At 38.7% G+C, this 256095-nt stretch overlaps 8 protein-coding genes and 2 long non-coding RNA genes across 21 annotated transcripts; 5 read left to right on the plus strand and 5 right to left on the minus strand.

Moving 5' to 3' along the window:
* The first annotated feature begins 23414 nt into the window (after positions 1-23414).
* Positions 23415-42540, plus strand: PNPT1 (polyribonucleotide nucleotidyltransferase 1). Its single transcript, XM_075147794.1, has 29 exons — positions 23415-23616; positions 24301-24361; positions 24671-24745; positions 25566-25671; positions 26641-26690; positions 27176-27239; positions 27324-27371; positions 28075-28188; positions 28455-28641; positions 29165-29216; positions 29543-29600; positions 29752-29848; positions 29945-30047; positions 30642-30712; positions 32150-32186; positions 32952-33018; positions 33116-33205; positions 34084-34137; positions 34243-34349; positions 35025-35096; positions 35198-35261; positions 36869-36952; positions 37435-37518; positions 39552-39658; positions 39742-39797; positions 40359-40437; positions 40873-40920; positions 41285-41443; positions 42234-42540. The coding sequence occupies exons 1-28, from the start codon at positions 23432-23434 to the stop codon at positions 41438-41440; spliced, it is 2376 nt and encodes a 791-aa protein (XP_075003895.1). The 5' UTR covers positions 23415-23431; the 3' UTR covers positions 41441-41443; positions 42234-42540.
* A 4726-nt stretch (positions 42541-47266) lies between these two features.
* Positions 47267-72568, plus strand: PPP4R3B (protein phosphatase 4 regulatory subunit 3B). Of its 5 annotated transcripts, none has more exons than XM_075147790.1 (16): positions 47267-47960; positions 49053-49108; positions 55312-55410; positions 57043-57663; positions 61101-61178; positions 61979-62095; positions 63260-63376; positions 63777-63908; positions 64409-64511; positions 65591-65632; positions 66351-66509; positions 67220-67389; positions 68529-68668; positions 69139-69323; positions 69791-70073; positions 70829-72568. In XM_075147790.1, the coding sequence occupies exons 1-16, from the start codon at positions 47819-47821 to the stop codon at positions 70836-70838; spliced, it is 2454 nt and encodes an 817-aa protein (XP_075003891.1). In that variant the 5' UTR covers positions 47267-47818; the 3' UTR covers positions 70839-72568. The 5 variants fall into 5 exon arrangements, with proteins under 5 accessions (XP_075003891.1, XP_075003890.1, XP_075003893.1 ...); XM_075147789.1 differs by having other exon boundaries at positions 69791-69993; XM_075147792.1 differs by having other exon boundaries at positions 69869-69993.
* LOC142081166 (uncharacterized) lies at positions 65750-67251 on the minus strand. Its single transcript, XR_012673264.1, has 2 exons — positions 67051-67251; positions 65750-66159 (listed from the first exon to the last, which is right to left on the minus strand). It is a non-coding gene; the product is annotated as an uncharacterized LOC142081166 (long non-coding RNA).
* Positions 70790-93196, minus strand: CFAP36 (cilia and flagella associated protein 36). Of its 2 annotated transcripts, XM_075147797.1 has the most exons (11): positions 92999-93196; positions 87819-87883; positions 86794-86895; positions 85765-85879; positions 84704-84791; positions 83736-83787; positions 81717-81843; positions 76589-76758; positions 76003-76158; positions 74368-74489; positions 70790-73894 (listed from the first exon to the last, which is right to left on the minus strand). In XM_075147797.1, exons 1-10 carry the CDS (start codon positions 93111-93113, stop codon positions 74403-74405), a joined length of 1077 nt encoding a protein of 358 aa, XP_075003898.1. In that variant the 5' UTR covers positions 93114-93196; the 3' UTR covers positions 70790-73894; positions 74368-74402. The 2 variants fall into 2 exon arrangements, with proteins under 2 accessions (XP_075003898.1, XP_075003897.1); XM_075147796.1 differs by lacking the exon at positions 70790-73894 and having other exon boundaries at positions 74330-74489.
* Positions 93197-119778: 26582 nt separating this feature from the next.
* On the plus strand, positions 119779-197938 carry CCDC88A (coiled-coil domain containing 88A). The gene is made up of 34 exons (XM_075147798.1): positions 119779-120511; positions 120630-120730; positions 139254-139362; positions 143630-143699; positions 148275-148333; positions 149114-149197; positions 149766-149906; positions 151071-151240; positions 155079-155160; positions 156032-156190; positions 159839-159985; positions 160705-160849; positions 161602-161786; positions 163619-163756; positions 166291-167361; positions 167928-168055; positions 171585-171726; positions 172389-172565; positions 173074-173235; positions 176102-176379; positions 176580-176723; positions 177738-177924; positions 178298-178443; positions 179077-179169; positions 179367-179581; positions 185310-185393; positions 186446-186649; positions 186960-187031; positions 187584-187670; positions 188022-188102; positions 189533-189798; positions 191471-191960; positions 196255-196354; positions 196912-197938. Exons 1-33 carry the CDS (start codon positions 120449-120451, stop codon positions 196317-196319), a joined length of 5745 nt encoding a protein of 1914 aa, XP_075003899.1. The 5' UTR covers positions 119779-120448; the 3' UTR covers positions 196320-196354; positions 196912-197938.
* A 3445-nt stretch (positions 197939-201383) lies between these two features.
* Positions 201384-204610, minus strand: LOC142081170 (prolyl-tRNA synthetase associated domain-containing protein 1-like). The gene is made up of 2 exons (XM_075147808.1): positions 204458-204610; positions 201384-203956 (listed from the first exon to the last, which is right to left on the minus strand). The coding sequence occupies exons 1-2, from the start codon at positions 204536-204538 to the stop codon at positions 203519-203521; spliced, it is 519 nt and encodes a 172-aa protein (XP_075003909.1). The 5' UTR covers positions 204539-204610; the 3' UTR covers positions 201384-203518.
* Positions 204611-206736: 2126 nt separating this feature from the next.
* On the plus strand, positions 206737-218747 carry MTIF2 (mitochondrial translational initiation factor 2). 6 transcript variants are annotated; one of them, XM_075147801.1, is made up of 14 exons: positions 206737-206759; positions 208187-208418; positions 208928-209033; positions 210313-210484; positions 210949-211109; positions 211534-211710; positions 212220-212359; positions 213651-213775; positions 214561-214765; positions 215624-215876; positions 216587-216727; positions 217560-217724; positions 217938-218078; positions 218489-218747. In XM_075147801.1, the coding sequence occupies exons 2-14, from the start codon at positions 208194-208196 to the stop codon at positions 218656-218658; spliced, it is 2181 nt and encodes a 726-aa protein (XP_075003902.1). In that variant the 5' UTR covers positions 206737-206759; positions 208187-208193; the 3' UTR covers positions 218659-218747. The 6 variants fall into 6 exon arrangements, with proteins under 6 accessions (XP_075003902.1, XP_075003901.1, XP_075003903.1 ...); XM_075147800.1 differs by lacking the exon at positions 206737-206759 and adding an exon at positions 206774-206796; XM_075147802.1 differs by lacking the exon at positions 206737-206759 and adding an exon at positions 206956-206978.
* LOC142081172 (uncharacterized) lies at positions 214759-218387 on the minus strand. The gene is made up of 3 exons (XR_012673265.1): positions 218308-218387; positions 215767-215825; positions 214759-215655 (listed from the first exon to the last, which is right to left on the minus strand). It is a non-coding gene; the product is annotated as an uncharacterized LOC142081172 (long non-coding RNA).
* A 585-nt stretch (positions 218748-219332) lies between the features above and the next one.
* RPS27A (ribosomal protein S27a) lies at positions 219333-221336 on the minus strand. Of its 2 annotated transcripts, none has more exons than XM_075147807.1 (6): positions 221312-221336; positions 221175-221236; positions 220731-220785; positions 220512-220597; positions 219834-219965; positions 219333-219530 (listed from the first exon to the last, which is right to left on the minus strand). In XM_075147807.1, the coding sequence occupies exons 2-6, from the start codon at positions 221220-221222 to the stop codon at positions 219381-219383; spliced, it is 471 nt and encodes a 156-aa protein (XP_075003908.1). In that variant the 5' UTR covers positions 221223-221236; positions 221312-221336; the 3' UTR covers positions 219333-219380. The 2 variants fall into 2 exon arrangements, with proteins under 2 accessions (XP_075003908.1, XP_075003907.1); XM_075147806.1 differs by having other exon boundaries at positions 221305-221335.
* Positions 221337-221670: 334 nt separating this feature from the next.
* On the plus strand, positions 221671-236180 carry CLHC1 (clathrin heavy chain linker domain containing 1). Its single transcript, XM_075147952.1, has 13 exons — positions 221671-222345; positions 223346-223545; positions 224245-224375; positions 224482-224566; positions 224782-224907; positions 225104-225216; positions 225625-225676; positions 226590-226696; positions 227841-228015; positions 230181-230383; positions 232190-232515; positions 234689-234807; positions 235497-236180. Exons 1-12 carry the CDS (start codon positions 222178-222180, stop codon positions 234797-234799), a joined length of 1797 nt encoding a protein of 598 aa, XP_075004053.1. The 5' UTR covers positions 221671-222177; the 3' UTR covers positions 234800-234807; positions 235497-236180.
* The last annotated feature ends 19915 nt before the right edge of the window (positions 236181-256095 follow it).

Below are 256095 nucleotides of genomic sequence, written 5' to 3' on the forward strand. Positions count from 1 at the left end.
TGTTGTCTCTAGCTTTAAAATGGGCAGTTTTCTCTTGATAGGTGCCCAGAGGAGGCTGAAGTGGCTTTGCCTCCTTCAGTCCTGGGACTTGCAGGGCACCAGGCTGGTCCCTGCAGTGCATTAAGCAGCCACAAATCATTCCCGACATCCCCAAGCTACCAGGCTCTGCCCCAAGGATTTACTCTACCTTCATGCTCTGCCAATGTTTACACCAGTTTTGTCACCCGCACTTTTAAAACTTCCTTTTAAATCTCTGCTTATCTGACAATAACCCAAAACTGATTATATAGAGGTAAAGACAAACATTTATATACTTATCAAATGGCATGAACAGCAGAGGCAGTTGTAGCTCATACACATGCCCAAGCCATATTCAACCTGCTCATTCCTTCACATCTCATCGTGCTCATAGACTGGCTTAACCCATTTTATTTTCGCGTAAACTGTCCTGCCTGCCAACCACCCCGCTCCCCGTCTGTTTGCAATATTCAGGTCTATATAAGACCACTTACAGCCCAAACTCGCCAAGTCAGAGGTTATCACACAGCTCAGGAGCGCAGATCCAGCCGCTTGCCATTATATTGCTATGGGTTGGTTGAGACCTAAACGCAGTCGCTGGGTGTGGGCACTGCTCTCCCCGCACGACATTAATCACAGCGCTTTTATGGAAGCGGGGAGCTGAAATAACAGCAGCCCCTCCAAACCAAAATACAAGCAGGCAAGCAGCGCGAGCCAGGGACTACAGCAGGGCTGTGCAGAAATTGGAAGGGGGTGGTTGGTATTGTTTTGGATAGGGGTGCGGTACGTGATCAAGCGTGAGAGTGTCCGAAAGAAGCCCATAATCAAAATGAGAAGATTTTTTGTTCTCCTGAACAAGGAGACCTTTTGTACGCCATGCTGTACCAGAAAACCTGCGTGTTGTTAGGAGGGAAACCTGCAGGTTCATCCGATTCTCCAGGAAAGCAGGACTTCATATGCTCCTTGCAAAGGTTACAGAGCTGCAGCAAACATGCAACAAGAGTTTGAATAGCTACTTGGGTTAAAAGGGATGCTGAAATCCCAAGAAATTATATGAGAGCAAAGTGTTTGCTCACCCTTCGCTATAACCTACCAGCATGACCACTATCCATAACACACTCTAGGAAAGATTCTCATATAAATCAGTGTCACTGTTGGAGAAGAATTTAAATCAGGATCACATGCAAAATTTAATATCTTCTCAGAAATAGAAAAGAGGGAGAAAAAAGTAAAATTAAAAAAAGGACTTTGAGTAAACAGAACTTAAGGAAATAGAAATGCAAGTTCATTCACTTCCCCGAGACCACCTGAACACAGTGCAGTGGGATTATTTTGTTTGGAAGGCTCACAAATGCGAGTTTATTGTTGAATCCCGTTTCCATGACTGCAAAGAGTTGCTTATGTTTTGAATGATCATCCATGTTTCTAACTTTATAACTCTCCTATTAAAATATAGAACAGCTGCTGCCCCAGTCAGCTGTTCGGCATATGGAGCCCACCAGGGACAAAGCCCACTGTTAACACGGAGAATTATTTTTAACGCCCTCACATTTCTAAACCTCACCATCATCTCAGCAAAATGGCACGTTTCCACACTTCCCAGCTGGGGGAACACCTGCGTAATGCAAAACTGAACTGTGCTGCATCTGGTACAAAAACCAATTTTATTTCATCTGGCCAGCAGAAAAAGTTATCAGCCCCAGTGAACAGAAACAGGGCAAAAAGTTAACTGTGTTTTGTATCAGGGGAAAAGCAGATGTCTAGTTAAGATGTTTATACTGCAAACATTTCTGTATATATTAGGAGGAAAGAGAGCTGTTTAATAAAATGGAGTTGGTTTATAGTTGCCAAAGCAAATTTGAAGGACAGTACAACAGCTTTTGTCATTTTTGCATGGGAAAAAATACAGTCCGATTTTATATTGACATAGATTATGTACATTGAACAAGTATTTTTTTTTTAAAGTGATCTCAGAGTTAACTCTTTTTAAAGCCTCCCGTTTCTTGTGTATATTTGCTCAGCAGAAAAAGCTGCCAACATCGTGTTACAACAATATGACAAAGTAGTATTAAAGGCTTCCCCCGATTTATTCTCTGGTATCTCAGAAAACACCTTGATACTGGATTAGGGACTGTGTGGCCAAGACACACAGCAATGCTTCCTGCAGATCAAAATACTGGACTTCGGTGAGCTCCAGGTTTTGTTTGTAAACACAGTCACACTGTGTCAGTCACATGCTGTTTCTGCTCTCGCTTGAGAGAGAAATTATTTCACTTTCTGATCCAGAATCCCAACAGTCCCAGAAGGGACATCAGCGTTCTGCATCTCTACTCCCTCCCAGAAATATGCCTGGATAATTAACATTCTTTAATTTTAATATAATATTTTTCTAATTTCTACATAACCACACAGTACATATATATTCAAACAGGGGAAACATTCCCACTAACATGCTTCAGATCAGACCTTTGAAAGTGAAAGGTGCAGCGCTCAGCTAAGCACTTCAGCAGCTCCTGCCCCGCAAACACACACTCTGGTGCACTTTATCGCACAGCTTTAATGAAAAATTCATTCCCCCCCACCTCGAAGATACCCCCTAAAGCCTCTACAATTCTGGTCTACAAAAACTCCCCATGCAAAAGGATGCACCATCCTCATCCGTACACCCGAACAAGCATACAGAAAGGCTTTCAAATTTAGCAGCCTGCCAGCTGGGTTGACAAAAGTAGCACATTTATACTGTTAAACTCTGAAACCACGATCATGAAAGTTACACAGACACCTCAAGATCTAAATCCTGCCGATGCCACTCCAGAAACATCTGAACCTGTGACCACCTCCTCTTGAGGGTCGCATTTTCTTCTTGCACTTTGAATGTTTCTAGAGTATCTATGTGGAATATATAGGAATGTTTCCTATACAGAACATATACAACAAACACCCAAGTGGGAAGTCAAAAGAGCTAAATTCTTGCAGGCGGCATGGAAACTAGGAAAACAAACAGATTTTGGAAGCTCAGAGTAAGGGCTGCAGAGGGGAAGCCAACATACCAAAACAGCAGGGTAAAAGGCATTATTAAAATCAATAAGTCATCCTCTGAGAAGCTGAGGTTGTATACGAATGAGGAAAATAGAAATGTTCCTGAGATCTGGAAGGTCACACGTAAAAACAAACAAGGCAGGCCAAAGGAGCAACTTGCAAACGCCTGGACTAGCAAATCAAGCCTCTTCCAATCGCAGCGGAAGCAACCTCCCAGGAGGCTGATGGGGCCAAGGCATGACCCACACATTAGGGGAACAAGCGAAAAAAGATAATGCCATGGCAGAAAAATTAACTGAAACTTTCTGTCGTGTTCCTGGAGGAGGAATTTGGCAATACCACCGTGCCAGAGCTGTTCTTACAGGCAATGTATCAAAGGACCTGCCTCGAAGTAAGCAGTGGATAGAAGAGCAGGAACAGCAAATTTTGCTAACGATATCCAGTTGTTCAGGTAAAGATGAGCATCCTCTGGAAAACGGGGCCTTTACAGTGCTCCAAATATTGAGCAAAAAATGCCAAATAAAACCAAAGGGGATAATATAAAGTGATGCACATGAGGGAAAAGTTATCCCAGCTTTATTTGAACACCGAGGCCTCCGAACTGACCACCACCTCTCAGGAGGGCAGTGTCAAGGTTATAACAGACCAAAGGAAACCACAGCTCCAGAAAGCAAATCCAGCATCAGGAATAATTGGGAATGGAGTGGGGGAACAAAGCTGAACGTTTACACAGTTGTGTAAATCCACTACATCTTGAACACAGCATGCAGTTTGGGTCCCGTCCCCCTGACCCCTTCTTACGGCAGGATGTTGGGAATGTTAAAGCTCAGATCAGTCTGAAAAATAACTGCACAAATTCACAGAAAAGCCTCCCAAAACCCATTAAGTACATGGCTGTCCTGGACAGGAGCTCTTCCCCTGGCACCTGCGGGCACAGAGGAAGCATTTGCAGTTTGCTATTGTAACAGCTCCGAAGCTGTTACACACCCTTGCCAGAAGCCCTACCACCAGCACAGTCTGTTACGATGACAAATGTCTAAAAACTGAAAAAAATCACACCAAAAAAAATAGGGAGGTAGCCTGCACAAAGCATTTTGATGCTACATCCATCATTTGCATTAGTAACATTTTTGTGTGGTTGGTGTGGTCAGTCCATGGTGAACTGCCAGCACCGGGTTTGGTGACCAGCCGTCGCACCCAGCTCAGCAGTGGCCACAAAAGCATTAAAGCAAACTCCGTGAGCAACAAATGCTTGCAAAAAAAAAAATCAGCTTCAAGGGAGGAAAATTTAACTTCTGCCCAGTTTAAAGGCACTGCCTGGGGGAAGGTAGCAGGAACCAGATCATTGCAAATAATGGTGTTTCTAGGAAAGTTGTTTCTGGACACGCTTACTAGACATGAATTGACCAAAGTGATTCAAAGCCTGAGGCTGAAGTTTGCATTTGCTGCTTTCTCTTCCCATAATGAACCAGGTTCCAGACAATTTTGCAACGCAGGGACAGTCTAAAGATTACCCCCAATATTTAGTAGGGCTGTTTTGTTTCATGAGAGCTTTAAAAACTGGCAAAGGTAGGTAGGCAGTGGAAAACATGAAGCAACACGCCAAGCGCTCACTGCGAGGCCAGTGATTTTGTACTAAAAACCAAATCACAAGGATCAAAATAGTAACATGAAACTTTAATGGGGTCGGAAGGTTTCTGCCTTTGCTCTGGTATGCTGAAGAGGGAAGACCTAAATTATACAGTGAACATCTCCAATAAAGCGCTAAAATTTCATGGATGATCAAGCAGTAGTTTCTTCTAATATATCACAAAAGGCCACAGTTTCTTCTGTTTTCTGCAAATGCAGAGCAGATCAAGCTGACATATGCTTATATCTTACTGCAAGCCAGACTCGTGCATCATTTTCCCCACTAGTGCTGGGAAACATCAGACTGAAACCACAGTGAAACCTTTGCAAGAGCATCACATTTTGAGAGCCCACTCCATCTCTAAGCAAACTGGCTAGTGTTCAGCTTCCCACTTTTATCAGGAAGCTGCCCCCTCTCCAACAACCCTTTTTTCCCCCCTGCTGTACAGTAGAAGCATTGCTGGCTGTTACAATTTCCATCATACCAGGTTGAAAACTGCCCAGTTCCATCACAAGTAAACATTTTTCAGGAATATGTTTCCTTGCTCAGTTTCAGAATTTTTCCCCCCATTTCTGGAGTTGGCAGAAATTAAGAGACCGCAGTGACATTCTTGTGAAACTTCAACTTGAGCTTTGCACAAAGGCTGTTTGCATACAAGTGTAAAGAAAAGCTAGGGGGCATCACATTCACATCATGGCAATCAAAGATGAAAATAAAGCTCTCCTGAAAGCTTATGCACACATACGTGTTACAGATATATGATACATACATGCAGTGCTGATATGTAAAGAAACAAGGATCCAGCCAGTACCAACATCCCACTCAAATCCACCTGCCCACAAAGTACCAAGATAATTAAAACACATCTCTAAGCTGGCAGCTTGTTGGCACAGCCTTCTCCTATCATAAAGTTAACAGTTAAGTCACTATTCATCTTGACATAATTTGATGTGAAAATCCCTAAACCAGGCTATTTTCAGATGTTAAGTCCAGTAGCTTGGTATGTCTTTCTCTTCTCCATACCGTGGGAGATGGCATAAGCTCTAACCAGCTTGGGAAAAAACAAAACACATTTGTAAAATTTCCAGATTCTGGCTTTAAGCATCCATTACTGAGTTTCCAAGACATTCGGTCTGAGCACTGAGTGCTCAAGGCACATTTCGGAGGGGGGTGGAGCACCCCCAGCCCGCTCTCACCCATCTTTAACCTGTCTCTTCAATAGGCTTTGGGCAGCATCCCAACACATCCTCCACCACAGCCTTTTCTTATCTGAATTCAACCCTTCCACTGCTGTGACATCGCTGCAGGGATATTTTCCATCTCGGAACAGTAGAATATTTCTTCGCCTTTGGGCTTACCCGAATTTGCACACACTCAGGCACTTGGGATCAAGGCTTTTCCTCCAATTGCTCTTGACCACCATCACCCAAGCTGAAAACACTGTGCTTCAGGTGGGGAAATACTATCTAGATGTTTAGAAAGATCAGCCTGTCTCTGAAAATTAGACAGTGCTTTCAAGCAGTGTAGGATATTTGGTGACGGGGGGTGCCTCCTCACACCACATGCCCAAAAATCCCTCTGATCAGCTATGCAACCTGGAGTATTTCAACAGCTGTCCTCGGCAGATGCTTCCCGCGGTTGCCTGGAGTCTCAAAAAGGATGTAAAATATTTGTAGTAATTCCCTGAACAAACCCAAGAGGCTTCCTCGAAGCAGAGTCCTCAGCTCTGTTGACTTGTGTTTTTAAAAGGTAATATAAATTCCACTTACACTGGTTTGTTTTGATGTTGAAAATTGGTCTCCATAGACATGGTTGAAATCATGCCCTAAAGCGTCGAGGCTGGAGCCAACAACCACACAGCCCTTCGCCAGTACAGAGCTGAGGAGGTTTTAAAGGTGTAAATGCCATCCCGCCCGCCGCAGCGGGACCAGGAGAGTGCAGGGGAGACCAGGCAGGGGACAGGGTGCCCCATCACAGAGGGAAAAGCCAGAGCTGTGGCCACCCAGGCACTGGGAGAAGTCTGTGGGATTCCCCCCATGTCACCCTCAACCCAAAGCCCTGTCCCGCTGCTCACACTTTTTCTTCACCAGGCACACACAAGGGGGCAAAAAGCCCTAGAAAGCCCATAGGAAGCCTAAAAAATTATTGTTTTTTTTAATTTTTAAAACCTCAGTGCCCTGCAGAAGCTCCCTCGAAGTCTGACACGCAGCTAGGACCGTGGTGGTGTTTGCCAAGCAGAAACAGCAATAAAAAGAAATAAGGGTGAGACAAACAGGGGGAATATATGGAGAAAAGACAAGTAGAGGTTTTTATATAGAAATTTATATCGAGGGTAACATTCCTGTCTAACACAAGCGTTTTAATACTTCCGGATGCAAGCCTCAAGCCAAAATCCAGTGAGGTCTGAATGTTACGATGGTGTTTAAGTTCAGGGATGCTGAACGTTTTGCAAGAGCTACAGGTTTTCTCAGCGCCAAAAACCATCCAGAAGAACAACAAAAAAGCTTTTAATTCTCCCGCAAATAACCCCACTGCAATGTCCCAGCATGAAGCAATCACAAAGCAGAAATGAGTCCTGAGGCACCAAACCGCCCAAGTTGATTTGAACACTGGGATGCACAGACCACTGCGAAACCTGCCCGCACAATCAGCTGGGGGGGGGGGGGGAAGAGACAAAAAGCAGAGAATGACCTATATTTGAGAAAGCATTATCTTCGTAAAACTGTTTTCTTCCCCCTTCCAGCTCCAAGACTGCTTCTGCCGCCTGCCTCCACCACCCCATGGGTGGTGCCGCAGCCCTCCCTACCACTGCAAAGCCCGAGCAGAAAGCAGCCATCGAGGATTTCCCTGAAAGGCTGGCTCAGTTTTGAATAAAGCGCAGGATTGCTCCGCCAAGGGCGATATCAGGCTGAGATCAAACCGGGAGATGTGTTCCCCAGGTCAGCAACACAGCAAGCGTGAGCTCACACAAGCGATAAACTGTTCAGAACAACTTGTCCCGGAGACACTGCTGCTCCTCCGCTGCTGCCAAGGCCCATTTCTGCTTGGTTTATGCACTATGCCAATTCCTCCCGTATAAGATTAAGCTGCCTTAAGGCAATTTCAACTTACACATCTGATATTTTGAGCATTTTCTGCGCTCTGCAGTTCAGGAGCCGGCACAGCCCGTGTACTGCCACTTCCCCTTTTCACCTCATGTCACCCTTGCAAAGGCATTCATTCCCATTTAATGAGTGCTTACGCACCTTTTCTGGGACTTTGAAACATCAAAGGGATAATTCAAGGAAATCATATTTCAATGAAGAGCAGAACTGAGCCATCAGTGCCATATAGCTCAACTCTGCAGGGGCATCAACCTGATAGCAAAGTGTATAGGACCTGTTTGCTTAGATATGTCCATCATACTGAAGAATAGTTTCCCCCTTTTGAGACTGTTCCGAGTTTATTAAATCCCATTAATTTGTTACGAGTACCAATAACATCCTAGAAACAAATAAATGAGCTTTTAAGCCTAAAAGCTTAGTTTCAAGACCATCCTGGGCAGCTCCAAGTGAAAAAGGCAGATACCAAATGAAAAAAAAAAATTCAATAGCCTAAAAAGTCTCCAAATTCCTCATTTGTTTACTTATCCAACTACAGATGAATAATTTCAGTCTAGCACAGGCCTGTTTGGGTGCCAGATCTTGTTTGCAAGTCTGCTCTGTGAAAGGCAAACGTACAGCTGAACTTGGATGCTATGCAAGTATCAGCCAGCTATTAGCGTTAATTGCTAAACAATTTTTCCAAAAACTAGATTAAATATAAAGCTCAATGCCTGCAGTTGTTGCTGGTTGCTGCTGTGAGGAAAACAGTTACTAATACACAACTGGTTGGGCTCAAATTATAAATACAATTAAAATGCTGCATTTATCTAGCCAGAACAGTAACTCTACTTTATGGAGATGCGTTTTTCTGCATTAGATCTAATTTCTGTACATGTCTGTATGCACCAACAAGATGGACAGATCTAATGGGACACTTGTGTACACAGTAACCACGATCATTGTGATTCAGCTCACAAAACACCAAAAAATTTTGCAGGTGCATCTCCAAAGCCATTGGTTAAACCATTCAGATGAAACACAATTGTGTAACAAAGTTAGTTATAAACAAGACTATGGAAAAGCAGGGGAGGAAAGAAACCTCCTGAAGGTTTGGCATTATTCTTATTAGTGAAGGCTGAATTCATATTGCCTCATTTCCAATGTAGTCAGATATTCAAATAAAATTTGAACACCATCTGTTTGCTGTGATCCGGAGACAACAAAGATGGGAGACCAGGAATCATGAAAGTGGCAACAGTTATACACAGATTTTGCCTATACAATCAGTTTGTATCGGACCAGGTCTGGGATCCGCAAGAAAGGCTGTTGTCTACCCGTAACACAGAAAAAGTTTCCTCTAAATGCAAAAACATTTATAACTGAATCAGCACTGGATTGGAAGAAAGAATAGATTTACAAGGAAAAAATTTTACAAGAAAATTTTGCAACTGTAATCAATTCCTCCATGAAAAGAGTCTCTGCTCAGGTCTCTGCACCAGCAAGGCAGAAAGCACTGGCTTTACAGCAACTGGTGAGGAATAGTTTGCAAAATGTGTGGGTGTCAACCTGTACTATGATTATACAGATCATTAGTTTACTCACTCACATCTCCAGTGAGTATATCACGAAATAAGAGTTCTGCTCCTTGCATTTGTGAAGCTCTCAGAAATCAAGACACCTGCTGAAGTTTTTTTAGAAGGCTGGCAAAAACAGGCGAACTCCACTTAAGTAAATCAATCGAATAAAATATCCAATAAAAGCACAAAAATCTAAAGCAAACTTAATTGTGATAACTGAGTTTAATGATGTTATATGGCAAAGCTCATCACAACAAATCACAACTAAAACTTTCCTCCACAGTATTATTTAGGGCAGATTTCACTCCACCTAACTCAGACAATAGAAACAAGATGCACATTTTCATTTAGTACAGGAAAATCTGTGGGGAACAGGAGGGCCGAGGAAGTATATCCATAATTAACTCAATTTGGAGGCACAGTTATGGTGCAAGTATGTGCAGTAATATTTCATTTTTCTTTTCAAACATTTGTGCTCCTAATTTTGTAACCAAGATTTGTACGTTTCCCTGAACAAGAATAAATCTGTGCAAGCCTTTGCTCTGATATTTGCTCAGCATTGAAACCAAACTCTATCCCAGGCAAAACCAGCACAACTGGGCACACAGGGTGCCCCATCCCATCCTTCTACCATGAGCAACACAAGTCAGGGGACGCACAGGTGGGCTCCCACCAGCCCCCTCAGGCATTTCAGGATGGCAGGCATGTGTCCTGCCAAGCTACAAGGGTCAGGGTAGGAGATGCCATCACCAGCTGCCTGGTCACAGAAGAGAAATCCCCTCCAGGAAGCATTAACTGACACCCACCCAGTAAAAGGCAGGTGCTGAACAGAGACCCCAAATTGTCACAAATGCACTCTTAGGAGTATTTTATTGCAATCCTCAAAAGCATATTCCCTCCTGCATGTGAGAAAGGCACAGGAGCCACTGGTGTTTGGGGCCAGCCCTGGCCAGGGATCCCGCTGCAGAGGCCAACAATCCCTAAACCTTGCAGAGTCAGCCAAGAAATTCGGTTTTATTCCAGCTCAGCCGCTCAGGGCAAGAGGTTCACAACCTCATGGAGGCTTTAAATCCTTCCCAGAGTCAAAAAATCAGCCCTAGCCTCAAAATTTTGTGGCATGGCAAGTCGAACTCCTTTTCAGAGTACAAAGCAGAGGGAGAGGAAGATTTTCTTTGCATCATTTTATCTGCTGGTGCCCATCAGCATCTTGCACTGTACCACTGTTATAGGTAGAAATTGCTGTGCAAGTACAGCTGACCACACGCTACTGCCAGGCATGCGTCATAGCCTCAGCACAGTCTGCAGAAAGTAAAACAGCTCAAAAAAAAGAGATAAAACTCGTGCAGCTAAGGTTTTAGAAAATGCTGATTATAGTGCATTTGAGAAACATTTTGCAGCCGTGCAATTAAAGCCTATAACACAACACATACCCACAAGGGCAAGATTACAGAGGTAACCTGGATTTTTCACATTTCCTTTTGCACACATGGCCACAAAACCCAAAGCTCCCAGTGTCACTCCTGCAGGGAAGCTCACATGCGTGCATGAGTGATGCAAGTGGGTTATGGTAACAGCCAGGCTATAAACTACACAAGTGGGAGATGGGTCTACATGGCATGAGCTTTTGATAAAGTAGGATAAAGTTTTTAGTAGCATACTTTTACAACTACTCCTCTCAAAAGTAAAAGTATCAGACCAAAGCAGGTTCGGGAAGAAAATAAAAGAGATTTCCAGATGACGGCTTGTTTGTCAATCATGGCAGGGGCAAAATTACATCTGTTTGAGGATTTTGCAAGTAGAAACTACCCGACAACTGTTTGGAATTGGAAAAAATAGGCATAATGCTAAAGGAAAAAATCACTGAGAGAAGGTTAAGTAAACAAGAGTACATAGCTAACACGATACACTGGATATTGCTACCCTGAGTTTGTGTGTTTATACATGCCTGTACACCCACAATCATTTTAGTACCTTGAAAACAGCAGTAACAATTAAAAACCATTTAATAATAGGTGTTTTTTTCAGAACTGGGGTGTAACCTCTGAAGCCAGAGGCAGAGGGATAGAGCATGACCCATCCTGGGAATAATGTGCTAAGAGTTGTGGATAAAAATCAGTCCAGTGACGCAGAGTTAAAAATCAGAGTGTACCACAGAGAAACTCCCGGTTCTCCTTTAGATGCTCTTTACACCTACTATACAAAGCGTTACAAATAACTTAGAGGTTAAATCTGGGGGTTTGGGATGTTCTTAGGACAGGGCAACACCTGAAAAAAGCTCAAGGCCAAACACACAGTACCCAGTTAAATGAGATAAATCAGAGGTTGAAGTTGAATCACCAAACTTATCAGCTACGGAGCAAATGCCTGCCACCGTGAGCTGAAGTATTCCCCCTTCCTCTACTACTTTGACTTCTGCAGCTGCTGTTAGCCTATTAAAAATTTTATATGTTCTTCTACACATTTCATGTCCCAAAACACTGTTAACTATACTTAGTTTTAGATGGCAGATACCCTTATGACTATTAACATATATCACTATTCTCTTACTACTTTTACTAACAATGCTGGCATTTTTCAAGCTAGTTGCAACTTGTGTAAGTAACCATATGAATTAAATGCCACATACTTAATTCCTTTGCTAACCTTTCTTTCAACAATGCAGCAACGTGCTAGTATAACTATAGTAAGTGTTGATGGGATTTATAACTGGGTCCTGACTATAAATCATATTTTTATCAACCTTAGAAACTTTTTCCTGCCTTTTTTCAACCTTCATTTTATAGGAATATGTGCTATCTCCTCTGATCAGGAGGACCTATGTCAAGGTGTAGCTCTTATTACATCCCCCAAAAGAAAATGGGTTTTGTTCTTTTCTCCTAAGCAAAAAAAAAAATTAATGTAAACATTTAGGGATTCCAAGGAGTCATTCTGAAGAAATAAGTTTATTTTTAGTCTATCATATTTGCGTTCATGCTAAAATTTGAAAGGTCCATACAAAGGGCTTGACCCAGCCCTGCCGAAATGAATGACATCTGTCACAGCAAGAGGCTGGAGCCAACACACTGGAAAGAGATGAGGGACATGACACAGGCAGACAAACTGCTCGATCATTAGTTCTTTATTTAAGCTTAGACCTCCTTTATAAGGCGAGTGGGTGAGAACAGCAAACAAATCCGTATCAATCACCACATCCACACAGTTCCCAACTCCTATTTATAGTTTTACTTTGAAATTAAAGAGAAAAATGCAAATCATCGTGCCAAGGGGGAAAGAGAGGGAATAGATAAAATCCATAGGACTGTGAGCTTTAAGGCTGCTGCTTTATTTCAAGTGTGCCATCCACCACACTCACAGCACTGCTGCAAGTTCAGATTTTGCCAACACCCAATTTTTGACAAAGTTTTGAAGACTTTTTCTTTGAGTTTCACAGACAGCAGAAGTTAAAAGGATTCAATGGCTAAGATGTTTTAATTGTTGGCAAGTTGTAGGCAAGCAATCATCTCTTGTTATATTTCCCCCCCCCCAATTTTCACATTGCATCCTCTTGTCCTTCTCAGAGACTACCAGGGCCTTTCTGCATGGCAACTTTGAGGCTTCCAGAGCTTTGCTCTTGGTTAGAGAGGCCCTATTAATCAGTGTCTTGTCTTTTTATTCTCTTACTTGAAAATGCTTTTTCAAATTAAAACACCAAGTTAAAAGAAAGCATATCCAACATGAAAGCCTAAGTAATCATTAAATAGCTATTTCAAAATGTCACATCCACAGCAAAATAATTATGACTAGCTTTTCAACAAAGAATTTTAAAAGTTCCAAATGTACCTTTTTGATTGTTTTTGTGCCATCACCTGGTGCAACACAGATCAATCACACTTGGCCTTCGAATCGCTCATCTTCACCCCATGCTCCATTGCCAACTTGAGCCATGTCATCAATCCTTATTTTGCTGCCTTCCTCCATCTCGTCACTTTGTTTAATTACCACTTCTCTTACTCATCCATTTGGTGAGCTAATCCCCAACACAAAGCCTTTCACCATTGTCTTGGCTCAAAACAGGCAACAGTCCTGCAAGGTACTGCAGGACAGGGGCAGACCCCAAACATGCAGCCACACTCCCAAGCAGAGCAGTGGCCAAAGGGATTTTAATCAGGCAAACGCATCCTCACATGACAGCAAGAGACAGCTCATGTTCCTCCCTAACAAAAATAGGAAAGCAGTAACGAAAATACATCGGGCTTTAAAGTTATAATCCCTTCAAAATTTGTCAAAGGTTTAAGGCAATAGTGAGTGCAGTCCCACTAGCTTATGGGTTACCACACAGGAAAATCCCAGACAATAACTGGTTTTGTTTTTTAAGATGCATAAAAAAAGATATTTATCTTATTTTACATCCACTTTCTTTGCATTACATGCTGGATCAAACAGCTACTTGCCCATCAAACAAAGGTCTTTGCCTTGTTCTAGAAACCACCTTCCTGAAAGGATGCCCACCCTCGGTCTACCACTGCCATTTGCTCAGTTTTCAGCCCTGGGCAAGTCATTCAGGGCCTCAGGTCATTTCACCTATTTGTATTCCTTGGTATTTAAATGATTATGACAGGAATTATGATAAAATTGGCTCTTCATACCCAAAGGTCTGCATAGCTTCATAGGTTGGTACAGAGAGGAGCCCCGAGCAGTGCTCAGCCCTCAGATGGGATTTTTGGGGAGAGGGTGCCAGAGCACAAATGATTTTAACTTGGGCACCCAAAACCTGAATTGACAGTAAACGAGCACACGCATCTGGAAGCTTTGTGCATTACACATGATGTTCACTTACATTTCTTTTTAAACTAACTGAAGATACACAAAAATCATTTGTAGTGTTAGAAGTAGTGCCAATTCAGTTTTGAAAACAGGTATCTACAGATTATCCCATACAGGCAGAGTGCTTTTGTGTTTATTTTTGTTAAAAACTGGCTGTTTTGTTAAGAATACAGCATTGGATGCTCACAGTCCACGTAAAAGCATGAAAAGGCTTGAAATCACACCCCTAGGTCCTCCTTTTTAAACCATGGACATAGTGGCTCTTCAGCCACTCTTCACTCCTATTGCACACAAATGGGAGAGCACTGTCTCTTGTAAAATTTACCATTTGTGTAGATTTTCCCCTTCACTTCAAATATAAAAAATATTCTGTGCCATTCATTCATCCCTGCAAGTTAAATATTGCCCATATTTTGTTTGATCACACTGAAGAGGCAAGTTGGGGATTTATCTCAAGGATTAGAGAGCTATGAAGTAATACGTAATGAAAAACAAACCGTTGTGTTCTATTATTCCACAAATATTCAGTCTATCTTCTGAAGTTTCCAAGCAAGCTGTGGAGGAGTTGTGTGGGCAGAAGCTACACTCTGCGGGCATCGCCATAAAACAGCCGGAACCCAGCTTGGACTGCAACAGGAGAAGCATCTCCCTTGGTCAGCTAACCAGTGCCATCGTATGGCCGAAGATTAAATAGAGAAAGATGCACGAAATAACTCATTTTAGGGTCTTCCTCTGTCCGGGTAGCTTGCTGCAAATGTGGGCAGGGTAGTCTCAATTTCTTCACTATGGAAAGGTGAGGGCATGATGAGACACCCCTCCCCCTTCACCCCAGGGGTCTTCCAAAAAGTCTTCAGCAAAGACACATAGCACAAAGGATCGTCTCCGAGATGAAATGTGATGTTTCACACTGCTCTGGAGGAAACACATTGTTATCCAGTGAACTGTTTAAAAACAGTAACTCTCACCGAGTTGCATATCCCTTTGGTTTTCTAGAGACACCAAAGATGATTAAGTGACACATCTTAAGGAAAAAGAAACTTTGTTGTCAGAAGAGGTAACTTTTAAGGCCTTTTCCTGAGCTCTGCAAGGCATCCTCTCAGCCAGAATTTGGGATAACAAGAGAAGGAGCCTTCCAAACATGAACAACAGCACTGCCCGAGACCTACACAGCCACGGTTGCACTGCTTGGTAGATGCTCTCTATTCCTACTTGCAGGTGTTTGTTTAATAAGAGACTCTTTCCCTCAATATTGTTCCTACAACCTCACTAGCTGCTGCTTCAGCTAAAGGGGACCACTCTCCCACACTCACACATAGTGGTACTCTCCCAGCTTTTACAGATTACTACATTTACAAATTTACCCCCACTTCATGACATTCCTCCTTTTTCTAACCCAAGTGCCCTCATTTATGACAACACAACAAACAAGGAACATGCATTTCAGGTCCATCTACTCATTCCTTTCCTCTATCCAACCCCAGGAGCAACCCCCAGGTCCCCAGCCCCAGCTCAACACCCACCTCCAAAGCATATTTACTATTTCAAAAAGGGTGTTTACTTCAAAGACATCATATGAAGACTTAAAAGAAATATTTGCAGAATCTCAAAAGCTACACCAAACGGGTCCATGTATGTACTTAGTAAGTAAATACACATGTAGTGATTACATTTCACCCATCACTTTAAAGTTAAGCACAATTGTTTCTACATCTCTTCTGTACGTCTAGGTTTTGCTATTCAACTACAGCAAACTCCATTCAATTCTTATTAATCCCTCCTCAACTGTACTCAGAATAGCCATCTCCAGACTTACCCTGCTCATGCAGAGGCGACCCACCTTCCTCCACACTAAGCCACAGGCTGCAGGCCACCAGCAGAGCACAGGAGTGGTACCCCGAGCAGTACTAAGCATTAGAGGACTGTAACATGAAAGAAAACAGGACCCCTATGCGTACCACCATCCGTCCCCAACACTGACCAGAAATATTTCTGTTTCCAGAGGAGCTAATGAAAGAGAAAGCAGCTCAACAGAAAGTAGCATAAAACATGATGGTAACTCCTTTGAGAGGACAGAGTCTGTTACAGGGAATAATTTTCCTTTAAGCAGGGGATGGAAATATGCATTAACATAATCTTGCAGCAGGTTAAAAATGGTCTGAGCAGGTGCACAGAGTGGGAGAAGTCTTTAAAACAGAGGGTTTCTAGTGAAAACCTGCCAGAAGACTGCAAAAGCATAAAGCATATCTTAAAGCTGTCTTGTTGGAGACATATTGCATCCCATACACTAGCAGGATGCCTTCGTTGAAAACAGGTTGCTGAACATAAGACCATTTTATTCTCTTAATACAATAGATAGGACAAAGGAGAACCCAGGTAAACGTGAAGGAGTTGCACTCCACTTGTTCAAGTGAGGAGCCTGTCTTTTCTTTGTTGTTTTGTCTGTTTTGTTTTCTACCACAACAGGAAAAAAAAAGCAACTGTTTTCCTGAAGTCTTTCACTAATTTTAGATTTCACAACAATAAAAATCGTAACTCAAATGTCTTGGAAGCTTATTACTCCAAAGAAAAAAAGTATGATAGACTGTATGCGTCTATTACACTATGGGTATGATAGACTGTATGCAAACATATAGGCTATATATATACACACACAGTTTGATTGCTGCCATACCCAAATAGCTTTCATGGAGAAAAAAGAGAAAAAAAATTTCTCTGACAATTATTCACTCCTCTGCCTTGCTTACACTTTATAGGGTCCTCAAAACTCAGTAAAAAAAAAAAAAAAAAAAAAAAGCTCAACTTCTTCAGAAATCACAGCACTGGTTTAAGAAAAGAGGATTTAGCAACTGCAACTGTTTCTTACAGGTTCAAACACTCACCTAAGAGAGATACTTGGTTGTAGACATCTCCAACTTACTCAGCAGGCCAGCAACACTTGTGAGGATCACAGGCTTGAATTTAGTTACCTACATCCTCTGTTCGAGCCTATCCTCCTCTCCCATAAACAAGCGCTGCTGCATCACACCTCCTTCACGCTCAAAGAGCAGAGCAGCACACAGCCCACAGGTACCCAGGAGAGAAAGGAAGTAGGACTGGTGCTGCCCTAAAATAGGATGAGCCACAAGTGCCCCATCAGGGTAATGGAAGCCAGGAGTCAGCTGGGTGTGGCTGGGTAGTTTGTTTAATGCAATCAGCCCACCTTCTTACTTTTGCTCTGAAATCCCTCATTCAAATAAAAGATTACATCCGCCTGCCACAGGAGGTTTGATCACTGATTTCATTCAAATGAGTTTTCTGGGGAAAACAGGGAAATTTACTCAAGTAATCATTACAGCTAATGCAGGCTAAGGAAACCTAGCGGCATATGAAAGCTATCATAAGAGATACAGCAGGGAATTAAAGTAGAGCTAAACATGACAAGAATAGGGGGAGAGGGAGAGAAGATCAAGTAAAAGAGAAAAGAACTTGCTTTAAAATCTCTATTTCAATGTATACTCCTAAGGCTTCTTTAGAAAGTTAGGATGAGAGGTATCTATCTTGCTAAAACAAGTTTGCCAGTTCAAAAAAAGTTACTTGCTCAGGTGTGGCATATGAACAGGCTCCTAGGGCTATTTAACGCTGGTCCCAGCCACATTTTATAATAGCTCTTCAGAGCTTGTAATGAAATCAGCAGATTGAGGTGTCCTACCTGGGCATGCTGGTATGGCTGGAGCACTGCTGAGAAACCGTAATGGAACAGTAACAGGCACAATTTCTTACCAGTATTGTCCTTATCTGCAATAATGGAAAAAAGGGGGGAAATAAATCACTGTCAGGGTATTTTTTTTTATTTTAAGGTAAGTGGTATTTTTGTCATGCCCCATGAGTTATTTTCATACAGCCAGGTTTGTGCAATAGGTTCTATTTAAAAAAAAAAAATTAAAGCAATAAAATAATAAGTGCATATAACTTCATATCAAAGCTATTTAAGGAGCTCAGTTTAATCTTATAGTATAAAGTAGCATATAAACTTAAGCCCAGGAGAAAACAGAACTACAAGAAGCCATCCAGTGGAAGAGTGTATGCAAAATGGTAGCTGCCCCTTGCTACAGAAGTTGCTTGTACAGTTACCATTCACTTAAAATATGGACGCATTGCTTTTTTACAAGTTTCTGTGGCTTTTTCTTTTTTTTTTTTTTTTTTTTTGGGAGGGGGGTGGAAGGTTGGTTGGTTGTTTTGAAAATGCTTTTCTCTCTACCAGGGAGGCAGCACTTTAAATGAGATATTTATTTAGCTGCAGGATGGGCAGCAGGCTATGGATAGAATTGGGTGATCAACTGCAGATGTATCCTGGCCAAAATAAATAAGTAGCTTAAGACTAAGTGGATCATAACTAATTCCCACACGCAACTTGGGAAACTTTAATGTAGATGAGTTTTCTGCTGCTATCCCTCCCACAAGTTGCACCAGCACACCCAGTGAGCTGGAGAGGATGGGTCATAGATGTGCAGGCCAAAAGGGAGCTGCTTAAACGGCCGCTGAAAGAAATGCCTACTTTTAATAACTGCCATGGGATAAATATTGGTGAGACTCATACAGCATGAGAAGATGGAATAATGTTATTACAGATATTAGTCTTTATTTCAATGTGGCAGAGAATGCTAGGAAAGGCTCAAAAACTACTGCTGGTCTCCTGTAAGCTTGCCTAATGATCCAAAGCACATTAAAACTATTGAGGTCAAGTTGATATATGCTTTCCACAAACACTTATACATACACATCCAAGCTGTTTGGGTGTTTCAAAGAGCAGAAAGCACCTGGTGAATTCAGCGTTTTTCTTAATGCAGCTTCTCTGAGTAAACATCTTGCAGGTTTTTTATGACTTGGGAGATTTTGAAATGGTTAAAGCAGAGCTTTCTGAAAAAGCAATGTAATATTCTTCAAGAAATTTGCATTTGTACATTATTATGGAGGTTAAATTTTCAAATACAGCACAGAAATCTTTACTCTGAAATCCCATTTTACAAAAAAGAGGTACTAAGTATGGGCTCTAAAAATTCTTGGCAGGCTCAAGCTTTTTATGCTAAATACCTGCAGGTATCCACACTGGTCTTGATTTTTTTGTTGTTATTGTTTGTTTTGGGGTTGTTTTGGTTTTGTTTTAATTTCCAACTGATTCCTCTGGCTTTCATATGGAATAACTTTGCCAGGTAAGCACAAAGCCATAGCCCGTGGAAACAGAACACGTACCGTGGCTGTCCTTCTGAACGGGGCAAGAAATGGCGAAAATGGTGGCAGTCGCAGTGACTGAAGTGTAGGAAAAGAGTCTGTGGCGGTCGGGGGAGCTGTTCTGGTGGGGACATGCCTCATATTGCAGCACGATGGGAACAACCTCGCCCACAGAAAGAGATTTTGACCTCCAGGCTCCCTCTCTGTGGGGTTTGCTATGAGGGTAGGCTGGCTAACCCAACCTCAATGCTACTGGGAGAGAAAAGCCTGCTTGGGTGATCTCCGATTTCTGGGTGGAGAAAGATTTCGGGAGGGGTTTTAGTCCTAGACATTGTTCCAAAGAGAATGTGTACAAATTTTAATTAGTATTTTCAGCATGCCCTCAGGATTTTGGATGGATACATTTTCAATAAAAGAGCAAAGAGAAATCTATCTCCACATGTGCTGTCACCAGAGCTGAGATTAGCCTTTATTTATGATTGCTGAACATCTGTGGGTAGGGCGTTCACAGCAGAGGTCCCTTGGCTCCGGTGCTTGTTATTTCGCTTGATGAGAAAGAGTCCAAATGTGCTGGTCTTCAGAGCATGGTGCATGGACCATCCACTTGCCACACTCAGTCTTGTTTTGGGAAGACAAGGATGGGAAATATAGTCAGTAAAGTGCGATCTCCCCAGGTGAGACCTGAATGAGAGTATTTGCGGAGGTTAAATTTAGAAAGTGATCTCGTCAGCATGGTGTCCTACGTGCAGAGTGCAGTGTTGTATAGTACGAAAAGATCAAGCGTCTGTGTTAAAAAGGACTGGAAAAACACCTTTTCAGTATTTTTTGCCTACTGAAATGCTGGTGGGTGGTTCATGAGCCGTAGTTTTGAAGTTTCAGTGCAAAACAGGTTTATTCTCAGTTTACTGGCATCTGTTGCGCATAAGCAGAAGTTTCGAAGAAAAGCGTGTCTCTTATCCTAATTCCTAACTAGATGGGGGAAACGTGAATGGGGAAATTAAGTGACGTGTTCTTTGGTGGTGGTTATTATTATGATATATCATTAAACTGAATACGGATCTGGGTGCAAAAAAAACCCCAGAGGAAATATTTAATGAAGAGAGAGATAAAGTGCAAATCTTGCTAAATAAATGAATAATACTTTTGCTTTTTCATGAGGTTAAACATTAATTTTGTTTGCTGCCTAGTATTTTGAACTAAATCTGAATTCTTGTATCCTTTTTCTGTTACAGTGGTACGGCCATAACATGTTAGCCCATGACAGTTATGAAGCGCATATGCTTAAGGCTTCTAATTTTGGTGAGTGTGGAAAAAGCTATCTAATAATTTTGGTTTAAGTCAAAAGATCTATTTTTAATGCTTACTGCTGTTTGTGAACTGTTTAACTCTTCTAATGCGTGTTCAAATGGAAAAAATAACAAGGTTAATCATTGTTTTTAAAAGCATCATCTGAAAAAATTTTTTTTATGTTTATTCTGGACTTTTTTTACAACCATACATAATCTCAGCTATAGAATTCATTCTTTGGTACAAGTAATGTGGATGAATGGCTTTTTTTAAAGTTCAAGCGTATATTTTGCATGGCTGCTTCTCAAGAATTTAAAAGTTATGGCATTTCTCTAAGATCTCAGAACAATGTCAGAATACAAGTTATGACTGTGTAATATTGCTGATGACAGAAGTTAGGAGGACAGAATGTCACGGTTTCTTATACATAGAAATTATTGAGACAAAGTGTCAGATGTTTGGAGCTAATGCAAAAGTGTTTGTTGTATGCTGGTAACTGTTGGCAGCAAAAGTATTCAAGAAAAACACTTTTTATACTAATTCTTTGTGGTTTTGTCCTTTGTGGTGAATGGACAGGGCCTGTTAGAAAGATCTTCACTTCTAGATTGCTTCTAAGTCATCCTTACATATTCCTCTACACCTTTGTTATGCTTTTTTCTAAATTCTGCAACATCAGTCTGTTCAACCTCAACATACGTGTATCGCTTTGTGTTCATTCTCTATGAAATGCTACCCCGCTTGTCTCTTCTTTGCTTGTCACTTGTATCATGTAATTCTCTGCTTTAAGTATGTTGGCTTCCTCAATGGAATTTAAGCTTTAAAAGCCCTACGTAACCACCTTCTGTGCTTAACAGAAGACAAGATTTGTGTTGCTCATGTCTCTTGTGTTATATGAATGCTTCCAACCACTCCTTTATCACTCTTATGAAATCAAATACAGTTTTATAACAATACAGAGCTTTGAACAGTTATTTGCCATGAGCTAGAGAATAGCAATTTTAATGAGTAATAATGACATAAAAATCTTTCCAAACAATCTTCTGTTTGTCAGCAGCAAAGCAAATGTGAATTCAGGCAAACACGGTGAACATTCTTCCTTTGCCACCTAATATATTTTTGTATCAAATAAAACTGCACCAATGAATTCTGAATCTGGATAAAGTTAACAGTCCTTTTGCCCAGGCCAAATCCTAAGTTTCTGGATCACTCGTCTTATTTCTCTCTTCTGTGTCTTGCCAAAAAGATAAGAAACATGTTGGCACAGAAGAAAAATTATTACTTGGACTGTTCTCCCAGCCAATGAATCTGTTTTCTATAAATGCAGCTTTAACAGAAAAATCCAGTTAAATAAACAGAAAAGATTAGTAAACAACAAGCAATATCAAAAAAGCATTAGAATCTAACTAGTAATAAATGGCATTAATTTTTTAATTAAATATCCCCCAAATTTAAATTGTTAACTCCAGATGACAGATGAGTTTAAGATGAAGTGTGACAGTTTTGTATTAATTTAATCCTGCATGGATCTCACTGTTGGGTTGATCAGATCTCCATGATCACATTACTATTCATTCATGCTCACAGACATAAATAATAATAAAGTAATTACTAATCACTTTTGCATTATACAACTAAGCAATAATCTGTCTAAGGAATAATTAATGTATGAACAAAAACACTGTCCTGTAAGCATAACATTCTGTTGCACTCTGAGCATGTAACAGCACAACAAATATTTTAACTGGCAAGCCTTTGTGATAAGCAATAACAACTGTTGTAACCCTCCTCTTGCATTTTGAAAAATATTTTGACATTCCTAGCTTAAAAGAGTGCTAAGGTTCACTATTCTTGCCTCACTGAGGAGAAAAGCGAGGAATGGCGTGGTGGAGAGACCTCTTCAGTTACTTGAGATGAGCGTGACCTTGAAGTTTGGTGCAAGTCCCTCGATGCTGTCGCCATGCTCCAATTGGCAGACCATGCTGCAGGATCTAAGGTTAATACAGCTATAAGACTAATTACTAAAAAGATTCAGGGGGCTTAATTAGAATTCTTTATTTTGAAATGGGGGTGGGGGGTGGGTGTATTACCGTTTTGAAAACGAGGCACAGAATAAGGTCTTTTGGGCAAAAGGATTCCAAATATATGTATTTTTCCTTTCAAGTGTGAGTTTAAGCCAGCACTGACTCGTTCAGCCGTGCTTCTAAAGGAAAGGCCCTGAATTTTTGACTGGCTGTGTAACGTGTAACAACTTTTCCACACCAGGCCTCGCAGCTGCTGTCGCCCAGCAGCCCTACCGGGCCGAAGGCGGTGGCTGCCGAGCCTGGGGCAGCCAGACAAGGCTTCACGGGCACCAAGGTGCCACAAAGTCTCCTGAGGCGCCAACGGCAGGAGGGAGGCAGCAGCCATGGTGCGGAAGTCCTCTCCCTCAGTCTGGGCCCCTGTTTGGGCTGGTGGCCCCCAAATTTTAGTCTGAGCTGGCTCTAAAGCCGCCACGGAGCTTTTTCTGCCACTTTTTACCTCAGACTTCTCAGCAGGGCCCCGCTGAGGGCCCCGCAGCCACCGCCTTCGCGCGCTCTCCGCCGCCTGACCCTTCTCGGCTGCCGTGGCCGGCGGGGCTCCGCCAGGGGGCGCAGGGACGCGCTCGCGCTGCGGAATCGAAACTAACCCGCCCGTACGAAAGCCAATCCGCTTCGAGTTTACTGCGCGGCAGCCCGCCCCCTGCCGCCTCCGGGAGCCAATCGGATGGCGGCTGCCGTTGGGGTTGCCACTTCCTACCCAGCGGCGCGATGGCCGCCGCCACGAGTTGTCGCCGCGCCGCGCTGGGCGGTTTGGCCGTTGGCGGCCGGGCTGCGGCGCCATGGCGGCGGCTGCTGTTGCCGCAGGAGGGCTGCGTGCTGCGGCTGGCGCCCTTCCGCGGCGCCGCAGCGGAGGCCGGGCCCTGCCGGACGGTGACGGTGGAGGTGGGGGGCAGGTGAGGGGCTGTCCGCGCCCTGAGGGGGGGGGGGCGGCGGGGAGGTGTTCCGGGCGTTCCCCGAGCCTGGGCTGCGGCGCTGGCTGAGGAGTGGCTTTCCTTACCGGCTCTGGGCAGGGAGTCGGCGGAGAGAGCTGTGCGGGGTGGTGGGTTAAACGTGAGGAGAAATTGCCGCTGACACCCTGCGCGCCGTTCCTCTCGCACGGGGGGTGAAGAGCCGGTGTATTTCCTTCTCTTCCCCTGTACAGAGGAGAACGTTCTGCGGCTGTGGTGGGAGAAGGTGTTTTGTGGGTGTGCGGGGGGCTCCCCTTCTCTCGGGAGGGTGCAGCAGGTCTGTCCGTGCGTTTTCTAGCGGCAAGGCTCTAAAACGCGGCTTGAGCAGGCGGGTGATTATCTTCCAGTTTTGTCTCGAAGCCGTAGATGTGCCTGTGGGTGACAGCTGATGTGGCTGCAGGTCTTTGCTTCTAGGTGAAAGAAGCAGGACACTGGAGGCAAAAGCACATTAAAGTGGGGGGATTTGGTCATTTTTGGTAAAGAGTTTCAATTTCTGTATCTAATAAGGATTTTTATATCTAATATGAAGTGTAGCCAGCATTCTATACAGTAGGTGCTGTAGATGAATGCAGACAATACTGGAAAATTTATTTGAATTCACCGTGATAACATATTATTTCTTTCTAATAGAAAGATGGAACTGTCTTCTGGAAAACTTGCTAGGTTTGCTGATGGATCTGCTGTTGTTCAGGTAAAAAAAAAAAGTTAAAATTTGTAGGACTTCAAAATTTCTGCATCTGAAGAGTCATTGTTAGGACATCAGAGCTTATTAAAAGGATATAGAGCCTTAATTGGCAATTTAATCCCTAATGAATGTACAGCTGTGTTTTGTAGGAAGAAACTTTGTTTGAAAAGCAAAAGTAATGCTGTGAAGCATGGATTTATGTGGTTGTTTTCTGCAAAGAATATTCTGGAGTTTTAGTTTGTGAATAAGTTCAGGACTTCAGACAATATTTTGGTTGCAGATAATTTCAATATTTTATTTTTTTTGTCAATCCAGCTCGGTGACACAGCAGTAATGGTCACAGCAGTCAGTAAAACTAAGCCTTCTGCATCTCAGTTTATGCCATTAGTGGTAAGTACTTATGACAAAATTAGTTTTGTGATAATCAGCGGTAGCTTTGGCAGTAGTAATCATTAAATAGTGGCGTTCAAGGTGCTGGGGAGATGAGGCATTCTACAGGTAGCAGACTACAGACCTTGGACTTCAGAATAGCAGTCTATGATAAAATGACTGGATCTATAGGTGAGGGATCAGCAGTGGATGTTGTCTGCTAAAAGCCTTGTGAACTTTGTCTGCCACAACATCCACATTCAGACATTATATTTTAAATGTGTGGAAAACTGGTTGGATTATGAGGCTCGAAGTGTTGTGGTTATTAAGGGTTTATGATTCATGTTCTACCTTGAGACTGGATAAAAGTGAGTTCCTTTGGGGGTCTATCCTGGGTGACAGCCTCTTTCATACTTGTATCGTCCTGCTCATCGAGTCTGCAGATGATGCCAGACTGTGGGGGTGCAGATGATGGGCTCAGAAGCAGGGCTCCCATCTGGAGGGGAGGCACCAGGGACTGGAGGAATGGGCCGGCAGGAACCTTAGGAAATTCTATAAGGACAAACACAAAGTCCTGAACGTGGGGTGCGCTAGTGCCCTGTAACAGTTCAGGCTGGGGACTGACTGGCTGGGCAGTCCATATATGATATAGAATGCGAGAGTCCATTTGGGCGTCAGGACGGAGCTTTGAGTAATGTCATCTGAATTCAGAGTTGACCTTGCTCCGAGGAGGAAATTGGACTATAGAGCTTCTGAGGTGTCCCTTCCAACCTGAATGATTCTGTGGCTCTGAAACCCAGTAATCTGTTGTCTTTAGGAATTCCCATTTTGTTTTTAAAAGGTCGACTATCGTCAGAAAGCTGCTGCAGCAGGAAGAATTCCTACAAACTACCTAAGAAGAGAACTTGGTTCCACTGATAAAGAAATTCTTACAAGCAGAGTAATAGGTAGGCTGAAACATTTTATTCACAATGTATTTTAAATATTTTGTGATATCCTTATGAATGTTTGAGAAGATAGTAATTTATAACTGCTGTTTGCAGAGTTGATTTTCTGCAGTAATGTCAGAAGAAAACAAACTTGTAGTTTCTTGTTTATCAGTACTGATTTTTAAAACAGTATATCAGCTGGGGCTGTGTGCATATTGCTTTATATATAAGCCTGGATCTTGAGAAATCTTCTTGTCACCTCTGTTGATATTGTATCTAAGCTCTCATCCTCTCTGGAGAGGTGGAAGAGACAACCAAGCTAAACTCTGAAATACAAAGAGGCAGACTTACTGATTGGTATATACTCATTCTCTCCCTCTTGATCCTGCTTGAAAAGCTATCTCCATTCACGTATAAGATAATACCTTGACATTCAACATTTATATAAAACTGATGTCAAATATGTCAGCATCTTAAGACAGCAATGAAAAGAATTAGGAGAGGGAACAGCCTATAAGGCCTGGGCTGTTACACAGAGTCCTATGCACTTCAGACTGAAATAAAATTAATAGAAAGTCTATGCGTCATGGAAATAATGCAATATTTTGAACATACATGCTTTTGTTGCTTTTCTTTGTTTGAGGACTGTGTCCCTTCATTGAAGATATTTCTGGTGAAATACTATTTAATAAATTACTTGTATCCTAAAACATAGAAGACTTTTTCAATGTTTTTAGCTTGTGTTACCTGACAGTGGGTATGCTTGCCCAAATACCTCTTATTTTACTCTGAGTGCTATTGAAATTTTAGAGTTGATCATATTTCATGCTAAATTTCATTCTGGGTTCTCTGCCTTTTCTTTTTTGTTTGTTTTTGGTCTTTCGTTTGAATCATTTTGTCAGTTTCTTGTGAGGTTATTGCAAGACAAACTGAATACTGACTACTGAAAACCAAATACTTCTTAGACTTTGAATATTTCTTTTGCAGATCGATCAATCAGACCACTCTTTCCAGTGGGCTACTTTTATGATACACAGGTAGGTCATGCTCACTGTCCTTAACTATAGCTACCTTCAGAATGGAAAACTTGGGTACCTCCAATGGAAATTTCACACTATTTTAAGAAAAGCAGTTTTCATTAGCATCCAGGAGGGGTCTACATTTTGAAAAACAGTCTAATAATGTAATGCTGCTTTTAGGTTTGTCATCTCCTTGTCTTAAATCATTTTTATTACATGCTAGTTTCCAAATGTTGTTGTAGAGGTACAGGAACAAAATTCAAATATCCGCTGTACAACAGAGGAAAGAAAGGCCAACAGTATATGTTATATGCTATGATACAATATTATACATTAGTGGTTTTTTGTGAGCTTTCTAGTTTAAATACTTGAACAAATTTTCATTTACAGTATAAGCTTGGGTAAATATGTGGAATGTTTTGTTTTATTGTCCTTAGCTTTGTATTGACAGCTGATAAAAATGTATAGGTCAAAATTATTCATTGTCTTTTATCTTATGCCAGATCCTTTGTAATCTTTTAGCAGTAGATGGTGTCAATGATCCTGATGTTCTGGCAATTAATGGAGGTAAGAGGACTGTTGAAAATTACTGCTTCTGTGTGATGTAATATGATCCATTTTCTCTAATACAGATTTTTGTCTTCATTCTAGCTTCTGCGGCACTTGCATTATCTGATATCCCATGGAATGGTCCTATTGGTAAGTAAATATTTTTAAATGATGGGTGATTTGAACATCATGGAACACTTAGACCACAGTTCATGCTTTCTTTTTTAACAAGAATCTGAATCTAAAATCCACTATCTTTTGTATCGAGTATTGAAAATAATTTTACAATGGGTAGGATTACTGCATTTCAAAGCATTGTTTTTCCTGGGCTAAATATACTTCTGTAAGGATTTATAATCCAGAAATAATATAGTATAGAGACCAATAACTTAATTTTTTCTTTAGAGAAACTTTGTCTTGAAAAGCATTGTTTAGAAAATAGCTGGATAAGAATACTTTTTCTCCAGGAACTCAAGAGCTTTATTTCTTTGTGAATATTTTATGGGAAGAGAAATGATCTAGCCAAGAACAAATATTTAGCTGTATTTTCCTTTCATCCGCCTTTTTTCTAGAAAACACGTGCTCGAATGACTTAAAAAAACCAATGAACTTACAGCCTTGTGTATAATACTACTTGGCATCATATGCCGTACCCAGTAATACTACCCAAAAGAAATTCAAGAATAGATAATTTTGCCTTAAAGATTTGTTTTTAACGTATAGCTAACATGCTAATATTTTAAAACAAATCCATAGCTTTAATTATTGTTCTTAGTTGTATAATTTTCAAAGTAAAATGATGCCTTAAAGAACTTCCTTATTATAATAATAATTTTCTGGAGTTTCTTTGTAGGTGCAGTAAGGGTAGGACTGGTTGATGGAGAAACAATTATCAATCCAACTCGAAAACAGATGTCTTCTAGTGCTTTAAATTTAGTTGTTGCTGGAGCTCCACAAAATCAAGTTGGTAAGTAGGTTAATTATTAATATCTGTTGCGTGTTTGAAAACCAAGTAGGTGCCTCTTTGGAGGTGTTTTCCTAATCTTTGAAAGTTGTATTTTCACACAATAGTAGGAATAAACAACAGTGATAGGTTAGGTAACTTTTGGTTAGGTAAAGTAAATTCCATTACATTTATGCAGTTTAATGTTAATCTGTATTTCCTCAGTTGAGTTAGATTGCTATTGAACAATAAAATAGTAATTTACTTAATTTTTCACTTTCCATCGATAGTTATGTTGGAAGCAACTGCTGAGAATATATTGCAACAAGACTTCTGTCATGCCATCAAAGTAGGGGTGAAGCATACCCAGCAAATAATTCAGGGAATTCAACAACTAGTGAAAGAACGAGGTGTTGTCAAGAGAACTGTTCAGAAGTTATTTGTTGCTCCTGAAGAGATTGTGGAATGTACAAAGAAGTAAGTTCAGAACAAATAATTTTGATCTAAGTTCTGTTAAGTGACTCAAAATACTTAGTTAACAATTATTTCATTTGATGAGCTCTGATCAGATAGTTTGGGGATTTTGTTTAACAAAATAGCATTTTTTGAACGTTCAGAATTACTTGCTGCGTTTCCCATAGAAACTTAGGAACATGGCCTTGAGGTTGCTTGTTTTATACTTAGAAAGAAGGACAGGGCAAAACAAATATCCTGAAAACCCAGTGAAAGTATTGTACGTTAATACGCCACTTTTGTGGAATGGTGACGAGAGGAGTCGGGATGTTGGCTTGTATGAGCTTTGCTGTGGAAGTGGTAACTAATTTCAGGGAGGTGGCAGGAGAGCAGGCAGGAAGGACAGCTGGAGCTAGTAATGTTTATAAATGTCAGTCTGGTGCTTTCATACTGCTAATGAAAACAAACACTTAGTCCTCAAAAGAAACTAATTATGTAAGTGTTTTTTAAGCTGTGTTTTCAAAAATTCTTTCTTTTCTTCCGGAAGACTTGCTTTTAACAAGATCTATGCGGTTTTCACAGATTCTAACCATGATAAAGTAAGTAATGGATTCAAACATGATATAATTATTTTTTTAATTAATATCATAATGAAACCGTAGAAAGATTTAGTTTCTTTAATGTTAATAAAAACTCCTCTCTTCCTCTGCATATATTTGCAATGGTAATAATAAATTGTTCTGTAAATTCTCATCTATGAAAATATTTGTTTGCAGTACATTATTGATCTTTGAATTTGTGTGACAATCCTATTCCTTATTCCTTCAGTTTTACAGAATTTTAGAACAAACAAAAACCCAGCAACCCAAACCTCTTTTGTTATTCTGCCCTGTAGAGTTAACTGGTTGCAAATCCTGTGTTCTAGATTTCTAGAGATGAAGCAATTAACAAAATAAGGCTTGAAACAGAAGAACAGCTGAAAGGTATTATTTTCTGCTTTTTTAGTATTTAGAGAATGCTTAAATGGAGCTACACTACGTAGAGTTACAGTGTGCTCTTTGTTGGCCAAGCTTCAGTGAAAGTTCTATGAAATTCATTTCCCAGCTTCAGATGCAATTTCTTTTTTATACCCAGAAAAATTTCCAGGGGCTGAGCCTTATGAAATCATGGAATCTTTCAATGTGGTTTCAAAGGATATTTTTAGAAATCTTGTTCTGAATGAATATAGAAGGTAAGTATATCAAAATCCTAGTGAACAATGTTTCTGTCAACTTTTTATCCAAGACTATAGTTTCATTGATCTCATAATTTCTGCTTGTAACTTTAGGTGTGACGGGAGAGATTTGACTTCCCTCAGAGATATTAAATGTGAAGTGAACATGTTTAAAATGCTTCATGGATCAGCCTTATTTCAGAGAGGTCAAACACAGGTGGTATTTTTAAACATCAGAAATTATAAATTAATTTATCAAAAGCTGAAAGATTTGTATCTTTCATTTAAATGCAAAGTTTCCTTTTTCTTCATTCAAATAGCAATAACTAGAAAACAATTTAGATTTAATTCAAATATATGAGTCCATTAAGACAGTAGACAAAGCTTGACTCCTTGCTACATGAACAGTACAGATGTTATCCTAACATCAGTGTTGTCCCCTCTTATCCCGCTAAAAATAACACATGCTGCAAGTCCATGTGATAAACAGGCTTGCTCTTTTGCACAACATTGTGGCTGCATCTGGCCCTGGCTTTTAAATGAAGTAGTTGGGTTTCTTAGTGGACCTACCAGGTTAGGAAGCATTAAATTAGTATTTTTAAATGTGATCGCTTGTAAGATTGTATAATCTTTACAGATTATGAATAAATCTGTGCGATGAAGGGGGAAAAAAGAAGTTTACAGAAGTAGTAGGTGATGGCATCATATTTGTTGCTGAAATCATTCTTTTTGATTCTTCATAACCAGTAAAAGTTGTGAAACATGGAAGTGTTTAAGAGCTTTTTACTTACCCTCTGTCTTTTTATTCTAGGTTCTCTGTACAGTTACATTTGACTCTATAGAATCAAGTGTGAAATCAGATCTTATCTCAACAGCAGTGAGGTATGTATATCTTTTGGTGTTTTGTCAGTGGTAATAAGAGGATGAGCATTTAAGCACACTTGATAAAAGTTCCTTGAACTTCGACACATATATATATATTCATTAGGACTGAAAAATGTGTAAAATTAGACTTTGAAGTGGCCCATTTTCAAGAGATCTTGGAAGTTGTTTTTTGCAAAGATGACATTAATTCCATAGACACACATTTGAAATTGGAGAGTATTACAAGTAACATCCAGTCTGGTTTTGAGAGAAAGAAAAGAGTGAATTACTCTTGAATCTGTAAAACTGTGTCCATGAAAGTTGATTCTCTTTGTTCGAAGTATTTATCGTCACACTCAGAACTTGATACATATTCTGCTCATTTAATCTATTTCTCAAAAGTTTTGAAGTTTTGCTTGATAGGTTGGATGCACATAGCCCATGAAGTGTTGTTCTGTTTGTCAAGCTTGGTTCAAAGGGAAAAAAAATTAAAAAGCAGATAATTGTGTGGATTTTTTTTTTCCCCCAACTGAATCAGCCTATCTAAATATTCTCACTTTGTCTCAAAATAAAAATGTTCTAGAGGGAGAAAATATTTGTGTTCTTTTTTTTAATGGAGTAAGGAAAATTTAACTTGCGATGTAGCAAGCAAGTCCTTGTGCTGTTACGTTTTATCGCCGAGGGCTAACTTGGGGGGGAAAATTCCTTCCATTTAGAGCTGCAGTTCAGTGATCTCATCCCACCAGTGTGTGAGCCTTTACATTTTAGTGTGTCAGCTTTGCTTTAGGTAAATTTTTTGGCCTAGAGGTGTTTGTCCATATTCTGTAATTCTGATATTCTCGGAAATTAGTTTCTGTGTTAAATAATGGGTTTTAATTAGCAGTCAGTAGGTTGTTTCATGAATGAGAGATTGCCTCTATAAGAAACTACGTGCAAGTGTTGACTCGATTTCTTTATAGATTAGCTTTTTTGTGTTTATTGTTAAGAGTCGAGTCTTGTGGTACTTCAGTAACTTTTTGAGCACACTTTTTTATTTAATCGAGAGCTGTTTTGTGGTTACAGAGATTTTCAATCTTCCTTCTGAGTGCTTACGTTTGAGCCCTTACTGCAATGTGTACAGTAAGACGCTGATGTTCTTGAAGTTTTGTGGTTTTTTTTCTTTTTTCAGACACACCAAAAACAGCATAAAGAACTGATAGGGCCTATTCTATTCTAAACAGCTAGGGAAACTGTTTTAATGATTAACACATGAGGCTTCTTTGTAGACTATGCTTTCAATTTGTTTACTGCATAGAAAACCTCAGGAAAAATGTGGGTGATCAGCAGATCTATTGATTTATTGGTTTTGCTGGGGCTATTTGTAAGCATAACTGAATATAATCGTATGTATTACCTATTGTATGTAAGACATGTTTGGTTGCTCTCTTTTGACATGGTCTTATTTTTAATTGATAGTGGAATAAAAGATAAAAACTTCATGCTGCATTATGAGGTGAGAGTTTTACTGTGTCACAGCTTTCTGCATGATTCACAGAAGGGCTTCATGTCTTGCTTTTAAAGATGAAATTGATCACTTCCAAGGATATAAATTATCTCTATATTTGCTAAAATTTATTCATTCTAATTCATATGTGAATTTATACCGCAGTTCATGAACAAAAGTGCTGGCTTCCTAAAAAGCAGTAGATAATATGTAAATTGCCATTTTATACAGCCTTTTTAATATCTTAAGGTTAGCTCCTTACAAATGGGATATTACTGAAAGCAGGATTGACCTGCTCTATTATTTTTAGTAAATTCTATTAATATGTTGATCTGACATACTACACCGATAGTAAATAAGTGCTTTTACATCTTGGATCTCTTTCAGCCTTTGGAACCTGCCCAAAGTATTTTGTACAAGCAACAGGCATATCTTGTTCCATTATCTGTAGGACAGAAGCAAGATTTCTGATATGTTGTTTGACAAGTTTAATTGGAGTAAGCTTGTTGTGTTGTTTTTCAACTACCTTGCAACTGCTTTATTCTCTTTTGTTCCTTGGAAGTAAAACATATACTAAACACTACCTGAACTGGTCCTGGTTTGCAAACTAAGTGACTGGTAGAAGTAATTGGGTGTTTTATTTTATTATTTTTTTTTAAATTTGTTTTTACCTTGAGATGGACCAAAACTTCAAAGAATTTTTTCTAAGTGTATGTTTTAAAATGGAAAAAAAAAGCTAATTAATTTTCTGTATACACATTTTTTGCTTCATAGTTCCCACCCTATGCAACTAATGAGATTGGCAAAGTTGCTGGTATGAACAGAAGAGAACTTGGACATGGTAAGGTCAGACTAGAGAAGTCCCATGCTGTAAGTTTTGATATTTTATCTGACTGTTTTTATTTATGGATCACTTGGTGTTTTTTTTTTTTTAACAGGTGCACTGGCAGAAAAAGCTTTGAAACCAATTATTCCCCGGGATTTCCCATTCACAATACGAGTTACTTCTGAAGTCTTAGAGTCAAATGGTATTACGATTTTCTTATTTTTAACCTAGTGCTAGAGACTAAATTTCGTTCTTAAAAAAAGCTCGAGTTTGACAAACTTGAGTTGTAGGCATTTTAGGTAATAGATTTCATTTTTAATGTTCTTAATCTTGATAGCTCTATTACCTGAAGTACTTAAAATGAAAAGGATGTGTATGGTCATGAACAATGGGCCTTTCTTTCAATTTGTATAACAGCACAATATTAATGAGAGATGTAAACATAAATTCTAGATTTAATAAAATGGTATTTGGGGGCATTTTTATGCTACAGAGTGAGGAAAATAAATTGACATGTATTGAGACCCATTCTTCAGTGTTTAATCACAGCCAGTACCCTCACTGACTTAGAGATCACTTCTTCTGTCTGTCTGTATTTGTTCTTTCCCATCTCCCCAGTTTGGGAGAGAGCTGTCCATTTCACCTTTCTGCAGATTCCCCTGTGTGGCAAGAAGCTCCCTGAAGTCCACCTCCTATTTCCTAGCACTGTAGCGAGAGTAGGTGGGCGGGAGAAGGGGTTAGTGGAGAAAGGGAAGAAGTCTCTTTTGCAGCTTCCTGCAAAACCCACAGATTCCTTGTCTAGAATATTTAATATTAATAGTGATGCTTGTTGAGCTTTTTGGTATCGGTATCATGAAAGATTCAAACTATGTTACCCGTTTCTTATTAAAAATACTTCTGCTACAGAAAATTTCTAATTGCAATTATTTATTGTAGTATGTGTGTTGCTGCACTGTATTTTGTAGCTAGCAGCAAATTAATTGTCAAACTGTCACTGAAGAATATCACTAGCAAGTTTTGTTTCAGATACTTCTGACCAATGTTTAATACTTTCTTTTTCCCTGTATTCTAACTCTGTAGGGTCCTCTTCAATGGCTTCTGCATGCGGTGGAAGTTTGGCGTTAATGGATGCAGGTATAAAATATGGCACTTCTAAGGATAAACTACCTATAATAATGTGTTATAGGATTTGGAAATGACCAAAGGTTGTAAAAATGTATTTTTATTTACCATTATTAGGAGTTCCAGTATCAAGTGCAGTGGCAGGTGTAGCAATAGGTCTCATTACCAAATGCAGTCTGGAAAAAGGAGATATTGAGGACTATCGTTTGCTGACAGACATCCTGGTGAGTGTTTCTAGCATTGTTGTTTTTATTGCTGCTTAAGTCTGTAAAATACCCTCTAAGGCCTTCTTTTACCCAGTTAATTCTGGAACATACACTACTGGAAATATTGAATAGTTTTATCTTCTCTCTTTTGTCGCCCAAACTCCTCCCTTACTTCAAAAAATCTCTCTGAAATGTCCAGTCATGTTTCTCTTTTTTTTGTAATTGCTCAGTTATTTCTTTTAAGCTCTTAAAAGCTCTCTCTTTCCAATGAATTTTGTCTTTTCTCTTGGGGAGAAAGAGATTAATAGTTCTTGAATACTTTAATTTACTGAAAAACACAATATATTGGGTGGAGAATGAGCGCTTGGCAAAGTTGCTGGTGGAGGGGAATGCACATTATCATGCTGCTGCTGTTTCTTCCTGTGGCAGCCACTGATAGTGTAAAATCAGCTGTGGATCTGTTGTTCAGAAACTAGTCCACGAAAGCTCTTAATTTATAAGGAGAGAAAGGAACAGTGTTAATCCTGAACAGCAAAATAAGACTGAAGAAAAACATGCAAGTCTCAGGAGTAATTCCAAGTCTGCAGAACTACTTTGTGGCTTATTGAAACACAGAATGTACTTTTCGTGTAATGAGACTTGACACTGGGATAAAGTTACTCCAGTTTGCTTTCTTTCTGTCTATGCTGGTAGGGAATTGAAGATTACTACGGTGATATGGATTTCAAGATGGCAGGTACTAATAAAGGAGTAACTGCCTTGCAGGTATTGTAACATTAACTCTTCCTAAAATGAAACTCTGAAAATGTATCTAGAAAAAAAAGCTTTCCTTACATCTTGATGTCACTTAACTCTTTTCATATTAGGTTGATCTCAAACTGCCAGGAATACCGATAAAAATTGTAATGGAAGCTATTCAGCAAGCTACAGGTAGGTCCATATTTGTATTTGCACCCATTTTATCATATTAAATGATGAATTGTATTAAATGCTAAGTTTTATGAAACTAAATAATAAATTATTAATGGTTTTGTTCTTATTGTGGAAAAAAGCGGCTATCTTCAAAAAAACTGGTCTGGTTTAGGTGTGGTCTGTTACACTTCAATATAGGCACTTCAAACAAAAAAAAAATAGCTTTTTGTGTCAGAGGAGAGCATTCGATCCCCAAAAAGCCAGGACCTTCCCACCACACTTAAGTTTCATATTGTTGTACGTAGTGTCAGTGAAAGCATTTGCTGCTCCTGGAGGTTACTTTTTATTAAAACAGAACAAAAATGGTGTGCAACTAATGGTCACCAGTTGAATACAAGGGGTAACTTGTTTTGAAAAATTGCAATAAAATTAGTGGCATAGCAAAGTGGGGAGGGAGGGAACTTATTCAAAAGAGCAACATCAAGGTAGAGGAATATATTATGAAATATTTGCATGTGGTATTTTGCATTTGACTGATGCAAGTACAATATTGCTAAGCCATGTCACTTTATAAAATTTTTGTCATACTGTATTAAAAACCATATGTGCTGAGTTGGGGGGAAAAAAGGTTTGCTCTTTGCTGTGGAATAAATCAGTAAAAAGGGTTGTTAAAAATAGCTCCAAGCTAACTTTAAAGTAACTTCAGACCAATTTTTAAACGTCTCTTGAGCGGTGACTTCTTAGAACTTAAGTAAAAGTCCGTGTCATCTCAGGAGTTCATGCTTAAGATCTGGCAGCTCGACACTCTATGAATAACACAAGTAGCAAAGGCTGAAGTGCAGCTTTGTGCACTGGAACTCTGGATTGCTTTTGGTTGGTGAGAGTTGGGAGAGGGAGGAGGCATCTGTTGCTATTTTAATATGCAAAGTGTTACCATAACACCGAAATGGATTTGGACTAACACACAAACATCCTATTACATGACTTTTTTTTAAATCCAACAGAATAATGTTATAAAAAGAACAGCAAACTATTTCTCATTTACCATAAGTTCAGCTATATTTACTATTGAAATCTACTGCTGCCTGTATTCTGACGTGTACAGTTAAAATATTCTTGAGCCATATGAAAAACTGAAGCTACAACCTTTAATAAGGATTTAACTAGCTGTAAGAGAAAACTTTCAACTTAATTGTAATAGCAAGATTTTAGTAAGAAGACCCTTATTAAAATGTAAGAACTAGTAATTCCTATTCAGGCAGCTTGGCTAAAGTTCCAGGCCAGTGTATCATAACTTAACTAATCAAAGCTACACCCTGTTGCTTTTATCAGCACTCTGATTTATTTAAATAGTACACCAAAATAGAACTGTATATAATGTTCTAGGCTGCATAAAATCAATAAATGTATTGAAGGCATAGGTTTTGTATACACAGACCAGAATGCTGTACTGCCAGAAACATGTACTACCTGAAATGTGTTAAGTTACCATGATAAATTCTCAAGTTAGGCAGGAGGCAGATTTTATGAACAGGTATTTGTCTACTTTATAACAAAAACTGCATACGTTTATTTTATTCTTATGCATTTTTCCTTCCTCCTCCTTTCCCCCTCAACCCCTACAGCCGCAAAGAGGGACATCTTACAAATTATGAACCAAACGCTGGCAAAACCTAGACCTAACAGAAAAGAAAGTGGACCAGTAGTAGGTAATGTTAGTTGTATGTTGATAAGAATGCGTATCATTTATAATTATCTTTTTAACAATAAGCTGCTGCTTAAAACAGCATTTTTTTAATGAAACTTTGTTATGAGTTTCTGCCCCTGCATCTTGGTCTTATTTTTTCTTTGGGTTTTTTGAGGTGAATTTTTCTTTTTATTGCCATGTGGGGCAGCACTGTACTCACTGTAACCAGAAAACAGAATTAAAGTGAAGTTATGTGAAACTCACAAAATCAGAATGGATGTAGATGTCAGTATTGGTATGGCTTAAGGTAATTTACACTCGTCAAAGTATTTGTATTCTATGTTTTCATTTATTTCAGTTCTTAAATGTAATTACATCAATGTTCAGCAAATAATACAAGTAGTTATAGAAGATTAAAACCTAAAAGAATGTGACTTATTTTTTATGATAGCTTTCAAGATTATTATATTTAGCATTCCAAAGTGTTTTTAAACGTTCTTTCAGAAACTATCCACGTTCCATTGTCAAAAAGGTTAAGATTTGTTGGTCCTGGGGCCTATAATTTGAAAAAACTTCAAGCACAGACTGGTAAGACATTCTTGCTTCCTGTGATAATTTATCCTAATGTGTTACTAGCTTCTCTTCTCTATATGAAGATTACTAGTGTGGAGTTTTAATTAGTGGATCTTGGTAGCACAGGTATTACTAGCACAGCTATTGCTGAACCTTAATGCTATCTTTATGCCCTTTCAGAAACTATAAGTAGCTAAACTTAAACTTCCCAAATTGTTCTGTAGACCACCTCCATAAAACTGGCGTTTGTGCTTCAGCAGCAACAACCTAATAAGTAGATAGGAAGAGTGTTAAGAGAAAAGAGTACTTTTTAATTTGTGCTTTATGCTGCAGACTGCAAAACAGTATTTGCCTTTGCTTTCAGACTTGTATGTTTAGCTGTTCCAATGCTCAGTACAAACTGAGTCTGTACTGCATCTTGGTAAGAGACGCGTGTGTTTTGAAGAGCTAAGTGAAGCTCTCTTCAGCTACACTTAGTTGTGTAGATTCTCTCTGTAAAAGTGCTTGGAGTTTGTCTTGCAGCAGGTTTGGTGCACATGTGATGGTGTTTTTCAGGGCTTATGGAAGAGGCAATTAAAGGTTCATCTAGGGACAGTGTTGCAGATAGTGTTGAATGGAAGATGTGAAGTCAAGCAAGTCTGATCATGAATATGCTAAAGTGTAGATCAAATCTGTGCAGCTTCTCTTCCTATAAACTAAAGCTTTTTTGCTGTGGTTAAGAGGGGACATTGAGCTTTTTCCTACGGTGCTCATCAGCTGTTTTCCTAGGATTCTGTGAAGAGCTTGTATACACTGTTAACATGCTGGCATATGTTAGAAATCCAACTCACTATCACATCGTAGGAGTGACCTGTACTGGGGCTTAAACTGGTCACGAGCAGTGTGACAAAAGTTTCCTGACCTTGTTATATTTCTTGGAATAAATTATTTTTATTTGTTTACACAGTGGTTTGTCCTGCCTGGCCTTAAGTGCCAAATTCAAAGTTGATGCCTTTTTCACTACCATTTCCTAAATAGGGCAATTGATGCATTGGTTGAGATAAATGCAGACTAACAGGTCGCTTAGAATTAGGCCTATAACTTGATGTTGTGGTTGCCTTCAGAAGTGAATGAATGGAATTTCCAAAGTGTTAAGTATTTCTGAGAGGCTACACTATTAAAAACCTTTGTTCACATTACTCAAAGCAGTGAAACTAGACATAGCCCACCCTTACCATCTCTCCAACATGATGAAGGTAATATTCAACCAATAGTCAGCCATGGTAGCAGAGGTGAGTTTCTGCTGTGCTATTATAAAATACATCAGATTTCTTTTATGAGCACTTCTTTGCAAACGCAAATTCTTTCCTTTATTGCTTGATATAGTAAAACTTGTTCGCTACCTTTAGAAAGCTAACACTTAAAAGAGACTGATGTCTATAGTGTATCCTGTAGATGTTCTGCTTCAGCTGCTTTTAACTTGAAACTCCTTTAATGCGCTAGCTAGCTTGATTAGTGCTTCTCGGGAGTGAGGTGAAGAAAAGGAGGAAAAATCATACTTCCCTTTGATTGCAAGCATATGCAGTCTGTTAGCCAGAAAACTAGTCTAGAGGTGCAAAGAATTTTACCGTGCAATCTTACCATGGCTCTGAAACGTTTGCATTTCCATCAGCTATTAATGAAAGATACAGTTTTATTAAAAATCTCTTACAAAATTCATTTGTAGAAGCTGAGATTTATTGATAAAAACAAAACCATTTCAAAATTTATTTCCTGTCATAAAAGGATTATAATAATAATTTTGCAAATGTCAGTGATCCCCTACAGAGCACAAGTTTTTCCAGGTATTTGGCAAGCATACCTGTAACATGGCTTCCATTCTGTTGCATGTAGAGCTCTCCAATGCCTGATCTGAAGAAGAATATTTGAAATTATTAGGACTCTGAGGTCTTAATGAGTCTGTGCAAAATAATTTTGCTCTATGCAGGTCTTTACTGAATGCAAATTTTCTGCTTGCTGAAACAGTAGCAGTGTTCACCTAAATCCTCTCATTAATTTCTATTTCCAAGGCGTAACTGTAAGTCAGCTGGATGAAGAGACGTATTCTGTGTTTGCCCCCACACCTAGTGCTATGAATGAAGCAAGAGAATTTATCCGTGAAATCTGCAAAGATGATGTAAGGACAGACTTCTGTCGTTAGCTTTTTCAATTTGCATTTTGTGAATTTGTGTCTTACTGTTTTCTTTTTTCCCCCTACAGCAGGAAGTTAATTTGGAATTTGGTGCAGTTTATACAGCCACGATAACCGAAATAAGGTATGAAATGTGCTCTGGAGTTGAAGTAGAAATTAGTTTTACATAGCTATATTCCTGATACCTAAATATGATGTAAAATAATTGATTTTTAAAGGATGCCAAACTTATGCTGATGACATTGGCACCTGCATCATTCCTGATATTTTTCTGTTGAAAATATTATTCTCGTTCTTAATAAGGCTGTTTATTTTTGCTGCATGTTAGTTATTAGAATCTCTATAAATCGTAAAACTTAAGGCCTTTTTTCATATTTATATCTGAGAGAGATGGTAGGAATTTGCTTTCTACTTTTTTGCAAGATAAATATTGGATTGAATTACATGCACTTTTTGGATGTACTTATTACTGAAATATACTGCCCTGAAATAAGTAGTTTCCATCCACTTTCAATTAAGGAAAAATGACTGGACATGTTATGGTTGATAGAAGATTTTGAAAAAGGGAGTAGTAAAATCTTGCTTTTAAAAAGTTTATGCTTGTTTTGAGGTCAATATGCAGAGGAAAATACATACAGACTTCTATCGATGTATTTTGAAATAACCATGCTGTTTTCTGTTGCAGAGATTCTGGAGTGATGGTAAAATTGTATCCAAACATGACACCAGTGTTACTTCATAATTCACAACTTGATCAAAGAAAGGTAATACATCCTTCAACAAGTATAAACTGAACACTTATATTTGTTTTTAATCGATTCTCACTAAACATAGTCTGCATTAGCTGTAACACACATACTGCTGTTCTAGAGTCCATTTTCATGTTAAAAGCTGTGTTAGATAAGCAGCACCTTTTTGTTTAACCTCTGCTTGCCCTGTACTTAAAGCTCCAAACAGTCTATCTGTATGCCTGCTACAATCCTACTGTTTATGCTTTTATGCACATTACCAAGTTCTTTAGATCTGCAATAGCCTTTTCAATGTAACATTTAGAAACCTGTTGTTTGTAAGATAGTGTTGAGCTGCTATGATTGTCTGAAGTGTAGCATGAAGAATCCCTAAAAGCAGGAACTTTTATAACTAACCTTACAAAATTAATCACACTGAAATAAATTTTTCTGAAAAACACTGTGTTCTAGATTAAACATCCTAGTGCCCTGGGATTAGAAGTTGGACAAGAAATTCAGGTAAATTTTTTTTAACTTTAAAATGCTAACAAACTGCTGTTCATATTTTAGAATTTGAGTGAATTTTTTATTTTGTGTTTATGAAGAAAGTATTTTACCATATCAGGTTCCCTTTCTGTGCTGGTTAAAGGCCTGATCATTTCAAATCAGATTTGTTTAGTGTCATACTCTTGCTATCTAGGCACCACATTAATTTGACAGAGCAATATAGGCTAAGTGGTGCCTATTGTTTATGACTTTTCTAGCATCAAATTGGGGGAGGGGCCCGACAGGGAACCAAAACCAAACACACCACCTTTTAAGGAAAATGCTCTTTCCAGCTCTTTAAGTTGGTCAGTCTTAAAGTGGTTTGTCTTCTTAACAGGTTAAATACTTTGGACGTGATCCGACTGATGGTAGAATGAGGCTTTCACGTAAAATTCTACAGTCACCAGCCACAACTGTGTTTAAAACCCTAACGGACAAAAACAGTATTGTTCTGGGAGGTACCATTCCGGAGTCATCTACTTCATCCCAGTGACAGGTAAGGCCATAGGAACGACTTAAGATGACTCAGTGCTGCATTTTTGTTACAACTGTTGTAAAGAATTGTATCAATCTATTCTTATATCATACAGTTACCCTTCAGTGGTGTACAAATATTGCTTGCCAGTTATGTTGCAGCATGTTTTAAGTCAGCAACTGCCCTTTCATGTGCTGCAGTTGTAAAGAGCTTGATATTGTAAAATTGGTTCAAATGCCTTGACAGTTTCAGGCATCCTAGACAGCCTACTTTCTCCAAAACAAACTTATTTGTTAATCTACAACATCTATGTAAGCATTCCCTCTTCTCTACCTTGCCACCATTTTTTTAAAGAAAAAAAAAAAGAAACAGCAGGGTAGGGGAAGAAAAGAAAAAATAAGCTGCTTTCTTGAAAGTTTTGAGTCAGTCAGTGGAGACTTCTCAGTGAATCTCAGTCAGTTAATGGAATGCCCAAAGCTCTTCCCTAGAACTAGTTTCCCAGCATGTATTTGACTCTCAATAGACTTACGCCTAAACTTTTCCCAAAACCATTGTGTATGTTTATTTTCCTTAGGAAGCTACTAAAATAGGAAGATTGTAAAATCAAGAGCAGTTATGCAATGAGATTGGCAAATGGAAATGTAATGCACCAATGATAACTTAAGGCAATCTGTGGCAATCTTCTAGGAATGATTCACAACACTAGAAGAAATTAAAATTCACTGAAGAAATTTTATTTTTTAAGAAATGTTTTTGCATTTCATGCCTTGATATAATTAGTTGGTTACAGAGTATTTTCTGTCTCTTTCAGGAAAAAAGGTGTGATAGTTCGTGGAAACACAAGCGACCTTTGCTAGAATCTGTAGATGTCTTCGCAAGAATCTGCAGGTGGATGGTAGTGAATCGTATTTTTAAAATAGACACTATTTATGCTTAAAGGTGATGTAGAACTTCGAAGTCTTCAAATTGATTAAAAACTCTTTTAAAATAAAAACAGAAACAACTAGCGCTCGTATCTTGTATAGCAAGCGTGAGATGAGAATCTAAGAACAAGGAATTGTATAGACTGAAGAGCAGATTACATTTCAGTGCTTAAGATTCTTCTCACTATCATCTCATGTAAAGCTGAGAAGCAAGCATTTAACGTTTCCTGGGAGAAGGAATTATCCTGTGTACTTGGTTGAGAGGCACGCTTGGCCAAAGTTTTACTGGCTTTTCAGTGTACAAGATTGAAATGTTGAGCGAAACATAAAGACTTAGAAGTATCACCTTTAACATAGGATCATAGAACAATTTGGGTTGGAAAGGACCTTTAAAGGTCACCTAGTCCAACCCCCTGCAGTGAACAGGAACATCTTCAACTAGATCAGGTTGCATGACTGACACTGCTTCAGATAAATACATCAATAACTGTCATAGGGTTCAGACTTGCTAAAATATCTGAGCAGAAGGGGGACAAAACAAAGAACCTGGCTGAAACATCATTGTTTATTATCTGGGTTCGTTAACACTGAATTTTAAAATACATAATAAAAACATTAAGATTAAAGTAATTGTTTTGGAATAAACAATGATGTGATAAATCTTGCCCCTAAAACACCCTCATTAAGAGTGTCAGAATTCCTCTATTGATTATGTTCCATCAGTGGGTTCACTGGTCTCTTTTAGACTTCAAAATATTTCCCAGGGGCTCGAGAGAACTACTTGGTTTTGTACTGTGAGGTACAGACTTTGAAAGTCAAAGAGGTGTCCCTTCTGATGTTCACCAATTTGTATGTAGACCTAATAAGAAAATCAACTTCCCACCTGATGGCAAGTGGGCTCTGAACCTCCTGAAAAAAAAAAACAAAGCACTGGGGAGAGGAGAAATGTGAATGTACAGTAAAAATTGCTCATTCTTTTTTTTTTATTCTAAGTTAAAATATTAAAGAAGAAAGAAATGACTGGCCCGCTTCTTTGTAGTTGTCTGTTTTTCATTATGTAAGATTGAAAAAGTTTTCCTTAGCAATCCTTTCCTCTTCTTTGAGGACTGTATTCTGTTATTTCTTAGTAGGAATTCAAATGTCCTTGCTTACTATGACTTAACTTAATTGACTGATATCTGGTTTGTTACATATCCTGGATAGTGTTAATGAACTAACGTAGGCAAATGTTAAAGTCCCTGAACAGAAGCTCAAATGTTTCCATTTCTCATAACTGTTCTCAGAAATTGGCCTCCCCAATCTAAGTGGTTTTCCAAGGTTTAGCTTCTTTTATTGTAGAATAATTTCTGTAGTAGAACAGATGGATGCTCTAGTTACTAAAATTCTATGTAGAATACTAACATTAGAAGCTTTTTTTTTTTAGCTAGCATATTACCAGTAGGATGCTTGTATTTGAATCTGTGAAAACTGATGATTTAGGAGCCAAAAGAAGCCCATTCCTTCCTGTAGAGATACGTTCTTGCCTGCAGTAACAAGAGTATTAATGATTTGTGTGATAGGTGGTGGTCTCAGTAAATCAACTGTTGGAGTGCTGGGGGATTTTCTGTTTGTTAGATGATAAAGTGGGAAAGAGACTTTTACATTCCTGTGGCAGAACCTGTACGGTCAGCCTGACTTTCTGCACTTGTAACAAGTTTTAAGCCCTATGGGAGGGGGCGGAAAAAAATACGCTTGGGAATTGTCTGGGAGGAGCACAAACCAGCTGCTCTTACCTGAGGAAAGAAGCTCGATGGGAGCCAAGAATTGAGTAAGGGTGTGCTAGTCTAAACCTTCCTGGAGGGAAGGCAGGCTGGCTTCAGACGTCCTGGGTTCACCCGAGAGCCGTCAGTAGCAGCAGGTTGGACCGTGGCAGGAGATACTTGACTCTCGGGTGATACCAGCTATGATCAGAGAGCAGGTAGGTTAATAGTGCTTGAGAGAGAGAGCTCAGCCCTATTGCAGTAGCTGGTTTTTTCATGTTTGAAATAGTGATTTTTGTCTCTACTGCCCTGGATAATTAGCTTCTGTAATGACCCATCTTAAATGGAACCATTGAAGGGAATTGCTTTGGAAAGTGAAGCTGGGCAGTTGCAGCATTACACCAAGTCAGGAGGGCCAGAAATGCGTTTATTTGACAAAGCTGAAATTTTCACAGAGGCGCAAAGCGTCAGGAGCTGGGGTATCTTTAAACGCCAGCAATAAATATTACAAGTACTATAATAAAAGCATAAGAGCTGGCCTAATTGTACTTTTGGGATTACATGCCAGAGGGAATGATACAGTCTCTTAATTTCACTCCAAGAAATTTTAAGTGATTTAGGAATGAGTTTTCTGTCTTGCTTCTGAAAACAACAAAAAAAAAATCAGAGCTCCCTGTTGTGACACTTGATGACTTGTGGTGTCTGCAGCCTACCCTAACAAAATTCTTTGTTTTGATGAAGAACAGAGAACTCTTATCTAACAGCTATAGCTTGTCGCTTTGTGGTAATGGGGAGAGATGAGCTGCTGGCAAGTGCAAGGCCACAATGAAGAAGTGCTACTTTGCTTTCCCTGAATCTTGCAATGCAGGGATTCAGATGTATTGCTTTCCTGGTCTTGTATTTACCCTGGTTTTAAATCAGATATGTAAGAGCTGTTGGGGTAAGTCTTGCATATCTTCTTCAGGCAAAGCCCCCCAGAATTGACTTGCTTTTTATCGGTATAATGACAACATCACGCTGTGGTTTCTAACACCCCAGGCTGTGGAGTCCTGGATGCCGTTCTGTGCAAAAAGGAGCCCCGTGTCCGAGGGGGTGCAATCTGTGTGTGTTCTGGAGTGGCGTTTTTCCACAGAAGTCATTGGTTTCGTGCCTGGAGAGGTCATGGATTTATTTCCCAGCTTAAGCAGAGAAATACGTTTTGATGCCAATTCTGGCTCATGTATCTCCTACTCCTTCTGTAGGTGTTCACCATGATAGATGAGAATTTGCTCCAGAACAACATCTGCTGTGGTTTCTTGCTATTCTGCATATCTGGAGAAGTACTGTATTTAATCTTGAGTAGGAGAGGCCATAGTTTTACACACTTGTTTTAAGAGCTAAAGAGCACACGTCGAAGTCTTGCAGAGGGGAGAGGGAGTTTGCGAGTGGCAGACGTTCGGAAGCAGCAATATGCTGTGGCCATTGGGTTTTGCGTTTCTTTTCATGTGTGTTCTTTTTACTGAGCTTTCACTGAGGCAGAAATATGCCCGATGTGTAAAACCTTGAAGGGATCAGGCCGTGTAATGTGGAAAAGGCCACTGAGATGTAGCGGGGAAGGCTTGCACGGAACCCAGCCGTAAACAGCTTAATGTGACTCTCAAACCACGGTTGGTGAAACCACGAACGTAACGTGGCCTTTTGTACAGTTACTGACTGACTTATCCATAATGATCTGATGCATGTATCCTAAAGTATATTCCTATACTGTGTACAGCTAAAAATAAGTGTATATAGTAGTTCTCAGAGGTGTATCTTACAGTTGCCATTGTCTGCAAAGAAAACTCATGATTATGTGTCTTCAATGGCCCCTGTTAAAAATTAAAGTAAGGGCTTGATTGGCGTTGAACCCTAGTTCCACAGAACCTCATTAAGAGTGCTTCTCTTAACCTTTCTTAGAGGGGGGCTGTTCTGCAGATGTTAAATAAGCAGGCTGACCGGTCCTCAGACACGTGAGGCTGCCTCTTAAGGAATGTAAAAGGCTTTTCAGCTTTCAGCTACACCAATGCAGCTGATCGAAAACCGCACCAAGCCATGATCAGTGGCTGTCACCTACTCAGTGTGCTGAATGGCGGATACATCTTAAGGAGGCCTGTTACAATGAATGTCAGAGCAAAAGCTGAGACTTAAATGTTACATAGATGTAAATTTTCTAAATCTGCCTGGAGAATGGTTTTCTAACGTATGGAAAAGTTGCACATAGTTACTTACAGTGGCGTATTCTGCAGTAAACTTTTGCTTCCCTTCATGTGGAACAAGATTGAATTTACACCAGAGAAATGCCAGTCTTGTAAGTCAGAGCTATACCGGTGTAACTGCTTTCACCATTAGGCAAGAGCGAGAAAAGTCTTGCTTTGTCTGGGGATGAGACACACCCTGGCCTGGGGAGCACTTGCCCTCCCCTCTCCCTTCCCTTCCCAGCCCGCAAGATTTTGTTCTGAGACACTTTCAAGCTTCCCCTCCTCCCCAAAGTCCCTGCTGTTTCACACAGCTTGACTTCTTGCATGCTTTTGTGTCCTTTTCCCCTATTCCCATGCAAACACTGAAATGTAATTATTTTTTATTATTATTCTTAGTACAGAGGAAATGTGTATCTGTTTTTCAGTATGGAAAACGAGGATTTACAGACTCCACAATGCCTGGCAAGTCGTCTGTCTTAAATTGTACAGTGTTTGTAAGGACTAATTAAGCATGTTTCTCTCATTGAGAAGCTTCCCAGGACAGCTTCAGCTTGAGTTTAGCTTTCCAACCTTCTGTTCAGCTGCACAAAGCACAGGAACGTGCAACAAAATGCATATTATGCTATAGATGTTACTGTTTGCCCTGCCGTGGTAAAGGATTAGAGTGGCTAAAGGAGATGCTACAGAATAACCTTGCTGCTATTTTGTGATGCGAGGGAACCTCTACACTGTAGGCCTGTGTGTGCTGCAGGCTGTGTTACTGCAGCACGGGCTGGCCCTAAAGCTCGCCCTGCTGTGGATGTGATCTTGCCTGTCACTTCGTGTCATGGCGGTGGCCCTAGGCGGGTACCTAGTCCTTTCTGCTTGTGTGACGGGGGATGCTTTGTCCGTGCTGGTACCAGCTTTTAGGATAGACTTAAAAAAAAGTATATATGTTTTCAAGCTTTTTTTTCTTTTTAATGGGTGAAATTGTTCACATGCTGTAGGCGTTACACGGCTGCGAAATGCAAATACATACATGTGACTAAGGGCGCACGCTGTGCTGCTCCCACCTTCCCCTTTCCGCCGGAGAACTACCCGGCAGCGTGCGGGGTGCGGGCGGGCCCTGCCCTCCCCTCCCGCGGCCCGCCCCGCCTCGGCCCGCCCCGCTATCGGCCGCCGTCCCGTCGGCGGCGCGGCGGCAGCTGCCGGCCGCCGTAGCCCCTGCGAGGGGAGCCCGTGGCCGGGCTGGGAGGAAGAGAAAGGCGGCGAGAGTCGGGTTACAAGATGGCGGCGGCGCTGCGGTAGCTGCTGAGGCGGCGGAGCGGCGCCAGCGAGGGCTCGAGCCGGGGCGCGGCGTCGCTCTCTCGCCGTCGGGGAGCCATGAAAAGCGGCGCGTTAAAGGCCCCGCGGTGCCCCTGAGCGGCCCGGCGGCCCCGCTTCCTCCACCCGCCCTCGCTCCATCGCCCCCCGGAGGCGGAGCGGGCCCGGGCCTGGGCCAGGGGCCGGCGCGGAGGCCCGAGGCCGGGGCTGTGCACCATGTCGGACACCCGTCGGCGGGTGAAGGTCTACACCCTCAACGAGGATCGGCAATGGGACGACAGGGGCACCGGGCACGTCTCCTCCACCTACGTGGAGCGGCTCAAGGGGATGTCGCTGCTGGTGCGCGCCGAGTCGGACGGTGAGAGCGTGGCCGGGGCTGCGCGGAGGCCTAGGCCGCCCGCCGCCGCCCGGGCCCGGGCCTCCTCTCCTCGCTCCCCGCGGCACCGGCCCTTGCCGCGCAGCCCGCCCGGCTCCGGCGCCGCTCGCTGCCCCGCTCGCCAGCGCTGACACCCGCCGCCGCCGGGCTTGGCTGCTGGTGCCTTCCCTCCCCGCGTTTATCAGGGAAGACCCCAGAGGATTTTTTTTTTTTCCCCTTTTCTTTCCTTTAGCTTGCGGTTCCGTTCAAAGTTTCCTTCCCCCGATAAGCCGCGGCAGTGTTTACCACCGTGGCCCGAGGCTTTCCCTCTTCCAGCTACCCGAGCCGGCTGCATCTCTTTTGACTGAATAGAGATGAAGTTGTTACGCGTGACGACATCTTGTTCGCTTTGAGAATGATTTTGTTCGCTTTTGAAGTGCTCCTTTTCTCCCCTTCGTGCTACTATAAAAAGTTGTTTGTTTGTTCCCCCTAGAAATTCACTGATTGTATTCGAGTTGTGTGGCGTTCCTCATGTTTTATTGCACTTTAAAGTCACCTAAAGGGGCTCTTTTGGAGGGGGGAGGGTATGCGCTTGCCACTTTGTCAGCCGACAGGTGCTAATGTGCTAAATAAACCACCTAAGACTGGTATAAATTACTCCGGAGCCGTTGCCAGGATACATACACTACTTGCATACACAAGATAAAGTCCCTGGGTTTATAGTATCTAGATGATTCACTTCTGAAGGACAGTTGAAGGAAATAAAAGCAAATGGCCCACGTGGCTTCTGTGGGCAAAAACATTTTTATGCTGGGCAGCACGTTACCCGGTGCAAATCTGTATAGGTTTGCTAAACGGCCTTTAAACAGGCTAGTTGTCGCACCACGTTTCAAGAGAAAAAAGTGGTATTTGTGTTTAATTTTTTCTTACCTGGCTAATTTTAGGGAATTATGTTTAAAGAAGATGGTTCTCCTGGACTTTCTGGAAGATACAGATTAAGTTGAGCATATGTTGGCCGACACATGGGCGGTTGTAACATATATGGAAATGTTTATTTTGTTGAATTCAGTAAACGCCTCTTCATACCTTTTTCAGGTTCACTACTGTTAGAATCGAAGATAAATCCAAATACTGCATATCAAAAACAGCAGGCAAGTATTTCTGCTAGGCTTTATTTTTTTCTGATTGCTGATGCTAAGGAATTGTTTTATGCTGAAACTAATTGCGTTTTTCAGAAAAAAAGCAAAGCGGCCTGACGTGCACTTGTCGATGGTGTTTTTCATAGAGGTGGAAAACTCACTTGGAAGCCTGTAGGTGCTATAATGCTTCGCATTCTAGAAATGTTGGCCTCCTAAAAAACCCTTTTGGACTTAGTTTTTGAAGAGAATATGTGCAATTTGGATAAATATTGAACTCATTACAGGAAAAATAGTTAGAAACATATATGTGTAACTTTTGTCTCCCATCCTAGGCCGTATGAAATAATTGCCGAATTAGGAAGGCAAAACGTTGGCCAGCTCTGTTACAGTGTATTTACTTCTTGGGTTCTTTTTCTGGAAATAACATGAAGGAATTTGTCTTTGTGGGACTTCTTTTCATTGTTGCTGTTTAGTTTTTGTTTTAAGCCTTGAAAACTTCTGCTATCTTAAGTAAAGTGACTAGCCATGGTGAGACTTACTTGCACGGTTGTCTTTCCTGGGGGTAAGCCTTCTGCGAAACAAAGAAGTGAAACAGTTGGGAGCTATGTTAATAGGTCATTTTTGTTTAATCCACTAAAAAAAATCAGCTTACTAAATCTCTTTTGCTTTTATCGCTTTTATTGCATTTTCCTTTTTCTGCATTAATTTTTGGTGTTTCTGCCTACATTGTTCTCATGGTTATTACTGGGTTTTTTTCTGTCTAATCCTTTGTTCTGCAGTAGATTCTCTGTTCCTTTTGTTCAGTGGTTTATACTGCTCTTCACCATTATGGTATCTAGAAGTGTTTCAGCACTAGAAAACAGTAATTTTGTTCTTCCTAAATCATGAAGAGACAAATCTTTAAGCATTTTGTTTGTTTTGATTGTGTTTTTTTTTTTTGCAGTGGAAAGGTGACAAGTTATGTTATGAGAATTTGAGGAAAGAGACTTCTGTAGCTCTTGAGCACAGGTTGGCTGACTTTAGCTTAGGAGCGAGTCAGAGTCCCGGGCCTAGCTTTTCAGAAAGCTCTGTTTTCTGTGGTTTCCACATTTTACTCATTAGATATTGGTGGTTTTAGTCAGGTGGATGACGGTCGTAGGCTTTTCTTGGGTGGGCCATGCTGAGGAAGGAGGACGGTCTTTATGGAGCTCTGCAGGGTTCTGAAAGTCAAGAGCCTTGAACTGCTTCCTGTTTAGCAGAGGAAACTAATACATAATGAAATAAGAATGCAGATTATGTTGCTGCAAAGTTTTAAATTGCTTCCTTTTGCAGCCTGTTTTCTGAAACTTCATACAACTAATTATTTGAAAGCCTTCTTTACTTAAATGGTAGCAAAATTTCCAGTGACTTAAGTAGCTGTTGTTGTCATTTTTCTTGTGGAAGTCTTTGTAGGTTGTAGTTTTGAAAAACTCAGGCTGAGGCTTATTTTGGTTGGCTTTTATTACTTATTCTAATGCTTTTTGTGTTCTCACGGCTGAAAGTGTTTGCTTCACTGTTCACTCTTTTGACAAACTTTGGGTTTGGGCTGGTTTTTTTTTTTTTTTTTGAAGAGGAATAAGGATGGATGGTTTCCAGAGACAGGTTGTAGGTTTGTCTAACCTGTGAAATCATACAGCTTTTGGTTGACAGAGCTTTGTCCTCAAGTTTTATGTGCTTCCTTCTGAGTAGAGTAGCAAAAAGCAGACTTTAATGTAGCATTCCCATGCTTCTCAGTTTGTGAGATTTCGATCTCGCCTCTAAAAGATTGTAGTATTCAAACCTGGATGTCTCAGGAACAGATCCTTTTTAGAAGTGGTGGAAAGATTTAGGCAAAGTGTTTTGGTTAACTGGAGATGAAGAGAGGTGATCTTTTCTCAGCGTCCCTACTTGAATGTTGAAGTCTCTTACATAGGCAGCCTGAAGGCTCGGAGGCTGTACTGATCTGCACGGGGCAGATGCTTGTAGGCGAATGGCAGCGTGGAGGAGAGCTCTCTCTTCCACTTGCCAGAGTTCAATTGCAGATTTCCGTTAAGGTGCTGATCATCTTGGGTTTGGGGAGAGCAGCAAGATGGTGCAGCTTGATGGAAAGGACACATGCCCTGCCTACACATCTGTCTTCATAGAAGTTACTTGAATGGACTTACAGGATAGCACTCACCTAAATTGTGACTTGTGTACCATCATTCTGCAGAGAAAAAACCACCCTGTTTTTTAGTTGCTTTGCATCAGCTTGTGTTTCCCAGTATTACACTGTTGGTGCTAAGCAGTGCTGTAACTATTGACTGACCGTAAACAGGGCAGGCCTGTTATCTGCCTCCTCAAATCGTGTTTGTGGTCGCTAGCTTTCGTGCAGAATTCAATTCTGTCAAGGTGTTAGGCATACTATAATCATGACCTCTTTCTCAAGAGAAATAGGACTTGGATTGGACATAGGTGCCAGGCTGCTCGGCATACAACATAAAAGAATCTCCAATTCCATGTATGCAAAGAACATGAGAGCCTGAAGAGCTTTAGAACCCCCTGGATTTTGGGACATAGCCTTTGAGAGTGAGTTACCTCCACTGGACGCCCCATATTGGCCAAAGGGCAGGGTCAGATGTGTTCTGGAGGCTCTAGCAGGAGCAGTTTAAGAAGTTGTTACCACACCCATTTGCTGTTCCACCCTCTGCTTGAGGTTACTGTTCCCTGGCAAAGCTGGCAGAAGAGCGTCTCTTCAGTGAGAAATCAGATGGATCCCTTCGAGTGCTTTGTTCCTCCAGCTCAGTTACGAGGGCAATAATTTTCGGTTGCATGGCTGTAAGACTTTAAACTGCTACGGAAATCCTTACTGTGAACACTGCCTTCTGATGTTAGTTCTCCTTTAGATGCGCTCTATCCGTTTTCAGATCTGAGATGAAGAATGTGTGCAAATACTGTCTTTTGCGCAGAGTTGCCATCGCTCATGTGACAACAGAGCAATGTGCTTGAGGCCAAATCAGAGTTACTTGAGGCCGGGATTTAACATATTTGCAGGGGTGCTGTTAAAGCCAGCCTGAGCAGTTGCCAGGGGGCTTCTTCACTCCTCTCTAATGCCAGCATGAGTATTCATGTTACTGTGTGACAGGTTAGATGTAGGAATGGATTCAGTTGAAATACCTCTTTTTGCTGGATTAATTTTTATCGGCATATGTTCCCCCGTATGGTTCACTGTACAGCTCGCTTGTGCTGGCATAGAGGGGCTTGAGGGGCCAGTGCAGGAACGAGGAGAGGTGGAGTAGCAGACATCGTGCAAACCAGTACCGACACTGAAGAGGGTTCAAATTGTTGTTCTGAATTAATCTCTTCTTTTGTTTGTCTTTATATTATGTTTGAGTGAATTAAGGAACATTGCTTGTCAACGGAGCAGGATTGCGGGTGCTAATCTAAGCAGGTGGGAGTGGTAGTCTCTCGCAGCAGCTAGGCCTGGAAGATACCTCTCTCTGGTCTTCGTGGGTTGTCTTAGGTCACGCAGGAAGTGTACACCAGATGAGTAGATTTTATATTGGTATTGGACAATTTTCTGATGAAACTATCTTTTAATCTTTCAGAAATATTTTTGGAGAAACTTGCATAACTTCTGCTTTGCGTGGGCAGTACAGATTGAAACGAGTACCATTCACTAACTCGAGAATTCTCTCAAAATTTTTGAGTGCAGTCTCTACGGATGCATGCAGTCATTTAAGTTACTGCACTATATCTCTTATTTGAATAATTCTGGGCTATGAATGGGACCTCGTCATACGTATGTGTCCTTCTTTGTTCATTGAGGCACCTCTGAGTCTCCGCTCACCTGGAAGTGTATTGATTTTGAGTGTCAGGGCATCAGTAAGTTCACAGAACATTTCAAGATAAACGTTTCAGATTTTGAGTTCTGTAATAGCCATAAAATTGGAGTTAAGAATTCTTACTGTTTTATTAATCTCTAAAAGAGAACCAGATCAGGGAGCTGATCAGACTTTTCAGTGCCTGCAGTTGACAATTTTTTTTTTTTTCCTTGAAGCCCAGTTCAACTGCTCACTTTAAAATGGCACACTGTAAACATAGAGATTCAGCTGTCCGTGAGCCGGAGATGAGGGTGGACAGCTGTAAGCAAAAACCGTGTCAGCTATATGAAGCTGTACCATTTGCGCACGTGAATCACAGCCCAACAGCGGGGAGACTTCCTATTAATATTTGCGACTGTAGGACAAAAGTGCAAGTGTAATACAGGGCACTGTAGCATAAACAACTCTCATGAACAGCATTAAAACCATAGTGCAATGAGCTCAGTTCTTTCAAGAATGGGAAAACTTTGTTTCTTTAAATGTATATGTAAAAATGAGAAAGGAAAAAAAAAAAAAAACACCTGAGCTTGTGCAAATGCTGTTGTTTTTAGTGTAGCCTGTGATTATGTTTTGGGAGAAGGAAGCTGATCTATTGGTAGGTATTTGTCACCAGTGTTGCTGTAAGAAAAAGATGTTACGCTAAACTTTTTTTTTTTTAAAAAAAAGAAAAAAAAAGCAAAGACAAAACCCTCAAAACACGCAACTACATACGTATATTGAGAGATTAAGATTACTATAGAAATGAACTGAAGAATTAATGCCGTATCAGCGATGCTGATTTTCATTCATGTTCCAGAGTGATAATTGCAGCAGCTGTTGTGTTTGTTGAGACAGATGTGTGGTTTTCGGATAGCTCTGCTGATGGAAGAGTTTACCTACTGTCCCGTGCCAGCTGCTTGTCAGCAGTCCTGTCCCAAACCTTAGTCCCCTCACATCTGCCAGTGGAAATTCTTACGAGTGCTCCCTGACCTGTGCAAGCCCAGATAACTGCGTTAACAAAGGTCTGTTTAAACCATCTAAACTAACCTGAGCGAAAACAATTAAGGAAATGCTGACTGACGGTAGGTTCGAGAGTAGCGATGATCACTTGATATTAATTATGTTTTTGTCCCTCTGTCTTTGGCCGATACATGAAGGATGGTGACCAGGTAGTTGTATGATGCCATGTCATGGATTGGCCTTTTAGCCAAGTGAACACCTTACAGGTAGTAATCTATCAGCTTTGTGACTGTAGGACAAAAGTGCAAGTGTAATACAGGGCACTGTAGTTTGGGTTTGGTTGCTAAGCTTAAAGATCCACTTCGAGTATTTTGTTTACAATAAAAGTGATGCATAAGGTAAAGTCTCACAAGCCTTGATAAGTTGTGTGGTGAATATTGACCTTTGTAATTGTGGGAAGTAAATGACCTTATTGACTGTTAAGCAAGGGCTTGCTGGTGTTTTAAAAAAAAAGGTGCGGTAACAGTTCAGGAAGTCAACAAACTTGGCGGAATGTTGAACCGTTTTGCTGGAGCTCATCAAATGTACTGCAAAGTGAGCAGAGAGCCGTTCAGTTTGAACATTTTAACATGAAGATGAGTTTACTGTAGGATGCTGAACTATATATTTGAATGTCGAAGCACGGGTTTACATTCCTTACAGTACAGCAGCAAGTGTCCTAATAAAACCTCATAAAAAAACCTTTTTAGTCTACTCAGAAATTCCAGCGAATCTTCCAGATATACTGTGCAAGTGTGCAAACTGAATTGATAGAGGCAATAGTAACAGAAAAAAAAAACTTGCGCAAATGAAAATACCTGTTCGTAAGATGTTTGTAACTTCAGTAAGAACTTAGGAGTTTGATATTATTCTGGCTGTATGTCTTTTAATTCAGAAAAGAATGTTTTAATATTAGTTAGGCATTATTTCTTACATTGCCAGGGCTGTATTAAACGCTTTCTAAGGAGGAAACACTGGAATCTTGGTTTTTTGTTTCTACTTTATTAAATATGAAATGACTTAAATTGTTATATTGCAGGTTTTCTTACTCTCCTACAATGTGTGCATTCCCTTTTCAAGACTATTGGCTCAGAAGTGTGTTGCAGAAAAATGCCATTATAAATGGTTTGGATATGGAAAAAATTATATTTAAATATAATATGTAAGGTGTGGTCATAAAATAGCAAAAAAGAAAGGTGATGTCCTTTATGGCAGAACAGGTGATTTAATATTTTAGCATCTTATGTTCTTTTTTTACAAGTGTAACTTTAATTGAAATGATTTCTTCTTTAGACATATGACTTAACGGAATATGGATTAATATGCAGTGTAGACCTGTTTCAGAAACAACTATTTTTTTGTTTTTGTCTTGAACAGGACACCCTGATTGTTTGGTCAGAAGCAGAAAACTATGATTTAGCACTGAGTTTTCAAGAAAAAGCTGGCTGTGATGAAATTTGGGAAAAAATCTGCCAGGTACAGTTAACTTTAAATATTCTGTTTCTTCCAGATATTTTAGTGTCTTCTGTGACTTCATGTATTTATGCTGTAACTTTTAAACCTCCTTGAAGAATAAGCACATACTTGTCGTTGTTTTTTGTGGCTTTTCTGTGTAAGATCTTAAGTTGCCACTATTTAGAGCACTAGTTGTTGTTTTCTTAATTGAATTTCACGCTTTTGAAAGATCAACGTGATGGTGAAACTCAGGTGCTGGGCATTTTAGGGATTTTTTGTTTGTTTTTATTAAAAAGGGGAATGCCAGAATACCACATTTTAATTGTCCTTCTCCCAGGCGGCCTTAGGAAGCTGCCTTGTTGGAGTGCAGTGGAACTGAAATGTGTTGTAATGCATAAGGAGCTAGATATTTGAGAGACAAAGAGGTGGCATTGCTGTATGAGCTCAAAAATGTCAGCGATATTTTTTTCATCAAGACCTAAGTCTTATTGAATATCTGTGTCTTACGGATATTTCGATCTTAATTGTTTTATTACGAAACAGTTTAGATTTTATACTTTCAACTCTGGAAATAACAAGTCAGTGGAGTTGCACCTGTGTGTACTTAAAAGAAGAAGCCTGGGCTTTCATGTTGGAATTTATCATAACCTTCTCAGATTTTGAAATGACGCAATGTAAGCTGTTAACTAAAGAAAGATAGAACTCGTATTTCCTAGCAGTTTCCTTTGAACAAACTAGGCAATTTAGATGCATTCTTAATCTTAGCGTGTTTTGAGGTATAATATCTTCTCAGGCAGTTCTGAAGTACTGTTGTTGAAAGGAGCCAATCCTAGTAACTGCAAGTACACATGTTTAATAAATAGTGCAGGTTTTAAATTGATTTTAAATTGGAGCTGAGCCGATGACCAGTCTGAGAGGTAGGTCTTCATGTGATCAGGTGAATGTGACCAGTATAAACCGTTAGCCTCAGGCTCTTTCATCAGACTCCAAAACTCTTCCCGCTTTGTCTTTTGAGACTCCTGCGTAACGTGTGATCCTTTGTGAGCGAGTTAGCAAGAGGAGGTTACGAATTCTAGAACTGGATCAGTGAGGGGAATGAAAAGTATACGATGTATGAGAAGACGGGGGAAAGGATTTAGAGGGGCAGGCAAAGTGGAAGGAAAGCGCGGAGCGGGACACAATTGCTTCCCTCTTTTCCTGTTCAGTTTTGGTATTTGTGACGTTTTCCTGCCTTTGTTCTTGGTCTTTTTGTTATGTTTCACTCAATGTTGGTATAGCTGTGGGCTCTTACTATGAGTTTAAGGCTTCGTACCCTTCTGTCTGAGAAACTGAAAGAAGGTTTTGTTCCGCCCTTCTTTTCTTTTTAGATTTTGTGCTTGTCTCCAAGGTGCTTCAGACTTCTTGATTGTACAGATGCAATCTGTTAGGGTTTGGTTTTGTCTGATTTGATTTTTTGACGGATGTACTGTTGAGGATAATGGTGGTGACTTTGTAGAATTTAGAGGCAGCAAACTTACTCCTCTGCACAGCTAGACGTTTTCCAGGCAAATGAAGGTATAAAAGTGCTTACGCGCATGTTATTTCGGTTATTGACTTGATTGTTCTTATGTATGTTTTGGGATGAGGCAGTAATTGCGCGTGCTCTCTTCTTAGGTTCAAGGTAAGGATCCTTCGGTGGAAGTCACACAGGACCTTATTGAGTCAGAAGAGGAACACATAGAAGAAATGCCTGAAACGAGTCCTTTGATCGACCTTCCTACTTGTGAACTCAACAAACTTGAAGAGATTGCTGACCTAGTTACCTCTGTTCTCTCCTCACCCATCCGTAGAGAAAAGCTAGCGCTGGCCTTGGAGAATGAAGGCTATATTAAAAAACTATTACAGCTTTTCCAAGTCTGCGAGAATTTAGAGAACACCGAAGGCTTACATCATTTGTATGAAATTATTAGAGGAATTTTGTTCCTCAACAAAGCGACTCTGTTTGAGGTGATGTTTTCTGATGAGTGTATTATGGATGTTGTTGGATGCCTTGAGTATGATCCTTCTTTGGCTCAGCCAAAACGGCACAGGGAGTTCTTGACCAAAACAGCAAAATTTAAGGAGGTTATTCCTATAACAGACTCTGAACTCAGGCAAAAAATCCACCAGACTTACAGGGTACAGTATATTCAGGACATCATCTTGCCGACACCATCTGTTTTTGAAGAGAATTTTCTTTCTACCCTCACTTCCTTTATTTTCTTCAACAAAGTTGAGATTGTCAGTATGTTGCAGGTAAGTGGTTTTTAATATGGTATAGATGGATTATGTATAGATACCTCTAGCTGTAGTTTTGGAATTGATTACAGCTGTTTAACACTGTGTAAGTTAATAATACACGCTTTCATTTGCATAATGTTTTGAATGCCTCCCCTTATTTCTGATACCTTTTATTTTTTATTTTAAAAATGGTAGATTTCAGGTGAGTATATTAATATTTTTTAATGGGTTGTAAACACTTAAAGGTTCTTCTCCTTGATTCGCAAGCAACATACACATTTTGAGCTGTTTCTGTATAGGTATTTAGGGAACAAGCAACTTTTTGTATTATACATCAGGGACATTTGTGACGCCTTTATAACAAATTCTGAATCTGTGATTCAAAAGAGCATGTTCAGAACCATTCCTGCTACTTTATGGTACTAATTTCAAATGTTCATGTTGTAGTATAAAGTAATTCATTGGGTTTTTTTCTTCATACTGATATCCAAAAGTAATAATTAATAAACAACCAACATGTTACTATATCAAAAAACTTACTGCATACTTTGTAGTAAGAAGCAGGCTTAAAAGTAGTTGGGTGTGACAACCAAGCTGGACCGTGGAAGGACCCCTGGTAAAGAGCAGTGTGTGAACTTCATGGTATTTTGGGTATTTTCCATTCATATTTTGTTGTGCAAACTAATGGGTACCAAAGTGGTTTTATTCTGTTCCTGATCCGTATCCTTAGAAAAATGGTACATTTGTGTAGAACAGAACGTGACAAACCTGTTGGTTTTGAGTGTGGATAGTCTCTGTGAAATAGGAAGATGTATCGAGGAGAAAAGGAGAGTAGTTAAAATTGCGGAAAGAGAGGGGCACTGGAGAAATAACATTGCCATAAGGAATGTTTCTAAAGAATGCAATAGAAGACTGGAAAAAAATCAAAACTAAAGAATTGCAGAGAATTGCATGAATAAGCTTCTGAGCTTCTTTCTTCTTTCTGTTTGAATAGCAGAAAGAAACTAAAAAGTAAATCCCACTTGCAAAATTAATGACTGTGTTAAATAAAGATTTCCCTTTTTATTCTTTTGCATATATTACTTTTGTAAAACTAAAAATAAATTTAGTATCATTCTTCTGAGGCCACAGTCCTGTTTCCATTTAGAGACTTTTAACTCTGTAAAGTTTGTTATTTTTCATTTAAGTTTTACTGTACCGGATATTTAATTGTGCCTTAACAGACAACTATTATTTTCTGTTACCTCTAGTACTCTCTGAAGAAAGTTCTGAAATCCTCTGACAGTTCTTTGCCACTCTCAGTCACTGCTGACTTTGCGGTAGTAGAGAGAGTACCTGGCACATAGGTTTGCCTCTCTGTTTTAAAGACTGTAATTGAGACGTGCATGTTGATTTACAAGTAATCTTGATGCCTACACCATTTGACCTGCCTTGAGAATTACAAACTAAGAAGAAAGCACACGTGGAAGAGATGTTATTGATAGCACGCTTGAGGAAAATTACATGGTAGTATGGACCTCAGGTTCAGGACTGTTCTCGCAGTCCCCTGGTGTAAATCAGCACAAGAACTCTAAAGCTCCTTTGGGTTTGGTGAACAAATTAGATGTCTTGTTACCCTAAATAAACTGACAAAGCTCCCTAGGAGAATGTAGTTTATAGGAGTAACAGATTGTGTTTGCTACGGCGGTAAAGCTCCTTTCTACGTGCCGCAAACCAGTAGATCCCAGTGCTGCTGTAGGCGAAGGGCAGCCACATGGGAAGCTGAGTGAGCATGGAAAACAAACCTAGATCCATCCTGTGCTTTCGGACATCAGGACTGCGATGTGCGGCAGCCTTACACCAGCAAGAGATCTTTCTGTTGCCAAGTGCTCCCTAGTGGGGATTTTCTAGCCTATCTGTTGTTGATTGTGGTACGGTGGTTTTTTTTTTAACAGGCTTAATTAAGCTGTTAAAGCCAGCAAAGCTTAGAATAAACTACTAAGTCTGTGTATGTTGCACTCTCTCTGATGTTGATTCCAGGTATCGTTTGTAAAGCGTTTCTTTCCCCACATCTTAAAATATTCAGGAAAAAGATTATGTGAGCCTTTGGCTGGCATTCCTGTAACTGTAAAAATTCTGTATTATGTTAGCCTAATAAAGCACATAGATTTTTAGCGGCAGCACACAGAAAAATAGAGAAGTAAGCGCTCTCTGCATTATACAATGTAACGTTTATTTATTGGAATGCTGCTATTCTGTTCATCTTTGTTCAATGCATAAGGTTATAGAGTTGAATCAGTACAGTGATGCATAATTTTGTAATGCTGTAGCGTAATGTTACTATTTGCTTTCAGATTTATATTGTATTTAAAAGGTAACAGAGACATTTGATTTGGGAGAATGCCAACATTATGTTCCATGTGAAGGAGTGCAATGAAATCGTTGTACAGAGAGGGCAGAAAGTGCCCAAACAGTTGAGAGATGATGGTGTTCACCCTGGTTTTCTTGTGCCTCTTGAGTATTAAGCAATGGTGTAACTGAAATGCTTAACAAGAAGTGAGATGTTGTCCTATATATACTTAAAAAGAAATATCTCTTGGTGGTAGAGGATCTGAATATGAAAAGCAAATAATGCTCAAAAAAGTTTCCCAGACTGGAAAGGCTGAACTTGTACAAGTGGGGGAGCTTGTTTTATTGAGAGTAAGGTTAACGGGGAGGTGGCTGCAGTGAGCTCGTAATGTCTTAATCTAGTCACCCTTGCATAGGTGGACTGAAAAAACGTTTGCAATGCTGCAGATCCGAAATAGGGAAACCGGTAACACGTGTGACGTTAACAGGGTAGTGTGAATGGCATAGATGCAGCATGGTAAAAATTGTATCTTGATTGGCAGTTTCTAGTGTAGAAGTGTATAGGCTGCCTCCCTGGAAGGTTACACGCACAGTGCAGGGAGGGAGCCTGGAACAAAGACTGTCATTTTCTGTAATTTTGATGCATGGGGGTGTGTGGCAAATCATACAGTGAGTATGTGGGGTAGGGCAGAGCTGTAAACCACAGGGGGTGGCATGGCGGAGAAGGAAAGGACACGACGCGTTCTTGAGAGGCTAGTCGTTCAGAAGGCAGTGTTGGTAATCATCACCTACGCTCAGCTTAATGTATGGTTCTGGTCTCCTGGACCTGCTTCCGCTGCACAGGATGAGTACTGAAACAGTACACTGGAAATGATCCTCCTGAATGTGTACTCTTGCATTTCCCTTTTTTGTGATAAAATAATGTAGGTGTGGAGGAAAAAGAAAAAACCCACACTGACCCTTACCTACCAAATCTACTAACGCATGTTTTTTTGTTTGTAATTAAGCATCGTAGTTAAGCTTAAATCAAGTTTGACTTTCTACAGTGTGGGATCCAATAAAGATCGATGTTTTAGCTTTTAAGATGCATTGTGTAAGTCATGTTCTTCTTATGTCTTACGCAGGAAGACGAGAAATTTTTGTCTGAAGTTTTTGCACAATTAACAGATGAAGCTACAGATGATGACAAACGATGTGAATTGGTAAGTCAGTGGGTCTTGGTAGTTCTTTGAATGCTTTAAACTACAGAGATTAAGTAGAAATACTGAAACTGTTCTGCTAGTTCTGCAGTCATTGAGGTATTTCTGTAACCCTAGAATAATTTCCAATGTAGCTCAGTCTTCATCTATGTACTCACTAGAAAAATATTTCTTGCAAGGTAAGCTCTGATTTATTTGTTCTAAATAATTATTTTATTGTTGAGAAAGTACTAGCACTAAGCTGACATCCTAGACTTCAAGGTATACTTTCTTCCAAGTACTCATCCACATACCATATCACTTATATTTGTCATATAAACAGTGCTTTTTTCACTGTACTTCACTCATTCAAAAGGATCTTTTAAGTCCTATGACTGAGGATTACCAGTAGTCCCTTAATAGATATATATTACAAACATTATTTATCCTTGAATTTGTTTATCAGCTTAAATTGCCTTGTTAAAATCTTGCTTTCAGCAAGGGAAGCATCTTTGTTCTTTCAAACAAAAGGCACGCCAGGCAGGAGTATAAATCCTTCACATGCTAGGTGTGCTAAAGTAACTACAAGGTGACTGTATCTCTTTCTGAGGTAAATTTCAACCTCTTAAATTTGTTTGGTTTTACTTTCTTTTGCTTTTCTTTGTTGTTGAAGGTTGGAGGAGAAAGGACTAGAATAATACCATTTTCTAGGAAGGCACATACCAGCCAGTACACAAACTCTGATACAATTTGTAAGAGTTTCCTACTTTCAGAGAGTTCTCTGAATCAAATACACCTTAAATGATTTTTTTCCTATACGATAGGTTAACTTTTTCAAGGAATTCTGCGCGTTTTCTCAGACGTTACAACCTCAGAACAGAGATGCATTTTTCAAAACTTTAGCAAAGTTGGGAATTCTTCCAGCTCTTGAAATTGTAATGGTAAGTGAAAACTTAAAGCTGATCTTAATAAAAGGAAAAAAAAAAACCCACAGCCATTTAACCAGTTTTTCAGACCTGCTAAGCACCTTTGTGTAAGTTTGGACAGCCTTGCTCTGCTAAAAGTTGAAGTTTATTGTGATGTTCAGAATCCAAAAGATATCCACAGTTTAGCCTAACTTTATTGCTGCTGTTATTTTTACTTTGCATGATGGGGAAGTCTGTGGTAAATGCAGTGCTTTTGACAACGTAGTGTAAAAATTGAAAGATATTCTTTTTCATGTGGCAGCTTGATTTTTTTTTTCCCTGTTGTTGTTGGTGTTGGAACAGTGCCAAAGAAGTATTTTTAGATAATCTTGAACTGTTAGCTTGTTGCTATCCGAAAGATCACATAATCCTGTCTTTTCAGAGCTATAAAGCAGATCAATCTATCTTAATCAGCAATGTGAAAACATAATTTTTTCACTCCTTTGCTTGAAGCAGCTGTTGCTGCCTGACCATTGCAGTTCATATGTCAGTGCTGTTCTTACTCAGAAACTATAAATTCAAGAGTTTTTATATTCTAGAGTAACAACCTGTGAACTTACCAAAGGACATTGACTGTTATGAAAACATAGAAGTCATATAGATGTTCAACGATTAGATGAACCCTAATCTTGTTATTCTTTTCTAGGGCTAGACAAGTCCAGATATTTCCTGTTACGTTAATATTTTAGGCTTAAAAATTGTACAGTTATCAGAGAAAATCGCATACCTTAAGGAAAATTATTGATTCTTGTTGCCTATAAATGAGTACAGAAACTTTTGTATAAATTGATTTGTACAGTTGGTCCTTTTGTACAAAATCAATAAACTGTGGATAACAGGTACAGAATATTAGTGGCTTAGATATTCTAGCAAGTAGCATGATATAAATGTTTCCTGCCTAAATTAGGGCTATCAAATTCACAGAAATCCTTGCATTCTTTCTAAAGAAGGGAAATAGCGGGAAAAAGATTTTGCTCGTTTGTTTTTTTTTTTTTTCTGTAACTGTATTACTGTGTCTCTCGTAGAAACTTTTATAATAAAATGTTCTCAAAACTTTTAACTCCCTATTCTTTGCAGCTTTACTTGATAATAAATACCAAACTTGATTTACTGTAATAAATTGATCTCTTTTTTTATTAGGGAATGGATGATCTGCAAGTTAGATCTGCTGCTACAGATATATTTTCTTATCTAGTAGAATTTAGTCCATCCATGGTCCGAGAATTTGTAATGCAAGAGGCCCAGCAGAGTGATGATGTAAGTAAAAGTGTTTTGGAGTTTGTTGAATATACTAGTTTTAGAGCAAACAGAAAAAAAAAAACAGCAAAACAAACCTCCAGAATTTGGGATACAGTTAGCCCAAAAATGTAGATAATGGGAACATAAGGAAAAGTAGATTTAAGGTACAAAAATTTCTGAGCATGTTGATGTTTCATGTGTTTACAGTAATAAGATTGTAGGTCTGCCTAACGATGATTTTAGGTTGTGCTTGACAGAACTCCAGTGTCTAAATGCAGCTCTCTTTTCTGTTTCACTTGAATTTAAAAAAAAAAAAAAAAAGGGGGAAAAAAAAAAAAGGAAACCTAGTACGGAAACTAGGAAAATCATTCCACTATCGAAACTGTCTATTTTTTTTGTTTGGTTGTTTTTTTTGTAGGATATCCTCCTCATCAACGTGGTCATTGAGCAGATGATCTGCGATACTGATCCTGAACTTGGGGGAGCTGTTCAGTTAATGGGGCTCTTGCGTACTCTGATAGATCCAGAGAATATGTTGGCCACAGCTAATGTAAGAAAATGCAAAGGGGTAAAGACACTTTACTGTCTCAGCAAAATTAAAAGCCTGGTATTTAATGCTGTTATTGTGGTTGGAGGATTAAAAAAAAGAGATTTTTATTCTTTTTTGACGGTGTTGTGTATGGTTGATACTGAATTTAAACAAGCTAAAAAATAAGCTAAGATTTTTGTTAACTTTTGATAATAAAAGGTATGCGTATGTGGTATTGTGCAAGTGTTTATTAAACTAAGCAGTCCCGTGCATATTTGCATCCATCGTGGGGGTTTTTTGGTGATAGCTAGGTTGGTTTGATGTGTCTCAGATCTTTTCCCAAAGTAAAGAAATGTATCTTATTTGAGGGAAGATAACGTTGCAGGACCAACCAAAAAGATACAGGCAGACCTGAGGGAGTTGATAGAATTATTTGTAGGCTATCTTTTATGTTGCTACTCTTTCTTATTTAAAAGGAAGTATCCAAATGCGAGTGTTTAATAAAGTTGTATTTGTTTTAGAAAACAGAAAAAAGTGAATTTCTCAATTTCTTCTACAACCATTGTATGCATGTTCTTACTGCACCGCTTCTGGCTAACACATCAGAAGATAAATGTGAAAAAGGTAATGTTACGGGTTTTTTTTCCCTTGCTTTAAATCTTGTCGTGTTTTCAAGTGACTTGCAGTCCTGGTAACAGCAATAAGCCTGTGATGCAAGCTGGGAATACGCTTGCTGAAAACAAGTTGTTCCCTCAGTGATAGGGGTTCTGTGGGCAGAAGTTTTAATCGCCCTTCATTGCAGCTTTGAATGATGCTTTGTAAATGTATCTGCTTGATATTTGTTGTATTGTTAATCGTGTACTAGTTCTACCAGTATAATTTTAAAGAATATTTGCTGTAAAGCAGAGAGTGTCTTTAGTTCATAGTTACTTTTAGAAAAAGGTTTACAAAAGTGCTGTGCCATTGATCAGTGGTTACATGATTCCAGGCATCGGGTGTGCTCAGGTGATTAACTCTGAAGACTAGTTTTCACTTGGCTGTAGTATAGAAATGCTGGAAGAAATCTATTCAAAGAAACACAACTTGGAGCTCCTTTATCTTGTTTCTTTTTTATTTTTCCTGGGAACAGTAAATGACTTGGAAATCTCAGTTTGGCGCCTGCAAATAGCACTCACTACTTTGTCTCTAGTGCTTTACAAACAGAAATTTAACATCATTACAGCCTCTTGAGTCAGACTTTTTTCTGAGTACTCTTTCAAGAGATTAAATCAAACCAATACGTATTTGGTAAAAACATTTCTTTCATCTTACCCATCTTCTCTTATTAAGTCAAAAAATAAATGTTTTATGCATTTTATATGAAAATAAAACTCGTAGAGTATCGGTAGTACTCATTTTAGAATATTATTTGAAAATGTAGACTAGGCACTTTCTTTTAGTTTAGGTAGGAATAATGTTCCTAAGTATTAGATTACATGTTTTCACCTAGTTGAATTTGAAACTTTGTAATGTGAATGAAATACAGAAATCTCATCTGGCATGCATTCTTGCTGCATGTTTATCTCCCTGTAGCTTACAGAAACTTTTGATTTGGTGAAAAGTTTGAACAGCTGGTAGAATTGATTATTTATCCCCATCTTTTAAATATTTACAGTGCTTTGAAAACCTTTTTCTGATTTTTGTTTTTATTTTCTATTTATCAGATGCAGTAGTTGGGTCTACTAAGGCTAATACCATTTGTCCTGGTAAGTTTTAATTGACCTTGAGTTTTGAAACTTGTCTTGTATGCTGTCTGTGGTGTTTTTATTTAAAAAAAAAAAAAGTTGTTAGTCCTGTATGCTGTCTGTGGTGTTTTTATTTAAAAAAAAAAAAAGTTGTTAGTCCGTATTTTATTGTTTTAAATACTTTTTATTGAAATAGATGTAGGTGCTTTGCTTCATTTGAGACGACAGGAAGCTGAAGGAATATTTTCATCTGCTTTTGAGTTACTGGATTTTACCTTTTTCCCCCAGTCAACCTTGCTACTGAAACTTTAAATCATTTTTAGCAGAATATGTATTAAAGAGGCATAGCTGCTTTTACAGTTTGGATTTTTATCTGTGCAGGCTTCTTTTTTGAGCATTAGGAAAAGACATGGCTAATTAGGTTCACATGAATACAGGTCTGACTGGCTGTCGTCTTTTAACTACATACCGTTAATCTGGATTGCCATAACCAGTGACTCGCCGACCCCGGAAGAAGTCCCACTGCCAATTCAGGGCGATTTTTGTGACTGGAAAAAAAAATAAAAAGCCAAATTTGTGTGTGTTGTTTTGCTGTGACCCAATGTCCTGCTTCCTAAAGCAATCCAGTGTGCCACTAAAAACATGTCAGGAACTGTAACAGCAACTGAGCTTGGTGATGATTTGGTGCATGGCAGTACTTTTTTTTTGGTGTAACTTAAGGCATTAATTTTTCTTGTAGATAATTATCAAACGGCACAACTACTTGCCTTAATTTTGGAGCTGCTTACTTTCTGTGTGGAACACCACACGTACCACATCAAGAATTACATTATGAACAAAGATTTGCTAAGAAGAGTACTGGTCTTGATGAATTCAAAACATACATTTCTGGCCTTGTGTGAGTATGGAGCTGTTGTGATTTCCTTCTGCGAGGCTTTGTATGTACTGTGTGGAATGTGTATGAGTAAAAGTGTACAGTTAAATTCAACATTCGTGTTAATTTCCTATTTATTACTGACTAGCTGTTAAGTAATTTCAGAAAAAAGATAGCAGATGTCTGTTAATGTAGACCAATGCAGTTTATGGTGGGAGGAGGATTGTTGTGTCTTTTGAAGTCCACAGTGATCCTATCAAGTTTTTATGACAGTAAGGATCATTTGTGATCAGCTGTCTTATCTCATTTAAGTGGAAATACTGTCATTTCTTAATAACGTCATAAATCTAGTGCTCCTTGTGGAGAGTGAAGGGAATTTTGTGAACTGTGGTATGTAAAGAATAGGGGCTGGTTCTGGGAGGTGAACACAGAGAAGCACAGGAATGAGTTAATAATTTAACTTCACATGTGCTGAAGTTTATTGCTGCCGTATTTAAAAAAAAAATTAATGGACCCTGGTTACATTCAAATACCCAGGAAAGTCGAAGAATGAAAGAAAGGTTACCTGTCAGCAAATGTTTCTTCTGAGCTCTCAGAAAGTGCTTGTTAATGCTTTTGGTTTGGGAGCACATCTTCCTCTGAGTAACGTCAGTTTTTTTCAGTTCTTTCTAAGGGACGCAGATTGGAGCCCTGGCATGTAGTTACTAAATTCTTGAATTTCTTTCTTGATATAGGTGCTCTTCGCTTTATGAGGAGGATAATTGGCCTAAAAGATGAATTTTATAACCGTTATATCACCAAGGGAAATCTGTTTGAACCAGTTATAAATGCTCTGTTGGATAATGGAACTAGGTACAATCTGCTCAACTCTGCTGTGATTGAGCTGTTCGAGTTCATCAGGGTGGTAAGTTAGGCAGCTGCTTCAGCTCTTACACGTGTGCGGCACCTCGGGTAGAAATACAGAGTGCAAATCTTCCCTGTGAAAGAGTGTATTACTACTTAAAATCACAAACTAAAAATCCCATAGCTAAATATCCAAATAGAAAGGAGCCAGTAAGCTGCTTCCTGCGGTTTTACTTGATCGTCCCTTCAGAGTACGTGTAGGCCCTATTTCCATATCAGCCTGTGTTAAAAGGTAGTGTCCTGTAGATGAAATTCTTTTTAAGTGGTTGACAGTGTTGCTGGACTAAACTTCGAAGTGAGGAATTAAGTGAAATATGTTTTATGTGAGTAAATCTAGGTATTATCGGGTATAATTGAGACTGATTTGACTATAAATTCGATTGTCCTTTAAAATCCTACACGCATGCTTTCTTAGACAGTGTCAGCTTTGAATCGGTAGCTTTTCCACCAGCAGCGTTTGTGGGAGCGACGTGTATGTGGACAGGACAGACAGGACGAGCAGGAGCGCCCGGTTTGTTGTATTGCTGGGGTTGAAAACAAGGACTTGCCACAGCTCCTGAGCTACTCGCTGCGAAGGCCTTGGTGTGTGGGAGTCTTCTCGGGGAATCTCCGTCGTGTGCGAAAATGAAGGGCAGTTTTTAGTCACAGGATATCGTAGCTGCTGTCTTTTCCAGCAAGAAAAGGGGACTTTTGCCAGCGTGGTGTGAAAGTTAAGATTTGCCTGATACGGTGAGGCTTGTTAGAGGGTGGCTGACCAAAAGGTGCCTCATCCCGCGTGTGCTGCTGTGGTTCCTGAGGACTGGGAAGAGAGCTAAAACTTGTGGGGAGAGCAGGGCACGGCTAAACTCCTGGTTTTTTCAGAAGGCTTAACCCTAGATAGCAAGCATCATGGTTTAATCAAATTACACAAATAGAATTGGGACAGTACTGAGTATCTTGTCCATTTATACGGGAAATTTAATAGTTATTTCTAGATTTCAGCTTTTTTATTAAGGAAAAATCTGATTACTTCGCATTTGTTCTTTACAATGATGTTTTGACTGAACAATGAATCAGTTACTTTGAAAACTAAACTCTAAAGCTTTCTGAACTTCTGCATGTTAATATTTGAGACTGAAACCCTGTTTTGTTCTTATGCAGGAAGATATTAAGTCCCTTATTGCACATATAGTTGAAAACTTTTATAATGCACTTGAATCTATCGAATATGTTCAGACATTCAAGGGACTGAAGACAAAATACGAGCAAGAAAGAGACCGACAAAACCAGAAACTGAACAGGTGCGACCCAGTTTATGTATTCTGAGACTTACTGAATGCCATTGTGTCCCGTCTTCTTACTGCTGCCTGGTTTTTTCCTTTCCTAGAGGGCAGAAGCAGTAGAAGGCTGGGGCTGGGGTTGTTTTTCATTCTTGATGAAAACTTCTTCAGTTAGAGTAAACCCCCATCTGACTTTCCTTGTGGCCAACTGTAGTACAGTTCATATTTCTCAGTACATTAAATGTTACGTTCGGAAAACTCTCAGCTTATGAAGAGCAGAATCTTCTGTCATTCAGAGTTAGGATTCGGTCTGCCTTACTGTCAGCCAGGGTTTTGGTGAAGCTTACGTTGACGGTAGAACCGGGGACGGAGCTGGAGCGCCTTCTCAAACGCACTGAGTTCACTTTAAAGCCTCAGAAGCCATTTCTGATCCCTGGCTGAGTCTGAAACAGCAGGCGAAGCTTGAATCACTTCTCATGTGTCTCTTACAGTGTTCCATCTATATTGCGTAGCAATAGATTTCGCAGAGATGCAAGAGCCTTAGAGGAGGATGAAGAAATGTGGTTCAATGAAGATGAAGAGGAAGAAGGTGAAGCCGTTGTACCTCCGGTTGAGAAGTCAAAGCAGGAGGATGATTTTCCAGATAGCTATGAAAAATTTATGGAAACTAAAAAAGGTATTTACTCAGTTTCAGCTTGTCAGCACTGGACGTGCCCTATGGCAGACACGTGGAGTGCCATGTAAACAAGCCAGTTGCTCGTGCTCTGTATCGTAAGCAGGAGTAAGGGTATTCCATGTAATTAAGTAACGAATTCCTAACGTGTCTTTGCAAGCTAGTTTAGGATCAAAATAATGAGTTAAACTGCTCCAAGCGTGCATCTAATTTAAATGACACTGAAAAGCAAAACTTTACGTGTACTTGTGTGCGCTGAGTGAGCGATGTCCCCATGTGCACAGCATCTGTGCAGATCTCCATTTGAATGCTGGTGTGCTTAGCGTGAGGTCAGTAGGTGAGCTGTTGATTTAAACTGAATTTAAAAAAAAAAAAAAAAAGGCGGCTTTTGCCCTGTGATTCTGCTGTGATGTGGATTGTACTCCATGGTGTGCAGCTGATACTTAAGTATGAAAATGTTTGTCCCTCAGCTAAGGAGAGTGAAGACAAAGAGAATCTTCCAAAAAGGACTTCAGCTGGGGGATTCAAATTCACTTTTTCCCACTCAGCCAGCGCAGCCAATGGTGCAAACGGTGCAAACAGTAAATCCGTGGCAGCTCAGACGTCACCAGCAAGCTCCAACGGCTCCTCTTCAAAGAACGCAACCCTGACCACAGCGGTGACAGCCACGAAGGTGGGAGGACTTGTACGAAAGCTGCTGTCCTCGCTTGGGACAGCGGAGCAGTGTAATGAGATTTTACCGGTTGTAATGCGGTAAGGTTAACATTAGCCGCTAGGCAGGGTGTCTTATTTACATATAAATTCACCCAAAGCCCTGTCTAGTTAAACCCCTACTAGTTTCGGGGAAGGTTTAAGGAAGTATTAGGTGGGACTGGAGTCTGTTGGTAATCTGGTGGGCACAGTTAAATCGTGCATCTTCTGCCTAATTTAACTGTTCCCACTCCTCAGCTTTAACTGTCCGGTTGCTGCTGTATGTGTTATACATATGAGATTGTTTTTTTCTAAATTATGTTAGTGCCCCCCCCCATCAAGGAATTAATAAGTGTTTTTAAGCAGACGAAATACAGCAAGTGATACCTCCGTTACGTCTTACACAGTCGTGTATATTATTTTAACCTTTAGCCCGCAAGCTCCTGAGAGGCTACAGAAAAGTGTGGCAAAATTTTATTGCACACACCTAAGAGTTACCAGCAAAATGGATGTATAGTGTACACGTTGGATTTTGTGACTGTCCGCTTGGGAGCTTAAAAAGTGATTTTTAAGTAACTCTGAGGCCAGACCCAGAGGAGCAAGGAACTTCGGTACTTTTTTAACCTTGAGGTTCAAAAACAATCGCAAGACAAATGGATCTTTGAGTGACAAGGGCATCACCAAGAAACCTCCTGCAGGCTTGTGTGTCCTGGACAGGTTGGCTGGGGTTATGTACTAAAATTTGCACATTCCTGGGTGGTTTTTTTCAATGTGAGATTTTTTTTTCTTTTTTTTTTTTCTTTTTTTTAATTTGGCAGGGAAGTCTAGTTGGCCTAGTGGATTATCCCGATGATGAAGATGATGATGAAGAGGAGGAGACATCTCCAAGGAAAAGACCTCGTCTGGGTTCATAAACGAAACCAAAACTTCGGAATAAAAACTTTTATTATGGGGTTTCAAATGCTGCAACTGTTTTAAGAGCTAAAAAGAATCTGATGCAGAAAGCTTTCTCCCATGAGTATATAAGATAATACAAGGAGTAGCAAAAGAAACTCAGTGTATCGGCTAGAAAGGGTTAGTTCTCTAAACACAAAGCTTCCAAGGAACTTAATATCTTTCTAGTTAAGTAAGGAGTCTGCCATTCAGGCTGTCAAAAAAATTAAAAATTAAAAAAAAAAAGTGGGTTGGTATTCACAGAACCTGGATGATGGCTTCTCAGCAAGGAAAGTCTCAGGTGTCGGGAGGGCAGGGGGAGGGAAAGGTATGGTAAACACTTTTTTAAAAATATTGCAGGGTTTCCCCAGTGTTTAACAGAACTAGGAAAAAGAAGAAATTCAAGCTTAAATTTTGAACCCAGTAATCTTAATTTTGTAATGGTGCTGTCAGTTGTGTTCTTTTAGCAATGCCTCTTTTAAAAAAAATTCAAGGGAAAACTAACTCTGTTTGCATAAGAACAATCCAGATTTTGGGACCATTTATTACCTATTAAATCGCATTTCTCATGGTTGGAGGGAGGGACACTGCAGTTATAGTGCATGTTGAGTTGTTTAAAACAGTTAAAAGTAAGTTTTAATTTGTATTTTTCGAGAGGAGAAAATGGAAGCTGGATTCAAAATGGATGGTTTTGGTTTTTCGATTAGACATCCAGTAGTACCTATGCCAAGGAACGATCGCTTCCAAAATACCTCCAGGAGCTGCTTGTGTCAAAGTGGTGCCGTACACGGCGCACCCAAGTAGCTGTCGGCTTCACCTTGTGGAAGACACCGATTTTTTAATCGCTTCCTGTGTTGTTAAATGAGCTGTCTCGGAGCAGCAAGCCATTTTCCTGTTTGCGAGTTTAAATCGCCTAATTGAGGTGGTAATAAGAAACACTAACAGGTTTTTCGTAAGCGATGAATTTAGCGGCGTTTTAACACCAAAGTCCCTTTGGACCAAGACGGAATTGTTACTAACAGAGCACCGGTCTTTGAGGCAGAATCAACAAGCAGCACCTGAATCTGGGTGTAATACGAAAGCTGCTTTTTTAAAAAATAAAAGCACATTCCACGTAGTAGGTAAGCAAACTGCGACAAAAATAGGCGAGTTGATGGCGAGTTGATAGTGGCAAACAGTCCAGGTTTTATTTTGAAGAGCAGCAAGTGAACTGTAAATATTTTAATGTTCGTTTGCCCATATGTGATCTGAGATCATGATGAAGTGAGAGGAAATTTCCCAACGACAATTAACGTGTCAGAAATGTTAAAATACGAAACCAGCTGCAATCCACCACATAGATCACTCTTGTAATATGTGTTATGGGTCCATTTCTCCTGGAATAGTTTAAACTGAAGCAGTTTCTCTGTTTTGGAGATTTTTGTAGTTAATTTTAATTTTAGCTATTGTTTGGAAAAAGATGGGCTGTCTGTGTAGATATGAAGTATAGTTTTTTCCATAAAACAGAAGTTTATTTTGTATTAAAAATACCACTGTACTTGTTTTACACCATTTGTATACATGTGGTGATATTAATGCTGAACTGTAAAATTCAGGAATTAAAATGTGACCCTGTAATTCCATAATTATTGCTTTTGTTTGGTTTGTTGTACACGGTAAGTTAACTCAGAATTTTAAATGTGGCCATTTTAGGGTATTTTTTAAGATTAGTTATCCATGCAGTTTTAAAAGTAACTCTATACCACTAGATGAAATCCCAAAGGGAACGTGCGAGTTCTTCCCGGCACGTAAGCTAGACACGAGCATTCTGACGGATGACGGTTGACGTGCGTGGACCTGGGGACAGTGGGGTTGCCCCTTGCGGGCTCCAGGCAACAAGAACGGGACTCCGTGCTTTTCACCTGTGCGATGAAACGCCCGGTCGGCTCCGAACGCAGAGGATCCGAGGAAGCGTCCGCCGGTAAAGCGTAGCTGCAGTCTCATTGCCGTGTGCTCGCTCTCCCGCTGACGATCGTCTGGTTTTCTTCTTGATGAGTCTTTTCTCTCCGTCGGTAACGATGATTAACTTCCTCCAGCGCGACACACGCCACTCCAGCAGCAGCAGCGTTACGCAGTGTGTGCCTTTACTAACCTGAGGCTGAAGAATTGCGTCAGCTGGTCTGCAGACCCACTCTGCCCTGGTTCTCTTTAACAGCCACCCAAAACAAGTCCGCTGAGGGTCTCCGACTGAAGCGTGTTAGTTCTTACTCTGTTCCCCACCACCCCAACTCTTCCCTGAAGTACTGGCAGGAGCTTTAAAAAAATCATTCAGACCAACATGAGGGTTTTTTACAGCAAAAACAAGAATGTCATGAATTTTTATAGTTACTAGAAAAAGACTGTGTAAAGTGGCATTAGATGTCCCGTTTAAAAAAGAAAACTCAAAATCCCTGTAGGAGGTGACACGCAGCACTCTGTTTAACCGGCTTTTGTCTGGGGCTGTCGGTGCTGCCTGGGTTCTGCCTGCGGGCAGCCGAGTTCCCCTGCCTGGGGTCCTCCACTACCAATCTTTTTGGAAAAGAACAGAACATCTGCCAACATGTATCAGTTATAAATGCTATTTTAATAAAAAGTTACATGAAACTTGCATTGGTTGGGTGGTTTCTTTTAATGCGAGTTACTGTTGCCGTCAGCTATGTAATGATGGTGCAAAGGGGAGCGTCTCTTCCCTGCTTCACTTCGAGTCTGTCAAAGCCAAACTGGTAAATAGGATTTTAAAAGATTCCTACTGTGAAACTACTGTCAATTGCTCGTGACATCCCCAGCTCTGCAACTAAAGCAATTATTTTTACTTGAAGTTGCATTTATAGCAAAATTGGACCTAAGGACTGGTAAACTGCCCCAGAAGTGTGTAAAACGATGTAATCCAGAGTTAGTATGTGAATGTCTCGACTCCAAGCTGCATTATTTTGCTGGAAAATAAGATCATGTTGCACTTCCTTGTGAAATTAGACTTTATTACATTGCACAGCTGAAAAATAGTAATTTGTTTATAATATTCTAATAAAAGGAACAAAGTTCTATAATTTTAAAAATAAAAAAGTTAAAATTTCTAACTCATTCAGAACTGTTCACATAGGAATTATTTTAACAGATCTCAATATCTGCGCTTGTTCTATATAATATCAAATGGCTGAGGCTGGTAGTTCAAAACATCGGTACGCTGCCGTGATGTTAAATGGCCTCACTGTGAACACGTTCCAGTGAAAGTCAGTCAGTTTCCAGCATTCTGGAAAACAAGTGTTCTTAGTGTGTATCAGTGTAATTTTAAGTATTTATATCTAAAGTACTGAGTTGCTTGTCTGAAAGTGCTATAAAACTAAGTGTAATATTGGAAAACAAATCCGTTCCATTATTATTTATATAATTTATTCTAAAAACATACTTATGCTCTTGGGTTCTGCAATGAGCTGCTTAAAATTACCGCTTATTAATAACTTCTTCTTTTAGTTTTTCTGCAAGCATTTTCCTCTTCTGTAGTAGTTTTTGCTTCTCTTCTGACATTTCCTGAAAACAAAGTGAAAAAACAGTGTGATAAACTGCATGGCTTCCAACGCTAACCATAAGCAAACGCGTGGGCCAGGTCAGGTAGCCCATACACAGGAGCAGCGAGTAACATCACTTGCAAACGTGAGGCTGCAGCAGCAGGCCTTCAAACTCACTTGCTAGCCAGAACGATTTAAAAAAAATACTATTCCATTTCTTGAGAAGTGGATCCCAGGATGTGGACGACTGGCTCTTCACATCAATCCGCCTTTTTTTCCGCTGCGCTCTACCAATCTCTGAGAGGACTAACCTCAGATTCAGCTGGTGCTGCTTAGTTGTCCTGGAAGTTCCCCAGTCAACAGTATTTTGGGCATGTTCTGAGCGTAATAAAATGCTCAGCAACCCTGAAAAATACCTGAGGCACTAAAAGGGCTCTGGTCTTAAGTAGATACTCTGTAGAGAAGAGGAGTGATTTTTTTTTTTTAAATATAACTGTTACCACATTGTTTTCTGTGGGTTTTAAGGTCTTCTAAATTTGTGCTGAGAGTTTTCAAGCATTTATTTTCATATAAATGTAGATTAGACCTATTTGTGGCAAATGCTTTAAGTCACATTAATGATAACAATGATTAACAAAAAAAAGTTTGGGTTTTTTTTTCTGATAAAGAACCATATACTGGTAGAGCTTTATCCTATCATAGGATTCGGGGTTTTTTTAGTCCATACTTTCTTTCCCTCATAGGATTTACTTCTTTTTTTTCCCCAAACTAGATTTTCTGTCATCCCCATGGTGCACGGATTTTTGTGATTTTTAGCACTTGTTTTAAGTCAAGGGATGTATCGGTTAATTCACTAAGTAACTTCACGCACGTCTCTGAACAGAGAACAACCTTTGGACAAAAAAAAGACCTTTTTTGTCCGGCTGTACCTCTTCTAGTAATGCACCCTTCCTGTTCTGTCCTATGCTTCCAACCCTCCCACAGGCTTGTTTTTTTCTCTCTAGACGACAGCAGCATCCATCCTTCGGAGTGCCTTGTCTTTCTGAACTGTATCATCATCATGTCGCTTCTATTCTAGCGGCGGATGGACAGAAATCAAGGATTTCTTCATTTGAAATAGGCATAAAACTCTCAAAAGAGATCAAAAGAACACAGCAAATTTGTCACCTCTGTAAAATAAGGCTTTGCAGAAGAAAAATGTTTGTCCCATTTCAGCTGGGAAAAAAAATTCCCAGGGATTTAAGGCAGCCCAAACAGTAGGTCACAGATTAGGAGAAAACGAGCATTTTAGCCGTTCATAAACTTAAATTAATCATGAGGATTTGATGATACTGAAGCAAAACAATGCTAACTTAATCACTAAAACTTCTAGCCTGTAAGCTTCTGCAAAAACAGTAACTTGAAAATGCCCCTCTACTTCCCCCACTTGTTGCTTTGATCCTGCTACGATACTCAGCAGCGACATTTACATCTTCACCGAAATCATCTGTTTTTTATAAAGTGGTCAGGATGATTAAAATGTTTGAATCCTTCACCTCTGGAGGAGATGATTCCTCTTCTTTCTTGTCAGTGTTTGTTGGTAACAGCACGTTATTTCTTGACTCCTTCTTTGTAGCCATCAGCATATCCCGTTTTTTCTTTAGGTAGTCCTCTCGTTGCTTCAGCTGCTGTTCTTCAAGTTCTGATAAATTCTGGAAATTTTTTTAATACATTTTGAAATTAATTTTTGGTACGCATGTTATGTATTTGTGAGATAAAAGCATTTACATCATAGTTGCCTCCAAAATTACTAGCTGAAAAAAAATCCAAGTTGAAGTTTCAAGCCAGAGCTGTCTACTAAGAAATTACCACAGGACAAAGGCTGAATACTGAATTCTATTCTAAAACTAGAATGATGACCTGAACTTTATGCAAATTAAACTGGTGAATACCATAAAACAGTGTTTGCATGCTGGTTTAAAAAAAAAAAAAAGCCCAAACCAAAACCACCTGATTACAATAATAGAAACAATATATTTAAATGTAATACTGTCTTAAATATATATTCTAAATGTAATCCTGTCTTCTTGCGTTCTAGTTCTATGTTTGGGGTTTTTTCTTGTTTGTTTGTTTTAAACTTACAGGTCCTTTCGTCCCAGCTTTTTGCGCTGCGTTTTCTGAACGTTTTCCAGCTGACCTTTTCTTAATGTCTTCTTTCCCTTCGGTACAAGAGGGCTGAGGTAAGCTTTCTGTTCCTTTTTGTAATGGGCGCACTGGTTTTAAGTCTTCCCTCGCAGATTTCCGAGATTCCTCTAAGCAGTAATTTTACATAGAAAACAATTAGAAAGAATAGAAATATATCAAATAAAAAATAAATTGCTGTTTCTTTCAATATCCAGATGTCTTTTGTGATGAAGCGGAAAACTTTAAAAAAAAAAAAAAAATCGTATTTCCCCCCTTCTTGTTAATAAAACTTTTTCAAAAAACACAGATACTGTATTTGCACTATGAAAGCAATTAAATAATGCTTTACATCTACTGCAATGAATTCTAAATCGTCAAATGCTTGGAATGTAATTTCATATTCAGTGTTGCCATAGTCGGTTCATATTGAGATTGTACTTTCAATTTCTGCCTCGGCGAGCCAAAGTGCACTTTGGCCAACTCTAAGTACAAGCGTACTGGTTCAGCTTCAGAGAAAAGAATCAGACAACCCTGTATTTAAGTGCACTTGTACGGGAGGGGGGGAAGCGAGGCTCAAGAGGTGCAAAGCATTACACTGACACAGCTCAGCTACCCCCCGTCAGCACAAACCTTGCCCCAGCATGAGGATACAGTGGGAACCCACCAGGGCTCTGACCCTGGCAGGGCTCGGGGCCCCGGACGGGCTGGCTGGTGGGTGCCCGGGAGCTCTGAGCAGCCACGGGGAAAACAAGGCTCGGGCAGCTTCTGGTGTCTTCCACTCCCTATCAAGTCCCTCACCTTGCGCAAGACAACAGTCCTGCACAATACCCTGTTCACCCCTTGCTTTTTTTCTTGGACAAATGCCGCCTGTGCTGACAAAGAAAAATAACCCTCTACGGATGCCAGCTGCGCCTTTCCTATCTCTGCAGACACCAAGGTTAGTTTTGCCTGGCATCCCGCTGAACTCCATGGTGTCTGAGCTGGCATCACGGTTACTGATGTCGGAGTCAAAGCCTCTCCAGTCACCGCACTGTAGAGCGGGGTGTATTTTCAGAACTTTACTAAGACTCCTCTTGGCTTGACCTACAACTACTCCCGAGTAAGGCAAGTTGCTGCTCCTACTATACTTTTATTAAAAATGAAGAGGCTTTTGACTGTTTTAAAAGATGCCTGAAAATATCCATATGGATGCAAGAATACAGATAGCAAAACACAAATTTTATTGTGTTCAGTCAGTTTGAGTCTATCCATAATATCTGAGTTGATACACGTAACTGAATGTAGCTGATCATAATTCTGCAGTGCTGGACTGTGGATTTTTGCTGTGATGCTGAGCAATGAGTATTTGCATGAGTATTGAGGTACAAGTACTCTCCTTGGTCTCTACCGGACAGATGGCAAAGCTAGCTCCAGTGAAGCTAGTGAAGCCGGTAACACCATTCAATTGTTTCTTTAAGTTACAGCAAGTAATATGCATTTAGCTCCGCAACATTGCCGCTTTCTTTAGTAGAGAAAATTACAAGACGTATAATTGTGAAAAGGTAGGGAGAAAAGCAAAGGAGAGAAAATGTTATTCAAAGTATGGAAAACAAACGAGGACAGAAATGTAAAACAAAGGTCAAGTTGAAGAATTTGCATTTCATTGAAATACGACTGCTGGAAGTCTTGAGGCTCCAAAGAGTATCTTTTTGTGATGGACAAAAGTTCTTAGAGGCGCTGTGAGAAGTCAGAGTTAAAGTTGCTAGAAAAAATCCTCATGCTATAGCTGTCCTACTAAAAGGCGGGGGGGGAAGCAAAAACCACACACTGCATGCCAGATACCTACCATCACTAACATGATGATTAAGGAAAGCTACTTACCAGAAAGCAGTTCTTTGAAATGTGTTGTGTGTATGTAAATTTACACTGTTGCTGTCCATATCGCAAACACTCAAGCTGGAGATGTTTGTGTCTTAGCAGTACCTGCAGATGTGATCATAGGACCCTCAGTGTCACTTAACCCACGAACCTGAAAAGATACTGAGAAGAGAAGGGAAGGAGGGTGGATAGTGAACGTACAAATAGACAATGCAGCTCAAAGAATTACAGTTACTGGTAAGTAACATTTTTTCTCCTTTGAGAACTTGTCTACATGTACATTCACACTGTGGGTGACTAAGCAACATTCTTTTTCATGTGGACAATTACTTCAGAATCTTCTCAAAATACAAGCACCCGGGACCACTCCAGCAGACGCTGCGTCCTTCTTATCCGTGCGATACATGCAGCTCGGTGCGAACACGAGTGCCACTTTTGAAATAGCTGCCCGGCAGGTATCCGGAAAGGGAAGTGTTCTCCAAGAATGCTGGGAAGATCATCTGCACTCCAAGGTGTTAAGCATGACCTTTACTATGAAATTCCCCCTTCTGATCTCTCCCTAATGCAACAAGTTGGGTGGTCAAAGTACAGGAGGAATGATTTTGCAAGCTCTATTCTGTAAACTGCGAGGGGCTCACCAAGGTGAAATTAAGAAAATTAAGGCAACTACCATTAAACTTGAGTTCATTATACACTGGGAAACTTTAAGGGGTCCCCCAACTGAAATCCTGGGTCTCAAGGTGAAGGGGAAATAGCAAAAGATAATAGAACGGCTATGTATCTGAAGGAAGAGAAATGTATGCCAGACTGGAGGGAATGAAAAGCAAAGGAAAAAAAGTTCTTCCTTTTCCTGACTCCGAGAACTGGTTCATGCAAGGGCCATGCTGCTGAGGCAGCTGATACTCCCTAGGTACGGGATTCCTCCCCACGCTCGGGTCAAGAAAGGCGAGCTGTCCTGTTCTTCAGTAACACAACCCTACGAGAGAGAACACGGAGCCAGGATCTGAGCACAGGTCTGGTGGGCTGTGAGGCTCAGAGACCGACCGAGGTGGAGAAGAGCAGCTCTTCTGCCACCCTAGAGGGGCACAAACTGTGAGTGAAAAGTTCTTGCTGTTTCTGTTCCCAGAGTTGTATCTGGCACCAAGAGGAAGCAAGTCAAGCAGAGGATATGATCCCATTATCCGAGATGAACCTTTTGTTGGGAACCCATGTTTTGGAAGCAGGCAATAACAGACTGGTCTGGAGGCTGGTCCTCAGTTCTGTGTGAGAAAGCGGTCTGGAAGAAGATGATTCCCAGTACAGATTCTTCTTGATTTTTGCCACCAGTACCCAAACCCACTTTTCTAAAAGGTGATACCAGAGGATAAACTGTGACAAACTTTCTCAGTAGCCTCTTCGGACAGCTATGCTGCCACAAGATGCCAGTTCTACAAGGATGAAGAAGATTTCCAAGGAGCTCAACTTCTTGTAGACCTGTCTCTTCTCTGGCATTTAAAGAGCATGGGAATGCTCAGCACCAGCTGAGCAGGCACTGGGACAGCACAGAAGAAGGGCCGCACTCAGTGCCGAGAAGTCTTGGCTCCTGAGCTCCAAGATCTCCTGTCTCTCAAGCACAGGACCAAGTCCTGCAGCCAGAGTGTTTGCTAGGAATGTGCCTTCCTCCTGAAAGAGGAAAGCAGCCACTGCAGGATAGACGTAGTTTAGTGTTGCCGTTGCAAGGTGGCACAACTATGCAAAAATTAGGAGGAGTAAAAGCAGGCTGGGAGAAGAGTGTGAGTATACCTGCAGGCCTTCGGCATACTTCCAAGGGTGAAGGGAGAGAAGAAGAGTTCAAATGAACGTAATAAAACCTCAGCAGAAGAACAGAAGGGATAAAAGGGGGAATAAAAAAAAAAGATATTTAAAAGGTCAGTGACACAATTTATTCTTTAAGTTTCCTAATGTGAAAGACACTAGCTCAGTTTAAAAGAACAGAGGGTCCTACAACCACTTCATCTGTTAATGGCCATCAAGTGAAAAAGCAAGGAGCAAGTATGCCCCAAAGGTACTACCAAGGCTAAAAGTATCCAGCTCAAGTGTCTGTGATGTGAAAGCTTCCAGCGTGAATGCATACAAAAAAAAGTACGAGACACAGGAAAAATGTAACTAAAGACAGCGCAGACTATTATTTCCCAAAGTTGGAATTATGTTCTTGGAAGTGACGTTAGAATATTAAGTTACAAATTTTTCACAAATTCGTAAAAGAGCAAATCCCACAGAGGTGCAACCTGTTTTTGAAGATCACCTATGTATACCAATATCCATAGATACGTGTGTGTATATACATACATACCTATGTGTGTGCGCGCGCATGTATACACACATATACATACACACATAAATATGCTTCTAATCACCTAAGAATTTTCCTGCTTTCCTGAACAGGTCAGCACCCTTGTGCTTTAGCTGCAACACAAACATACCAACAGCACCTCCACCACAACCTGTGATTCCTTTTTTTCTCCTCCCTGTAAAAGCACTGGCTTGGTCATGCTCTCCAGTAAATAATCATCTACAAAACAATTCAGACAATTTTCACTACATAACTTGGCTAAGTTCAAGACTACTTAAAAGAGTTCTCCTTGGTATTGTAAGTTGGTAAGTGTCATACCCACTCAAAACCAAAAATGTAAAGTTGAAAAGGTTAAAATGAGTAACAAAAATCTGAACCAAAGGCAAAAAGATTCAGTTTGGTGATCTGACAATTCGGCTTGAATGAATCTTAACAGTTTAAAAGTTGGTTCCTTCATAAATATTTGATTGCTATCAAGAAAGTGTTGTACAATTATAAATTAAATCTATAATGGCCACACACAGGGAGAGAAAGCATAACTTTTTAAGTAAATGATTCATAGTTGCTTACAGGGAACATACAGTCCTTAACAGTAATGGCAGCAGAAGCACAGTAAATGGAAAGATGAAAACTGCTGTTAGACTCCTGTATTTCTCCTCCAATTGGTGATGACTTACAACATCGATGAACAATAAAACAACTCAGGTTGGAAGGCATTTCTGCAGGCCACCTAGTGCAAATACCCTGCTCAAAGGCAGGGCTAACTCCAAAGCTAGGATGATTTACTCGCAGCCTTATCCAGCCAAGTTCTTAAAATCTTGATATGAGTGGACTCTTCAACAATTTGAAAATAGTATCATATTGCACACTCAGCATTGCACTTTTCCATAAAATTACCTAATGGAAATTTTGGAGTTTCTTCAGAACCATCAGCTCCCTCAGTGGATTCCTTAACTTTTACAGCTTCTCTCGAATCTCCTGGAAAACTGCAGGTAACATCTGGTGATTTACGTTTACCACACGCCTTAAATTAAAAAACAAACAAACAAAGGTTGTTAGTATCCAAATTTCGTGGCACTGTACTTCAGGCTTTAAACTGTCAGCACAAAGAAAGCTCCCAAAACAACTTTCAGTTAAAAGTGTTGTTTACACTACGTACTGCATTGTCAAAGCGAACAAAAGCAAACTACTCACTTTATTTTACTAATAGGAAGATTCTTACTGGCTTATAGTCATAACTCAGCATTTTTTATTTTAGTTCAAAACCTGTTCCCTAATCAACAATCAGAATTTAGAAGATGAGGTAAATTGGTATTTTGTTTCCCAGCTACAAATAGCTAACATAGGGGGGTTTTTTGCCACACTTTGCCTGTGACTTTCAAGCAGACCTCTGTCCACCAGAAAAATACAATACAATACGAGAACCAGGAACATATACCGAAGTTACCACAGAAACGAAGAAATAATCAGCTAAATGGAAACAACAGGTCGGGATAATCTCTGACACTATTGTTTCACTTCTACACTTGTCTGGGAAATCTTGACAACGCAACCCACCTCTCAAAATAGTAAAGCCAGCTGGGATTTGCCCAGAAAATGTCTACGCTGTTCATCAACCATCTAATTCATGTCAGACCCCCGCCAGCATTCATCAAAATATTATTTTGTATTAAAACATTCTCTAACAAAAACATATTATTGAACAATAACTATCACCTTCTCTGTCCAGGTGAACTTGACTGGGGCCTCTATAATCTGGCTTGTTTATATTGCAATTCTTGGCTGGTCTATAAAGATTTGGGTAAGCCTGCATCTTACTACAACTTGAATTCTTAAAATGAGCCAAAGCTTGAGTTTCCAGGTATTTTGTAAGAAATTCAGTCGAACGGGTGACTCATTTCCTGGAATCTATCATTGTAATACGGGAAAGAAGAATTTTGTCACCACTTTTCTACAGTGTCAGACACTGGGAGAACATCCCAACTGTTTAGGACTTGCATTCAATAGCACAGCTATCATCTGCACCTATCATGGGTTTGAACTGGGGACTAGGACTGGAAATCAAGTGTGGACCTCTGTAGTAGCTACATTTGGTCTCCAGGCGGTCTCCTTTGTCAGTTCAGGCTGAAGAAACAGTGCTTTCTCTTTTCAAATTTAGTATGCTCAATTTCCTAACGACAGAAAAGAATAGAAGAGCGATTCCGCTCCCTTTTGAAACAGCCTACAATTCCAGCTATTTTTATATGTTTTCCCAGTGAAGGGGAGGTTTATTGCCACAATTCCACTGTAGTTGATTTCAATTTCAATTTGTTTCTCAGTTGCTGAACGATTGGCAATTTAGCCAGTCCCCGTTTACATTCAGTTACCTTTCTACATGGTTCACTTTGATGGACACCAAGCGATGGTCTAACTTGGAGAGGATTTCTGGTTCCTGGTGGTTAGCTTCTGCCAGTATTGTGCAGACTTAATGAATAACTATACTGTCTATGAAGTGATCCTTAAAATTCCTGAAGGATTATGAGTGCTGTAATCTCTAAGAAGCTTATACTTTGAAGTCTCTTTGATCTTGACAATATTAGTAATTCAGATGTTCTCTGGATCTGAAAGGTTGACATCCGTTACCAGGATTTTAGAATTCAGACACTGAAGAGGGGATATGCTTATCGTATAAGCTCTACCAAATGGCTGATGGTTAACGGTATCAAGTATAGCACTAGTGTCAACAATACCATCAAGAAAAACGTAAACAGAACAGACCTTGCAAAAAGAAGTGTAAGAAAGACCTTCCTGACAGACCTTTTGTTTGCTTAGGATGGTACACATTGCCTTAAAGTGATACAGTCGACACCCAGGACAGGAATATCAGAGTATTTCTTAATCATCAACATAACTCATCTGGAAAGGTAAGATACTCACTTCTTCAGTCCTCTTTCTTTCTTGCTCTATTTCATATTCTTCCTTAGATTTTCTGTAACACAAAACACAAGTAAATACTCAAAACTTCTTTAGTATTAGTGACTTCTAGGTAAATTTAGCACTGCTTAAATATTTGAGAACTATCAAAACAATTACAAGATAATATGGATTTGTTAGTGTCCAAAATAATTCCACGACTTAAATGAAAATGCACTCTTAATAAAAATAAATAATTACGATAAACACACAGAACCTACCTTCCTCAGTCTACCTTTCCTTGTGCAAAAGTAATTGCATAAGAACTTCCAGGGCTTATCTATCCCTTGTTTCATTTGCTCGTTTAAAGACAGGAAGGGAAGTATTTCCAGAATACAGAGGGAAAACAGCATAATTTAACATAACGTGAATGGATTAATCTGCTATGATTTAAGGTTATGTTTATATATACGTGAACTGGGAGTGGAGGAGAATCTATAGAAGTTGTATCAGTCCTCACACATCTTCTTAGATCATAGCAACAGTCATTGAACACAACTAAGAAGGAAGCTATAGAAAGGAATAAAGCCTACTACAAAAGCAGAATTTGCCTTTCCAAGGCTTTAATGTTTAGAGTGTTCCCTGAATGGATTACAGCTAGTATGCTCCTTTGTCCAGAGACATCTAACCCAGGTCTAACTTTAGTCTGCCTGGAGATTCAGGGGAGAATGGAAATGATGGGGCTTTTAAAGTTGTGCATCACCAAGACAGTTCATCATGGTGGAGCAGTTACCTCTCAGTCTTTAAATATTCCTGATCACACCCACCGTCTAGCACCATTCATTTTTTCTTAGGTAGGATTTTGACAAGAACATTCATGTCATCTGTAAGATGAAGGTAGTTTTCTGGAAAAGGCTGGAAGAGTTAGGTCCTACATACCTTTATTTTTTATTTTAAAATAATGTACGAAGTAGGACTGATTCATTTTTTACCTTAGAACCTCCCTTAGTATTTTCATTTCTTCTTGTTCAATTTCACTGAATACATCAGAACCCTCTGTCAAACAGTCAGGCAACACACCTATAAAAAAACATGGCAAAATTTATGCATTACTCTAAAGAAAATTATTTTGTACTCCATTTGGCATCATTCTTAGGCAGAAAGGAGAAAAAAAAAAAATCTTATTCTTCCTCTCTGTAACTGTTTCCAAAAAGATTCTAGATCCTGGGCATCAAGTTGCTAGTAGCAAAAAGGCAAAGATTTCTGAACTACAAAAGTTTTGACATCTAAGGGTAAAGCATAAGCCATACTATGCATTGACCATTATATGGCATTTCCTATAGACTGAAATCCAGCCATGGCTAACTGAACCATTTTCAAATTTAGCTGTTACATGAAAGTTGAAATTCAAAAGTTGTTCTCTGAAAAAACATGCACGCAGTAAGGAGACAAAACAAAATGGTAAAACTAAAGACGTGGAAGGAAGGAGTGGGTAGATGAAAATCCTTTCAGAAACATCAACTCTATTTGAGCAGCAAAGTTGGGTGTCCATTATTTTCTCTTCTTTAAAGCATCCATGTATTAGCATGGTGAAGGCCGTTACGTCTACTTTCTATATGGATTTTTCATATGGAACTGTAGAGTGTGAATTGCAAAGCAAGCAGAGCAGATCATACATCATCGCTATGCAAGTAGCGTAATTCAAACTATCAATATTGTCATTGTTGATGAACTGATATAATTCCTTTAACACTCAAAATTATCACCAAAATTCTTTTACAAAAAACTAAGTCAAGTTTCACAGAAAAATCTAGACAAACAGAACTGAAAAATCTGTTAATTTAAAAAGGAATATAGACAGTTGTCACTGAGAATACAAGCCAAGGACTAAGTATTGAAATCCTAGTCCCAGTAAAATCAACTGAATGTTTTCCATTAACTTGACCTGGAACTGAATCAGTATTCTACACTCATTTATGAATGGATTACATAGTCATCAAAAGAACACTAAAAAGATGAAGAGAAGTGAAACCCCACATTTACCACTTCTTACCATTTCTTTCTTTAATGATTCTAATAGCTTGCAATTGCATTTCAATATTTTTCTGTACCATCATTTTTTTAAATAGTCTAAAATCTTCTGCTGCCAACACTGTTTGCAAAATGGCCTGTGGGAGGGAAGATATGCACACAATTAAAAACCCTAGAGAAATCATAACCATCTCGGTCTGCTTGAAATTATATTAAGATTTAAAGTCTGTGGAGCATGTTTTTAATAATTATATTTAATTCTCCTATCTGTCTATTTTTCCAGCCATACAAGTTGAGCTAGTAGTCAAGAAAAGAATGTGATGGTTTATGTCTTTAGATCAACATGTCTACAATAATATTATCACAAAACCTGGAGGGTTTCCCAGTGTAAGTTTACAACTGCAATTCATTTGACTTCCTGAGCCAACGCGTAAGCTTGAGTGAGGAACGTGCGCTCTGAAGAAGCTTGTTACACGTCTAGGAGGAGGTATGTCAACAAAGCCCAATTTAAACGGGCAGCAGAAGCTCCCACTCCTCTGCCCAATATACCCGAGACAATTCTGAAAGATATCTTTGAGCAGGTGAAGGGCTGCCTAACCATGCCTTGTCTTCTCAAGGCCAATGTTTGTCCTACAGATTTTACTGTTTTATTATAAAATCAGAGGAGAACATTTTTTATTTTACAGAATATGTCTATTGTTTTAATCTTTTAAGTTTGTCTGCTACTGTAACCGGACTAAAGACTAACATAAAGCTGACAAATATGCAAATAAAGGTGGCAGAAACACCCTAAGCTTAGAGGTTTGTTTTAGAAAATACAAAGCATAGAAGGTGAATCTCAAAAGGTGCCTGACACCACACAAATATCTGTCATTATTTTCAAGATGCGCATTTTTCTGATCGAAGTTCATAATATAAACAAACATATTATGTTTTAGAAAATTAGTTTTAACAAGAAAACTTTTCAAAGTTTCATCTCCACCCTGCTACACTAGTGAAAATATAAAGCTAAAAATTAAATCTATACATTCCTAAACAAAGGAAAATTTACCTGTGAAGTGTGTGTCTTTGCAAGAGGAGATGAAAAAGCTTCTTGAAATTTCTCTTCGTTAATTCCAACTTCTTTAAGATAGTCTTCTAATAATTTTTCAACCTGTAAGAAAGTATAAGCCTTCTAAGAGGTTTTTCCCTAAGAATCATACGAATTTTTTTCAGAATTGTATATTCTTTTCTGCTGACATTGTATTTTTTAAACTCAAAGGAAAATCATTGCAATAGTATAACTGATTTTTCTGATATGTCAGGCTTTATTTACTTTCACAAACTGTTCAAAATAAGCATTTTTATTGCTAAATTTGATTACTACTTAATTTAGCTTCTCCAATTTCCAAGAAACTCACTTCTCTACCTTTTCCCCAGACTCCTGGCTAGTATTCCTCATCATTTTTTGCCCTGTAGGTAAAAGGCTTTTTGCCAGTCTGTGTGCCTGAAACCCTTCAGGGTCAGAGCAAAAATGGATGTTGGTCTGTATTTATTCAATTGATGCTTTTTAACATCAAGTATTACCAAGCCTTGTTACGAAAAAAAAAAATTTAGAAATCTGCGTGCATTGGTTTATAGGTATTTTAAGCATGCTCCAAAAATCTCCTGTAGTTTTTTCTGATAACTGAAAGTTAATTCAAAAGATTTGACTCATTAGTGAACAAAATACAAGTCATACATGTTCTCAGACATCGTGCTGTTTGTCATTTCAACTTGACAGAAAATATGAACATTATCAAGCTTATAAGTACAGTATTTTAGCTAGCGGATAGATTAATTTTAATTAAAACTATGTAACACAGCATAAGAGATATGAATATGTGTTAAAGTTTCTTTTCTACATATCCGGTGTTTAAGCATAAAAATGCATATGACAACTATGACTGAAACGATTTCTAAATAACACTTATAACAGGTAATTTTAGAAAATTCTAAATAACCAAGATAACACAATTAGAAGTTCATCTAAATACTACTTTAACATTTTAAATTATAGAGCTTAGAACTTTACCACAAATAGTGAATAATGCTCACCAGAGCTTGGTACTCCTGATAAATTTCTGTATAAGATAACTTGCTTTCTTCTTCATCATCAAAAACTGGGGGGGGAGAACACAAAACATACACGCATTTTGGAACATACACACATTTTGGAGTTAGTGTACACACCACAAATTAACTTGTGCCTTAAAGAGAAAGATCAACCTTTATAAGGTAATATATTTAATCATATGAAAATATAGGCCATGATTGATAATAATAATGTATTTTTCCACACATTCAGGTACCTTTGGTAATTTAATGTAATTAAAGTTCATAATTTAATACTGGCAAAATGTATCTTCATAATAGAAGCAGATTCCTAAGCAAGTTGAGGATTCAGCAGATACGTACACTAAAAAGTAAGATTTAATATAAGTACTACCATATGAACTTGCGTAAGGTTGTTCGAAGATGGCAGATGACATACATAAAGCACGAAATTCTCTCCCTCCGTGTATTTACGTGGAGGATGTATTAATGACTTAAACCAAATTTTTTAAAGTGCCATTCAGTTAGCGAGAAGCTAAGGTGATGCCGGAAAATGAGACTCTGCCTGCATAAAAATAGATAACCCCAAAGAGGAAATCTGCTGCAGGTAAGTTATTTTTTAATTATATCTATCCTGATTTAGACAAAATGGTCATCTGTATAATATAGGCCATATTAGTCATATTCATGTAAGTTCATATTAAGAACTCTTAACTGGAAATATCACGTTATTGATCTCTACACTGCAGAACAGATGGAAGAAGCAGAAAATAAGAGAAACTGAAAACTAGGGTTTGGGTTTTCTTAATTTACATTTTCATCTTGTCAACAATGAACAGAGGTAACGTAAAACCTAGCAATTAAAGCAGAGGCTTAGAACTAAGACTTCCTCAATCCCCTTCAAGATTAGCCACTATCAAGTGGACAAGTCACTTCCCATGTGCATGCTTTGAAGTCACACGAAGAATGGGAGTTCTGCTTAAATTGGTGAATGAGTGTGATTTATTCTTCATATATATCTGACATCTCTGATGGAAGATGGTACTGATGCGCATAGAATTAGTGTAACTTTCACATAAATTTAGAGTGGCTTTTAGAAAGCATCACTTCCCAGCTGTGACAGCCTTGAGGCAATGTTGCTCTGAACCTTGATAAGGTGTGGTGCAAGGTGGCTGTTCCTAAAACAGAAAGTACTTGCATCACTTTCTAACAACTAACGGCAATGATAGTGCTGTAGATGCAATGATAGAAATCTAATCAAACAGTTCAGGCCCTCTAAATAAGCAGGGGAAACTTTTAAAAAAGACATAATCTGGAAAACCAACATTTGCTTTTGTTTCATTTTTGCACAAGGGAAAATTTTTTAGTGAAGGGATTTTAAAAAAAAAAAAGAAAAGAAAAGCTTTAAAAATATCTAGGAATAAATTCAAATGGTAGAAAAAGTAATATAAATCTTACTCCAAAAAAATTCAGCTCCTATGGCGACCACCATATTACCAAACCCAAGAGGGCGAAGACACTTAACTGCTTCTATTGTCTTCTGCATCTCCTCCCCTCTGGGGCATCTCCCTTACAGCTCTTGCCGACCCCAACCTTTGTCTTAGTTTCTCTGTTCCCTTCTACCTCCTACTGTTCCTTCCCACCCTGGGCACCCGCAGGAGGGGTGACACAGGGATGTCACTCCTCAGCCAGTGTCCATGCCAACAGCTAGCTTCACACTGCCAAGGGGATGCTTCCAAGTCCTCCTCCTCCTTCCAAAGCTGCAGGAGAACACGGAAAGCAGAGTGGAAAGCCTGCGCAAACTGCTCTCTGTTTTCAGGCTCCGAACAAAAAGACGATGAAGTTAAGTGCCAAGTAAAGCAAGCGGCAGTCAGCATCTCCTCTAAGTTAAGTGGCATTAAGGAGTACTTTGAATGGAGACCTTGGATTTTCTTGAGACAGGGCTCCTAAATCACGTAGTCATTATTTTCCTTAAGATTTTGCCACAGAGTCTTTGGTCGCCCGACAGGAACAAAGATCTGAAGAACGACTGTATCAAGATAAGCAAAGGGACCCAGATATCCTGGGAAACAAACTCATCCTTTTCCTGTTAAAATTGAAAATCTTTGCTAGGACCCCTCAAACGGGATGAGCCTTGAGTCAAGTTTGAGTTCTCCCTGCCATACTGAGCCAGTGACTCATCTGACCTCGCAGACAAGAGCCGGTAAGCAAACCTGAGGGAATTCTTCTCTTTCTCCCCCAGTCCCCACTGACTGGTGAAGCGGCTCTGTGCTGGGAAGAAAGGGAGTCACAGGCAACAATATCTGTTTATTCCTTTTGTACCTTATCTTTATCTTCTGGTGCTCAGAACTATTATCAAGCTTATCTATGTCCAAATGATGTTTCAATTAATACCTTGGAACATCTGAATAAAACTGAAAAGCTCTCTCACCTTAAATACATACCCATGGATTTAACTTCAGTTTCACAGCCACATAAAAGGAAATTAATCAAACCATGAGAAATTAATGAAGTCCCCAGAAAGAGGGGGAGAGAGAGAAAGCAAACAGTTCTCAACAGATAGAAAAACATTAGGATCATTTATAAGTTGAAGTACAAGGACTTGGCCTAAGTAACTACAGTTCCAAAATAAATTCCTTACATACCAATTACCAAAACTCAAATTCTATTTTTGAGAAATCACAAATTATTGTCAGTTAATCAAAATGTTGCTAATTTGCTTGCTCAGCCCATGACTAAATGTTTCGAGAACAAAAAGAATTCTGTCCTGACAGAATAGCTCAGTAAAAAAAACAGCAATGGAATCAGCACAGTACATTTATAGAAAGAAAAAGCAAATAGCACAGATATCTGCAACTAAAACTTCAAATTTCTTTAACTGTGCTTCTTAGCAACCCTAGCATTGCAGTAACACTTCTTTAGCCTTTTCTTTTTTCTCAGTAGCTTCTGAGAGTCGTCCAACAGCACTCTGTAGCACAAATGATACCCTGGAAGATCATTTACTGCACGTGCTTTCTCTACTTTGTTCCTCCAGTTTCTTATGTAGAAACAAACTGGCAGGAAGCGACCATTATATAAGCCTGCCTCACACTACATGGAAATTTACAGAGGTTCCATAAATCTTCTTACTGCCAGTAAATTCCCCTCAACCTTCTAAAGAGAGATCATTGCTCCAGAGAGGGATAATCAATTCCCCCGATTCCTAAACCTAGGCCCTGTGCATGATAATCAAAATGCTTGACCGACCTCAAGTTTAGGCAGACTTCCAAGAGAAAACTTCTAGCCTAGATTTCTCTATTGCTTTCTAGCTGTAAAGAGCCTAGCAGCTTTACCTTTCCCATTTCCCAGTGTACTAGGGAAAGGTGTATGTACTCACGATGATCTTGCCTCATGCAAAGCTCGGGAGGGGTAGAAACAATTCAGGGTAACTGAGAAGCAACTTGTTCAGAAGCTGTGATCTGAATCAGAGGTGCATCTGTTTCACTGAGCATGCAATAAAAATTCTTAATGGACCTTAAGAAGAACAACTGCACAACAAAAGACACGGCCAGCCCTGCTGAGGCCAACCAGTACAGAAGCTGTTCTGGAGCCCACAGCAGGATGGAGAGGAGGAAGGAGTAAGCACAAGCAGGTAGAATACATTAAGTAAGAACCATTCTACTTTGAGCTTGATGTTAGTAAGTCTCTAGAAATAAAATGTATTTGGAAGCCTTAGTTTCACGACTTCAGTATTTTAAAGTTAAAATTATTAATGAATCCTACGTCCTGCCAGGTGATACTAAAGGAACAGATTTTATTCATAGTAGCCACAGAAAGTCATCCTAAATTAGTCTACGGCAACATGCTTTAATACTTCTCACGTGTGATGTCTGCAGGCTGCAGAGCATCACGGGCCACCATGTTCTCAAACACGCTTTTTTTCCCAATAATCACAAAAGAAAGCTTCCTTTTTTCTAAAGGACTTAGGCAATGCTTTCAGACTTGCCCAAATTGTAATTATTTTGCTACCATAAGGATCCAGGTGTTTTTTGGCAGCATAAAATTTGTTCTGTAAGTAATGGAACTAATTTAGCCGAATCTCTACTGCAGAAAGTCTATTTCCTCCTTTCCTCACTACATATGCACACCTATATGGGTCTCCTCTGGCACCTTTACATAGAGCTACAGGTCTATCCCGGTCCCCCCTCTCACTGCCTATACTTCCAGTTTACCCAAACTATTCCATGATTCCCTCGGCTCTTTCTTGAGGAAGAAAAGAAAGTTTAACTAGAGTTGCTTCCAAGCTAAACTCATGCAGAGGACCGCCTACAAAACATAACTGATAACCGTTGACTTTTTAGCGCTGACTATCATTTTTGAGAGGTACTAACTTACCGTTTCTTATCTCCTAACTGCCAATGTTCACAAAATTGCAGGAATTTGGGCCTTCTACTCGTCTGTCCCGCTGGCCAGCTAGCTATTTTAATTGTACTGTCCAATTTCCTACGGAAAAACACCTGGCTATGGAAAAGTATTAAAGGCTCCAACTGTTTTCTAGGGTATTACGTGCAGCAGAGCGAAGAACTCGTTTAGGTGTCATACTGTAAGCTCATGCCATAATCCCCTGTGCGAGCCAACGAATGCAACCTGCCGTATCTTGAAAAATGGCTTGCTCAGGGGAGACCCACTTCCCGAGGGCGAGGCACCCCCTCCCTAAAAACGGTGCCAAAGCGCAGACTACGGCTACGCGAAGCCTGACGAGCCTTCAGCGGGGATCGCTCTCGAGCGGCGCCTGCGGGGACCGTCACGAACACCGCCCTGATGTGCCAAACGCTCGCTGCCCGCACAAAACCACGGCGCGCAGGGAGAGCCCTGACCGGTGCCTGCAGCGGCGGTGAGGGGCCGGCGCCTGGCGTGTCCCCCCGCCCCGGGGCCTCCCGGCGCCTTGCAGCCTCTCGGCCCCGCGCGTGTGCCCGTGCTGAGGCGGCCCGCCCCGTCCCGTCGCCCCGACCGGGCGGCGGTGGGCTGAGGGGGAACGGCCCCCAGCGCGGCCTGAGGGCAGCGGCGGGCGCGCATGCGCAGCAGCCCCGGGAAGGGGGGGACAGGCCCCCCGGCAGTGGCGGAGGAGGGTTTGGGGAACCTGCGCCTCCCCACCGCGGGGCCGAGAGGAGGCGGCCCCGGCCCTGCCCAGCCCCGCCGCTCACCCTCGCACTTCTGCTCCATGAATTCCAGGATGGGGATGGACCAGGCGGGCCCCCGCAGGAACCCGGCGATGGTGTCCACCACCCACTCCACATCGCCCTCCTCCTCTGCCGCCATCGCCGGGGCCGCCGCGGGAGGGACGGCCAACGGCGCAGCGGCGGGCGATTGGTGCGCCCGCCCGTCGCTATAGCAACCGGCGTCAGGGGGTGGGGGCGCGCGCGCATCACGTGTGCCCAGCACCGCCCGCGGGTGCCCCGTCCCGGCGGCCGTTCGCGGCGGAGGGCGGGCCGGCGGTTGCGAGCGGCGGCAGCGAGCGAGGGGACAAGGGCTGCCCTGGCGGTACGGCGTGTAACCAGATCATGGCCTTAAGGGAGCCGTGGCGCGGGTTACCCACCAGAAACGCGTAGGCATTAAAAGATACACTGGAAGTGAGGCCTGCTGGGCGGTAATCGTGTAGTGCGGCACCTCGCGCTGCCCAGCGAACCAACGGTACCTTTGCTGGCGCGAGGGCGTCCCGCGGTGGAGGACGGGCTCGCGAGGGCGGTGCCTGTGAGTGCCCTCGGAGTGCAGCGGGGGTGATGGAGCCCTACGGAGGTAACGGGCCTGAGCGGGGGTAGGCCCCGTGCGCAGGAGGGCGATGGTCAGCTGGCCAGCATCCCCCGCGGCCTGATAGCCTGCGCTCGATAGTTCCGAAAACCCAAGAAACCCGTAACTAATTACAATGCTCGTTACGTACCGATTTCAAGGTGAGAGTAACCGGGCTCGGGAACAGGTTGCCCAGCCAGGCTGCGGCTGCCCTGTCTTTGGGGATAATGGGCATGTGATGGGACGAGGCCCTGAAAAACCTCGTCTAAGACGGCCCTATGCCCTCCAGAGATCCCCAATTATTTAATAATTATTCTGTCAATCACAATTTTACAGTACAATAAAGGTTTGGCTTATATATTTGGTTTATATAACAACAAAGGTGTGGAGGATGATCCTGGATGATGGAAAAATCTCGTTAACCCATATTTTATCATGCACAGAGCGCTGTGGCATTGTGTAGCAAACAATAACTCATATGTTCCCCGTTAGCTGTTGCACCTGGATACCTCACCTTAAAATGTTACACCACTCATCAGGCCTTCATGGGAACATGATACCTCAGCATAATTTGTAACTTTGTAATTTTGTAAACACCCTAAAGTGTAAGAATTAGGAAATAATTTACAAGGCACTATGTAAGAAGATTTACATTAAAACTTAATTTCCTAGGGCTGGTATTTGTGGACACATTCCTTTTCTCCACTAAAATTAATGTAATTTCTGTCATTGTCCTCACCTGTTACACTGCTGAAAGACTGAAAAGTTTTTCCTAATGTTTAAATTTATTTCCCTCCTAATGTTGGATGACTGCTTGCTTTACTTGTGCGTGTTACTGGTAAGTAAAAAAACCCCACCCAACCAAAACTCTCTTAAATCTATTTATCCTCTTTTAATTCTATCCTTGTTAGAGGGTTTTTTTAATGCAAGGGTACAGTGGCCATTCCAGTTAGTTACATCAGGCTCTATTCTTCTTGCTAAAGAAAAACTTGTAGACATTAATGAGATTTTACCTGCTTAAAGATTCAATGCTGATCGTAGGCTAATTTATTTTCATCTCAAAGGTAACAATTCTATGCTCTCTTCACTGCAGAGAAATACCTGATCAGCTGTGATTAATTTAATCATTTTAGTAAGATACTGCACTGGAAAGCCTTCAATTTTTCCTTTTGCATATCACTTTAACTCCCTTCACACCTTCAGTGCTTCCGTTTCTCCAGCCAGTTTTGTGGTCTGAGACTATTAGTATGAAGGTATTACTTGTCTACTGTAGAACAGCTACCTCAGATTTGATTGTTCACATAATTTAATTACTAATTCAGGCTTATGTGATTGTAGAGTATGGCCACCTCTTGCATACGCAACTGGCTATAAATTATTATACAGGAGTAGCAGCATTCTAAGCTTGCTCGGTAGCTGCCAGCAGTCACTCTGTGTTATGTCAGGTTATGCTAGCTCTACTTGCACTGGCAAAAAACAAAAGCCTGCTTCTTGTAATGTTGCACAATTCATGGCTTTAGGAAATAAGTTGCTTTGTGAGTAGTGTTTTGCACCTTAAGTCTCTGCACCACAGTAATCTCTTCTTCCCTTTGCATCCCCACCAAGCGTCACGCCCATGATTAAGGGACCCTTCCCGCTGGTCGCACGGATGTCAAAAGTGTCAGGTAAGGGGAGGACGTGCGGCCGCACCCCCTCACTGCCATGGCACCCCCGCAGTCCTTGTCGGCCGTTCCTGCCACCCACCGCTATGCTGGCAAATCCCTACTGATGAGAGCAATGAACACCCAACATGAAATGAAACTGGAAAACCTGAGAAATGAATTGGGCAGGGCTCAGACCAGAAAATCCTGGAGTTTTATGTTTCTCCTCCTTTGAATGAAGTAGGTAAAAACCCGTAACAGAAACGTATGTTTGGAAACTAAAGAGCATCTAACATTCAGCTGTGACTTCTCAAAAAGAGTAGCATCTATTTCAAGACACAGGGTGTTTCGTACGTATCAAAGAGCTCACAATGTGTACCTCACTTAGAAGAGTTAATCTGAAATCTTAAGAGTCTCATAATTTCTCTAATCGCTATTGATACTGAGATTAATTGTGATAAAGAGGTCATAATGCAAAACCAATTCTGTTCTTTGAATCACACACTTATGTATCAGTGCACATAACTCTATTATTGGACATGCCAAAAACATCTGACTCTTCTTGCTTCTACTAGCAATATGCTTGTCTCTGTTGAGGTCAGCTGAGATGTCTCTAATACACAGCTCTGACGCTGAGAAAAATCTGCTTATTCTTTCAGCGTGGGTAATCTTATTTTCACTTTTTATTTGTTGCATAAAATTTAAAGCATTCCATCATAGTTACAAGAAAAATTGCTAGAGTAATGAATATGAGAGAATTCTGTCCACTATAACCAAAACCATTTTGTCACCTCATATGAAACTGCCCAATATTATTATGTTCTGTTTTCAGATATCAGGGGAACACTCGAGTTAGTGTTTTTGTTGTTAATAACACAAAAGATGGAGCAGGAAATGCTCTCCTGTCTGACTCACAAAAGAGCTATTATTGCTTAATTTTCCATCTTTTCTGTACAAGTTACTATATCAGACATTTTGACATATTCTTGGTTCATTGCTTTATATATATACTGACAAGCAAGTTTTGTCAAGCCTTTCCAGTCTCTGCATACTGCTGAATTCTGTATGTCAGTACCCAGTTCTTTTCACCTCCAATAGGTTCCACTCATATGCATAATGCAGCAAATCACAAAGCCCAAAGTATCTTTTCTTCAGTGTCTCTTTTATGAAATAATTCTTGCACTAATAGCGAGATTATTTTTTCATTTCCCACAAGTATCTGGAGAAATATGCTAGTATATAATTTCTACTACTTTATTAATGCCTCCTAAAAGTTATTTCTTATCCTAATGCATTAAGTATAAAATTAAGCTTATAAATGATTCATTTTGTGTGTGTCTTTAGAACAGAAATATTCAACAGTTGCAGTCCAAGTATAGGTCTACATCTGAACATAGTTTGTCAATCCATGAGCATTTTACTGGGTTGCATCTCATCAGTATAACCGAAGCCTGCATTAAGGGGCTAGCCTAACTCCTCTCTGGCATCAAAACACAAAATTATAGTAACAGTACAACTTGTAAATATTGTCCTCTGGAGAAAATGGTCTTGAAAAAGCACATAAGATCAAGTGGAAAGCGGTTCTGTTAACTGTTCTGATTAAATCTTGACGTAATGCTGTCTGTCTTTCCGTCTGCACTTAGACCTATAGCACAATAATAAGGAAGTCTGAAATTCCAAAATCTTGACAATATCTGACTTCTTATTGGTCAATGCCATTGTTGATCTGTTACTGCATTTTTTAATTTATTTATCTTTGGGTAAAAAAAAAAAATAATTCAATCTCCTCTCTTTTATTAGGCACTGATTCACAGAATTTGTTTCCTTGTTGTATATATTCAGGCCCTAAGATTATTTATAGGATAGGCAGTCTGGGTGGTATCTGTGCTAGTTTTGGTGTCTGAAAAAATACACCCATGCACCTAATTTTTAGTTTATTGCCGATGGTCAAAACTAATCAATTTGGAAAAAAAAAAAAAAGAGGCAAAAAGTGAGGCAGATGAGCTTTTAGCTATTGGCAAAGCAAAACTAATTTTTACATTTCCTTTAATTTCTTCCTTTTAGTCTTTTCAATATGGGTAATTTTTTTGATGCTTGAGCAATTTTGAGGATATTGGCAAAGGTGCAATATCTAGATTTACAGTTATAGTAAACAGTCTTATTATTACTCTTTTGTTCAGGCTTTAATTCTTCCATCCACCTAATTTGTAATACCTAATAAATAGTCTTACAACTGTAACAACTATAAATATTTTCACCTTAGTAGTCCTAATACAACTTCTCAAATTTGTTTTTCTAAATTTTTGTTTGTGAGGGATTGTATCTCTGAAAGGAAATTCCAGTCTTATTTTATAAATCTGACCTCAAAGAGAACCCTGATCTCCAGCTATCTTCTGGAAAACTGTGGTACAAAGGTCTTTTTCTTCATGGAAACTATGGGCCCGTAGAGCGGGAGCAGACCCCGAGAAGCTGTAGTGCACTCCACTTTTTCTGTGTAGCAGAAGTATACTTAGACTGTCCTTGACATATTTTTATCTGACTTGTTCTTCAAAACTTCTAATAAAAGAGATTCTATAACCTTCCCTGTATCCAATTTTTCCTACTAGACCCACAAATACAGGGTTATTAAATGTAATGGAAAGGGTATGGGAACACAGTGTAATTGTATATTTGTGTGTAATTATATCATGTAATAATGTGGGGGAAAAAGGTACATCATACACTGTATTTAAAATGTACAAAGTACTGTGACGTTCTCCTGTGTTACTTTAAAAGATTTTAAATAGGTTTCAAGCTCAATGTATGACTTGTTAAGGCCTCTAAATTCGTGTGGTTCATAAATTTTTAAGCTGTCGGTTTTACTCCAACAAAACATGAATGGTTCTGCAAATGGCAGGCCAGAACGTTTATTCATATGAGTATGTCACGGGAAAATGGGCAGAGCTGCTCACGTCAGTGGGGTAGCTCCCTTGAGTATTAGTTTGTAAGCTTAAGCCTTGTGACTACGAGCTTGCTTGCTCAGATGGACGTGCTTATGTGCGTGCACTTTCTCCATCTTCTCTCTGACCCCTCCAGAGAAAAGCAGCCTGAAGTCAGTAGCCGGACGATTAAAGAGTAGCACATTCCTTTTGTCTGGGAACTCAGTCAAGATTTCTTTCTTGACTACCCAGCTGCAAAATATTTACTATGAGAAAAAAGAAACCATGAGAATCTGCTTTATGGCAGCAAGACTGCTCTTCCAAAAGAATCTATATTTATAGAAAACAGCATAAAAAACATTACCAAACACTATCTTCTCACATATATTTTGATTCACCGGGCAAACATTATGGTCAGAGCTAAAGCTCTGTATCCTGTTTATCATACATAGGTCTCACATGAATGTCAACATACATATTCTCTGGCAATTCCTTGCACGTATTTTTCATTTTCTCTTTTTTTTTTCCCCCCGTACACAAGAGCAGATGCAAAAATATACTAAAAATATAAGTTCATATTTTTATTCTTCTTTATTTTTCACCAGGAAGAAAATGAGTATATTTTAGCAAGTGTTTGGGGTTTTATGTGCACAATTTAACATGCACTTAGGAAAGCGTTTTGTATTCAGCAGTCCTTACATAAAATATTTAATTAAGCTGTTTACCAATATCAATAAGTTTGTACAACACAGTGTGCCTCTGGCACCTAACTTAACACATGAACATTCTCATTTTTTCCCCAGTAATATTCTTCAGTCTAACAAGCAAAATTAAGTGTGACTTTTGCATAAAAGGTCAAAAGTTAAAATACTAATCAGTCTGGCTTTATTTGCAATTACTTACTGATGAGGTTTTTTTGACAAATACGGTATACTTCAGTGACTTCATTGTACTTTAGTCAAAGCTAAAATAGAAGCAAAATTGGTTCTAAGGAATGCAAACACATTGAAGAAGTGCTTAAAGTCAAATAAGGAATCATGAGTTACCTTAATTTTCCTCCCCTTAGGGATATTGAACTCCTGCAGGAACTTGTAAAGATCTTCCTATTTAGGTCATTTTCTTTCGTTTTATAAAGCTTGTCTTTTCTCTGGTGACTTGAATGTTTTACACAAGGCTGTTTCACTAGAATTCATCCTGCATCAGATGCTATTCCTAGCTCTGCTCTTCTGAGAGCAGGGTGGGTACCAAACCGGTTCAGGAACGTCACTGTCCTGCCCCGGGGCAGAGCAAGCCAACATGAGAGCCCTGTTACAGGTACAGGTTCTCCCTTGGTGCCCACTTATCTACACCTTCGCATTGTTGGGATGCTGAAGGGGGAACCAAAACTGTTTTCCATCATTAGCATGGGGTCTGGAGTAGCAACCTGGCTCCTTACTTACTTACTCCCTCCCTACTAAATCTGTGCATAAGTCCAAAAGAAGGATTTAATAGAGACACAAAAATATTCTTAACACAGTCCCTGTTCTCTTTTTCCTGTCATATTTTTCAACTGTCTTCTCCAATAAAAATGTCAGAAATGACAACTGAATATTTTTATTAAAAATGAGCATACTGATTTATTACTAAGAAACTACCTGACCCTGCTGAATATATGAAATTATTTAATAGGAGACTATACAAATAAAAAGCAAGTCAGAGAATGATAGCTCAAAATAAGCCATTTCTCTGGCTGCCTCTCCCCTCTCCATTCCCCCTTCCTCCCTATAGACAATATTGTGGAGGCAAAATGGCCAAACTGCTGTTTTGGGAAATTGTACAAGTGACAAAAGCTGACATACACATAAATATACAAATTTCTGACATGCACCAGTGCTGGAAGATTTAAGAATTATAACAATTAAAAAAATTGCTCTAGACTGCCATTGTAAAACTATTTATGTCACATGCCCAGAAGAAGTGAAGAACCTTTAAAGCTTTAGACCACAGGTTACCAGGGTTCAGTCCTCACTTTCAGCTGATACTTGTTTATACAATGCAAGGTAGGTGTGATAGATAGATATATACTATAGATGTGGCTGTTTGAAGTCCCTGGAATAAATCAGGAAAACCATTTTCCTACAGCTTTGTAATAGGCTGTTACCACTAAGATAGGATTTCCCATAAGAAGAGATGAACCTGGTAAGAAACTCCAACCTAAAGCAGAGAAAACTTTGCAGAAGTTTAATCTGAATTGAAGATACATATTTTAAACAAGTTGGTATCTTCTACTTGTTTCAATGGAAAATTAAAAAATTATTCTCTGAATTGTCAAAGGATTCTTCTGACTGATACTGGCAGCCACGACAGTGGAGGGAGAAAGGGGTGGAAGCTGGCACATGTGAAATTACAGCCAGGGGCAAAAAATGGAATAAAAGAGTAGTTCACCCTGCAGTTGTGACACTTCGCTGTTTTATAAATCAGGAAAAATTTCTAAAGTTAATGCTTTCACTGCTTTATACTATTGCCATATTCCAGTCTAAAACTTTAAAAATGTGTGTAATCATGGCCAAGTATAAATCTAAATTCCAGAAATACATCGAGTTGAAGCTGACTGCTATTGTAATAGTTTTAAGTATTTTGAAGTGTTTTCTTCTCATGAGCAGCACCTCTTTCTTGCAAGGGTTACACTTGGTCTCATTGTTCAGCCAGTAACTGATCTCAGGCATTCGCATTGGGAAATGTTCCCTCGTGACTCTTTGACTCGTCATTCTTAATTACAAATTAAGACATGACCCTTAATTAGACTACACGTGGAAGAGTTTCTCTGCCATTCTGGAGTTCAGAAGTGTCTTCCGCTGTCCTGCCATAACCAGGAAGGCTGTCAGCACAGCATTGCTGACACCACAAAGTGTTGTAGCTGTTGCCAATAAAAAAAGCCTCATGGCCTGGTCTGAGCATCGGTATTACACAAGCAGAAGCAGCATCTTCTGGGTCCACACTACCATAGTCGGTAAAAGTTTGTAGCGTGCAGCAAGGTATCTAGTGGTCTTAAAGGAATTTCTGACATTTATTAGTAGGATTTCACTCCACGCTTACAGCTGCTGTAAAATAGCAGCGTAAATAGTGTAGAACTTCTCCATGAGATAATACTGTATTTCAGTACACCAGCAATTGCATGTTATCAGTATAATTAGAATAGGATTGATTATTGTGTAATGGGTTACAATCAAGGGCTCTGACTGGAGTTTTGCCATTTTCCTTTTAAATTTGAACATAAATCCTGAGTACACATACTATCTGTGATTTTTTAAAAACATTTTAAGTTTAAAATAGGATGGTTTTTCTCACAAGGTGCTGTTTCTTTCAGCAAGAATTTGACTGAGACAGAGAATCTGCTTTTCTCTGCCAAAGAAAAAGCTGTCAGTGTGTGCCAGGAGAAAGAGACAGTACAAGTTCCTGCCTCTGGAATTCAGGCCCTGAAAAATCACAGGTCCACCCTGAATATAGTGGAAGCAGGATGATACTGTCTCAGGAAATTAAAACTATTTTGCTGTTTTTAATAAAAAATTAAAATAAGAATCCTGAGCTCACCTAGCAACTGTATATTTTCTTGATCAGATTTACTCATAGCATCATTTCTCCACCAGAATTGAGTATTTGACTCAGTTTTGGGAGGAAATCTTATCTGAAGATCAGCACACAGATAAAAGGTCTGTGGATATAGCACAGTATGATGATTCAATATAACTCAGCAATTTACTTTGTCAAATTCTGATGATTAACTAATTTTGACATTAGCAAACTATCTAGTTGAGCGTATAGGAAACATATATATAACCTTAAGTGAAGTAATCTGAAGATAACATATTAAAATATTTTAACATATTTTTCAGACTAAAATTTTTGTTTCAAGTCAGAAACCAAATTCTTCATTTGACTCATGCAGTATTATGATGACAAAATCTAAGGTGTTCCTACATATATTACTTTCTCAGGATGTGTTGGTATCTTTTCTTTACGCAGCATCATGGAAATACGTGGCATACGTTCTGATTTTGTATTTAGAAGTTATCAAAAAACTTTGAGAATTAAATATATTTCACAGTAGATAAAATTGATTTCAACTGATTTGTCCCTATTGCCAGGGCCCTGGGTGCACCTTAATCACCCTTGCCAGCCCCACCTGAGCCCCCACCCACACCCCTCTGTCCACTCCCCCAGCTCATTAGCCTGGGAGCCCCATTTGAGCTTGCTCAGGTCCTGGTCCCTGTTGCTCGAGCTCTGCTGTAGGCAGGTTTGTGTTTGGTCCAGTCTTTTACAGCTGCTGAGATGCTCTCTGGACTTTCTGGTTCTGCTCATTATCCTGCCTTGTCTGAGGCTTTTTTTTTTTTGGGTGACAGCACTTGTTACTATCACCAGCTTTGCCCTGCCTGGCTGCTGCAGGAGTGTACCCTGGTTGGTAAGGTCTGTGTCCCTCCTTCTGTTGTTATTGCCCTTGGCTCCTGGCTCCTCTGGAGTAGCCCCACTTCTGCTGCTCTCTGTATTTTAGGTGTATCTAAAGTAAAAATCTAAACAAGCCTACTGCAACCTTTGCCCATAGGTATCATGAAAGCCTTTCACAGACACGGTACCTCACTGACACAGCATTATTCCTATGAAATATTCAGAATGGCTTTACACTTACAAGCTAAATATACTGTACAAGGGTTTTTCAGGCTTTATTCAGTGTTGAAAATGGCCATCATTCATGTATTTAATGAAGTGAGCTGTTCATTGCTGCTCTGCAACTAGAAATAGATTGGAGCAAGAAGTGAGTATGTAATAGAGACTACAAGCTCAGTGACAGACTATGCCAGAATTGTTTAGATGGTGCAAGTGTCATTTTTTCCTCAGATGGGCAAAATACACACTTCTTATAGTTTTACTCTCATGCCTGTCAGTTTTGTATGATGTACGTTAAGATGTTTTTTACACAGTCTAATCTGCGTAAGTATTTGGGTTTGGAGCATTATTGTAGTTTTGAAGTGAATCTCCAGGCTGCCCACTTACTGCATGTTGATTTGGTTTAGTCTGCCAGAAGGTTTGTCACAGCTGAGCACCAAATGCCCATCACTTTCCAAAAAGTTCCAAAACAATGTATGGTCCTTGGGTCAGCTTTGAACGAGGTGTAAGCTGGTTCAGGGGTACCAGCCAAAAATTACTTTTAGCTAAAACTCTTGAACTGCATACATGGTATTCTCAGCACCATCTACTGATTTTATTTTATTGTACTAAATTAGTAACTAATACAGCCTTAGCTTTGGTCATAGTCTGCACTGTTAACCTTACTGACAACATAGTAATATTTAAACTCCTTCAAAGTTGACAGAAGCACGACACTGGTTTTGATTTTTGCCTAACTAGAAAACTTATGCTCATAATTGCCTTAAGAAAAGATAAATTGATATGAGTTGATTTAACTTGCGCTCTGTCCCATGTTCTAATCTAAAGAATGCAGGAATAAATTGCCAGATGCTAGGGCATTTTTCTTATTGCAGAATAAGAGTAGGAAAAGGCCAAGGAACATGACTGCTGCAAGTCCTTGATAATAATAATTACAAAAAAAAATTCCTAGGCTTAGAAGTTGTATATGGATTTTTGGGAAAGATCTTGTCTGTTTTTGAAGTTGTGAAACTTTCTATACAAGTCCCAGATTCCTCTTTTGAATCTCTAACATCTTCAGCCAAGTGTCATGCAAGCTAAGCAGAAAGACTTCTATTACATACCAGCTAGTTTCATTTTCTCTTCAGTTTCTAACACTTTAGGAAATATGCACTTTAATTTATTTTTAGAATTTCCATTAAAAAAGGGTACTCAGTATTAGGATTACCGAAGTGTTACCAGAGGATATAGAGAGAGTGAAACCAGAATAGATCTGAAGGCTGCCCAGCCTTGGAGTTTCATAGTCTGCATAGTGCAAGGAAGAATCTTAGAGGCAACAGTTAGGGACGTGAGTTTGAGTCATTTAGTCTTACCGCAGGGCTTGGCTTTCAAGAATGCAGTTAGTACTGCACAGACAAAAGTGCTGGTTCTAGGGGCTGTTTGGAAGAACCTAAGCAGAGTTTGCATTTGTGATTTTTATTATTCACATGTTTCAGTTGCCCCCAAGAACTTTGGCTAATCGCATTGTATTGTTGATTGTAAAAGCCAGGAAAAACAAAAAGACAATGCATTAGAGTGCTTCACAGAAACTGTGCTTTATACTTCTGAAACAGAAAAATCAATTGGGTATACAAGAAAGAAATATTTCAGTAGAGATACAGATGGAAGTGTTTTGTATCGAACATAGTCTGTCCTGTTTCATAGTTTTCAGATGTATAGAACTTGTAGCAAGTCAGACATTGGAAGAATTATGCAATTAGATTAGCAAATTATATATGCTAGAGAGCATAACTTTATCCCATTTGCCAGTGTGTGTTATCTGTCTTCCAGGTGTAGAAGAGATTCCATGCTAACAATTAATGCTCTAGCTGTGGCAGCTCACAGTTGTGATTAAGCCACATGGAAGTTCAGGGTGACACAATAGTGTCAGGGTGTTGTGGTTTAATCCCAGCCAGCAACTAAGCACCACCCAGCTGCTTGCTTGCTCCCCCCTGGTGGGATGGGGGACAGAATCAGAAGAGTAAAAGTGAGAAAACTCGTGGGTTGAGATAAAGACAGTTTAATAGATAAAGCAAAAGCCACACACACAAGCAAAGCCAAACAAGGAATTCATTCACTGCTTCCCATTGGCAGGCAGGTGTTCAGCCATCTCCAGGAAAGCAGAGCTCCATCACGCACAACAGTGACTTGGGAAGACAAACGCCATCACTCCAACCTTACCCCCCTTTCCTTCTTCTTCCCCCAGCTTTATGTGCTGAGCATGATGCCATATGGTATAGAATATCCCTTTGGTCAGCTGGGGTTAGCTGTCCCAGCTGTGTCCCCTCTCAACTTCTTGTGCACCCCCAGCCTGCTTGCTGGTGGGGTGGGGTGAGGAGCAGAAAAGGCCTTGACTCTGTGTAAGCACTGCTCAGCAGTAACTAAAACATCCCAGTGTTATCAATGCTGTTTCCAGCACAAACCCAAAACATAGCCCCATACTAGCTACTGTGAAGAAAACTAACTCTATCCCAGCCAAAACCAGCACAGGGTGACTTTTCTGGAGATGAACAAAGCTTATAAATTACGAATTCATCACACCAACACATTAGCGCTCATCACTGTTGCAACTGGCCTCCCAAAAGCTTGCAGGTTTGATGGGCACTGGTCAATAAGGTTTTTAAGGGGCTCTCCAGTTGCTTGAGACAGTAGACGGAACCAGTGTTCCTATTTCTACTTTTCTTCCCACTTTTAATGTTAGGCCTCTCAATTTGTAAGTAGGAAAAAGCTACACTGCTCTTCTGCTCTGGCAAGGTTTACTTGTGAGCCAACATTACCCAGTACAAATAAAGGCAGGTGAGGGGAACTATTTGGTTCTAGCATCACTGGAAAAGATTTGCCACCATAGACAGCATGGTGAAGAATAATGGTGTTGTCACTTCACTCTTACTCAGATATTTCCTTTTTATTGTCTGCTAAGGTGCCACCTAATCAGGCTTATCCTAGAAGCTCCATTTGGAATAGAGGGAGAGATGAGGCTGTGTTGTACAGGAGCTGCTGAGCAGTATTTCCCTGAATATCTGGATGCAACTGCCATACCAGTACATGTGAGAACAGGAAGGCACAATAAAGCAGAGTCAGGAGATGAAGAGTGGAGCCTTTCACGATTTATAAACAGACTAAATGATAGTAGCATAAGCAGGGCTGCTTGTATTCCTACTTGGAGGATAGACTGAGTGTAGAATTCCAGTGCATGCATGGTTTTCATTAAGTTTTGTTTAACTTTTCATAGTTGATTTTTGTGAAAGCACCATGAGTTATTTATTAAGTAGTTTAAATTTGTGGACTATATATTCAGGATATGGGATTTTTACTTGTGCTTTAATGTTATGATTTAAAGAAAACAATTTGGAAACTATGCTTTTATGGAATGTTCATTATCGAGTGATGCTGTGTGTAACTTTGTGGGTTATTTTGTGACTGTATCATGGATTACCTCACAGTAGAACCCAAAGCTGGGAGCTATGCTGTCATTGCATAGGACTTATTTCACCCGCTGTATGTCTTACTCATGCTTTTTTAACTTCTATTGTGCAATAATAAACTAAACACTCTTTACAAAGGTGTGAACAAGCAGGCTATTTAGATTTTGTAGAAAACAAAGAGAGGAAATGAAGTTAAATGAGTGGTACAAAAATCAGTGATTTCAAATTAGTGTTAACAATGGAAGGCAGACAGTGTGAAGTTCATGGTGCATAAAGCTTTTTGCTGTGGCCTTTTCTTTCTAGTCATATTCTACCTTCTCAAGCGGTAGAAGACTGAAAGCCACCCTACTTTTCAGCTGAAGGGATCAGAGGTCAGCTGCTAGCTTTTGTTTTCAATAGCCTGTAGGTAGAAAGGCTGATTGGACAGTCTTTGAGATGAACTGCCATTTCCAATACGAAGAGGATTCGAGAATCTTGTAAAACCAGGCTTATAATTCCTTCCCTCTTTGGTTTTGTTTGGGGGGGGAGGGGGGACAGGATGGTGGGGAATGACATGTGCTTATGATGTTTTCTTAGTTGGTTCCTAATACTGGGATACTGCCACAGCCAAGGTTCCTCAGAGCTCCGTATCTGTTCTTAAGATGCTTGCCATGATTGGCTGTAGTAGCTGGCTCTCTGCAAGGTTTTATGGAGTTCTGCTGTTTTGCCTATTACCATAGTGGGCTGGCAAGCAGGGCTTTGAGGCTTATAGGATGAAGGAAGCTCATCCATGCTTTTGCACTGTTGCAGAAATTCTGGCAGGACTTTAAGCCATGAGGAGAGCTGGATGGAGGACAAGGGTTGGGGGAGGTTAGAAACTGCGTTTGAGACTCTGCTGGGAATCTTAATACTGGTAAGGTGTTCAGTGTGATAAAGCAGAAGAAGTGCTTGCTTGGGAAAGCTGGCAAGAGACCAGCAAGATACATTTTGGTGCTACAGATCAGAAGACCCCTTCCTGACACTTTACTTGGCTGGACAGGCTTAGCTTACTATTTTAGAGCAAACAACAAAGCAACTCTGCATTGTAGTGCCAGAGCAGTAATAGAGCACTTCCTGTACTTAAAATTCAATTTTACATTCCCTGCAGAAATACACATGGTTTTCAGTGAAATAAATACAGTTTAGCATGTTTGGTATTAGTATTATTGGCTCCTTGCTGTTTGTATGCATTTTTGTGCCAGAATAATTTTATATGAGAAAAATATGTCTTGAAAGCTTTTGTACAGATGAAATGCAATACTTTTTACTTGGAAAATGCCTCCAAAGGCCTCATGTGGTGTTCTGTGCTATATACCAAGCTATAATATGATGGAGTCATTCAAACTGACCTTCACAAAATGTTTAGCTCCTTGCTGTATACCCAGTGAACACTTTCTGTGGTAGAATTTTCATTTGTAAATCCAGGATGCCAAAGGAGATAATGAATGGGAAAGAAGTACTTCCAGAGCGGCAGACTGAAGCTGAACCAACATGAAAGGATGGGATGGTGGCACAGTAAATCCTTGAGCAAAAGGTACTATTTAATCCTGAAGACTATAGTGATGTTTTTTGTGCAAGGCCTTCAGTGCATTCACCACTGAATACATGAGTGAGTAGGTTTGACACTAAAAAGTCGGGACAGGGAGATCTAAAAGATAAGGTGATAGTTTGTGACAGGCTGAATGATGGTTTGGTTGGTTAGGAGCAGATGACTTGAGATATACTGGGCAAGACCGATTCTAAAGAGAATCCTTTGTAGTCACCACTTTTGTGTGCCTGATTAGGGGAGGAAAAACTCACATATACCCAAGATGCTAATATCTCATATGATACTTTTTTTTTCTTTTTTTTCCCTTACAATGCATATTGAGTCTGTATCATGAAGTGTAATGCTAATGGCATACAGCAGTGCCAGGTCTAATGAGTCACAAGATAAATGCCAACAAGCCAAGGTCTCAGTTGCAGGACTGGATCTTTGGGCGTGCATAGGGAATTGATAGCTGGCAGATAAAAGGGCTGAAAGATTTGTTATCAGGGTCTACACTTCAGCATGTTGCTTCTCCTTCAGGGCTCAGCCAGTCTCTTGCATGAGACTCTCTGATATCTAAATCTAATGTGAGTCCTATAAGTACAAAGGATGGTGGAGCTCCAGTCATGACACTAAGTGCTGTTTGCATAAGCAAACTGCATGGTTTTGTGAGAAGGCAGGTTGTGTGGGAAAGCACCTGGAGAACTGCAAAATAATGTATAGCTCTGAGGCATTGATATGAAAGTTAGTACCAACTTACTATGCCATCAAATAACTACTTTCTAACAGAAGCATATGTGTAATATCTTGCCAGTTGCTGCAAACTTAGATTTGCATCATATGGATGCAGATCATTTCAATAAGTAGTAACTGAGCTCACTACAATTAATTTGTTCCATTCCCCTATGTGGGCACACCCACAGCAGCAACTCTTAATTTTAAAATCAGCAGTTCTCTTACTAAATTTTATACACATGACACTTTCAGAATTTCTCATATGCTTTTACAAAAAGCTATTCCTCTTGTATTTTTTCAATGTCAGGAAACTTTTGTTTTAGCATGCTTTCTCCTTTTCTCCTAATAATCTGGTGTATCATAATACATATTGCCTGTTTATTTCTGAAATCCTTCTTACCTGCCCAAATTTCTGATTTTTTTCCCATTCTCATCTTTTGAAGCAAAGCATTTTTATGTTGGCCTTTACTACAAACCAGCATCGTTATTTTTGTCAAGATTTGCCAGGCTTTTTTTCTTCCTGTTTTAGAGAGAGCATTGCTTCTGGAAGGCCAGCATTTTAGGGTGCTTTTTAGTTTTGAAAAATGTTTTAAAAGTATTTTCTATCATCTTTAGGTCTCATATTTCATAGCCTGGCAAACGTTCAAAGTGGGGGAAAAAATGATTGTTCTCGATGATCACTTCCTGTATGCCTCTAACGGTATCTATAGTTAGTTATTTGGCAATGTGGTAATAGCTTGTGTAGATGTGCTGAGATAGGTTTAAATGAGTCTGCTCAGATACTAGTAGAAATTTAGCTATAATAGTAGAGGCTGCACAAACCCACTAGGGGCTTTCAATAAACACGCAGCAGATGAATCCAGAGTTACTATAGCTATGCTGCTAATATTTTAACTGGTTTATTGGTTTCCAGTTTGGCAGAACTTCGAGTTGCAGGCACACTTAAGCTCTGAAGACAGATGTATCCTGAGTCAAATGAGTGCCTCATCAGCATTAGCAGGCCAAAGTAGAAGGCATACAGGATCTGTGATGTCATTTTCTCAAAATGTTGGGATCGCAGAAGGTTGAGTCTGAGAACTTTGTCTACTTTAATGGTCCTACAAGTATCATCCTCAATACAAAATTGCAGAATTTGTCCTATAGCTGGATACAACAATTTAGTTATGCATTTTTAGGTAGAGCCAAAATTACAGAGAGGTTTGGAAGCAACAAGGCTTGTTTGCATCTACATTACCCTAATAGAAAATCTGTAGAAATATCATAAATGTATGCAACTTTCTGGGGCCTTATTTATAGATAAAAATATTATGTTTAGTTTACCTTGTAGTTGAACAGTCATCCTCAAGCCATCTACTCCTATGCATATAAAAAAAAAAATCTCCTCGAGGGGGCACTATTGGTTTAAGCACAATATAGAGTAGGTGCAGTTTCATCTTGATTTTCCTTTGTAGCACATTGGCAAAAAAGACTTTCAGTCACAGTTAAAATAAGCTAAAATAAGTGTTGCATAAGGTAAAGGATCTTCAATTCTATAATTCTGGTATAAAGTAAATCTAGTTATATAATGGCTACAGCAAGAACTTTGACTTTAACTTAAAATAGGATCATACTAGGAATGAAGGCTTATTATTTAGAAATTTGGTATTTACTTGACTTACCTGTTTCATTGGGGTTTTTTATTCCTTCTGCAGCAACTAATTTTTTGGTGTAAAAGCAGGGGGAAAATGAACTGTCACTGCATGTGACATTGTGGATTTCCTGCTGTTACAGACTAGGATACATAAATTTAGCAGACCCATAGTGACAGTGAAAAATGTGATACTTACGGGAAGAATTTATTTGGTAATTTAGAGGAAGTTTTCTGCTTGGTGTCCATTTCCCAAACCCATGATAATTGAAGTGCAATTTATTTCTAAACCTGTATGCTATTAAGCTTCTTTTACTACCTCTTGAACAGTTGGATTTCTCTTTGTTATCATTGTTATTAAGCACTAGGATAAGTATTAGCTCTTCAAAGAGCAGACATATAAATATAATATTATCTATCAGAACAATGCCATCATAAAACAGCTCAAGAAAAATTGGCAGTAAGGAAAGAAAGTTACATTAAAACCCTATTTTTACTTTTCTTTAATCACTGTCTTGCTGCAAGAGCATTTAGTAGGTAAAACTGAACTACGTCTTGGGCCCTTGAGTGAGAAATTCCTTCGAATAAACAAGCCTTGTATCCTTCACAAGAGGGATTAGCAGTTCCTAAATGCCTGACTAATTTCTTAAACACAGTCCATGTTGATATAAAGGAAACTACAGTACTTCTAATACTTCACTGTTACATGCTTCCACTTAACTGCATCAACACAGAAGCAGTAAAAGAAAGAACTAGACAGAGCGAAAGATCTGAGCTCAGAGCAGAACAGTTATGAAGTCAATCTGAATCATTTGCAAGAGTGTATATCCACTCAGCATAGAAGGATCAGCTCAGAAACGTTAAAAAAAGCCTCACAAGCTGGAGGCATGTCAGTCATCTTTTTAATGGAACTATGGATGAATTGGGTAGAGTATCAAGGTTGAGAGGCTGATAATTTGAGTCAGAGGTTACTTGCGTGCTATTTGCACTATTGGTACCCGTCCCCTCTGCAACAGCTTCTGCTTTTCTGCCAGCTGCTGTCTGTTCTGCTGTGCTTTGCATGCATCACCCCAGGATGAAAGCTTCAGCTCCAGCAGAGATCTCATCAGTCAGAAGACCTCTTGATACTTTGAGATAATGATGATTATTAGTGCCAACACCCCTTTTGGGTGACTGTCAGCCTAAACTATGGCACAAAATTGGCTATCTTCGTTTGTTAATTAATTTTGTTTGTAAAATACTCCTCTGAGGGAGAGGGAATAAATGTTACCATTAAGGATTTTTAAATAGGCTTTCAGATGAAATGCCATAACCAGCTGCAGGTCAGCAACAAACCATTCTTTGTTAAGGTGTTTTCCTTTCACAGAGATACAGACTTAACAAGATGAATAATCTCATCTTTTTAAGGTAGACTGTTAAGGTGGACTACTTCTATGATCAAAAATATCCTATAGGTCACACTAGCAGACAGGAATTGTAAGGAATAAATTTTGAACTGTTCATTATTCTAGTATAGCATTTTCTGTAAAACCCTGTGAAAAGGACTACAATATTCTCCTACTTACAGTTAATATTTTATACATTTTTGACCTGTTACTAATATTTAAAAGTAATAATCTTAAGCAAAAATAAACTCTTTCTGGCCCACACAAGAATCATCAAGCTGGAATCAAGACTGATATACACAGAAATCAGAATTCTCATCTTACCCAGGTTATTTAAAAAAAAAACCAACCAAACAAATCATTTTAGCAGATTCTTTATTAATATAAGCATTAAAAAATCAGTAGTGTGTGAAAATGCTTCATAATAGATGGAAAAAAAAAAATATCTGACATCTCCATATAAGCCTGAAATTACAGAGAAAAATTACTCTTTTGCCAAACCTTCCTTTGACCTTTAAGCCACAACCACACTATGCTATACCCCTAACTTAGACGATCTCAGAAATTTTGTTATGGAGCAGTATGTAAAAATCCTAAAGAACTTCAGTATTATATGACCACTGCAGGAAAAAAGATGGCATTTTATAGATCTATAAAGCTGGCAAGAAGAATCCACCCAAGGAAGATATTTAAACACTGGAAAGGAATATACAGGAAACAGCTGTTGATATGACAGTGGTTCAGAAAAGCCTAAACAAAATGACCAAATGTATCTCTGCAGGTTTTAGCAGAAGAAAAATTAGCTGTCATAGAAAAATACTTGAATAAAATTTTTTAAAATGGGGTAGATTTGGGTAAAAAATGGCAGGGTAAAAATATCAGAAAATAAGAGAAAGCGAAATAGTTAAGAAGTTCAGATTTGTTAACACGTGATAGTGGTCACTATTTTAATTGATTCTACTTAACATCATTTTTCCATTTAGTATAATGGTAGCTATCACACTGTGATTGTATACGTAATAGGAACCTTGGAGTTCCTTCTCAAGATTACTTTTAATAGACTGTAGGAAATAACCTAGGTATTGTTACTATACACCATTAGCTCACTCAGTAGATGTAATAGAAGTGAAGATGATATGAATGTGCCAGTAATTGTGTGCTACTGAAAACAGCCCTAGCATTTACTGTGATTCACTAAACCTGCTCTGAATCAATGCTTTGGAATTTTGAGGTGCCTTTACAAACCTTTATGGCATATTTTCCAGAGACGAACAGGAATAGGTAAGAATTCCAATTTTGTGTTCATCTCCAATTAAATTGAATTCACAATTAAACTGGTATCACAGTGAATTGAACCATCTGGACGTAATGCAAACAAAGGGGTCTTACAGTTAACAGTGGCCTCTGAAAGAGGTGTGAATGAGTAGGCTGTTCCCAGTTTTAGGTGCTCGTGATCCACACTCTTGCAAGAAGCTTAATCAGGAATGCTATCTAGTAAGTCATTACCATTTTTTATTCATCATTAGTTATTTTTTCTTGACCTTTATTTTTTTCTATTAATTAGTTCAAATGTTTTAATATCAGTCTTTTTAATGTATTGATTTAAAAGAATAACTTGTGTTTTCTTGCTGTACAAACTTGTTGAAGAATTTTCCCAAAGGCAAAATAGGGATTTCTTAAAAGCTTCTAATTGTTTCACTAGTATTTCATAGAGAAAAGCTGTTTTCAGACGTCAATAATTTGACAAATAACCAGGGCTAAAATCAGATGTGAAAATGAATAGATAATCCTGAGGGAGGGAGCTCAGAAGAACAGAGATTTGAACAGAAGTGATTCTACTACAGTTATATTCTTAGTGCTGTGTATTTTTCATTCTTCTTGTGGGCATAAGTAAGTCCATGTACACAAACTGAATCTCAAACACAGAAATGTACTCATCCAGTTCATTATTTACTGACCTTGGGAAGATCCTAATCACCATCTCCAGCTGGTGAGGAATGCCTCTTTAATGAGACATGCTAACGTCAAAGGTGATGCAGGGCTCTATGTGAAATGGAAGCTAATAACCTCTGCTGAGCTGATAAATATGGGTTTCATGCCAGCATTGCCCAAGCTACTGGGGTCAAGTGACATCAAGACTGCAAAAATGTGGATGAAAGTAGGGAGGCACCAGCAAGAGTCTGTGGCAAAGGATAGGGAGGCAGTTACCAGTAACGCGGTGCTGTGTGAAGCAAAGCGAACTTAATGTCATAATAAAATGAAACTGAGGCAACCGGACTTTGAAGGGGTAAGCAAGTCTTTCACAGGCGATACAAAACCTCCTCTGTTTTATTAAGCTGAATGGCAAGAGTGCTCTCTACTAAAGGAAAACGCTAGAGAAGAAAATCAGCTCAACATTTCTGTACATTAGGGAACCAAGACGGCATAGTGCTGTTGATACAATTACAGTGTCTTGCTTTTCTAGCCACCTATGTGCGTATACACAGCTAGCTGTAATTGCTAACAATTAGCAGACGGGGCTGCGCTTTGCTCCATGTCAGAGGAAATGCATAGCGTGCCCTATAATTCATCTTTCTGACCCAGTTCATAAGAAACACTACTCATACTGGCAAGAACTTGTTTGACAGAAGGCATGTCAGCAAGAGCTTTTGCTCAGTCTCACTCCACTGGCCGCAACAGAAGTTAGTACCAAAACTATTGTCCTAGATAACTGCTGTTCTTGTTGTAATGTTTAAGGCTTGCATTTAGAAGAAAACAATCTATTTTCTTTGTATGCAGCAAATAACAAAGGGAAGTTCACAGACAGCATTAGTAGACAGTCTTGTAGTTAGCAGATGAAAGTCAGAAACACAGATAAATGTTTTATTGGCTAAGCAGGAAACGATCTGAATTAATTTAATACTAAATTCAAAATAATTTTTTGTAAGGCAGTATTTGTCTGATGTTCTCTTAGGAGTCTAAGCTTCTGAAAATGTTTAGGAATGGCTATTAAATTTAAAAATCAAGATAGATACTTTGCTGTTTATTTTTGATCACATCAGCTGACTTGCCACAGTAACATCCTTCCTGCCAGTCCAACTGATTGAAAAGGAACAAAAAGCTGTAAGTGCCTCTCTTTTCAGATGAATAGCAGTATTAAATATAATACCTTCACCAACTGTTTCACAGTTTAAGTACCAATGTAGTTCTTCAAGTAAATTAAGACTTGTCTACTGTGCAATTCAGTGATACAGTAGGAGTTAGAACCTGGCTCTGCTGTTGCAGTTCTACCCCTGTCAATATACTGCATTGACTTCTCTTGAGTTTAACATGTGTTTAAAAAAACATAGTTAAGTACTTAAGTTAGAACTTATAATCAAGTCCTTGTTTATTCTTAATAACAAAAATTATTATTGGAAGTCACTGCTAGATTTGTGTGAATCTGCTAGATTGTACTTGTAATTGTAACTCAATTGAAAATGATGGATTCGATATCCACATGGCTAAAAAGGAATCAGACTGATGTGGACATGTTAGCTAGGCATGGCTGGAAATGGTTCTGCCTGACAGGAAACTCTGATGCATTTGCATTGATGCTGATGCAGAGAACTGTTCTGGATCGCAGATATCCATACAGAATATTCCTTGTTTGCTGCCACTTATTTCCTCCTACTTGGTATAATTGGACATAAACTGTAACATCTCTGGGGTCTGTCAAAAAACTTAAATGGACAACAGCCATTCTCCCCAAGCCTCTACTGTTTTGTTCTAAATTTTTCACTCAAAATACTCTCATTCTGAGGTTACTTACAGTTCTTGCTCAGAAAGTTCCCTTAAAGATGATGGGGAATTTTAGTCACATTAGAGCAGACGCAGTAGCAGGGAAGAGATCTTCAAGAATTGTTGTGGAATTTCCACTTCATTATTCATGTTACAGGGATTTCCCCTGCTTTCAACTCCTGTGGAACAAGAAGTAACTTTTAGTCTACTGTACTCGTGGGACCGTTGGGAATTCCTACCCATACTTAAAAAGATTCAACCCCTCAGTGCCCTTACTCTGCCCTTTATTGCCCCATCTATTCCTATAGCCTTGGTTTGATAGGGAGACAGGTTTCTCTGGGAGCAAACATAGGACAAGGAAGGTGACTGTCCTTGTCATTAGCTTGCAGTTTTCACTAGCCGCTATCCTGTCAAATCAGCCCATATTCAGAAAAGTCTGATTTTGACTGCACTTCTATAGCCCTGCTGTGCATCCCAAGTATCCACACTTGGTTCCTGTTTTGTCCTCTTCCAAAGTTTTATCAGGCCAGGCAAAGGCCTAGCAACCCGGCAGTGCAGATCAGTAGGCAAAAACAGCAGCAAGAGCTTTCTCTGCCACCTCTTTCTTTTGCTTATGTAGGAGAGGAAGAGAAAACCACTGTCTCTTGCATCAGCTAAAGATGGGTAGATTGTTTATACTCTGCCCCCAAAACAGTCCCCTCCCTTGGCTCACTGTGGGCAGGGCTGACCAGAAATCTTTTGACAAACTCTGACGAGGTAGATGGTGCTTGTACACAGTTACACTTTCCTGCTGTCTGCAGACTTAAGGCATCATTTTGTGTCCTAGTCATTCTTTTTCAATTGTTATTTTGCAACAACAGGCATAGGAAATTGTGCTATGAGAAAAACAAGTTAAAGTGAGATCATGAAGTAATTCTGTAATTTGTAGATTCAGGGTCTAGGCACAGATTGTTTATAATTTCCATGTCTTCTGTGTATAGTCTTTGTGGTACCAAAGGAGATGCAATAGAAATGAGATGGGGATGGTTTACCCGTAGAACAAACATGACACTTCAAACAACAAGGTTAATCTCTAAATCTGTACTTTCAGAGGTAGTAGGCCATACACTGTATTAAATGAAATACTGACAGGTCTGTTCTAGAGAATGGGGAAGGGAAAGAACAAGACTGTTCTCTGTGCATTTATTCAAATTATAAAAAGGGTAATTTTTTAGTTCCAAAATATTCCTGCATATGCAGTCCTAGAACAGTTAAAACTATTAAAACTTAAGTTTAATAATAATGTTTCTGCATTTTATTTTTTCAAAGTACAAGAATTGTTCAAACTATCTTACCAGTTCCCCTATAGCCAAAAGAGAGTATTTTTCTTTCCAAGGAGAAGATAGAGATACAATTTCAAATTGAATCATACCGTTTAGGAGAGCTGCATATATACTAATGCAATTTGAAAGCTAGGAGTGTGATCTTTAGGCGGTGTACAGTGCTGGGATTATGAGACGAGGAGCGAAGATGGGTTCTTACCATGTTAGGTGCCCCACTGGTTTGCTAATTGAGGAAGTGGTACTGGTCTAAGCGTACACCTCATTAGACACCTGAGAATCCAGATGCTCCACCTTGGGGGCAAAGGAGTGGAGGGAGGAGGATTTCAGTCAGCTCACGCTTTTGAGACAAGCAATCACCTGCTACCAGCCTTCTCTCTTTCTGGGTCAGTTACCTCAAGTTGCCAACTTCCTCAGCTGGTACTGAATTGTAATAACAAAGTTCCTGGATTTACCACTGTAAGTGTAGTCATAAACTTGCTTTTAGGAGTCTTCCCAGGTAAAAAGTGCTAAAAAAAATGCAGCAAAATATATCACAAGCTACAGGTTATAGTGATGTTGCCTTGCCACTTGAAGTAGAGCTGTGACTTCTAAGTATTTCCTAGATCAATGCTCCTGAAGACTCCTGACAGCTACGCTAAAAATGGTAGCCTTCCATATTCAGTTTGGGATCAGTAGAACAACTCAAAAGACAAACATTTCTTTCTACCTTTTAATTCATTTCAAGGGATGTCTGTCAAACAAGGGCTCAGCAATCAAAGGTAGACAGCTTCCTGTCCTATGGCATGTTGCCTCACCTCTTAGATGGCTGCATTTTAACTAATGAGTTTGCATTGCTCTGCAGCTGAGCACAAGTGAGTGGGTGAGCTGGTCCAGGAGAGCCACAATGGGTCAAGCCTGGCTATACCAGGAGGCACCAACAATGTCCCTACCATGTATAGGTATTCTGCTTCTGGAAATTTTAGTTTTTCTCTTGTACTAATCTCCAGTTCTAATATGGAATTGTAAATCATCTGAGAGAAACCAGCTTGCAATGTATTTCATAAAGACATTATGCAGTATTTATCTAAAATATAATAGTCTTTCTGCAGGAACAGTGACCAATGGCTGAAAATGCATGCAAACTGGATGGTGTTGATGGAAGTAAAAACATCTAAAACTGTTTAATCAAATCTTTGTTTCAATGTTATGAAATCTCAGCATAAAATATTTTTCAGGAACTCATGAGCCAGCTGGTGTTATTAACATGTGACTACTACATGGGCTATCAACTTCTACTAACCAGTCTCTAATTCCTAGAAATTGCTTTATGCCAAAGTCATTACTGCCTAATTAGAGCCCAGAAGAAACAAACTGATGAGCCAGGGAAGTTCCATAGTATTGCATGCACAATTGCGTAGTATATACTGTTGCCAGATACAGGGAGCTTAGCAGTTGGTTAGTCAGGCTTTTACAAAAATGCTTTTGTAGTTGCCTTTATGGGCTAGTAGTTTATTGGCAGTTATTTCATCCATGGATCACCAGATTCTTATTCAGATCCAAGACTGCAGATTTTTCCCTTGCTCTTTCTTATTTCTTTTGTTTCACAGGAAGACTATGAGTTCACCCTAAAGATCTGGTTTGGGAGGGAAAGACCTGATTTTTGCTGAAAACATAATTGTGAGAATCAAAACAAAGTCATTTAACTATGCAACTTTGTTTAAAAAAAAAAATCCCTGCAATACAAATTACATAGTAATATTTTAAGGTCCATAATTTATTTTTCTAATCTTTTACTTAGACGTTCTCTTCAGTTTCACATATGGGGAAAAGGTCATGATTGGAATTTTTTTCTAATCTTGGACCATTAGGACAAATACTATATCCAGTATTTGGGTTAAAAAAACTGATCTGTTTAGCTGTTACTGTGATGTTTTTCAAAAGGACTTAACTTCAGTCACTTTTACCACAAAACAGTGCAGTGTTTGTCTTACTATGTGTGTAAAACTAAAGGTATTTGGAAAAATGCTGCTGCAATTTAATTTATACTACATGGAAGAGAAGTTGGATTTAGTTCGAGATTTTGTAAAATGCTTTGTCTATAAACTACATAATCTATTAAGCAGATACAGTCCCGTATGTTAATGCAGCGTTTGAGATTTGAAACGCAAGTGGCAAGAGATAGCTTAAGGACAATAGCTTAGGCAAGCAAATTGCTTGTCATCATCTGCTTTTCTGTAACCAGGTCGCCCCCCTCCCTGCGCTCCTCCTTCCCCGCTAAAGCTCTGCAGAAAGCTGGATTTTGTGTTAACGTGGGTGTGTCTGAATTCCACCTCCGTAGGAGAAAACCTCTCCTCCTCCCCCGAAAAGCAGGAGTGTGTGGTTGGGGTGCGGATCGTGCGATTAATCCCCCATTTTTCTCTTCGAGGGCATCAGCGACTCCCCTTTCCCCCCCCCCCAACCCTCCTTCCCCCACGACGAGTTTTTCCTCACGGGCACCTTTTTCTCAAAGGGGAATCGAAGAGCATCTCCCTCCCGCACCCCGGGGGCCGGGGGGCAGACCTGCGTGTGCCAGGCCTCCGCCGCTTCTCCTCCTCCTGCCGCTGCTGCTGCGGGGCAGAGGCCGCCCGCCCTCCCGCCTCAGTCGCCCCCCTCACGCGGCGCAGCCGTTGGGCTCGCGCGCCGCCAGCGCCGCAGCGCCCGTGCGCGCGCCGCGGCACGAGTCCTGCAGCGGTTTCCTCGGCCCCGCCCCTTTCTAATTGCGCCGCCATCCCCGAGCGGCGGTTGAGGGCGGCGGGGGCGGGGGGGAGGAAGGGACCGGGGCTGGCGGAGGGATAACCGGCTTCCGCACACAGACCGGGGCGGAGGGATCCATACGCTGGAACCGCCCGTCGAGGAGGGAGGGAGGAGGAGGAGGGAGCGAGTGATGCGGCGCGGCCGGGCTGGCTGAGGCGAGGTGGCCGTTATTTGGGAGAAGGGGGTGGGAAGCGGAGCTGGTGCCGCGGCAGCCTGCGGCGAGGGGGTGGTGGCAGGGCGGCAGGCGAACAGCTGGACCCGGGTGTGAGGGCTGGGGAGGGGGTCGGGGGGCGGCAAGGCGCCGGAGGGGCCGAGAGCTGAGGGGAGGGGACGGGGGGGAGCGGCCAGCGCGGGGGAAGGGCGAGGTTGTGGGGCGAGGCGGCGTGTGCCGGTCCTGTCCCTATGTTGCGTCGTAGTTTAGTGGAAAAGGGAAGGGGTTAGAAAAGGGAACTGATTTAAAATAGCCCCTCATCCCTGCCGGGGGCTGGTTCCCCCTCTGTGGGCTGCCTGTGCCATTGCGGGGGGCGGGGGGCAGAGGGATTCTCTTGTGTGCAGAAGCAGCCTGGGGGGCTTAGCTGTGAGTGGGGGTGGGGGTCTGTGCCCCTCTTTGCCTACCCTCGTCCGGATTTTTTTTTTTTTTTCCTTCTGTGGGGAAGGGGTAGGATGAGCTTGCAGAGTTTTACTGGAATTCTCCTTCCTTTCTGAGGAGCTGCCGCTGCTGAAGCAGATTTTTCCTTCCTTTCTTTTTTTGTCTGATGCAGAATCCCAGTAGCTAGGCAGCCTCCCTCTTTTCTTTCCTTCCTTCCTTCTACCCCTTCGGTATGTAGGAAGGGAGAGACATCAATGGAAAGGCTGAAATACGCATAGATGGACTTTCAAATGCATTTTTTCTTGAAAGAGGAAGATAAATCCCAGTTGCCAGTGCACTGACTTTTTTGTTGCTGTTGCATTGCTTGGTAAAAATGGGGTTCACTTACTCCAGCTAAATCCTTGGAGCATTTCAGAGTTGCTACAGTGAAGGACTTCTCATATTTTTTGCATCAGAAGAGCTACATTGATGTTAACCATTTTTTTGTAAAATGGAGAACGAAATATTCACACCCCTTTTGGAGCAGTTCATGTCTAGCCCTCTTGTCACCTGGGTAAGTGTTCATTTTTCCTCAGTCATTATTCATTTATTTGCTCATTGTTTGAAGATAAATGCCTTGCGGCAGAGAATGAGGTGGAGTTAGTGTCACGGTGGTGATGATTATGTTTTAGGTTAAGACATTTGGACCGTTAGCTGGAGGAAATGGGACCAACCTGGAAGAATATGTGGCGCTAGTGGACGGCGTGTTTCTGAACGAAGTCATGCTGCAAATGTAAGTGTGTGCAAGTTGTACCTTGGGCTTATTTTTTGCTGTTGTCTTGTTTCTCTTGTGTGTTTTGCTTTCTTAGGAAAGCTCTTTTTTCCCTCAGTATTGACCCAGGTAAGTTTGTTTCTTTTATACTTGAAGTAGTCATGTGGTCAGTTAAGAGGAGACTTGGAGTGAAGCAGATACTCTTTACAGTTTAATGTCAGTGTGATGTATTTGCAGGATGTGTAGTGTAATACAGACTGAATCATGATATATAGAACTTACTGGAAAATTGGATGGCTGTAAATAGCTTCCCAGATTTCCACTGAGAAGCATAAAGGTTCATTCGACTGTAAGTCATGCTCATAAACAAAATTTTGAATAAATTTGCTTGGCTAATAAGATTCTAATACATATCTTAGTTCACGTGACGCACGACTTAAGGATCGTATGCGAGTCACATAATGTTGTTTACTGAGCAAATGGACCATCCTTTAACTCCTTCCACTTTATTTTTTACAGTTCCAAATTAGAGTAGATAGCAGCTGTGCAGTAAAGCTGAAATTTTAATTGAGAGTATAGAATGTTTTTTGGCTATGAACCACTGAAGAAACATTTTTACATGGTTTTATAAATTGCTTATTGAAAACTCTGACTGTTAGAAAAAAATCTCTATAACCATAGTGACTTTTTGTTAATCATAGTTTTGACTGGAATGTTGCCCACTACTGTAATGCTAGAGAGTAAGACTTTTGTCAAGTGTCTAGTGATATAATCGTAAAAATGTTACTAGTGGAAAAAATTTCTCCATATCTTTTTCTTTCCCCAATATTTTAAGTCTTTACAGAGAAATATGTCTTTTGTTTGTATAGGTATGAAAAAATGTAGGCTTATGGATGGCTGGATAGATACATCAGCGCGAGCAGTTAGTTAGTAATGACGGCTGTTCCTCAGGAACACTGCTCAGTGATGGGCATCCTTTTACTCTGTTTATAGTTTTTCCTCATATTTAGTACTTTAGAAGTTTTTGCTGTTGGTATTCAGCTTGTATAACTAATCTACGTAAAAAGATCTACACATTACCACATTTAAGTTTGAATTCACATCCTTTTGAAACCAGTATTTTCTTTGTCACCTACTTCTGTGAATTCCAAGTATTTACTTCTGTAATATTGAGAAACATGGAAAACTTGATGGAATTGAACTTTTCGAAAAAAAACTTGAGTGTATTTCTGGCATATTTTAATAAGAATTTTAAGTGATGCATTCACTGAAGCATACTATTTTTATTTTACAGTTTATTTATTTTTTTCTTGGGCTACATATAAGTTAAGTAGCTTGTCAGTTATGACCATGCATTTAACATGTAGAGCTTCTATTTGGTAAAAATGTTTGACAGCTGGAAGGCAAATTTAGTACTGGAACAATGTGATTTTGAAGAATATAATCTTGAAATTAAACTTTCTCGGCAAGTTTTTGGAATACTAACAGTATAAATTGATATCTGATACATTATGTGGGATACATGTATGTGAAATGGAAAACTGCAGAGAGGGAACATTCTCATGCTTAAGGCACTGCGCGTTGAATTTGGGTCTGACTTTGTGTGTGCGTCTTTGATCCCATACTGTGATTACTGTAGTTTACTTGGGAGGAGTTGTGTGTGTATGTATAAAAAATACACATGGGAGATGTAAATTTAAAATAAAATCGTTTGGTAGTCAGAACAATTAAAAACTGCCTTAAACTAGAGGTGCATGTAAAAGGACTGGTGTACAACTAAAATTCATTTTACAAATATGTAACTACACTGGAAGGTGTATTTTATTTAAAGTACATTTTTGGAGGACTGAAATGTGTTACGATTGCTTATTGCTTAGAATTGACGTTTCTGTATTCTTATTTTGGAGGGGTTTTATTTGTTTTGGGTTTCCTGCCAGGATTGAGAGAGGAAAAAATGTTTCATGTTTTGCAGACAGATTCCGTCTCTGGTGAAGTCATGTGGAAACCTGTGTTAACTTCTAGTCCCGTTCACTTTGAATATCCACCTATTAAACATGTATCTTCATTTGCAAAAATATTTAAAAGATACAGCTCCAACTAGCCATCAATATTACTTATTTTCAGTATTTTCCATTTTATTAGTATTTCTCTTTTTTCCGTTCAGTCTTCACTACCATATGTTGAGGAAATGTGGCAGAAAAATTTGTATCACGTGACTTCAAAAGCAAAATATTTTTCTTCGGAATTTTTTTTTTTATTAAAAGCTCTCAATGACTTACTTCACATGAGAACTAGAGATCCATGGTTAGGAGCTATGGCACTCTTAGACGCTAGAGAGAAATGTTGTTCTTGCAGAAGTCACCAGGAGTGCCATTCGTGGAAATATGTGGAAAGCACCATTAGCAGTTGTTTTTTTTACATGAGTTGTGTTATATGGTGCTTACTATGTACACTAGTTTTGAGATATTTAAGGCTGTTAATGTTTTGGTGTGAGAATACAGCTAGTGCCTACCTGTCAGCTAAGGACTTTGTGATGTGGTGGTGGTGTAGGTCGGTTCCTATGGTTGGAAAGCCACTGCAGCATTAGGTGCTTTAAAGGGCGTTAAAGGCATGAACAAGTGGAGGCTGTTAGAGGTGATGTGGTCCTGCTTTATGTATACTTTAATACTTACTTTATTTTTGCCAAATGTTGGAAAAACAAATTCTGTGACCATAAAAGTGAGTGTTAATGTTGGATTAGGCATGGTTTTTAAAGTTACACAATCAAAAAAAGTGGCTTTGTTACTTAGAGAAGGTTTTTTGTTCAGTTGAAAAAGAGTTAATCCTGCCCTCCGTCAGCTACAAGTGAGAGTTTGTTAGTATGGCATTTGTTTCTCCTTGTGCTTGTCTAGACCAAATTTATTTTCAACAATTGTAATGGTTCAGGCAGAGGAAATAGATATCAGCGTTAGAGTAGTTGCAGGATAATGGTACTGAGATGGTTGGGTTTTATCAGCACTGAGTTTATTAGTACCTCATACATGGGAGGGAATAATTCATTACATTCCTTGTATGTCTTTTGCTTTTGACTTTTTGGACGTTGTAGTACACGTGAAAATTACACAGATTCCATTCAGTGTCCAATTACATTTGAAGAGCTCTTCCTTTGCTTGGAGATGCTACAGGCCAATTTCATTATTATTTTTTAAATTTTGTTTTATTTTTAATTAAGGAGAGTTCCGGTGTTGTAATATTAGCTCCTAACTTGAGAGAATGTCTCTCATTTCCTGTTTAAATTTAGGTCCAGTTCTTCAAAAGTATTCGGTTACCTACCTTCTGCTGGGATCAGTCAGTATCTGATACCTCTGGATAGAAACCCATCTGTCTTTCTAAATCTGAGCCTTTATCTTTGTGCTCTTTGATACAAAAAGGGGTCATTCTTCTTGGAAATAAATCAGAATCTAAGAGATCACTGCAGTGGTGTTCTGCCATGGCAGGGAGGTGAAGGAATATACCAAGAATACTTAATACCCTTACTATACCCTATATTGTAGTACTTCTAACGTTATGAAGTGCTCATGTACGTGAGTAAAATATGTTGTGTAAACTACTAAAATGAACAAAATGGTATAATTCAACGGATTAATCACCTGTTGGGCATCTAAGTGCAATTACAGTAAAATAATACTTAGTTGTCCTAGAGATATTTTTCTAGAACCTGACTAACAATGCCTCATTTTTTTAAGTCTTAGTATTGTACTGTTTATATACTCTTCTGATCCAAAAAGATCAAGGTATTCTTACAGAAACACTCATTTTCTGAGTGTTTTTTATTTTAATTTCTGATAGGTCTTGTTCTCTGTTATTTGTTAATTGAATTCCAATAGGATTGTGTAAGAAATGCTGAAAGTCTTATAGTACGAACTGTGGTTCCCAAACTGACAAGAGTCTTACTAGTTCCTTTGAATAAAAATAGACAGCTGCAAGTAATTACAAGATTGGGGCTTTCATTACATTTAGCACCACCATTAATATTTGGTCAAGTAACAAAGACTTAAAACTGTATTTTAGTTTTAATGGTTTTATTTTACTGTGCTTCGTATTTGTGGAAATGGATCTGTTTTAAAGGAACTATTGGACAAATACTGTATGCAGAATTGGTAATGTATAGAACCAAACTCTGAAACTGAGTTAATTTAATCCACTGTCTGGAGAACACATCACAGTGTTCCATTCATAACTTTTGTCTTAATTGAGTATACTAGTCAATACTGTGCATATCAGTTGTTGCGTCCAGCCACGCTGAAAACTACTTCAAAGGATGAAGTATTTTATTTTTCTGCTGTTTTTCTCCCTTTTGCCGTTCTCCCACTGTCTTTCACTGACTGGATCCACATGCAGGCCTTTCACGCACATAGAATTTTCCAGGTGGACCGGCTGACTGTTTCCTTCCACCACTCTGGTGGTGTGTGCCTAGAATGTGTAGACTGCTTCATTGACTCCTTTTCTGAGCTCTTAGTCTTTAGTTGTACGCTTTTTTCCAAACAGTTGAGCTTGCCAGCCCATACTTCTGGCTTGCCTATATCTTTCCCTGAAAACTGGACTCCATCTCTAGTGCTTGAGCCAGCTGCCTGGCTCTGTGAAAGAGTGCAGGAACATGCGCCCCAATCCAGTTAACTCTTTCTCGTGAAAAAGACCAACTAGCAAGAGGCAGCTTCAGCCAGGTTCTGGCTAGGCAGGGAAATGGAAAAAGTTTTGGGGAAAACTAAATTGTTGAGTTTGGCAGTAAAAATATAAGCACGTATTTTAGAAAAAAAGTCAAATATTATGAAGTCTGCACCTTTCTCACTTTCTTGAAGCGAATGGATTTGATTCACAATTTTCTGACGAGCTCTGTCAGGCTTCCACAGATGCAAGGTAGATGTCACTCTGGTAGTTTGTGAGAGTTGTTGCTATTAGGAGCAGTTTTGCAGCAGAAAGGCCCTTTCCCAAAGGAAAGGTGAATATATAACACTCAGGTTTTTTGTAAAGAAGCAAATTCTTCAATAAATGGCCCAGTAGAATGTGCACCATGGTCAAGATTGTTGGAATTCAAACCTTTTGATTACAAAAAAGGAAAAGGTAGTTCTTTATAGTGTAATGATGATTAATTTTGGACTTGAACATCTGCCTGCAGTGAGCTTGGAATTGGGCAAATGAGGTGAGCATAGGCTGATACCCGTGCTTCTGAGGTGCTTGGGATTTTGATAGGTAAAGGGAAGAAAAGTGTGGGTTGAACATAGAATGCTTTAAGTGTTTGATCTTTGCTTATGTCTCTGTTTTCTCGGTTTTTGTTATGCTTTTGTACCCGTTTCCACAGTTGATGTCCACTTTCCTTCATCCTGTCTACTGTGATTTATTTCCGTGCAATAAACTATTCTGTAGTTCACTCAGTTCACTCTTGTTTCTTGCAGTATTTTGAAGATTAGGAAGTAAATAATCTAATCTTCCTCTGCATGTATACATTCACTTCTTTGCTCTCTTCTTCATGTGCTATCTTCAGTAACTTTCTTTGACTCTGGCTTCTCATTTCTTTGGTAGAGTACTACTTATACCATCCTTAGTCTCGGCTAGTAGCTGGGTCCAGGGAATAAAAGACTAGTTAAAAAAACATTTCTTAATACGTATAGAGGTGCTCTATTGAGTCTATCTACCTGTTCCATAAATAGCAATCGTAGTTGAACGATCTAAAATCAAAATAACTCATTTCAGCATTGAAAATGTTCTAGCAAGGGAACAATGTATATTCACTATGGCTTTCCAATTTTATTTTCAGAGTATTTTGCATTTCACTTATGTTCTACCTGCTGTTTCAAAGCACTCTATGAAAATAATGAAATAAACTTACTAATAGCTTTCTAGGCATATATTTTATGTGTTTCATTGTCCGGAAAGGTAAGTAAGAGTATACGGACAAACTGTCTCCTATGACGTAGCTCAGTTAAGGCTGTTTTATAGGTAGGGACACGTGTACTACATTGAAGACTACAGGGCAGAGATGCCTGAGCAAGGTAATGGAGCAGAGGCGGCCACAGAGCACAGTGCAGCACTATTGAATAGAGCAGAGTCGGCTTTAGCTGAAGTCACAGGACCACGTGGGGAACGCCACGAGTGTGACTTTGAGCCAGATGAAGATATCTACCGGTTTTGCATTAGTGGTTGTGCTGTGTGCTTTAGCAGTTTAGGGGTGATGGCTGAGTGGCTCATCTAAGCATCATTTGCACTTAGCAACACCTGATGTTGAGGCTGGGTGAGCTTTCCAGTTATGGCTGGCTGTAGTATTTCTGTTTGCAGGGCTGACTTTGCTCTTCACCTGCCTCTGTTTCTGTGCTGCCACTGTCCTGGCTCCCTGTGTTTTAGGGAAAGACAATATACAACTTGTTTTGCTCTAATCTTTGTACGAGAAAGGTCAGTTTGCCCAGGTGGTTGAGATGCCTTGAGCTGCCCTACAATGTTGCCATATTTCTTGGTAGTATAGCAGCAATAAATGCCAAAGTTTTAGGTTACCTAAAAATATCTTACCTGGGCTGATCAGCTTGCATCTTTCACTGGCAAGGCTGTGTTTCCATGGCTAGTTTGGGGACCTCTGCACCACAAACCTTTGCAAAGTATTGCTGTGCTCTGATCTTTCTTTTAAAAACTAATCTAGTTAACTGACAAATTGGTTGCTAAATCAAGCATATCTTAATCCTATGCTAAATTTGAGAAGCTTACTTCTAGATTTTCTTCATTTGTTTCTTCTGTTAAGAAGGGGCTTTTTAGCTTTGCGTTCTTTCATGTGTTCCTCTTATTTTTGATTCCTCCTCCTTTTTTTCCTAAACTAAATACCAATTTGTTGCCTCTTTGTCTTTCGTACTGTACCACTCTTCCCCATGTAGTAATTATTTAGGGATCAAGATATTTTTTCAAAATGCTGCTTTGTTAGAGCACATGACCTCAGTGGTCAGAGATTATTTGGTAATAACTGTGTGGGAGTCTCTGTTTGTTTCTTTGCATTGTTTTAAAGAGTCCTGTATTTATGCCTTAAGATGCTCCAAAGAGGCATGGCCTCTAAGGCAGTTGTTATTAAGCAGTATTTACAAAATGCCCTCCGCTTCGTTTCATTGGACTAATTGATGTTAAGGCACTGAATCGAAGCAAGGCTACTGCTTGACTCAAACTCAGTTGGTGTGCTTTCCCATTGACTTACTCCGAGAAAAAAGCAAAAATTATCTTACATGGTACTTTTGGATTGGGAAATAGTAAGGGATGAGCTCGTAAGCGGCTTGTATTATATTCCTGGCTCTTGAGTGAATCTTTGAATCCGTGTTGCATATTTAGATATACTCAAAAATTTGCTTCCTTTTCTATGATGATAGGAGATAGAGTCCACTTAGGTTTATTACAGAATTTTATCTTATTTTAAGCTGCAGGGAAATATTTGCTCTAGTTTTTGTTTGTGTAGTATCTTTGTTTTTCTTAAATAAGCCCTTGAGCAAAAAGTGTCTGGTGTAATTTCCTGGTAGCTTGGGAATATACTTGCTGTATATTTAGAGTATTGTGTATGGCAGACAAAAATAAAATATAGATACTGGTTGATGTATGACAGAATGTGGACAAATGTCGTACTTTCAAAGTGCTGGTTTGTGTCTTAGCAAGGATATTAATGTTTTAAGATGAAAAGAATGCACTTCTTTTACAGGCCCTTATATGTATGCTTATCTTGTAGCTTTGGGCAGTTAACAGGGATAAGGTCGTTCACGTACTGCTCTATTTATATCTAAATCAGTAGGGGATTGTACATGTATTGATGTGCATGCAAAATTTGCAAAACATTTCAGTTAGTGTGCTGAAGGAATGAAGTTGCTCACATGGATAAAATTTTTACAAGAAATGTAACTTATTTTCTTTGGCAATCCCCTTATATCCAGGAGCCTTGCATTTGAATTTGTCTCCTTCTCTGGAATAATCTATACAAAGGGCTCAGATCTGTCACTTGGTAGTCTAAAAATTGGTATGGAAAAAGATGAAGATGTATATTTTATTTTTATTAATTTAGTTATAGAAGGTTTATTGTACTTCATAAGAAAGGGAATTCTAGAGTCATAGTGTTCTAACCAAAAGTATTTAACGGAAGTCTGTGTGGCCCTATTTTTACGACTTAAGATCTTGTTAGTCACTGAAACTGCAATGTTCAGGTAGCTTTGGTGTCGTCTCACTATGCTGATCTCTCCTCAGTATTTCCTGCATTTTTTAATACTCAGTGTGCTAAGATGTTTACCTATGGTCAGACTATTTTGAATCTGAAGTACTAACTAATTATTTTTGAGAATTTATAGCAAGTCTTCCAAAGGAGAAATTATTTTTGGTTGTGCTATGATTGTCAAATAAAGCAAAGTACATATGCTGTAGCGTTGGAAGTTGGTTAGTGCAGAAGAGAGAAACTTGTATATACAAACTTAATAATCTCTTAAGAGATTTTTTTTAAGCTTAAATAAAGAAGACTGCATAAATGTGTATTGCTTTTAAATCCTACATAAGTTATTTTCCCTTATATTAATATTTTAAATATTTTAGAAAGCATGTTAGCTCCACGAATGTAATTTGCTAAGGGCAGTAAGTATTTATTTGCTTCTCTTCTGTACTGCTTGCTGCTTCCTATCTATGATGACTACTTTCTGGCCCTATTCTGTTTCTTTTATAACTGTTTCTGATGTTTCTTCCAAACTACTACCTGTATGTTTGCAGAATGTTTTTTCCAAGGTAGATTGTAAAAACCTTTTCTCACTTCCATGCGCTCTGACGTTTGGTATCAAGTCATGCTGCATCTTGTGATCCAGATCTGCGAGCGCCTACTTATGTAAAGCTAATCTTACTGTTGTCACAGATTATTGTGGGTGTAAATGCTTGCAGTGCTTTAATGGTCAGTTACATTGAGGTATTAATCACAAAGTCAAATAGTTTTCGGTTACTCTGAATAGATCTTAAAATTTGAACTCATTTGAGAAGTAAAAAATGTTGACCTAGAGAGGGAAAATAACACACAGTGCTTAAATTAGAAAGCAAAACTTCAGTATTCGTTATCCTCAGTACTTTGTTTCTGTGGTATGTCCATCTTCTTTCTTGCTTGTCCTTTGTAGACTGTATGCTCTTGCATCCTGTGGTGCCTTTTTGTTTTAGTTTAATTTGAAAAGTAGTATAGTACAAGTACTACAGCAGTCTAATTCTACCTTTTCAAACAATATTTGCTACTAGGCCTTTCGCAATTTAAAAAACCCCAAACCCAACCAACTAACCAACAAAAAAATCCCCAAAAATCAAAGCAAGACGACCCTTGTAAGATATTTAGATATGTTGAAGTAGTAAAGTACGTTTGTCAGACTTTCTGGTTCTCATCTGGTTTGCTCAAAAAAGGTTTTGTTTGTCAAGTTGTTTCTTCTAGGAATTCTCAATTATTTAATACCCAGGAGTGTTTATTTTGCGTGACAATGCTAAGTGTTCTGTGATGCTCTGAATCGTATAGATTTTCCTTTCCATCAGTGCAACTTTTTAATTTGGTGGAAGCCAGCTTACCTTTTGCTAGCTGTGGAGCCGAGGCTGCTCTACGTTCTCATTGATTGCTGCAGGGAGCTCACCCAGCTTACTTGGTGCTATGAGCAGTGATTCACTATTTTCAATCTTTGGCAGAAAGCTTTTTTTTTTTTTGACATAGTACCTTTTAGAGTGATAGGAAGAGAGTACATCTGATAGGTTGAAGCAATAGTGGTGAAGTTGTTTCATACTGTGTGATGATAAAGACAGCTGTTGCTCTGTAAGCTTGGAAGTTATGGATTTTTGGGGGGTGTTAATTCAGTGACACAAGTGTGTGCTTAGTAAATGACAGGTGAACTGTTTTATTTCCTCTCTTATTTTTTCCTACATTTTGTTCACCTGCATGCATCTTCCTTATTACTATTAAGGAGAAGAGAAAGGACAGAAAAGAAATCTGGGCTGTTCTGATCTCTGCTTTTTTAAAACCCTGGGAGGGAGAAATTAAAACTCAGTCCCCAGACCACATACTATGATTTTGTCGGCTGTTTGCACATTCACGTGTGAACCTGCGAGTGTACAGATGTGAGGGGATGTTTCCTCATGCAAATAATACCACTAACAGTGGGACCACCCGGCAGAGCAGTGTTGGTCAGAGCAGCCCTGAGGTCGTGAGGCGCAGCAGGTTCATATTGATGGAGAAGGGAGAGACAGGGTTACTCGGCACAAAGGCTTGTGGCACTGTTTCAGATACAGCTATTCTAGCACACTTCAGCCATGAGTAATTAGGCTGTGAGCGCCAACAAGAGAGCTTAGGCACTGTGCAGCTACCCTGTGAGTAGTTCAGCCTGGTCAGATGCTGCAGAGCTTGGGCAGGGAGTAGGAAAGCTGTCTGCGTATGCTCAGTATCTACTCTTATGTTCTTGGCAGTGTTCCCTGTGATCCCCAGCAGCCAGTCGATTTGTTGTAGGCCACTTGGTTGTGTTTTTTTTTAAGTAGGCATAAGGCTTCAGCCACCTAATAGTTTATGATGTTGGACATAATCCTAGGAAATGGGGTTTTGTGCAAGGGCCAAAAGGCTTATGATGTTAGACCTACTTCTAAAACTCACATTAGCATGAGGCAAAAAACTTTTGATACAACTGTTGAAATTTTGGCACATATAGTCAATCTTTGCGAAGTGCAGTTAGCAAAGTGTCCATAAATTAAGATATTAATATGCACCTTATTTTGTGGTAAAGGATATCTCAGCATTTGTAATTATATCTTTAGATGTTTGAGCAGGTGTCTGCAGAACTACATGAACATTTTAACTGTGCATTGATTGCTGCTCGAACAGTATTGTCTCAAGGGTAGAAATACAGGTGTTTTACAAGTAAGAGGTAGATTGTCATAAATGCCTGCTAAAAAGGCAAAGGTGGTTAGTATAAATCACAACATTTGCTTGCTTGTTGCAAGTTAGGATTAGGGCATCCTTTTACTGGATCCTATGTAAGCACACAAAGATACAATGGCTAAGCAGGATTCAACTCTAGAACGTCCCTTGTGTCTTCAGCAACTCGGACTGCAGCTCTGCAGTTGTAATAGTCATGTGTGCATTGTGTAGTGTCACTGGGCCATCACGTTGTTCAATATCATCAATACATTGCAGCCTCAGGGCTTACATGTCTTGCATGATGCTTTTCAAGAGGTGGAAGGATTTTGTTGCCATCTATTTTTCAGATAAGAATGTGCCGAGTTAGTTCTCTGCACGCTTCAACAGTGGATAGTCTGGGTCATTAATTATTCTTTAGGGAAGTCATCCATTTAAATCCATTCCTATCAACACAGAAATCGGGATGAACGTGTGCCAGAGGTATAGAAAAGGAGTGAAGATTTTTTTTCTTTACCTTTTTGATAGGTTTAGCATGGAAATACTCTTCGGCAGCAGCAGTTGATCATACTGATAGATGCAGGAGGAGTTTGAAGTATGCCATCTTGTACCAACGTTTCTAGAACGTGCGTGATCACAAGGTTCAGATACTGACAATATTCTACTTCAGAATCTGCCCCATTCTTTGATACTGTAACTCCTGCAGACTGACCCTTTGACTACGATTGATGATTTTAAAACTGATCAAACAGTATACCGGTGAAGGCCAGTGCTCCTTTTGTCCCATACGCAGAGGTGCTTCTGATAACTTCATTGCCTCAATGTACTGCTTTGTCTGGTGTTGCCTCAAATGTTTAAAGCAAATTGGAGATTATCAGTTATTCTCCAGTGAAGGCCCCGGTATTATTTTAACTTTCACAGTAAAAGGACTGTATTAAATTTCTTTGTAAAACACATTTTGTACGTGTTCATTATTTTCTTGTTAATAGTAAATAACGGAAATGCTGCTTTATTATTTAAAATCTATCAAAAAATTCTGATGTCAGTAATTATTGAAATATTTGGCAGAGAGCAAGAGTGAGCTTCAGTATTCCAATTAAAGGGACTTTGCAAAAAATATAACTCTATTAGGCAAGCAATATTTATGTGTAAAAGTGAATACTGTGCTACTGTAAGCTAAACCACAGAGTAACAGTCGATACTTACTTCCTTTTGAGATGTACACTTGTGTAGAATTTTTTCCAAAGTGCTTGTTTCAGCGTTTCACTGTACTTAACATTGTTTGATGTTGATATATTTAAATATATCAATGATATATTTAAAATCAGAGTGCGTTATAATACTAGACTTAATCGTTAAGTACCATCAAGGAACAGATGGCAAGGAGGACACAACTGGTTTGCAGTCTGCATAGATTTAAGCATGAAGCCATTAAGCTATCACATTCCCATTTCTCATAGATTTTGGTCAATGAAAAATTAAAGACACACAATCCCTGATTATATGAAGTCTCAATCTGTAATTCATGACACTGGTAGTATTTCAAAATCACTGAAGTTCTCTCTGTAAATTGGTAGTTTTAAACTAATGCATTATTGGGATAGATGCTGTTGTCTGTTTTTGTTGCTATTGAAATTAATGTATCTTGTCATAAGTAGGTTGCTCTTAAATGTAAAATTGCTTAAGGGTATCTTTTACTGCTCTGCTTCCTATTGACTTCTGGACAGATTTGCCCTATTTTGCTAGGCTATTTGCCACTGAAGCAGTTCAGTATCTCCACCTAATAAAAGGAGCAATTCAGAGTTCAGAGCATGTATTGCCTTAAAAATGTTTATAGTGCAACTAGCACAGTAGCCAGTAGAATCTTGTTTTTAAAAAACTGTTTTTTAAAGCTATCTTTTACAAAGGTGTGTTTTAGAACGAATTTATTTTCAAAATTATTTCATTTGTGTCATGTTGTATTCCCAAAGGCATGTACTAGTTTATTTCAGTGATATTGGACCAAATGTAAACTAATAAGCTGAATTGTTTAGTATTAATAAAAGTGTAATTATTATAAAAAATTTTCTTGGTCATAAAAATTAAACAATTCAACATACGGATACAAGTAATTTATTAAAATCTGTAATGAATTAGTTGCCAAAACATGTAAATTAATTTAAAGATGCATGCTCTTGAAAGCAATACAGATTTTGGCGATTTATGTTTAGAATTTTATCTTTCTGTATGAAAAATATTTGCACATTGTATTTCATTAGTTTTTCTCATTAGTTATTTCAAATGCTTGATAAAAAAATTAGTATGTCTATTCCTGGCTTGGATCTGTCTGAGGAAATACAATTATACAAACAACATACAATGGAAAATGTATAGCTAACATCATGCTATGTTATTTCCTCTTTGAGAGGAATAAGTTAAGACATCAGTACTTAAGAAGATGGACTATATTGACTAAGTGAAGATTATTTAAAATGGTGTTTTGTGGATTAAGGAGACTACTGAGCTTTAAAGTTGGAGGCTTTGAGAGAATGAGGCCTGGTTATCAGTATGAATGAAGCTGGGTTTATTTTTTGAAATAATGAATCTCCTGCTGAAGGAACTAATCACAATTCTTTTGGTAACAGTGCATGGTGCGAGAAGTGATCTGTCAGGCCTGTTCTTGGCTGTTCAATACACTTTGCAAGTCAAAACTGACAGTTCAAACATAATCTGAAAGCTAGAAATCAGTGACTGAAGGTTAGGGAGCACTGGTAAATACAGACACTGAAGGATTCTTCTACCAAGTGGCCTCTATTTTAAATGTTTATGTTTCAACATGTGGGTCATTTTAGTAGGTAGCCTATTAATATTCTGTGTTTATAATCATTTAATGACATAATGTGGTTAGAAAAATTTAAATTACCGTAATACAGAGGGAAAGTCCCATTTGCACTGGAAGGTATTGAGAGCAGGAGTTCACTCTGGTAAGAGTGAGAAACAATTTTTTTCCAAGTAAAAGTCATCCTAGCCATTGCTAACATGTATTGATTGAGAGTGTCAAAGACAACTTAGCTCCCTTGTTTGAAGAATAATAAGCCAATATGACAATCTTTACAAAAAAGTGACAAAATCAAAGAAATAAAACTTCCTACTAGCTATAGTGAGTTATTGAGGCTACATGTTTAATTACATTAAAAGTGATTGGTAGAGATTAGTAGTGCTAGTACTGATATGTAAGTAACTTAATTTTATTGATCCTCAAGAGCAAGGGGTTAAACTTCTTGTTACCATAATCTGTTTTAAAATTCTGAAAAATGTTAAGGGAACTTTGAGTTTTTGGTTTCTGTTGGACCTGCCGCCATAATCTTTTGGAAAAATTTAAGATTATTAAAAGAAATTTATTCTGTGCACCAGGTTGTCCTGAGACTGACATTCTGATTTTAATTGCTGACAGTCTGCATGAGCAGAGGATCATATAACTGGACTGTGATTTTTTTCAAGTGGTAAAGATAGAGTTCCAGAGCACATCTGCGGCCCAAGTTTTCCCAGCAAAATCACAATCTCAGTAAACTGTTTCCTGCAATTCATGCCAAAAAAAAAAAAAAAAGTTGAATGCTTTCTGTTTTAAGGTACAGGAATTAATCATTTTGACCCAAAACAGTGTAACTTTTATCAAAGAAGAAGCCTGGAATTTCCATAAAATGTAAGGAATGTGTGTCAGCCATTGAGTTGGTCTCGATAGATGAAGATATGCACCATACTAAAAAAAAAAATTAAAAAAAAAATATGGAGGGAGGGGGATACATAGTGTGAATTGGTGGAAATAAAGGAATGTTATTTTACTTTCAACAGTAGTTGAAAGATTAAAAAAATCTTTGATATGTATCAACATTAACTTTGACACAAGACTAATACCACAGAATTTATTATTATCATCTTTGTTAATGCATAATTTGGTAGAGTTGATCCATACCCTGTTGGATTTCTAAGGATTAAGATGGAGCAGACGAAACATAAGAATGATTTGTTGTAGTACTTTGTTGCCAAGTGTCTGCTAAAGTGTTCTAAAAGTGCTCAGATTCTGTTAGTATATGTTAGTGCATCATTTGAGAGATGCGAATTATTTATTTTTGTACTGTGAGGAGAAATGCTGGTATTCAGGAGCAAAGTCCAGGCACAAGTATAATGACACTCTACAGTTCCTGATCTTGCCCAGATGTTACGACTTCTGATTTTAAAAAATTACTTTCATATCGTCAGATAAAACACAAAGCTCGTGCTGTATCTTTGGTGTATGCAAGTCCCAGTAGTGAAATACTGTCCTGCAAAACATGAAGATGGCAGTGGTGACAAAGGTGTGGAACTAGGAATATGTGTCCTAAGAAATCTTGGGCTCTAATTGCCCATTTTTTTTCCTCCTCCACACAGATGCCATTGGCACTGATTGTCTCTGCTGTTGTTCAGGAATTTGTTTCTGTGTTCATTTCCCATTTGTAGTATTGGGATAGTAACAATTTGTCTTAAAAGCGTGTAAAGATTTATGTTTACATACCATTATGAAGAGATAGTGCTAGGCAAATGTTAAAGTTTTTGTTCTTACAAGAGCTGTCTAAATTTTCTAGCACAGCTTTTGAAATGAGAAAGTGTAAAGCCTGGACCTTTATGACATTTGTGTTTTGAATTCTTGTGGTTGCACACTAATTTTTGTGTTGATACTAAAATAAGAGCTATTACAATATCCAGGAAACTCTAGTGCCCTCTGTTTTGAGTGCTCTAAAGGGAGAGTCATCTAAAATGTATGGCTGTAGAAATGCTGCTGAAGATTATGAAAAAGCCTGGAGATAAATCCGATAGTCATGAAGATTAAAGATGAAGATTAAAGACCCAAATCGGCCTTTTGGAGATATGAATAGGAGATGGAAATAGGAGACTTCAGCTGATCTCTGTATGCCATCAGGTCAGCAGGATTTATCCTGGATTTTCTCTTCTGATTTTAACAAATTTGAATGAATTCGGTTTGGAAAGGAGTTCAGTTTTGCACATCTGCAAAGCATAATCGGTTTTAGCCCATTTAGTTCCTTCTGCAGCTACAGGTTGGCTGAATTAATAAATCCAAGGTGACATCTTAGTCACATAGTTTTGGCTAATATATTCTGAAATGTACTTTAATTGTTTACAGTATTTTTAGGAACGTGGTGATGAGCATTTAGGAATGAGGCAATTACCCATGTAAGAAACCGTGTCCTAATTTTCCTAGATTTATATTCATATGTACAAGAAAAAAGATGCTTTTAAAAATGACAGTGTGTTGGAGGTACATTTTATATATGATCTGGCTTCCTTTCTCAGCAATGTTTTTTCCTACGTTTATTTCTACTCATGCTTACGAGCCAGGAAATTCTGATAGCAATAAACTGAAGAAAAGACATAAATAGATCTTTTAAAAATCATAAGATGCTAAAACCAAAGGGAGCTGTAAAAGGCAAATAAAAGTTTGTTTAGGTAACTTAAATTTAAATGAAGAACATGTAAATTTTGTCTGTAGTGACACTCGTACAAGGAGCATGTGAAACTACCAAAGTGATGAATTGCATCCAAATAAATCATGATACTACCGTGTTCAGTGGAGTAGAGGGAACAGCTCATTTTGGGGGGTTGGTTGTTTACACTTGCACATGACAGTTGAATCGAGTAGCTGTATAGAAATGTATGAATCACATGTATGTCAGTAATCTTGTAGACTACTTGGATGTAGTTTCTTTAGGTAAAATATATCTGTTCTGCATGATGCATATTCTTTCTCTGGTGTCCTCTGCACAGCCTTCAGTTTGTGTGCATCAGTGGCATCTGTCTGTCAGGTTGTGAATCCCAGGTGTCCTGCTAAGACAATTCATACTGACCTGTAACCTGCTCCGTTCAGTCTCCTCCTAAGGAATGCTGCAGGAGTACGCTGTGGGATGGGTGTGCCTTTCAATAGGCACTTCCTATTCTTCAGGTGCAGGTGTACCTGTGTGTCACCTGGCAATACGGTACGCCCAAGTAATTGAGGGAAGGCCTGTGATGAGCCTTTGCAGGCTGCTTAGAACCCAGGCGATTCTTCTGGGGAAAAAGTGCAAATACAGACCTTCCCTGAAGTGTGACTCTAGTAACCGAAGCAGCATCTGTACCATGCATAGAATGACTACCTCTCTTTTAGACAACACTTGTACTAAAAAATTGAAGAACTAGGGTTTTTTTTGGCAATGGTTTGGTTGTGTCCACTACAATATTCAGGTCACTTCAGTATTATAGCAAGTTACTCCTCTTTCTGCGTTTGATTCCTGAGTATAATCCTTTGCCTGTACGTGTTGTTACTGAATTCCGTTATATTGCTGTCACACCACTTTTGTGCTTTATCAGGATCTCAATTCTCAATTATCATAGTGTTCTTTGAAGTTTTTTTTTCGATTCCTCCCAGTTTTTGCCAATGGCAGTTCTGGTAAGTATATTCTGTATTCCATTGTCTAAATCATTAATGACAATGTTGAACAAAACCAGACCCAGCAGGCACACACCCTTGCAGGAACCTCCAGTTTGACAGTGAGAAGTTGGTAGTTTCTTGTTAGAGTGCAATATTCCAGCCAGCTGCTCATTTATCTGACAATAATATCATTAAACAATACAATAATATCATTAAATATCAAAAATTGTGTTGTGCAACTGTGTCAAGTATCTAAAGTTAAGAAACTTCACATTGGCCGTTTCTCATGAATTCTGTAAGCCTTTTACAGGGTGTTGTGGGGGAGTTGCATTGGTTCTGCATTGTTTTCCTTGAAAAATCATAATGAATGGTTGTCATGCTGTCTTGTATGTGATTAATAACTTGGTATGTTATGAGGTATTGAAAAAGGGTGACTCATCTGCATTTCCTCAGATCCTTTCTACTTTTTGAAGGAAAATGGGGTTGATTTCCTCTCTGAAGCCAAGACAAACCAGAGAAAAATCTGGTAGTATGTGAGAGTACATGACAAAAACTCCAATTAATAATCCCTTTGTTGACAGATTTCCGTCATCTGTAAATAAATTTGAAATAATTTAGTGTGTGTTAGCATGACATGTTTCATATTCTTCATTGTTCTAAAAGTGAAAACTTACATTCTGTTTTTGTGCCTCATGATAGTAAAATAGCATGGTATAGTTTTTTTCAGCGTATAGATATTCGTTAATGTAGCCAGTCTGAATTCTGTTATTTGTAATTGTCTGCATCACCAAGAATGATTCCTGTTGTCTGCAGTATATGCTGGAATATTTACAATATAGCTGTGTTCTGCTTTCCGTATTCCGTCAGGGATGAGGCTGCTTGTGGAGAAGTGCAGAGCCATAAGAACTTTCTTATATTCATTCTCCGGTAATTGTGATGGGTGCTCCCAATTACATACTGCATTAATAGCCAAAAAGGGTGCTAATCTGACTAGTTGTATCAGAGACAGACGTTTCAAGTTACACTTTTCTGCCTTTGGCAGTCACTTCCACAACTCCTTATTTACTTGTGGAGGGAAAAAAAGGCATGGTAACCAAGACAAGAAGTTGTTATGCTGGTACATTAACTATATCATTTGTTATATAGAGAGCTTTAAAGATTAATGTTCAGTGTGTTTAATTTATTCTTCTTTTTTGTTTTTTCCCCAGTAATCCAAAATCTCCTAATCAGAGGATAAACAAAAAAGTAAACAATGATGCATCATTAAGGATTCAAAATTTGTCTATTTTGGTGAAACAAATAAAAACTTACTATCAGGTCAGTAATTGTTTCTTGTATTATGTTTTGCCTAGAATTGTTTCTAAGTATTTTTTTATAGTTATGCCTTTAAGGGTAACAATAATAAGATTAATATTTTGATATATTGTATGGATGGTTGTTTGTTTATAAATCTGGTCAAATTTTTTATCACACTTAATTTACAGGTATAGTAGCAGTCTGGAAACACTTGTATGTGAATGATGATCTGTTTCTATAATAGATATTCTGCATCTTTGGTTGCTCATATAGTACATTAAGCAGTATTGGTTGGTATTTTCTGAATTGAGGCAAGTTTTGTGCCTATGAGAGAAATTATTAAATGTGCATTTAGTCTTATCAATGGAATCTTTGTAAGAAAAATGTGGTAAAATTTATTGGATTTAGAATTAATTTGATTTTCAGTAGGAAAAAATCACTGAGGTGATAACAGTCACATGGGAATTCATAGTAAATGCAGTGATCATCTAATTTAGAGCTGTAAAATAGCCATTGAATTTTTGTGTTTTGTGTGATAGGTAAGAGCTGGTATTATGCCTTCTAGATGCAGAGCCTGGATAGAGTGGTGTACACACGGACACGCTGTAGTAGGACACTGCAGATATCACCAGTGTCCCTTACAGTGTGTCCTTTAGTGCCCTTCCACAATTCCCTGCACCTTTCTGCCAGGAGAGTCCAGATCTGGGAGAGAATCTCCTTTGATCTGCCTCTTAACAGCGAGTGCATCATGACAGAGCCCGTACTGTTGTATGCTTTTCCTCATGTGTACGCACATAGTATATATTCTCCCAAAACTCCAAAGTACAGTGAAAATTCCCAGCTGTCACTGACTGCAGTGGTCAACCACTGTACGTCTTTCTCGCTAGCACTTTGTGCGTATGCATGCTTCACATCGTTCTTCTCTTGGCAGCTACTACACATGGGTATAAGTGCTGTCTGCTAAGACCCATATGCTTTTCCATTTCCTGATGGAAGTCATTTTCGACCAGGCATTAGTGTTTCACAACTGGTGCAACAGAAGGCACAAACACTGACAGGATCTTTATTTGAATACAAAGCATTCCCTGTGCTGCCTTGGCCATACAGTATCAGCCAGTCCTAGTGTAACAGTATCGGGCAGAATTGCTTGCATTTAGGTCGCTTACCTTTGAATGATTCAGGATTGTGAATGTTGCTCCAAACCTTTGTCTTAGAAATACTTTATCACAGCTTTTTTAAAGTAAAAAAGTATTCTTATTCAATAAACATTAAAATCGGTCACCATGCCTTTAATGGTTCAAGTTTGTCCTGTGTAAGTGTAAGCTATAGAGAACTGCATACACTTTTTTCCCTCCCTTTCCCTCCCCGATCTCTCGGGCTTCTAGTCTTGGGAGATGCCAGCCTCTGCAGCTAGCACAAGTGAGGGAACTTAGAAACATTGCAGGTCTGGCTTTTTAGTAGGAGTAAAGGCATTTAGTAGCCAAACTAGAACACTTGTTCAAATTTAAAATTGCTTTTTGCGTGTGTTGATGTTCGCTCAGATATGCCCACGTGCATGCAGGGAGCTTTATGCACTGTGGTTGTTTATTGGGTTTGGAGAGAAGTGTTGAAGGATGGACTGTGGTCTTCGTTTCCTCTCAAACTTGGCACAGCCTGGCAGCTGGTGTTTTCCCACAGCCTGTGCGTGGGTTAGCAAAGCGGCATAGCAAATTCGGTTTCAAGAAGGGGTCAGTTTAGTTCTTGTCACCTGCGAAATTACCCAAGGCAGAAAAGCTAGTGCTTGACGGATGCCTTGGAATCAATCTGAGAGGCCTCTCGTAGCCTGGGGTACGCCTTGGCAGGGGCGTGAGCCCTCACACCTGAGTGCTTCGGGCAGCTGTCTGAACAGGCATCATGCTCGGTACGTGTTCTGAACGGGTTGCCCGATTTCTGAGAGTGATGGAACATGGAAAATAATCACTGTTTTGAGGTATGAGATTAATTAATGTCTGGAATATTACAGTAGGAATAAGATATTAATGGATATGGGGATTTTTAATTTTTAGCATTACATTATCCTAACTCTTAAAACTTTTTATTGTGAGCTTGTCCGTGCTACTTTATTCCATGTGTTTTTATAACACCTCTGGAAAACATTCTCTCAAATTAGCAAGTAATCACATCAGTGTTGTATATGTACTTGTCAAAAAACCTGCACTGTAGTGTTTTTATATAACATTCGAAATGAAAATGTTATGTTAGATTATACAAGTTTTTTGATTCCTGCATCATCTTTGTTCTTCTCTGTAATTACAATTGCGTCTTCTTTTTCCAATGAAGCTGCTTTACTTCCTTACAGTATCACCAAACTCTTACTAGGTCCCAAACCACTCTTTTGAGCCTATACATTTCCTGGCAGCATAAGTGTGTGGAATTGTTCTCAGCAGCTGATTCAGGAGAACTGATCCCCTTATAAGTTTTGGTGGGCTTGGGAGGGTTAATACAGTGAGCTTCCATGACTCCCAGGGGTGCTCTGTCAGCCTCATTTGACAGATGATGTGTGAGTGTTTAATAAAATAAATGCTAATGAACTCTAAAAGTTTGTACAAGCAAGGCAGAATTTTGTAAATAGGCTTAGTTTATTTTTGCAGGTTAAACAACAGTTAAGAGAAATACCTGAATTTTGCGACACACGGGTTCCAATTTCAGGTTTTTGATAGAAGCAGTCATTTCAAAAGTAAACAGAAATTGAGAGCAGTTGCACCGAGCTTACTGAAGAAGTTAACACCGTGTGACAGAAAAAGGTGATAGACATCTTTGAAGCAAGGTAGAGGTGTTGTAAGAAAAGAGGTGATAATGTCATTAGTCCATAGAAGACACATTTCTTGGTTACCTCTGCTTGTACTCTGCTTCACAGTAAGGAAAGCTTTATAATAGCATCATGGAATTATTTGCGCTATTACAAAAAAACAAACAACAAAAAAGCCACCAACCCCCCACTTCTTAAAGTATGTGATTTTCGTTTGTAGTAGCTATAAATACTCCTTGACTTCCTTATATTTTATCTGTTCTTTATTGATTTAAAACTTTCTGTGGTGCACTTCATATCTTTTTTTTTAATTTGAAAATTATCTTTATCAAGATCTCAGAAGTACAAGAGTCATGGTTAGTTGAAATTAATGATATTTGAATAGGTCAAAGCTATTTTCTCCCTCCTTAAAATTTGTCTTAGGCATGTGCAATGAGAATACATATTTTTCAGTCTAGTATTAATCAATTCAGATACAATTTTTTATGTCTTATATTAACTGGTGAGAAATTTCAAGTATAGCTATAGCTAATAATTTCCACAGGTGTTTTTCAAGTAATATTGTCATTTTTCAAATTTGACATAAAATGAGTTGACTTATGTTATGTTTTTAGCTTACCATATGACACCTAATATGTGCCTTTTTTGGATGTAAAGCGGTGATGGTTCTGGAATACATTGCTTTTGAGCATGAACATTTTATGTATTAATGAATCTGGCACTGTGGAAAAATAAAAAGAGAGTCCAGAGCTGCCGATGGGATGGCATCTGCTGTGAATAAACATCTGGGAACAGGAGGAAGACTATTCTGCTTCAGAAGAATTAGGGTCTGTCTAGACTGGGGATTTGACCTGATTACAGCCATCACTGGCTGACAGAAACTATCCATTGATACAATCTATAGAATAGATAGGCAAAGCTGCTGCTTGAGTGTGTGGGACTTAGCAAACTAAAATTCCGCCTGATCATGCAAATAGGATTTTGTACCTTTATATTCAGGATTGTCCCAGCATAACTGCAGCAAAAAATCTGTAATTTTCACATCCATGTTTTGGTGAGGCCACCGAGACTATGGACATGAAACAGAGGAAAGTGATCTTTTGTAGTATAAATGCAACTTAGAGTAAATAAAATAAACATCTATCACTAAGTTAGTCAGAGAAACATGAGCACTAATAATTTAAAGGAGTTTTGCTACATTGAGACACACGATTTAGTTGACTTAAAATCCGTAAGCCAGCTCATTGCCACGAGAGGATTTTGCTGTGTTGACATGATCTTCCAAACCAATAACACAAGGCTTTTGCAGAAGTAATTCATACTTGTAAGTTTTTTTTAATTAGAGTCCAAATAATTAAGTATTGAACATGTATGTATTAAGACCTGAAAAATTTTAAACTACTTATGTAATACTAATTTCTCTTTAGTGATTGTTAGTATTTGATGTTTGCTTTTGTTCAATACATATGATTTAAATAATATTTTAATTAACTTTTATAGGAGAATTTGCAGCAGTTGATCATGATGTCTTTGCCAAATGTATTAATAATTGGCAAAAATCCTTTTTCTGGTAAGTTTATTTTTAACTAAGATGAAAATTTGTATCGGTTTAATCATTTGTATTACTTCACTGGAAATAAAATTCATATAGGATTGAGCCTTTCAGCGGAAGATTGTGTAAATACTTTTAGCAAATAAGTGGTTTAATAATGATGAGTAACATTTTCTTTGTTCACACCAAAGGTCCACACGTTAGAAAAATGTGTCCTGTCCAAACCTCAGCGCTGGCTGCCATTAGGGTTTATACTGAAACGAAGTGCATTTCCCAGCAACCAATGAGCCACTGATATGACAAAGTATAAGTTTCATGTATTCCCAGCTTCTACGCTTTCAACTTTCTTTACCTAAGCCACCCCTGAGAAAATTGGCAGTTCAATGCATCTTACTTGATCCAACTCCTAATCCTTGTTTTTCCTTCCCCAAAACTCTCCTGCTTCTCTTGCATCATTACCTGAAAAATGTTGCAGTTACCTTCTTGCTTTCTCCCCTGAACTGACACTGTCTTTTCCATGCTCCCACCTTCTCTGCTTCCAGCTCTGAGAGTTGCAATTTTCAGACCGAGAAAATTAGCCTGTATGGAGCCAGCTGACTATCCACAGCCACTTGGGAATCTCTGCACCATGCTCTCAATTCCAGAAGCACGGAGCAGACACACCTGGCCTGCATGGAGCCACTATGGATTGGGCAGAATTTATTTACTTGGGTCTAATGTGTCCCAAGTGTTCTACTTCTGATGTTCTAGCACCTCAGCAGAGAGGTTAGGAACTACTCTAACAGGCTGTGTAGCTTCCCCTGGCTTTTTTTATTTGTTTAAGATGTCTAATATGCCATGCTTCCGTGTTTGTGAGACAAGATTTTTCTCATGAGCAAGAAGAACCATCTGTGTTACCTCACTTTTCAATTCCAGGGTTCATAACGTTGATATTTTGCATATTCCATCTGCATATATCCCATTTATATAGGTATCTCGATTTAATTTTTTTGATTTTTACTTTCTGCTTTTCAATATTGCTGCTTTTGCTTCTGAGGTCACAGCCTTTTAAGTTTTTATATGTGTAGATGCTGTAATCTATCATATGCACCAAGAAGTGTGAATGTGGTCTTTTCTTTTCCAAAAGAATAGAATCCATCGTGCTTTTATATTTTGATTCCAGACTTTCTTAAGGTTTTCGAAAGACACCATGGGTTTGCCTAGAGACCAGATTTAGTGGAAAAACAGATTAAAAAAACCAAGGTCATAGTGTTGTTTTTGTAGTGACTTTTTTTATTCTCTTTAAGATACTGAGACAAAATATGTCTTAACAATATTGTGTAGAATAAGGTGAAATTTTATCAAAAATGCACTACAAAAACTCACAAAGATAATTTAGTATTCAGTTGTATAGATAAAAACCTATGCTTTAGTCATTAATAAGAAAGCTTCTTCCTGTTTTGGGACTTCAGCTAAGTCTATGTAGCTTTTGTGGTTTGGCAACTGGAACCTCTGGTGGTGTATGCATTGCTCTCTTGTGGGGACGTTATTGGATTTGTGAGAAGATACGGACTTTACTGTAGCATAGCCCACATATTAAAAAAATTTGTGGTGTACAGACAATATACTTGAAGATGCTTCAGATTCCTGCGCGAGTTCATCATGGAATTTGATCTGAATCAGAAGATAGACCTGTTCTTTTGGGTTCCATCCAGAACCTTTCCCCTTTGAAAGTTAGGACTGTTCTTGCTGTGTCAGCTTGAACAGGACCTCATCCCTACAGGGATTTTTAAGCTTTTTTTCTTTGGTGGGCAAGTGTAGCGAAATCAAACCTTAGAGACCTTTTCAGAGACGTGCTGTGTAAATCTGATTGCATCAAGTGAGCCCCCATAGTAAAAGTCAATCCTCTGATAATGATTAGGATTTGGTCCACTAAAGCCAGGCTGTAGCAGGAATGTCTCCTATTTTTTCTCCTTTGCACGACTTTGCACTTAAGGAATGATTAGTAGAGAAATACCAGAAGACAACAAATTGCAGAAAGCAAGGGCAGATAAGATTTCAGGAAGAGAAACTGTTTGACTGTATCAGAGGCAGTTGGCTAATCAAGGAAAATGCAGATAGAATGCTGGATTTGAGCTTTGGTAAAAAAAGAGGTCATCAGAGACTTTATTAAGAAACATTTCAGTTGAGCTAATTGGCAGGAAGCCAGTTTGAGGAGAAAACTGGAGAAGAGCTACAGGCTGTGATTGTAAATGTTAAGTTAAATTACAGAGGAAAAGGAAAAGGACATAATGATGAGGCAAATGTTCTTTAATGGGGGAAGAGGAAAGATTAAAACCAGCTCATATTTCTGAGGGAGCAGGGGAGGATGGAAGGCTACAGAGGATATGAAAGTCAGGGGTAAGAGCGAGTGCAGGGAAGATCAAAGGTTAGGACAGGGTAGAGACAAAGTTCAAGCAGCAAGTTGGAGGGTGTAGAAGAGAATTATCTGTTTCTGTATTGGTGATGCAGAAAAAGGAAGAAAAACATACAAGATGGTTGGTAGCAGTGGGAGGCTGAGGTTGTTCCGTATTTTGCCGTGTTCCTTCAGGGAACGTGGGAGAGAGACATGGAAACAATATTCAGGTAGGCTTTTAAAAGCCAGTCAAGAGATGCTGAAGCAGTGTGCAAATGAGCGTCCAAAGAGGAGTTCGGGGATTGTTTTACAAAAAAAAAAAAAAAAAAAGTGTGATGAATTTATTGGGATAAATGAATGTAGGATGTGAGACGTTGGGATGGATTCCTCCTATTACAATATTCTGGTTAACCTTTATTGATTGAGACAGGCAGGCAGGTGGAATTCCCCTTTAGCTGAAGTAGCGTGCTTCTGATGAAACATTAACTGATGGTTTCTATTTCTATGTAAAACACTTCACAGCTCGAGTCTTTGGGATACAAGTCTGTATAAATGATTAAAGATCTCCCATTTGAGTTCATGTTCTTAGTAACATATCTACTTGAGAAACCTCTTTAGAAAAATTTAAACATTACATGTTTATTGGGATTATACATATCCCCCTCTAAAAGAAGCAGGTTGAATCAATGTTGAAAAAAGGCTCTCTACTTAATATTGTAATGCACAGAGAACTCCTGAAGCCATGAGGAAGCTAGAGAAGTTTAGCATCCGTCTCTTTCATCTCTGCTTTATGGCAGCAGGCTTGACTCTTTACTGAAAGCTGCTCAAAATTGTTAAGAATTATATATCCTTTTAGGTTTTTCCCTGATTTCTTTTTGATTTCCTCTTTTGATCAAGCTTACCTCATATCTGTAACTTTTTGGGAATGATTTTACATTTACTTCACGAACAAAATACTCTAGTGGGTCAAATCAAAGGACAATTTTTCAAGTGCTTGTAAGTGAATAGTTACATCTTTCTTATGTGGGGGTTCATCCAAAACAGACTCAGTTGCCCAATGTAGAAGATTGCAAACTGCCATTTTGGAAGGAAGGTTCTGGTTGAATTTTCTTTTAGATGCTTAAAATTGTCTTGTGATCATTGGAGATCATCTGTGATTACCGAGTCCTTTAAAAAAAGGGACTTCAGGGACTTTAGCTCAGGTTCAAGAGTGGCTATGCATGCCTTAGTACATGCTAGACGTTCACTGTTTGCTATTTGGACTGAGAGTGAATCTGTTGGTATCGGTGGTAGTTATACCTGCTTTGTTGCAGAGTACAGTTTTGGAGAATAAAGGTCAGATTTCTAGCCAGACCCAGCATTATTTGACAGCTATGTTTGACAGCGTAGCTTTTGTCTGGTTAGCTAACGATGAAATAAACTATTGGCTGAAATCCAGACTATATTGTGGAAAGGATGCTATTAGGACCCTTTTATTCCTAGATAGCCCAATGGGTAGTGTTTTCTGTTTCAGTAAAGCAAAATGATATATCACCATATAGAGTTTAGTTCCAACTAGCCTAAGCTATTTTGCTATGCTTAAAACACTTGCTTTATGGCATTTATATTCTAGATATAGCATATATTTAGTAGTAGGATGAGGACATTTTGAGTGCAAAAAGTAAGATGCATCTTTACTAATCTGTAAACAGAGTTCTTTAAGTTAAGCTTCTTTAGGAGGTTAAGATGCTTAAGGCCAGATTTGGAAATACATTTTGATTTTTAGATGTACAGATGAATATCTAATACAGCTTTATAAAATAATTTAAATTAATTTGTCACCTAAGTCTTACAGCTTGGGGGTGGCAAATAATTTAAGCACTTTTGTAAATATCTCGAGATACCTGAGATTGCAGTTGAAAACTTGATTGTAGGTCTCCAAAGCACTTCTGAAAATGTTGCTCTTAAGTTTTGCTTTATGAAGGGCTGAAGTGATGTTTTTTTCCATTTGAAACTATTACGGGTGTTAAGCTATTTGTTAACACTGAAAGTTGGCAGTTGAATGGCAAAAAGGTCTAAGCTGGAAAGATGGGGGTTTCTTCATCTTTTTGTTGTCTAAACTTGGTTAACATAAATTATATGAAAATAATGAGTAAATCTGATGTTTTCTGAGGGGTAGGGGAAGAAACTCAAATTACCATTTTACACCTACCATTTTTTTGTTCTTGTTGTCTTCTTAGAGCCAGGTACTGAAGAAATAAAAAAACTCCTCCTGCTTTTACTTGGTTGTGCAGTTCAGGTAAGTTTAATTACGTTTACATCTGTATGGAATGATTTAAGTGTTACTGATCTCTTTTCTTACTATTTTAATACCTGAGGTTGTATATAACTTTGACCTTCCTTCCTCTAGTGTAACTACTGCATTCCTTGAAAATCTGGATATTCTTATAGTTAAAATGGCTACAACTGTACACCTCTTAGGTTTTATTGTAATGAATATAGCAAACCATGTAGATAGGATTTCTAATAGTTTATTGATTTTAATATTGTTAATTCATCTGATGCTGTGAAGAAAGGAAGCAAATGGTGAAGTACTGAAGAATTGACTTACTGATGTATCTTACTGAAACTGTTTCATGTATTTAATAAACGTTTTTTGATGGACTGCTGTTCTTATTAGGAAAGTTTGTACCATTCAGCTGATTAAACTGAAAAAATAGAATCAGTCATATGTTCTTGACAACTTAAATAAGCAACTTGAATACTAGAGGAGGACACTGAAAAAATACCTCTGGAACTCACTATCATAAAATTTGAATAAGTAGCTATTAAGAAACCTCTTCCTTGCCCCATTTCAATAGCTGTTTTTCCTTTACCGTTTTATTAGTGTTGAAAGTTGTTATAATTACTGTAATGTGGCATAAACCAAGTATTTATTCGTCAACAAAGTTATTGAATAATTTAATAGCGTGATCATTGTAATGCCAGCTTTATCATTTTTAGAAGTACAAAGGGAGAATTAAAATACTTGTGATTTTATATATAGGTATGTATATAAAACAGATATCTTTCTTTTTAGTGTCAGAAAAAAGAAGAATTTATTGAAAGAATCCAAGGTCTGGATTTTGACACTAGAGCAGCTGTTGCAGCCCATATTCAAGAGGTATATTGTTATTTTCGTGCTTTTAATTTTTTTGGAGGTGGAATATTGTATTGTAAGAAGATTAATTGCATTTCTTCAAAAGCAAGTAAATCAAATATGTGATTTGTATATCTAGTGTTTTTAGTAAGCAAAAAATGCCTTTATTTTTTAAACTTCATTTACAAAATATTTCATGATCAAGCTCTTTTGGATTACATTGTTAAAGCAGTACCAGGGAGCAAGTATGTTGCTCCAAGAATTTCTTAGAATTACAGCAAATTTAGTTTAATGAAATTTTCATGTGCAAATTTATTTATAAAATAGAATTCAAATTCCATGTATGTGATATGTAATATATCAATTATGTCATAGCCACCTTTTGCTTTTTATTTTGCCAGAAGTATAAGGTACTACTTTCAGGTAGATAAGAAACTATTCCATAACATACAATTTAATCTATTTTAAATGTTTTTGCATACCTTGTCAAGAGAATTTAACCTGTACGGTTTCAGCTTTATTTTCTTATGCTTCCTTTCTAGTCTTATAATTTAAAGACGATGTTTTTTCTCTTCCATTTCATTCCGTGTAGGTAACTCATAATCAGGAAAATGTGTTTGATCTGCAGTGGATGGATGTCATTGTATTGACACAAGAATATGTTGAACCTCTCTTGAAAAATATGGCATTACATTTAAAAAGACTTATAGATGAAAGAGATGAGCACTCAGAGGTATGGATATGGTTTGTTGCTTAAGAGAAATGTAAGAAACCATTTTTTGAAAATGATACAGCTTACCATTTTTATAACTAATAGTTTAATGTATGTTCTGCTAGCCTATTTAAGCAAGGATTCCTTACTGCCAAAAAGTTGTTTCAGGTAGTTACAGTGTGCATGCTAGTTGTTGAATACTGTGATAAACTAGAAAAGATAATAGCAGATCCTCTTTTTCATGTAATCAGAGTCTGAAACAACTTTAAATAGCATTTATCTGTAGTTGAAAACAGAAAATCCAAAGCTATATCAGCTGAAGTTTCCAGGAATCAGTACCCCGTCAGTTTGCAAGCCAGTCACTGAAAGATGCCTGTTGTGTTACTGTATCCTATTGTACAGCTTTGAGTGAACTGGAGCAGAATTCATGCTAGGAGAGGAGGTTTTACAAGCTTATCACGAGGCACAATCATTTTACTGTGGGAGAATCAAGAAACAGAAATATATTTAATAAAAATTGCAAGTTAGGAATCATCTTGGTGGTCCCAGATTTGGCCCTCAGTAGAGTGTGGATATGTTAATGTTTCAATTATTCCAAATATTCCTTTGACAGTTAGCAACTGTGTTTCCAGTTCACAAGCTTGATAAGAGTAAAACAGAAACTTAACTGTGAGGGGAGAGGATGTGTGGTAATCCTTTTTTGCAACGCAGAGGAAACGTAACTTTAAAACACAAGAGGTCTTCATATTAGGATAACACCTTTATTTATGTGATGACATAGGAATATTCCTGTAGGTCTGATGCTTTATTCAGTTGGCAAGGATGCTGCTGTACACTGAAGAACACGAGTTTCTTTAGAGATTTATATTTATCCTCCTGTTGAAGGAATTCATGCCATTTCATTACCCTGTCCATTCTAAGCACTGATAATTTTGTGGACTTAAAAGTTTGAATTTGAGTAGTTTAAGAATAGCCGAACAATACTGTTAAATAGCTGTGACTATTTGCTTTAGGTATAGAGGTGTATGTAGGGCTTCTAACTTCTTTTATGGCCAAACTTTTCCATTATTCTTGCTTCATTTCAATCTTTGATTTGTTAAGGCAGTTTCTGACATATAAATAGTGCTCTGAACACAATTCTGTGCTTTTTTTTCTCTCGCTCTTTTTCTTTTTTTAATTTCTTAGACTATCATAGAACTCTCAGAAGAACGGGACTGTCTCCGTTTTCTACCTCACGCATCGGCAGCACAATCACCTTGTGGATCTCCTGGCATGAAACGCACTGAAAGCAGACAGCACCTGTCAGTAGAGCTCGCAGATGCCAAAGCAAAGATAAGAAGGCTTAGGCAAGAGCTGTGAGTACACGTAGATTGCAGAAGTGTGTTGTTCAAACACAGGTTTTAAAGTCCTGTCGATTTCGCACTACAATAGTAGTACTCTATAGACAAATTCTTCATTCTTTCAAATGTTAAATTACATTTTTAAATGTTTTTTTTAGTTATTGAACCCCAGGCAGCATATTTTTAGCACGTAAGCATATTTGTGGACCAGTACAACAAATACAACTTTTCATCTGTGTTTGTCTTAATTTGTATTATGAATTCTATTGATACTTTAACCATAAACATACTGAAATCAGTGAACTAGTGCTGTGGTAATTTTGTATCTTTTGTACTCTGAACTTTCTGAAAATCTAATTATGTTTGAGCAATCTCTTGAACATGTTACAGTACAGTAATGGGCTCTTTGCATAAATCGTTTGTCTTTTAGAAATACTCACAGCTAATCGAAAGCAGCGTTGTCTTTTTCTTTTACATGTTGTGTCCATATTGTTGTTTCAGAAACAAGTTCTTTGTGCTTCCTTTATTGTTCGTTATCATTAACGAATGTCTGACTATAATTTTAATATATCTGTATTTATATACATTTCTAAAAGAATAGCTTTGCAGTCGAGGCAATTATGGGGTGACACACTCAAGCATGGTTGCATGGGGCAGGCAGGTAGGGACTGGAAGTAAGAGCTGTGTCCTGACCATTCAAAGATTAGTGGATTAAAAACATCTTTTTTAAAAGGAGATAGTGCTGTAGCGATTCCTTATCGGCAGCATGATTAAGTGACCTGTTTCTTGTTGGAAATATAGTGAGAAATAGTCATCTATGGTTCATTCATGGTTTATGAAACATTTTAATTTGTTGCAGATAGGAAAAAAAATTATCATTAGAATAATTTCCTGTCCCCCCTCTCTTTGCTTCTTTCTGTGTAGAAAATTCCTTGTTTGCACACCACTTGTTTGCTCATGTCCTTCAATACTGTTCCACTTCTATCTGCCATGCCACTCTGCAGAGAAAAATGAAAAAAGAAAGCAAACTATGCAAACCAAACTCCACTAGATCTCTTGACCACTGCAAACCTGGATGCAGTGAAACAGACTTTGAGTTTACTGGCAGGGGGGTGGTTATTTATGTCTAAGGAATAACGTAATTTGTAAAATGAGTAAATTTTATAGCTTGGGTCAGTTATGGTTTCTCACAGTTTCCAACTTGTTACGTTCATCCAGTTAAGGGAGCACTCTCTTCTCCCCCCCAGTGCTGACCCCTTAGCTAAGGGGTGTATTCCCCTCCTTCACCTCATCCAAGTACTGTGAAAAATCCGTCCCATTATAACAAAGATCTTTGTTTCTTTGTGTTTCATATTGTGATGTTTATCCCTTCTATTTTATGAAGAAAACTGATTCAGTGTCAGTGGGTATTTAGTCTGTCTTCATAGTCTAGGAACAAATCTGAGCAGTAGTGAAGAGTTATTTAAAGAGAAGAACGGTAATAGGCCAGTGGAGAATCTGTTTCTTCCTATAGCAATGCGTAACGTGGTTTTAGCAGAGTGAAGTATGTGCAGTTTGAACTTAAAACACAAATGTTAAATCTGAAGAGATTCAACATCTATAGTAACTTGCCTATAGTTTAGAAACAACATAAAGATTTTTCATCCAGCTTATTTCGTGGAGGGAAGAGACAGGTAAAATCAAATTAAAAATTGAAGGTAGCATAAGTCACAATTATCAGCTCGCTGGTCTGCTCGTATCAGTCTGTTGATCAGATCATCTCTAGCTGGCTGGATTAACTATCTGGTTGATTTACTCAGAGGATCCCCTTCCCCCACTACATCTTGGTCTTCATGCAGAATAGAGGACAAAAAGATACGGCTCTTTTTTTCTGATGTCTGTATTATTATGTGTCTACTGAAATGAGCCCGCCCAGCATATTCTATAAACAGCTGCACCAAGAAAATTAGTGAAAAAATTGCTGTTATTAGTTTGATTGACAGTTAATAGATAGCCTAAACAGTGAACACTGGTATGTTCTGTATAATTTAGTACAATCCTCTCTAGTCTGTAGCTGAAGCATGCAATTAGGGCAACAGTGATGGCTCGGAACATTTCACATTTTGCACTCTACTTGAATTCAATTCGTAAATAAATTTCCTTTGCGCGTAGGAGTATATTTAAAATACTAGACTTTGATAAATTAACTTTTGTCTGTAGCATTTGGTATTAAATGCTGCATGTATTTGATAAATTTAAAATTAGAGTCATTCCAGAGTTGAAAATATTCAGCTTAAAATTTACTTATAATCTGGTTTTGGCAATGAACCTTCATATCTGGTTTAGTATGCACTGCAGCTAATATAATTTCATACAAAAGGTCTGTAAAGATTATTTTTCTTTGCAGCACCATATACCAATAGCTGGATGCAAAACAGCGATTTGAGGCTTGTAATACAGAAACTCCAGAACTGGAAATTGCACACCTGATTTTCTATATTAAGTCCTATATGTTTCTGTGTAGAACAATAATATAGGAATATGAATGTTAATAGAAAAGTTACAGTAATCTAACATAATACAGAATACATTTGTATTTCTGTATGGTTTCTGAACACCTATGTAGAGGGAGAGCTTTGATATCTGCTGTGGACAGTGGTGTTGCAGTGAGCTATACATAGATGAACCCCTGTATACTTGTAGGCTGTCAAAGACCTTTTTGAAACAGTGTATGGTTGCAAAAAGATCATTCATTGTGAGATTGGCTCATTTTTAAAAACAACTGTTGTAGTTTTGTTTAAAACAAATATATTTTTTGTTAGTATGATTACTTTTAGATTGTATTATACGTTTCAGTCCATTAAATTCTCTTATTTCCCCCTTTTCTACTTCTGTTTTGTTTCATACTTGTATTCCAAAGTATTAAGTAGTATAGTAACATGTTTGAATATGCATTATATCTTTTGGGGGTATACAATATTGGATATGGCAGGTTTTTTCAAGAGCGAATACTGTTTGTTCTGAGGTGCAGCTGAATTTTGAACATTAGATATTCTGTGTCTTTGAGAGAATTAAATATTTCCCTCGCACTTACTCATTGTTTAACAAACTCATTTTTTGAGCATTGAGAAATAAGTGTTACCTGGAAGTTAAGAACGAGTCCTGTAAGAATTGTAGTATTCTATGTCAGATTGTTTTTATTACAAATTTCTGAATAGACTAAAACAGATACTGCGTTGTTTCCATAAAATTAAAATTCATTGTGCATTTCATAAAATTATTAACGTTATTAAGCGGTATCTTCTTTTAATGAGTAAATGCACCTGAAAACCTTAATTCTTCTCTGTAAGAGAAAGAAAAATTACAAAAGTATAAAAGTGCTTTTAAAATTGGCCTTACCTGATCTGTGAGAGGATGCATCAGTGATCACTGTCTAGTTCTCCTGGAAAATACTTGGACCTTTTGAATGTATATTTTGAAATTATTCTAAGATTACTTTTGGATGTGAATCTCCTGGTACACATTCATGTGTATTGTCTGGGGTTTTTTACCAAAAAAATCCCTTATCCCTTATCACAAAAAATGCCTTTGTTACACCCTAATGTTTTCTGCCCCACATAAGTAGGAAATATTGGTGAACAACAATTTAAAGCACTATGAAAAATCTGACCAAATTTAAAAGATCAGATATAGATTAAAACCTAAAGCATATCTAAAGCATAATGGCATACCTAAGTTTTACACTTTGATGTCCATGAAATTGTGGATTAAATAAGGGATGTCTCACGAATCTCAGTATTTTGTTCTCAAAAGAGATGATAATTATCAAGTTTTGCAGTTATATTTAACTGTGTTTTATGTTTTCTCTTTTAAGTGAGGAAAAGACTGAGCAGTTGCTTGACTGTAAACAAGAACTTGAAGGGATGGAAGCTGAACTAAAGAGACTTCAGCAAGAGGTATAGGTTTTGTAAAACTATTACTTAAAATAAAGTGGGCAAAAAAAAATTGCTGCCACCAGAATGATGATTATTATTTTTTTTTTTTAATTAGGAAGTATGCTTTCATGCATTTTTTTATTTTGCACTCTGAACGTGATCTTATATAATTTATTCCTTTATTTGGTCTAGTATGCTGGAAAAATATTCTGAGTTAGGTTAGTATTTCTTCTCTAATTTTTTTATTTCCACATTCAAGCAATTTACCACCAACATATCCTATGAGTGTACATGTACTGAATTTTTCTCAAAAACAATCCACTCAAATTTTGATTGGTTTTCTTTATACTTTGAGTCTATGTGATGATAATGAGGGAAAACACCTGATTCATTTATTATTACGGTATGAGTGTATAAAATTATTGAGGGTCATTTGAGAACATTATCTGTAAAAGAAATGTGCTGTTCTGAAGTTTACAAATGTGTACATACCTCTCCTTGAAAAAGTCCAATGCATTTATCCTGGAAATACATCATCTGGACTGAGCCTGTAAAATACATAGTCAGTCTTTTGTGATAAACTACAGTTTTTAGGTAAAAGTCGCTGTGTCTAATGCCATGCAGTTTCATTTGAAGTCAGCAGTATTCCCTGTAGCTCTAAGCTAGCAAGACCAGTAGGAGCTTCTGTTTAGGATATGTACTGTGTATTGAGAAATTCAAGGAGGAATTAATTAAAAATACGTACATTTTTTTTTTCTTTACCTTTCTCAGAACTAGCTTATGATATCCCTCTACATTACTCCTGATTTAAATAATGAAGCAGCTATGTCATCCTTCAGCGTGTACTGTCCAGTATTCTTGCCTTTAATTTCTGTATTTTCTTATTTTCTAGAATATGAATTTACTCTCAGATGCCCGTTCTGCCAGAGTGTATAGAGATGAATTAGATGCTCTTCGTGAGAAGGCAATTCGAGTTGACAAGCTTGAAAGTGAAGTCAGCCGGTATAAAGAGAGGCTGCATGATATTGAATTCTACAAAGCTAGAGTGGAGGTATATTAAGGAAAAAAAAATACTGAATAACCATCATTTTTTGTTTGCTCTGGCTTTTTCAAAGTTATTTTGATGATTTAAACAGTGGGACATGAAAACAATGTTACAGCTTCTTGCTCTGGCATGTATGATAGTCAGTCTTTTGTGATAAAATACAGTTTTTAGGTAAAAGTCGCTGTGTCTAATGCCATGCAGTTTCATTTGAAGTCAGCAGTATTCCCTGTAGCTCTAAGCTAGCAAGACCAGTAGGAGCTTCTGTTTAGGATATATGCTATGTATTAAGAAACTCAAGGAGGAATTAATTAAAAATATGCTATAAATGTAATAATAATTTCTTTCTCCTCTTGTGGGCCTCCTAAGAGACAGCATTTTTCTAAGTAAAGCGTTGAGGAAATAGCGGCTATACACATAAATGAGTATAGGATGACGGCATTCTGTGGATAAAATACACTAAAAAGAGCTGCACTGACACCAGGCAAGAGAGACTTACAGTTCTGTCATGAATTAGAAGTTTAGGAAACAAATCATCAACATGCAGGATTTTATTAGGCCATCATTCTATTTGTAAATGGCAAATTTCTTGAGCAAATGCCAAGGTGGCAGAATTTGTGAAAGAATTACTTGTGGGAGTCAAAACTAGTGAAATTTTAAAGACATTTTCAAGGTGGTCATTAAAAAAAAGACTCCTAGAAAAGCAGGGAGGACTCGAAATGAATACTTGTTGGAAAAAATATTATGTTGCCTGGATGTAGTTGTACTGGTATGAAGCCCTTTCTTTAGGGTGAAAATAACCAAAAATCAAAACCAAGATATTAGGCTAAACTATGACACGGAATATTTTTACATAACTTCTTCATTTAGGATGGCATCTCGGGAACTCGTTCAGTCCTTCTGCTTTAAGCAAGGTATTATTATATACCCATACCACCCCAGATGAATGCTTGGCATTAATCAGTGCTTTAAGACCTGGGTGACGAGGTGTCCGCAGCCTTTCGTAGCAGCCTTTTTCTTCTCTGAAGACTGTGACATGTCATGTGTCCTCTCTTCTAGGTCTTTGTGCTCTGCAGCCCCACGGCATTCTGCCTTACAAGGTGCTTTTTCTGTTCGCTGGGTTCTGTCTTAATTCATATCTTTCTTAAAATTGAGTCCCTAAAACTGGATCTCATACTCTAATTATGGCTTTACCAGTTCTGAATACAGTGGAAAGATGACTTTTCTCTACACCTTTTAATATAGTAACTCCTAAGCAACATCTCAACATTGTGATCTGTGTAACCTCCAGGTTTTCTTCCCATTAACTGCTGCCTAGACATGGTACAATATCCCCAATAATCTAATTATCGCGTCTGAAAAATGGCATAATACTCATGACCGATGATATAGCATCCCCTGGAAAGAGTCTTCTTTCTTTGAATGTTTGAAAGTTAAAACCTTTTAATGAACGTATACTTCATATGTCACAGCGTAAAGTAGCTACTGCTGAAAAAAGCTACTGTTGATGAGGGGGGAAAAACTGCAAGGCAAAACCCAAATCTTTTTAATGTTCAATTGTAGATCCTTCATCCAAAACTTCTAATAATAGCTTTAGTCAGAAATAGAGCATATCAACTGACATGGGAATTATTAGCTTTTTAATGGAAAATGAGATGGATCGTTTTTCCAAGCGAACTGCGGTGTAAAAAATTTAACAATAGACTATAGTGAGAAATAAGGTGCATGGTGCAGATTAAAACATTGTTTAAAGGGCTTTAGACGTTTCTGAAATTTAAAAAAAGTCATGGTTCCCAAAACTTTTTTTTTTTTAAGATGACTTGTTCTTGCTTGTGGAAATTAATTTTATCGTCTTACTGTGTAATGTGAAATAATCTGATGAAATTTGAAGAAAATTTCTCAAGATACCCTAAATACAGACCTTAACTGCTGTCATTGAAACATCCATTCTTGAGGAGGCTCCAAAGCCACCTTCGCATGCCACTTAAAAACAAAGGCTGGTAACTACTTTCCAACACTGGATCTTTTCTCAGTGTTTGACATACTTTAAACAAGATACTGCTATTCAACTTGAGCTCAGTGATAGAGGTCCAGTGCTGTGATTTATGTTCTCAAATTTCCTCAGAGTTCTTGGCTGTTACCTATATATGATGTAACAGGTTAGCATACATGGGTCAGTTGGAAAATCAGGTACTGTGAGTGGTGAGTATTATCATCAGCCTGCCTGCGTATGAGAAAACCTTTGTATGTGAGCTATTTGAAAATCATCTTGCATGAATGACTTTATAAACTGTCTATCTCTACTACTGTTGTAAGAGGGACTCGAAGCATATGGTTAAAAAAATTGGTAAAGGAAAGGAGATTAGTGTACAGGGTTTGAAAACAGTGGAAATTTCATTTTCATAGAATGTTTAAACTAGTAAAAAACCTAACATTTGTTTACATGTTTCATAGCTTGTAAACTATCTGATTTTTTCAAGCATGCTTGAATAGAGACAGATGTTAATTAGTTGGGTTTGCTTCATAATAATAATAATAATTATAAGTTAACTTAATATTTGTGTAGGGAGGAGTATGAGGGATAAATATTTATATGTTATATTCACTGATCTTTTTTCAGACTTTGCAGCTGACTGCATGCTGAAGTTTGAAAAGTTTTGTCTTTATATCATGAGTAAAATTGCCAATTATATGTTTTTACATATTATTATTTTAATCAGATGCCATTAAAAAACCAATCCTCTATGTACATAAATTAAAGCTGTTTAGGACCTTTGAATATGGCTGGTTGTATTTTAGGAATGTGGTTGCATTTTCAGCATCATGTCCTGACTTTGGGCTTAAGTAAGTTTGCCCAGTGGCCTGTAAACCTAATTATGGACTATAGAAAATTATTCTCTTAAGTTTTGTTCTCCATTTCCTGCAACCCAGATTAGGGAGATCAATCTGATAATGAGATAAATTATGGACTGAAAGGAGCATCTGCATCTGTCTCCAGTCTTTGACAGTGGCCAATAGTACATGCTTAGAGGAGAGTAAGAGAACAGGGCGAGCACTTGGTGATGCTTTCCTATTGTGCTCTCCCAGCCTCCAGCAGGCTCTGCTCAGGAAAATCGTACTCAGAGGTGGTACTTTTGAGCTTTTTGGCCTTCTCTTGCACGAATTAGATAACTTCTCAACACGTGTAAGCCTTTTCATCTACATAGTCATTGTAGCAATAAGCTCCACAGTTCAATTACATGGTGTGTGAACTACTTCTTTTTGTTTGTTTTGAGCCTGAACACTGTAATTTTTATTTGATGTCAGCCTTTTGCTTAGCTGTAGTCCATATACATGCAATACATCTTTCCAGATCACATCTCAAATCACAGAGATATTTATGGTTTGATTGTAATTATGAACACCTTATTTAATCTTAATGGTTTAGGGACTATTTAATTTCTCTTTAAGTTATGTAAAATTTTCTTTTCATAAAAATTTCATAAGTTATGTGAAATTGCTATAAATTTGTTTTTTATAGAAAGTCTGTTACAACTTCCAAATGAATGTTTTAGCATTAGAGCAATGTTTCTAAAACTAATTATGATGTGTATCAAAGTTTGTATGAATAAGGAAATACTTTTGTGGTGAGTTTTTTTTGTTGCTTAATTCTTGCAGGAGTTAAAGGAAGACAATCAAGTGTTGCTAGAAACAAAGACAATGTTGGAAGATCAATTAGAGGGGACCCGAGCCCGTTCTGATAAATTACATGAGTTAGAAAAAGAGAATCTACAATTAAAAGCTAAATTACATGATATGGAGATGGTAAGTGTAAATGGAAGATGACAAAGACAGCTGATATGCATTGAATTTAATTTCCATTTTTAATAAAAGAACTTCCAGTCAAAATAGTGGGGGAGAGGAGGAAGGCATGTCTTGATTTACTAACACTTTTCAGATAAGGTTTCCTACAGTAGCTTTGGTTCTGCCTAGGGAAGGGAAAATTGCAACGCCAGTACCCTTCCTAAAGACAGTACAGTGTTTAATTGGATAGCTAAAATACGATGATAAGAAATACAGACACTCATTAGTAAGAATGACAGGATCAATTTTTTTTTATGTGAAGATAGTCTGTTGTCACTTAAATACTTAGATAAAAGAGGTTATTCATATTTCAAATTCTGGCAGTATAGTGACATATTTATTGGAAGGTTATACCCCAAATAACTTCTGTTTTTAACCAGTTCTTCTCCAAAAAGTAAATATTCTAAAATATAAAGTCATAATTTGCCTTTGAAAAAGAGTAAGTAGTCATTGCCGTAGATTGTGATGAGAAAGAGGTTCTTCTCTGCATATTTTTCTTTACTGGTTGTTACACTTCTCTTCTACGTTCTCCATACTTTTGTCTGATCCTCCCTGTCTCACTGTGTATTAGCAAATCAGAAAACGCACTTTGCATTTGTCTGTGGCATACTAGATACTAAAATATTTTGTGCATGTTGAGACAGATTTTTTTTAACGTTACATGTGAAATTATTTTTAAGGAGCGTGATATGGACAGAAAGAAGATTGAGGAACTCATGGAGGAAAATATGACTCTAGAAATGGCTCAGAAACAAAGTATGGATGAATCATTGCATCTTGGCTGGGAACTTGAACAGATAAATAGGACTACTGAACTTTCTGAAGGTAAACATAGTAATACTTGCAAACTGATAAAACAGAAAAATTGAAAGCTCAAAGGCTGGACAGCATTAGGAAGTTACAGGTCCTTATTTCTAAATACAAAGTCTTTTGTCCTCTGGAGACCTGTGACAGTTTGGGGGTGGTTTTTTTTGTTTTTTTTTTTTGTTGTGGTTTGGTTTTGGTGTTTTTGGTGGTTTTTTTTTTTTGGTTGGGTGGGGTTTTTTTAGCTCATTCCCATGTATCCTTGGAGATACAGCCTACATGAAAAGTCTCTCTTCTTGTGATTCTTGTCCAGTTCAACAGAGGTGTAAAACCCATAAATACTTTGGAGTTACATTGTGTTACCGTTCAAAGTTCTATACTCTGTAGCACAGATCATGACTTTACTGTTCTCAAAGCTAAGAAAGATTTGTTAAGGCTTCTCAGAGTAATTGTTTGCAGAGATAGCTGTGGCAAAAATTTTGATTCTTCCAATATAGTGTGCTTGGTCATACACTGGATCCCATACAAAGGATTTGTGGAAATTTAGAGGTATACCCTCAGTTGCAGGAAACAAATCTCTGCTGTGATGAGGAACTTTCCCTTATCTGTTGGATAAGGAGGATAGGTCATTAATCCTAACTAGCTCTGTTCACCAAGAAGGCATTGGAGGACCGTCAAAGGCTTCTAAATCCCCTAAGTCTGAAAATGCGAAGTCCAAGAAGTCTGGGTGATAAGTAACCTTTTGGTTTTTTAATCGTGTTTTTCTCTTACAGTGCCACAGAAATCACTTGGTCATGAAGTAAATGAACTGACATCAAGCAGGTTACTGAAGTTGGAAATGGAAAACCAAAGTTTGCTGAAGACAGTGGAAGAACTACAAAGTGCAGTTGGTTCTGTAGAAGGCAGTAGTTCAAGGATTCTGAAAATGGAAAAAGAAAACCAAAGACTTAGCAAAAAGGTAATCATCACTGTATGTTTGAATTATGTGAGTTGCCTAATGTTGCTTGCCATTTTCTTTCTAAAGGGTAATTTTATGAATTGCTGTTATTTTGGGTGAAGTGTTACTAGGGTCTGAATGGTGTTATGATGTTGTAAGTTTATGGTAAAAAGAAAACCACCTCAGAGAGGTTTTTCTCTTTTTTGGTTATGCTTTTTTATTGATGGAAGAAGGTGACCATTTTATTCAGAAAGATCTTATAGCAGTGAGGGAAAAAATATTAACATATTGGGGACATAATGAGTAATAAAAATGTTTTATGATACTTGAGAAAATTATTGTAATTTTTGTAATTATTAAGCAGGGGAAAGTCTGTGTACATAGGTGAAGACTGATTGATAAATCTAAGCAGAAAACTTGGTCGTGTCCTCATTCGTAACTGAGAAAGCAGCCGATGTGCTGCTTTGAGTTTCTGTACAGTACCAGAAAGACAGCTAGGAGGGTACAAAAGAAAGGAATAGGTATAAGAAGCAAGCAGTAGTAGGTCCTTGTGATTGTCTGATACTGTTCTTACCACTTTGGATGTCTGGCGACATGTCCTTTTTCTCACTTGCCCCTAAAAATAACGTTCTGAACAGTGATCACTTCAGCAAAAAGCGTGAGTTGAACAAAATGTCTGTTATGAATCCTGTATACATAGTCTACTTCTATCTGGACACGCTCTCTCCTAAAACAAACCGCTAACGTAGTCTTACAAATACAAGATACAGTGACCACAGGAACTCCGCTCCCAGTGCCCAGTTGGCAGTTGGGCAGGCGATGGATAAATTTGGTTCCCAGACGGAGGCTGACTGCATCCCTGCTGGGGTGATTGAGCCAGTTAACTTCTCCTTTGCAAAAACCAATGAAAGTGCCAATATCCCTGTAAAACATACATTGGTCTGCTAAGCAAGGGACCAGGAAAGTCTGAATTTGAGATGAAGAGGGAGAGGGAAGCAAAAGACTGGTCAAACATTAGTATTCTCATCCTAAGAGAAGGATGTAATTCAGGTACTGACCTAATTGATGCCATGCTTTTTGCTTATTTCTGATCAACGAAGTAGTTCACAGAGGAACAAATTCCATTCTACTACCTTTTTGTGATTTTATTTCTCAGTATTATTTAGCAGCAATTTAATGTATAACTCAGATAATTCGTTTCTAAAAGTATTCCGCCTGCCTGGGGTCCGAGTTATGTCTGGACGCATCTAGGATAGGGGAATGTGGACAGTGGAGTTGACATAGAATATAAACCTTCCAGCAGATGATTGTTGAAAAATAAAATGTGTATGTTGCTTCTAAGTAACTAACTATAACTTAGATGTGACAGAAAAATCACACTTGGTTATTTTCACTCGTAAATAGTTTTGCTGTGTGGCATTAAGAGAGTAGGAGCCATTTGACAAAACAAACCTGTATATTTGATTCCCAAGGAATCATCATAATTATCTCTTGAACTAGTTAAGTAAGATCAAACAATATTTGACCCTTGTAAGCTAAAAGGGACTTGGAAAAGCAGTATAAATCTCACTAAAATGGAATTTTAAAAGAAAAAAGGATGCTTGGGAAAACATCCAGAGCCTAATAAAATCTGAGTAATTTTTTTATGCAAAAGTACTTTATGGATGTAATCTTCTGAGCCAGGGAGAAAATTCTGGCAGAAGAACAGATGAATTGTTTCAGATAAAGAATAGAAAATTCCATTTTATTCTTTCCTTTAACCTTCTTTATTCATTTCTATAAGAGTACCAGCTAAGAGTAATACTATTGTCATTTTTAAGTGCATTTTAAAAAATCTGTTTCTTTTTCCCTAGCTTGAAGAGCTAGAGAATGAAATTAGCCAAGAGAAACAAAGTCTTCAGAACAGTCAAAATTTGAGTAAAGATTTGATGAAAGAAAAAGCACAGCTTGAAAAGTCACTTGAAGCACTTCGAGAAAACTCAGAGCGCCAAGTGAGTAGCAGAATCAAAAGTCTTAATGCTGCATTGTACTGTACAGTTCTCCTTTTGTACTTTTTTACAGGCATAAAGGAATTGTAAATGTAGCAGATTTGCCAAAAGGACATATCTGCTGCAAAGTAGCTTGTCTGAGACCTGCAGCCAGTGGGAGGCATGACTCATTTTTAGCTGGGGCTTTACTGTTAGTTTTAGAACTACTTAGTGTTTTGTAATGCTTCTGTGGCTTTCATAGGCTGTGCGTTTGCTGTAGTTGCTTAGAGGGTGTAGCTCAGCCAAAACAGAAAATTGGGAACTTTGGAGGTAAGCCAGACACCTCTCAATGGAGGAAGACAGGTTCCAGACAGCTGGTCAGTGTTTGAAGTAATGTCGGAGTATTAATGAGAATTACAGCAGCCTGTCCCTTGAAGGGACCCGACAGAGACCAGTGTAGCAGAGCTGGTCTGCTGCTCCGCTGCTGACTCTCTTCCTCCTCACAGGCTCCTGCTCACAGTCTTGTTTACCTGGGGTAGGAACCATCATATCCAGCTTCATAATATTCCCCTATACTAGAAGGTTTTTTAGCTGTGACTTTTAGGTGGATAGCAGAATGTATTTTTGGTTGCCAGAAACTGGCATCTGGGTCTTCGTGGAAGATTTGAGCTGTATTTGGGAGGGTGCTGAATGTCACTGACATATCTGTATCTAATGGGTGCTGACACCTTCTGAAGGACTTTGCAGAGCAATTCAGAGGACCTGTGGAAGGCAGCCACTAGGAAACGAGTTATGGAAGCTTCTGGAAATCCCATATTTAGTAATCAAGTCCTTCAGAATTAGAACTGTAGTTATCTTTTATAAATTCCACTGGTACTTCTTGATGAGATTGACATTTTTTAGTTCAATTTAAAAGTACAGTATTTTGGAATACAGAATATTGTATTTCAAAAATCCTGAAAATTTTTAATCAGTAAATGAAATTCCAGACTTAGAAAAGAAAGTAAAAAAAAAAAAAAAAGCTTGGCATTGAAGCTTTACTTTCATTTAAAGAGAACAGTGGGGATAATTTTAAAGAAAATATGCCAGCTTGTCTTGTTTAGAAGTGTTCATTGTTACAATAATTGATTTATACATTGTATTAGAAGTGTACTTTAGGGGAAAAAGGACTAAAACTTTCTGGAATAAGTTGTAAGTCCCAATTCAACCATCAGGGATATGTATATTGTTTTAAATGTGTTGGAGTAGGACTGATGTTTCAGTGGGACTATTTCTGCTTAAAAATAATACACTTAGGAGCTGCAGTGGGTTAGCAGCATCTTTTGTGTCTTTTACAAATCCTGTGCTGAAACTTATTGGAGTCAACCATACAAAGTTCATTTGATTTCATTAAAATTATGGAGGCATTGATCATGATTTTTTGTTAAGTTTGGTTTATAGAAGCAGAATTCATGGGAAAGTAGTTATGCATGTTCAGTAACATACTAGGTTATGTAAAGAAGTGTTACAAAGTTGTGTTTTTAGACACCTGTTAATTAGTTTCTCATTAATCATTTCAGAACAGTTTGTCATTGCTGGGAACGGAGCTGTAGAGCCTGTAATTAATAGTTACATTCAGACTTAAATATGAAAGAACACTCTATAATTTTCTCAGACTGTTTTTCATTGCAACTAGCACTTTTGCTTTTCTCCAAAACAGTTTATTGTTGAAACATTCCTTATGCTATGTTATTAGTGTATTCTTAAATATTGATCCAGTTTTCTGGATTTTGCTGTCTGTTGTTACATACACAAATAATTTCAAATGATTTGGAGTAACTCAAAAAGTCAAGGAATACTAAAAATTGAGATGTAAATGCTGCCTTTATCCTTGAAGTAGATGTGGGAATATGTTACCTAAGAAAATAATTCAGTTCTAATATGATTTACTTTCTCTGGAAGCTGTTTTGGAACAGCATGTCCAAGGGTTCTTTTTAACTCAAAAATTAATGTAACTTTGATGTGTTTCTTCCCAAAACATTGCTGACTGTGATCAGGATGCCCTCATATCCCACAGATCACCTCTATTTTTTCCAAGTGAAATAAAGAAACTTTTGCGGCTCCCACACCTTCCTCCATCTCCAGTTCGGTTTAGAACTTGACAGCAGTTTTGTTCTTTGTGGACACACATCTCTGGAAATTACAAAGTTTAAGAAAAATAATCTAAATCTGGGTGAACACTAATGAAAACGAAATGAAGCTAACAAATACATACAGCTTTGATTTGGTTTGTGCTTCATTAGTTTTATTTTTATGTTATCTACTAATATCCAAGAGGAAGATATTTGAAGATTCACTTTGACTTACTTCATTGTCAAACTTCCACCTGTGTACATACATAATGTTTGTAATGCTGCAAATACATACCAGTAGAATAAGAGAAATTTAAAAAAAAAACTTAAAATAAAAGGGAAATACCATGTAATCATATTATCTTAGTAGCTTTCAGTTTATATATGGAAGTAATTGTTTGTTAGCATGTCGCTCACCAGAGTTTACAATTTTTCCCCCCAAATCAGATTAAGCTATTAGAACAAGAAAATGAACATTTGAATCAAACTGTAGCTTCTCTGAGACAACGCTCACAAATCAGTGCTGAAGCGAGAATGAAAGAAATTGAAAAAGAAAATAAAATCCTTCATGAATCTATTAAAGAGACCAGCAGTAAGTTAAATAAGATTGAATTTGAAAAAAAGCAAGTCAGGAAAGAACTGGAGCACTATAAAGAGAAAGGGGAGAGAGCAGAAGAACTCGAGAATGAGCTGCATCATCTGGAGAAGGAGAACGAATTATTACAGAAAAAAATTACTAACTTAAAAATTACTTGTGAGAAGATCGAGGCCTTAGAACAAGAAAACTCAGACCTGGAAATGGAAAACAGAAAACTCAAAAAAACTTTGGATAGCCTAAAAAATCTCACTTTTCAATTAGAGTCCTTAGAAAAGGAAAATTCACAACTTGATGAAGAAAATTTGGAATTAAGAAGAACAATTGAATCCTTGAAGTGTACAAGCATTAAAGTGGCACAATTACAGTTAGAAAATAAGGAACTGGAGAGTGAAAAGGAGCAACTTAAAAAAAGCCTTGAACTCATGAAAGCCTCGTTTAAGAAGACTGAACGCTTGGAAGTCAGCTACCAAGGCCTAGACACAGAAAATCAAAGGCTACAGAAAGCCCTTGAAAACAGCAATAAGAAGATTCAGCAATTAGAAAGTGAATTACAAGATTTAGAGTCTGAAAATCAGACTCTGCAAAAGAACTTAGAAGAGTTAAAAATCTCCAGTAAGCGCCTAGAGCAATTGGAAAAGGAGAATAAGTTGTTAGAACAAGAGACTTCTCAACTGGAAAAAGATAAGAAACAGCTAGAAAAAGAAAATAAAAGGCTTCGACAACAAGCGGAAATTAAAGATAGTACTTTAGAAGAAAACAATGTAAAAATTAGTAATCTGGAAAAGGAAAATAAATCCCTATTTAAAGAAATAGTTGTATATAAAGAGTCATGTGTACGCCTGAAAGAACTAGAAAAAGAAAATAAAGAACTCGTGAAAAGAGCTACCATTGATAAGAAAACCCTTGTCACTTTACGAGAGGTAAACGGAAATTAGTTACCATTCCCATCATAATCGGTTTGTAACATAGAGAAATTATATCTGTATTTTTGAAAAAAGTTTGTATTTTGTATTTTTTATGCTTTAATCTTTTAGCATCTTTAATGGATATAGTGGGGAAAGCGTTAGGTAATAAAAATTTATATAATCATAATAATCAAATGGAATAATATAACCATATTACACTTAATTCTGTAAGGTTGCTTACAGACTGTCATGGAGCCTTTGTTAAATGAACCTCGTTCAGATTCTTCATGTTAGTATTTGTTCTGGCTGAAACATTTCCCCTTCACTGTAATGTTCAAGACCAAATTTGAAAGGGAAGTTCTACAGAAAGGAAGGGAGTAAACATCTACAGTGAAGTCATATTATAGTTAACAATGTAATGTCTGATATAGCTGAAAACTAACAATTGGAAGGAAAGGAGAGATAACATTGAGTTATTCAAGTCATGTAGTGATAAAAGACTCTTGCCTTGGCACTTTTAGAATTAAGAATACATTATTTTATTTATATGGTAATACTGACTCTAATTTTTTCTGTGTAAGGACTTGGTGAATGAAAAATTGAAGACTCAACAAATGAACAATGATCTAGAAAAACTTGCCCACGAACTTGAAAAAATAGGCTTAAACAAGGAGCGTCTCTTGCATGATGAACAGAGCAGTGATGACAGGTGAGAATGTCAAGGCCTACCTGGAACAGTGTAGAAATGAGGATCTTTTATTCATAAAGATGAAATGGTTTTACAGACTGTTTTTGTGCATACTCTTAGATTTCAAGGCACATTAATAGACCCAAAATGGAACTTGCTATTCTTTGAAATTAATAAGGTAGTTGATGTGCTTTTACATTCAGCTGTCTGTGAAAGTGAGTTACCACTTTCTGTTACTAAGAAATTTCTTGAAGTATGTCAGTAGATACAGGCAATGTATAATTAAAATGTTCTACGTTCTAGTTAGCAGCAGGAACACTAGCAGTACAAGACAATAGGCCCAAAGTGAGGGTTTTTTTCCCTTTTTGACTGCTTGACTAATAGAAATGTTTTTTTACGCTTTTGTCACATAATGGTTACCTTAAACTGTCTCACTCTTTCCTTACAACTATTTCCTTCTAATTCTTCCTACCAAAAGGAAGCTGTTTGCATTCCCACTTACACAGGCTGGGAAGTATCCAATACTTGAGCGTCTCCAGAACTTCGTACTGGCTCTATCACTCTACCACACCTGCCGTTATAAAGCAGCTGCTGTCCTGACATCTGTTTCCTCTGTTGTATGTTGTGTTCTGTCTTACCCTGCAGGGATTTAGGGAAAATTTGTGACAGGAGAAAGCAGACTAGAGTGGGCTTTTAGCCAATCTTTCTTTCACGATGCTATTCAGTTGTGGTCTTAAAAAAAAAAAAAAAGCTGCTGTCATGATCTGTTATTACAACTGATTGTCATGAACATGTAGATTGATTTGGGACCTTTGCATCAAAAGTAAACCAAACAACGTTTTTTTTTCTTCAGTTTCCCTTTCTTGCTGCCAGTGCTCTGTTACTGGGGTGGTGCCAGAATCCTGTAGGGAGAATCTGTTACCACCTCTTGTTTTCAGCCGGTGTCTTTCGTCTGCCTTTCTCAGCTTACAAATGAGAAGTTGTTCCTTCAAGAAAAGCCCTCAGAACCTTGGCTAGTGTGATTTCTTCTGATTTAAGCATTACTGTGTGGCATACAATGGGTAGTATGCATTTGGTTTGTCCTGAGGTGAATATACCATACCAAAGAAGAACCAATACTTGAGCTGAATTGAAGCTTAAACTGTTTAGATTAAGAAGTCCAAATTGAGCAACATTTTTCTAAATCACGTTCTAGATTCCAAGTGGTTGGAGTGAATGCTCCCGCAAAGGGAGAGAATATTGTTCTGTAAAGGTGCTTTTGCAAATTATACTACAGGAAAAGGTTTATGAGTCTGCTTCTACTTTCCAGACAATGGCACTTGTCCTTTACAAGTGCTCATACTTCTAAAGATCAGATGTTGTAGGTTCACTTCTCATAGGTCAGTTGGTTTGTGATGTTATATGAATTATGACTTTGGGCCATACAATACTAGTGTTTCCTTCGCATTTTACAGAGTGATATTTAATGGAGCTATAAATGATAATTTGGAAGAAAATTTGGAGTTACACGTCTCTGTGGGATGGGGAGTTTTATCCAGCTTTCATTGAATTATAATCTGTAAATGAACTTTTAACATACTTCTGGCACCTATCATGACTTGTTTCATTTCTTCCTTTGCTTCCAGGTTAGCCGTGTGTGAGAATTGCGCAAATAAGTAACTTTCTTTTCATTCCCTTCACCTCCCCTTAGTGCTCTTCTAATGGATATTCCTTTTTCAAGGAGTCAGGGCACATTTTTTGCTATGTATATATTGTACATTAAGGCTTGTGACCAAATAGTTTTAGATGTGAAGGAATTTGGGCTAAGCTTCTTAAACTTCATGTAGAGCTGGAGGATTGTGAATGGGCAATATTTGTTTTCAAAGTGGAAACGGTTGGTTTGAAATTTTGCTCTGCCACCATCCTGCCTTTCCATTATTCTCGACTTTATCATTCATCCAAAAGGTACCTGAGTTGCTTTCCTTATATTATTACATAGGTAAGGCATTAGCAATTGTTTCATCAGGCCTGTAGAAAGCTAGGTTCATTATGGCCAAAATTGCTTCTCAGTGTATTTTTGGTCTGCCTCTCTCATTTTGGTGATAGAAATTAAAAATGCACAAGTTTTCTCTCCCTGGTGGGAGAGAGCTGCTTGTGTTTTTTGTTGAATGTTCTTGGTAGCACTTTGGAGTCTTTCTATTGGGGCCTAAGCTGACCACGTTTGATGAGTTAACTTTGAAGTGTTTTCCATTTTCTCTTGCCTTTCAAAGGGCTGTTGTCTTTAGACAAACAAATTTATGGATTTTGACCCTGAATCTGAAATAGCCAAATCTCAATGATACTAGAAAATTTATACCATCTTTCATTATTAGATGTTCAAAAGAAAACTGGATATTGGGTCTCTGCTATTAGTCTTTTTCCTTCTTTGTTTTCTACATAATTGTATAACTTTTCAGTAACAGTAATTCTTATTTGTAGTTGAATATATGCTTCAGCACAAGAAAATGAAATGCCATCTATTCTACTAGTCATAGACTGCCTACTGTTTCTTAAATCCCTGAGAATTACTTGTCGTACCTTAAAATCTAGGATTCTCATCCTACTTACATGATGCTACTGGACATCTTTCCACTTATTAATTCTCTTACCATTGGTCTTCTGCTCCAGTTCCTGACTAGATCTAATGCTGTTGTCCATTCAGGAATCTCATGCAATCTATTCCATTCACTAAACTGATAGATTCTTCAGCAGTCAAGATTAAAAAAGGCGGGTATTAGTGGTTTGTTTTGTTTTATCCTACTGTGGAGAGAAGTGGGATGTTTTCCAGTTTCAGAGCACATGTACAGTGACAGAACTGTTTAAAAGTGATTAACGAGCGTGGTTTTCAGTATTTTCTAAAAAGGCTAATAATTCATTAAAATATCCTGCACTGACAGTTTTCAGGAGATGCTGTTCTAAACCAATATATTCTAAATCTGACCACTTCTCTCCTAAATATGTGGTTTGGATTTTTTAGGTGCCCTACAATATTATAAATATGGTAAAAAAAAAAAAAAAAAATGGAAGCTTTACACATCAGGAGTGGTAACAGTCTTAAAATATCAGCAGCTGAGCTGAGTGAGCAATTTGCACATTCATACATCAGATGAGTATGCACCTGCAAAGTCCTATATTCCTTCTCCTTCCCTAGTGCCTCCTCTTTGTGAGCTGGCAGGAAATGGAAATTGATGAAAATCTTGCTCTCCAAATACTTCACATTCTAATTTAGTTCAGGTCCCCGCTGGATTCACTGGAGTGGAGCCAGAAAGAAGAGTGCTGTCATCACACACACACTAATGATCCAAATAAAGCCAGCACCCTACTGGTGTGACTGAAGGTGGCTTTTTGTATGTCTAATATGTTTTAAAAGAAAGAAGGATGATATTAATACTGAGGTGTCTTCATGCTTTTGAATAGAGCATTCAAGCATTTTTGAATGTAGCTATGAGGCTACTGTTTCAGAACATTTTAGAATTTAAATACCTCAGATAATTTTTTGAAATACTTTTTTGTGCGTGATGTCATTGATCAGTAGGTACAAGCTTTTGGAGTCAAAATTAGAATCCACACTTAAGAAGTCTCTCGAAATAAAAGAAGAAAAAATTGCTGCTTTGGAGGCTCGTTTAGAAGAATCAACAAATTTAAACCAGCAACTCCGTCAGGAACTTAAAACAGTAAGGAGAACGACATTTTTCTATAAGATTAAATTACTCCTATACAGCTATTGTTACTTCTACACTTGACCTTTTGTGTCAGACAGCAAAAGATGGGCATTGTTGAGGCAATGTAAAGCAGGACAAACTATGACTGCTTTTTAAGACTGCAATAATACAGGCCCAGTATTGAGATCACATGAAAAGTTGTTGATGAGTTTATTCATTGGGCATTGAATATGTCAGGTGGATAAATAATCTGAAGTTGATTTGATTTGGGGTGCCAAAAATAGTCATTTCTTAGTAAGTTACATTTTCTGATCTACCTTTAACAGCCTGAATGGACTGGTTAGAAAAAAAAATACAATCTCCTTGGTTGTTGTACTTTATTATAAAAGTTGGGGGATACAGTTGAAAGCACTGAAATAAAACAGAAAATAGAGGTCTCTTTCTGTTAGACAAGTATGACTATGAGCCCAAGTGTTTATTATGTTTTAGCTATCAGTATCCATAAATTATTTGTACATCATCTCCCCAAACATACACAGAAAGCAAATTTACAAATACAGTAATATATATATAGCACTTCCTGTTCTTTGAAAAGTGGTATGGTCATGTAATAAATTAGGATGTAGAAAATGGAAAATTCTAAACCTAATGTAAGTGGTCCTAAATAATTTCAGGTGAAAAAGAACTATGAAGCTCTCAAGCAAAGACAAGAAGAAGAAAGGATGGTTCAGAATTCTCCTCCAAGAAGTGGAGAAGACAATCAATCTGTCAATAAGTGGGAGAAAGAAAATCAGGAAACGACTAGAGAATTATTGAAAGTTAAAGATAGATTAATCGAAGTGGAAAGGAATGTAAGATGTGGTTTTTTTTAGTATTATTCTGATTTTAATTATTTGTTGTGAGCTGTTCCAGTAATACAAATGAGACTATTGTTAAGAAAGTATGCAATTTATCACCTAGTTTATGTACCAAGCAGAATCTGAATTAAATACAGTTTATGAAGCAGCTGCATTCTGCTCTGACGGATGCCGTAAAGCACTTGACCAGCATTTAAAAGGAAATGTAGAAACCTGAATTCGTCCTTTTGCACCCGCAGATATCTCTTAAATCCCTCTTATATAATCCTTGCTTACATGAGTCTATGGAGATTTCTCCATAGGTACGATATAAGTTACCCATTTCTTGTGATAATATCACCGTGTGTTACTTTGTTATATAAGGTGACTTACAGTTTTGTTCCACCCTGTAAATCTTTGCGAAGTCATGCTGCTTTGTTTGTTTTGGAGAAACAGGTTTTTTTCTTGAAGTTCAGTAAACAGCTGTGAACTCAAATTTTCTTCTTTTTTTTAATGTTCAAAGAATGCTACACTGCAGGCAGAGAAGCAAGCACTGAAGACACAATTAAAGCAACTTGAGACACAGAATAGCAATCTGCAGGCTCAGATTCTTGCACTTCAGAGACAGACTGTTTCTCTACAGGAACAAAATACAACTCTACAAACTCAAAATGCCAAGCTGCAGGTAGTATTTTCCTATTTTGTTTTCAAAAATAAAATTAATTCAAAGTTTTTTCAAATGAAAGCTTTAAAGCTAATGGCAATAATGTATTGTAAGTCACATTTCGCTTCTGGTACAGACATGGAAAAGAAAGCAATGTGCAAATAATCTGCACTAAGAGCAGTCAAATAATGTTTTGTTTGCTGATGATTAATAACATTTCTAGAAGTTAGTTTTAATCCCTCATGTTTGTCCAATTTAAACTCCTGACTTTATACTTAGGAGTAGAGTAGATTCTCTTATCCAGTCTTCTAAGATAATTTTTTTTAATTTCTTTTTTTACTTCTAAATTAGGTCAGGGAAGTAGTGTGTCCAAAGAGACTCTAATAAATTCAGTATTTGTTCTATTTTTATAAATAGAGTTTTTTAAAAAAAAAAGTAAAAGCCATACCTAAGAGGAAAATCAAGATGTTAGTAAGTAGAGAAGATTTGGAAAAAACCAACCTTTGAAAACTACATAAATATGTGAAGATTGAATTCAGATAATTCAGAGGCAAAAAAAGGTAAAGTGTGACCACGGAAATTATAAAAATGGTTGCCCACAGAGTCTTGCAGCTCTTATGGCCAAAATTTAGATGTCATTCTTCATACTTTAACAGGGTTATTAAATACATATCTTTTTTTTCTCTGATAAATGAAATTTTCTTGTTAATGGAGCTAATGCTTTTTTGAGCTCTAAGAATCAAAACTACTTAGGGGGAATACAAAGTCCACAATTCAGCAGAAATAGTAAACAATGTCAGAAATGATGGAGGGTGGATGGAAATCAAAGAGTGAAGGAGTCTTTAAACGAGTAAACAAATAATGTGTTTTGTGAATGCCGCAAGTTATCATCCTGTCTCTTTCTGGAAAGCAGAACATAGTTGTACCACAGATGCACTTTCTGTCTACCACATTGAAATCTAATTAGTGCACAGTACTCCCCTTTGTGGCTGGCAGGCCTATGAACAAAACAGAACATTTGTGCACACACTGTCTTGTCTAGTCGTTAAAAATTACTGGACGTGGGCATGGAAATACACCATTTTAAACAGATCAGGATGTATCTCTGGGATTCAGAACCCTTTGAGTATTTTGTAATACCATTTGTCAAAAAACCAGGAATATCTATGTCATGAAGCTCCTTTTTTTGCTTTGTGAATTGCACAACAGCACAGGCCTCTCCTATCTGATAGATATGGAGAATGAATTAACTGTAGATATTTGAAAGTATTGAGGCAGTGAGCTGGGAGGAGGAAGCGTTTTCTGCCTTGCCTTCAATTTTTTTTTTTTTCTTTGTGTTGAACCTCACCAAGCAATGTAATTTTTGTTGCCGGGGAAGACTGAATGGTGTTATACCCAATCGACTGAGAAAGGGAGTTGTTCTCCTTCCTTGAGAATTCAGCTATTTTGCTCATAGCTTCAGGCAAGTTGCAAGACAACTCTGCATCAACTAAATCAAAATGAAAGGTGAAATATGTTTGTGAAAATAAGAATGATTAACTATTAGCTAAATCTGAAGTGCAGACTAAGCTGGTCTACATGGAGTATGTCAAAATTGTTCTTAGGCAACTGTAATTCTACTATTCCTTCTGATACCCGTAAGGAACATACAAGAGCAAGGATGTCTTAAAGGATAACTGGGAATTCTGAACTAAATCAAACTTGGGGTTCAGTCTGGGAACTTTCACAGCATACACATGCCATCAGACATTACTTCATTTCCAGTGAAGGGTTCAGTTTTCTCATCTGTAACAAAGAATGCTGCAGTTCCAACAGAAAGGGATTTGTTCCTTAGTAACAGTGTGCACTGAAGTGATAGATTTTTTTTTTTTTTTCTCCCCCTTAATAGATACCCTGAGGATATTAGAAGCCTCAGTAGTTTGTGTTTTCATCTCTTCAATAGGAAAGAGAAGGAAGCTAGCCTAGTACAGGTCAGATGACAAGCACGTTAGGTATCGTCAATTCTTTAAGATGTCCAAGGATTAGATTAGGTTAATCTTTCCAGAGGCACACAAAGTAAAGTTGTTGTTTGGGGGTTTTATTTAATCTGTCTAATGTTGAGGGCTTTAATGTATTAATAGATATTAATACTGACATGTTTTGACATAATTATTGGAGAAATTGTACTGTTCTAGAAGAAGAGTACTTTCCACCGGATCTCACAAAACGTACATAAAGTGATCAGCTGACATTACTGAGTTGGAAGAGAACTGTGAATGGCAGTTCCTCAGTAAAACAGAGTATGGGTAGTTCCTTCCAGGAGCTATTTTTTTTTTCCCTTTCTCTCTGTTAAATGGATGCTACTGTTTGCAGTCTCATTAGAAAGGATATGTGGGTACAATAAAGATTTTATGGTGACAATAGAGATTCTGTACGATAAAGAATTTTTTTTTTTTTTTTAAATCTATACCAATATGAAAGTTCCTTTTAGTCATGTCACAGATTTGGCTTCTGTGATACAAGGATCACTGGAGATCCATTTGTCAATGCTGAGAGGAAAATGTGCCTCTCATCCAGATAGCACTGTAACAGATATTTGAAGGTAAATAATAATTTGATTTCTCCTCCTCCACTGTGTCAATTTAAGCATATGCTTAAGTGCTTTCTTGCAATACTGCTATAAAAATATTCTTGGAATATTTTGAATTGGAATTGTCTATTGGGATATAAGGAAAAAAAGTATTCCCAAGAAAGGTTGTCAGGTAATGGAGTAACTAGAAGGTTGCTGTAGAAGGTTGCTAAGATGCTAAGGGTTAAACTCAAGAAATCTTTCAACAGGAGGAGATAGACAAGGTAACCCAGACTATGAAATTAATTTGCAACTCTTGTCACACGTTTATGACTGCAGGTTGAAAATTCCACCCTTAATTCTCAAAGCACATCTCTTATGAATCAGAATGCACAACTGTTGATCCAGCAGTCTGCTTTAGAAAATGAGAATGAATGTGTGCTCAAGGAACGTGAGGATCTGAAATCGTTGTATGATTCACTTCTCAAAGATCATGAAAAACTGGAACACCTGCATGAACGCCAGGCTTCCGAGTATGAATCTCTGATTGCTAAACATGGAAGTCTTAAATCTGCACACAAAAATCTGGAGGTGGAGCATAAGGACTTAGAAGATAGGTAAATATGCATGAGTAAAATTAGAGTCTGCAATTCCTGAGCAAAAAGCAAAAAACACTGTATAACTAGTATGAATAAAATTAGTATTACTTAAATATAACATTAAGATCTTAAAACTTTGAAAGATCACCGTTTCAGAAAAATTCCATATTTTCTTGTCATTCCAAAGAAAGAAACTTAAATATGATTTTTGTTTGCAGGTACAATCAATTGCTGAAACAGAAAGTGCAGCTGGAAGAATTGGAGAAAGTACTCAAGATAGAACAGGAGAAAATGCTGCAGCAAAATGAAAAACATGAAACTGTAGCAGCAGAGTATAAAAAACTTTGTGATGAAAATGAAAGGTAAAGCAAAAGTCCGATATGTGTATTAGTAGAGCTCTGAGCACTTGCCAGTACGGTCTAACCAAGTGTTGTATCCTCTCACATTTCTTAATACCTGATGCTGCAATTCAGGATACTTACGATCCATACCTTATAGCAACTCCACTCCGTTGGTCTGCGATACAGTCATTGTAGAAAAACTAAACAGGAAAAAAAAGCAAACCTACAAAAAATAATTATTATATCCTGAGGATACTGAATTCCGCATAGCATCTTGAGGAATGCCAGGCCAAGCAGTGTGCAGTATGGTTGTGAGCTGTGAAGGGAGCAAGCCACTCTGCGTGAGTTGCTTAAGGGGCAAGGTAAGGGAGGTTAATGCCAGTAGGAGTAGAAATGCAGTGGATGGTGAAGCCCTGCTTGACCCCTGCAACTGGGCTATAGCTTGCCCGAAGTAGTCGGGTTTAATAGTAGTATTTACATAGCATGATACTTCCCCCCTCAAGAAGAGGCATTAAGATTTGTTCATCTGGCAAGGAGGCTCACAGTTAAATGCCTCCTACCTTTGGTGTTGTGTGAGGAGGATTGTAGGAACTGGAGGTTGTTTTTAGAAAGGGGCACGGCAAGGCCCAGTAGGGACGAAGGGAGATCAAGAGTCAATGTGTGCAACCTCCATGATTGCCAAAGTTTGGACCATTCCGATTTCCTTACTATTTTGTGTTGGCAAGAAATTCTAGCTGTTTTGTAAGAGTCTTGTGTTTTGAGAAGTGGCATCTTAAAACTAGTTGTGATGTCTGCATTTAGAAATCCTGATTTACTGTGGAGAATCTGGAGTGTTTGGCTTAAAGGCAGAATGCATACCTAAGAAAATTAGACTAAGAGATTACTTACCTACAGTATATGATACTAAGAAATTTTTATATGTATTCTGTGGAGTAGTATACAGCCCTGGAAATTTCATGCTTCAGAGGGAATGTGGGTCGTGAATACATTTCCTTCTATCTGCATGTATTCTTTTATGGTGTCTTTTAATTCCAGGCTTACTCATACATACAGTCAGCTCTTGAGAGAGAATGAAGTTCTCCAAACCGATCATAAGAATTTGAAAACATTATTGAACAATTCCAAACTAGAGCAAACACGATTAGAAGCTGAGTTTTCTAAACTCAAAGAACAGTATCAACAACTGGATATTACATCGACAAAACTAAATAATCAATGTGAGGTATGTGAAAATTATGCTATTTTTCATGACTGGTATCATTGTAACATTCATGTAAGTGTATTTGTAGATCCATAAAATCATATGAAGTGCTTGAGAATTAGTCATTTGGTTTATAGATAAAGAAGTTGGTCTGAAGAAAAATTATTTGCTTATTGTACAGGCAATACAAAAATTGGGGCCCGTTAGGTAAACTGTTTTAAGTTATTTAAAGCATTTAAGAGGCTTTTATCAGTTGAGTCATGATTTAGTTGAGTTTTCTGTTTGATTTGACTATCAGAATCCTTGTAGACCTTCATTTTCTTGATAATCTCATTATCTGTGTGTAAAATATGCTCACATATATATGCATGTACCATTTCATATATTTTAACAGCTGCTTAGCCAGCTTAAAGGAAATCTGGAGGAGGAAAACAGACATCTACTAGATCAAATTCAGACATTAATGCTACAGAATAGAACATTACTTGAGCAGAATATGGAAAGCAAGGATCTCTTCCATGTAGAGCAAAGGCAGTACATGTGAGTTTTTAAAACAAATTCTGTGATTAGGGCAGTTACACTAATACCTATATCTTTTTAAAAAAGCTTCTGTTTTATATAGAAATTAACATGTGTGCTACTTCTGAAATGTTTCTTTTTTTAAAAGAAAAATTTAAATTATATATGAAAAGTAGATAACAAACTATAAACATTATATTTTTAGTTCTAAAGGATCAGTGCAACTGTGTTCATTATTGATGATGCAAATCAGGAATAAAAATGTTAGTTATTCCTCATTCTACTGCAAGGAAAGTTCCTAGGTTTGTTTGTAAGCTGTAAACCTTTTTAGTGAATTTGAGAAAAGGAAATGTGCTTGTCTAAATGATTCTGTTAGAGTCTATATGCACTTTATTATTATTATTATTATTATTATTATTATTATTTTAAAAAGGGGAAAATTCTATTATGTAATAAAGGCAAATGGCATTTTTTTCAGTTTTATATCATAATGTTAAACCTAAGACTGCTTGTTTGCTGTCTCTCTCTTGGTTTTTCAATAAGGAACAAGTGTTATATAATAATTCCTCATTAAAGGATACCCAAAGGAACATGCTACTCGCACATTACATATACATTTTTGAAGCATACATTATCATTAATTTCTGTTTACAGTGACAAGCTAAATGAATTAAGGCGACAGAAGGAGAAATTGGAGGAGAAGATAATGGATCAGTATAAATTTTATGAACCATCTCCACCAAGAAGGTACTGATGAACATGATATAAAAATAAACGCAAATCTAAAACAAGACATACCTATTCTGTTCCAGCTGAAAATCAAGTTTTCATTAAACTTCAGGGGAGCAGAATCGTGTCTGTGTTCTTGCATACAAATAGGAAAAGTCTGAAGGCATAAGTAATATATAGTAAATGCAATAAATGTACTGTATTATTGATAACAGAAGGGGCAACTGGATTACTCTGAAAATGAGGAAGCTGATAAAATCTAAGAAGGATGTTAATCGAGAACGTTTGAAGTCCGTGACCCTTACGCCTACCCGGTCAGAATCCAGTGAAGGATTTCTTCAGCTGCCCCACCAGGACAGTCAGGATAGTTCCTCTGTGGGCTCGAACTCTCTTGAAGATGGCCAGACCTTGGGGACCAAAAAGAGTAGTAGTGAGTACTGCAAAACGTTTTTTTCTTTTGATAATCCTTGGCTAAATGTCTTTTTCATATGATAAAAATTAAGAGGTCCTCATAAAAGGCTGCGTTTTGGAGGATTTTTTTTAAATAATCTTTAAAGTCTTTAGGAGCGAAGCCTGAATTCATTTATTAATGACAGATTTATACTGATTTCTTGAGTCAGTAAGCAAACTGCTTGAGTGTTTGGGCAGGAGCTAGTTTTTAGCATTTCTGTAGCTCTAAATGTAAATGTTAAAATACATTTACAGTGCTTGGGTAAGATGAGGCAGGCACTGTAATGGGATCAGAGAACAGAATTTTGGATAGAATGTCAGATGCCACCACTAGTACACTATTTTGTTTCTCCCAATTGTCCCAGCATGAATCCTTCCCCTTGTCTTGGAAGTGCTTTCCAAGCTGTGGCTGTGCTAATATCCTTTAGTTGCTAAAAAGATCTTCTGTCTGAAGGTGTTCCTCCAGCATCTCACAAAACCAACGATGAAGAATTTTCATAATATTTGAGTATGCAATAGGAAGAGTTAATGTAGAGACATAACCTGTTAAAAAGATGTGAATTGTTACTGATCCTAAAGATTAGACTTAAGTGGCTGAGAGGGAGACTGAGGAGGTTTACAGAGGCGTGGATAGATCGAATATTCCAGACACAATTTGCTAACCTTGAAAGAGCCTGACAGCTGTCACGTTAGGGTGCCCACAGTATAAAAAGGCCAGGTTCTGTGCAGCATGTACACTTATTATCTATATTTTTTGCTATCCACTCTTCGCATGGATCATGAACTGCCCAATTTCTCACAACTTGAGAGATAATAGTACAACCAAGTTATCAGGTTGTAATGATTCTATTTAATAATTATGCACGAAAACACATTTTGGCTGTGCATGTAAAAGCATCAGAATACGTGTGTATTAACATTCACTTAAAATCTTTGCAATACTTTTTTAAAATTTAGTGTCTTGGGTTTCAAAAGACAGCAGATAGATATTCTGGTTTTTGTGCCAGCTATGAATTTGCTGTCTTAGAAATAATTAAAGCCATGATGTATTTTTTTCTTTTGTGCTTATTGCAGAAGCTTAGTCAAAGTTAAAAACATCTAAAAACACTGTTTCAGGGAAACTTAAAATCAGATTTGTAAGTGTTTTTTTAGTAACTGAAGAAAATAGTAAGTTTGAGGGTACATTGTATCACTTCCGTTGCTAACTTGTCAATTTGGGAAGCTTAGCATTTTTCAGTGCAAGGGTCTGTTAAGGTTCAAAACAGGTACTTTTGACTCTTAAAAAAAGCAACTGTTGCTTTTACATATAAACTGGAAGTCTTGCGGAGTTCAGGAGTGACTGAAGCTATAGTGGATGTGTTTGCAAGTGTGTTAGTTTGAGTCAAGAGTGTGCACGCTTTGGTTCAGACCATCTGCATCTGTGTCAACGATTTCATGTTCTGGAAAGGCTCTTTTATGTGACAGTTTTCTTTGCATGATACTTGGGACCTTGTAGTGTGCCGTTACCCTCTTGGTGGAGCCATGGTTGAAGTTACGGTGACTGATCCTCAAAAGAGGTTTGAAGTTGTTCAGACCTCATTAATTTTCTACTCTATGGACCTTGTTCATGTTCCCCTTAATCCCAGTGTGTTTATCCACAAACTGGAAGGGCTGATCTAATTCTGGATCCTAACGTTCCTCCTTTACACATGTCGCCGTGGAAACCACAGTTTTTGATAGAATTTGGATGAATTATGTGCCAATTCAATGCTGACAATCTTATTGAGACAGTTTGCGTTTCACAAATTTAAGAGAATATCTCAGTATTAGAAGTACCGGTAATGGTGCACATTTTGCAGTCTATTTCTTCTGCTTTTAGAATGACTGTAAATCCTAAATATCAAGATACTGTGGCTCCTTTCTTTTCTGTAAGAAGTGGCTTGGCAGTAGCGGCTTCCACTGAAAGAAGCTACAAGAAAGAGAAAACCTGTAAGTTGCCGCCTGTCTATGCAAATGCTCAGGGATTGTAGCTTTCCACACTGGTTGAAGGCATTTTTGGGTACGGGAGGAGACAGGTTCTGTCCCACCCTGATCTCCTGCGTCTGGGAACAGCGGTGGTTCCAGAGGGAACTGCTGAGGTGAAATGTCCTGCGTGTTCTTCAGTAGGCAAGAGAAGGCAGTTTACATTCCCCAAATTGCAGTCTCTGGCACAAATCAGTGGTGTTCTCAGAAGCTAGAGGACAGACTATCTGACATAAAGTGATCTTTGAGATGTATAGCTTTCCTACCCCATATCCCCTGTCAGAGAAAGCGAGAGGAGATACTGATTCCAAAATGCTACCACTACTGATAAACAGATTCGCTTTGTGAAATCTGTAGATTTTCTTCTTTTGAAAATGATGGTGGAGGCTGTTGTCCTAATACAGGACACTTTCTCATGTAAACATTTTCAAGAGACCTATTCTCTTACAAAGGTAGGTGGTCTTGGTGCAAAAACCGGGTTGGCAGTTGTGCAGAGAAGACGGCACCTGAGGTCTCTGAGTGCTTGGAGCCCGTGTCTGATTCCAGAGGTCCCCTGAAAGGAGGGGGTGCCTGTATGCGGCACAAGTGAAGTCCTGCAGGCAGCGTGGGTGCTGTGTGCCCCTCTGGCTGCAGAGTCTCACCTTGGCTTTTCGTGTCTGTATTCGGTGGTTGAGTCAGGCGAGTACCGCAGATCTGACATCTGCTTTGTGCAGAGCCTTTTTCCTCGGGGGGATGGGATACCATTCTGAGCTTTTGCATAGAAAACCCAAGGCAGGCAAGTGGAAACATTTTTTTTTCTGTAGAGGAAAAGAGATTACTTTTGCTAGCTTCCACTTTAGATTAGATTATCAACAACATCCCAAGGAATTAAGACTATTAATAAGCCTGTCATCTTTAAATAGTAGTACCAGTAGCAGACACATCGTATCATAGTGGAAATAAAAGTAGTATATTGGGCTCCATTTTCTATTACCAAAACATTTATTACCAAAAGATGTCTCCCTAACATTTTCTTGTGCGCATGAACAAAACGATTTGAGGATTTTAATACTATCCATACAGAATTCCCCAGAGTATTTCTGGCAAACAGTAGGACGATTACAAAATGGGAGACTTCCTGATCAGTGGAGGAGTTCTGCAATACTCATCATTCATTTTCAGCTCAGAAAGCAAGAACATGCTCATAGAATACTGAAAAGAGCAAGAAAGGTTAATGAATTATAACTAGAGTTCTTTGAGTAGATGATTATTAAGACCAAAATAGTTCTCCTGCCATCCTATTTTTAAAGTCTGTTGGAATAAAGGACTTAATAATAAGCCCTCTTAATAAAGAGCTAAAGCTGCCTAAACTAAACTTCGTGGTGTCCTGTTTGTTTCTTCTGTAGCTCTGTCATTCCAGGATTTTTTGCAAGACGTGTTTAGTTGTATTCTTCGCAGAAATTACTTACGTAGTCTCTTAAGGAGGTTGCATTTTACCCAAGGACGGGTGCTGATTTCCAGGACACCGGTAGTTGCGGTGGAGTTTTCTGTTTGTTGCAGTTGCTGAGAGCCATGAATCAGTCCTTTTGGAGGCCATCTGTGTTAATGAACAAGAATCACAGATGACTCGAATCATTCTTGAACATCCTCTGGTTACTTTTTAGTAAGATTAGGGTGGATGTTTTTAATTATCTTGTCTATAAAGGGTTATAGAGGGATCAGTTATCTTGTCTATAAAGGATTATAGAAGTTACAAAAGGTCACGTTTCACCATGATGACAAAAAGTAGTAGAAATAGAACAGAATTACCTCTTTGGTTTGGCATTAGTGTTAAAATTGATTACCTGCTAGAAAACTAGTCTGATGCTGTACCTCATATTCCTTTGGCAGGGAGCTATTCAAAGCTACATACTTTTATATACAATTAGATAGACAATATGCATGTCTCCTTTATGGGAGGTTTAGCGGCCTCTGCTTTTTTTGAGCCAGTCAGCATCTGTGTTTATGTTGGTTTTGGCTTATTTCCTCAGCATCTACAAGAGGAAGAATGCTTTATTGATTTAGGAAAAAAACAAACCAAAACAAAAACCTGGTTACTTTGAAGTACCTACAAGTATATGTACATAATAAAAAATATCTGTGTACCTATGTAGTGAATAATTCAAAGGCGAAATTGTACTTAGTGTACTTTTATCTTTCATAGGTAGCACATGTGCCTTTCTTTTCTCCCTGTTCTTCCCCACCTCACGTCATAAGGACCTGACATAGGAGGGTGTCTGCTGTCCCTCTCTGGTCGAGATAGAGTTATATCCTGCAACTGTGAAAACTTTTGTGTTTGGTTTTGACACTTGTGGCTGTGCCAATCATGCATTCATTGGAAGTTGTCAAATGTATTGCGTTGTAAACCTCTTACTCTAAGTGCAAACACAGAATAACATGGAAAGGGAGATTTCTTTCTCTTTCAAGGTAGTTCATGTGCACTTGTAAATGCATATGTATATATGTACTGCTGTATAAAATAGAAACTGCTGTATAACAAGCTGCTGGTTAAGCAGAAAACCAAGGCAAATTGCAAAGCATGTGTCCCAAAAGTGACTTCAGAGAGATAAAATAAGCAGAACTTGGGCTGATAGACTGGACTATGCTGCTTTCATATCTGCATAAATAAGAACCTTTTGGTAACTTCATTATGCATTTCTTTCTGGATCTTTACGTGCCAGTTGTTTGCATGTGGCACCTGTATGCTTGGCAGTCAGCTGACACATTTATCTGATGCTTCAGAATGCGGGTGTCTGCCAGTAATCGGTTACTAATGCAGAACAGCTGAATCTAAGGACAAGATTAACTTGTGATATCCCCCTCCTCCATCTTTTAATACTCTTTGTAATTTTAACTCTACTTCCTGATATTATGTATCTCAATTTTCTCTTAGCCCTAACCCAGAATGTTACAGCAACACTCAAATTTGGATTTTCTTTTTTATTTTTTTTTTTAATCTTTGGTATTTTTTCAGCTAGAAAATTTGGTGTGTACCATTCCAGCCAACAAATCTTGATTTTATTTTTCTTATTACAGATTTGAAGTGGATTATTTCAGTAAAATATTAAAGTCACTGCACACAAACAGCAGATTGAACATAAGGTCCATGTAATTTTTATACAAGGCAGTAGACAATCAAAATTATTAATGAGCACAAAATGTAACAGATGAAGACTGTGTCCTACTAGAGATGCAGGGCAAAACATTACAAAAGTTATTAATCTCAAAAAAAAAAGGATGTGAACATACTTTAAAGTAGAAGTTGTACTTAGAGTTGCTTTCCTTTTAAGCTTTTTTTGCTTCGCATTTTTCTTTATGTTCAAGAAATGTTATCTTTCACAGTAAAAGCTATATAATCGTCAATTTCTATAATCGTCTGCAAAGAAGTTACATTTAGTTTTTCAAGAGCTTGGCAGTTAGAACTTTCGAACTGTATTACACTTCATTATTTTCGGTGCATTTCTGAGTATATTAAAGTTTTCATAGTGTAGTTTTCATATTTCAGTGTAGTTTTCATATTTCATTGTCACACAGAAGCATGTGAATGATAGTTTTTAGCATAGCATACATAGCTTAAACTCAGACATTCATTTCTGTCCTTAGTTTCAACATTTAACTTCCATCTGTTCTTCTCCCTTTTTTTCTTTCATTTCCCTGTTTCCGTTTTTCCTCATGCTATGACATAAAAGTGGTTGCACTGAAAAGACTGCCCTTTTTGAGGAACAGACCGAAGGAAAAAGACAAAATGAAGGCCTTCTACCGTCGCTCCATGTGTAAGACTTTATGACAGTTCAGCTTCTTTTAAATGGCTACACTGGCTTCCATTACTAATTTTTCACTAACCTCTCCCTGGACTGCGCTGTATTTTTCCTCCTACTTTGCAATGTGCAAGTCCTGCTACAATACAAGGAGCTGGAGCTTTTTCTTTTTCCTGTTGTTTTTTTTTTTTTTTTTAAAAAACCTTGGCACTGAATACTTTATATATGTGCACACGTGCACACACGTACCCACACATTTACATGCACAAGCACACGCACATACATATATATATTCAGTGCATTGCGATTGCATATATTTGTATACATAGTTGTCTATATACACATGTCTCTATGTGTATATAAATTTACAGTGCACTGTGTTAACCTAAATAGTTCCAAATTACACATTTCTTAAGCCTTTTGTTAAGAAATCATTGTAATCTTTTGTTTAAAGAAAGCGTAGAAAATAGTGCAACGCTGTATGGTGGTCTGTCACTCTTCAAGTGTTCATGAGTTGTTGTTGCCAAAATGTTGTATTGATTTATTTTATTTTATTTTTTAATAAGGGGTGGACAGTTTTCTCTAGTTTTGTGAAGTAAAGGTGAATATCATCAGATGTCATCTTTTTCAGATCCTTTTATTTGTTATTATGTAAAATACAGTATCCCTGCAGTAACCTGCACTGTACAAGGATCCCGTATCATTGTTGACATTATATTGTATTATCACCTTTGCCCATTTTATCCTTCTTCATTCCATTTTATCATTGCAAACAGTATATCAAAGCTTCTAACACATATATTACATATCATTGCAGCGCAAGCATGGCGATTATACCTAATAAAATCAGTATTGAGAACCATACTGAGCTGAAAGAAGTCTTTGCCTTGTAACACTTCTCATTCATTGAGCTGATTGCATGTCATAACATGAATGATCTTGTTTATATCTTCCAGTATTCAATACGCTTTAATGCTTAGAAAACTGTCAAACGTTTTGCAATACAAAATAAGAACAGAAGCAAATACATTGACCATGCTGATCATTTGCTTTCATTTGCATCCCAGCCATGAATGACCTGGTGCAGTCCATGGTCCTAGCAGGAGGACAATGGACAGGTAGTTCTGAGCATCTGGAGGGTCCTGATGATATATCTACGGGTAAAAGGAGGAAAGAATTGGGAGCTATGGCCTTCTCTACTACAGCTATCAACTTTGCAACTGTCAACTCTTCTACAGGCTTCAGATCCAAGCAGTTGCTAAATAACAAAGGTATAGGTAGAAGCTTTTTGCACCGTGATGTGACTATGTGTAACGGCAATTTCGTATAAATACTGGTTTTACTTATATTTTAAGTTTTCCAGCAAAAAGCAACCTGAATAATTGAGTTGCAGTGCTAAGATACTGAATAGGTTTAATAACTGCAGTTATAAAATATTTCAGGATTTTTCCTACAGAATGTTACAGAAGTAAAAATGGATTGGTTTGAAAAATATTTTAGTATGTTTTACAGATGATAAATATTTCAATAATATTTTCATTTTGTTTTATTTTACATCTTCTTTTATATCTCTGTGTATAGATACTACATCCTTTGAAGACGTAAGTCCACAAGGTATTAGTGATGATTCTAGTACAGGATCAAGAGTTCATGGTAAGATATGAACTTTAATTAAATGAATTAAGGATATTTTCTGTGAATGTTAACAAAGTTTGCAAAAAAAAGTGAATGGCATTGTTACGAGTGAGCATGTTTTCTGTGATTTGCATATCTCTTGAATGTATAGTATCATTTCTTCAGATTATTCTTTTCTTTCTTAACTACTACGTCAGATAGATGTTCTATATCTCTAGTAGAAAGTATCTATGAAGTGCATCTGAACAGGATCAAAACATTTTCCCTTTTAAAAATTTATTTGGAGTTAATAGTAAAATAAAAGACGTTGCAATTTCAATCCTAAAAAACCCAAATCCAAATCTGGCCTGATTTTCCAATGTTTATTGTTCAGTGAAACCTAAATTTGTCATGGGCTGTATTTTATAAAGCCATTACACGTTCCTTCAAGCAAAGCTATGAAGTGAAAGCTATCATAGATTATTTAGAAGTGATTTATTATTATTTAACTCTTCTATACATACTTAAAATTAGTATGAGCAACAGACATTTTTGAAGATAATAACAGTGCATTTCCCTTGTATTGGATAGGAGTACAGGACATTATCTGTGCAGATGCTCTTGCTCCTCCTGTTCGTGGCATTTCAACAATGTGCAAGGTTCCTTGTCAAATCTGTTGTAAGTGACCTAATCACGAGCAGCTTTCTGCATGCCCATCCTTTCATCTGTAAAATCCTGGTTTCCCACTAACCAGTCAGTTTCAATTCTAAATGTACACTCTATTTCTCTTTTCCTTTCCCTTGTACCTTACTATTCCTGTAGTGCCCTTTTCTAAAGTGTCCTCTTGGACTGCCTGGAAATCCCTTCGCTTTCTGATCTGTAAGAAACCACTTTGTTGACAATGGGCATGCTCAGCCTGTGAAATAGTGCATGATTCCTGCCTCTGAGCATTCTGTGATCAGAATGTAAAGGTACCGTGCCACCTGCTAAAATTTTATTCATCACGGTGTCTCCTAATTTTCCATTTAGCTTCCAGACCAGCCAGCCTTGATAGTGGCAGAACATCCACTAGCAATAGCAATAACAATGCTTCACTCCATGAAGTCAAAGGTATGCTGTAGGTGAATTTACATACATGCTTCATTTCCATTATTTTCTCTGCAAGATCATCTATATAGGTTTAAAAAAGAACAACCAAAAAAATTCCCACAACGCACCACAACATGTTTTTCTTTAAGCATTTTATAGCCTTCATTCCCCAAATTAGGAAAGGATGCAAGTATTAGTAGAACTTATGTTTTTAATAAATATTAAAAGGATGATATTAGTATATAAGTTGCAAACTATTTTAAACCAAACCTAACCCAAGTAATGATGTTACAAAATAATAATTCCCCTCAAATTACTTTAACATCATTTATTTTTAAGCAGAGAAGTTGCTCCATTTTTTTCTTCTAGCATCCTACCACATGTGCACTGCTGCTGCATAGTGTACAACACAAACTGGACAAAATGGCATCTGTAATACCATCCTGCAAACTTATATATTTTGTTTTTAAAGGATTAATAATGTTCCTGGGTTTAGCAATATTCTCTAATTTTCATATATTACGAGCCTTGATATGTCTTTGTCTATAATGGCCGTTCTAGCTGGAGACCATTGTACATACTAAACTAGAACGCTGCCAACTCAAGACTTCATTTAATATTCATGGCTTGCATTTATTAAAAGCTATCTCTTTGTTTGGAAATGTAGAGATGAACGCTAGCTAAAGAATTCTATTTATTTTCTATCTGTTTGATTACTCCCTTCTGTAAAAGATTCTTTGAGGTAGTTCTTGCCCCAGTTTCTGTACAGTACTAGAAATTTCTGCGATTTATCTTTCTTCAAACTTAAGCTCATTTCTTAGGAGTAACATGAAGTAGGAAATACTTGATTATTCATCAGTATTTTTTAAGCGATTCACAATCATTGAAAAACAAAAAGAATTGGTGTTGTGGAATTTATTTTGCATTTAATGCCCTGTGCTTGCTTCAGGCCACAGTTGTAATAAACTAGAATTAATGGCAGGAACTGTTGGAGAAGCAGCATTCCGAAATAGTTCTTGTTGAAGAACTATGTTGAAGAAAATATTTTCTCTCCATTCCATCCTTTGTATTTCACTTAATGTAAAACTCATTAATAGTATATTAGAGTGTGTGTGCCTCACAGTGATGCTGAACAGGAGTGGAGGCATATCTTTAGCCTCTTGGAATATAGTATTATGTAGGTGGAGGCCCAGATTATAAGAGGAAGGTAGTTTTTTATTCAAAAGCTATCACGTTGTGTTTAAAGAGCTGCAAGAGGTAAGTCAGGGGAGTGCAATTGTATTAATAATATATTTGGTTTGAGTAAAAAAGGACAACTGGATTTTTTAGTATTTTAAATAGAATTGTTGTTAACTGAATCTGATCACGTTCCAGATTTGAGTAAGGCTATACTGTTCAACAGCTTTCATATATTTTTCTTATGGAATACTTAATACCATTTACCCCAAAAGCAGGTGCAGTTAACAATCAAAGCAGGCCGCAAAGTCACAGCAGCGGAGAATTTAGTCTGCTACATGAACATGAGGCTTGGTCCAGCAGCAGCAGCAGTCCTATTCAGTATCTGAAAGGTCATACAAGGTCTAGTCCTGTGCTGCAGCAAAGGACGCCTGAAATACTGGATAGTCGTGGAAAACAGATCAAAACCGGTTCTCCTGGAAGTGAAGTTGTTACCCTGCAACAGTTCTTAGAAGAAAGCAACAAGAGTACCTCAAGTGAGGTTAGTTTAAAAAAATATTTTAACTCTGTTATTATCCCATCTATGGGCACAGAATTAATAGAAGACTTATAGTGAATGGAATTGCTTTAAAACTTTGTGGAGATACTGGTTACGCCTGCATTAAGAAGTAGTGTGGACTGTATTCTGATAAACTGTACTTGCTGTATTACACACAAAATGATTTGGAATTTCGCAGCTTGACCCTTTCTGGGTTACTGAATTAGGTAAGAAGGTCGATCTCTACTGCACAAAATTGTCCAGTGTGCTGATGCATGGTACGCTCATCAGAGTTCAGATGGAAGGCCATAAACTCAAAGTAGGTTTACTTTTCTTCTTCCAGTTCAGCACTTGTCTTCAGTAAGAGCTGTTGTCAGATCTGTCTTACATCAACAGGAAGGAAGATGCTTTACTTCATTCCCTGAGGAGAGACTCTTGTCTGCTTCAGTCTCTTCTTTTTCACTCTACTAGGCAAAAAACCTGACCTTGGAGCTCATTGAAATCTGAGAGGAATCAGACAAAGAGAATGTTTCTCTAAATCAGTGACAGTTCGTTAGAAGCCCAAAATCATCTTGTCTCTGCTAGCGTTCTGATTTCTTCATCACTAGTTCTTGAGTAGATCTGTCCGAAACCTAGAAGTGCTCTAGGATAAAGCAAGCCAGTTACTGTGACCAGGGCCTATCAAGAGTAAGGATCAGACTCCATCTATTTTTAACGACACAATGGAAAATTGAAAAATATACATTCACAACTGAATTGATTGAGGTAATCTGAGACTTGAGTTTCTGGATGTTTTGTTAGCTACTTAAAATGACCTCTCACCTGTGGTCTCTCTGACAAGGATTTTTGTTTTTAAGTGTTAGACAATACTCTTCTGGCAATAGAAATGAAAGAAACCACCTGAGTCATCAAGTCTAGTCCAGCACTGTTCATGAATTACAGAATCCCTTTTGTAGCATCACAGAATCATTCAGGTTGGAAGGGTACTTACGAGGTCTCTTTCCAGTCTTCTGCCAGAGCATCTCCTTAATGCTTTTAGCTTAATTCTTTCCAAATTGTCTCTTTTACCATTTTGAAAAAGACTGCAGTCTTTCTCCACTGAGTCTGTGAATAGTATTCATCTAAACTTTTTCTTCTAGCTCTGAAGTCTTTTCTCCAAAAAGGAAAAATGGGGAGCTGTCTGGTCCAAATTTAGGCACCAAGGGTACCTAAAGGTTATCTGCTTTGTATTACTTTCTGAGGTTTTTGTCCATTATTTGAGTGTATAGAGAATTTAAGCTTTTAGCTCTGGACAATCAGTATAAGTTAAAACAATAGTCCATATGAAATTGCTTAGGAAGTATTGATGAGTGATGGCAGAGGGCAAATGGGTGAGAAGATGAATGTGAAGTTTCGATCATTTGATTTGTTGCATTAATCAGAATTACAGGTACTAATTCCAGATAGTTATGATCTGTGTGACACCTAGTTCTCAAAGTACTTGCTTGTAAGTAGTACAGAAAACTCATGACTATGTACTGTAAATGTTTAATGCTGCTTTTAGATCTGAGAAATTTAAAAAAAAAAAAAAACACAACTTTTTAGAATTGTTCTTCATTTATGTCCTCAAAGATTGCTTAAGAAAAGGTCAAAATTACAATTTATAAATTTTTAAGTTGTTTCATATTTTTGACAGATGAAATCTGCAAGTGAAGAGAATCTTTTAGATGAAGTCATGAAAAGCTTATCTGAGTCTGCGGAGCTGACAGGAAGGGAAAAGCTAAGAAAACAGTCGTCTGCTGGTTGTAGTATTGTGAGATCATTAAGTGTAAAACATACGGTTGATTTCTCAGATGGACGATCCATTAAACCAGAACAGCTGGTAAGGCCCAGCCTTCGTAAAACTGAAGATACCTACTTTACTAGCTCTCCAATAAAATTTACATCAGGCACTCAAGGGAAGGCCAAGTCAGTTAAAGAGAAGATACAAGCAACTGTATCACAGCGACAATCAAGAGATTGCAATCCTTATGCTACCTTACCTCGTGCAAGCAGCGTGATTTCCACGGCGGAAGGAACTACTCGAAGGACAAGCATTCACGATTTTTTGTCTAAGGACAGTAGGCAACCTGTATCAGTTGATCCAGCACCATCCACCACTGACAGAAGTGTTCCATCAACCTCTAGTGAGTACTCAGCACACCAGTTATCCTCTAATCTTTTTCACTGTGTGGCTTACAGAGTAGATTGTGTTCCACAAAGCGATGCAGCTAATACAGTTAAACCACGTAATTTAGGATGTAACTCTGATGTGCCTAAGACTTCAAGGATGGAAAGGTCAAATTTTCGTGAGAGAACTTTGCTAAGCACAAGTGTGTTTAATGATAAAGTCAGTATATCTGGTAATGACAGCGCAGGATCATTTACTGTGGCTCAGCCATTTTTATCCCTTAACACCGAATTAGTTAGTAATATAAGTGGATTGCCTCAAAGATCTACATCAAAAACAACTGATCAGGCAAATCTGTCAGCATTTAGATCAGTACCGAAAAATCAAGAACAGCCTTCTGCTAATCAGAAACCTGATCATAGTGACCTACGGTCAGTTCTAACTAGTGAATTTGTTCCTTCCACCTGTGTAAACACCAGTGAGGCTGAAACCCCGCTACTGGTTTCTGAAGATAATAAGACTGTGTGGTATGAGTATGGTTGTGTATGATAAGGAAGTTGTATAATTAAATATATATATAGTCTAATATGACATATAGGTGGTGTTCTCAATGTCCACTGGATTTAGACAAAAATGCATTACAATGAAAAAAATAATTTCTTGTTAGATCTGCGGGTTGTTGTTTTCTAAGAACAATGGCGTAGGGCTCAGTTGTGTACTCTAGCATGTTTGAATGTAAAATTGTAATCTCACCAAAGTTTGCATGAAACATTAATTGCACTGTACATATTTTGCATGCTTTTAAAAGTCTTTATAATACAAGCTATATTTTTTTGTCACGCATTACAAATATTTTGGTTTTTTCCTGTACATTACTGAATGCATGTTAAACCAATTGCATGCTGCATTGCCAAAAATGGCACCGTGAACAACATACTTTGCGGTACAAAGACAGTACTTTTCAGTTGTGCTCATGCTTTCAGATGTATCAGTAACACATTGATTATGTATTTGGAGTAAAAACACTTTTTTCTTCCCCCTTCTTTCAAAAATGAGGTACTAACGAAAAGAAGCATTTAGAGAGATTTCAGTGTCTTACCCTTTTCATTTATGCCATGTCCTGGCATAAATACACTTTGCACAAGGAACAAGTAATAGCCCAATAATTCAGTGCCTTTAGCTTTCACAATAAATACGAATTACTGTTCATACTTATTAAAATATTTGAACATTCATAAATGCAAAGACCTTCATAATCCTAAACATAAATTACCATCCTCATGAAGAGGTGATAAATAGTCACATGATATGCAGCACTTGTGATGAAAAAATGACCCTTTCCACCTTTTCCCTTTTGTATGCTTTGTCTTTCCACGTCTGGTGTACAAATGTGGTGAAGTGTATGGTTTTATTAGGAGTCAAATAACAGAGTTATATGAGACTCCTTGTGATGTATGGTAATAAAAACCTATATTGATTATGGTGGAAATTCATTTTTTCTTCTTAATAGAAGTAACGCTAATATAATAGAAAACAAGATGTGTAACATAATAACAGAAAAACTGTTAAATTAGCACAGTTAAATAAAAGAAAAATAACAAAAAGTTTGCTTGCAAAATTATAGGAGTATAGGAATGCTTAAGCCAATAACTCATTAAATTCCAGATGGCCAGCTAAAGAGAAAAGTAATTACTTAATATGCCACTGTCTCTGCAATTGCTTGAAACTTCTTAATCGTAAATATAAACAGAGTTTGAAATTGTATCATACTTAAACTACAATTACATGAGGCCTTAGACATGAGCACTTTTTTGCAAGAGGAAATAGTTACTGACAGTTAATGTAGGCCGAAATTACATGCGGTTTAAAAAACTGAATGAAAATATATCTAGAGGAAAAATATTTAAAATTGAAAATAAATATTAAAAATAATGAATGTCATATTCTGATTTTTACAATTGAATTTATTTTGCCAGCAGTTTTGTGGCAGTCCTGGTACTGCTGAGTGGGTTGAACTTTAATTCCTTACAGTTTAACTAGGGAGGGGTAGAAGTGCTGCAAATACACAGTTCCTCAAGGAAAAGCGGCAGATGTCCCATGTATGAGTCTGTAAGGTCTCCGTTTCATACAGGAGAATTGGTAATAAAACGTGGAGACAGCCCTTTCCAGAGCTCCAGCTACATTTCAAGGTGGGGAAGAGGAACGAGAGGAGAAGATTGGATGTTTCAAAGACATTCTGTGGAGGGTAAAATTACCATTTCAAAATGTAAAGCAGCCATCCTTTACCATGTCTGCAGGCATCCATTATTGCTGGCCTGATAAATTTCTCACTTGTTAGTTATTGCTGTATTCCCTCTAGAATTGTCTCACCATTAGAAAAAAACAAATCCAAATCTGAAATATAATCTTAATTTCACATGCATTTACTCTCACACAGCAAGATCAGTGTTCTGATCTTGGGTCATGTCATTTGACTTCATTTCCATTAATCTGTAGATGTGTTTGAATTAGCTTGGAGTTGAACAGTGCTGTTATCTGAAGCGACGTGTGCATAATACATTTTGCAAGTTATTTAAGGAATTATAGAGAAAATCTTCTTAGCTCTGAGAGTACTTATTACAAGCTCATACTGTGCTACCAGTATCTGTATTTTTCTTAACTGATTGCAAGCCTGTGTCTTGCAGCAAGACTGCTTGTTATGAGCAGAACAAGGCTTGTAGCTAGAGGTAGTATCTGCTTTTTAGATCAACTGCTATTGTTCGAGAAATCGGATAAGCTTTCAGGCATGTTATTATCTCGTTTGCCAGCCTTGTCTTGCTTAGGTCCTTAGACTGTCACAGCTACAAAAAAATACCAGTATTGTCTCCAGATATGTTTATTCTGAACTCTCCAGCATGACCACTGAACCCCGATTGTAATCATGAGCAAGGCCAAGGTCTAAAGAGAAATTTTAAAGGTTACCCCTGTAGAGTGAAGTTAAAGCTTGCTATCAAGACAACAAAATACATTTTTTCCAGCCACTGCCCATGGGACACTTCAGTTTGCATTGTTTCATTTCTTTTCACAGCACTAAGCTTTCACATCCAAACCAAATCTGATAGTGAATATTTATGCCTGGTATTTAATGCCTTTTTAGCCTGTGTTTTACCTTACTCCATTGGGGTAGAGGGGGGCAGCATTAAAACAGCTTCTCTCTTAAACACAAAGGGCTTCAGAATAACTGAGTGTTAGTGTCTTTGAACACTAGTGTCTCAGGTCCTCTAGGGGAGTTCTACACTAACCTTGTCCAGCTCAAGCTACTATTTTGCATTGTTTTATAAATTCGTAATGAATTGCATTTCAGTTCTGAGGATAGTAACTTTTTGAGCTCCTATTTTGCTCCATTGAGTTCAGCTGCAGCAGCAAAAGCATGCTGCTAGAGATTTTTTAATGTCTCTGAAAAATAAATTGTCAACATTTGCTTATTATATATGAAAGAAAACAATTTTTTTCATGCACCGAAGGATTATTTTTCCTCCACTTTTTGGTCTTCAGGCTTTAACAGTAACATCGTGGATGTCTCTTTTGGTCTATGCTCAAACAGTGGAAGGATCGGCGAAATTCCTTCAGACCCAATCACTATTGCTCCCCGGCCACTCAAATGGCTGACCCTAAAACACACGGTGCGCTTGCTCATTCCTTGGTCCCTGCTGCCTTTAAAAATGATAAGTTAGGACTTTGCATGGTAATTACAAACACTGAATATGTGGCTGCCAGCCAGAAAAGGTTTTGTTGTTCAGGCCTAATAATTTGCTTGCAGTTAAAGGTTTGCTTGATGCTTTGCTTTAAGTGAATAGTAAATTAAGATACTGCGTTTTGCACGTTCAAGCTGTTGCATGCAAAGATAATTCTCTGTTTTGCAGAATTGAATGCGAACGTTTCTGTCAATGTGTAGCAGGTAAAAATGCAAAGATGAGTTAAGTTCTCTGCAAGGTTCAGTCAGCCTTGATTACATCTGATTTTTTTTTTTTTTTCCTTTTTGTACAGGCAGAAATTTAGGGTTAGTGTATCTGAAAGTTAAGTCTGTCTGAGTGTGGCTTTGAAAATAATACCTGGTTATCCTAAATGCTAAGATGAGTTTTAATGAGTGTAGTTGAGTAGGCGCTTCCAGTGAGTTTCTTCTATCCCTCTCCTCTGTCCTTTCCTCTAAAACAAAAAGAAGTGTTACATATCCTTTTGCTCTACTAATAAGTAGAATGTATTTTATGCATGAGGGTTTTTTTCATGTCCTGATAAACACAATGAATAACATGAAATGCTTTTCTCTGCAGATGTGGAAGCTATCCCAGAAAGCAGAAATTCAAAAAGCAGGTCTAGGGAGCAACAAAGCTCCTAATTCTATTACCCACTACATGAGATGTGGGCCAAGTGGTGAGTTTCCTGCCCAAAATGTAAATGAGATTAATTTCATTTACAACAAACTAACAGCATTACATATAAGAACAAGTGCACATTGCATTAACCAGATGTAAATACTGCTTGCTTAACTGGCTTCTATCTTGCTTATTAGTTAAGCCAGAACAGGTTGTTTTACAGCAGTTATTTTGCCTGTGTAGGCAGGGAACTTCATCCCATTCAGCCTTTTGCCTGTAAAAATTACTTTTATTTTTATCTTTCAAATCTCTTGAAGAAGAAAGTTCAAAGAAATCACATTAAGAAGTGATATTGAAGTCAGTCCTTAGAAAGGGACAGATAAATCTAAAAGAATAGTTTAACAAAACATACAAAGTATTCTATACTACAAGGAAACTGCCTTTTTATAAAGCTTGTCTTTGGCATTCTGTCCTTCTCTTGACTTCATTAAAACATCTTTGATGCATGCTATTAGTGCTGTTAGTTCTGTTAGTGACTTAACTCTGTATTTTTTACTTCTACACTCTAAGCTTTTCTTATGTTCTTTTCTCTTTCTACCTTTCAACTGAACACAGAGAGAAAAGTGTCCTTCAGTATCTCAGTATGAAGCCTTTATATCTGAAGTAACAAGACAGCGACTGTAGGAATCATTAATAAAAATTAAGGGAATTTTTTACATTCTTCGTGACTAGAGCAGGCAAGAAATAAAAACCTACCTACCTTCCTTCCTTCCTTGAATCAAGGAGCTCTACTGGAGTCTACTGCCGAAAATTTGTAGATGGTCTTAGGAATTATTGCACATTGCACTGTTAAGATCTACTGAATAAAGGACAGTTCTCATCTCCCTAAGGACCAAGAATTTTAAGGTCTCAAGAATTACTCCAGGAAAAAAAAACACTTCTTTCATCTTCTGTTTATGAAATTAGCCACTGATTTGCTTAAGCTTCTGCTAATAATTAGCCAAAAAACCCCATAACTAGCAGTTTATATTTACTTCTGTAAATCTAAAATAAATGCTGTAGTATTTTGTTGAAATTGACTGTATATACAGATACAAAAACCTCACAGCTTCTGGCACTTCACTGCCTTATTTGGTTAGCATAATCTGCATGAATTTGCTCTTTAAAAAGTTTATGCTGGTTTTTGTTGCATACTGCAAGAGAAAAATTTGTTTACATACATGAAAAAGTTCGATAACTAACAAAACTGGGAGTCATGGGATAATCGTATTATATAGAAATTGTTTGTCATTTGTGTTTTTCACATTCCCAAGTTATTCTGCATATATATGTTCAGATGTTCCTGACAGGAAATTGTCAGGTATGATTTTTCTATAACTTTTATTTTAATATAAGGCTGTTTTCAACAAATGGCATTTCCAGGATAAGACTGTCTTATGATGTTTGTGTATTGACTGATTTTTTTTATTGTTTGTCTTTTGACATGAGCTGATTGTGGCTTAGGAGGTTTCTTGATGGCAAAAAGAAATGTAAATAATATCATATGCATTTTACAATCAGTTCCCCGTAAGGTTATCTTTTATTAGTAAGATACATCTTGTTCATTATCGATTTATATTAAAGTCAACAAATGTTATTGGTACATTCAGTGGTTGCATACATTTGTTGTCTTGAAAGCATTTGCAGAGAGCTCAGAGGAAGTGTACATGAACTTATAAGCAGATCCAAAATGAGTTATCATCATTACATTTTATTACAAATCAATCAGCACATTCATATTCCTGTTCTAAAGGGTTAAGTTAACTGTGTAACCTCCCAGTGTCCCATCTTCCAGCAGGCACGTACATAACTTCACCTACAGCTATCTCCATTCACATAAGGAAAGGTAAGCATGGCATATTTGCAGAACTAGGGTTGCAGACTCCCTGCAGATGGATCTCGCTGCTGCTTAGGCAGCGTGGTAGAGCCACTGCAGCTTCGTCAGCTTACTAACAACTTGTTTCTTGAGGCTTACAGGTTTTGTCATTTATAAAGTCTCAAGCTGTCAGGGACAGTTGGAACAGAATCATTTTTTCACTGGGAAAAGAATGCAGTTCAACAGATTCAAAAGCATACTGGCAAGACTTTTTTTTATTTTACTGAAATTTTGTCGAAAAAGGGAAAAAAGAGGAAAGTTCAATAAGCTTTAAAAGGGGAAATTTTCTTGTTTTTTTTTCCTTAAAGTGACGTCCTTCTGAAATACTTTTTATGATAAAATGTGCTAAAAGATCTAGATCTAAACAGAATATTTTGGTTTTACAATATAAATACTTGGTTCAGCCTGGGATTGTTTTCACAAAGATTTTAAACATTTTTTGTTGTTTTTTTTTTTTTCTTAAGTGAAAATAGGACCAATTTTGCAGCTCTCCACCGCATAGAATTTCCATTCTTCCTCTGAAGACATTTCTGGTATTTCATTAAAATCATTGGTTTATTTTGATTACCAACTCACGCTAGCATCCATTTCTGGTCCCTTATTTCTCAGGGTCAAGATTTTCACTCATTTCAGTGGAAGCATGCTGATTTTTGCAGAGTATCAACAGAGATTAGCAATCCAGGAGTGATCTGAAGCCCGGAGAGCTTCCCACTCCACAACGGTTTTGTAGGCAGCCCGAGCTCAGTTGCATTTGGAATAATTTCCCATGTTGTAATGACGTTTTTGAGAAGGATTCGGGGCATTCCAAGCCGTGCAATGACAGCTATGAGATGTCACCAGAGGGGCGGGTGGGATGGATGGCAGTGGCTAGAAGAGGTGCGGCGTGTCAGGCCCTGTATAGCTGTAATTTGGGTGTACCAGGCAAAATTTGGGTGTTCCTGTACGCACTCAAAGCTCAGGGCATAGCTGAGTTTCTCCCCCAGTAACAAGTGAGACAGACGGCGCCCTGACGTGCCCTAGGAGAAGAGTACTCTGGGCAAGAAGAATTTGGTCTCAAGCCATTCCTGTGCTGCAGTATGGGCAGAGCCATAGAGGCGGGAGGAAAAGTTGCCTTTACAGAATTTCCTAGGCAAAGATACGAAATCTGGAATGCCGGTAGCCCTTACTAAAGGCATAGCTGTTATGAAAGAGAATGGAAATACCATAAATATTAGGAAAATATCTCCGATTCGAAATTATTTTCAAGCTCATTTCAGGGTCTGATTGTGACTGGACTCTGCTAGCTCTCTTTGACAACAGAGGACTGATGCATTTCAAACTATTAAACCCTAACCATTTAGTAGTGTCACTATTTTTAGAAGAACATTTGTGTCTTGAATTAACAGATTTAAACTGTAGTGCCAAATGCTGTGTGTATTCACAGAATCCGAGCAGCTGTGTGTGTTTAGGTAGATTCTCCGAGACCCTGGGCATTAGGCAGGAGTGGCGTATTGCTGTGACTGCAGGGCACGTGCTTCTCTGCAAGCATTGCTGGGCACACTAACCTGCCCTCACCACACGTGTTTTTGTCACACGGGCATCTCCTGACGTTCCATTTATTACCTCTGTTCTTCTCTGTGTTCATTAAGTTGTCCAGGATTACCCGTCACAACTTCTACACTTGCTTTTTGCATACTATTACACCACCTTAAAGCATCTGTGCAATCACAGTAGCCACGAACTTTGCTATTACTATTTAACTGATAACGTGTATTACAAATGAACCCCCCTCATCCAAAAACCTAAGCAAAGTTTCCTTGTACGAGAGAACCGGCGGGAGCTTGGGGGCAGAGCTCGTCCTGCTCTGGTCAGATTCGTGTGCCAGAGTCCTGGCCTGTGCCCGTCTGTGCCACTGTAAGCAGGTTTCGACCCACTTCGTCTGCATCGGCACAGAGGCCAGAGTGGCATTTTGGGTTGTATTAGCTGAATTAACCAAAAGCAGCGCCGGGGATACATTTGCATTTAAGAGATCAGAATCTGCTTCTCCCAGCACCTTCTTTTGCAAAGGAGTTTCAGAGGAAAAGAGCAGTTAGGAATCCTGTTATCTGTGCTCTGACGATTTTTAAATTATTTTCTTTTTCCTTTCTTAATCTTTCCAGTCTCTGCTCTTAAAATTAAAATTAAAAAAAACATAAATTACATTTAGGAGCTGCTTCATATTTTCTGAAACACAAACTCCCAGGGGAAGAACACAGCGGCTGCTGGACAGCGTACAATGAGAGTACACAGCTTTTTACCGCAAGAGTTGCCAAATCTGTCACTGCTAGTTCAAGATTACAAAAGAGGTTGTAGTACTATACAATGTATAATTTTTATTTGCTTTTCTGATAGTCTGCTGAGGATTTAGTAACATTCCCAACACATATTATTTCTAAACTTTTTCTGAGACATGATGCCGCCTCAACAAAGGAGCTCATGTATGATTTTTAGAGTTAGATGATAATGTATATGTAAATAATGCTTTGATATTAATAAAACTGCCTTAAAGGAATGTACCTAGGTGTGAAACAAAACTTAAAAAGCTCTTATTTAAAACTGTAATTTCCTTTACATATTGATTTTTTTAATGTTTGCCATTGTATACATTTATTAATGATGTTATTAAAATGCCAAACCAAATAATTTTTATTCTTATTTTGTGTGTACATTTATACACACTTTTTCTGGAAACTGATGTTACTGGAAAGATATTGGTGTTAAGTAATGGCGTTGTGGTCAGTTGGTGATGTGTTCAGTGAGTATTTCTTCCGGAGGGAAACCGATAAAACTGTAGCAGAATTTTTCTGGACAGTGTGTAGTTTGTTTCGTGTTGTTTATTTGTGTAGACCTGTGTAGCTTTTAACTATATGCTATTTTGATATTATTTAAAAAAAAAAAAGACACTAATTTCATAAGTAAATGCAAAAAGAAATCATTCTAGATTTGCCAAATGTAGTATTTGAAGCTTTGATTTTGCTTGGTCGTTATTTTTGCTGAGACAAGTCTCAAAATCTCTTCTGAGGACAAAGGTAGTTCAATTTAGGTGGTACAGATTTTAAGATTCATGAAGCACAGTAAACTGCTGTTGTGCACGTCTTTAAAACAATTTCTCACATTTAAAGCTTTCTGGATTTAAAAACCTTGACAAGTCAGATTTAATTTTTTTTTTTAAATGATAAAGGATTTTGGGGTACCACAAAGAAGAAACCTTAAAGGGGAGGGAGGGACAATGAGTGGCAGGCAGAAGGTAAGATAAATTTTACTTTTAAAGACACATAAGACTCTACCTTAATATCTAGCTAATTTAGTAACACGTTTGTCAATCCAGAGTTCATTAATCAACCCAAAATTCCCAGACACCAGATGTTCCTTTCAGTCTTTTATTTAACAACAACTATAAAATCACAGGTATCTGGACATGTTCTAGTGACTCTTCCTATAGCTTCAACATTTTTAGGTCAGTTCTCTCCCATTGGAGACAACCGCCATGATAGATGGGGTTGGTTTGTGTCTTCCTAAGGTGGAGGGGAAAATTTTAAAACAGCTGTATCATGAAGTACTCTTGTCGTTAAGTTCACGTTTCTGAGAACAGGCGCCAGATCCTTCAGAAATGAAGGAAACCATGGTAAGGATGTTTGTGAAGTAACTTGCCTTGCACTAGAAGATGCTCTTTCTTACTCAGTTAATGGTAGTTGTTCATTCTGTAGAATTAAAGATTGCACTTTCTTACAGGGGGAGAAAACCAATCCAACACAAATGTTTATGATGTTCTCAGCTCACAGAACTATCTTGGCCATCTAGAATGAAACTGGGTCAAATTGGCTGATTTTTGCCTTGTGTTTCTTTTGAAATGTTTCCCTTTACCACTGTTCGTGTTGCATCCTTTAGCGTGATGCAGTAGCAAATAGTCATCCAAGATCGCAAGTCCTTTTGTGTGTTTTTTTCTTCATGCTTCTGTATTCTTTATTTCCATTTTGCTTCAACTTGTGTTGACACTATTGCTTGCCTCTAGGCGTGGTTTGTACGTGACATTTTCATTAGGCTGTGTTCAAAAGCCCTTTTCCCCATCGTCTTCAGATTTTGTCCCTCACTTTCACTACTCCCATCTTTGGGTTTTGTGTGGGTGCTCGTTGCCAAAGTATGTTTACTGGACTTCATGGAGTTTCTGCTGCTTCTCTCTTCATCACAAAATCTGCTTGAAGGGGGTTTTATTCATTTAGGCAGGAGAGAGGAGGAGAAAGAATTGGATTAGAAATTTAATGTTGAGAATGTACTGGTCTTGTTCTTGTGATAGTAGATACTTTTCTATACTAAAAATATATATCACCTATTGAAAGCCAAATCAGCTTCCTCGCAACCTCTTGAACACCTGGATGTTTGTACTGCAGTCCCCTTCTCCTGAGGGGAGAAGCTCCAGTACTTGTGGTACCATTCTTTCCATTCCTGTGGTGCTGGTTAAGGCACAGTGGAGCAGAGAGGATGCACAGCCTGCATGGGTTCGTCAATCCGTAGAAATGGCGCACAAAAGTTGGTGCGGGTCCGGGTTGTATTAACGTTCCTCCCAGGAGTCACCAGGACATACTACACCTGGTCAGGAACCCGCCGTAACGTTGTTCCTTGGAGCTCTTCTGCCTGCTGTCCGAGGGCTCCGCGTGTTCTGCCATGGGAGAGGCACACATCTGTCCTCACAGGGCGATTACCAGAAGACTTAATTATTTCCCAAGGGGAGGATACTGTGAAAGTGAAAATGCAACTAAAAACGTAGACAATCAAATGCATTTTCTGTAGTGTAGCCAAGTTGTTTTTTTCTAGGTAAAAATAATAAAAAGAAAGCAACGTGTAGTAGGGGGTAAATAGGTACGGGTGCACAATTTAGACATCTCTGTCCTGTGTGTGTAGACAAATATTTTAGAACTTGGAAGTTAATTTGCTATTTCCTAATGATGATGTTTTAAGTTTAAACTTTCAAGGCCAGTTCCACACACAGAAATTTCCAGTTTTATCCATTTTATTAATAAACAGTATGACATTATTTAAGTAACACTTTCTCTACTTACTGGTTAGTTTGTGGTAGACTGCAAACATGTCCTGTCTTTTTAAGAATATTCTGATAAACTTTTAATAACCTGAAGACAGTATTTTTTCTCACCAGATTATAAAATATAAACTTACACAATTGAAAAAATAAAGGAGGAGTAAGCCTGTTTTTTTCAGATTTTATTTGTAATGAGACTTTCACTAGTTTTGCTCTACAAAATATATGCCTAGTAATAGAAAAGTGAACTTCATCTATTTAACATCTTCATCAAAATGTATGATGATGGGATCATGGCCTGTTGATTTCACAAACTTCAAAAAGTCGTCGGGGCTTAAGCCCATGGTTGCAGAATTTGTCATTGGATGAAAATACACCTTTTCGTGGCCACCTTCCAGAAAGCCAGCATCCAGCACAAACCTCACATCTCCCTGGTCACAGAAGAGGGCTAGTGGTGTCGCACAGCCCTGGCCCACTTTTAGCTTTTCCAGCATGGCATTTTCATCAGCAAATCTTAGGTTTCCACTTCCCACACCCAGTTTCTTAGCAAGATCATTTAAATTGATTTGCCTGTTGTGCAGAACCGACACCAGCCAGAACCCTTTCTTCTTTTTGTCTTTAAGAAAAAGGTTTTTACTGTGACCTCCTTTCATGTGTTGGACATGGGACATCATTTCTTCAATGGTGAACACCTGGAAAATATCATCAGTGTAGCGTGAGGCTCTATATCCCACTAGACTTTCAGTTGCGTACTGGCACGTTATCTTGTGTTAAAGACTTCGAAAATACTGAATGTTATACTCAGCCTAAAAACTGTACCCTATTATGAAGAGATTTTAAAAGAACACAAATAAAATGTCATATACTGCTCCTGCACACTTTCCGAATCATTTCAGTCTCATGTATACAGCAAGAATATCACACTTTAAAATGCGAAAAGGCAGCCGCGACAGCTCTCCTTTTTGCAGCTCCACCACAGACAGTCTGGAACGACGTGGTGCGTGCACTTTTAACTAGGAATGAGAAAAAGTTTGGAAAGCATCTTGGATGCCGTCGACTTCACGGTTAAGAAGTGGATGGGCCACAGCTCCCGAAAGTGCCGGGGAACTGGAGGGGAAAAGGGGCTTTGGGGGACAGAAACGTGGAAGGGGAACGACTCCGCGTCTGCTGCCGTCTTGCTCAGCGGCCCCTACCTCGGGGTGCTCGGCGGTGACCGTGGCGATGCCCAAGTCCCGCAGCCGCTCCGCCAGCGCCTCCCGCAGCTCCGCCGCCATCGCCGTCCCGCTCGGCCGGGGCCGGGCGGCGGGGCGGGCAGCACCGCCACCGCCCTTCCGCCGGGCAGCGCCCTGCCGAGCGCCCGCTGCCGCGGCCTTAAAATGGCGGCTGCCCTGCGCAGAGGCGGGGCGGGGCGGGTTGCCGAGGCCCTTGCCTTGGAACCAAACGCTGGAACAGGGTGCCCGGGGAGGCTGTGCAGGCTCATCTGTGGAGATACTCGACAGCCGGCGGGAGCAGCCGGCTCCCCTGACTCTGCCTGAGCCAGGGGTTGAGGCGGCCTGCTGAGGCGCCTTCCCGCCTCCACAGTGCCGTGGTCCTGTGACACGGCGGCGAGCAGAGGGGTACCAGGGGGGCTGTGCCTCCCCTCCCGCACAGTGCAATATATTTCGCGTTTCTTAAAACAATCTCTCTCTTTCCTTGTCAAATAGTGGCGTTAGAACAATACATTGCTTTGACATACACCAGGTTTTCACGTCCAGTGTGAACTGTGTTTGGTTCAAATACTGGTTTCAAAACAGGTATTTGTCTCAAATGTCTCCCAATTAAATTCTTCATATATGTGCTTACTGTAATTTCACATGCTAGCTTGTTGCCTATGTACAGTTTTGCTGAAAATGTTGCTGCTAAATAAGGAATTTAAAAATTCAAAGCTAGAAAAATCAAAACAAGGTAAACTATTTAGTTAATTATGCACACTAAAAAAAAGAACTGCCTAATCAAATGTTTTTTTTTTTTTAAAGGCAACCAATAATAATCAAGAATTGCAGCTAGGGGACAAAGCCAAGCATTAACAGCCACACAGTTAAGCGGAAAATATTTCTACAACCCACACCATCGTCCTGACCTATGACATCAGAAATTATTTGTTTTCAGTTTGTCCTTCAGAAAAACAGGCAACCTATAATAAAGCTTTAAATTAAAACAGTATGAATCTGTGGTTAAGAGACATGTGGATAAAGTATGATCCCACGCTAATTCCCGGAGCCTTACAGCAGCGCACAGAAAGATTTCCAAGCAGCATCCAGCGGAAGATCAACTCAAAAAGCAGATTTGCAGTAAACTCTTGGTGACTTTTTTGCATGCTAAATTTATCTTTCAAATAAAACGTTTTTCAGGTCAATCCCAGACTCACCAGGCAGTGCCATCGTGTGAAGGACGCACGGCCCGCAGCACGCGGGCTGGCAGCCCCGTGGTGTCCGTGTGCTTGCGCCGTCTTTCTGCCTGATTTGCCTCCCCGTGCAGGAACACAGACTGCGTTTAATGCCCTTTGATATTTAAGCTTTTTTACTGTGGTTTATTTTTGAGTTTAGTTTTCCTATTTTACCTTTGGAGAAACCCTCGAAGGCCCTGTGCATTTTAAGGTATCAGTTAGTACCCGGCACATTCATCAGCAGATGGTGCTTTTGAAATACAGGACACGTTTTTTTTTTGTCAATATTCGGCATCATAAACGAGCAAATACTTGCAGTAGCGAGATATTGAGGGCAGCAAAACACATAGCTACCGCTTATTGCAAGCGTGCGGAGAACCACCTGTGTGAACTACCACAAGTCCCACATTATGGGCAAAGCATGTGAAATACACAGGTCCAACATACGTAAAGGAAATTAGTTATTACTCGTGACACACAATTTGCAGCCGCCTGACGGAGATTGCCGTAGAAGCAGTGCTGTCCCACGCTGAAGGATGTCATAGGATGTCACTTGGGATTCTCTCTGGATTTTACAAACAGCATTAACAAGGGAACATCAAGGATTTTTCAAAAACCACTTACTTCCTCTTACTTTTTTTTTTTGCCCTAGTCTACTAAGTGATATTATTTCAGAGATGACAAATTAGAGAGAACTTTCAAAAAATCAGCCATGTTAGCGCTTTAGATTGGAGGCGGGTGGGAGGACATTGCAAAGAAAAGTTACTATCTCCTGGTAGGCAGGAGAACCCTAAGTTTAAGTGTGTGTGTATATATATATATATTTTAAAAAAAAATCCAAAACCGTAGCATGAGGGTAACACAGCTCAGAAAAAGCCGCGGGCGATCTCGCCACGACCACCCCGGACCTCCATCCCGGGAGGGGATCTCCCGCCTCCTGTGAGGGGAGGCTCCGCCCCCGCCCAGGGAGCCGGCCGTTGGGGCGCGCGCCGGCGGCGGCCGCCACTGCGCCGGCGCGGTGCCCTCGCGCCACCCGGCGCCTGCGCAGTGAGCGTCTCGCCCGGCGGCAGGCACGGAGGGCGAAGTGGGGAGGGGGCGCGGGCCTTGGTAGCGCGAGGGGGGCTCCCTCAGCGGGCCTGTCAGGGCGGGGGGGCCGGGCCGGGCCATCCACGGCCAGCGCTGTCCCGGGGCGGGGGAAGGGTATGAGGGGCTGCGGCCGCGGGGAGAGCTGCAGCTAGCAGGTCTCGGGAGGTTGGCGGTCGTTGCGGTGTAGTCCCGCTCGCAGCAGGGTGAGGCTGTTTCTGAGGCAGCTTGTTCGTGTTCGTGCCCCGCGGGGGTGAACGCGGCTTGTTAAAAGAAAGGCCTGTGTAGCCTGATGGCTTCTCTGCAGTGCTAGCCAAAACGATGAGCACAAGAGCAGTACGAGCTAGAGGGGTGCGCCTGGCCCGGGCACTGGTGACCCACGGGCCCCGAGAGCCAGGAGTGGTTTCTTTGCAGTTAGCAGCCTCGCGTGGATTTCTCCTCTGTGAGCGTGTCCAGTCTCGCCTTGAATTTATGTTAGTTTTCTGTGTATGCAGCGTCTTGTGGCAGCTCCTGGGGGTTCCTCGGTTTTACCGATTCTGCCCCTTTAAAGCTCTCTTGGGGGGGGGGGGAAGTAGTTGTTTTTGGTTGGTTAGTTTGTCACCTGCTTACTTCCGGATACAAGAGAGTTTTTAAAGGGACCGCAGTCATTCTGAGAGGAACTGATAGCATTTCACTCATTTGGAGCTGCGTGGAAGATGGTACAAAGCCTTTGAGAGAAGACCGAGAGGGCATAGAGCATGGCATCACTGAGCAGAAGGACAAAATAGGCAACTCTGAACAAGAAGAGAAGTTCAAATAGGAGACTGTTGTACAGGATAGTTAGCAAAATGACTCAAACCAAAGTTAAGATGGTTAAAACAAGATGTGGGGTGATCTGACAGAAGCATCTTAGAAAGCCTAATTGCTAAGCCAGGGCTTAGCCTCAAAGGATGTCTCTGTCCATGTGACAACACTGGTATTACTACAGTGCTACAGTCTTTTAGTGGTGGTATATGCTCATGTAAGCGGCATTTTGCAAATGTGTTTTACTGGCTTAGAGAGGTGGGCTGCACCTGGATAACTCTATCAGTATAGCACAAGGCATGCAAATGTCCCCTTTTCTTCTAGGTAGCATCAAAGAACCCGAAATGGGGATTTTAGTAGTTTATATTAAAGATCAGTGGAGATAGGTGAAAGATTTGTAAGCTGTGGAGATATTAGTAGATCTGTGTGTCTGCAATGGGATAGTGGAGAAAGGTGAAGCACCTAAGGAAACTGAAAAACTGGAACAGTTACTAAATAGTTCAACTTTTTCAGCATTAAAAAGCCTGTTTTGAACATAACTTTTGTGCCTTGTGTTCCTGTCTGTATTATCATAGGAAAGAGTATCTTTCAGCTTTGAGACTGATTTCAGTGTGTCCTTTTGTCTTTTCAGTGCAGAAATGAATCGAGGGTTGATACTAAAGTTTGAAAATCTGGTCCAGTTACGTGGTGCTTGCCGGCAGCTGCGTACTCTCTCCTACAGAAAAGTTTACAGAGCACAATGGAAGCCTGTGCAGTCGTCTGCGCATCCCGTGTGGTCCCTTCTTCTGTATCCGCAGTTCTGGCAAAAAGACAAATTAATCAGTATTGCCTTATCGCAACGCAGGCATCTAGCTACAAAGGAGGTAATTGACAAAATCCAATAATCCCTGGTTTTATGTGAAATTTCAAAGTACAAGAGCTCAGTTTGAGCATTTTAATTACAAAAAAAAAAGAGCTTTATTAATGAATATAGAGAAGTTGTTATACATTTATGAGACAAAATGTACTTGATGTATGACTGTATTGTGACTCCCTCTCAAATACTGACTTAAAGTGCTTATACCAGCAGCATCATGAATCTTGCAGAGGCAGGAGGAAATTATTACAAACAAAACCGAAAATTATTCTGTTGATTTTTTTTCCCTTGTTTTGAAAAATTAAAAATGAAAAAAGATTAAGTGTAGCATGCTATACATTTTAAATATTAAGTATGATGTGTAAGTCATTCATTTATTATAATTCATTAGTATTGTAGTAAAAAAGATGTGTTTACATCATGTGACTTGAGACCATTGTCTTTTTAATATTGTTTTTATTATTTCTTAGTTTATGCCAGCTATGTGTTCCTATATACGTGTCTAATTCCATGTAGGAGACAAAAAAGAAGAAAAAGAAGATACCACTGACAAAAGGTGAAGTGGAGATAAGGCAGAAGATGACTGTTGAGGAACTTGCACGAGCTATGGGTAAAGACATAGGTGAGAGCCTGCTCTGTTGTTTGAGATCAAATGAAACAGTTAAAATCTATTGTGCCACTTTCATGAGTGATAAAGGCAAAGATGTCTGCGATGGCATTAGTTAGTGGTTGCTAATTCCTCCCTTAGCAAGGTAGATTGTACCCATACCAAAGAAAATGTTGGTTGACACAATGGCAGACTAAAGAGAAAAAAAGTTGGGCCATCCAAATTACCAGGCAAGACACTTTAATGTGAAGAAGCCAGGACTCTCTTCCGTCTCCAGCAGAAAGGCTTCAGATCCGTGGAGGCTGCTCTCTATGACTGTGTTTCCTAAGTGCTAAATTATCCTGGAAGGTAAAACATTGCATCTTGGCTTGTGGAAGCTGGACCCCTGTGAGTAAAGAATTCATGGCTCAAGAGAGAAGGTGGAAAAGAGCTTCAGCCCGTAGTCCGGCCCTGGCAGCAGGAGTCTTGGATTCAGGAGCAATATGTCTTTCATTAAAACAGTCATTTGATGAACTGGGAGCAGGCAGGACTTGTCTGGAAACACTCCCCTCTTTAGGTGACTGCTCTAATAACTGGGTTACAGAAGCAGGCTTGTTCTTTCAACCCCATGAACGATTCCTGGTTGTATAGTGGCTCAGCTTGACCAGTTTTCAATGATGTTTTAGGGGGAGTATTAGCATGTTTTGACTATTGACATTTGAAATAATTCCATACCTGTATAATATCAATCTCCAATCTCTTTTTATCCAGCTGGGTACTTTTTCTGGCAAATTTCCCTCTCAGCAGTGAGGAGAGAAGCAGAAAAGTCTGTCATGTCTTGCTGTACATTTCTGGGATAGATTTGTAATGTACTTAGGTCAGCATGTAACAATTTTTGACTATTGCAATATGTTCTGTATTTCTACTACCAAAGAAAGTGGCATATGAACAGATTTATCAAATTTCCTTCCTCCTTGAATCACTTCTTTGCTGTTTGGTTTAGATGAGTTTCAGTTGTTTTCTTCTTGGGGATTAATGGAAAAGTAAGCTACGAAAATCTGAAAAATAAGATTGTAACATCTAACAAGGCAATCATTTTCAGTAAATCTTTCCCAATCAAGTTCTTCTCTGCAAGTATGTAGCGTAACAGGAACTTTTAGATAAATCTAATTAAAGGAAAAATGCTTTGTGAATGAAACTTATTAGGACGATATAAACTAGTAATGAAAAAGTCTTAAACTGTATGAAGTGGGGTTTTTTTTGTCCCACATGTTTCTGTGGATGTAATTGTTAAATGTCTCTATCTTTTCTACAGATCATATTTATGAAGCACTGCTATACACAGACATTGACCTTGATTCACTAGAACCAGATTCCATCTTACATGAAGACCATATCAAGCTAATTGTTAAAAAATCAGGAATGAAGTATAAATCAGCAAAACTAAAAGAGGAAAAAGAAAGAGAAAACACAGATGCTGTGAAAAGGTAAATTGTGAACTGTTCTTTTTGGCGCTTTTTATCCTATTTGTTTCTGCAAGTGTTTTTCCTATACTTTCTTTGTTCTGATGGTATGTTGATAATAGCTGATATAGTCACAATCTGCTAATATTTAAAAGGTAAAGTTTACTATTTTGATTTCTTTGGCCATAAAACTGATACTCGGATTTGATTTGTTTTAGGTGAGCTTTTTCTGTGCTGTTTTCTGAAGAAAAGCCAATTCTTCTTTGATATACTGAATTGCTGTATTAATTGATGCAGCAGTGAGACTGAGTTCTAAGAGGGCTAGCTGTGTGGTCTAGCTAGGATTTGTGACCACAGTGGGGAGAAGCTAGGCTCACCTCTTCATCACTCAGTTCTGGTAAATGGCTCTTCGTTAGCCGTAGCAGGCACGCGTGTTGCTCAGTGAACTTTTTTGGTATTTACAAAACACGTTTTTGTTTTAATTGTAGGCCTCCTGCGGACCCAGCAGTACTAACCCCACGGCCGCCAGTTGTTACTATATTGGGCCACGTTGATCATGGAAAAACAACCTTACTTGACAGTCTACGAAAAACTCAAGTGGCATCAATGGAAGCAGGAGGAATTACACAACACATTGGTGCTTTTCTTGGTATGATTCAAGTGTACGTGCATGTGTATAAAACAGTTTACTCTCTGACTTGTATAATGGGCTGACTTGCTGCCAGTTCATTGGGGAAAAATGTTGCAACATAAAGAGTTTATATGTAAGCAGTGAAAAAGGAAATCGTAACTTGTGTTAACTGTCATAAATGTGTGGATGGAACTTTGAAGTGGATTATCTGCACAGTAGAAATTATATTTAGACTCTGGGATTATGAAAGATCCCAGGACACTTTCTCTTTCCTGAGGAATTAAAAGCACCTTTGACCCTCCATGCCAACAGTTACCTGTCTGCCTAAACATGTCATTATTATTAAAAAAGTTCTCAAAGGAGTGATGCTTGATTTGCAGTAGGTCAAATAAAGCTATGTGAAATGCTGATTTTAAAATGCACCGTATACCTTTGTTCACAGTGCATTTGCCTTCTGGGGAAAAGATAACTTTTCTTGATACTCCTGGACATGCAGCTTTTTCAGCCATGCGAGCAAGAGGTACCCATGTTACTGACATCGTCATACTGGTTGTAGCGGCAGAAGATGGAGTGATGCAACAAACTGTAGAATCTATTCAACATGCTAAAAATGCAGGAGGTATGGTGTTTAACTTGTTAATATTACATTTTGAAGTGAGAGGCAAGGCCAGTACACAAAGTGAATGTACAAGAAGTGCATTACTATGCAGCGCAAATAATGAGTGCTTTGCAAACGTTTATTCACCTCTCAAAAGAAACTCCTTGAATTGGAATCCACAGAACTTGGGAAGTAACTGTCGTAGTCCCGTTTCTCCCCTGGGAAGGTGTTTGAAAATATACTGTATGTTGCAGTAATACATAAAGATATTAAAATACTTTTGCAGGACTTGCAGGTTTGCAAGAAAAGCGCTCATAGATCTGTATTGGGGTTTTTTCCCCTTCCCTACTAGGATAACTCCTCCAGCTTACTCATGGTAGCTCAGATCTCAATGGCTGCTCAGGGAATAGGCACCAAAAGAGATGATTTGTTCTAAGTGGTCATAACCTGCTCTAACCTTTTATTGCAATTGTGCTAGTAGCAGCAAGTTTTGGTTAGGTTAGTAATGAGTTTATTTGTTCTCTTTTTAGTTCCTCTTATCCTCGCCATTAATAAATGTGACAAACCTGAAGCTGATCCTGAAAGGGTAAAGAAGGAATTGCTGGCTCACGACGTGGTCTGTGAAGAATTTGGAGGTGATGTTCAAGCTGTAAATATTTCTGCACTCAAGGTAAAGTTTTGATGGAAAAAATGATGGTGTTCATGTATGTCTAATATGTGCATACAGCTGCGTTTTTATTTGGCAGCTGGAAAATAAGTGTTTATCTTCCTGGTATTTGACACCTTACCATGAGCTAAGTGCTGCTGGCTCTCTCCAGAATTATTTGAAACATACTCCTATCATATTTTGAGGCTCAGCCCTTCATTGAGTAATAATATCTCATTTTTCTTCTGGAAATTTAGTGGATATTTTTCAGGTTCATCCTAATTGCTGTTTCTTCATATATTTGCTCATTGTATGAAATGAGTGCAAATTGTATGAAATGAGTGCAAAATCAAGGTTGGTGGTAATGCTATGCATGAGGGGAGAAATTCAAAAAAGGGTAAATAAATATTTTCATAACACATGCCTAATCACAGGAACATAGTTTTGCAGTGGTCTTACAAGATCTACCATCTTATCCTTGCAAACAACTGATAGCTAAAAACTGAACTGAAATCTGAACTTTAGTGCTTGCTTTTAGTTTTGTGGTGGGCAAAGCAGCTTTGTCCAAACTGATGCAGCAGTGTTGTAGGCTTATTGCTGTCTTTATAAATGCATCCCGAGTAATTTTCTAAGATTTCAGGCAAGTTCAAGACCTTTTGAAGTCATGCCCTTGCACTTAAAAATAGGAATGCATAAAATTGGCTTCTCCATTCACCTCTGTAGCACATGTTGTTGCCCTAATTCCTGTAGATCTGGATCTGCTGATTGACAGCTAACTCGTATCTGTTCTCAAAAATAAAATGTAATTAGAACAAAGGAAAAAAAAAGAAAACAGACCAACAGTTTTGTCTCTTTGATTGTCCTGGAGTCTTGACTGTGTGGTAGGTGTCATCAAGTTTCAATTTGGCTGTTTAGGTGTTTGTTTAGGTGGTTTTTTTTGGAGGGGGGGAGAGGGGTTGGTAGGTTCTTTTGTTTTTTTAATTTGCATTCCTAATCTAGTTGTAGCAGAATATTGCAAGGTCTTTTTCTGCATTTGTAACCTGGATGCTGTGAACAGAGAAAGCAAGGAAACTGTCCTTCCTAATGTTCCTTGGCTTCTGGACCAGCAGTACAGCGGTCGTAATAGTTCATCACTTTAGGGCCATCTTGCCTTGAAGGCAAAGGGATCTGTGCTGTTGGACTGTATCGCATTGTTAGAAGTTCTGAATCAAATGGGGGAATTTGGTACTAAGATTTCAACTTCTGATCTTACTTTAATTGGGCACTTGGCATTTCCTTTATTCTTTGTATTTTTTATGTGTATGGTTTTATGCAGGGTGAAAACCTCATGGTTTTAGCAGAAGCAACTGTTGCTTTAGCGGAGATGTTAGAACTGAAGGCGGATTCCACAGGTTTGGTAGAGGGGACCGTAATTGAGTCTCGCAAAGACAAAGGGAAAGGGTAAGCAATCTGCCGCCTTTACAATTTTAATGAAGCGATTTGTAACAATGCAGAGATGCTGTTCACGTGGTTTGTAACTCAATATTTATGTTTAACATTGAACTTTTTGTTGTTGTTGTTAGATAAAACTGTAACAGTTTCTTTGCAGTGTTTGTAACTAAAGCATTGAAATGTTTTTCTACAGCATGAGAGCCAGAAAAAGAAGTTATGAACTGAAAGGGCAAAATTCATCATATGACTGAAATGAAATCCTGTAAGCACAGGAAATAGTTTAAAATGCTAGAACAGATGTATTTTTTAAAATGTCATTAAAAAGTATAAATGATGAAGCTAATGGTCATAATACATACACAATTTTTGGTGAATTGTGTGTAACATGACATTTTACTCTTCTAAATGTCTTAGTGCTTTTGCAGGTTCTCTGTAAACAAGATGTGTTCTGCCCTCTTTAAAAATGAACTGAATTCTAGAAAGTTGTTGGGGTTTGGGTTTTTTTTTTTGGTGGGGGGTCACAATGTGTAAAATCAGTCTGTTGCTGATTTCACAAATGCCAAATTTTGTATTGATCTGCAGAAATTAAAAGAGTACAGTACAGGTTTTGGGCTTTTTGCAAGTCACTTTAAAATTTTATTAGCGCTCTAATAAAATGTGTCACAGGAATATTCTGCCTGTGATTGATCACAAGCACATTCTGTTTTCTGTTTGCTTACCTACGCTAACTGTGAAAACGGGGAGAAGAGTCACTTTAATTTTGTCTATTATTTTTCTCCTCTGCTCTTCACTAGTCCAGTCACCACAGCCATCATCCAAAGAGGAACTCTGGGAAAAGGCTGTGTTCTGGTTGCAGGGAAGACCTGGGCAAAAGTGCGTTTCATGTTTGATGAGAATGGCAAAGCTGTAGATACAGCCTCTCCAGGCATCCCAGTGGAAATCATGGGCTGGAAGGAAGTCCCTTCAGCAGGAGACGAAATCCTTGAAGTAGAATCTGAGGTACAGAAAGAACTGTTCAATGGAAAACTTATACTGCAGTAAGGTGGATGGGAAGGAGTTGAGTAAAAATTAAGTGAGAGCTTTCATTCTAAATAACCTGGATAATCTGATGAAAGACGAAGGCCGAGCATAGGTATTAAGGGACCTGAGCTAGGTGTTCTGTAAGAGGAATGAGGATTTGCATATTGCCTCTTTATTTTCCAATGCCCCCACCTCTCCCCTGCCAGACTGTCCTCTCCTTATCTCCATGCATCCAGATTAACCTGCTTTACAATCACATGAGGAAAGCAGGCTGCCTCTGGAATCAAAGATGAGTCACTTTTGGTTCATGCTTTTGCTTCTCATGGTCATCCTGCCTTCCTCCATGCTTTGTTTGCAGTGACTGCAGTCCTGAATGGCTTCTGCTGGGGTAATCTGGGATATGTTCTAACCTGTTCCCTTTCTAAAGGCACAGAAGACTTTTCTCTTTCATATGATCACACTATCACCCTACCTGGGGAACAATCCAGTGCTTAATGGTATTAGTGTTTTAATTTTAGAATGAGAAAACTAGTTTCTGACAAAAGAATATGCATAAAGTATAGCTTGAAATAGGTGGTGTGAGAGCTGGATGAATACCATATGAAAGAATGAACAAAAATTCTCTTCTGCAGTGCAGAGATACCATAAAAAAAAGGCCTTGAGTCATGTTGTAGCCCAGGGAGTGCTCATTGTGCTCACTCTCTGCCATCCTTGCAGCAAAATCTATTGTTAAATGTGAAAGAAAATGAGTGAGCCTGTAGAGAAGATACAGAAGGATGAAACTGTGGAGTTTTCTGATGCAGTGCTTTGAAAGGCAATGTTTCTGTTTCTGCTCAGCAAAGGGCGCATGAAGTTGTGGCTTGGAGAACCTATGTTGAACAACAGGAGAGGATGAAAAGGGATGTGGAAGTTATTGAAGCAAAGCAAAAGGAACACAGGATGGAATATGAGAAGAAGCAACAGAAGCTAGCCCATCTCACCTGGAGACAGAGGAAGGCGGTGCTGTACAAGGCCAATAAGCATCTAATGTTTTCAAAGCCTAAAGAGAGAACAGAGATGGACAAAAATGTGCTATCGGTAATTGTTAAAGGTGCTGTCTTATTCTGTTTACTGCTCCATTGTTTTTTTGCTTCTCAAATGGTCAGTCTGAAGCATAGCTCTAAACTATTAACAAAATTTCTGTTAGCAGAAGTTTGATCAGTTTAAAACTGAACAGATTATTGAACTTCTCTCAGTAAGGGGAGGGGCATCAGAAAACATCCAGTGGTCAGAAGGATGTGCTTCCAGCAGGGCCAGAGCAACAGGAGAATTTGAGCCCAACCCCTTTACCCAGGGATTCCCGAGTAAAACTCATACAAGTGCCTCTCTCTCTCTCTCCCCCCCCCTTCCCCCCCAAATGTATGTTAGAAGAAAAAAACCACAAGCTATATGAGCAGCAGTACTGCATCAGCAAAACGGAGGATAAGAACAATTATGTATTAGTTAAAGGGGGACAGGAGGAACTTGGTTTGACCTCACATTTAGTGATATATAAGCAGTGACAGTGGTAACTGAAAAACTGCAAACTTGACCTGAAAATGACAACAGATGTGGAGCCTCTGGTCCTATTGTATTTATTCAGTTCATTTTTGGAATTAATAGACTTGTTAGATGTGGTTTAAGATACTACTGCAAATATAGTAAGAATGATAGGTGTCAAAAGACTTTATGTTGCATAGTGTGGAGTTGTCAGTCCCTTAGTTCTACTCAGTGTTTCTTTGATGTATACAAAGTCGGCAGCACTACCATTTTTACACGCAGGTGATGTGGATGGATCTGTTGAAGCTATTCTGAACATTCTGGACAGCTATGATGCTGACGATGAATGTAAATTGGATATCATTCATTTTGGAATGGGAGACATCAGCGAAACTGATATAAGTCTTGCTGAAGCATTTAATGGTGAGTGTGCATTTAAAAATCAATTAACGGTTAGTACAAACTCTTTATTGAAATGGGTAGGTCTCATTCTGGTTTTGTTTTCTCAGTAATAACTAGCAGCACCAATAAGGTAAACTTACATGTATCTTAAAAATGTTTCCTTTAATATCAAACAATAGCGCAGGCAGGGAAGGCTAGAGAGCTCATGAAAATGGAAGGACTCCTGACGAGCTCAGTAGTTGAATTGTTAAGATTAAACCCTTGACTCTTCACTCAGGTTGCTTTATGATGCTCCAACAGGGCAAAGCTAGAAAAGTAGGTTACAAAAGAATTTCCTTTTGCTCAGGGAGGTAATAGGAAAGACTCTGTCAGTAGCTGTTCCTGTTCGTACCCTGTAATTCTCACCTGCTGTAGAGGGTGTGGGGTCACTGGACCTGCCATAGTCCACAGGATGAGAATGATTTAGAGTTCACTTCCAGCTTAATTTGGACAATCAAGTGGTTTTCCAGCCCCAAAATGGGAGATCCTTGTCCCTTTGCGTAAGCTCTGGTGAGCTGTGTGTAAGCATTAGTTTCTGCTTTGATACCTCCAGTTCTGTCATCAGGGAGCTTTCTTTGAGGGCTTTTTTGAGCCATTTGTTTTTATACAAGGTGAGTAGCAGTCGATGTGCAATAGTGGGAGAAGTAAATGGTCCCTCCTTAAAAGGGAAGCAGTGATAAAATGCTGTTTCTTGTTTTGCTGACCGCTAATCGTAACCTGTTCTGCAAGTTCAATATTACAGCAGACACTTTCACTTTACTGTTTAAAGAGTGATCTCTTTTAGTCATCACTTGCCGATTGTTTTATTTATCAGGTGTTGTATTTGGATTCAGTGTGAAAGCCAATGAAAGTATTAAACAGCTGGCTGCTAAAAAGGGAATAAAAATTAAACTTCACAATATCATCTACAAACTTATTGAAGACTTGAAAGATGAGCTAAGTAGCAGACTACCCCCATCTGTGGTGGAGAATACAATAGGTGCGTTTTCATTGACTTGTTAAATTTTTGCTTCGTTGTGTGGCCTAAAGTTTATTCTCCAATGAAGTGTTCTTATTTTATCAAATATTTTATATTCCTCTGTAGCTGCTTTTCTGTTTTGTTACAAAGCTTGGTAAGTGGAAGAGTGTAGCTTGCTTCTACTTATTGCCAGTTCGTTATTCTCGTGTATTTCATACAACTTTTTTCTTTTAGGGGAAGCTTCTGTTCTCAATGTCTTCTCTGTAACAGTAGGAAAAAACAAAATTCCAGTAGCTGGATGCAGAGTACAGAAGGGGCTGCTAGACAAAAAAATGAAATTTAAGTTAATCCGTAACGGGGATGTTATTTGGAGAGGTAAGTGTAACAGCCACAAAACATGTATTTGCATGCAGTGTTAGATGCTGCTAGTTCCCTGTGAAGTTAGTGCAAAATGTACACATCTGATGATAGAAGCAACCCCATATGCTATTTAGGATGGAGTTGCGCCAACTAGAGAAAAGCTGCAAAATGTCACTGTGCCGTTATCCAGACTGTTTTCTAACTACCAACTCTGGTAGGAAAGCAGTAGCATCATAGGATTTACCTGCTGAAAAGGACTGATGTCTGACTTTCATTAGCTGCAAGTGCTCACAATCCCTACGTTTTCTTGCTTTCATTTTGCAGCTACAAGGTGAAACATAAATTCTGTAAGAAGGGCAAACCAAAACACTTCTATGCTTCGATGTTAGTGGGCTCTCTTTCTTTGATGCACTTTCTCTTTGTAGGATCTCTGTCATCACTGAGGCATCATAAAGATGATGTCCAGGTAATAAAAACAGGTATGGATTGTGGATTGAGTTTGGACAAGAACATAGAATTCAATATTGGAGATGAAATTATCTGTTATGAAGAAAAAGAAGTTCAACAGACAACTTCCTGGGATCCAGGATTTTAAAATACATTTGAATACATTGATACTAAAGGACATGTATTATTCCTGGCTGGCCTTCAACTTGTATCATTAAATGAACTTTCAGAGATACACGTGAGCTTCTTTATATCTGATGTTTATATAACAATGTTCTGCTTTTAAATCTTGTCAAGCAGCCACCTTACCTCACTGGAACATCGGATAAACTACAACAATTAATTGTAAGCACTTTAAGTGTCTAAAACCATCAGAGTATAAATATTTCTGATGACTATCTATTGGCTCCAAAATAGCTGAGCCATCTTCTTTCTCCCACTCAGTGCTGCTGTACAATTTTTCAGTCTGTAGTCTGCGTTTTGTTAGCAGGACTCTATTACCCTTTGCTCTGGCATTGACCCACTTGTAGACATGATTTTGGACCTCTTGATCTCCTATTTTCCCAGATTAGAACTACTGTACTGTCTACTCCTCTCACGTTTAAAGAGACCGCTTCTAAGGTTAGCTAGAGCGTTGGTGTTCTTTTTTCTTTGCCATTGCTACCCATTATCTCCTTTGAAGGAGACGTAACTAACCACAAAGTTGCTGCTTCAGTTCTAGAGTCAAAGTATTTCATCCTAGTTTGCAGTCAGCATCCAAAGTTTCACAGATTTTTCTTGCTTATCAGCAGAGAAGAAATACAGTGCTACAGGAAGCAGAAATAAATCCTTAAACCGTACAGAACTTTAGATTTTTATTGTCTAGTACATTTACTTGTCTTCTGGTTTATTGAAGCAGTATGTCAGACAGCACTTGCCACAGTAGTGTCTGTCGAAGTGACTAGCCATGAAGACTCCAGCTCCACACTCCTCAGAGGGGCACTCCCGGCGCAGACGACTGATCTTGCCATTCTCATCCACCTGGGAAGGGCAAAAAGGCAACATCTCATACATACTCGCCACCTTTTAGCACCGATGATAATTTTGAGTATTTTTCTTTGGCAAAGTAGTTTTCGTAATAGTTATTACATCAAAATTCTTGAAGCAAAGTTCAGAACTGCCCAATTGCAACAGTCAGTTTCTCTTCTATTTAACAGGTGGGATATTTGCAAATAGAAGGACTTTAAAGACGCCGGGCTACATGCAGACTAGTTACAGGTTTCATGTCCTTCCTGGTGAGAGCTAAGTTTTCATCAAGTTTCTCCTAGAGTTAATTCTACATACCTTGTAGTACTTAAGCACTGCAAGCTTAACCTTCTTTCTCTTATGCTTGTTCTTCTTGGGAGTAGTGTAAGACTTCTTCTTTCTTTTCTTGGCACCACCACGAAGTCTCAGCACAAGGTGAAGAGTTGATTCCTATTTGTAAAGCACACGAAACAAGACTCAAAATGCTTTCTCAATAAGCAGGCTCCAGAGAACAGCGGGCCACTCATTCCAAACCCCAGAAGGTTAAGTTCCTGTAAAATCTGTTGTGACTATATTCCTCACTTCTAACTGCAATTGCAGAATAGTTTCATGATGTAACTAAGCCAAACTGACAGCTATTTGTTGCTTCTCCTGTCTAGTGGCACTCGCTGGCCTCGCTGTCAGGTTGATCTGGCAGAAGTGGGCACAATTTTTCACATTACCCCCCTAAAGCAGCTCACCAGAGAGTTGGCAGAAGGGAAGCACTGGAAGTGGAAGCTGTTTCTTCTGACCTGAAACTACAGCCTGGGCTGCAGCAACTGCCAGTTCTAGTCCTAGCATCAGCACTTGCCCAGTCAGAAGCGCTACCCAATCCTAATCAATGGATTTACTTGAATCCATTTGAAGCATTTCTTAGGCTCAACAGCAAAGGTCAGTCTGCTCCGATAGCACCAGCTACTTGGTACTGCAACACTCTGTTCAGCCTTTCCTACTCACTTTTTGAATATTGTAGTCAGACAGCGTGCGTCCATCTTCTAGCTGCTTACCAGCAAAAATCAGTCGTTGCTGATCAGGAGGAATGCCTGATGGTGACATAAGAGGAATGTGAACTATGACATTCTATAATAAAGTAATATGTTGCTGCAGACAATCACATCTGCGTAAGATACGCATCAATCCAACAGAAGAGAATAATAAAGTGCATCTTGAACTTGCCTTCCTTATCCTGGATCTTGGCTTTTACATTTTCTATAGTATCAGAAGGCTCAACCTATTATGAAACAAAACAACGGAGTCAAAACGCACTCTGCCTTTTCATTTGCCCGGAAGAGCAGAACAACCACGCGGAGCTTCAGACACACCACCTACGCCGTTACGGCCATTTCAGCCCCCCACGGGGCAGCCAGCGCCGGCCAGCGCCAGGGCCCGCGTTTCTCCCTGCATCCACCGGAAGGCACCGGCCGGCCCGCGGCTCCCCTTCGGCCGGCCCGGCCCGGCGGCCCCCGCGCTGCAGGACACGAGGAAAGCCCGAGGAGGCCGGGCGCGGCCCTGCCGCCGCACGGGCCCGGGATGCGGCGAGGCCTTACCGGTCGCGCCTCCGCAGGGCAAACCCTCGCCGGGCACCGCTCCCGCCTCCCCTGGCCCGCCGCGGCGGCTCACCTCGAGGGTGATGGTTTTCCCCGTGAGGGTCTTCACGAAGATCTGCATGGCGAGGCCGGCACCTGCGGGGGAGAGGCGGTGACGGGGGGGGGAAGACGGCCACGCGTGCGGCCGCGGAGCGAGTGCTCACCCGCTACCTGCTCGCGGAATGGCGGCTCCCCGAAAGAGCGCAGCGTCCGCCCGCACGGGGTTTCCACCCGCGCCGGAGGAGGGGCGGGCGGCGCGGCCGGACTACGGCTCCCGGCACGCCCCGCCGCCGCCAGCCGCGCTGCGGCCTGCTGGGAGCCGTAGTCCCGCCCGAGAGGCGCCATGGGAGTCGTAGTCGGGGGCGGGCGCGCCGGGGAGGGGGAACTGCAGCTCCCACAGTGCACCGCGGCGCGCAGCTGCAGCCGCCAACGGTCGCCGGCTGTGAGGGAGAGGGGGGAGAGGGTTCCTCAGCCTGCCTCCGGGCTGAGGGCGGCTGCGCGGGCGGGGTTGGCTTCGCGGGGAAGCGATACGCGCACTGTAGCCGCTTTTGGCGGTGGCCGTTGCGTTTGGGATTGCGGGTTTTTCAGGTAGCTGTGTCTCCACGGGTCTGCGCTGCAGCGTGAAATGCCAGAAATCGGTGTCCTCGCCTCGGTCTAGCCCTGTGGAGGCAGTTTAAAAACGTCCTACAGCCACCTTGCCTCCTGCAGATTCCCTAAGATCAATGACAAATTTATCTGGGTTTGTAGGGCAAATATTTTTAGAATTAGAAAAGCCATAGGTAAGCTAGGAATAGAGGAGTACTGAGAGTCACATTAATTTAGAAATTACTTGTTAGGTGGTTTTATGCTTATGAATTGAATATGGGAAGGGTTAAAGCAGAATGGAGACTTGCTTGAATACATGAATATTAGCTGATGTTATTTTAACAATTTCAACTCCTCTTCTAGGTTTTGATCTGAGGCAGTTGTTGAACAAAAGAGGAAAGAAGTTTAGACTTTGTGTAAGAAAGGTGCTAGGTTGCTATGCCAAACATTGCATGGGAGCAGAGGAACATTATGTGTTCCCTCCCGCCCTTTTTGGGAAGGCCAGGAGATTTTTGGAGGGTGTACGAACATATATATTAACAGAAACTGAGAAAATGGGTTGTGCTGAGCAAGGACCATCTGAGGAGTGTTGCATTATATACAGTAATGCATTTGACAAGGTAACGTTTTTCAGGTAAATGAGCAATGAACAATAGTTAATAAGTAAAAAGTGGTTTGCTGCTTCTTTGTCTTCTGGGGAAAAAAGATATAAACAGACCGATTGTGACCTGCTGGTGTAGTTACAGAAATCAAGGATTGGTATATTTTCAGCTGTTTTTTGTGTCTCTATATACACTGCAGTCACATAGAAGCCACTCTATATACACTGCAGTCACATAGAAGCCACTACAATGAATTCATACTACCAGAAGTTACAGTAGGGTTCATGCTTGATAACCACTTTTCTTAACTTTATGGCAGCTTTGAAATGATAAAGCCTTATAAAGCTGTCCTAACACAGGAGAAAACCTGCATAACTAAATACATCCATGACATATACCCCGTATGCCCTGTATTAGCATTAATGGCTCTTCAGTTCAGCTAAAAAGTTATTGCTGAAGTTCCTGAAGGACTCCTCCCTGCCTGATTGTGTCTGCCTTTTTCAGACACTGACTGAGATGGGAGATGCCAAGAATAAATAAAGATTCTTAGTTTTCGAGATGGGTAGGAATAAGGGTTACTGGGTCTGCTTTTAAATCTTGGACTGCTGTTTTAAGATATTAAAATGCACAGTGCTTGCTCCTTTGGTTTTCCACACCTGTAAGTGCTAAGGATGTTCAGTGCCCATCTAGAGAAAATATCTTATTGCATGCAGCTGTCCAGATAAATGCTGATTGCCTTAGTTCTTAATAATGCTTGTGATTATCAAATCTGAAGGTAAGTTTAGAGGCTGTCTTTCACAATATAAAGTTTTTCTGTATTTTCATCATCTTGAACAATGTTACTTGCTTTTGGGGCTGTTTTTTATTTTATTAGAGCAGCGCTATGGAGCTTGCTCTAAGGAGTATTGTTTTCTCTATTCATTTTATTTTAAACCTGTCATGCTTATTAGAAAGTGCCAGAAAGAGTTTTCTGTTCATTCTCTCCATATAAATATCGTGTCCAAAAATGCATTCACAGATAATAGAGTACATTACTACATACAAGAATATCCTGACTTCAATCAAACAGGAATATGAGGCATTTATTGCCAGAATGAAGAATGGCCAAAGAAATGCATTTTTTCTTCACGGGAGATTAAAAGCTCTGGAATCTGAGTCCACAACTCATTGTCACAACAAATTATACTCTAGGAAAAGAGCAATGGAGCTTGAACACAAGTAAGTTATCTCTAATAATGTTTAGAGCAAAATATGTAGGTTTAATTAGGACATGAATAATTCAGTTGTAGCTGGCTTCTCTCAGTTATATTTTTTAAATGTTTCAATTCTTGTTTTATTTTTATATGGAAGCTGCCAATGGTTGCCTAAAACCTTGCTAATGTGGTGTTAGATTTGTGCTTTTCACATCCTGGTGCTGATTCTTGTGCAGTCAAACTTGAGGTGTAATCAGCAAAGGCTTTGCTTGCAGAAAAACTGGAGGATCAGGCTTGGAAGTTAAACACAGACAGATTCTCTCCAGCTGTAAAAACAGTATAGCCTCAAAGTGAGGCTATCACAAAGTGAGGCTATGCACCGTCTGAGGTTGAGAAATACAGAAAAGTGAGTGAATTGCTCACTTTTTCTCATTTACTGTCTTATATTGAGGAAGTATTGTTATGTAGCTGCATGTACGTAATGGGATTCTCAAGAGAGCCAGTTATCTTGCCATGTGCAATCTGAAGTAGAATAATATGGCAAACTGGGGGGACAGGCTTTACTGAGAACAGCAGAACAGTGTGGCAGCGAGCCTAGTTCAACAACTTTTGGTACTGATATCCTTGCAACCTGATGCATAAAGAGAACAAGGTAACAGCTCCTGTTTTACGTTTTGGGGTTTTTTTGTGTGGTGGGTTGTTTTTTTTTTTTAATACCCTCCAGAATAAAAGCTATTCAGAAGAATTCTGCAAAAATTAAAAACATAATATCGGAAATTTGTAATGTAAGAAAGGAACCCTTGGAAACCTTTGGCACCTCAGAGAAAACAGCACATCCTCTTAAGCCAATCCCAGGTAAATGCAATATACTGGTGGTATGAGTGTTTCTTCTAGATTAAATATTTTTTAAAAGTAATTATATGAAAACAAAACCAAAACAAACAAAAAAACAAAAATTAAGCCACCCAGAATAGCGCAGTGCATCAGCAAAATGCAGATCTGTTTGCTGGAACGCAGAACAGCAGTGACCCAGTAGAAATAGGGAGGTGTGGTCTCCAGGCTTGGAGAATAATGTATTCAGGTCTTTGCTGTTGTGGGAGACTACCCATGAGGGGAGGCGCAGCCTGCGTTACCGTTACCAGCCGGCTTGACTGCCCGCAGCTGGGAGCTCATGAAAGGCATTTTCTTCTCCCACAGGCCTGAGTGTGGAAGAATCACTCAACTTGGATTCTCTTTCTAAACATCTCGCTCAGTAATACAGATGGGTGTGGGAAAGGGGAAAAAAGTATATCCCTCGGCAGAAAAAGACTAAATTAGAACAGGAACTCCTGCACTTACTGGCCTTACAAGATATAGCTGAAGCAAAGAGAGAAAAGCTGAAGCTCAGGTTCAAGTTCACATCTGCAAATATTTTTAATTTAGATGTGTTCCGTATGTCACGTAGACTTTCTTTTTTGTCTTATGGATTGAGGTTCCATACACTGATCAATTATTAACATACATACTGTTGATACTATGATAAAGATTTCTTGATTTGGTTAACTGTGCTGATCACATTCATCTTTCCCTCTAACTATTCACAGATATGCTAGAATTTTGTTAGTTGCAAATGCTATTTCTGCCTGGGCAAAATTGGACAAGATTGTCATCCTGCAAGATCTCCCCTCTCAGATCATGAAAAATAAAAATGAAAGAGGTAAAGTCATTAAAAATGAAATGTCAGAACAATGGAGAATGAAAGTATGAGACTACACAGTCACCAATAGCGGACTAAGAGTTTGGTCTTTAAGACGGTATCTTTTATTTCTGTCTGGTAACTTTTGAGGGCACTGGCGGGAAAACTGAGTTTAACTGATGCTGTAAAAGGTGTTTCCTAAACAATCGTCTGCTTAAGGAGATTGTTTCAGTTCTTTAAAAAAAAAAAAGAAAATTTTGAGTTTTAAAAAAGTAGGTTTTCATATAAATGTATCAGTTGATAAAGTGCATGGGTGTTTGTTTTGTTGTTTGTTGTTTTTTATTTTTAAATGCTTTAACACTTTTAACTCTGATTTGCTTGTTGAGATAGTAATGTGGTTATCCTACACTGCCGTGTTTTATATTTCAGCTCTTGATGTCCCTAGTAAAATGGCTAAAGATTCACTTGAATATTTTGAAAGGTAAAAAGAATGTGGTTATTGTGCTCTGCATTAGCAGTTTACAATATCATAGTTAATACATCATATTGAATGCAGTCCTTCCAGGACACATTCTTTTTGTGACCCTTTTGGTGTTTGTAAGATGTGCCGGCGTTGCAGCCATGCACGTTAAGTCAATTGTTTATCCATTTTCAGAGGTTCTTCTTTGGCCCTTTTTCTAAAGGGACTGAAATTGAAGAGACCAGCTGTTCTATGTGTTGTGAAAACTGACAAGCTAGTCTTAAATACATTTCTGTGCAGCTGTACAGATGAAAATGTACAATTTGAGAGTTTTTCAAAAGTATCCAGATGCCTGGAGGAAATTGGACATTAGATGCTTTTGAAAATCCCAGTAATGCAACTGTCTGTTTCTAGGTGCCTTGGTCTCATTGCTAATATAATCTCTTGATATTAAGACAGGAATTAGTTCATCAACTCATCTCATGTAGCCTGCTATGTAACTGTTACACAGAAATAACTCTCTTCTGTTTCTGGCCATTGGTTAATTAGATTACTCCTTCCCAAATCACAATCTTTTAAAAGACATATATTAAAATATAGTTCATTTCTCTTTCCAGTTGCCTGCAGATAAATCCCTCCTAGGTTTCTCAAAGTTTGCATTATGGACACTGTCAGAAGCACTAGGTAGTGAGGCAGAAGAGATGTAATTGGACGTGTGGAAACAAAATGGCTGGTTCACACTGGAAAATGGTGTGATGAAGATATACTAGGTTTAAATATGTATATTTTAAAGCTGTGTATTCTCAGTGTTTGGGCTTCTGGACTAGATTGTTATACCATCAGCCAACCATTTTATGTATGTACGTGTGTATTTATTTAGTGTTTGTATAACAGGTATCATGTTCTATATTTTTTTGTTCTTCCTCTTTCCTAGTTTCAGTGAATTACTTTCAAGTGGTCAGTATGATGCTGCAGCAACTTATGCAGTAAACTCTCCTAGGGGAATTCTCTGTAATGAAGAAGCTCTGAAGTATCTTAAATGTAAGAACTTGATAATTGGGTCCATTCTTACAGGATTTTGGTTGATGTTAGTCTAGTCATTTCAGTGCTTAGGAATTTGGGATTTATCAAATGAGAATTGTCTGTGTGGGTTTGAAGCTTATATTTAATATTCCAACTTGAAGATAAGAAAAGCTGTAGGGCTTTTTTTTCCCCTCCTTTGTTGTATGTTAAGGACATGCCCTAAGAGGCAGAAAGGGAGGTAGCTAACTCACAACCACTGCTTTTCTTACTATTGGTGAGGTGTTGGGTTAAGCAGTGGTCTTAAGGTCTGGTATAAAGCTGTTCCTAACGCAGTGCTGAAACTCTTTTATTTCTACTGATAAATTGTGTGCAGTAGACAAGAGCAAATGTCGACCCACTAGTTTGAAAGTCCAGTTTTTTCTGTTACATGTGTTAATTACTCAAGCTTAGTCTTTTAAGTCATAAAGCAATATTCTAGTTAGATTAATTAAAATCAGTTTCTGAAATCTAAGGTATATAAAAACTACTGATGATTTAAAATATCCCAGATAAATGCAAAATAGTCTTTATAATTTCATCTTCCCCTCAATGTTTTTGTTTATATTTGGAAACACAAAATTCAGTGGTATTGATGGTGTCAGAGACTGAAGCCATGGAGTATTTTGTCCTTCCATTGGAAGGAGCCATAGAGGCATTGCTGAATTTTACAAGATCAGCGTGGGGTTTTTTTCTCTGCATATTTTATTGGCTTTTGTTCAAGTTTTAAAAGCATTAACTGAGAGAAAAACTGTGATTCAGGATCTGAATTACAAAATTACAAAATTTGTAGCCTTAGCAGCAGATGTTATATTTTCTGTATTTTCACTTGAAAAACTGTATGTTTTAAAGACCCCACCACCCCATAACCCCCCCGAGATTTATCCATTACCTGTCAATGGTAAAATACTGTCATGAACCCTCTGCCTTCAGTTTTGAACAACCTTCATTTGGAGTAATTAACAAAGCATCTGATATGACTCAACCTCACAAAAGATTTAGTAAGAATTTTGACAGAGGCATTTGGTGGGTATCAGCAAACAAAGTCTAAAACTTAAGAAGTCCTAAATAGTGAAAGATACTTTTCCGGGTGCTCAGCCAATGACTTTTGTTTTCATCCCTTTAGCTGTTAGCTGCCTTACAGGAAGAAATCTCCCTTTGCTGAAATATTTTGACGCTCTGATAAACTCAAGTACTGCAGCTGGACACCTTCCAAGGTCAGTCATAACTCTGGAAGGAATCAAATGTGCGTTGTCTGAAAAGCAATTAAATCTAGTAACACGTTGGGTTAAACAGCAAAGGTATGTGGTTCTTCTGCGCTGAGATTCATGGAGGGGTATGCCATCCTCTGTTACTTCCCAAGTCATGAGGCTTTGCCTTTTCTCTGAAGTAAATCGTTTCAAACAAAACACAACCAAAAATACATTAATGGATGTCTTTTTTTTATTCTTTTGTTAAATCCTAATTTCAATACAAGCTTGGAGCGAACAAGCAATATCAACAGCTCCTTCTGAAGTAGTTTTGGTTTGGTTGCTGTTGGCCCTTCTTACAGCATTGTAGACTCCAGTTTTGTCTTACACTACTTAAAAACCATATGGATATAAGATTTTCACAGCCGTCTGTGGATTAAAAAAATGTAATAACTAGGATATTAATTTCTTTCATTTTATTGTTGATGTCAGTACCAGATCCACAGTTTCAAACACAATTACGCTAAAAAGATGCTTAAACTGTAAACCCTATACCTGCACTTGACTTCTGTTTTTGCATTTATGGGAATAGGATACAATGATACTTGAATTTCTAGAAATGCATCTGTTTCTGCATTTTTGATTTGGAGAAGACATTAAGTTGTCAGAGATACGTTTGCCTAATCCAGTGTAGATTTGTTTGAAATGGTGAAAATCCTACTAGAACAATCTGGTATTAAATTAACTGTAATGGTTGCCTCTCTGCTAAAAGAATCCTGAGAAGAGCAACAGCATTCTTTAACTCTGGCCCATATTTTAGTTTTAAATTGAGATTCTAAACCACCTTGTGTCAGGATCAAAATACCACTTCTTTGTTTCAGTCCTAACCCATAACCTATCCTACTAATGCAAAAAACCTGTTACAGCCTGCTCTTTTGACATGCTGAAGTTGTCATTGTTCTTATAGTAATAAGACCTAGCTAGTTATATCATCACACTGAAACAGTGTTTCTGAAGCCATGCTTTATGACCACCTTGGGAATCATAAAATATTACTGACTGCAATGTTAGTAGACAACAGCTTAGTTCTTCTAGGGTAGAAGAGTGAAAAGCAGCTGTAGTTTCTAGTTTCGGGTATTACAGATGTTTACAGTAGTCAGGGATCTGCAAATTGCTTTTAATTGTCTGCTGGAGAAGCCTGTTGAGAAATACTCTTGTTACTGAAACATAATGATGCCGTGTTTGTATAGGTAAATAGGAGATTTACCTCCTATTCTAAAACTATAAAGTTCTGTACTGATTTTAAAAGTCTTTTGCAAATACTAAAAATAAATAAATAAATCCTAAACCACTTAGATTGTAGGCAAAACTGGTAGCAACACCCGTAGCAGACAGGGTACATAACACTTGACAGTATAAATCCCTGTAATTGCCACACTGTTTTGCCGCACTATATTATATAATAATTGCCCCACTCTTGTGCCACTGTAGAATTTTATCTATTTCCCATTCCTGTGTCCTTAGGTAGAATTTCTTAGGAAAGTGTTAAAGCTAGCTGAGCTACTTCTGAGAGTCATACTACAAAATAGCTTGGTTTTGTTAATATGACAAAATTTTCTCCACTCTTTCTTTGAATCTTCTTTGTACTTTAGAGAAAATGTGAAGTTGGATAGCAAGCTAAATAGCTCAGGGTGTTGCCATTTTCTGTTCTTCTAATAATCCCTAGAAATCTGACTAGGCTTCTAAAACTCACTTTTTTTGACATGTTCTTCTGAGTTTATTGTGAGACTGACAACAAAAATTACAAATACCACCAGTATTGCGTAGACCTGCTTCCACAGGCTGTGCTGTGGAATGTGCAGCAACGGCCACTCTGCTCCATCATAGCTTGGGAACAACACAAGCATTTCCTTATTCCTGAAACCAACTTCCCGGAACACTGTAAGGCTGCAGTTGTTCCTCCCAGCTGCCAGCGACTGGAATTGCAGTAATCCCTGAAAGAGGTGTCGCATCGCTTCCTATTGCTTTCAGTGCTCTTAGAGCCCTCTCTGCTGCATTTGGGAGATTAAAGAAAAGAAGGAAGAGGCTACTTCCTCAAATATAGAAAGTTAAGGCTGCGAGAGGGGCAAAGAGCTGAAAGGGGTATAGTTTAATAGTTACACATGCAGAAATATTTCCATCTACACAATCCACTTGTTGTAGCTTGTTTTGAAATATTCCAAAGTTACAGAACACATTAGTAACGCTGGTTTGTTTTATTACCTTGTCTTCTTCACGTTCACCTTTTCTGAGGCAGTAGGAGATATTATTTATGACTATGAGAAAGTGGAACCAAGCAACGAATCAAAATGCCTGGCTTTGGCTCAGGTCGTGTATGGTCAGTCTGGCGCACTCAAAGAAGTTGCTCTGTGCCTATGTAAAAGGGGCCGAATTTCTGGAGCAATGAGTTATTTTCAGCAACTGGAGCATTTTTGTTTAGGTAAATAATAAGGGTCTTGTATTGTCTTTCATGATTGTTCTACAATATATTTATTTCAGATTTATCGGTGATGTTTTGGACCACATTTGAATAGAAAGCGTTTGAAGTGAATACAAATATCTGAACTTTTGTCGTTGTGTTTACCAAGATATCAAGAGCTCTGTTAAAATGTCCCCATGTATTTTACCATAATATCAATACATGCATGCTCTGACAAAGCAAGGAATTACTTTTCGTACACCTGCTAGAAAATCTCCATAGTATTTTGGCAAGGACCCCAGTAGGAGGCTGTGGGGGTTCTCGGAGCCTACAGTTCTAAAACCAAGGTTGTCCCTCTCTGGTGGATCATGAGTTCATTAATCAAACGATGAAAGGAGGAAAGGGTGCCCTGTGTTCTTTTGTAGGTTCCTTTCTACTTAGCAGCCTTCTGGCAGTGTCCTTTTTTTCTTCTATATGTATTCTTGCTTAGACTCTTGTTACTCAGTTAAGTTAGTTTTTCATACTTATTTTATTTCCTGGACATATTTCAGATCATTTTAAGTGAGGATTTTCAGGTTATCATCTCTTCTAGGGTTTGCTGATTTTCTCATTCTATGAGATTTCTAAAATAATGACAGGAAAAAAATATTCTGTATATATATTTTTTTCAAGTAAAAGAAGGTTAGATTTTAATGTCACCTCTAGCTTTTCCACAGTGTTCAGGGAAATCAGTCAAGATCATTGTGGGTTTTTTATGGTGAGGAAAAGGAGGGGTAACCATATGCAAATACATAATAATCTTTGTATTTGATTTTTCAGATGATTACTTCTTTATGTTGGAAGACTGTCCTAGCACTGCGTTAATTCACTGTCTCAGTCGAAGTGGATTCGAAAACCACCATTTTCATCTATGGGGGCTACAGTCTGTCTTTTGTCTCAGCCGATCACAAAAGGCATGGTTTTGAGCTATTGGAGGAAATGCGCAAGAAAAGTAAGCACAGCAAAATTTTAGTAACAAAATTTCAAACTTGAAATTTTAATTCAACTCCCATTTCAGCCTATAAATTACTTTGCATTCAGTGCTCCTAGTTTATGATGTGGTCTGAGTAAAAGCTTTTCCTTCACAGTGAGCTGAACTGTGCATTCTTGCATCTTCCGGAGCTCCCGCAGGGATGAGGGTCACTGTGTCAGATTTGTGGTCCCGTCCTGCTTGCCCTCGCACACAGGTTCAGTCTGTGCTGTTGCACAGGGCACCCCGTGGGGCAACCCTGCCACTGAAATAACTCTGCAGCACTTTGCTTGCTTCCAGCAGAGCCTCTATAGGCTGGCTCTTGGGCAACCTGCAACTTCAGCACTTACTGCTTAGGACACAAAAAAATAAACGAAGTCCTACTTTGTTGTAAGGTTTGTAAGTTTTCAGAGGGACTTTTTTACACTGCCAGACGCCGCGGCAGAAGCTCTTCAGGCAGCGTGAACTCAAGCCAAGGGCAGACAGCTGCAACAGACCACATGGGCAGCAAGTGCCAGGTCCTGAAACTACTCTGCAGACAAACTACTACTTACCTGCCTGGACTTAGCCAGGAAAAGTGCTTAAATTTAAAGATAGTATTTCCGAAAATTAGGTTTTCTGCATCCAGGGATGGTTATTTCCATCTATTGTGCTTACTGTGTCTTGCTCCAGTTTACTGCCCTTAACTTCAGTGCCTGCAACTCCCCTGTCATTCTATTGCTATTATGGGTTTCAGAAGTGATTTTGAGTGCAATAGGGGATTTTGGCCTTTAAGCTTTTTCAGTTAAAATAAACACTGTTTTTCTTATGGGTTTTTAATTTGATCAGCTTTCTTTTTTTTAACTCAGTATTTTATAATCGGTCTATAAAAACAGTGAATGATTTGTGCAGTATGCTTACTATGAATAGCACAAAGCTTATTAGGGCAAATGTAGGATCTGTAAACGGAGTTGTTTTTTTCTTAGATGCGTTGGAACAGGTTATTCTAAATGATACCGTCTATACTTTGGAAGACTGGAGAAAGATAGCAGTTGCTTGTGCAGAAAATAACCATGAAAGGTTATCTCAGAAAATCGTGTCGATTCTCACCTCGCAGGATGGAATGTTTGAAAGTTCACCACTTGAAGATGAAAAAGATGCAAGGGTAATGGAACACCTTTTCTGGTAGTTTTTCTATGTAACAACAGAGGGAGCTCTTACAGCAGTCAAGCAAGAAGCCTTCGGGCTCTTTGTATGAACTGTAGTAAACACTAAACGTGTGGAAACAGTGCTGAGAATTATTTTACCATCAAATATCAGTTGTTTGTCCCTTTTAATATGTCTGTGTGAGAATGTGTGCGTGTTTGTATTTTGTTTAACTGGAAATGTATTCTCAGTGTAGAAGAAAGTTGGCGTATTGTACTCTGGAATGGCATGGTAATGGTATGTGTATATTTTCCATCCTGTTCTCAGCTTCAGTACGTCGCATCTGTCCTTTAGTATAGTGCTGGAGGGAGATACTGCACAGGGTTTAGAATCAGCGTGGGTAAAGGAAACTGCTCCGAGTGGATCATCGTTCTGAGGGAGCTGGACAAAGGGCATTGTGCGGTGTAGATGTACCCTGATGCCTTGGTCTTTCTGGTTTTTTCCTGATAGGCCAGAAGGCTTGCATCACTAGAGTCATAGTGCAGGTCATAGTATCAAGATAATCTAACAAATCCTGCCAAAATACAACAAATGTCTACTTAGAACAAATTTAGGCTTCAGTTACACACATCCACCTGCTCCTTGGATTGCTGTGGGAATTGTGGGGTTTGAGGACCATATTGCACTGTAAGAGCCAGTACGGGAACTTAGCTTAGACTGATTATTAAGAGATGGGTAATTCAGTCTTGGGGAAAGGAAGATGTCCAGCTGCAGTCCTACCCAGCAGATTCAATGGGTGCATGTTGGCAGAGCCTCTCGGCCCACAACCGGTATAAACAGGAAGAATACTGAATGTCATTTACTGTTGTCACTGTGCTACATGTTCCCAAATAACAGGCATCTCTATAATTAAGCTAGATATGACTACTGCTGTTTTGTTTCAGTTTTAATACATTTTGGCACTTTTTAAAAGCTGCTGGGCCAAATTTATTACACGGATAAATCTGCAGAGTTAGGATTCACAAGAGAACTTTCTTTAAAGGAGAAGAATTACAAGTCTACAGATATTGTAAGTATCGTGTGGATGAGGAACAGGGAAAGGTATGCAAGTTCAGTTTTCAACATGTAGAATAATATGTCCTGTAAATATAACCCTTAAGTTAACTATATAAATGAAGAGATATTTTCTGAAATAAATTAGTGTTAAATATTTTTTTCTAATAATGCCTGCCACTTAGTAGTCTCTTTCCAAGTGCTTGTGAATTATTACTGCTCTGAAGAGCTTGCAATTTATGCAAGTTTTATTAGGGATACACTCTTTGTAACGAACATTAGAACTTCTGCCTCAAGAGTGATTCAAATTTGTCAAGGACTGGACAGTTTAGCAGCGCTTAAAGTGTTTCAGTGCTGTAGAAAAAGATAAGTTCTGTGACCCTGTGAAGTAGGGCCTTGCCAGGATGCTTTTGTAGTTGTCTTAGCTGATCGCATCTTTTCCTAGGTCAGATTTTTTTAATCTGATGTAGCATTTTCTATACTCCATCTGCTATGCTGAGAAGGAATTTCTAGCATTTTTAAAGATCAAAGGGCAGTTGATGTAATCCTATTTGCAGGAGAGGGGGGAGAAAGACGTGATACTGTCAAAAGATTATGAGAACAGAGATTTAAAACATTAAAGCCTCAGTTTAAAGAACATGTTCAGGAATAAATAACTTGGGTGATGTCTGCTTTACATATGATTGCAGCTGAATCTTGACTAATGTTCAAGTACATTTTCCCAGAATTACTGAGGGTGAACTACAAATTAAGAATGTAGTTTTCCCTTTTAGTGCTTTTTGCTATTGATGTTATTGAAATTAATGTAATCCTGCCATTATGAACATATATGCTGATGCAGATACTCCAAGAGCAGTCAGGTGAAAAAGTCAACACTGGTGGCTTCTGTGGGATTTCTGAACACAGCACATCTACAGAATAGAGCCCCAAGCAAGTGCTAATGATTGAAAAAAAAAAATATTGCACGCTGTTTGCAAATACAGGCTAGTATACTTTGGAGACTGCTTGGTTTTATAAGAAATGCAGGGAGTGCGAAATGTTTGTTTTCCAGATTGAGATTGTTTTAGCTGTCCAGAGTGTTATTTTTGTAGCTGAACTAGAGCATTCATTACCGACACCTGATCTTCTCCTTCACTCAGCTTGACACCACCCGAGTGACCGGACTTCTGCACTTTTTGATTATGAAATGCAGAGCAGTTGAATTCCATAGGAGAGCTTTTTCCGGAGTCTGGTGTCGTCACACATGCTGAATGCAGAGGTCAATAACCATTTCTCTTCCCACTTACTTAATTTAGTTATGAAGTCTAGAATTTTACTTGTGACCAACTTGCATTGTAAAGTTCAAACTTAAAGTATAATTCAATACCAGGCATAAACAAGGGATCAGAAAGAATGGCCAAATATATTTTGTATGCCGGGAAAAGAAAGCCGGTAATACACCTTTCTGGAAAAATGGACAGTCCATGCTAGATGAAAATTGATTTATTATTATACATTGCTATGCCTACTGAAACTTTAGGTTCAATTTTTTCCATTTCATTTTATGCTGTATATTAATGTATATTAATTTTAATGGTGTTATTTCTTATACATGTAATGAGTGACAAAAGATCATTATCTGATTAGTTGTCACACTGATTATAAGATAAGACGGGGTAAGTGTTTGACCTCAGATACACTGTATATATTGTAACTTGATTTACAGTGTAACATACATCGGATTTTGACCAAAAGGATGAAAACAATAAATGAAAAGATCACTGACACTCTTACTGCACAAAAGCTGACATCATACAGGAAAGCAGTGCAGATGTAACTGCAATACTCCCCAGAGTGATTTAATCGTTCTTGTTTAATATTTGCAGCAGCTGAAAAATGAAAGTGCTTGTTAAATCGAACAAGACAGTGATGGGCTAAACCACAAAATTTTATTCTTTTTCTTTATAGCCATTTTTACTGTGCAGAAGTGATTTCTAGCAAGGATACATGATCAAATGGCGGGCCTAAGGTACGTGCTTCTTTAGTTGCCCTATTTACTGGCTAGCTGGTTTGTATTGAGTGTTGGCTGGAAGTTTTAGAAATCATGCTACATAAGAAAAACAATGCAAGTGCAGTGTCAAATGTATACTTTCTAGAGCAAACACAACTATTACTGGGGAGGACTGTACTGGCGTTGCCTTATATGCCTTATTTTCCTTCAGAAGAACTTGCTGTCTCCCAATCCAAGAATCAGTTGCTATTCATCTATTGGGATTTAAAGCGATTTAGACCTGTGTGTTTTATTCAACAACCTCAAGAATTTTCAGTCACTTCATCTTGAAAAAAATAAAAACCATCTTAAAAATTCTATTTAGCAAGGTGACAATATATTTTTACCCAAAATGTCTGTAAAAGCCAAGTAGTATTTTAGTAATATTCAAACACCCAAAGTTGTATATAAAGAAGAGATGGAATTTCAAAAAGCTAGAGACATCTGTAAATGCCTAAGCAAGTTTAAAAATCCATTCCTTACAAAACTATGTCCCCAATTTCATACGTTATTTTGAAGAAGAATTACCCAGTTTCACAGAAGGAGAAGTAGGACAGCTGTCTTGTCACCTCGCTGGTAAGAGATTCTGAAACATTTTTGATACTGGCAGTACTCACATTTCTTTTTTTCCTTATTTATTAGTCAAACTCAGAAATTATCATTTTCCCAGTGTTTGGTAGACTTGGATAAAACAGTCTGGTCAAAATATAATGAAGTGGTTGTGAGTTTTAAAAATACTTCAGGAATGAACAAAATTGACAGGTACACAGCATCGTGGTCCTACACAATTTATTATTGCCAAGCTCTGACTAGCTAACTTAATTCGTATCTCTACTTGACTGGTGTGCTGCACTCACCTCCTTCAAATGCAAACTTCACAAGGCCAGCCACAGATTTATACCTTGATTTAACGAAGAAATTAGGCTCTTACAAGTTAGGTGGTGAATGGGAGAAAATGTTGTGAGGTTAGTTATGTAGCCTAGTGCCCAGGACGCTTACCTGCAGAAGGAAATTATAAGCTGTGCTTCGTGCTTCATGGAATTCTTCTGTCTTAAAATTAATTCATTATTCATCTTCTGTCTTTAAATTAATTCATTATTCACTGGAAAAAGTACAAAGCCCATCCAAGATCCACTTCCCAGGTGAGTGCCCTTACCACATATAAGATGGTTTTGTTCCATCTCCTGCTAAGAAATTTCATTAGAGCTTAAAGAAGTGATAATACTATTTTTATTGCATTCTTGTCTTTGTGAGATTGGGTTTTTTTATGTTACTCTGGCAAGTTTTATGGAGAGAAGGAGATGGCTGTAACTTAGATAGCTTTTTGCTGCTTTAATCACAAAACTCTTATGTGATGTGAGAGTTTGGTTTTCTGAAGTTATCAAAAGCAAAATAAAATTTTGTGATAGAGCTTTCACCAAATGCAAATCACAGGTAGAGGATTATCAGTATAAAAGAGTTTGTATTGATAAACAGATAAAGATATTGGTAAGGGGTTTTATTGATAAGAGTCCATCAGTGATATTCATTAGGACCTTTTAAGGAAAATTAAGATACTCAATTTTTAAATATGTTTTTATGTTGTTTCTTCAGGCTCTTCCCATTACTTCACTTTTTTTCTTGTCACTTTCTTGTATCCCCATGGACTAATTATCCTCATACTTTGAATCACAGAAAAGTAGGGAGCAATCTTTCACTGGTGGAAGATTAATGATATTAACATGGTGACCTAATACAGTAAATGTGTTCTGTTTTCATCCTTCTGTAATCCCACTGAAATCCATGAGTCACACTAAGGATGTTTGGCCTTATGCCTTTTCCTTCACTAAATTTTATGACTCTGTGAGCCTCCTTTCTGTTTTGAAAGCTGTATGTAGAGTCACCCGATTTGCATCATTGCTGAAGCCATTAGTCAGAAAGAGCTATTGAAGAGGCAGCACTGGATGTACCTGACCAATTATCCACGCTCTTCCAAGCACAATTACTTATGTCCTAGATGTAGTACCATTGTTTTGACAGATGTTTTTGAAACTTCCAGGTACATTGAGAAATCCTGATAGTTTTATTCCAAATGAATTGATGGAATCTGCTATCTAGTCACAGAGCTCCAGACTTCGTTAATTAAAGCTTCTCACTGAATTTAGTAAACCGTAAATTCTGGACTGTGTTTTGCTCCAGTGATACTCACTCTGACTATTCTGCTGGATAGCTGAAAGTGGAAGTAGGTTATCTCTGAAGATAACAGAGCAAAAAAAAAGAAGTATTCGTTTCTGAGCTTTTGTGTTTGGGTTCTGTCAAGCTTAAACTCCAGTTGTTCACTATTTTATGTTCAACAAAAATAAATATAGTCCAAAAACCAAATAAAGTGCTATAAATACAGTGCAGGAGACAGAATTAGCAAGCATGCAGCTGCTGAAGGCAGATTTGATAAACTGGAGTAAATTAATTTTGAATGAAGCTCACATTGATACGAAATTTAAAGGGTCAAATAATTTTCCAGTAACTCACCGTTAACCCCTGATGTAACTGGAACCTCTAGCTTCTACTTCAGAAGAAAAAACAAAATAATTAAAAAAGAGAGTGAAATGCCGTAGTAGCTACACTTACTTAGGTCTACAATCCCTGATGGTTTGGGTTTTTTTCAACAAGACTGGTACTAACATCTGTTAAGGATGACAATTCCATGCTTTATGTTCAACGTGGTGCTTTGCTCAAATGCAGGGAAAACTGCACAGCCCTCCCTCCTGCAATCAGCAGAGCAGCAAGTAGTCAATTACAGTGATTTTGATCATAAACCATTGTGGGAGGGGGGAGGCAACCTGTAGTGTTTCATATACTGCAGGAACACAAAACCTTATAAGCAGAATGCTATTTTTTAAAAAATAAAAGGAACTTTTTCAATAAAACAATATTAGAAAAGAAATCTCTGCTGGGTATCTTGCAGAGATTATTATTTCTTGTACAGCGATAGCACCGAGACTACATTCTCATTTTACCAGATATTGTTCAAATACCAAGAGACAGACAGCAAAGATGAAAAGAAAGCAAAGTACAAATACTGAAGTGGATCTGGAAAGGTCATTGATAGATGCTTTTCTTCTGGTCACTTTTCTGAATTCTAAAATACACAATGAAAAGAGCAAAGGGCGAGAGACACGTCATAATAATCTGAAATTTCTAGAGCAGATTATTCTGATTCTAGAGATTAATTACCAGTTAATTTGTACTTCCGAGATCCATTAGGACCAGAATTAAAGTGTAACAAATGTGGCTGCTTTGTGAATATAATCTGTGTGTGTGGATAAGCTAAACAACTACTTGTTTGACAGTCTTGAGTATTAGGTTATTTTATTCATACTTGAACAAAAATACAAGGTGGCTGCAAAATCCCCAGCACCTAGTAAGGAGGTTACACCCAACTCAAGGCACCTAACTCAGCTGAACTGTTAATTCCCGAGGCTGCTACCATCGCTATAGTGCATCGCAGGGTCAGAACGCAGTGCTGTTGCCGATAGCATGCAACTGGGCCAGAACCCTCTCCCTGCTCCCCTCCTCAGCTGCAGTTGCTCAGGCAACAAGATCATTCAGCAGCAGAAAAGCACAGAAGGAAACTGTAAGGAGTGGGAGGAGAGAGATTTCCCAGGGGCTGTAGCAGGGGCGAAGGAAAGAGGAGAGAGAATATTGGTACGTGTTTCAGAGAAGATGTTTGCCCTTGTTGTTGCATAGACAATAGAGAGAGGGTGCCAGAGGCTGCTTCAAAGCACTTCAATTAAGCTGCTTTCTAAATTTCCCATTTGGCGTAGCTTCTTTCCCTCTCTTCGATTTTGAAAGAGGTGAGCAGATTGAATGAGGTGCCTGGTGTTGGATAGTGTTAATATCCTTCTGTATACTAGAACAGCATTCTTAAGGAGTCATTTGGGTGCCTTTACCTGGTAAACTTGGTATGAGACACCTGATCTAGTCAAATGCAAGCTGAGGTTTGTGTTGGGCCAAGAGCAAAGCTGTTCTGGCACACAGTTGCATCCTTCAGAGGAGCTGTAGGGCCTCTAGGAGCTGTTGTCAGCACTTGGGGCATCTTCTCCCCTTGGCTCTCAGGAGATCGTGGTATGTACCTTAGGGCTCTCGCCATATGAAATTTTTTGGTAACTGGCTTACCAAGTAGGGGAAAATGGTGTCTATGATCGTCCTCTTTTAGGAGCAGAGAAAATATTAAAAAAAACAACCCCACAGATTTTTCATCAGTGTTTCTACAAATGCATTTGCAGTATTGATATCATTATCAAAGCTGTTAAATGTGAGGACTTATTACTGAAATTTCTTTAAACGTAACACTGATTAAAAATAAATGGTTTTTAGTTCTAAACATTACTTCTTCATTATCATTTGTTTTAATAGCGATTACTTTTTGTTTCGTCAGTAACAGAACATTAATAGTCTGTAGGCTTTACTGCATTCTGTCTGTGCAATTCTGATTTCCAATGAATTAATATTGATTGGCTGAACTAACATTTATTTTTATAACATCTTATGAAGGATCCAGGTTTTCCTTCACATACATTTTATTGCTGTTCTCTGTTAGCTGTTTTGTGCAAAAAAGCTTTACATTGTGTCTGACACATGCATATGAAAAAGAAGCATTGTAATCTTTAAAAGTTGCATTACAGTCAAAGTTTCAATTGACAACTAGATTTTTCTTATTAATTGCAATGAATGATATTGTTTGGATCGACCTGTTTGCTTTCCTAGTCATTTTTTGAAAGTTCTGATATGAATTCTTACAGCAATGCCTACAAAGATCTTGATCACAACTATATGATTAGTACTTCTCATGTTGGCCAATATTATTATCTCATTGCTTCCCTTGTAGAAAATTTACATATGTTGTCTCTCATCTTAGACAGTAAATTCTTTGGAGCACTGATTGTCTTTTGTTCTATATATAGTACCCTGCAAATGAAGTCTCGTTTATGATCAGGGCTCTTGTGCAATGTGGTAATAGAAATCATAACCTCTTCCTGTATGTTTTTCTATTAAAATAGGTAGAGACGGCAGCAGCAGAACGATGATGTCAGCAGACTTGTTAATGCTCTTTGGGCTGGGCTGTGTAGCACTACCAAAGGCTGCAGCATGCGGGTGGAAGTGGTTTTGCCACTGCTTCAGAACAAATATTCATTCAAGTTCTTACACTTGCCTCCTCATTTGAAGTTCATCTCTTGGAAAGAACAGTTGGCTAAATTCCTCCTTTATCAGTCCCAGTAGAGGGGATACTTTGGAATGAGATGCAGTGTTTAGTATTCATAAGAGGAATAAATAGATTTCATTAGATCAAGGTAGGGATTGGTACGATAAGTGGAAAGGTGTCAGAAGAAAAGTTAGTTAGGAGTCACCTGGAAGGTGAAGTAAGGAACTCTGTAATGAGAGCGCTATGAAAAGAACAGGAGATGAGAGGTGGCGAAAGGGGTGGTGATTCTGTGCTAGGAATCCAAGGCACTTAATTGGTGTTACGGCAGAGCATCCAGGATCTCACATTGATGGAAAGCTGCAACTTTGTACCATGAATGTCCAATATTATTCCATAAAAATGTAAGTTTCTTGTCATCAGGTACATAAACATTTGCTTTTGTTTTGTTACCCTTTTCATCGGTGAAAGAATGGATGGCTCAAGAACAGGAAAAGGGGACAGGGAGAGTATATTGCATATAGGGAGGAAAAAACTGCACAAAAAGGAAAATGCAGAAAGAAAAGCTGAAAGAGGAGACCCGTATGGAAATCAGGATGGAGGAAAGATAAGGGGAAAGTTTAATATTGTTTCCGAACTTTCAGATGGGAGAAAAACAAAACAGGAGAGAACCTTAGGAGAGGATAGAAGATGCAGAAATTTAAGGAAGCACAGGCAATCTTTGAGCTGGGAAAAACAAATAATGCAGATGTTTCTGGTAAACAGCGGGGAGTGCTCAAGAAAGCAATCACAAATTAATAAAAAAAGATTGAAGGAATGTCAGAAGACAGGCATATCTTTATTTTTCAGGTAGAAAAGACTGTCATCTAGTGGCCCTTCAGCTGATGGGTGTATAGCTTTTACGCCTTTGTTTTTAATTCCTGTAGGGGAGTCTTTTTTTTTTTTTGTATACTTCCTTTTCACTGAGCTTTTCAGTAGGAGGAGACATAGAAGCCCAAAGAAGGAATGAAATTGTTTACAGTCATATCAACATTGAAATTAACTGAAATTTCAGAAAAGTTAAATTATTCTGATTGTAAGAAGGTATTTCTTAACAGTGTGAATATTATGGAAGTGCTGTTCAAGGGAGATTATAGTTTTGTCCTTTGGGATATTTGAAACTGGATTGGACAGAAGACCAGAAAGGTGGCTGGTGATTTACTAAATGTTCTGTGTGTGAACATGAGCAATGCAGAATCGGCGTGCTGTGTCATGCGCAGCTGAACCAGCATTGCTTTCCCTTCATTTGCAGCAGGTCTGCATCTTTAATTAGACTCACAGACAAGTAATGCTGCATTAATTTGAATCCCAACAGTTGTATTCCAGGCTGGGATTTGAAGTGCAATCAGGAACTGGCAGCTGCTCATGGAATATTTGAATAGGGAGGTTATATTCAGAATTTTCCTTTAGCACCAAGTATGGGCATAAATATTCTTATGCATGAGGATTTATACATCCCTCATTAGCTGCACATGTCTAAATCCTCTTTACATTGAGATAGTTACAGTGGTGGTTTTAGTTATTCTTAGGGTTGATCCTTCAGCAAAAAAAATGTATGACAGGGTTTAATAGTTACACACTTGCTTGTGCTAAGCCCAGCTATTAAAAATACTTCTAATTTCCCTTCAGTGAGTATACTCAATTTGTCTTCATAGCTGTGGTTGTAGGAACCTGTTTGTATTTTTCATTAGCTAATGTTTCCAAATTGAGTTTTGTGTCATTGGCAGAGAATTTCAGAGCTGAATTTCTTCCTCATTCCAGAGCCTACATGTGGCGTAAGTTTTGTTTGAAGAGGGACAGCTAAATGGTCTTCTCATTCTAAAATGCTTCTGGAAATTCCCTTCTTGATTCATACACTTGTAAATTTAGATTCTGTTTGTCACACATTAATAACGCCTAATTCTCTTGAGCCTAATGGGAATATCTGACTCTTAGAGGTATTTATTCCATTGGGTTTTGAATGACAGAGACCTGTACAAACAACAGTTTTTTTCTTTCTAGAACAGTGTGGGTGCCATTGTCTGCAAAGAGAGAATATGTCTAGACTAGGAATAGGCATGAAGTGGAATCTCACATCCACGTGTTTCTGAGTTGCAAGGAAATGGGCATTCATGGTTTTGAGTCCAGATATTGGCAAAATGCACACTTTTAGCCCTTACTAAGAACGTGAATCACAGTCTTCACGGCTGGTCAGAATGACCTCAGACTTAGAGTCATATTCATGGTCAAGACCAACGTCTTGTGACTTAGGATCAACTGTTGTCTAAATGTGTGAGACATATAGTGGGTTAACAACAGCAGTATAAATAGAATATATTGTAGGTTTTAGTAGCTTGGACAAAAAGTCACATTCAGCTGCTGTAATGATTTGCTGTTGGTGGTGGGAAACTTCTGAGCATGGAGATTGGCGTTGCCGAACTTTGTCCTCTAGGGCAAGGGTGTAAGAGACAGGCTGGCTGGCTGCAGATCACAGGCTTGTAATGAAAGGCCAAGGTGCTACCTGGAGTTTCTCCACCTGTGGAAGGAGTTGTGTCCCATGCTGGGTGGCCTTCCTGGCCCACCTTTAGCTGCCATGAGCGGGAGTGGAGGAAGACTAGAAAGATCTGCATTCCAGACCTCTGCTGGAAGTTGTGGGTGAACATACTTCCACCTCTGGAAGAGAAAAGGCCTTTTGGAAGAAAACATTCAACTTTGAGCTGGGCATTTAATGTCATTAGAGGTGTCAATAATTAATAAAATGCCGGCAGATGGCGCCCAAGAATATCGAGTGCCGAGACTGGCGTCACTGGGACCTGGTATAGAATCATAGAATAGTTTGGGTTGGAAGGGACCTTTAAAGGTCATCTAGTCCAGCCCCCTTTCATTTGATTTTTTGTATTACCTGAACATTTTTTTACATGCTGCTCTTAAGAGGGACCACATGGTATGTCTTTCTAAATTAATTTGTAGAACAACAAGTAATGCATCAAATAGACAACAACCCATTGCTACGTGTAAGAACTGAAACTGTCTGGAGGTTGGTTGTGGCAAGAAGTGGCTTTGCAGTGCTAGTGACAGGGGAAGAGAAGCACTGCAGAATTCCAGAGGATAATGCCCATGGCAGGGGGAAAAAAACCCCTTGTTCCAGATGTGGCTTCACTTCAAAAGTAGTGACTTGTCTGAAACAAATGCATATGGTAAATAAAACCTTTATAAAGCCTTGCAGAAGGCCAGTTAATGGCAAATAAATAATTGCTTGGGTGGGTGTAATGGTGATGGCATGTCAGGAATTAATTTTTTTGCTTAGTCATGCTTTGCAACATATGTTCAAGCATTTCTTTACTCTCATAAATATTGGAGAGAATAAGATGGGATGCCTAGGTGTGGGAGCTTTCTTCTCTTGCTCTCAGCACTCGGGTGAAACACACAGAGGGATTAAAAATGGATTAGATAAGCATTCTTGAGGGAGTAGAGAATTCTGGGAACAGTGCTCTGGCCTATTAATTGTGAAGGATGCAAAAAACTGCCTAGCCCTTTTCTGATTTGGAAAAGCACAGTATTTATATTGGCTTTTATCTGATTTACAGCTTGCTGCTTCTTTTTTTTTTTCCCCCCCTAGTCTTTCTTTTTAACTGTTTCAGGGTATCCAAAGTGTCTTCACAATTCTGTTCAGATGTCCTTTCCCTGAGGCATCCCATGTGCCTTAAAATGTCAATAGGACTGGAAATAAAACTGTGACCCATAAATTAATAGTAAAACTCTTGTGTAATTCCAACTTGTCAAGATACAAAATTTTACTTTTAGGCAATTTATTCTCTAGGGCAGTGTTCTCTGGCTGATTATTTCAGAACTTTATCGTTGAATTGAATGGGAAGGAAGCGAGGCCATGACATGTATATACTTTGTGCACCCATTTTTATTTATTCTTGTGTATTTTCTAGATGATGGGTGTGGAGGATAGTCAGAGCATGTAATTATTACGTGTTAATTAGTGTCCTAAAGCTATATTTAATTAAACCTGTAATAGCAACAGATTACAAATATTCCTGGCAAATAAAATTCTGTTTTAATTTTTACAACCCCAACAAGGGCTGTTGTAGTGCAGCCTAACTAGAAAATGGTAGACTGACAGCTTGCACCATCTAACACTTATTTTTCTATGGGGAAAGATAAGAACACTGGTAACGAAGGGCAAAATGTCAGTGTCACAATTTTAGCAGCTGAATCTATTCTGTCTGTCTCCTGCCAAATAGTCTATTAAACCTTTTAGCATTATGCTGTCTGTGACACTAGGAGTTGGTCCCATTTATACTAATAGCTTTGCTGTGAGAGAGTAACATGAATACCCTTCATTAGTCCTACAGATAAAATCCTGCATAGTACGTGGAACATAAGTTGCTTAAAACATGTTGTTCTCAACGTATTGTAGCATGTAATGTGTTAACTATCTGTGTATGTTTAACATATAGCATAAATTGCATATCACTCTTCTACTGAAGCTCCACGTTGGATTGAAAGTATAAAATTGCTGTATATATAGTTTCCATTTATTCCATGGCTTCTGTCAAATTAATTGACCCTTTACTAGACCCTTTGTCTCTTTTCTTCCATGTGTATTCTTTTAAAAGTGCTCCTTATAATTCTTAGTATCATTCAGGATGGCACAAAGAAAATGTGCCAAACGGAGCAGAAGTTCATCACGCAGACTTGTCAAAAATATTTTCTGAGCCGTGCTAGACTTTAATGCAATTGGATGTTATCCTTTCATAAGGTTTGCTTCCTTACTTAGTTGTTCAGAAATGCAGTATGCTGTTTGCTTATGCACCATGATTTGTTCCACAGAAAATACTTTTTTTTCCCCACAGATACTAGTCAAGAAACCAAATTTAGTTTGGTTTCTCAAAGTACAAATATTATTAGGGGCTTAAGAGTTATGGTATTGCTTAGAAACAAATCTCAAAGACTTTTATTCTACTCAGCTGGGACTCTGAGTTCCTGTGAAATTGCAGAGTGCAAGATACTGTAGGAATCTGCCTGAAAAGCTTAAGCAGACAGTGAACTCTTATTCATGGTAAGATGCCACACTGTGCTGATTCAAAAAACGAATCAAACAAAAAGAAGTCAGAGGTAGATGTGTAGTCTGTGAATATTTAGTAGGAATTACAAGAAAAACTGAAGCAGTAAAACATCTCAGATACTATGCAAAGCGTTGCAACTCACTGTTGCATACTTGGAAGAAAAACCTTCTAAGACACTCACTTTTAGTAGCAGATGCTTTTGGAGTAACTAGAAGAGGCATTCTGCTGCATAGTGTTTTGTCATATTACTCCATAAACAAAGACAACCCTGAGCTTCAGTAAGACAGACCTGAGTTCTAGATTAACAGAACAATGAAATAAAAAATAAATAATCAGAAATGAAGTATGCATGAGTGAGCAGAGAGGGAAATTTGCCCCAATCTGCCTATGTAAATTTAGTTCATCCCCCCTGCGTACATGGGTTATTATATAGCCTTTAATCATGTAATTGCATACTGTGGGAAACAGCTCAGCAAAACCACATCGTGATTTCTGCAGTGCTCTTGTCCACACTTGTGATACCATGCTATGCAAGTGTTTACATTCCCACACATTTATTTCATGCATTTCTCTTCTCTTTAGCTTCCTCCCAAAATAATTAAATAATTAAACAGCTTATTTCCTGCAAAGATCTATTGGCCAGTACGTTTACTTTCAACTTTGCTATTAGCCGGGGTTGTAATTGCTGCAAATCTCCATGTTTTAAGCATTATGAAAGAGTTGAAGCTATGTTTCTTTTTCACAGTCTAGTTTCTCATACAGAGTTGGTATTCTTACGCAGTGTTTGCAAAGATACTGCTGTGCTTTGTTTGCACATCCATCTTTTGATATCTTTCTGGTTAAATGAAGTTTTCCTTTGTCAGGCTTTCAAGTCACCAGATGCTAAAGAGGCAGGCTGAGAGGTCTAAGCTGATAGAAGATTTTGTCCCCAGAGCTGCAGTTTGGGGAAACATACAATAAATTCCTGGTCCCCCTATGCTATTGTACAGAACAACATGTGGTCTTCTGCCATTCTTACTAGGGAAGCAGTGTTTGTGAATGCGAGCTGTTTCTGTCACTAAGATGGATGTATTCATTTCTGCAGGGCTTTTGTACACAGCTATCGGTTAGTCTGATATTACTTTCAGGCTTTGAGTTTGTGTAGAATGAAGTGATCTTGAAACTTCCAGGGGGGGAAAAAAACATCAGAAGAGAGAAATTCGGTGTTTCTTCAACTAACATACTCTTTAAGGAAAGAAGATATGCAAATTCCTGTGGATTTCTTTGTATCAGACTGCAGTTACAGCTAACAATGCGCTTACAGCATGCTACTGCTGGCCACTTCTTCACTCAGCCTTTTGCTCCATGATGGGCACTGCAATACGATCTCAAAATACATGTAGTATTGCCATACAGTCTGTTCATGTATCACACATGCGTTGGTCTGGGTTTTAATTTTCAGAATAGTCCATTCTGAATTTTCTTGTCACACTGAAGGCTTCTTCGTTTAGGTTTACTGAGAAGAAATTTCACAGTTCTTACTTAAAGGCTTGCAGAAAGCCTTCTTGCTGAGGCTCTAACGTTTCCTGTTAGGTAACTGAGGTTATTGTAACACGTTACTTAAGGGGCATACAAGAGAACAGACTTCATCTGATATTCCGAAATAAATGCTGACACAGTTTTTCAGTTAAAAAAAGTTTGCCAGAATATTTTAGAAACTAACAATTATATGCTAATATTTCTAGACTAACAGGAATAGAAATCAGAATTAATGAGTTCTCTGCAGGTACATCTGTCACATATTTAATAATATGAGGCATATTTTCATGCTCACAGCGCTCTGCTAACATTATGCAACCTTGTAATAGCTCTCTGCAGTAAATACCAATCTTGATTTGCTGCGAGAGAAAATGAAACTTAGTTTCCAGGCATGACACCCTGAGGTGCCAAGTGTGTCTCCCCTGAAGTCAGTGGATATAAATGTTGCTTGGACTATCTGTGAAGAGCTGTGCCCCAGTGGACTTGATATTACTTATGACTGGAAATGTCCTTGTCTAAAACGTATTTACAATTTAGAACCTCTGACTGCCATAGCTCTGCGTTGCCTGGTTGGGTGCACCAGTTTGCAGTCGCTGAAGCCTTGAATACAGAGAAGCAGCAGTTTCCAAACATACCTGTTGAGCTGCTCATGTCTCCTGGGATAAAGACAGATAAACACTGAATAAGTGTATTTGCTTAGAGAACAAAGTTTAACCTGGAACTACGCTGTCAAGTTTTCCGTGGATGCTAATTAAATGACATGATTTGTCCCTGTTGGCATTCTCCCCTGTGTAAAATTAGAATAATAATTGCACCTATCTTAGAAGAAACTGGAAGAATAAATCTTTCCCTAGCGCTGAGACAGTGTTGATCCAACTGAAATATGTCTTAATCTTTCTTATGATAGAATAAGAGTACCTAGCTAAGGTGCCAAACACTGCAGTCCTTGACTTTGTACATACACTGACAAAGGCATCCTCTTCTTTTGGCAAACTCTGTTCATTCAAAATAAACAGTTGGTACTGGGCTCTTCGCTTCCAGTCTTTCCATAATTCACATTTTGGCCATAAACAAATTGTGTCCGTGATTAATTTAACCTGAAATTTCTAAAAGAGTTTACCTATAAATGGAAATTTGTTTGAAATTTTGTTGCTTTTTACTTATTTGGCTTACTCTCATTTTTAGTCACAAGTAATATAACCAACTATTAGTAGTTTTTAATGTAAAAATCGAATATAAGGAACGTAGGCATGATAGTTTCAATAGTTGCTGCTGCAGTTCTACCTGTGTGTGAGATTGGTGTTGGCAGGTGTTGAACTCACTTCCCAAAAATAGAAGACCCACTCTCAATTGGTTTGAGTGTGGTCCTGGGAGATGTTTATGCTTCTTTTTGAACTACCACATTTCAGGATAGGATAATTCTATATATGTGCATAGCAGATATCTTCAGGCGTAGAGGTGGACCTAAAAGAGAAGTTTTAATTTGGATCTTATCTTTCTTCACATCTAGGGGCTGTTTGAAGGTCTATGTGAATCCCATTAGAAGCTTAATTTCTGAAGTTCAGTTCTAGTTCTGAATTTTCCTAAGCTAGAAATAAGAAGAATTTTTTTCAATCTGGATGTTCGATATATAGTCTGTCTTGGACATCCGGACTTCTTGACAGAATAGAAAACCTTTCATTTTGCCCGTTTAGGGAATTTCCATTTACCCTGTGTGATAAAAACTTTTGTCATGAATGTAGAAAGACTATGCCTCATATTTTTCTTCCTGAATTGTATGTAATAAATTATTCCTTATCCAGGGAAATGCGGGACTGGAGTACATGGAAATTTTTTGGTTTCCAGAAATATCTCATGCTGCACTTGGGTTATTAGGCTTTCCTGTTGCAGTGCTGGGTAGCTCACACATATGGCAAGCTCTCAGGCACCTGAGATAATACTCTCTTTTTTCCCTTCCTTTTCAGTGCATCAGTGACTGTCATTTGTGCCTTTGCTTTAAAATTGGTTTCTTCTTGCAGACTAGCATCCAGTCAAAAGGACATCTTGTTTGCAGACAGGTCATCTTGGCTACTGTCTAGGAGCTCCTCAAGCATATATTAGTGACAAAAATTATCCATCAGTACTCATTATTAGTTCCTCCACAAGGGCTTTTAAAGAATAATGACGTTTCTTTTTATTTTTAAGGATATAGAAATAAGAGTTGTTGATACGAACTCTTTGTGTCTCACCACAGTTAGTGTCCCTGAACTAAAGAAACCAGTGTACTTCTGTTGCTGTTCTTTTGCTTTATTTTTGAGCTGTAGCATCTGAAAAGACTGTTTTTAAAAAGGAAAAGTAAATTGAGGGGTGATGTAATCCTGATCGTATAGTCCTGATGACTGTAGACTGAATGTATGGGCTTTAGCAAGTCACTATTTTTCTCCCTCAGGACACGTCTGCACTGGAGGTTGCAGTGTAGCTTAGAGGTATCCAACCTGACCCTAAACTAGACTGTCCAGAAACAGGGAAAATGAGCGCATGGCAGACTCTCTTCGGGATTGCTGTAGCTGGAGAGCTTCCGGGTCTCAGTCAAACAAGCTGGGCTCGTTTAAAACTTGTTCTGGTTTCTATAGGTTGTATCTCAGGCTTCAGTAAGGATTTACCTAGTTCTGGTTTTCCCTCTTTAATCTGGGGAAAATGTTATGTGTGCTATAGGAAAAGCTTTATTAGTTGTGAATAACAAATGTTAGGCAGGGCCAGTAGTTTTTGTAGAATGTCTTTAATTTTTTAAGGGCTGCACTAGCATCAGCAACTAGGCAAAAAAGCATGCTGAAGTAAAAGGGGATCATGTCTTGCATCCATTCTCCTTCTAAAAGAGATGTTGAAACTGCATCTAAATAGCAGTAACTCTCTTTTAGTACTACTAAGCTAAATTCCTGAGAATGATGAATGAGAAAAAAATGTTTTTAATTCTTTTGATCTAATCTGTGGAGTATCTAGTTTTAAATCCGGTTATGTTTGCATGTGGCTTTAGCACTGCTTCTTAATTCAAAGAGCAAATGTGACCATGTTATTCTTTCACAGACTTCTCTGTAAATGGTCTTTAAGGTTGAAATGCCTGTCAGAAATATTCATTAGTTTTCTTTGTGACCTTTTTTATTTTATTCCTGAAAATTTGTTTGTTAATGACCTACAAAATGTGGGTAAGCTTCACTTAAAAAAGGAAAAACAAGGAAACTTGAAATAAGTAAATCTCACAACTTTTGAGGTTGAGAATAGTTTACATACAAAACCAATATGGAATTATAAAGACATGTAAAGACATGCTTTTGGTGAACTTTGGTCACTGTGCATGTGTGCTGCACTCTGCAAGGTGGTGAGCGGATCCTCCAGAGAAAACGTGCAAGGCCCTATTTCCTTTGCTGAGGGCTTGTGTTTTTTAAGATGAAAACGAGCATTCAGAATAAAGACAGCCAAATTAACTCATTTTTCCCAAGGCCTTCACCCATCCAGGCCATCTGAAGCCTTGTATCAGCTGGTTACTCTTCCTCTTCCTCAGAACTGCTAAGAGTGGTCAAGAGCTTCATCATCTCTCCTGTCTTCTCTCTTTGCAAAAGAGGTGTTGCACCTTGCATATAATTCCAATTTGTAAGGATTTAAATTGTAGAGGTAGTGAACTAAACTGTCCAGCGTTCAGCACCCTGCTCTGTTCCTGATCCTGGTTTGTGTCCTTTTAGGCACCAATATGGTCACTTGCATGTTGGCCATGGCCTAAGCATAGTCTTCTTGAAGTCAAATGAGAGCTATGTGAATGATGGAAAATCAGGATCTGAGACTGTAAAATCTCAGTGCAAGGACTATGTTTTCCTAGTGTGCAGTTCATGTTTCATTCTGAGTCATGCTTAAACAGGTTCAGCAGCTGTGCATTTTAAACTGTTCTAAAGGCATATTATTTTCATGTAAAGGTAGATGTAAAAACAGAGTCTGAAATAAACCCAGGTTGACAAATATCAGCCCTGTTAATTTTAGCTAGAATTAAAACATAAACATTTGAAGCTGTTTATGTTTTAGGAACATCATGGACAGTTCATCTGAACTGGTTTTTCCAGTTTTGATTCCTGTTGTTTTGTAACCCTAGCTTTTGATTGAAAGGAATTAGTTCCTTCAAAACTGAAAAGATATTTTGGAAGAACAACTTGTGAATTTTTGGACCTGGTCATCTTTATCGAGCTACTCTGGCTTTTATGTCTGGCACAAATGTCTCAGATATAGATCTCTCCAGCTATAACCAGACTTCCATCTACCTTTTGTATTTTACTTGTACTTGATTCTGGGAAACACATATGCATATCCATATTACCAGCTATCTGTAAGATCCAGGCACACAAGCGTGTTCTGCATAAGTTAATAGTGCATCATATGTTGAAATTCAGTTTTCTTCTGTGAATTCATCTGTTTCCTACTGTCAGTTATCTCTATTGTATATTTTATAATAGGGCAGCTCATGCATTAAAGATCCTTATTGATCAGCCGTGATTTGAAGAAGTGCTATTCAAACTTGGCCTGGAGTTAAGCATAAGTCAAATCAAGGACAGGGCTGGCAAGTATTCAGGCTCAGGCACCACAATGCTGAAGCCTGCATTTATTCTAATCTGTTCAGATACGATTTCTGCAATGCAGCCAGTGGCTAAGGCTGACCTTAAATCCAAAGAATCCTTGATTGTTGGTCTGTTTCCAAAGGCTTAATCCCTTTTTGTCTTGAGTTTCTTTTGTTCCTCCTTATGCCTCCACAGAATTCAATGATATTTCTGCTGCCGTTTTATTTTTCCTGAAGCAGTCCTTCACGTTATTTATGGATTATTGGTATTTTTGCACTTTCTTTTTGAAGTATTAATTTCACTTAATCCTACTTCTGCAGCACTCTCTTTCAGCTGACATGCAAGCATACTTTGAATTGCATCAGTGCTCCTCTGTCAGTCCAGAGGCAATATCCCAATGCAATACAAGGCACTCCTCCAGAGTCTTAGCTGAACACATTTCTCCCTGTGGTTAAAAATTGGAAACTGAGCACAGAAATCTTCCTAGCACCATCATACCACAAATCAACAGTTTAGTGAGTGTGATGCATTAATGAGTGTTACAAATATTACAATTGGAAAAAAAAGGGGAAATTAAGAGACAAGCTGTGCTGCCCAAGGTACCCATCTGTGATCTTTGTAGGTATCCTGGCAATGCTTTATTTTATTTTAATAGGTAGAATCTTTAATAGGTAGAATCAGCTGTCTGTTGCTGTGCAGGAAAGACATCTTATCCCATTCTGCTCATTTCCTTCATAATGTCCTTGTGTCAATGCGCGTGTCCCATGTGCACTCTGAAGAAAACAGCTACCTTCTCCAGCTGACTGCTCTGAGGAAGAGGTTACTCTTAGCAGGACAGGGAGGTTCCTGACCTCGGTTTCGGTGCCCAGCTTTCTAGCATCTGGGTTCAGCAATTACAGATGAAAGTCCTTGTGAGTCCCTGGAGCTCACACTCTGCCAGTGGGTAGTTTGTGCAGACTGATTACATACACATTTGGGATCTCTAGAAATTTAGTAGCTTCAAATTCAAGAAACTCTACAAAGTGCATGAGAGTTAGAATTTTTCTGAGGATTATATGTAAATTTATTTCTGGGACAACAAGGTGCACACCTTACCAGTTACATGTTCTTTAAGATAAAAAAAACCCAACCAACCAACCAAAAACCAATCCTCTTAAGATTTTTTTTTTTAATATCGCCATGACAGTGTATTTTTCTCTCTGACTTATTTCTTGGAAACAGCTGAATCATTCTTGCTGCAAAGCTCTCCAAAATTTTCAGCCAATGGCATGGAAAATTTTGATGCAAAGGTTTATAAGAAGCTGAAGTCAAGTTGTTTTAATGGAGAGTGGCAGGCAGCTGTACAGTATGGAGTTCTGTGAACCCAGAGTATAATACACATATATGAAAACACAACCTTAATGTTAGATCATCCAAGTGAATAGAACATGAAAGACTTGTATTCTGTTAAAGGAACGTAAAATATTTTAAAACAGTTTAATTATTTTTCACTAATAGTAATTGTGTTCATGTGGGTAAGCAAGGCTAGCACATTAGATATGCATCTATTATGGAAATCTGACCTTTCCTGTAAATCTGAGCAAGATAACAGATTTCATCTGGAGTGTAGAGTTTGTATCTGCCTTAGCACTGTGGCTGGAAGCTTTTCTGTCAGTAGCAGGCAACTGTTTTGCCATAAGTTGAGATTCCATATCACATACTCAGTAAGTTTCTGTATTATAAAGGTTGTGTAAATTGAATTACACTAACACCACCTATGGATTCAGGGCTATCTTATTTGCATAACAAACGGTCTTACAAACAGTGTGCATACTGTACACTCACCAATTAGGCTTTCTTTTCAATCCTCTTGGTCGTTCACAAAAAGAGGGAAGGTTTTTTCTTTGGTGGTGGTGTTGCAAAGAAAAGCTGCTAATGAAGGAATGATGAATGGTCTGATTGTGTTGCTGTTTGTATAGTTTCACCTTCATTTGCATCAGTACCAGGCACAGATCCCAAGACTCATTTTTCCGTTTTCAGTGCTCCTCTTCTTTGGCCCCTGCCCCTGCTAGAACCAACCAAACAAGCACATTTATCTTTGCCTCCTAGAATACAGAATAGTAATATTTCCCTTCTTGCATCATTGGGGCCTACACGTGGTGGAATGTACCTCTCCTGAGCACGTCTCCTATCTTCAGTTGCAGGTTGATTTGGAAATCCAACACCAGCTGGAGGATACACAAAGTGTACTGGGAGCCATCGCTATACTTTCCCTCGGGAACACTTAATGCATCATCTCTAAGTGTGTATCCATTTCCTGCTCCAAGGAATGGATCTCTCTTATTTAGTATCCTTTTCCAGCGGTTCCTGCACTGTGTTTGGCACTGTAAAAATAATCCCCCACACCCCAAAAACAGGGAAAGCAAACAGAGTGTCAAATTGCTTACATAGCAATCCCCTAAATTATTCAAATCAAAAGTCTGTGAGTCCATTCTGCAGAGAAAACAGTGGAGCTATCCCTCTCTCCCCGTAGCACCAAATGAGTATACTCAACCTACATTTGACCAGTGACTCTTCATTTCTGGAGTTCTTTGGTTCTTCCTATTTTTCATGTCATTCTGAAAATATATCAACTGCCAAAAAATAATGATTTTCTTTTTAAAAAAGAAAAAAAGTAAATGAAAGAATGTAGCCCTTTGTTTTCTATAGCTGTTCAGGGAACAAGCTTCATTTGATTGAATGCCAGGGAGAGGATAATGCAATCTCCCATTAGGCTTGTTTGCATCTTTTTCCAGGATGACAGTTTAAGTCTGCTGGCTACAGATGGCCTTTGACAACTGACAACACTTGCTGTTATGCCAGCGTATGACTTCATCTGTGTGACACTGCATGTGACTGCAGCTTTCTTCCTCTTTTGCTTGCAGAAACTGTTATCCATTTCAGTAGCACCAGAATAACAGAGGTTTCCCTTCCATAAAAGAACCAGAAGCCTAAAACTGCACTGCTGCTTATGCTAGAAGACACTGGGAGCTGGAAGCAACAGTATTGTTGGAATCTGTTTGTTTGGGTATTTAACGACCAAGTCTGAAGTTAACTTGGCCAAATTTGGTAAAGCATCTTTGCAGCTTCAATGCTTTTTTGAACCAACAGTTTCCAATTCTGTTAAGGTCCACCTGGCCGTTTAATAGTTTCTGTAATATATATCCCCCATGCACCAGAGTGCTTCCCAAGTAAAGAAACACCAGGCTTTGCAGAGCTGTCTTGTTCTGGTGCAGAGCCTGTGGACCTGTGCAGAAACAGTTTTTGTCTCCTCTGAGTCTTGGCAACCTCAGGGAATGCTACAACTTGAATGAATGAAGTCATCCATCATCTAGCAGTGACTGGAGTAGGTTGAACTCATTCCCATTCTGCCTTTTGCTTCAGAAGCAGGAAAAAAGTAAGGTTTCTATTCTAGAATTTTCTTTTTACCACCTTTGAACAGGGCTTGCAGTTTGCTCTATGGTTGGTAGCTATTATCTTTTCTTAATTTTTATTACAACTGTTTGTTCTAAACACGGTCCTAGGGCCTATTCCAAGACAGCTAACTTAATATTGGCTTTTAAAAAAAGGGAAAAAACCACTTTTATCTTTTTCTCAACATTTTTTTCTGTTTGTTGTTCTAGACAAATCGAACGCTGAGATACACATACAGTGGTACGGCTCATAGGCAGTGCATACAGGTGCTGTCAAAGTAGTCCATCATAGGCTTGGACTGGGGATGAAGTTTAGCAAATATTGGGCCGCGTAACAGAAGATGATAGCCAAAAAGTTAAATGCTGTACAGGAACAAAACTCCAGTCCTAACAGAACATAGCAGTGGTGTTATCTGTCAGCACCTGAATTGCAGCTTGCTCTAGCAGACATGGAAATACTTTGAATGCCAGGCACATGGCCTCTTGAGTCTGGGAAACATAGTGCGGAAGGGACCAGAGCTTTCACGCTTCTAGGAAGTCCTCTGTATGTCTTGGAAGAGGGGATCTAGCTGGTTGTGGCAGAAGGAAATACTGTCTTGCGGGGGTAAATCAGTGTGCCCAGCTGGAGTAAGGCTTGATCGGTAGACACAAAGATGCTAGAAATCATATTTTTCATTCTTTTTTATTTTTTCATGGAACTACAGAAAGCCTCCTCT

Source organism: Calonectris borealis, chromosome 3, assembly GCF_964195595.1.
Source record: "Calonectris borealis chromosome 3, bCalBor7.hap1.2, whole genome shotgun sequence".
In the NCBI taxonomy this organism is placed as follows: domain Eukaryota; kingdom Metazoa; phylum Chordata; class Aves; order Procellariiformes; family Procellariidae; genus Calonectris; species Calonectris borealis.

Coding starts and splice junctions, on each gene's coding strand:
- RPS27A (XM_075147807.1), bottom strand. CDS start 221,222: ATGCAGATCTTCGTGAAGACCCTCACGGGGAAAACCATCACCCTCGAG. Junction 220,786..221,174: donor GGAAAACCATCACCCTCGAG/GTGAGCCGCCGC, acceptor GTTTCATAATAG/GTTGAGCCTTCTGATACTAT. Junction 219,531..219,833: donor CAGTGCTTAAGTACTACAAG/GTATGTAGAATT, acceptor TGCCCTTCCCAG/GTGGATGAGAATGGCAAGAT.
- MTIF2 (XM_075147799.1), top strand. Junction 209,034..210,312: donor AGCTATGGGTAAAGACATAG/GTGAGAGCCTGC, acceptor TCTTTTCTACAG/ATCATATTTATGAAGCACTG. Junction 210,485..210,948: donor AACACAGATGCTGTGAAAAG/GTAAATTGTGAA, acceptor TTTTAATTGTAG/GCCTCCTGCGGACCCAGCAG.
- LOC142081170 (XM_075147808.1), bottom strand. CDS start 204,538: ATGGCGGCGGAGCTGCGGGAGGCGCTGGCGGAGCGGCTGCGGGACTTG. Junction 203,957..204,457: donor TCACCGCCGAGCACCCCGAG/GTAGGGGCCGCT, acceptor GATATTTTCCAG/GTGTTCACCATTGAAGAAAT.
- PPP4R3B (XM_075147789.1), top strand. CDS start 47,819: ATGTCGGACACCCGTCGGCGGGTGAAGGTCTACACCCTCAACGAGGAT. Junction 55,411..57,042: donor TTTGGGAAAAAATCTGCCAG/GTACAGTTAACT, acceptor CTCTCTTCTTAG/GTTCAAGGTAAGGATCCTTC. Junction 65,633..66,350: donor GGCTAATACCATTTGTCCTG/GTAAGTTTTAAT, acceptor TTTTTCTTGTAG/ATAATTATCAAACGGCACAA.
- CCDC88A (XM_075147798.1), top strand. CDS start 120,449: ATGGAGAACGAAATATTCACACCCCTTTTGGAGCAGTTCATGTCTAGC. Junction 168,056..171,584: donor GAACAGAGCAGTGATGACAG/GTGAGAATGTCA, acceptor GTCATTGATCAG/TAGGTACAAGCTTTTGGAGT. Junction 176,724..177,737: donor CTTTGTGATGAAAATGAAAG/GTAAAGCAAAAG, acceptor TTTTAATTCCAG/GCTTACTCATACATACAGTC.
- CFAP36 (XM_075147797.1), bottom strand. CDS start 93,113: ATGGCGGCAGAGGAGGAGGGCGATGTGGAGTGGGTGGTGGACACCATC. Junction 86,896..87,818: donor ATCAGGAGTACCAAGCTCTG/GTGAGCATTATT, acceptor ACTTTCTTACAG/GTTGAAAAATTATTAGAAGA. Junction 84,792..85,764: donor AATCATTAAAGAAAGAAATG/GTAAGAAGTGGT, acceptor GTTTTTTTATAG/GTGTGTTGCCTGACTGTTTG.
- CLHC1 (XM_075147952.1), top strand. CDS start 222,178: ATGGGAGCAGAGGAACATTATGTGTTCCCTCCCGCCCTTTTTGGGAAG. Junction 228,016..230,180: donor CGTTGGGTTAAACAGCAAAG/GTATGTGGTTCT, acceptor TGTCTTCTTCAC/GTTCACCTTTTCTGAGGCAG. Junction 232,516..234,688: donor AAGATGAAAAAGATGCAAGG/GTAATGGAACAC, acceptor TCCTTCACTCAG/CTTGACACCACCCGAGTGAC.
- PNPT1 (XM_075147794.1), top strand. CDS start 23,432: ATGGCCGCCGCCACGAGTTGTCGCCGCGCCGCGCTGGGCGGTTTGGCC. Junction 24,746..25,565: donor CTCAGTTTATGCCATTAGTG/GTAAGTACTTAT, acceptor TGTTTTTAAAAG/GTCGACTATCGTCAGAAAGC. Junction 40,438..40,872: donor CACAACTTGATCAAAGAAAG/GTAATACATCCT, acceptor ACTGTGTTCTAG/ATTAAACATCCTAGTGCCCT.